This window comes from Lynx canadensis, chromosome A1, assembly GCF_007474595.2.
Source record: "Lynx canadensis isolate LIC74 chromosome A1, mLynCan4.pri.v2, whole genome shotgun sequence".
NCBI classification, from domain to species: Eukaryota; Metazoa; Chordata; class Mammalia; order Carnivora; family Felidae; genus Lynx; species Lynx canadensis.
This window is the reverse complement of record NC_044303.2, coordinates 70,551,198-70,812,852: the sequence shown is the minus strand read 5'-3', so window position 1 is coordinate 70,812,852 and position 261,655 is coordinate 70,551,198. Positions and strand designations below refer to the sequence as shown.

The window sequence follows — 261,655 nt, the reverse complement described above, 5'->3', positions numbered from 1 at the left end:
AACAGCAGTCACTATTCTTAGCCAGAGTAGGGGGAATATTTGGTCATTTTGTGGTTTGGCCAATATTCAGGTTTTGGCTGTTCTTTAGACATAATTACAGAGGGGTTGTGTTTTGTCTTGATCAAGTTCACAGCGCCCTTGTCTGATGTTCATGTTCTCACCAAGGCCAAATTCTCATGTCCAGGGATGTTTTTCCCACCAAAATAATGCCATCCACTTGTCTGGATAACAACCAACTATTCACTCCTCTGTATCACTGGATATTCTTGCCCTTTTCTTGAGATTTCTGCAAAAATATTAGACACTGGGTGAACTCCAATACTAAAACTCAGATTGTGGTCATTTTTATGGATTTTAAAATGGTTCACCCTTCATCTTATAAGTGAGGCAGTGAACAACAATTTTAGTATTCTTTATTTATTTGCTTTCTTTCAGGACCCTGCAGCTTTCTTTTGTTTTTTTTTTTCAACGTTTATTTATTTTTGGGACAGAGAGAGACAGAGCATGAACGGGGGAGGGGCAGAGAGAGAGGGAGACACAGAATCGGAAACAGGCTCCAGGCTCTGAGCCAGCGGGCCAGAGCCTGATGCGGGGCTCGAACTCACAGACCGCAAGATCGTGACCTGGCTGAAGTCGGACGCTTAACCGATTGCGCCACCCAGGCGCCCCAAGACCCTGCAGCTTTCAAATGCAGTTTATCAACATTTGCTGTGCATATAACCAACAAAGGGTTCCTACCCAGGATATAAGAATTCTTAAAAATCAATTTTTTTCAAAGACAACTCAGTAGAAAAATGGACAAGAGACAGAACATCACAATAGTAAATCATCAGTGGTCAACATAAATGAAAACATGTTCAACTTCGTTACTTACAAGGAAATTGCAAATTAAAACTTCATTGAGAGGGGTGCCTGGGTACCTCAGTCAGTTAAGCATCCCATTCTTGATTTTGGCTCAGTTCATGATTTCACACTTGTGAGACTGAGCCCCACATTGGGTTCTACGCTGGGTGTGGAGCCTGCTTGAGATTCTCTCTCCTTCTCCCTCTGCCCCTCCCCTGCTTGTGTGCTCTCTCTCTCTCTAAAAAAAGAAAACAAAAAAAACAAAAAACCTTCAATGATTCAATGAGATACAGCTACATAGCAGAAGAGCTAAGATTTAAGAGACTGACAAGATCAAGTGTTGGCAAGGATGTGGAACAACTGGAAGGCACATACACTGCCAGTGGGAGTGTAAAGTGATGGGAAATTGTTTGGCACACATATTCTGTAGCCCAGAAATGTCACTTGTAGAACCAAATGCCTATTTACATTCACCAAAAGATGTGTTCACCAAAACAGAGCTCTAATGTTTACCTACAGTAATATGGATAAATATAGTAGAGTTCTACCATAGAATACCACACAACAATGGAAACAAATTACTATAAAACACAACAACATGCATTGATGTCACAAATACAATATTAAGTTAAAGAAAGAGAAAGAACACCGGCAGGATTCCATTTACATAAAGTTCAAAAACAGACAAAAGTAATCTATGATGTTAGAGGTCAGGATTGTGGTTACCTTTTGAAGCTATAAAGAGGTGGTGCTTAGGAGGGCATGTGGTAGGGACTGCCACAGTGCTGGTAATGTTCTGTACCTTGATCTGAGTGGTAGTTACCTGGGTGCAATGACTTTGTAATAACTCATAGAGCTGTACACATATGATCTGTGCACTTTTTCATATGTATGCTGTAATTTCAAAAAAGCTTATTAAAATATTTATCATTATTGTGAAAAAGTTGGTAATCATTGAAGTTGGGTGTTGGGTATAGAGGTTGATTATACCATTTTCTCCACTTCTGTGCATTTGAAATTTTCCACAATAAAAAGTTTAAATATATATATACACATACACACATGTTTATGTGTATGTATATGTATATGTGCATGTATATTTATGTATGTATATTTTTATATGTTTATTTATAAATGTTTGAGTTTCACCCTGACCTGCCAGTCTATTCAAAAATGAACATTATTTCCCAGAGACCACAGCAACATGAATAGAGCCGTGTGGTTCCTTTATAATGTGTTAGATTAGGAAATTAGCATATAAAGAGAAAGTTTGTGTGCTTAGATGGTACTAGCCAACAAAAACAATGTATCTAATGTGTAAAACAACAATCTGACTGAACCTTTCATATATATTATTAAATATATATTATTTTATTATAAATAATAAAGGATATTATTTGTATATTATAGAATAGATATAAATATATGGAAGAGAACACAGACAATATGACAGAGCCACTTATCACAGGCCAAATCATATTAAAATTATTTTAGGCTAGGATGACACATTTTTTATTTCATAGGAATATTTTGAATATACTAGAAATACATGAGATTTGAATGTCATTCATGAATTGTTTGAGAAAAATGAATACATCTTTTTTTTTAATTTGAGAGAGAGAGAGAGAGAGAGAGGTGGGGAGAGGGTCAGATGGAGAGAGATTGAGAATCTCAATCAGACTCCACAATCAGTATGGAATCCAATGCGGGGCTTGATCCCACAACCCTGGGATTGTGACCTGAGCCAAAATCAAGAGTCGGATGCTCAACCAAGTGAGCCACCCGCCCCAAAATGAATACATCTTTCTATACATTTTGCTTTGGACTCCTGGATAATGATTGATTTGAAACTTTTGAGCATCAATACATATATTTCACTATAATATAATGTTGGGCAAAGTTTTTAGAAAAACATCCATAAAAGAAATAAAGACAAAGGATGCCTGAAACAGCACACGATTGCATAACTAGCAATACAAGGCCCATCGCCATGCTTACTGTTCAGTAGCTGCTGAATGGGCCAAAATATACATGTTCCCCCAGAAGAAAAATATTTGAGTAGTTTGGGGTCAGAATGTTTATTGAAAATACAATTTGGACTGGGAGAGTTGGGGAACATGGACTGAAGGGTAACTGTATAAAAATAATTCAGTGGAGTCACAGCCTGGTCATGTTTTCCTTGAGAGCTAACTTTAGAACATAATACCCATGTGAGATGAACTTTGCTACTGTATCTTGTTGAATTACAACTACCAATAAATAGTTGTTTCAACATTTTAGAAACATAGAAAACAGAAAAAGTTTGTAGGCAATCAGGAGCACGTTAGCTTCCTTACCTTTTTCCTCCCATTCTTCGTTACACAGAGTGAAGTGGTTTAAATGACCAACCATCTGCCCAGGGACTTTCTTTCTGTTCCTGAGAAGTTCTCAACTTCACTGAGCCTAAGTATTACTATATAAGGTAGAAGATAGAACCCCATGAATACTGATTTTGGAAAGCTTCTTTCTTTCTTTCTTTCTTTCTTTCTTTCTTTCTTTCTTTCTTTCTTTCTTTTTTTTTTTTTGGTTAATTTTTTTTTTTTAAAGTTAACATGTGCATAAAAGGAAACTGAAAAACACAAGAAGCAAAGAACAAAGTCATCCATAATCACAAGCAGTTTACAGTTTGACTTCTAGGTCCCATGTGTATCTATACATCTATACATCTATCTATATACATAATTATGGGCCATGCTTCTTTACACACCATGAATATTTCCTATTTCAAAGTCCCAAAATTATGAATGTCTTGATAACCAAGAATACACTACACCAATACCATCAGAAAGAAATAAATGTAATCCCTGTCTTTCTTGGCAACAAAAACGGCAACAGGCCTAAAGATATTGGCAGATAGTGGCAGAGTTACAATTAAAATCCTGCGTTTCCTTAATGTTCAATTAAAAATGAAACATGAAGTAACAGAGTACACAAAATATAATGCTTCTAAAAGAATTCATTATCCAATCTATACTATTCAATTATTAGCAAAGAGGTATGTTTCCACTGAATCACTTACTGTTTTCCTAAAGTACAGCCAAAGAGATGCACACACATTAACAGTTATCATTAGCATGTAAATGTGAACACATCCACACATGCCTCTCCCACTATACTTCCTTCTGTCCCTCTGCTGCCAGTCTAGTGAGTAAGTCCTGACATACATCCCTCAGAGACAGCTTAACACTTCCATGCCCAAGATGCTTCCTTTGATTTTGGAAAGCTTCTTAAAGGACTTTTGAAGGCACCTTTGGCTGTACACAATTTTTGCCAAATGTGCTGAGTTTAGAACCGAACACTCAATGCAGCCATTGCTGTACTATAGTGGTGACCACTGGCTGGGTTGCCAAATGGGATACAGCATACCCAATTACATTTACATCCTCAGATAAATGAAGAATAATTTTTTAGTATAAGTACATCCCAAGTCTATTTGGGGCATAATTATTAAAAATTATTTGTTTATTTTTATTTGCTAAATCTGGCAACCCTCACACTGATAGATCCTTCACTCACAAGGATTCCAACAAGGCCACAAAGGGGCTTTGCACAATTAAGGTACATTGAAATGAAACTCTGGGGAAAAACATTTGCCATAAAAGAGTTATTATAGAATACTAGGAAAAAGATGAACCTCCCCCATATAAAAATGCACAAAGGACATGAAGAGACAATTTACATACACAAAAATATATGCAAATGGAAAAAAGGATGTAAATAAATATTCAGCCTTATTTGTAATGAAAGAATGGCATATTTTTAAAAATCAGTGAGATACTTGGGAATGCAAGTATCAGAGTGCAGCCACTCTGGATAACATATAGAGGTTCCTCAAAAAATTAAAAATAGAACTACCCTATGACCCAGCAATTGCACTACTAGGTATTTATCCAAGGGATACAGGTGTGCTGTTACCAAGGGGCACATGCACCCCAATGTTTATAGCAGCACTATCAACAATCGCCAAAGTATGGAAAGAGCCCAAATGTCCATTGGTGGATGAATGGATAAAGAAGATGCGGTATGTATGTATATATACATATATACTACTCAGCAATCAAAAAGAATGAAATCTGGCCATTTGCAACTACATGGATGGAACTAGAGGGTATTATGCTAAGCAAAATTAGTCAGAGAAAGACAAATATCAAATTACTTCACTCATATGAGGACTTTAAGAACAAAACAGATGAACATAAGGGAAGGGAAGCAAAAATAACATAAAAACAGGGAGGGGGACAAAACATAAAAGACAAATATAGAGAACAGAGGGTTGCTGGAGGGGTTGTGGGAGGGGGGATGGGCTGAATGGGTAAGGGGCACTAAGGAATCTACTCCTGAAATCATTGTTGCACTATATGCTAACTAACTTGGATGTAAATTTAAAAGATAAATTAAATTTTAAAAAAGCTACCAAGGAAGCAAAGCTAAAAAGCAACAATAGCACCTGGTCTTATTCCATACCTTGACAATGGGAGTTAAATAGCCTTTCTGGAGGAAAATTCAGCATTGTGTATTTTTTTTTCAAAGCCTAGGAATTGTGTACAATCAGAAAGAATAATTTCACTTCTCAGGATCTGTTCTAGGGAAATATGTTGAATGTGGGAAAAGACTGAACTTTAAGGATATTCCCCAGTGTAATGTTTTTAACAGTAAAAAATAGAAAACAACTTCAATGTTCAACAGTTGAGTTTGTTAAATAGATTATGGTTCTATATGCACACAGTGGAATACTGTGCAGCCACTGGAAGAATGTTGGGAAGAACTAATCACATAGAAAGCTGTCTAAGACACATTGCTAAATGCAAAAAGTACATTAGGGGCGCCTGGGTGGCTTAATCGGTTAAGCGGCCGACTTGGGCTCAGGTCATGATCTCGCGGTCCGTGGGTTCGAGCCCCGTGTCGGGCTCTGTGCTGACAGCTCAGAGCCTGGAGCCTGTTTCGGATTCTGTGTCTCCCTCTCTCTGACCCTCCCCTGTTCATGCTCTGTCTCTCCCTGTCTCAAAAATAAATAAAACAACGTTAAAAAAAATTTAAATGCAAAAAGTACATTATAAAATAGCATGCACATTCTGATTTCAGGGTTTCTTAAAAATTTTTTTAAATGTTTATTTATTATTTATTTTTTAGAGGGGGAGGGGTGGGGGGGGAGAGACAGAATCCCAAGCAGGCTCCACACTGTCAGCGCAGAGCCCAACGTGGGGTTCAAACTCATGAACCCATGAGATCATGACCTGAGCCAAGATCAAGAGTCAAATGCTCAACCTACTGAGCCACCCAGACGCCCCTGATTTCAGTTTTATTAAAAAATATATATACACGCTGTTACAGGAATACAAAGATAAACTACAGATGGGGAGAAAATATTTGTAAATCGCCTAGTCAACAATATATAAATATTTCAATATATATATATTTCAATATATAAAGTGCTCTCAAAACTCAACAATAAGAAAAAAAAACAATTTAAAAATGGTGAAACACAGACACCTTATCTAAGGAGGATATGTGGACAGCAAATAAGTATGTATGTTTAACATCATTAGCCAATAAGAATATGCAAATTAAAACCATGCTGAAATATCACTACACACCTATTAGAATAACTAAAATTAAATACGGTGACAATAACAAGTCCGACAAAGATGTAGGGCACCTGGAACTCTCATATATTGCTGTTGAGAACGTAACATGATACAGCCACTCTGGAAAACAGTTCAAGAGTTTCTTACAAAGTAAACATACACTTACCATATAACCCAGTAATGTTACTCCTAGGTACTTAAACTTTACTTGTACACAAATATTTATAGCAGCTCCATTCACTGTTACCAGAATTGGAGACAACCCAAATGTCTTTCAACCTGGAGATGTATAAACAAACCACGGTACATTCATACAGTGGAATACTCAGCAGTAGAAAGTAATGAGCTAGTGACACACAAAACATCTTGGATGAATCTCATACACGCTGATTGAAAAAAGCCAATCTCAAAGATTACACACTCCGTGATTCTATTTATGTGAAATTTCAAAACCCCAAATCCTATGTGAGAGAGAAGTGCTTGCTAGTGCCAAGGGTTAGGGGTAACGGGAGATATGACCATGAAGGGATAACAAGAGGAATTTTGGGGGTGATAGAACTGTGCGTATCCTGATTTTGGTGAGTGTAACATAAATCCATGTATGTGTTAAAACTCATAGAAATGTTTAAAAATTTAAAAATATGTATAAACACAGAAAAAAGAATGAAAAGGGGCACTTGGATGGCTCAGTCAGTTAAGCCTCTGACTTGATACCGGCTCAAGTCATGATCTCATAGTTTGTGAGATTGACCCCTTAGTTGGGCTTTGTGCTGACAGCACGGAGCCTGCTTGGGATTCTCTGTCTCCCTCTCTCTCTCCCCTCCCCAGCTCATGCACACACGTGTAATCTCTCTCTCTCAAAATAAATAAATGAACATTAAAAAAAAGATTCTCTCTCTGCCCCTCCCCCACTCTCTCTCAAGAAAAAAATAGGGGCACCTGGGTGGCTCAGTCAGTTAAGCGTCCGACTTCAGCTCAAGTCATTATCTCACAGTCTGTGAGTTCGAGCCCTGAGTCGGGCTCTGTGCTGACAGCTCAGAACCTGGAGCCTACTTCGGATTCTGTGTCTCCCTCTCTCTCTGCCCCTCCCCAACTCGTGCTCTGTCTGTCTTGTCTTTTTCTCTCTCAAAAATAAATAAACCTTAAAAAAAATAAAGAAAAGACACAGGTACCATTTTTACAGTGGGTTATTTCCATGCAGGCAAATACAGGTGATATCTTCCCTCTTGATTGTGGAGTATTTCTAGGTTTAAAAATAATGAACATTTGTTCACTAATGAAGAGACTTTCTTTAGATAGGTAATATATACGTACATAAAAATTGTTATAGGAAAACTTGAGTGATGTCTGCCATTATTTCCTATTGGCTCAGCCTTTTGGAGGTAAAGAAGCTTCACTGAGTTGTTAGAAAAAAAACTATCTTTTGGATAAGATATTTCTTTTCCTTACGAAAGAACTGGCAGTGCTATCTTCGCTCCATAAATCTTGTGCTTTTCCATGGGCCACAGCACAAAGTGTCCCGGCCTTCTGTGGCACCATTAGGTGTCCCATTAGCATCCATTAACAGACAGATTCCACTTCCTGGTATGTAGCCAGAATTCCTTATGAAATGGAAAATGTAGGGGTACTGATGCAATACCATAGATGAGGTATTTGCTTCTCTTTCTCATCAATTCTAGTTTGTCTTACAAACAGATGAGAATTCTCATCAATGATTAAGCATTAGGAAACCAGGAGTTCCCAAGTGAGGGTTGCTGGAGGGGTTGTGGGTGGGTGGATAGCTAAATGGGCAAGGGGCACTTGTTGAGATGAGCACTGGGTGTTATATGTAGGGGATGAATCACTAGATTCTGCTCCTGAAATCATTATTGCACTGTATGCTAACTAACTTGAATGTGAATTAAAAAATAAAAATAAATTTTTAAAAAAGGGGGAAACCAGGAGTTCCAATAGCACTTGGATTCTTTGATTTTGCTTGAGGACACTAACCAAAGTTATGCTAGAAAAAATTGTTCGAGGGGCGCCTGGGTGGCTCGGTCGGTTAAGCGTCCGACTTCGGCTCAGGTCATGATCTCGCGGTCCGTGAGTTTGAGCCCCGTGTCAGGCTCTGTGCTGACAGCTCAGAGCCTGGAGCCTGTTTCGGATTCTGTGTCTCCCTCTCTCTCCGACCCTCCCCCATTCATGCTGTCTCTCCCTGTCTCAAAAATAAATAAACGTTTAAAAAAAAAAAAAAAGAAAGAAAAAATTGTTCGATGGTTTTATTCACAAACCAAGAAGGAAAATTTAAACCATGTTTCAGGTAGGCATTTGGCATGCTTGCTCATTATTTGCCACCTCTATGCAGGAGCCTGAGGTTCCAACAAGAGAAGGTTCTCGTCCTGAGAGCAGACCCCTCCTGGACCATGGCAACCAATACTTCCACCCACTCCCTGAGGGGGTCCAGCCTCCCTCATTTCTGTCTGCCATGGGTCCCAGCAGGAAGTGAGACTATAGGCATCTTATAGGCCAGTTTGTTTCTCAAAAATCCACAGTTATTATCGGGCATTACGCTTTAGTTTGGCAGTTATGGCTGCCTTGAGAGCTATACCACCACTCAGGGCAAGGGTATTACAAAAGGCTAGAACAGACATGTTGTAATTTCTTAGGGTTTGGCCTTGACTCCCATGAATAGTTGCATAACTCCAACAAAAGCCAAAATGTTACAAATTTCCACAGCTACCGAAACATATATGTGCATGTATAGGAAATACCTTGAGGGGTTCACACCAGCCTGGTGACAATTGTGAAGATTGGAAATGGGGCATTTTAAATTTGTCTGTAACTATTGAAGTTTTTACATATTATATTATCTGCGTGCTTTAAAGTTTTGGGGGGAGATGAGAGACGGATAAATTCACCATGTTGTCATTTTATAAGAGCAGGTGTTCTGAAGGAATTGAGGACAGATGAGTTTGACAGGAACGAAGGTCTTCCATTCTTTCCTTAACAGAAGTCTGGAGGAGTATACACGACACCAAAAGAAAGAATTGTGACTTGAATAACACTGAATAGAGAAGGTAGTGTCATAGTTGGGAAAAGAACCTTAGAGGAAGTACACAGTTGGATTTGATGGTCTAGTAATACTCAAACAGTTCTCAGATTGGATTATTTTTGTTTTTACTGCTGAATGAATGTGAAGTGTTAGAATATCCAGAAACAAAGAGTGACCACATGACAGAAGAAAAGAGATGAGATCTGGAGGGGAACATATGGTGAATAGCTTCTGGAGACAGGAGAGTGAGCTGGGGATGAGGGTAGGAGGAACAGGTTCAGAACCATCCACACCATATGAGTGCCCAGAGCTCATGTAATGGGCCATGCGAGGCCAGGAGAGGCCTTTTGAGAAAGAGCCTCACTGAATCTGTGTCTCAGCTTAAGAGGAAGATTTTCCTGCGTAGAAAGTGAAAACAAAGGGTTTTCACCAAGTCCCCACCGAGGGGGGATTTCAAAGGTTCTTATTCCTGAGGAGTTCCCTGTTCAATGAGGAAGCCAGACAAGAGAATGGTGATAATTCAGTGTGACAAATTACTCATTATTCGGGAGCTGAGAAGTTGTGACAGAGTATCTGGGGAAGGTTTTTAGAGGACTTGGTGATTGGGAGGGACCAGCAGGGTGTGTGTGAACGGGGCACAGAGGACACAGCCTAAAGAGGAGGAAAACCAGGACCACTAGGATGAGAAATTTAGATCTGGGGGGGCAGAGAAGGTTTTGGAGGATCAGGACAATGACGAGTGGCCGGAGGTCTGCCTAGCAGAACATCTTAGAGGAACAAGAGGTGTTGTGTATGATATTACTAACTCCCACAGAAAAGAGAAGAATGAATTAAAGAGTCAGTCTTGAGAAAAAGCTGGAAGGGGCACAGCACAGGGAATATGGTCAACGGTATTGTAACAGTGCTGTGTGTGACAGATGGCAGCTACATTTGTGGTGAGTTTGTGCTGTGACAACCCACAGAGTTGTCGAGTCACTGTATTGTACACCTGAAACTAATGTAAGATGGTGTGTCAACTATACTTCAATAATAATAATAAAAGCATAGATACCACAACAGACGGAATGCAGAAGCAGGTAAGAGAATTGAGCTTTCCGTTAAATCAGATATTAAAGAGACCTGCAAAGGTATTTTAAAAAAAGAAAAAGAAATAGCTGAAGGGTTGAGTCACTGTTTAGGTTGTTTGAGAAGCTTGCTTCTGAATCGGGTTCAGTGATGAGTAACAGCAGAAAAAAGCAGAAGGCTCTTCTTTTCTCTTTTTCCTCCCTCCCCTCTTCTTTCCCTCTCTTCTTTCATTGTCTCCTTCCTTCCTACCATCATTAAGGAATTCTTCTTCAGGAGAATCAAGAATGAGAATGTTTCAAAGGGACCATAACAGATAAAAGACCATTATCTTTTATTAGGAAGTTACAGTATGTGATTCGGTACAGGAAAGTGAGTCACCATGTTAGGTTAAAAGCAATAGAAGTTCACAGAAGTTACAGGGATAAATGTTCTACCAGGGAGGGAACAAGTCACTAAAATAAAATACTGTAGTTATTAATATATCCCACATTTAAGTATTCAGAATTTCCAAGTAAGAGAATTAGACTCCTTGATGATTGCCCTTAAATTCTATCCTTATTTTATTCTGGGTACAGTCTGACATGTTTTGATAAGAAAATAAGTAATTGAATAATAATGTGCCTCTCTTTTATGTATACATTATTATGCTTTTTCCTTTACTAAAATTTAAGATATTATTGTCCAAGACATTACTAAAATCACACATATCCTCAGTGTCTCTCAGAAAATAGTTACAAGAATAGTGATATATCATTTAATATTTGAAGAAAAACACCTGTTTTTAGAGAGAATCTCCTTCTCTAACGTATTTATTCATTTAATTCATTCTTTCAGATTCTTTGCATCTTGTTCTTCAGTAATAAAGTAAAGGAAATTTGCATGAAGATGAAGATTTTCTTGTTGGTTGCACTGGCATAATAAAGCTGAATAGAGACCCAGAGTGTCCAGTGGAGCTGAGGGCACAGAACCTAAGAGAGAGCCTTGTATGGTGGGCAACAGAAGAGGACAAAGCCAGCTCAGAAGAATCACTTATCTACGATTCCCCAAAGTGACTGTCTCCAGCTCCCTGAACTGCTTTCTGTCCAATTTTAAAGGTTTCCATTCTGTTGAGTGGAAAACATGAACTAAGTGAGGAATTTTGCTGGGAAGCTATGGGGCACACCAAGCGGACAGGATAGTCATTGTCTTCTAAGGGCTTATGATAAAAATGAAGGAAGGAGACTTCTGATTAAAACTATCATTACAGACAAGAGGTGGGAAGTACAGTAATCAGGGGCACAAACTATAATGGCCAGTGGAAGATGAAGTGATACATTCTGACCAGAATCTAGGAAGTCAATGACAGTAGAATGTCAGCAAGGCCTTCAATGGTGATTAGGATGTTGACTGCTGCAATATTGGGAAAAAGGGGGAAGAGACTGGTCCCACACTGGACCAGGTATGGGGCTGAAGAACACAGGATGTATTAAAATACGGCTTGTCCAGTATGTCCAGCTGTGGGTGCAAGATGGTGTGAAAAGGAGAAAGGTATAGTGGACGGTAGTGCTGAGAAAACTAACGGGAGCCAGATTATGAAGAGCATTGAAGTCAGTTTGGCTTTTATTCTTTATTGTAATGGAGAGCCATTGAAGATTTTCAAGGAATGAGGTGGCATGTTGATACACACAGACATAGCTTTCTTCAGACAGCTAACTCTAGCAGTGGGGTAGAGAACAAATTGGCATGATAGGGCCATTTCTTGCACAATGTCAAGGCACCATTCACAGCTCAAAAGGATGCAGTACAAATGGCACCTTCTGGAGTTGGGCAGTGCAGAGGACTTCAGAGTGGAGGCGGGAGAGGCCGAGTGGTAGCAAGTAGGATGTTTTGGTTGCAAGCAGCAGAAAGTGATTCTAACTTAGGATTCAGGCAGCTCAAAGAATTAAAAGAAAACACTTATAGGAGTCCGAACTACTTCATGGGTCTAAGAGTCAAGTTACAGAGAAAGAGGATGTGATCGGCCCATCTAAGTCAAGTATTTACTTTTTGACCAAGAGAACATAGTGGCATCTGGACTGAGAGTCCCACCAAGACTTCAGGCAATGGGGAGGGAAAACTGAGGTGCTGTCACCAAAGGAAGGGGTACAGATGCTGGAACAGACAGTCAAAACCAAGGGTGTGAGCTATAATAATCATGGCAGAGACTGCTACTTGCCCAGCAAATAACCAGTCTATTTCTCTTCCTTAGTAAAAGACACTAATTATATGCAGGTAACACTATGTCTAGCTAAAAGGCTTTATTTCCTAAGCTTCTTTATAGCTAGGTGTGGCCATGTGACTCAATTTTCTGTGAGTCCCAAAGTTGGATGGGAACTCATCAAGAGCTCCTTAAGAAGGTGGGGGGCGCCTGGGTGGCTTAGTCGGTTGAGCGTCCGACTTCAGCTCAGGTCATGATCTCGCGGTCCGTGAGTTCGAGCCCCGCGTCGGGCTCTGTGCTGACCGCTCAGAGCCTGGAGCCTGTTTCAGACTCTGTGTCTCCCTCTCTCTGCCCCTCCCCTGTTCATGCTCTGTCTCTGTCTCAAAAATAAATAAACGTTAAAAAAAATTTAAAAAAAAAGAAGGTGGGCAGACACTTGCTAGTACCTTTTTTCCTCCCCTCACTCCTTCCTCTTTTAAAAGAATTTTTTTTAATGTTTATTTACTTTTGGAGTAGAAAGAGAGAGAGAGAGAGCATGTGGAAGCAAGGGAAGGGACAGGGGATCTGAAGCAGGCTCTGCACTGAGAGTGGAGAGCCTGGCGAAGGGCTCAAACCCACAAACTGTGAGATCAGGAGCTAACCCAAAGTCAGATGCTTAACCGACTGAGCCACCCTGGTGCGCCTCCCTCACTCCTTCCTCTTATCTTCTTCCTGAAAAGCAGAGATGATGCCTAGAGCACCAGCAGCAGTTCTGCGATTGCAGAGCAGAAAGACAAAAGCTTGGGTCCTTGATGACATTTGGAATGGCCGTATTGGCACTGGATCTGCTTCCCCTGGACTTCATTTATAAGAGAGAGAAAAATACTTCTGTATTTTGAAGCTTTTCTTATTTCCAGCCTTTGTTAGTAATGGCCTATTTCTCTCAGGAGCCTAGGATAATAAAGAAGCCTACGACTGTGAGGAAAGCTGAAATTGAAGGGATATGTGGATAAAAGATGAGGGAGACCAAACAGGAACAGCTAGATCAAATAGCAAACCAGAAGAGGACAAGGTTACAGAAGTTAAGGGAAGTGAGACTTTCCAGAGTTTGGAACAAAAGCCAGGAATAGAAAGTGGTTTGGATGATTTATACCTCTTGGAAAGATAAATTTGGTACTTGAGGGGCGCCTGGGTGGCTCCGTCAGTTAAGCATCCAATTCTTGATTTCGGCTCAGATCATGATCTCACAGTCATGAGATCTCATGCCCAGCGTGGAGCCTACTTAAGATTCTCTCCCTCTCCTGCTGCCCATCCTGTACTCTTGCTCTCTTTCTCTCTCTCTCACTAAAAAGAAGAAGGAGGAGGAGGAAGAAGTGGAGGAGGAGGAGGAGGGGGGGGGAAGAAGAAAAAGGGGGAGGGTGAGGAGGAGGGGGAGAAGAAGGAGAAACTCAACTGATTTCTATATGTATGACCAATAGAGTTTGGAAGAAAAATTAATATAGGTACATGGAAAACTAAACAAGTGGAAATATAATTTTGTTGTTAACTCTAGAGCAATCAGTTCTGTAGTAAAGGAATTTATTACAGTATTCTACATGGTTCAACATGAAGGAATACTTATTTTATCCTAATGTAAAGTTCATCTATTAATTTCAGTAATGTCAAACTGTTATTCTGGGAGGGTTGTGAAGTGTATGTGTTTGTGATGATATAAGAAAGAATAATACTCATTGATCATAACAGGAGCCAATTGATGTCATCTCGTGATAAAAAGATTTAATTTATTATAAACATACTGTTTAGAAACTTGGGCATATATACCAGATAAAATAATTAGGAAAGTTGAAAGTGGCTGCCTCTGGGAATTTGTAATACAATGATAACCAAGCCAGACAAGGTAAGAGTTCTTGCCCTTGTATATAATGGAAGTTAGTGGGAATTGCACACAACTGAATGAGCAACTATTTTAAAAAGTGTAATAGTGTTATAAGAGAAGTACAGGAAGCAAATGGGCCACTTGGGATATGGCTGATCTGTTTTACTGGGTTTTATGTTAAACTGGGCTTTCTCAGGAAACTATTTGTTTCTATCCTTACTTCTAGAAGACCTCAAAACTATCTGTTGCGGGGCACCTGGGTGCCTCAATGGTTAAGCGTCCAACTCTTGATTTCAGCTCAGGTCATGATTTCACAGTTGTGAGATCGAGTCCTGTGTTGGGCTCCATGCTGATCGTGGAGGCTGCTTGGGATTTTCTTTGTCCCTCTCTTTCTGTCCCTCCCCCACTTGTGTTTACTCTGTCTCTCTCTCTCAAATAAATACATAAACAAACAAACAAACAAACATAAAACTTGTCATTGAAAATCTTGACTGTGGTGATGTATGCACACACACCGGTGATAAAATTGAGTAGAACAAAACACCCACAGGAGCATAACCAAGACAAAACTGAATAATATGGATGGGTTGTATCTATGTCAATATCCTGGTGCTGATATTGTACTCTAGTTTTGCAAAATATTACCTCTAAACCTGGGTAAAGTGTATACTGGATCTCTCTGTCTTATTTCTTACATGTGAGTTACTACCACTATCTCAATAAAATTTTCAACCAGAAAAACTTATTATTGGTTGCACAGATTCAAGATCTTTCAGGTTACAGGGAACAAAGGCACATTCAGAGTAGATCAGAGGGTGCCTGGGTGGCTCAGTCAGTTGGGCGTCCAACAGGTCATGATCTCACAGTCTGTGAGTTTGAGCCCCATGTTGGGCTCTGTGCTGACAGCTCAGAGCCTGGAGCCTGCTTCAGATTCTGTGTCTCCCTTTCTCTCTGCCCCTCCCCCACTCACACTCTGTCTGTCTGTCTCTCTCTCTGTCTCTCAAAAATAAACATAAAAAAGTATTGAAAGTAGCTCAGGAAATAGGGAATACAATAAGAATGAGGGAAAGTGTTTCAATATCAAAGATAGCTGGCTTGAAAGGAAATCACAACAGTACTCAAATCATCTGATAGTAACTTAGAAGACACAAACGTTGAGAGTCTGTTGTCCCCTAGGTTAGGGTTCTGTCCCTGTGAATAATTATCCGTGTCTCCATATCTAGTGCTCCTGCCACTATTGATCAACTAACTCATTGAGCCTTGTCATTCCAGCTCCCTAAGAGAAAGCTGAATTGATTTATTCCTCACTGTCCATGAGAGGGTGCTCATGGTAATCAGAAGTTTGGTTGCACGTAACAAACTCTATTAATTTTCTAGGGCTGCCATCACAAAGCACTACAAACTGGGTTGTTTAAATAACAAAAATGTATTATCTCACAGTTCTGGAGTCTAAAAGTCCTGAATAAGATAGGGTCGTATCCTTCTGAGCTCTGACAGGGAAGGATCTGTTCCAGGCCTTTCTCCCAGCCTTATAGTTGGCTGTTTTCATGTTCACATGGTATTCTCTCTGTAAATTCAATCACAGATTGAATTTTTATAAGAACCCTTTCATAGGGATGCCAGTCATATTTGATTAGGGCCTACCCTAATGAGGTCATTTTAACTAATTACATCTGCAATAACCCTATTTCCAAATAAGGTTACATTCTGAAGTCTGGGTATTTGGGCTTTGACACGTGAATTTGGGGTGGAAATTTGGGTGGATCAGAATTCAGCTGATAACGCAAACCCAAGTCAAAAAGAGTTTAAGTTAAGGGGTTCCTGGGTGGCTCAGTTGGTTAAATGTCTGATTTTGGCTCAGGTCATGATATCACAGTTCATGGGCTCAAGCCCTGCATCGGGCTCTGTGCTGATGGCTCAGAGCCTAGAGCTACTTCAGATTCTGTCTCCCTCTCTCTATGCTCCTCCCCCACTTGCGCTCTCTCTCTCTCTCTCTCTCTCTCTCTCTCTCTCTCAACATTAAGAAAAAAAGAGTTTAAGTTAAAAGGGGATATTACTGTACATCTACAGGAAGGACAGGGGTCTCAGGAACAGTGGGAATCAGGGCCTGGAAGACCACCTTGACTCTTGCTTCTACTTGATGAGCTTCATCTCTCTTTCAAAGAGTTTACTTGCACAGGGCAGGGAATGTGATAACTGACAGCTCCAGAGATCCACGTTTCCATCATCAGAGAGGCAATGAATCTAGACTCACTGGTTCTGAATTAAAATATTTCAGGATAAAGACTGTGATTGGTCCAACATGGTTTTGGAACCCACCCATAGACCAATTGCTGTGGTCACAAGTCTTGCCAAATATGTGCCATATGGTCTGAAGGAATGTTTTTCAAAAGAAGGGAGTATTTTTCTTGGTAGAACAAACTAAAGATCCCTATTATCTTGGTGGGTAAAGGCCACTTCCAAAGCTACTCGCTGCTGTTGGACCAGGCCCCTGATAACGTTTTAATCAGTGTGGCCAGGGTCACAATGTGGTATGAAACCATGCGGTGCCAAGCATGGCATACTATACATATCAAAGATAAACAAGGCTGGATGCTAGCTGGCATGGTAAGGACAGATTTCAAAGAATTGCAATAGGGAAACGAATCCAGAGTGGACTGAACTTAACCCTGATCTATGCGGAGGAGATTGGTGTTTTAAGGGGGGAAGGGGAGGGGAGGGAAGTGAAAATTTACAAAAAGCATGAATGGGGGTGGGGGTCGGTCCATATAAAACCCAGTTGTGTTTGCTAACTCGCGTTTGTAAAAGTTAGGCTCCTACCCTTCCTGCAAAGGCAGGTGGACAAAGGCCCTATCTTCAGGTGTCAGCTAGAACAGTCAATTCTCTGGGAAGCCTTGTGCTTTCTCAGGCAGGTACCTTGAGGGGGCTGGGGTCATCCTTGGGCTGCTGCTGTGAGCCCTTAACAATTACGTTAGTATTTGTTCAAGTCTTCCTAGGCCAACATTGAGGCCTAGTGAAGAAAAAGCTCAGAGGAGCCTGGATAAGGTTACTGTCAGTGGTTACCAGGGGTTTGTTGGTGGGAGGTAAGGAGGCATAAATAGGTGGAAACCAGGGGACTTTTAGGGCTGTGAAACTCTTCTGTAGGATACTGTCATGATAGATACCTGACATTATGTATTTGTTAAAACCCACGGAAAGTACACCAAGAGCGAACCTAATGTAAACCAAAGAGTTCATCTGATATTAATGTATCAACACTGGCTCATCAACTGTAAGAAATGTATCACCCTGTGCAGGATGTTAATAACAGGGAAAGGATGTATGGGGAAGAGGGAGATATATGGGAACCGTAGGTACTGCTGCTAATTTTTTCTATAAGCTAAAACTGCTCTAAAAATAAGTCTATTTATAAAAAAAGAGATTTTTTTCAGATGGTATTTTTTTTCATTTTTCATTAGGTTTGAAATGACTCATTAAATGGGAACTGAAGGCTACTAATTGTCCTATTTATATAATATAGTACAGACTCAAAGACACTTTAACACACTCTGTGTAAAATAAAAGTAATTATTGAAAAGTTGATCGTTTCAAAAGTAATGCATAATGTTAAAAATGTCTAAAGGGGCACCTGGGGGGCTCAGTCAGTTAAATGTCTGACTCTTGGTTATAGCTCAGGTCATGATCTCATGGTTGGTGGGATTGAGCCCTGTGTCGGGGTCTACACTGATGGCACGGAACCTGCTAGGGATTCTCTCTCTCCCTCCCTCTCTGCCCCTTCCCTGCTCCTGCTCTCTCTCTCTCTCTCTCAAAATAAACAAACTTAAAAAAAAAAAAGTCTAAAGTAGAAGGTAGCATCCTACCCCACACAAGTAATCGCTCTTAGGAGTTTGAAGTACCCTCTCCCAACCCCATCCTACCCCAACTACCTTCATTCATTTTGTCCTCACAAAAACTTTGTGATAAAAAGTTGTGATACAAGTAGGGAAGCTATTATAGTGTCTGCTCAGAGAACCAGTGCTATGACAGTTTTCAGTATGTGGTTTGGCCGAGTTTCCACTAGAAACCCCCAGAAGGCACATACTCAGCACCTGGCAAGAGGAAGCCTTGAAGAAAAGATGTTTTCCCTCTGTTCTCTGTAACGAATATTTGGAAACAGACCCCTGTATGTGAGGTAAAGCTTTTTTAAATGTGCTCGAACAAAAAGATGAAAGGTTCTATAAGGAGAAAAAAAAAAGTGTTTTTCCAAAAACTGAGAGAAGTTGCTGAGGAGACAGCTGACTTCCTGCCTTATTTCCAGAGACTAACTTTCTTAAGGTATTAGCAAACCCGGTCCCAGGAAAACTGCCTTTGAATGAAAATCTCCAGTATTTGGTGAACATTAAGTAGGGTGCCCTATTTGGGTAATGACTCAGATTCGATATCCAGCTGTCAGTAATGTTAGCATTTGCCGGGTTTCATGAAATCTTTTGACTTAGGCATTCTGATTCAGGTTTTGCTTGTTTTTGTTTTTGTTTCCTGTTCTCCACCTGTTTGTGGGTAGGTTTTTATGACCGGTGTGGAATTCCTAATTTTACACATTTACTTATAGTTCATGCTTGAAATTTGATGAAGGAAATTGAGCCGTTCTATCTACTGCCTTACAAGCAGGAGATCCTAGGGTAAATGTGTGTGTGACAAACCAGGACTGCAGAAGTAGTGTAGAAACAAGCTTGGAAAAGAGAGGTAATTATCTAAAATTAGATCAAGTAAAAACCGCTCTGTTAGGTAAATCCTGTTGCTAAATTACCTACAGCAAGCTAAGCATGTAATACTGTGTTCCACAAAAAAAGAATTCGAAAGCCTTAGCAACAAGAAAGTGTTTGGAATACCTAGTGTTAGCAAGCCCTTTCCTGTTTTTCTTTATTACTTTCCCAGCTTGCAAAAAGACATGGGGAAGTTTACGGAGCATTGATTTAGGGCATGGAAATGGGCCCAATTTTTATAAATGTCCTTATAAATAAACAAATTAATCACTCTGAGGTCGTGATGTTCCTGAGAAATCAGTGATATTTTTCTAGAACTTAATGGATATGCTATGTTTTCACAATTAACGATTTGTTCTAGTTGCCCTCTTTTAATTGTAGTCTTACGACTTCGACAAAAAGCTTTGGGGTGTCATGGGGATTGAGCTCCCCAAGAAAAAGGTCATAAAACAAGTAATGCTGAACCAAAGAGCCAGGTATCTTGACGAATTTGTAATTACAGCTGTTTGTAAAGTTCCACTTTCTCCTCCAGAGCTATCAATTCAGCCCCATAGGAGAAATTTGAACAATATACTTTGTCTAGCTGTCTTGACACCTGTTGGGAAAAATCTGCAGTGACTAGGGAGAGAGGACATTGTATCGTCTTTCCTTTCTCTCTCTCTTCCCCCCACACCTACCACACATAATTTTCATAGACAGGTGTCTGCTCTAAATCAAACTAGGATCTAATAAATCATTAAAACAGGACGTTTGAAGACCGATGTAATGATTTGGGGGAAATTCTTATGAGGTAATGTTACTCAAAAGAAGCAAGACGCAAAAATGAACTTTGCTGTGATCACAACTGTGTAATAACTGTGCGTGTATACACACAAGGTCTCCAAGATAGCAGGTAAAAATGAAAAACATCTGATCTCTGGGGAGATTTAAACAAATCTTTTAGGTGGATTTGCTTTCATCTTGCTGTGGTTGGTGCAAAGTGAAAAGGAAAAGGAAAAGAAAGGCAGGTGTGACATTCAAAATATCAAATAAGGGGCGCCTGGGTGGCTCAGTCGGTTAAGCGTCCGACTTCGGCTCAGGTCACGATCTCGCGGTCCGTGAGTTCGAGCCCCGCGTCGGGCTCTGGACTGATGGCTCAGAGCCTGGAACCTGCTTCAGATTCTGTGTCTCCCTCTCTCTCTCTGCCCCTCCCCCATTCATGCTCTGTCTCTCTCTGTCTCAAAAATAAATAAACGTTAAAAAAAATTTTTTTTTAAATATCAAATAACCTGTGTTATAGGCTATGGAGGCTGTTCCACCAAGCAGCTGCCGTAATTTTGGAGGGTTCCAGATGGTGGGAGGTAAATACGGCCCTCGCAAAACCATGTTGGCGATGGTCATTTTTCCGTGGGTCTGGGGCCCACGAATGGGGTGGGAGCTGTGGCTGCCCTAGCAGGATGCTGGGGCAGTCACCAGGGCAGCCCCTCTGGATGCCTTACCTGGAGCCCGAGTGGTGGATGGACGGAGGCACCAGGTGCTCAAACTTCACCTGGTTACCAGCCAGTCCCGTAGTCTTTCCGTGTTTGAAAAACTGGCCCAACTGCGACAGTGCCCACGAGCTGACAGGAGCCCTGCTTAAGGACTATCCTGAAAGAGAGGAAATGAGATAATGCCCATAAAAGCTTTTATTATAATGCCTAGCACGTGGGATATACTCCATAAATGTTGGCTGTTGTAATCATGTAGCATTCTTGCTTATGTTTTCCTTTTTAAATGTTTATTCATTTTTGAGAGACAGAGAGAGACAGAATGTGAGCAGGGAAGGGTCAGAGAAAGAGGGAGACACAGAATCTGAAGCAGGCTCCAGGCTCCAAGCTAGCACAGAGCCTGACGCGGGGCTCAAATCCACAAACCATGAGATCATGACCTGAGCAGAAGTCAGCTGCTTAACCAACTGAACCACCCAGGCACCCCTCCTGCTTACACTTTTATTCTCATTAATAAGCAAAAATCACACATGCATATGGAAAGAGAGAGAAAGCCCCAGTGACTCTTCCTCTTCTTAAAAGGGTAATAATTCTATCATGAGGATCCTACCTTCCTAAATTAATCTAATCCCAATTACTTCCCAAAGGGTGCCACCTCCAGAGACATCACATTGGAGGTTAGGGCTTCAAAATATGAATTTTGTGATACACAAACATTCATCCCATAATACAGATCCTATGCAGAAATCTTAGAGGGAGAGCTACATAGATTAAAGTGGGCTCTAACCATCCCTCCATAGACCCATGCAGTCATTTACTCACCCACATACCCATCCTTCATCCATCTATGCATGCATCCATCCACTTAATGTTTATTTATTTATTTATTTTGAGGGGGGAGGGGCAAAGAGGGAGGGGGGAATCGCAAGCAGGTTCTGTGCTGTCAGCGCAGAGCCCAACGTGGGGCTCAATCTTATGAACCATGAGATCATGACCTGAGCTACAATCAAGAGTCAGACACTTAACCCACTGAGCCACCAGGCATCCTCCTGCATCCATTTAATAAACATTTACTTATCATCTATCATATCTTAGAAGAACACACTAACAGGGAAAATAAATGATACACTATATCTAAATGCTACAACAGGACATTCTAAATGCTAAACAAGATCTATGGGAAATCAATGAGATAGAAAACTCATATTGATTGAGAATGGCATCAAGTTCTTTACCAATTTATTTGCCCTAGTCTGAATTAAGAAATACTCTTCTACAGGTGCTTAGGTGGCTCAGTCTAAGTGTCCGACTTCAGCCCAGGTCATGATCTTACAGTTTGTGGGTTTGGGCTCTGCGTCGGGCTCTGTGCTAACAACTCAGAGCCTGGAGCCTGCTTTGGATTCTGTGTCTCCCTCTCTCTCCATCCCTCTCCCGCTTGTGCTCTCTCTCTCTCTCTCAAAAATAAATACATAAACATTAAAAAATATATATTTCTGGGGCACCTGGGTAGCTCATTGGTTAAGTCTGACTTTGGCTCAGGTCATGATCTCATGGTTTGTGGGTTCAAGCCCCGTGTCAGGCTCTGTGCTGACAGCTCAGAGGCTGGAGCCTGCTTCAGATTCTGTGTCTCCCTCTGTCTCTGCCCCTCCCCTACTCACTCTGTCTGTCTGTCTCTCAAAAATAAATAAACATTAAAAAAAATTTTAAACACATTTCTAGTTCCAAAGTGAAATTAGAATCAGGTTCTTTTTCCTCCAAAGTGCCTTTCATCCTAAGATTCAGCGGGAAAGAAGGGATGAATTCATCTCCAGCCAAAGAAGGTGATAAAGATCACAACTCCTAACCATTCATGTATGCCAGCGGTGGGGTGGGGGGGACGGAGGTGTTCTCAGGGAACCCACTTCTGTTCTCTGGTTAGTGGAGGAATGCTGCACTCAGCAGGTTCCAGTAGCAACACAGGTACCTTGGGTTGTACTGCCAGGATGGACTTCGGGTCTTCACTCTTCAGGGTCAGCAGGGAGGAGCCCTGGGTCTTCTAAGGAGTGATCCACGAGGCAGTCTGGTTGGCATTATGAATCCATAGAGAATAGGCAGGCAACTAGAGGCTGCCCAGGCAAAAAAATATCCACCCAGCCCCTTAAAATATTTAGCTAAAAGCTAATCATATATTTATATTTTAAAAAGTACTGCGGCCAAATCTAAGTGCTTTATTATAACCAAGTTGTAACAGCAAACTTTCTTTTAAATTTTTTAAAAAATTTATTTCTGAGAGACAGAAAGAGCGAGCAAGGGAGGGACAGAGAGAGGGAGAAAGAGAATCCCAAACAGGCTCCACACCGTCAGCACAGAGCCCGACGCAGGGCTCAAACTCACAAACTGTGAAGTCATGACCCGAGCCAAAGTCAGACCCTTAAGCAACTGAGCCACCCAGGAGCCCCTGTAACAACAAACTTTCTACTTAGGGATTTGAAATACTTTGAGGATTACTTTAGTAACCAGAGGGCAAACATCTCATTACAAACAGGTATCTATTTTGTGGACATAAGGGTGCTATCCTTGGAAACCCTTGCTAAGACCCTATTCTATGAGAGAGATGATTTTTTTTAAGTTCATTTATTTATTTTTGAGGGAGAGAGAGAGCCTGAGCAGGGGAGGGGCAGAGAGAGGGGGGGAGAGAGAGAGAATCCCAAGCAGGCTCTGTACTGTCAGTGCAGAGCCTGACGTGGGGCTTGAACTCACAAACTGTGAGATCATGACCTGAGCTGAAACCAAGAGTCAGATGCTCAACTGGCTGAGCCACTCAGGCACCCTAAGAGAGATATTCTTAATCCCATATCATGGATGAAGAAATTAAGGCTCAGCAAGTTAATTTGCTAAGTTGTTTTAAACACTTGCTAAAGTTAGGTGACCCTTTTCTCTGGAATAAGCCTATTTTGATTCTCTTTCTCTCTCTCAACTTTTTATTTATGAAAAAAATCATATTACACATAGATTGGGAGAAAGTACAAGAAATTTCCATGTACCCATCACCTAGATACATCAGTCACCAACTGGGGGTATCTCTTGTTTCATAAAGTGGTAGCCAGCCAAATGGGGAGTCTCGTATTATGTCTCTTATTTTTTCTCTCAAACGACTTGCTTAACAAAATCTGGGAATATCTACATGATTCTCCAGCCCCTTGCTCTGAGATGAATTTTCCAAATGCCTGAGCATTTCTGGGACTCTATTTGATCTTAGGGGCAGGTACAGAAGTGCTGTGTGTGACCCACAGACAACTTCTGTGGAGAGGGGAAAATGCCAGCTTCAGGAAGCTGAGGACCTCAGCTCCTTTTGATGACCTCTCCTGGGACAGTCATGATGGGCCAGTCCTAATTCTAAATGGGAATTTCAAGCACATTTAATGGACACTTCGTTCTTTATTCTTTAATAGAAACATTAAAACAGTAAGGAAGAATAATTTATAGACAGACAGGTTTCTCACGGGGATTTGGCAAATATTATCCAACCTGTTTTCTTACTGCAATATGTATAATTTGTCTTCTGAAAAAGAAGATGTGTAACTGTGACTTAATACCAGTATACGACAGTCGCGATTTCTTCACCCTATTTTTTTACAAGAAAGACAAAATCATTAACTATATTCAATTTATAAGACTATAAAGGAACATTTGACCAGGAGTCTTCCAGAACATAAGCTTCCTCTAGCAAGCAAATGGTACTGACACAATCAGAAACTCAGGCCTGCCAGTCTGTATTAATCAGCTTTGTTACAGTACACAATGGCCCATATAGAGGAGGAAAAACTTTTCCTCTGTGTTCTGTACCCAAAGCCCATGAATCAACCTGACAAAAACCAGGGGTGCCTGGGTGGCTCAGTCAGTTAAGCGTCTGGCTTCAGCTCAAGTCACGATCTCACAGTTCGTGGGTCAAGCCCGTATGGAGCTCTGTGCTGACAGCTCGGAGCCTGGAACACGCTTCAGATTCTGTGACTCCCTCTCTCTCTGCCCCTCCCCCACTCACACTCTATTTCTCTGTCTCTCAAAAATAAATACATGTTAAAAATAATTTTAAAAAATAAGCTAGCAAAAACCAGGTTAACAGGGGAAAACCCCAGTTTACCTACATGTGTAACACACATACACATGTGGGTCAACAATGATGAGTAACACAAAAGGATGGCTAGAATTTGGGGCTTATACACCATCTTCAGAAGTGAAAGAGAAGGGGAGAGATGCACTTGCAGGGAAAAAAATGAGTTTTTGGAAAGGTAAGTGGATTTCCAGGAGAACAAAGAGGAGGTGAGAAAATTACTGATAGTGTTTGTCTACACAGCTACAGTGATCTTTCTGTTTCCTTCAGAGCCATATATCTCCCCTGGAGAAGGGATTTGGGATAGGTTTTACTTTTTTTCTCCCTTCCTGGAAGAGATCTGCCCTAAAGAGAAATTTACGGCAGCATTATTTCCCAGAAGTTGCTTTTAGTTAGCTTCCTGTAACAATCTTGTAATAATTTTGTTAGCTTCTTATGATAATTATACCAACTCTGGGGTTCTGAGTTGGTTCCCACACCCCAAAACCTCAGTAGCTTATGAGAACAAAGATTTACTTCCCAATCATGTCACACCTCAGCTGTACAATGGTAACAGTTCTCTTCCATGGGTCTTCTTCACTCCAGAATCCAGAATGGGGGTCTGAAAGAGCAGCCCCCAATGGGAATGTGCCGTTTTCCAGTGGCAGAAAGAAAACAGAAGAGCCTTGCAGTGTCTCTGAGAGCTTCTATTTGGATGTAGCATTTGTTACTTCTGTTCAAGTCCATTTGCCAAAGGCAAGCCATATGGCCAACTTGGCTATCGGTGAGGCATGAAAATCATACTCCTTCCACAGAGAGGTCACTGCAAGTCACAGAGCAACAAATAAGGGACTATTACTGGTAAGGGGGGGGGGTGATTAACTGGGAACAATACTGTTGATCAGAGTCTGCAAAGATATGCTCCGAGGTTCTGAAAATCATCTGTAAAGGTTTGAGTGCCGCCTTAAAAAATAATGAGAGGTTTGCATTCTGCCTCAGAAATACTCCTCTCTCTCCACCAAAAAACTACTAGAACTGATTCATGAATTCAGTAAAGTCGCAGGATATAAAATCAATGCACAGAAATCAGCTGCATTCCTATACACCAATAATGAAGTGACAGAAAGAGAAATCAAGGAATCAATCCCATTTACAATTGCACCAAAACCTGTAAAATACCTAGGAATAAATCTAACCAAAGAGGTGAAAAATCTATATACTGAAAACTATAGAAAGGTTATGAAAGAAATTGAAGAAGACACACAAAAAAAGGAAAAATATTCCATGCTCCTGGATAGGAAGAACAAATATTGCTAAAATGTCAACACTACCCAAAGCAATCTACATATTTAATGCAATACCTATCAAAATGACACCAGCATTCTTCACAGAGTTAGAACAAATAATCCTAACATTATATGGAACCAGAAGAGACCCCGAATAGCCAAAGCAATCTTGAAAAAGAAAACCAAAGCTGGAGGCATCACAATCCCAGACTTCAAGCCGTATTACAAAGCTGTAATCATCAAGATAGTATGGTACTGGCACAAAAACAGACACTCAGATCAATGGAACAGAATAGAGAACCCAGAAATGGACCCACAGATGTATGGCCAACTAATCTTTGACAAAGCAGGAAAGACTATCCAATGGAATAAAGACAGTCTCTTCAGCAACATGCAGAAGACATGCAGGGGGACAGCGACATGCAGAAGAATGAACCTGGACCACTTTCTTACACGAGACACAAAAATAAACTCAAAATGGATGAAAGACCTAAACGTAAGACAGGAAGCCATCAAAATTCTAGAGGAGAAAGCAGGCAAAAACCTCTTTGACCACGGCCGCAGCAACTTCTTACTCAACACGTCTTTGGGGGCAAGGGAAACCAAAGCAAAAATGAATTATTGGGACCTCATCAAAATAAAAAGCTTTTGCACAGTGAAGGAAACAATCAGCAAAACTAAAAGGCAACTGACAGAATGGGAGAAGATATTTGCAAACAACATATCAGATAAAGGTTTAGTATCCAAAATCTATAGAGAACTTATCAAACTCAACACCCCAAAAAACAAATAATCCAGTGAAGAAATAGGCAAAAGACATGAATAGACATTTCTCCAAAGAAGACATCCAGATGGCCAACCAACACATGAAAAAATGCTCAACATCACTCATCATCAGGGAGATACAAATCAAAACTACAATGACATACCACCTCACACCTGTCAGAATGACTAACATTAACAACTCAGGCAACAACAGATATTGGTGAGAATGGGGAGAAAGAGGATCTCTTTTGCATTGTTGGTGGGAATGCAAACTGGTGCAGCTACTCTGGAGAACAGTATGGAGGTTCCTCAAAAAATTAAAAATAGAACTACCCTACAACCCAACAATTGTATTACTAGGTATTTACCCAAGGGATACAGGTATGTTGTTTCGAAGGGGCACATGAACCCCAATGTTTATAGTAGCACTATGAACAATAGCCAAAGTATGGAAAGAGGAAAGAGCCCAAATGTACATTGACAGATGAATGGATAAAGAAGATGTGGTATACACACACACACACACACACACACACACACACACACACACACAATGGAGTATTACTCAGCAATCAAAAAGAATGAAATCTGGCCATTTGCAAGTACGTGGCTGGAACTAGAGGGTATTATGCTAAGTGAAATTAGTCATTCGGAGAAAGGCAAATATCTTATGATTTCACTCATATGACGACTTTAAGATACAAAACAGATGAACATAAGCAAAGGGAAGCAAAAATAATATAAAAATAGGGAGGGGGACAAAACATAAGAGACTCTTAAATCTGGAGAACAAACATAGGGTTGTTCTAGGTGTTGTGGGAGGGGGGATGGGCTGAATGGGTAAGGGGCACTAAGGAATCTACTCCTGAAATCATTGTTGGACCATATGCTAACTAACTTGGATGTAAATTAAAAAGTAAATAAACTATTAATAAAAAATACTCCTCTCTCAAAAATAAAGAACTCTCTCAAAAATAAATAAACATTTAAAAAATTTTTTTTAAAAGTTGGGGGGGGCACCTGGGTGGCTCAGTCGGTTAAGCATCAGACTTCAGCTTAGGTCATGTTCTCACAGTTTGTGAGTTCGAGCCCCGTGTTGGGCTCTGTGCTGACAGCTCAGAGTCTGGAGCCTGCTTCTGATTCTGTGCCTCCTTCTGCCTCTGCCCCTCCACTGCTCATGCTCTGTCTTTCTCTCTCAAAAATAAATAAACATTAAAAAAATTAAGAAATACTCAAGGTGGCAATAATAATAATAATAATAATAATAATAATAATGTTATATTCCCCTGAGAATCTTCAAAGAAAATAGCCCCCCCGGAGGCAGCACCACTCTCAGCCATGCCTGTGCTTGGATTCCTGCTCCCTGGCACCAGACCAAGCATCCCAGTGAAGACTGCGTCTCTCGCTTCCCTCCAAGTTTAAACCTTTCCAAATAAAAGCTTGGGAAAAGGAAATCCTATAACTCCTTGTGGCATACAGTTAGTTCCTGTATGACTGATTAGTTTGTCTTATTAACTATATTGTTCAGACCCTTTGTCTCTATAGTGATTTATTTCGATTTGATTACATTAAAAATGAAGGATTAAACTTTACTATTACAACCTTATTTCTATAGATCTATTTCTCCCTACATTCACCTATGTTTTCTGTTTGGAATGTGTTTGCATGGTGACCTCTGCTCAACCCCTTTCCTCCCAAACCAATTCCTGCTCATCTTTTAAAGCCAACTTACCACTTCTGTGGAAACTTCCCTGATCCTAGTGGTTCATGCTCTCATCCTGGGAATGACGTCTGTGCTTTGCATACATCTTTCTTTGGAGAAAAGAGACTTTATGGTGACAGAAATTTTAGTGTTATTATCCAAAGGAAGGTAACGATGGATGAGAGAGGAGGAGATGGGGAGAGAGTGTTTCAAGAATGAGCTGAAGGTCAAGGATAGAAACTTGAGGAATTCTCCAGGAGAAAAAGGAAGAGGAAAAATACTAGATCCCACAAGAGCAGGAACCTGCAGAGTGAGGGAAACAATCTGCTCCCTATTCTCATGAGCAGGTTGATAGTTCATTTCTCAAACCAGTTTCCAGGATACTGCTGGCACTGTAAGCAATTCACACCGCAGCCAAACTGACTTGGCATGGGTCATGTTTTCTATCTCTAACAGTCGCTCAGTGCATTCGCCATACCTGGGTTCTGTGCCCACCGCTGGGACTGAGGATGAGGGTGAGGGCAAGGAGCCAAGCCCACCCATACTCCACCACTTGAAAGGCTCTCAGTTTCTCTGGAAATATAACCCTGATAAACCTGTGGTATCCTCTCATCCAGTTTGCACTTCATCAAACGCTTGAATTAGTAATGCTGAGTCATTCATTCAACAAACACTAAGTGTTTACAGGTACCTGCTTACACAATATAGCAATGAAAAAGATAAAGTCCCTGTCCCAAGGACCCCACGTTCTAATGACCCTTGGCTCCTTAAGTTCACTCGTGGTTGGTCATGGTGATGATCCTAAAACCTCGACATAGAAACTGATGGATTTGGTCTTTGAGAAACAGGCATAGATGCCCCCATCTCTTTTCCCTCCAGGGCTCTCTTTTATTTCAAAGCTTGCCTCTTTCTGGTAAGATGCTACTAAAAGCCTCAAGGAGTAGCCAAGACATGACATCCTTTCTCAAGTGCCCTAAAGCTCTAGCCACAGAAGATACATGGACAGAATTCCAGGATACAGCAGAATCTACATAGCCAGGAATTTCTAACCACTTTGTGGGAATCTCTAACTTCCCAGTGAAGAATGGGAACTTCTCTCGTCTTATCTTGACTCAGCCAATTCTAGGTGGTGGAGTTTGTCCCTTGCAGTATCCCCCTTGGAGGCACTTGCTCCGGCTTCTCTGAGTATAAGCAATAGAATCCAACCTTGGTTAACCTAAGTAAAAATGGAATTTATTCAAAGTACATGGCATAGCTTGCCGAGTCAAAGAAGCCAGCATGATGCCTGGTATGCAGATAAATGAAAGATATATATACATATATATAGTGGCGCCTGAGTGCTCAGTTGGTTGAGCATTCAACTCTGGATTTTGGCTCAGGTCATGATCTCATGGTTCAGAAGACCGAGGCCCGCCTTGGGCTCTGCACTGACAGCGTGGATCCTGCTTGGGATTCTCTTTCTGCCCCTCCCCCACTCATTCTCTCTTTCTCTCTCAAAATAAATAAATAGACATTAATACACACACACACACACACACACACACACATTTAAAGAACATCCAGACTCTTACTAGCACAAAAGGTAAGTCACAAAGTCACAACACAAAATATAACCAAAACATATAATACCATGAAAACAACATATGAGTATAAATAAGTAAATTATTAGCAGGGTGCACATTAAACTGTCACAGTTGCTAAAGCTACAGCAAAAACACAATAGGGGTTAGTGGTGGGGGACAGCAGCAGGGTAGGACTTCACGTTTTACTCCAGATACTTCTGGGTTGTTTGAATCTTTTATGAACAGGATATATTCATGTATTATTTGGCATAGTTAAATTAAAATTCCTACAATTAAAGTAATACAATACCAACGTATTTTAGAATACTTGTAAAGTTCAGAGAAAAATATTATCTTCCAAAAAGATAATAATAAAAATCATCAGTAGAGTCATTATCTTCCAGGAGCAAAGTCATTTGGAAGATTGGCCATACACAGGATTCTCTTGTTTTGATAAACTTTCTGAAAATTAGACACCCATAACATAACATTTTGTGAAACCCACCTACAAATAGCTTTAAGCAGTTGGTTTAATTTTGTTAGCAGCTAATAAAATTCAACCTCAAAATACTTAGAGTAACCACAACTGATTGCAAAAGGATTGAGGGAAAATTGCGATAGAAAACTGAGCTACTAAAAGGTGTCTAATGCGAGAGAAGTTTCTGGATTGGTGTTTGTTTAAAAGAGAGTTTGACTAAATCCCATGACTGTGTGGCTTAATTCAACCAATCCCATGTGGCCCTGCTGCCAAGTTTATTACCTGCTCAAATCAAATCAATATTCTTGGTGCCTTATATAAGGCACGCTTCAGTGGTTTCAATTTTCTTTTGTCATCAGAAGGACTGAATAAGAGCTGACGTAACTAATGGAAATTCTTTTCATTCTTCATCAAGCTGAGTTAGAGGTTTCCTGAAGCCAGATTTTCTCCCAGCCATATAAATCATTAAAAGCCTCACACCCCGAAAGCCACGCACTGCCGTTTTCATCCTCAATGCACTTTTCCCTAGGCCTTATGCTGTACTCTTCTTTTTTTTTTTAATTTTTTTTAAACGTTTATTTATTTTTGAGACAGAGAGAGACAGAGCATGAACGGGGGAGGGTCAGAGAGAGGGAGGGAGACACAGAATCTGAAACAGGCTCCAGGCTCTGAGCTGTCAGCACAGAGCCCGACGCGGGGCTCGAACTCACGGACCGCGAGATCGTGACCTGAGCTGAAGTCGTTCGCTCTACCGACTGAGCCACCCAGGCACCCCACTGTACTCTTCTTTATTAGCACTGCTACATCATTCATTCTAAAAGTCCCATTCATTTTATAAAGTGTCCTGGGGCTAGAATGCTTTTCCAATCCACTTTTGTTTTGATGACTATCCCATTACTGTATTTATGCCTCATAGTGCCAAGAAACCATCCCTAATGGCATTATGTAACAAATATAATAATATTAGATTTTGAGGTGCTAGGTACTCCTGTGATCTTTGGAAACCACTGAACACTGTCCATACGAAGACAGTGCAGCCCGGGGAGATTAGGTGACTTGTCCAGCTCATAGCCATCAATATCTGATGGATTTCCAACAGCAAAGTTGTTTTGCCCAGCACCACCTGGATTCTGATTCAGGAGCAGCAAGGGGCCTGGTATGCAGACAGACAAAGGATGAAGGCAGGCCCCAAATCCCTGTGCCTGTGGGCAGTTTTAAGTCTCTTGTGGCATTTTTAAAAAGCAGCTTTCTTGAGGGACACTTGGGTGGCTCAGTCAGTCAAGCGTCTGACTTTGGCTCAGGTCATGATCTCCCCTGAGTTCAAGCCCCACAACAGGCTCTGTGCTGACAGCTCAGAGCCTGGAGCCTGCTTTGGACTCTGTGTCTCCCTCTCTCTCTGCCCATCCACTACTCATGCTCTATCTCTGTATCAAAAATAAATAAACCTTAAAATAATTTTTTAAATAAGAAAGACACCTTTATTGAGGTATAATATGCATACCATAAAATTCATTTAAGTGTATGATTCAGTGATTTTTATGACATTTACAGAATTGTGCAGACATCACCACAATCCAATTTGAGAATGTTTCCATCATTGCAAAAGAGCCTTGGAGTCCATTTGCTGTCACTCCCTGGTCCCACCTCCTAGCCCCAGGTGACCATGAATCTGCCTTCAGTTTCTAGAGATTTGCCTTTTCCGGATATCTCCTGTAAATGGGCTCTTTCAATATGTGGCCATTTTTCTGTGCCATTTTTTTGTCTTTCTGACTACAAGATCATATTGTCACTTGGCATGGTAGTGCATTCCATTGATTGCTCTCTGTCTCTGCCAGGTGTTCACATCTTCCCTTAATGAGACTTAAGGCACAGTTTCATACACCCTATAGTATACTTGATCAGTGACCTGCCTATATCTCCTTGTTCAAACCATTTCAGGCACACCAGCCCAACTTCAAACTGCCAGAACCCCCCTTTTTCTGTTTTAGTGTTGGGCTGTCTCTGGCTATCTTTATGGCAGGGGCAGGGAATTAATATCCCTCAAGAGTTGTCTCAACCAATGGCTGAAGGAAGAAGAGTATAAATACCCCAGATCCCTGGTCTCTCAGGAGACCTGAAAGGTTATGTGCTCTGTAGTGACTCAGAGTTTCCCAAGGGGGACCAAGTTCTCCTTGTCCACCCACAGTAGTACCTGGCTTGATTGCTGACCCAACACTAGTTGCCTTGCCTTCCGGTTCTCACTTCCCTACTCCCTTTCCAGTGTTTTCTTTTCCTTCAAAATAAGCTACTTACACTGGGATCCCTGTTTCAGTGTCTAATTCTGAGAAAATGCAAATTAATTCCATCCCCATCATGGGCTCAATACATACTGAGCCTAATGTAGATGTCTGTTCCACCCTTGACCTTCTTAATTTGGTACTTTCATTAATCTATCCTGGACACCCCAAAACCAGCTGCTAAAGGATGGCTATCACAAAAAAGACAAATAATAACTACTGGTGGCAAGGATGTGGAGAAATTGAAACCCCCATACCCTGGTGGGAATGTAAAATTCCACTGTGGAAAATGATCTGGTCGTTCCTGAAAAGGTTTAACATAAAACTGATATATGATCCAACAGTCCCAATCCTAGATATGTCTGCAAGAGAAATGAGAACACATATCCACACAAAAACTTCCAAATGCATGTTCACAGCAGCATATACCTAATGGTCAAAAGGCAGAAACAATCCAAGTATCTATTAAATGAATAAATGAAATGTATCATATCCATACAATGGAACATCACTCAGCTATAAAAAGGAATGAGGTACTGACACATGCTACAACATGGATGGACCTTGAAAACTACATGCTGCATGAAAGAGGCCAGTCCAAAAAACCACATATGGTACACTTCCATTTATATGAAATATTCAGAACAGGCAAATCTATAGAGACAGAGAATAAATAAATGGTTGTCTCAGTTGAGGGAGTGCAGATATAAAGTTTGGGAGATGCTGGCTACAGGGCATGGTGTTTCTTTGTGGGATGATGACAATGTTCTAAAATTGATGTGGTGATGGATGAACAACTGTGAATATACTAAATTTACATTGAATTGTATACTTTAAATAGACAAATCTGAGCGTACGTGAATTATATCTCAATAATGCTTTTATTAGAAAAACAAACAAAACAGCTGCTAACTAGTGTGGTTATTTAGGAAATTACCCAGGCCATACTCTGCTTCTATTCACCAATACACCTTTGTATCTTGGCTTTCAGATTTCTGGCAGCAAACCCAAAACTTCGAGACATATGGATGACAAATATGTGCAAGAGAAACACAGACAGAAGTTTACTAACCTGTAAACTTCACACACACACACACACACACACACACACACACACACACACACACAGAAAAAATTAGTAACTTTCAGAAGTGGCTTAGAACTCAGGCTTAAAGGGGAAGTGCCTGGGTGGCTCAGTCGGTTTAGTGTCTGACTTTGGCTCAGGTCATGATCTCACAGTTTGTCAGCACAGATCTCACTGTTGTTAGCATGGAGGAGCCCACTTCAGAACCTCTGTCCCCACCCCCCCCCCTCCCCTGCTCACACTCTCTCAAAAATAAATAAACATTAAAAAAAAAATAATTCAGGCTTAAATATTATCTTCAGCTAAAGACACAAGAAAGATTTAGGAAGGCCAGTTATGGGGAGGTGCCCAGGAAAAGTAGGTTAACACGGTAAGGTTTGTTCTGTAGCTTTCAGTTGGTACCATCTCAATTGATAAGGGTTTAAAGTTGTCTCTGGAGGTTAACCTTTGTCCTTCTTGGTAAGAAGGGAAGAGTGACACCTTTATCAATTTATGTCCTGCTATTAGGCAAATAGGGAAGGATAGAGAGCTTTTTTAGTATTTGTTTCTTCTCTGTTGCCTTCAGCTCAAAATAATCCTTATGCCAAAGTGGCATATTTTGGGATGGCATATTCTGTCTCCCCTTCAATAGCTAACAATCATTAAATATTGACAAAGTGCTGTGCAGTACTAAGGGCATGACATACAGTAAATGCTCCTGAAAGCAGAAACTCACTCTTTGTTGAATTATCACATACTATGTGATATCAGGACTTCAGAAAAAAAAAAAAGTGGTTATTCTTACACACACATTGGAGACTTCGCCAAACAGTACTGGGTATGATCTAACACACATCACTGAAGACAGTAAATTGGTTCACTAAGAGTCAAAACCTTAACAATCCCTACTCATTAAAGGACAGGAAAAATGACAAGTCCAAGATCCCCTAACGTGGGACCTAGTGATCCTACATTTATTGCAGCAGACATGATTAATTTTTTTCCCCTAATTTTTAAAATTTCTAAAACTATTTTGAAAATTTTCAAGCATACAGCAAACTTGAAAGAATTTTGTAGTGGGCACCTATACACTTACCCCTAGATTGTACAGTGAACATTTTACTATACTTTACCAATATCTGTTCCTCTATCCTTCTCTCTACTCATCCATAACCCATCCATTTTTTTTTGAACAAAGTAAATTTACAAACATCAGTACAATTACCCTTAAATATTTAATTAATCAGAATTCAATATCTGCTTAGTTTTTTCCCTTAGTGTAAAACGTACTTTCAATGAAATGCAAATCTTAAATGTATGTTTGCTATTATGAAAATGCCATTATATCTGCAAGAGCAGCACAGCCTGATTTGCCTTTGCCTGGTAAGGTTGCACGGCCGGGACTCACCCTCAGGGTCCTGCATGTACAGGGTTGAATCCTCTTTTCATTTAAAATGTTTACATTTTGTTCATAGATTTTTTTTTTCAACGTTTATTTATTTTTGGGACAGAGAGAGACAGAGCATGAACGGGGGAGGGGCAGAGAGAGAGGGAGACACAGAATCGGAAACAGGCTCCAGGCTCTGAGCCATCAGCCCAGAGCCTGACACCGGGCTCGAACTCACGGACCGCGAGATGGTGACCTGGCTGAAGTCGGACGCTTAACCCGACTGCGCCACCCAGGCGCCCCATGTTCATAGATTTTTTAACTCACTTGCTCTTCAGCATAGAAGTCAGGTAGTTCAATCAATAAACATCATGATTTTGGGTCACTTCCCTTGTGCGTGTAACTACTAACCCTGAGTGATAAGCAACGCACTATCTAACAATGACAGATGACCAAACTGACCAATGCAGACAAAAAGCCGACCCATTGGCAACGTGATGGAACCGCGTTGGGACTAACATTCTCCTGAGCTGATGAGTGGAGGTGGGAGGGTCTCAAATTGGGGTGAGTTTCAAAAATGTGAGGTGTTGGTGAAAGAATTTGTTTTGTGTTGTTAGTAAGCAGACTGCTTGAAAATGGAAGCTAGTGGTGTTTCTCTGCTAGGCAGAGAGCTTTAGCTGAACAACCTGCTGGATATGAAATTGAGTAGAAGACCACCAAGCTAGTCGATTTCCCTCCCGGCACCCTCACATGCAGCCCACCTGCCCTGGCTGCGGTCTGGGAGGGGGACGTCAGCTCTGGGGCCAAGAGGGGCTGTGTGTGCACTGCTGGTACTTTCTTTGCAGCAATGCATGGATTCTTAGCAAACAGCTAAGAGCAGATAACTTTGCTCTAGGACTAAGTCCTTGATTTTTAGTGCTTTCACAACAGACTTGGGCCAAAGCAGGATGGTATATGTATGATCTAATTCTAGGAAGAAGGAAATAATAAAGGAGCCCATTGTTACCACACATACCTTCAGTGGTAGAAAAAAAAAATGTTTCCCAATGGAAAATTATGCATACTCTTCTGCCTTATCTGATTCTGATTTTTCCCCCTTCTGATTCTGGGCTGTTTTATAACTCTATGAGCTGCAGATAACTAGTATCCATGTGAATTCTGCCTGTCTAGGAGAATTCTAATGGACTCTCCTCCCCAACTTCTGGAAAAAAAGCAGCTTTGCCTCCTTTCAATTCATTTCAATATTTCCTTTACTCTATATACATTTTGCTTTAGATTTCTTTATTGGACTTAGTGTTATAAAATCTGTCTGGTTCCTGAATTGAATGGAGGAGCTAAATAATACTGTTAGCACATGTCCATTCTTATATATGAATGAGAGTCATGGTTTTATCTTTTCCTGAAATTTACCTTTTAACAGCCCCCACCCTGCCTCTTTCTAAGTCTTTCGGGATCATGAAGTAACACGCATCTTGTTCTGTGTAGCTCTTCCAAGGAGAAGGAGGCATGTGTTTCGGGGGAACAGGAGTGGATTGGGGCTCACGTTGATGGAATATGTACTCTGCTACTTTACAAACAAAACTGAATCCAATTTTCACAACAACCCCATAAAACAGTAATTGCTACCCCATTGTATGGAGGAGACAACGCACGTTCAGATTATTTCAAAGATGCACATTGTTCAGAGATAAGTATTAATGGAGATAAGTATTCAGAGTATTCAGAGATAACTTCATTATTCAGAGATAGTGTTCAAAGACAAATAATTTGAGGGTGCCTGGGTGGCTCAGTTGGTTAAGCATCTGACTTCAGCTCAGGTCATGATCTCACGGTTTGTGAGTTCGAGCCCCACATCAGGCGAGCTCGAGCCCCACTTCAGATGAATCTGGCTTCTCTCTCTCTCTCTCTCTCTCTCTCTCTCTCTCTCTCTGCCCCTCATGGGATTCTCTCTCTCTCTCTTTCCCTCTGTCTCTCTGCCCCTCAGTCACTTATGCCTCTCTCTCAAAAAAAAAAAAATAAGTAATTTGACCAACATCACTTATGTCGTACAGTTAGGATTTGAAGTCATATTTGTCTAAACCCAAAATTATGTGATACTATTGCCCTACGATATAAGGAGGTGGCCCTGCCCTGGATAGAGTTTTTAGGCTTGGGGAATATTTCTCCCTGGTCCACAGAGATACACAGGATATCCTCCTGGAATGTTAAGTTGTTAATCAGAGGACTTATCAATGTCAAAGGAAGAATGGGTGGTGCTTACCCGCCACAGCATTTCCCTCATTCTCTGGTCCTGTTCCACCAGAAAACCCAGGCAGAAAGAAGTCTGTGAAGAGCAATCATTTGGGGGTTAGACTGGTCTCCCAGTCAAAACTATTGTGTAAGATAAGCAGCTGAATAGCCCAGCACCCAGTTCATTCGGATAACTTAACAAATATCAAAGTGATCACACCCTCTGAGAAAAAGCATTCTGAAAGGGTTTCATTTGCTAAGAGAAAAGAAGACTATGTTAGGTATACTAGGAAGCCGTTAGATAGTGTTCTAGTTGGGTTGGGCAAAGACTTAGAAGCCCCTTTCAAACTGTTATCACTATGAATCGCATTATTTGGTGTTTCGTCACCCTATTTTTAAAAGTAGGCTCTACTCCCAAGGTGGGGCTTGAACTCATGACCCTGAGACCAAGAGTAGCATGCTCTACTGAATAAGACAGCCAGGCCCCCGGTCAGGCTATTCTTTATATTAATTTCTATTTTATGCTCATTGCATACTTTCATACAGGACATAGAAATTACAAAGTAGTGCCAGCTATAGGAGACAATTTAAAAATAACTTCAGTACCAACTGTTCATTTAAGCATTTAAAAAAATGGTATGGAAATTTTAAGAATCAATAAATAGGATAGCAGGCATGCAAATATTTCCATATTCTGATCACAGTGCATACATTATTAATAGTCTAAAAATAATATGAATTTAAAGAGAGTTCTGTTTCTGCAATGGAGGAAAATACGGTAAAATAGGCAGCATTAAGGTAGATGAAGCTTTGTGTAGGTGCTCCAGTGCCCTCTGCTGGAAATGTTTTAGTACTGCAACTCACGCTGACCACAGGGCCACGGGGCCTTCAGCATTCTCGTGAAGTCTTCTCAGAATAATGGTTTTAAATGCATAAAGTAGATGGGGTGCCTAGATGGGTCAGTCAGTTGAGCGTGTGACTCTTGATTTTGGCTCAGGTCATGATTTCACGGTTCATGAATTTGAGCCCCGTGTCAGGCTCCACACTGACAGTGTGGAACCAGTTTGGGATTTTCTCTCTTTCTCTCTCTCTCTCAAAAAAATAAGTAAACTTTAAAAAAATAAATAAATAAGTGAATAAAATAAAATAAAGCAAATAATTACGTTTAAACACGGTTATAGGAATATCAAAATATCTTAAAACAAATTTATAAGTTATTTATTGCCTCATTAAATAAAAAGATCTAGCTTTGGGCCTAATTATTGTAATTTCAAAGTACTGATGCACTTAAACAACATTTCAAGATGTTGTGACAATGATAATCTTGCATGAAAATATCTGTGATTTCTGAGGCGCGTTGGTGGCTCAGTCAGTTGGGCATCTTCAGTCTTGATTTCTGTTCAGGTCTTGATCTCAAAGTCATGGGTTCAGGCCTTATGCTGGGCACTGTGCTGAGTAGGAAGCCTACTTTAAAAAAAAGAAAAAGAAAAAGAAAATATCTGTGATTTCTATTGATGATGAAATTTAAGATAGTGTGTGTATTTGTTTCCTGGGGCTGCCATCATAAAGTATCACAAACTTGAGTGGTTAAACAACAGAAATGTATTGTCTCACAGTTCTAGAGGCTAGACGTCTACAATCAAGGTGTCGGCAAAACCACATTCCCTCTGAAGCCTCTAGAAGAGGATCCTTCTTTTCTTCCAGCTTGTGGTGGCCCCAAGTCTTTCCTTGGCTAGTGGCAGCATCTCTTGGACATCTGCCTTGCATACCTGGAAATTACTTTTGTGAAAGGTAATTAACTACTCCACTGTTTGAAAAAGATTGAATACAATGGAAACGTCCATTAATAGACCAGATTAAGTAACCAAAGGCACATCTATACAGTGACGTGGAGAAGGAGGCAGGGGTGGGGGGTGGGGTGGCTCCAAGCCCAGGAAGGGCAGTAGAAGCTGGAGAAGGCAGGGAATGGATTCTCCCCTAGAGCCTCCGGGAGGAGCAGGGCATTTTGATATTGGCCCAGAGCAACTGATACTGGACTTCTGGTCCCCAAAAGTGCAAGAGAATTAATGTTTTTGGTTTTTTTAAGGTACCCAGTATGTGGTAATTTGTGATGGCTGCTCAGCACACAGCCCAGCAGGTCCGGGTTACTGCCCCCGCTCCACCAGTGCGGGCGGGATAATGAGCCCAGCCAGGGCGGACAGCCCCCCTTGGGCTTGTAGACAACCTTGACATCACTCTACACACTTTGCAGAGGGTTCTGGTGGCGACTTGGCAGCACGGCTTGTGTGACTCTCCTTTGTCTCCCCCTCCTTCACTCCTGCCTCCTGGGGTCACTTCCTGGTCAACCAGATGAACTGAGGCCCAGGCTTCGTCTCAGCTCTGCCCTGGCAGCGGTGGGGATAGGATGGGGACGGTGCCCAAGGCAGGTCCATCCCTTCAAGACTCAGATTCAAATGAAATCCAAGAAAAGACTTACAGAATTTTTTAAAATATACCAATTAAAGGGCCACCTACTTAGGAAGTGTTAAAGGGGCCCTGTGGCACCACTGCTTTGTTCTTTACCCATACTCTCAACCAGTTCCCAGACTGGGGCTCTTAAAAATGGTTGGCAGAGTGGATGGGGGAAGGCAGTGCCTTGCCCACATGCCCCTTGAGAATTAAATTTAGCTATATTTTCATTTCAGTGATAATCTAGAAAAATGGGTGGGTTTACTCTGCACCGACTAGATGACGCCATCCAGGAAAGCCCCTGGCAGGTGGGCCTTGGTGCCATATGGATGGCTGTGGTGGCATCAGGGAAATCGCCTGTGGTTACAGAGCTCTACTTCCAGTGAAGTTTCCCAAGAGTCTCAATTTTCTTTGGTTCATAAGGAAGGATTATCTTTTAGGGGCGCCTGGGCGGCTCAGTCAGTTGGGCATCCGACTCTTGATTTCAGCTCAGGTCATGATCCCAGGGTCGTGGGATCAAGCCCCACGTCAGGCTCTGTGCTGAGCATGGAGCCTGCTTGGGATTCTCCTTCTCTCTCTCTCCCTCTGCCCTTCTCCCTGCTCACACACTCTCTCTCTCTCTCTCTCTCTCTCTCTCAAAATTAAATAATAATTAAAATAAAATAAAGTCATTTGAGAAGCACTGTTGTAACCAGCTATGGTGTATGGTGGGGCTTGCTGCAATGGGTAAGTGGTCAAGGGCAGGGGTTAGGCCTGGGTTTAAGACCCACTGTTTATGAGTTATGTGTTGCTGGAAAAGTTTTACTCAACCTGTCTGAGCTAGAGCTTCCTGCTCAATCAACTGCAGTGCTAACAATAGTTACACCATAGGATTGTTATAAATCTTTCATGAAATGAAGTATGTGAAGTACAGAGCATGGTGCCAGGATATAGGGCTAATAGTGTCCTCATAAATAATAACAGGCAGAGGAAAATAGAGTGGTAACAACAACAACAACAATGATGATGATAATAATAACAACAATAATAATAATAATAAAATAGGAACAACTGACATTCATGCAAAGGAAACATTTTCAGAGCTGCAGACCAGTCACCCTGTCTTGCTCTCTTTCCACCACAAGGGGGCGGAGGTATAAGCTCAAGCTATTTTATGAGAACAGCCCCTAGGCTTACCCTCCGGCAGCAGTTTGGTATATAAAGGAAGAGTCCGCGGTCCTGGGTGCCTTAGGTCCATACTCCGAGGGCCTCCATTTTTGTTCACACTCCATTCTAAAGGCTACAACAAAGTAACAAAGTAACAATAATAGAACAAATATAATAAGAATAATATAATAAAAAATAATGGAACAAAGTAAAAAAAAGGAATAATAGCTGTCATTTATTGCCTGCAGGGCACTGAATAAAACTGTATGTGTGCATGCACATACACACATAGATGCACACACACACTCAAATATATTCTAGGAATTTGGTATGTTTCAGGGTGAAGGGTAGAGTTTAAATACTATGAAAAAAATGTGTAGAGAAGCAGATATTCTCAAATCAAAATATTTTAAAAAGCTACCCGTGGGGCGCCTGGGTGGCTCAGTCGGTTAAGCGTCCGACTTCGGCTCAGGTCACGATCTCGCGGTCTGTGAGTTCGAGCCCGGCGTCAGGCTCTGGGCTGATGGCTCAGAGCCTGGAGCCTGTTTCCGATTCTGTGTCTCCCTCTCTCTCTGCCCCTTCCCCGTTCATGCTCTGTCTCTCTCTGTCTCAAAAATAAATAAAACGTTAAAAAAATTGTTTTTTTAAAATAAAAAGCTACCCGTAACCAAGAAGAAATTGTGCAAGGCTGAACTTGAAGCGGTTCCCCCTTTCTGTCCCTTTATACACACGCGCGCGCGCGCACACACACACACACAAAACCACACACATCACACACATATACAAATATACAGTTACATGTCCCCTTATATATCAAGGGTAGTTGGGCTCATTAGCATGGAGGTGGAGGGGCTCAATTATCAAGGGAAGATGTCAAGGCTTGAAAGGCTCTCACCTGTGGAGCCTACAGCTGTGATGACTGGGCCTGTGAATCACCCACCAAAGCTACGGTTCTGCTTACACTTCTGGTGCGAAATTGTGGACCCTGCCCCACATCAGAAGAGGTGTTTGACAGCCCAGCGGGACTCCACAAATCTCTCACACCTGAGCCAAAGAATCTCAGCATTGCTATTTCCTAAAAATGCTTTGGATCAGATTAAGTTGCCCAGACTTGCAAACCCACTTGACCTCCTGGCTGAGCCCCCGGCTGACTTTGGCCAAGCGAGGAATTAACAGCCCTTTGACAGTTGAGAGGCACCCTGTACCGGCTCTCAGATTGTCTCTGTGCATCTTTGATCTGGGGAAAGGATCCGGCTTGGGGGGCCCACAGTTAGGTTCTCCTCAACCAGAATAAAACCAAGATTACTATATTTCTTCATTTAAATGACAAAGCACAGGACAACCTGGAGAAATGCATCTCTTTCCATCATTTGCTTTCCTCAAACAGGTACTCATTACAAGCTGACAGCCTGGAAACACCCCTGGAGGCAGCTTTCCTGATTGTATTGTTGATAGGGGAGCAGACTTTGCTGTCCGCAAGGCAGAAACGTGAGATTCTAGGTACCGCCATGCAGGCAAGTCAACTGTCGACTTTAGGTCTGCGATCAGTGAGGTCTTTTCTCTGAGGCTTGGAAGTGGGGCAGTTGTTCCTCCAGGAACCCTGGGGCAAAACTCCCTGGAAGGCTCAGGCCACTGTGTAAGACAGATGTGAGCACGCATAGAAGAAAGACTGGAAAGAAATATCGCAACATATTAACCAACAATGAACTCTGGGGGTTGGAGGTGGCTATGATATTTATTTCCCTTTTTATTCTTATAAACACAGTTCAGACTGACTCTGAGGAGCATGGGTTACTTGTATCAGAAATTCACATTCTTCAAAGAGGGTCCCGGCGGAGCCAATGCAGATGAGAGACACGTGGAATGTGATGGAGACCAGGAAAGCGATTCATCAACACTCTTTATTGGGATCTCAGGGAGAGTGGAGTGTGGTGCCATGGGGACGTGGGGGACACGGAGTAGAAACCACAGTCCTGCCCTCTAGGAGGGACGGGAAGAAAGGGAACAGACATCGGGACTCACCAGATCCCTGACAAGTCCTTACATGCGTCAGTCCCTTAATTCTCTGAGGCCCCTGAGGGGCTGTTTTTATGATTCTCACTTTACAAGGAGCACACAGAAGCCCAGAAAGTGGGGCAGCTGGGCCAGGTCGCCTGGGCCCGTGAGGAATTAATTCGATAATGTCCGGCAGTGTGGATGGTGGGTGGGGGCACCCAGCCACAGTTTCACGCAGGAGTTTTGGCCATCGGTCGGTCGAAAGAGTTTTGGAAACTGTGGAAGGGGCTCTCTCTCTCTCTCTCTCTCTCTCTCTCTCTCTCTCTCTCTCTCTCGGGAGGCAGAGGGGGCTGGTCTTACTAAAGTGGAGCCCAGCTGGCAGCCCTCATTGGGGCAATTTGCAGCAGGGGGAGTAAGCGGGGGCTGGGGGTGGGCTGCATTTCCAGAGTCTTCTGAGGCTTTTCTGGGTAATCAGTGATGTGAAATGCATTTAAAACTTAAAGGCTGGCTGCCAAGTACCTTATGAAACTTCAGAGTTGGACTTATTTTTATTATTCTCTTTGTGCTGTAAATTCAGACACATTTCTAATAAACCCAGCAAATGACTAAGGCATGGCACGAGTTTTGTTTTTTGTTTTTTTTTAACATCAAAACCCACTAACCTCCCTACAGATATGGGCCATTTATGCTTACTCAGGGCTTGTGGTTCTCCTTCTCAGCATGTAAAATTGACATTAGCAAACATCAGCATCTCTCATGCGTGGGTCCTCTGACGTCAGCAAGGAGTGGCTTGTCCTTCTGGGACATTTGAGCTCTGAAACCCTGATTTTCTAACTAAATAAGCCTTAAGGTCACCAAGTAACCAAATAACCATTCCTTGAGTCAAGAGGCCTTTCTGGCCTATGAGACTTTGAAGGACATTTCTGTTTATTTCTCCTTTCTGGTGACAGAAAGTGTGGGTGTGATCTCTGAAAGCCCGTTGAAAAAAAAATTCATGCAGTGGAATTATTTGGATGCGTTTGCTAGGGTTGTTGTAACAAAGTATCACAGGCTAGGGGGCTTAAACAATAGAAATGTATTTGCTTACAGTTCCGGAGAGGAAGTCTAACACCAGGAGTTGGGAGGGGTGGTTTCCCAAGGCCTCTCTCCTGGGCTTGTAGATGGCTGTCTTCTCCCAGTCTTTGCTCGGCCTTCCCCGTGTGTATGTTCTGACCTCCTCTTCTTAAAAGGACTCCAGTACTATTGAATTAAGGGGATCCTAAATACCTCATTTTTAACTTCATTATTTCTTTAAAGACCCTACCTCCAAATGTAGTCACATTCTCAGGTGTTAGGGGTTAGAACTTCAACAGATGAATTTGGGGATTGACAGCCTGTAACATCACTGGAGGGAGCAGAAAGTGGGTGGAAATGCTCTGCTGTATTCTTCATGGGCCCCATGGGGAGATGACCTTCCTCACCCACTGTGAACTCAAAGATGAAGGTTCCATTGGGGATGATACCAGCCCTCTGCCCCCCCTCACCTGGGACCTCAACCTTCCAGCTTCTACCGGGCGGTGAGGAAAGGGATCCCCGTGACAACGCCTTGCGGTCCCAGAAGGGGGCAGAGATGATTCGCACCTGAGCAGCACAGGTGTCGGGCTCTCCACCTGTTCAATGCGGCAAAACAGCAAAACGCGTAGGAACCCACGGGAGTTTCGCTGGGGGATCTTCCTAGGTCACCTAGAGTGCAGGGCAATGCGGGGATTGGAGACACAATTGTCAGACAGATAGGCAGAGTCATGGCCTGCCCCGCCACCAGCTGTGGAAGGATGTGGCTTTATTTATTCACCCACTAAACAAATATTTGCAGGGGTCAGATCTGTGCTAGGTGCCCGTGCTTGGGATTCATCAGCAAACAAAACAGGCAAGGACGTGTGAGCTCCTGAGCTCAGAAGCTTCCATTCCAAGGAGGGGGTGGGGAGAGATGCAGACTGCCCCCCTCCCAGGTGCTTCCTGGGAAAATGTCCACTCAGTCCTGGGGAGCTGGGAATCCCCGCCCTCCTGCTTCTGAGGGTTTCTGGGTGGTTTCCTGTTTCAGCCCCACAGCCAGGGGAAATTTCTGCTTTCTACTCTTCTGAACTGTAAGCTAAGATTGGCACACGCTCCAGGAGGGATTTTTCTGGTTAAAGGAGAATCTTATGTCCCTGCACACACTTCTTAATACATCCTGAAAAAGTCAGTTTAAATGTCATTTCCCGTGAGAAACCTTGTCTGATCCTCCAGGCTTTCTTCTGAGCTCTCAAAGTGTGAGTCACTGAGTCATGCTGCATCGCATCGCAGCTCTAGGCCGGGTCTCCACCTCATCCTGTACCTGCTCTAGGCCACTAGTGTCCAGCTCCGAGAATGTGCTGGGCCGCAAGAAAAACCCAAAGACCCAGCTGGAACTGCCTTCAGTCTGGTCCTTAAGGGTCCGTCCCTATCAACTCTGAAGCCCACGGGTCTATGACCATGTGATTCCGAAGTAGCCACAAACATAAACGATATTTTATTATCGGCAACAACTAAAGTGTGGTATGAAAATCTGTTATTTTTCCTGTCTTTTTTGCTTTTGAAGATTTTTTTTTAAATTTTTTAAGTTTATTTTGAGAGAGAGAGAGAACAGGAGTGCGGGAGGAGTAGGGAGAGAGACAGAATCCCAAGCAGGATCCACACTGCCAGCACAGAGCCTTATGTGGGGCTCGAACCCACAAACCATGAGATCATGACCTGAGCCAAAGTCAAGAACTGGACACTTAACTGACTGAGCCACCCAGGTGCCCCAAGATATTGTTTTAAGTAATCTCTACACCCAACATGGGGCTCGAATTCATGCCTCTCTGTTATTTTTCTTGATGAGGGGAAAATGAAATGTTTGTTGCCTCTGTTCATAATAGAAGGAAATGCTAAATGTCAGTTATAGATTAGTAAAAATAAAGAGGTAACTTTTTCCTATTTAAATTCATGGATCTGGGGCTCTTGGCTGGCTAAGTCGGTAGAGTGTGTGATTCTTGATCTCAGGGTTGTGAGTTCAAGCCTCACATGGGGGGCAGAGATTACTTAAAAAATGATAAGGTTTGGGTCACCTGGATGGCTCAGCTGGTTAAGCATCTGACTCTTGGTTTTGGTTCAGGTCATGATCTCACGATTCGTGAGTTTGAGCTCCATGTCGGGCTCTGTGCTGACAGTGCAGAACCTGCTTGGGATTCTCTCTCTCTCTCTCTCTCTCTCTCTCTCTCTCTCTCTCTCTCTGTCTGTCTCTCTCTCTGCCCCACTCTGCCTCCCCCCCATCTCTCATGATAAATAAACTAAAAAAATTTTTTTAATAAAAAATTTTTTTAAACTTCTTTAAAAAATAAATTTGTGGACCCCTTAAATTCTATTCAGACTCCTTAAAGGACCTGCCTGTACTTGTTTAACAGCCTCCAGACTAGACCTTTCTTCTCCCAAGTTGTACTGAGCTCAGGCACCATGCAACCCCCAGTAAGCTCAAGTGCAAGTTTCCACCACCTCCTAAACCTTGGGGTGGTCTGAAGTCAGGTGTCGTCAGTTCCTACCCTCTACATGTACAGTGTCCTCCATGCAGAGAGAACTCGGCCCTTGTTCCTGCCCACCCCCCACCACCAGTGCATCAGCATCATAAGCCCCAGGGAATTACAGCAAATAGCCCATGAGTCCGGTAGACCTTCCCTTCTCCCCACTGGTGCTCCTTGGCTGCCCCAATGCCAGAGGTTGCTTCATTTTCTCTTGCTTCTTTCTCCCAAGCACTTCCTGGTCTCTCTGGCTTCCCCCTTCTTCCTTTACTTCCTCTCCTTTTCATTCCATATAGAAAGCTCAGCTACAGTCCTGCCCATCCCAGCAATTCAGGCTCTTAGACTAACACAGGCTAACTAAGGCTCTCTTTGGGTAGGCAGGTCAACAATTGCAAGCTATTTACCCAAGTGTTTCTTCCAAACACATCCAGACCTCTTTTTAAGATTAACTTTGATAAATAAAATCTTCTTCATCCTGTTACAACAGGTAAGGTCTTGGGGCACCTGGATGGCTCAGTCAGTTAAGCATCCAAATCTTGATCTTGACTCAGATCATGATCTCACAGTGAGATCAAGCCCCATGTCAGGCTCTGTGATGACAGTGTGGAGACTGCTTGGGATCCTCTCTCTCCCTCTCTCTCTGGTTCCCCTCCCCCCTCAAAAATAAATAAATAAATAAACTTTAAAAAAAGACGGATCAGGTCTTTGAAAAAACCTTGCTCCTTTGGGATTTCCCCTGACTAATGTGCCCTCCTCAGGGCAAGGACATGATCCATTTTCATCACTACCTCTTCTTTTCTTTAACCATTGGCCACTTGTTCATTTGGGCTCATAGTCTAATGTAGTCCAGGGACTCTACATAAACACAAATACTTTATGACAAGTAGGTTTATTCAACAAATGCAAGAATGGGTTATCATTAGGGGATCGATCAGTGTAGTTCACTGCATTGATCCATACAGTTATCTCAATAGACTCCCAAAAAAGCACTTGACAAGGTTGAATACTGTTGATAAAACTCTTAGCAATCCAGGCATAGAAGGCCACACCAACCCTAACCAGGTGTCTACCTGAAAGTTGCAAAAATCATGACATGTAATAGTGAAATACTATAAAGAAGGGATTACCTGTCATCCTTGCTTCTCTTCAACCTTGTAATGTGGGTCCTTGACAACAAAGTAAGAAAATGGGGCCTGAGTCTAAGGTGGGAAAAAATATATTGTCGCTATGGCAGGTGATGTGATGAACTACCTAGAAAATGCAAGACACCAAATGAAAAGCTAATAGAATTTGGTAAGGTGGTGGAATACAAGATCAGCATATACATGTCAGTGGCTTTCACAATTATTAGGATGGCTATTAAGAAAAAAAATAGAAAATAGGTATTGGTGAGGGTGTGGAGAAATTGGAACCCTGCTGCATTGCTGATGGGAATGTGAAATGGTGCAGCCACTGTGGCAAACAGTATGGCAAGTCCTCAAAAAATTAAACATAGAATTGTCCTAGGACCCAGCCATCCCACTTCTGGATATATATCCAAAGAAGTGAAAGCAGGGACTCCAACAGATACTTGTACACTGAGTATTCATCACGTCCGTAGCACCATTATTCCCAACAGTGAAAAAGTTGAAGCCGCCCAAGTGTCCATTGCCAGATGAATGTATAAACAAGACGTGACATATATGTATAGTGGGATGTTGAAACATAAAAAGAAATGAAATACTGACACATGCTACAATATGGATGAAACCTGAAGACATTAAGTGGAAGAGTCAGTCACAAAAGAACAAATATTCTGTGAGATTCCTAGAGGGGCCAAAGTCATAAAGACACAAGGTAGAACGGGGGATGCCAAGGGCTGGAGGTAGGGCAGCCTGGGGAGTTACCGTTTAATGGGTGCAGAGTCTATCTGGGAAGATGAAAAGGTTCTGGAAATGAGTGGTGATGATCGATGGACAACAATGTGAATTTGCCTGATGCCACCGAACCATTGGTCAAAATGGTAAATTTTATGTGTGTTATAAAAATCAATGGTTTTCTTAATCACTAACTATAGCCAATTAGAAAATGTAAGGGGGAATGGAATCTACTCACAAAAGCGACCGAATCCATAACATGATTACAAATAAAAGCCCGATGATAGTGTTATAATAGTCACCAAAATGCTATAGGCTCAGGAACAGGCAAATAAATGAACAAAACTGAATGGAGAGTTCCCAGACATACCATGGCTAAGAATGGACCTTATTAACAAAAAAGTAGACATGTGCATAGAGACAAAGAGGCTCACAGAAATGACATTTGAAAGAGCAAACAACGTTAACAATGTACGTTTTCGGTGGTGGGGCATGGTTGAAGGAGGAATGTCAGTCACCTCGCCTTTTGTGGCTGGTTTAGAAAGGAAGCACAGACGTCAGTTCTGACACGAAATTATCTTGGTGATCTGTTGAGAAGCATGTTTTCACATAACACCTCAAGCATTGGACATAATCTCATTTGTTTATGAACCAAATAAAAACTACATATTTGTATATTCATCTATGGAGGTAAATGCATCGAAAAATGTCTAGAAGTATACATATCAAACTGTTATGATTGACTGTGGGGAACATTTTTTTAATGTTTTATTTACTTTTTAGAGACAGAGAGAGACTGACAGCTCAGAGCCTGACGAAGGGCTCGAGCTCATGAGCTGTGAGATCATGATCCAAGCTGAAGTCGGATGCTTAACCGATTGAGCCACCCAGGGTTCCCCCTTTTTTTGTGGGGGACATTTCCTTTATGAATTTTCTATGAGAAAGTATTCATGTTGTACTGTGAAATTTTTTTCTTCAATAAAACAGGAGGAATTGGCCTTCTCTGTCCTGTGACAAGCTGGTCTTGGCTAGGTCTCCACCGGGGGAGGTGTGGGTGGTGGCTCAGGACTCCGGAGGTGCTTGCCTCAGGCCCTCTCTGTGGGGATAAGCATTAGGGCAGGTAAGGGCAATAACCACACCCTCCTTCCAGAAGAGGAGGTCTGCATGGGGCTGTTGGGGAAGGACCAGGATCCCTTCCCCTGGAAAGGAGGGCACAGGACCCTACCTCTTTGTATAGTTGGGTCAGTTATTTTGGGTGCCTAGTAACCTTTAGGGCAGTCATCCACGACTTTGACCTTGGCTGTACATTGGATCACATAGCTCCTGATGCCTAATCTATGCTGGGAGATTCTCATTTATTTGATCCTGGGATGGCCCTAGCCTTGGGCCACGCTGATGTGCAGCCCTAAGGCCATCTCTCTGAATTCAGGGCTCTTCTGTTCTCCCATTGGAGCCCTCCTTTAGTGTGCTTTAGCACACTTCTGGCACTTACACACTTGGTATTTGAAGACGTTTTTGGCATTTGACCTAACTGGCTTCTGCTTATCCTTCTCTCCCCTGAAGATTTCTTTGCGTCTTTTCCATCCCGTGTACTTTCCATGTCTCCATGGTTATGACAGAATGTTCTCTCTGTCTCCCAGGCACTGAAGTCTTGCACTGGCCAACCTCCTTATAGTTGAGTTCTTGAAGGAAGGGATGGTTTCTTTCTTTCTTTCTTTCTTTCTTTCTTTCTTTCTTTCTTTCTTTCTTTTTTTTAAAGTTTATTTATTTTGAGAGAGAGAGAGAGCAGAAGAAGGGCAGAGAGATAGAGGGGGAGAGAGAGAATCCCAAGCAAGCTCCACACTGTCAGCGGCAGAGCCCGATGTGGGGCTTGAACTCACATCACGAACCGTGAGATCATAACCTCAGCCGAAATCAAGAGTTGGACACTTAACCAAGTCACCCAGGTGCCCAAGGTATGGTTTCTGCATTACTGAAAATATCTTTCCCTTTTGTTGATAAGAAACCAAGACCCAGGAATACTCTTCAGCAATAAAAAGAAACAAACCGCTGATACATGCTCCGTGAAAGAAGCCAGACCCCAAAGGCCACACACTGTATGAATCTATCTGTAATAAACATCCAGAAAAGGTAAATCTATTTCCAGAGAGAGAAGATTAGAGGTTGGCTGGGTGTGCATGGCAGGAGGAAGGACCCCAAAAGACACATGAAGAATCTTTTTGGGGTGATGTGGATGTTCTAGAAGCAGATTGTGGTGATGGCTGCACAACTCTAAATTTACTAAGAATCACTGACTCGCGCTTAAAAAGTGTGAATTCTATGGTATGTCAATCATATCTCCATAAAGTGCACCAGGCAGACTAGAATTAAGCCCTCTCTCCAACAGATACTCTTTGACAACGTTCTACAGGTGCGGCTGGACCACTGCTTGGGTGAAGTGGTTTCGAACAGCTCGGCTTTGGCTCCCAAATCATAACACCTCAGTACGCCAAACCAAAGCCCCTAGGTCAATTGCTCCCACCCACCTCTAAGATTTTTTTTAATGTTTTATTTATTTTTGAGAGAGAGAGAATACAAGCAGGGGAAGGGCAGAAAGAGAGGGAGACACAGAATCTGAAGCAGGCTCCAGGCTCTGAGCTGTCAGCACAGAGCCCGACGCAGGGCTCGAACTCACGGACTGTGAGATCACGACCTGAGCCGAAAGTCAGATGCTTAACCGACTGAGCCACCCAGGCGTCCCTCTCTCATGCACCTTTTTACACTGGGCTGGGGCCTTCCCTCTGCAGCCGGTCACCTTGGCCGAGGCCCCCTCCTAACCTTGGACAGGACTGCCCCTGAGGGCTGCAGACTTGCCCGTCCACCAGGTCTGTGCACTGCCTACTGGCCTCTCTCTGGTCTCCAGCAGGCTGCTCACTGGCTCTCCGCTGAAAGGGTACACGCCGCCTCGTTAGAGCCAGGGACACCGTCAAACCTTTTTTGTGGAGTGACAGAACTGCTCGGGCCTTGCTGATAATTGACCCTCTCCCCTTCTTTCTCCCTGCCATCCTCTCCCTTCTCCCCTGTATCCCTCCTTCTCTCCTCCCTTTCCCCTCCCCCGTCTCCCACACACAGCATACTGGGCACCATGTCTGGTGCAGACACCGTGCTGGAAGGTGGGCACACAGCAGTGAACAAAACTAAGTTGGACCTGTCTTTCAGAGTTCACAGTTTATTGGGAGGGAGAGATATCAACCTAATAATAGCACAAATCAAAACCTGTCTTGCAACACATAAGGTGTTTGAAGGAAGGGCCTATCACCAACAGGGGTCCTTCCAGCCCACTTAATCAACCAAGATGCTTCTGAGGTGGAGGCTTGAAAGGCAAGAGCAGCTCTGGGTGAGGAGTAGGGAGGGCCGGGGGGGCCCAGGTGGTGGCCTTGGGCCAGGCCTTGGGCCTGGGAGGAGCAGAAAGTGATCAGTGAGTGGAAAGGGGCTAGAAGGGGGAGTCTGGCCCCTCCCCAACAGTGTCCTTGGCCTTTTCACCTCCTCCCATCAAAGCCAGCCCCCAAGGGAGGGAACACGATCATTGGAAATTGTTGCTGTGCAAGCCAAGTCCCCAGCTGCTGCTCCCGCCACCCCACCCCCCATGCTGTGCCCACTTGGTTAAAAGGGCCCCATCTGCTGCCAAGGGGCAGTGGGTGGGATTTCGAGAAGGCGTTGCTGGGCTTTTACTAGGATGAGACTGAGCTGAACTGTTGTTCTGACACGGCAGCAGGTGAAGAAGGGCTAATGCCGCGCGAGACCTTTTGAGCTGAGTGACCCCGGGGACTCAGGTCCAAGGCGGGATGGGTCCCCTTCCTCCCCAGGGGGCTGTCTTGGGTGGACTCGGGTGGTGACTGGCTGGGGCCGGGCTGTGGAGACCAGGCCAGAGCACTTGATGCCAGCTCTGGTTTTGATGGGCTGAATAGGAGGCGGGGTGGGGCGTGGGGAGGGGCCCCCTGAAAAGCCCCGCCAGGGGCCTGGATGTGGAGGCAAGCAGGTGTTCTGAACACACTTCCTCCTCCCCCACTGCTCCCCCCTGTGGCCCCTTCTATTTATAGTGCTTCCTCTCCAGAGCTCCTCACTTGAAAAGTGCCCTTGACACACACAAACACACAAGAAAAAAAATTCTGAAAAATGTCAAACCACAGGTCCTTTCCCCACTTTTCTTTTAAGTTTCTAGGTTTGCACTGTTCCTGGTTGACCCTACAGCAGACAGGGTCAAATGGGTGCCCTGGGTTTGAAGAGGTTCAGAAGGTGCTGGTAGTTGAGGCCAGGCTCCTTCTGCAAAAGTTGTTAGGGACCAACTCAAGGGGCAGAGAATAGGACGTCCTTTCTCCCCAGCGAAATAGGAGGCCTTGAAGACGAGGCCACTAGTAGCTGGAATGTTTGCCTAGATCAGCAACAATGATCTCAGGTAAGAGGACAGCTGGAAATTTATTATGTGTGTTTCATCATAACTAAAAAAAAAAGTTTTTAAACCCTTTGTGGATTTCAACTGAATGGTTGAAAAATACCGCACGACACAGTATCTAACTTCTCCAAATACTATTTGAAAACTCTAATTGTGCAATCACAGAGGAAACGTTTCTTTTGACAAAGAGTTATTTCTTTTTTAAATCTTTTTAATGTTTATTTATTTTTGAGAGAGAGAAGGGGCAGAGAGAGAATCCGAAGCAGGCTCCAGGCTCTGAGCTGTCAGCACAGAGCCCGATGTGGGGTTCTAACTCACGAACCACGAGCTCATGACCTGAACTGAGGTTGGACGTTTCACTGACTGAGCCACCCAGACACCCCTCGTTTTGACAGTTTAAATTTTTTTTCAGATAATTAAAATTTTTGTCACCCTTGGTCTCTTTTTCTCTTTGAATATCCAGAAAGGGTGGTGTGGACACACAAACCCTGTGGCCCAGGAATCCTGCTCTGGGCATTCACGACCAGAAATTAGTACTTAGGTTCATTAAAAGATGTGCTCAGGGATGTTCACAACACCACTATTTGTAATATGCTCAGTCTGGATACAGCTCAGATGCTCATCAACCGGAAAATGAACACATAAGCACTGGCTCACCCAAAGGAACGTGTGCAGCAACGGGCCTGAATGAGCTGTAACTATTAGCAATATGGAGGAAGCGTTCCGAAATAACGTTGAGCACAAGAAGCTGGAGTTGGAAGCAAGCATACCATGTGATTCCATTTACATAAAGCTCAAAACCAGGCAAGAGCAATCTGGGGCACAGTGCTAACCTTGGGAGGCAGTGATTGGAAGAGGCTTCTGGGTTCGTGGAACATTCAGGATTTTTTATCTAGGTGCTAGTTAGTACATGGGTGTGTTTGCTGTATGAAAAATCCATTGAGTTTATGATTTTTGCCCTCTTCTGTAAGGATGTTATATTTCCAAAGAGAAGCTTAGGTAAAGAACAATGGGGGCCCCTGTAGGGCTCAGTCTGTTGAGCGTTCCAGTCTTGATTTCAGCTCAGGCTGTGGTCCTGGGGTTGTGGGATTGAGCCCTGCGTCAGGCTCCGTGCTGAGCGTGGAGCCTGCTTAAGATTCTCTCTGTCCCTACTGCTCTCTGTCTGGTTTTCTGTCTCTAAATAAGTAAATAAGGAAGGAAGGAAAGAAAGAAAGAAAGAAAGAAAGAAAGAAAGAAAGAAGAAAGAAAAGAAAGAAATAAGGAAGAAAGAAAGAAGAAAGAAAGAAAGAAAAGAAAGAAATAAGGAAGAAAGAAAGAAAGAAAAGAAATAAGGAAGAAAGAAAGAAAGAAAGAAAGAAAGAAGAAAGAAAGAAGGAAAAAAGAAAGAAAAGAAAGAAATAAGGAAGAAAGAAAGAAAAAGAAAGAAAGAAAGAAAGAAAGAAAGAAAGAAAGAAATGGAAAAAAAGAACAACGAATGGTTTAGGAGATAGTCCTTTTACATTCAACTTCTGCAGTGGAAAAACCAGAAAGAAGAATGCATGTGTTCATGAATGGATTTTTGGTGACTGACCTGGGCACACGTGGATTCTTGGTGACTGACCTGGGCACACGTGGATTCTTGGTGACTGATCTGGGCACCGTGTGGGTCCCAGGGAAGGACGGCATCCCCTTCTTCCTGGAAGAGCATGGGTCTGGGAGAAAGTCTAACACAGTGATTACAGTTTTTAATCTCATTTCATTGATTCTGTGCTTTTTCAGCTATAGGCTCCTCGGCGAAGTCAGGCAGCCCAGTATGGCCATGCACAGAGGTGGATCAGGGGCGGGAATGGAGGGGAGCCCAGGGATGTCCCCGGAGTTGTTTTTCTGACTAAATCTCTCCTTGGGGCATTTTCCTGTGAAGTTTTTGCAAACTGTCTTCCTTGCCTGAACCACCCATTTGGCCTTTCCCTTGCATTCTTGGTATTGTGCAGGCTCATGTGCCTTGTTCCCACGGCTTGAAAAGCAAGGGTGGGTTTTTCTCTCGAATCTTCGGCTGTGCCCAGCACAGTGCCTTGAGCATGAAAAGTGCTTAAATCACAATTATTGACTGAAAGAGGGGAAAAAAAGAGATAATTCAATTAAATTGTGACTTCCTCTTGAAGAAAGAGTAGAGGAGAGAAAATACAGGTTGGTTCTAATGAACTGAGGGATTGCTTGCATTCTCAGTGTGTGTTGGGTGAAGTGGGAGGTGCTCACACGTTCTTTGTATTTTATGTATGTACGTATGTATTTTGAGAGGGAGAGAGGGAAAGAGAGAGCGTGCGTGCACACACACACACACGAGTGGAAGGGGCAGAGGGAGAGAGAGAATCATAAGCAGGCTCTACACTCAGTGCAGAGCCCAGCTTAGGGCTCGATCCCACGACCCTGGGATCATGACCTGAGCCTAAATCAAGAGTCAGACGCTCTCGACCGACTGAGCCACCCAAGTGCCCCTGTACCTTCTTTTTCTTAAAGAGCGTTTGGGAAGCCCCACGCTGCTCTAGGCTTCAGTGTCATCTGTAGCTCCCTGTGTGACTATGGCTGACTCAGTTCACGCCTCCGGGTCTCTCTTCCACATCTGGAATGTGGGTGGATCAGACAGGAGCCTCTGCCGAGTTCCTCCATCTGGGGACCCTGTGAGGCGAAGGAAGACAGAAGGGGTCTGGCTTCTCACCCCAGGCCATCACCCCCGCGTGCAGCACCGCTCGGCTCTCAGTGACCTGCCGGGTCTCCACTTCTCACTCAAACCAAAAGCTCCCTTGGTGTGCACGTTTCTCGGACTATGCTGCATCCCCGCCCCGCTGGCCGGCTCAGGATACAAAGTAGATGCTGGATGAATCCTTGCGGGAAGATGGCTTTGGATGAGGTGGGAAGACAAGCCAGCTGGATCTGTGGCAGACGGGTTTGGAAAGCAGCACCTCGCCACCGCTCCACCGTATAGTAATCGCTCACCACGCACGTCTTCCATGCCTGGCCCCTCTGTCGGACCCTCGGGGGACCCAGATGCATGAGAGCCCATCACTTGCCTCGACGGCTCTGACAGATGGTAGTCATTCATCTAGCTATCAGAGATGTGCAGATACACAAGAGGAGTATCTAACTTAGGTAGGGGGCAAGAGCAGTCTCAGGAGACTGCCTGGAGGAGATCGTGCCAGAGCGTTCTTGAACCAGGAGGAGTGAAGTAAAGTAACCAGGACGTGTGGTAGAGGCAAGATGCATTCCAGCAGAGAGAGTCTCAAATGCCAGGTCATGGAATTAGGGTTGTGTTCTGAAAGGAAAGTAGGGCAGGGGCGCCTGGCTGGCCCAGTCAATACAGCATGTGACTCTTGATATCAGGGTCATGAGTTCAAGCCTCATTTGGGGGTAGAGCTTATGTAGACCAGACAAACAGGGTCACTGTGCATTTGAGCAAACTCAGTCTGGCAGCAGGGTGGAGAGGGAGATCGGATTCAGTGTCAGGACTGACGGCCAAGACTGGGGCACAAAGCTGGCGTTGCCTTCCCCGAGAAGGGTGTCAACGCCTCGGCTACAGTGACCACTTTGAGCCTGTCGTGGAGGAGACTTGGGGTGGATGGCACACGGAGGCGGGAGGGAGGCTTGCAGGACACCCCTGGGTGTGTGCCTCGTGGAGATGGGCCAACCCAGGAGGGGCAGTGGGTCTGAGGGGTTGAACACAGCAGTCTGATCCCAGCGTACCCAGGAGGTGGCCGGGAGACAGCCAGACATGTGAGTCCCGGCTGGAGAGACAGACATAGCTGGTGGCGTGGGAGTCTGGTTTTCTGGTGTTTCTCCCCAGCATATGGCAGCATTCCACCCCTTCCCTCTGGAACTTAGGTGTGGCCAGGTGACTTGTGTGCGTCAACGAAATATGAGTGAAAGTGACCCAGTGCACAATCACCACTCTTTCCCTCTGCTTTGCTGGGGGGAAATGTGTAGCGAACTGCTTCTCAGCCTCATCATTATCTCTGGGAAACGACTCTGACTACTCAAGACTGGAAAGAACCTCTTTCTGGATGTTTTCTTAGTGCCCAGAACTCACTGGCATTGGCATCTGTCTCCACAGACGTCTTGTCTGCCCGCTTTCCTGTCTGCTTCACCAGAAGGGAGGGGTTTGTCACTGTCGTGTCCCTACCTAGCTCTGGGAGTTCAGCATATGGCAGACATTCACTGCGGATGAGTTGTCGGGAAGCGAGAATCCCTGTCCTCTTACAGGTCCTTCTAGCTGGACTAAGAAATAAATCAACATGAGACTGATTAACAGGAGAAAATCAAATTTAACAGGCGTACGTGTGAGGAATCCACATAGACATGGAAATTCCAAAGACAGGCAAAAGGAGGAACATATGTCACTCTGAACTAAGGACAGGGGTAAGGGTTGGGACTTCAGAGGAAAAGAAGGGATTTCACAGGGCCATAGAAAGAGCAGATGTATGGTAATTAGATGTTTGCCCTACTATACCAATGGGTCACTCAGATAAAATTTCTCTCTGCTACTAACACTTATTCTGGGAAAGGCCCTCAATTTACACTCTTCCATGTGGTTAAGGGAGGAAAAAAATTTCTCTTGGGCCCACAGGGTCTCAAGTGCCTTCAGCTGAAAATAATCTACATGCCAAGTGGCACGTACATGCCAAAGTGGAGGGTCTGTCCTGTACCTATAAGTGAAAGAATATGTTATTCAAGTGTCTGAAGTGAGATCGATAATTAAACGTACAAAAAGAAGAAACAAATACATCTGTACCAATCCTTTTCCTCCTTACCATTTAAAAACAAAAGGAAAAAAAAGGGATTGGCTTTACAGACCCCACCCCCCAGCCCCAGCCCCAGCCCCGGACAGCAGCTGAACCCTGTCTCCCACGGTGGCTGTACCCGGAACTAAACCACACTGGGCCTCTCCGCTTACGCCTGGGGCTGAAGACGCTCACGGAGCATAGATGTGCAAACCACAGATGAGATAGGGTGCCATCTCTGCCTTCCCCGGGCAGGCACAGATTGTGTCAGAAATCAGTGCCTGGTGAAGCTGCTCTAAGGGTAAAAATACCCAGGATGGCCGCCGAGCTGAGACGTCACCAGCCACAGCTGCAGTGGCTCCACCTGCCGCGGGAAGAGCAACACCAACTTCTTCAGATCTGGGTGACACTGTCCCTTGGCCACCTCTCTCCAGTCCCAGCTACAACCTCCTTGTAACTGAACCTGTCAGAAACACCTGCTCTTCGATGCAAGTGGCTGTGTGGCCTTGGACAAATCACTTAACCTCTCTGACCCTCATTTTCCTCATCTATAAAATGGGGATAACAATACCTCTTTGGGGACAAAGGGAGGCATATATAAGTATAGCTACGTGTGGCTGACATAAAGCAGGTCTTCAATTAAGGATGCCATTATTGTTACTGTCATTGCTATTGGTTTCCTGGGCCTGAGTGAGCAGAGAAGCCACTGTGCTCCATTCAGGGCAAGGTGGGACATGACAAGTGGATGACAAGGAAAGAGGCTTGTTGGGGCACCTCACTGGCTCAGTTGGTAAAGCAGGTGACTCTTGATCTCGGGGTTGTAGGTTTGAGTCCCACATTGGGTCTAGAAATTACTTTAAAAAATAAAATCTTGGGGCGCCTGGGTGGCTCAGTCGGGCGGCCGACTTCGGCTCAAGTCACGATCTCACAGTCCGTGAGTTCAAGCCCTGCGTTGGGCTCTGTGCTGACAGCTCAGAGCCTGGAGCCTGTTTCAGATTCTGTGTCTCCATCTCTCTCTGACCCTCCCCCGTTCATGCTCTGTCTCTCTCTGTCTCAAAAATAAATAAATGTTAAAAAAAAATTTTTTTTTTAAAATAAAATCTTAAAAACAAAACAAAAAAGGAGCACCTGGTGGCTCAGTTGGTTGAACATTCGACTCTATTTCAGCTCAGGTCATGATCTCGAGCCCTGTGTCGGGCTCTGCACTAATAGAATGGAGCCTGCTTAGGATTCTCTCTCTCTCTCTCTCTCTCTCTCTCTCTCTCTGCCCCTCCTTTGCTCATGCTCTCTCTCAAAATAAATAAATAAACTTAAAAACAAAACAAACAAGTAAAGAGGCTTCTCAAGCCATCAGAAGAAGAAATCAGGACAGTGAGTGGGTTAGAGAGCCACACCTTAGGTCCAAATCCCAATTTTGGGGAACAATATTTGCTGAGTCATCCTGTGTTTGGTCCTGAGGGGAAGTAGGGTGTAGGGAATAAAGGGCCCTGCCTTGCAAGGGGAGACCCGAAGAGGAACCAGGAATCAAGGGTTCAGGTCCCCGCCTGGATGCAGAAGATGGGAGGCTTTGGGGGTGGGGGAAATCTGGTACCTCTTTCCCTGTTTGGAAGACAAAAGCGTTACACTAGATCAAAGGCTCTCCACCTTTCCTTGTGCCACGGACCACTCAGGTGAAGCCTAAAGACCCTTTTCAGAGTGATGGTGCATGAGGTAAAATATATACAATTAACAAAAAGTTCATATTAAAATACAGTTAAGAAAATGTTAAAAAACTGGCCGCCGCCCCTCACGAACGCCTGCACCGCCTCTAGCTTGCCTGCACTGCCTCTAGCTTGCTGAGCTCCAGCCCAAGGAGAAGCGGGGGGGGGGGGGGGGAATGGGGGGGGTGGGGGGGGAGTAAGGAGGTCTCCGGACGTGGCTGGGGCAAGCAGGCGCCGGCAAATCCTTCCGCCCCAGGCAAAGCCCCCAGGAAGCCACGGGTTACAAAAGCCGCGGGCCAGAGCGCCCTCTGCTGGAGGGTGAAGAAGCCGCATCGGTTCAAGCGCGCGGCTGCGGCCCTGGGGAAGTTGCACGCGGGCAGAGGTCGGAGCTTAGGATCCGCCAATTGCCTTTCGAGAGCGTCGGGGCGAGAAACGGCTCAGGACCTACGGATCTGCGCTTCCAGAGCGCAGCTACTGGTTCTTTGTGGGAGGCAAGCGAGGCCTAGCTGGTGCGTCTCTTCGAAGACACCGACGCGTATGCGATCCAGGTCGAACGTGTTGTAATTATTCCAGAAGACGTCTGGCTAGCACGCCGCGTGTGTAGAGAACGTGCTTAAAAGTCCACTACCGTGGAAAACATTTCATTCTTAAAAAAATTTTTTTTACCTCTTCTTCATGTTACTGGGAGTTCTGAACGTTAGATTTTTTTCCCGGGGGGGTCAAAAGGTACCTAAGTTTATGACTGCAAGTAGAAAAATAGGGTACAGAAACCAGGTATTGGCAGTTTTTCCATTTCCATTGTGTGTGATTTTTTTAAAGTGTATTTATTTTGAGAGAAAGAGAAAAGGAGAGAGCGCATGTGCGGGGGGGGGGGGGGAGAGAGAGAGAGAGAGAGAGAGAGAGAGAGAGAGAGAATCCCAAGTAGGCTCCACTGTCAGCACAGAGCCCCACAGGGGGCTCCAGCTCACCAACTGTGAGATCATGACCTGAACTGAAATCAAGAGCTGGATGCTTAACCTACTGAGCCCCTAGGCACCCCAATTTGTGTATGAATTAAAAAAAAATTTTTTTTAATGTCTATTTATTTTTGAGAGAGAGAGACACAGTGCGAGTGGGGGGAGGGGCAGAGAGAGAGGGAGACACAGAATTGGAAGCCGGCTCCAGGCTCCGAACTGTTAGCACAGAGCCAGACACCGGGCTCCAACTCACAAGCTGTGAGATCAAGATCTGAGCTGAAGGCGGGTGTTTAACCCACTGAGCCCCAGGCGCCCCGATTTGTGTGTGAATTTTTAATATAAATATGGAGGCATAAATCATTGATGCAAATAAAAATGTTTCAGTGAACAGGGCTCAGCAGGTCAACTTTATAACAATTATAAATAAATCTGTTAAAATTTTCTGGACAATGCCAGCATTTAGGCTTTTTTTAAACACGTAAATTTCCTATTTCTGGCAATTAAGTGGTGCTTGTGGCATTTTTATCACATGTTGGATTCCATCCATTCACTGCACTTCTCCAACTGGGTTGTCCTACATGCAAGTACCTGTTTTTAAAGCTGTCTGTCTTCTGTGCTGTTCCTCTAAGTTTGCTATTAAAATACATTAAACTATTTTTAAAAGTAGATTTTGGGGGCGCCTGGGTGGCGCAGTCGGTTAAGCGTCCGACTTCAGCCAGGTCACGATCTCGCGGTCCGTGAGTTCGAGCCCCGCGTCGGGCTCTGGGCTGATGGCTCAGAGCCTGGAGCCTGTTTCCGATTCTGTGTCTCCCTCTCTCTCTGCCCCTCCCCCGTTCATGCTCTGTCTCTCTCTGTCCCAAAAATAAATAAACGTTGAAAAAAAAAAAAAAAGTAGATTTTGACATAATGTTACAAATGATTCTTTTTTTAAAGATTTTATTAATCTCTACACCTAACGTGGGGCTCAAACCCAAACCCCGAGATCAAGAGTCAACACGCTCTACCGACTGAGCCCGCCAGGCGCCCCACATATAATTCTTTATTAACTAATAACGACTATATTTTCTAAGTAGTGATGAGCATACATCATATTTTGAGGTTCCTAAATCGTCTGTAATGGGCTATGAAAAGATCCATGATTTCTATCAGTGATGCGGTCACGGGTACATGTCACATCACTGTGGCTGACTGCCCACGTACATAACTGTGGTACCACATTGCAGTCAGAACCTAGTGAAAACACAGCTGTCATTGTTTCCCATCCAGGTTCACAGACCTCCCAAGTTCTGGCCCCCATGGACTAGATGATGTCTCTGGCTCTTTCCATTCTAGCAGCCACTTTTGATAAGGTTTTGGAGTGACAGTGGGGTTTGGAGCTGATGGCCAAGAAAGAATTCTTGAAGACATCTTTGGTGCAAAAAGGGTGATTTTATTAAAGCACGGGGACAAGACCCATGGGCAGGAAGAGCTGCACTGGGGTTGTGTAGAATGACTGATTATATACTATGGACTAGGGGGAGGTGAACTCAAAAGGGAAGTTTCTAAAGACACTTTCATATGCTGAAGACTCACAGATTACTGGGAGGCCTAGCTATTGTCAAGCTAAGGTGGTTTTTCCCTCTAGCAAAGCATTAACATTAGAAAGGTAGGGGGTTCCTGGAGAAATGTTATACTCTATATTTGCCTCAAGTATTTGTCAATGGGTTGCAGGTTATGAGGAAATTTAATTTTACCTGCCATTTTCTTCTGCCTTTGTTCCCCACATCGCTATGGAGTGGTGATGTTGGGGCTTCAGGAAACGGAGTCTATTGCTTTCTGGAGATTAGGCTATGGATTAGATTGCCTTTTTCTTGTAATTTACTAAGATATTTGTGAACTGATGGAGGCTCTATCAGTTTAACCATTTGTTTTCTGTCCTTTCCTTTGTCCTTGGGTAGCCAGGAGTGCCTGAGGAATATCACACATATCCCACCCTGTGCGCGTGCGTGTGTGTGTGTGTGTGTGCGCGTGTGTGTGTGCTGGCTTGTACCTTGCCCTCAGCCTGCCTTATGCTCCCTCATCAGCATCGATAAAAGAGCCCGCTGCAGGCCTTACCCCTAGGTTGCTGGCTGACATGCACTCACCCCCGCCCCCAAGAAACATCTGGACAATGGCCCAAAGACAATGGGAAATCCAGGGCACCGTATAGGCGATCAGCACAGAAGGGGAATGGAAAGGAGACAGTGGCTGATGAGGGAGCATGGGACGAGCTAAGGACAAAGTACAGGCTGACACCACTGGCCCCTCACCCCCAGGCGGATTATGTGTGATGTTCCGCGGACACTCCTGGCTGCTCTTACAAAGGAAAGGAGTTTAAGTGCTTGCCACAGTGATGTACGGAACTAAAGCAAATGAAAAATGAAATTCCCTTACTGCTTACAGCCCATTGACGAGTCCTTCAAACCGGCAGAGTGATCTCCCTCCAGGAGCTCAGCTGCCTCCAGGATGACACTTTGCTGGAGGTAAAAGGGAATCTTAGCTTAACTTTATCCCAGCCTTGAGGACCCTGTAAGTCTACTTCCTTTATCTCAACTCCCCCAAGATATATGCTGGCAATCATACTCCAAGCTTATGGCCCCCAATGTGCATCTGAAAGGTCTCATGACTGAGGTTTTATTAAATGGTAATAAATGGCATTTCCCTAGCAACAGCTAGCCCTTCAAGGTCTTGGAAACCTTGCTTCCAAAATTCCTTAGAGACCTGCTCTTATCCCTGACCCCCTCCCAACCTGAGGGTATGTAATAATGAGTTACCAGTCACAACCCCAGGGCAGCTCTTCCTGCCCATGGGTGCTGTCCCCAAGCTTTAATAACATCACCTTTTTGCACCAAAGACGTCTTCAAGAATCCTTTCTTGGCCATCGGCTCTGGACCCCACCATCACCCTAAAACTTCATCAGTGGGGGCTGCTGCTTAGACAAGCAGGAGAGAGGGGCTCCTGGTGGAGATCAGCCAGATCCCAGGCCAAGCATGTGTGCAGTGACTCATCTGTGGGTTCGTATGGCCCAGTGAGGGCCCGCCACATACTCCCAGTCTCACATACCCATGAAGGCGACCAGAACGTGGCACCCAGATGAGCCACCGTAGTAGAAGGATTACTTTGGGTTGAAGGCCATTAAGAAATGGAAGAAACAGAAGGAGAAGGCTCTCTGTCCCCCTCCATGTGTCTCCAAGCAGGACACAAATCTCCACTTATAAAGGTGTTTCGCTCTCCACACCAGGAGAGGATTGCTCGAAGCCCAGAGCCCACAGAGAGCTCTCTGCATGACAGAACTCAGAACAGGCCTTATCTCCCATTCCTTTCCCTGCACAGTTACCCCCTCCCTTCCTCTGTCTTGACACCCGCCACAATGCATTGCTTTTGTGAAAGTGCTTTGCCAACGCTGAGGTCTGACTCCTTACTTGGGTCCCCACTACTTTTCAATGAAGGTTCCCATGCCACTTAAAATGATTAACATCAAATAAAATGCATATGCCTTTTCTGTTCATCTGTCTTTTGTCAGTTTAATCAGCAGAGCCCAGCTGCTACCTGCCCTGGGGAGGGGTGGAGGACAGCTTTCTTCCCCCACCCTGCTATGGGTACTTTCCCCTGCCTGGCTCCAAGCTGGCGCTCAGTTTATGCTTTTTCTTTTAAGTTTATTTATTTATTTTGAGAGAGAGAGAGAGCTGAGGAGGGGCAGAGAGAGAGAGAGAGAGAGAGAGAGAGAGAGAGAGAATCCCAAGCAGGCTCTGTGCTGCCCGTGTGGAGAACCCACAGACTGTGAGGTCATGACCTGAGCAGAAATCAAGAGTCAGGCCCTTAACCAACTGAGCCACCCGGGTGCTGCCAGCGTATGCTTATTGAATGAATCCTGAGTGAACAACAGTGCGGGAGATATTTTATATTGTGTTGCCCTTCTTAGGCCTTCTAGGTCCTTTTACTAGGAGAATCCTAAATTCTTGAGGACTCGGAGGAAGGTTTTCCTAGGGCTCATGACCTGTGTATACGTCAGGCACCTCTGGAAACTGCCTTAGCTCTTCCTTCTGGAGGTGGAGGGGGGAAGTTTCTCGTAAAAGTTTCTGGTAAGATAAGGCTTCTTTATGCAAGTTCTCCAACAGATCAGGAGATTTGGGGGGCATGTTTTGGGGCCTGATCTATACATGGGAAAAATTGGGTCCCATGGCCTTTGTCAGTGGGAGGCCAGGTAGGGGAGCCCGTTGACCCACATTCTGGACTCGGGAAACCCAGGCATGTGGGTTGCCATGCGGGAGACACAGGGGTCTGGGAGCAAATGTCTCAGGCTGGGCTGGAGGGCCTCACAGGGTGTTCAGAGAGAGCCTCAGGAACAATGCACACACTGACATCCCTGTGGTGGCAATTTAGGAACGAGGCACGATGGGTTTGATGCCTCATTTACTAGACTGCTGTGCGGTGAGGAAAACTGTTCTCCAGAAATGAGAGGAAGAAAAGAGCAGTAGCAAGGGACACCCGGCCTCGCCCTGCTGGGGGATATCCTGGCTTCAGCTGTGATCCAGCAGGTCCTGCCCCTGCTGGCTGCAGCCCTTGGGGGCACGGCCTCCAAGGGCTGCAAATTTGGCTTTCAGGCTCCATCAAAGCATCTCGCTGGGATCACAAGGCCCAGGGAATCCCGACAAGGCTCGGCTCCCCTCCACTTTCCGAGGCTGAGTGTGTTCAAGTCTCCAGATGGCACTTCTTGCTTTCCCCAGCTCACCGCTCCCAGTCAGGAGGGAGAATGGTGGCCGCTTTTGAATTTCCTGACTGTGGTGGTTCGATAGTCACAAATATGGCTTAAATCCCAGCCTGTGGGGGGCACGGAAATGGAACAGAAAGGGAACTGGCTTCCCAGAGCGACTTTCCTCCCCTCCCTCCTTCTCAGCAGCTGCCGGGAGCCCTGTGGCTGAGCGTGTACATCCTGTGCAGGAAGATCACCTTGTCTGCCACCCTTGGGTTTTGTGTTTTTTCTCCCCTGTTTCTTCTTTTTCTGCAGGAGTGGGTGAAGGGAGGTAGAGCGTGGAGTGTAGTGCGGTGATCTGAGTCAATTCTGCAGCGGGGAGAGGGCACCTCCTGGCTGCTTGGGAAGGGATCTGGGCCCCGGCCAAGGCTCTGCTGGGCTCCCTGTGCGCTGGCCTTGGTCAGCAGGTAAGTGGGCCAGAGGTGAGTCTTCTCGGGGCACCAGGAAGGCACTGGGCTCCGAGAGAAAGGCTCAGATTGTAACTGCTCCTCACCGCTTTCTGCTCTGCAATCAATGGGTCCAGCATCCCAGCAGATCCCAGCTCAGCAGCGGGACCCCTGCCATTTCTCGTCTGAGCAGAAGCACAGCTCGGGACAGAAGGTACGAAGGCCAGGGTCACCTTCAGGTCACTGAGTGAAACCCGTTGACGTTGACGGGACCGAGTTGCCTTCACTGGGCCAGACCTGGGGGTAACCCTTTGGAAGCACTTTCCATAACTCTCCCCTATGATTGCACTAACTGACAATCCCTTAACAGGGGCACACCTTGCACTTTACAATCACCACTCTGTGAGTCTCAAAAGGCAAACACACTTGTGAGAGGGAAATGCATTAGTAACTTCATGTTAAGGCATAAATGACCAGTATTGGGTCATTTCCTATGAGCAGAAGGGATGGGGTAGGAGGAATGGGGTGCTTTGTGCCTGTTGGGGAGGTCCCGTGGGGTGGGGATGACAGGCACAGAGAGGGGCCTCCCCTCCTCCCCCTTCCCTTCCTCCTCCTTCCCCTCCTCCTCTTTCCCCTCCTCCTCCTTCCTCCCTCCCTCCTTCTCCCTCTCTTCCTTCTCCCTCTCCTTCTACTTCCCCTCCTCTTCTTTCCCCTCCCCCTTTTCCCTCCTCCTCCTTCTCCTTCCCCTCCCCCTCTTTCCCCTCCTCCTTCCCCTCCCCCTCCTTCCCCTTCTCCTTCTCCCTCTCCTTCTCCTTCCCCTCCTCCTTCTTCTCCTCCTCCTTCTCCTTCCCATCCTTCTCTTCCCCTCCTCCTTCTTCTCCCTCTCCTTCTCCTTCCCCTCCTCCTCCTTCTCTTCCTTCCCCTCCCCCTTTCCCCTCCTCCTTCCCCTCCCCCTCCTTCCCCTCCTCTTCCTTCTCTCTCTCCTTCTCCTTCTCCTTTAGCAATTTTTAACTGCATACCTTATCTTTCCAACCAGACCGTAAGGCTCAAGTAATAAAAACTTGATTCTTTTGCATCTTCTGAATATAACCAGTAGCTGGCACAGCACCTGGGAATTACTTGATAAAATAAAAAATATGTTTGAATTCGTCTTTTAGGGAGACTGATCATACATCTCTCAATGGGATCATCTATCTATCATGTTGAGATCCGGCCAGCTAGCCTTCTGAGGTTCGAAGGGCTTTTCAGTGCTCCTCTTTCTCTCTTTCAGCCTGACTTTTATTTTCCATTAGAACCGAGGCCCCTTCTCCCATCTGTAGGGACTAGACAAAATCTTCTATGCCTAGGTTAAAATAAGCCACAACCTACAGCAGGCTCCCCACCAGCCAGCCCCAAGTTGATCAAGGAGGGGACAGCTGTGTCCTGATGCAAGTGAGATTTGGGGGCTCACGGAGCTGGTGCCCCTCGAGTCAGCATCTGACTGCAGACGCGCAGCATTCTCCAACTGGGTCTGTGATCCTGGTTCTATGAGCTACTGTGGTCCTGGGGCAAACTACACGCCCCCTGCAACCTCAGCGCTTACGTGTGCACCACGGGGACAGCCCCTCAGGCCCCACCTGCTAGGCAGGGAGCTTTGGGTAGACCTGCCCCAGCTCGTCCCCTTACCATCATGGTATAGAAATTAAAAGTTAAAGGATGATCAGAACACAGATAATAAAAATGGAGGTGTGTATATCAAAGGCAAGGCTAAGTTAGCAGATTGGGGGAAATGGATTGGAAAAAGGAAATCATGAACTTTTTTTTTTAACATTTATTCATTTTTGAGAGATGGAGAGACAGCATGGGTGGAGGAGGGGCAGAGAGAGAGACACACACACACACACAGAATCGAAAGCAGGCTTCAGGCTCTGGGCTGTCAGCACAGAGCCCGACGCGGGGCTCAAACCCACGGACACGAGATCATGACCTGAGCTGAAGTTGGATGCTTAACTGACTGGGCCACCCAGGCGCCCCAATCATAAACATTTTTGACAGACAATCCAATAGAAAAAGGGACAAAATATTCATACAGGCACCTCATAAAGAAGGTATAAACACAGCCAGTAAACATGTGACTACATTAGTAGTCATTAGGGAAATGCTAATTAAAACCACAAGAAGATACCCCTACAGACCCATCAGAACGGTTCACTTGACAAAGACTGCCAGCACCAAGTGTTGGTGAGAACGAGGGGCTGCAGGAACCCCCAAACATTTTGGGGAGCATGAAGAGCAGCTACTTTGACAAACTATTTGCCAGACCATACCAAAACCATACCAAAACCAAGCACGCACAGAACCGGGGACTCACCAGCTATATACTCCCGGGTGGTGCAGAGAGGGGCAGAGAGAGAGAGAGAGAGGAAGACACAGAATCCGAAGCAGGCTCCAGGCTCTGAGCTGTCATTACAGAGCCCGACACGGGGCTCGAACTCGTGAACCATGAGATCATGACCTGAGCTGAAGTCAGACACTTTACCGACGGAGCCACTCAGGCCCCCTGAGCAGTCTGCAAAGTGAAAACGATTTGGGTGTTCCTCAACAGTAGGATGGACAAATTGATGGTGATGCATTCATACAAGGGAATATCTTACAGCAGTGAGAACAAAAGAGCTTCAACCACACCCAACAATATGGGTTGTTGGTTGTCAACCCACCCATATTGTCAACCCAATATGGGTTGTTGGTTGTCAATGTGGGTTGTCAACCCACAAATGTTGACTCAAAAAGGCTACCTGTATGAGAATACACATATACATTGTGATTTCATTGGTTTAAAGTTCAGAAGCAGGCGTGCAACTGAGTTGTGATTTTTAAATTTTATTATTAATTTTCTTTGAGAGAGAGAGAGAATGTGCGCGAGCAGGGGAGAGGGGCAGAGGGAGACAGAGAAAGAGAAAGAATCCCAAGCAGGCTCTACACTCAGCATGGAGCCTGAGGCAGGGCTCAATCCCACGACCCTGGGATTATGACCCGAGCCGAAATCAAGAGTCAGATGCTCAACCGAGCCACCCAGGTGTCCCCGAGTTGTGATTTTAGAAGTGAGGACAGTAGTTACCCTGGTGTGGAGGCAGAGGACACAGGGCACAAAGGTGAGCTTTGGGGAGGCTGGTGAGGTATGTTTCCCAATCTGGGTGCTGATCCCTTGGAGGTATTCACTTTGTGAAAATCATCAAACTGTACCTGTATGACTTGTGCACGCTTTTGCACGTACGTGTTGGGATTTTTAAGTGGGTACGGATTCTTTGCTTTTCCTCCTATCGAGAGGTGGGAGCTATGTCCCTCTCTCTTTCTGCGTGGGCTTGTGACTCACTTGTAGCCAACTGGAGGTGGTGGGGGTGATGACGTCATTCTTCTGTGGCCAGGTCAGAAAAGGTGCTGTAAAATACAGCGTATTAATAGAAAAATTGAGGTTCAGGAAGGCCAACGGATCAGAAGATGACTGCCATCGGTAAAGACAGTTTGTCACTCACCGATCCCGAGAAGAGGGGACAGGCCACATCACACGGGTCACAGGGGAAGCACCAGCGTCAGCCGGGAGACAGAGAGGCAGAAAGGTGGGCAAGAACTGTTGGTGTGATTTCTGCAAGACGAAACCCACGTGAGGCAGGGTAAAGCAGACTTGGACTGGCTAGTTTGGATCATTTCAGGGGGCTCCGGGACACAGGGGTTGCCCTGGTCGTCTGGCATCTGGCCCTGCGGGTGATTAGGGCAGGTGGATAGTGGCCCAGACAGTCCGATAAAGGAGGTGGTTGGGGTGTGACTGAGGACTGGTTGGTGTACCCTCGAAAAGCACACTCAAGGAATTGGCTGACCCAGGAAGAGACAGTCCCTTGAGGGTCAGCGAGGCCCCAAGACGTGAAAGCATCAAAAGTCAGAAAATAACAGAGGTGGTTAATGCACGGAGCATCCACGTCGCTTCCGGGGCACTTTTCAAGCCTAAGGCGGCCGTGAAAGAAATGAAGTTCCCTTCGGGCTGCTATGCTGAGGAAGCCCAGTCTCGTGAGGAGTCCACGTGAGGGAGCTTTAGTTGACGCCCCTAGCTGAGGTTCCAGCCAGAAGCCAGCACCAACTGCCGTTCATCTGAGGGAAGTCACCCTCACATGGTCCCAGGCTCTGCCATGGAGTAAGCCCCCATTGTGACTTCCCAGCTGAGGCTCCCAACACAGAGGAGCGGAGAAAATCCATTCTTACTCTGTCCTGTTCAAATCCTGACTGCGAACATAACGAAGTGTGTTTCAAGCTGCTAAATTTTGGGGGGTAACATGTTACACAGCAATAGCGGCACAGAGCCCGACGTGGGGCTGGAACCCACGAACCACGAGGTCATGACCTGAGCCGAAGTTGGACCCTTAACGACTGAGCCAGCCAGGAGCCCCCAAAAAGTTGACCTAAAAAGACACAGGTTTTTCATTTGCGTGTTGTTTCAGCAAATTTATTACTGCTACAGAGGCATAGCCCCACAGATGCCATATTATGTTTTCTTTTTTTGTTTTTTTTGTCTCCCCAAGGACCTCAGTGACATGACCGCCAGCATGGCTGACCCAAGCCGCCTCCTCCACAATGCCAGCTCCTGCCTTCCTCACTCCCCACCCCGGCAGTCAGTGTGACCCTCTCTCTGTTCTACACAGCCCTCTTGGTCTTCAGTGCTCTGGGAAACATCCTTGCCCCACGCCTTGCCTGTTAAAAGGGCAAGAAGATCAACTCAACGGGCGTCTACTCGGTCCAGCTGGCAGTGTCTGACCTCCTGTTCACGCTGGCCCTGCCTGGAAGGATCACTTACTACCCGCTGGACTTCAGCTGGCCTTTTGGTGAAGGGCTCTGCAGGCTGACGGCGCTCATACTTTACGTGAACACCTACGGGGGGGTCTACCTCGTGACGTGCGTGAGCATGGACCGTTACCTGGCCGTGGTCCGCACCCACCGGGGCCCCCAGCTCCGCGACGCTGGCCGAGCGCGGCTCATCGGTGTGGCTGTCTGGGCCCTGGCGTCGCTGCAGACGGCACCCCTGCTCTTCATCCCCGTGACCAAGCCCGTGGCAGGCAAGCCGGCCTGCACGGAGTAGGACAGTGTTGAGGGAATCCTCAGGCTGCCCCTCGTGGTCCTGGTGGCCTGTGCCATAAGCTTCTGTGGGCCAGCGGGGATCATACTGTTCTGTTGCATGAAGATCGCCTTGAAGCTGTGCAGGACAGCCCGGGAAAACCCTCTGAGGAGCCAGAAAGGCTGCCACCGGAGGGCCCGCCCGCTCACCCTGGTGGTGCTGGTGGCCGTTCTCGTGTGTTTCAGCCCCTGCCACCTCACCATCATCCGGTTCATGCTGAGAGAGATGCTCCAGCCGCCATCTTGCCCGGGGACTGTCCCTTCAGCTCACCATGCCCCTCATGAACATGAACGGTGGCGCTGACCCCATCATTTACTTCTTTGCTTCCACACGGTACAGGAAATGGCTCCTCAGCTTCTTAAAACTCAGAGCGTCAGCGTCTTCCACCTCCCCCACCCAGGGAAAAGCCTCCTCAGAAACATGGAGTATCAACCAGGCTGGGGGCTCAGTGCCCTTAGAAGAGAATACGGTCTAATGACTCACCGGCTTTGAGACTTTATCTAGGGAAGGGGGCAGGACTGGGGGCCTGAAGCTTATATAATTTGAGGGGTGGGTTCTTTAAGAAAAAGAATACAGGGGAATAAATACAAAATTAGGTACAGAGTCTTGGATGGTTAAGTGGGGGCCCCAGAGCTTGAACTTGACAGCTTCAGGATGTAGCACCTCTCATGGACTGAAATAAAGAACAGGGGGCTCCTGGGCCTCTGAAGGTGCGGGGGGGGGGGGGGGAAGAGAATTTGCATAATAAATGCAGAAAAGACCAAAAGAACGAGGCTTCGAGTTTGGGGACGCAAATGTTGTAAAGAGCAACAGTGCCCCTCCCTCCGAGGCAGAGTTTGTAAAAGCTTAAAGTTAACATTCACAAAACGCCAAGGTTTCCCCGGAAATGTCAGAAAGCTCTGGGGACGCACCCGAGCTCCGGACCTGGGGGCACGCGGGTCCGGACGGAGAGGAGTGACAGGGGCGCGGGCGCTGGGCTCCCTGTGCGGACCAACCTCGTCCCCATTACCCGTGCGGCGGGGACACGACAAAGGCCGGGAAAGCGCACGGGTTTCTCACTAGCTGAGTGCCTGTCTGGAAGCGCTTATCTAAGGGAGCGTTGTTGACAGGCGATCCAGACGAACCTTTCATTGCACCTTCCCGACTTTAGAGCGACTTGCGGCGCGTTTGGACTGGGGCGATTTGCGCAGTGCCCTGCTCGGCGGCGCGTCAGCCGCCCCCGCCCATCCCTCGGGTCCCCGCCCCCAAGCCGCAGCAGGGGCTCTCCGCGGAGTCGTCAGTCCCTATCCCACAGTGACCTTCCGCTCCCGATGCGCCGCTTCGTGCATCTCGCAGTTTCTGACGTTTGGGGCACATGACTCTCCTCCGCCTCCAGTCTCGGGTGTTACTTGTCACCTGGGCCGGGCGCTCCTGAGCCCGGCTGTGGCTGAGCCCCCTTGTCGCTGTCCCCCCCCTCCCCCCCCCCCCCCCCCCCCCCCAGTGCAGGGCGCCTCCACCTGTAAGGAGAGGTGGTGCTCAGTCCGTTCTCACTGGTTTAGGCCACGAGGATAATTCCTCTCTTGCAGTCGGATACACTGCACCCCATCAAGAGGCCCCAGGTGGGGCGGGGGGCGCTCAGGTCACAGTTCAGGGTTGCTTTTCCTCCATTCTGCCTCGGTGTCTGGCTCCACTGGGCTCCGAGCAAGGAGGACACTCAGCTTTTGAGTTACCCTCGGACACGATGGCCGTGTGCCCCTCTAGCCAGACAGGTCCGGGCATGGATGTCACTCTGGGGACACGACGGCCAAGTGCTCAGTGGAGGCGCTTCTGGCCTGCTGAGGCAGGGGGTGGGGGTGGGGCGGTACCACAGGCCTAAAGAATTTGGAACTCTGCCCTTGGGGTCCTGTGCATTCACCATGCAAGAGCTCCCCTGAGAGCCCCCCCCTCCCCCAGCCGCTGCAGCCACCATGTTGAGCAGATCCCAGCTGCCCACAGTGTGTGCCCACACCTGGCTGGAGTGCAAAGCTTCCACTTCCACGCTGTTTGCACTAACCCACACTTATCAAAGGGGGGGGGGAGGAGGCGGCAGGAGGGGGCCTGGCTAGCCAGCAGTGTGATGAGGTGGTGGGAGCTGCCTTGGTAACCAGGAGGCCTCCTCCTTGGAGACCAGCTGCCCAGACCTGCCTGACTTAGGCCCTTTCTAGTCCTTCTTGCCATTCTCTGGAGTTTCTCATAACCGGTCCACCCTGACACCGGGCTTCTCAGCTCCAAACTGCTCAGGTGGTTTACTGGGGCACATGGAAGCAGGACAAAGGCACAGCCAGAGGGCACTGGGGAATAAAACAAGATCAGAAAGGAGGACCAGGGTTGAGAGATGCAGTGGCAAACAGGTGGGGACAATGGGCGGGGGGAGGGAGCTGAGCTGAGAGCACCTTTGGTTTGCAAAGCCAGCCACAGGTGGACGGGGATGGCTTGCTCTTCAGAGGTGGTTTACAAAGAGGGACATGTGAGTTCTGAGGGCTGGACTCGCCAGGGGTGCTCCCAGGCCGGGCTCTGAGTGGGAATCCTGAGCTCAGGGAATCAGGAGGGCAAAGTGTCCTGTTGAGGACTCATACCCTCACCTGGGCCTCCTTTTCCTGTCTGTAAACATTGGGACCCCGGCACCTATCACATGGGGTTATTATTGTTGGGGGGTGGGGGAGGTCCACGAACCAACTCATGTGTAAATCACTTAAAACTAAAGAGATGGAAGGGCACGTGGGCAGCCTGGTCGGCTAGGTGACTGACCTCAACTCACGTCAGGATCTCACCGTTCGGGGGGTCAAGCCCCGTGTCGGGCTGTGTGCTGACATCTCAGAGCCTGGAGCCTGCTTCAGATCCTGTGTCTCCCTCTGTCTCTGCCCCTCCCACTCTCATGCTCTTGCTCGCTCTCTCTTTCACTCTCTCACAAAAATAAATCTTAAAAAAAAAAAAAAAAAGCTAAAGAGATGATTTAAAATGAAAATGGACTGTGGCCACTGCAGTGTTCTAAGTGGGCTGGCACAAGTCACAGTAGGGGGGATATACGTCCCATCATTACTGGGGCTGGAAGGTTGCAATGCCTAGGCTACATCCTGCCCCCTAGTGCAGTGGTTCTCAAAGTGTGGTCTCTGGACCAGCAGCACCTACAGCCTTGTTAGAAATGCACATTCTCAGGCCCCACCCCAGACCCACCGAAGCAGCCCCTCTGTGGCAGGGGCCCAGCACTGTGTGTCTGAACAAACCCTCTGGGCAATCCGCCCCCCCCCTCCCGGGAGACTTCAGGCAGCATCCTTCTTGCCCACAGTGTTACTTTGCTAAAGCTACTGTTACAAAGTACCAGCAACTGGGTGGATTAAAACAACAGAAACTTACCCTCTCACCCTTCTACAGGCTAAAGAGCCCCCAACTGGTAGGGCTGGTTCCTTCTGAGCCTGTGGGGGAGAATCTGTTCCAGCCTCTCCCCAGCTTCTGGGGGCTATCTGGCGATATTTGGGGGTTCTTGGCTTGTAAAGCATCACCCGGATCTCTGTCTCCATTTCCACGTGGCATTCTCCTGGTACGTCTCTGTCTTTACCGAGGTCGTTTCATAAGGACACCAGTCATCTTGGGTTAGGCCCACCCTAATGACCTCATTCATTTTACCTGGATTATACCTGCCAAGAACCTGCTGCCAATTGTGGTCACATACCCAGGTACTGGGACTTCATCCTATCCTCATGGGGGAACAAAATTCAACCTATAACACCCATTTCTGAACACCCGTTTCCAGACTCTTCTGAGCCCCACCTCCATCCCTAACCTCTCCCCAGCTCTAAGCCCTCACACCCACTGTGAAGGTGAGGTTCGGCAGAAGTGGTGAGAGGGTCCTGTTTTAAACCCCCGTTGGAGTTTAGCTATCATGGTTTATTTTCCAGGTCCTATCAGGATAACTCCATGCCAAGATGGAAACATCAGAGTCTCCTCACCCTCCACATGGGAGGCCAGTCCAGAGTATGCCAGGAGGCCCAGGGCAGCCCTGAAGGTCAAGGCCCTGTGATAAGGTCACCGGGTCCCATTCCCTGGGGGTGGACAAAGGGTGCCCAACCAGCAGAGGTGTGCAGGGGTTTCTGCCACTGGGTGGAGGGTTTCATGATGACTTCTAGGAATCTTAATCACTTGACATTTTAAGGGGGAAGAGCAGAGTTTCAAAAATCAAGTTTGTAGATACCCAAATGTTCCTATGGCCTCTTGGCTTTCTCCAGAAAGCATGTTTTCACTGAGAATCACATTTCCTTGGGATTTTGCTGCATACCACAAGTTACCCACGGTTTGGCTTTCACTACAGTTTTCTTTCTCACTTCACCAAGTGACTGTGTACGGGACAGACACGGAGACTGAGAAGCTCGTCTGGCGGGTGAGGGTTGTGGGCAGCCGGGCTCAGGGCCAGGCCTCAGCCCCCTCAGACACCCCAACCCTGTAGTGCACAAGTCAGATCACACTTCAGGCCATAGGAATCCCTCGTGACATGGATGTCTTGGTTCCTCTGTAACCACTGAAGTCTTGAAAGCCTTGTTTTCTAATGCCAAAGGTCTACACCACCTTCCTGTGCCCACATTCTTTGATCCCAAGAAGCCCTGAGATGTGTTCTGTTGTCTTAACAGCCCTGCAATGGCAGTGGGAGGTGGTCTGTCCTCGGGAGGCAAGGAACCCTCTGTTTGCTAATGCCTGACATTATTCCCTTTGCTAGGCTGCACATAGGGGGTGAAGTGCTGGAAACTTTGCCAGAAAGTCCCAGTAAACACTCATCAGCTGAATCCACAAGTGACTTCTCTCCCAGCGCACAGAGATGATGGTGAGCCCGTGCAGAAAGGGCAGGCTGTTGGGAGCGGGGCGGTGGGGAGGCATCTGGGAGGCTCAGTCGGTTAAGCATCCAACTCTTGATTTCGGCTCAGGTCATGATCTCACAGTCTGTGGGTTCAAGCCCCACAAGAAACGGCAGGGGACACCCCACTTCTGCAGTGAGTTCCAATTCTGTCTCTGGGCCAGTACTCCGCTTCATCAGTTCACACATTTATCAAGTATTAGCCCAGGCTCTGTGGATACAGGGGGACTATGGGGACATGGCCCTTCAACCTCATGGATTGTGTAGACCAGCAGGTGCCACACAACTGCAATCAGACAACGACAGGAGAATGTGTTCAGTGTTAAGTGGAGACTCAGACAACGGGAGAAGAGAATGGGGAGGCTGTCTGGGAGGGCTCCCAGGTTTGGGGCTGGAAGACCGGATGGATGGTGGTATCATTCCCGATAGGAAATCCGGGGTAAGATATAGTGTGGGGGTGGGAGAAGGTGGGCAGGCATATGGAGGTGTCCAGTACAGAGCAGGACATATGAGGCCTGAGGCCGAGAAGACAGATTTAGGGAGATTTGGGAGGTCTGAGGTGGACAATATTCTTAGAGTTGAGGGAGCCTGTTGTACAACGTAGGCTTTATTACTGTTCAGGAATGGTGGGGCTGACAGGTCAGCAGACACCTGCCATTGAAAAGCTAGTTACGTACGGTTCCCAAGAGGAGGGGGTGCGAGGCCACATGCAGATGCACGGGTGTGTGTGTGTGTGGGGGGGGGTCAGGGGTCAGAGGGAACAAGGGGAAAAGAAGCAGGAGCCTTTGCTGTGCTTCCCAGAGGCACAGTAAGGAGATTTGGGACAGGCCAGCTTGAATCACCATGCATCTGATTGTGGCCCTGCAGGGTGATGCCAGGGCCCAGAGCGGCCAAAAGCCAGATGCTAGCAGGCTGAGGAGGTGGGGTCAGCAGGTGTCCAAGCATGCCTCAAGAGACTGGTCTCTAAGGATGAATTGGAAGACAGGGTAGGGAATGAGGGATGGGATTTTTGTTTAAACACTTATCACTCTTTTTGTTGTTGTTGTTGTTATTTGTTTTTGAGAGAGAGAGAGAGAGAGAGAGACAGAGAGACAGAGAGACAGAGAGAAAGAGCAGAGGAGGGGCAGAGAGAGAGGGAGAGAGAGAGTCCCAAGCAGGTTCTGCACTGAGAGCAGGTGAGCCCGATGCGGGGCTCAAATTCACACACCGTGAGATCATGACCTGAGCTGAAATCAAGAGTCAGATGCTCAACGAGCCACCCAGGTGCCTTGGGATTTTTTTTTTTTTTTTTTTTTTTTTGGGTAATCATAGAGAAATTGTTATGGTTTCAGTCTCGAAAGGGAAGGAGTCAGAGAAGAGGCTGAAGGTGAGGACACACAGAAGGAAGAAGACAGTGGAGAAAGTCTCTGGTGACCATTTTAAAACAAAACCTTTTTTCAGGAGGAGAGAAGGACGGGGGTTGGAGGCACAGGTACAGATGGTTTCCAGGTTCGCGGGAACAGCTCTTGACTAAGGTCGGCCAGAGCAGTCACACGACATTAAAGATGCCAGAATCTTCAGCATCCAGTGAAAATCAGGTGGTAGCTTCTTATTAGTATCATAACACATGAAGAATATTCCACAAATATGCTATTTCATAGTTTAGGAAGCAGGTCCACACTCCCATGGGGCCTGCCAGCCAAGGCAACCCTCCGAGGCACCTGGAGCTGGGCAGGCAACACTCTCACTGCATGGGAAGGCCATGGCCATCGGCAGTCACACAGCTGATGGGGCCCACAGAGTCCCGCCTGGAAAGGCCGCATTTCTTACATACCGGGCTGCCTCTGCAGCATATTTGTTGGCTCAGTTATAACTAAACTGGGAAGCGATGGCTGCCCCAGCGATCATCGTCATGGAGTGGAGTATGGAGGGTCATGTCGTCAGCAGTAGCATCCTTCATTCCGTCCTTGAGGAATTTGTTATGGGATGGTTTGCATCCAGCCAGAATTCATGGTGAGGTCCCAACCTCCAAATGGGACTGCATTTGGAGACAGAGTCTTTATTTTTATTAAAAAAAAAAAATTTTTTAACGTTTATTTATTTTTGAGACAGAGAGAGACAGAGCATGAATGCAGGAGGGCCAGAGAGAGAGAGAGAGAGAGGGAGACACAGAATCTGAAACAGGCTCCAGGCTCTGCACTGTCAGCACAGAGCCCGACACGGGGCTCGAACTCACAGATGTGAGATCATGACCTGGGCCGAAGTCGGACGCCTAACCAACTGAGCCACCCAGGCGCCCCTATTTTTTTAATGTTTACTTATTTTTGAAAAAGAGAGACAGTGGGGGAGGGGCAGAAAGAGAGGGAGAGAGAGAGAATCCCAAGCAGGCTCCAGTGCAGAGCCTGACATGGGGCTTGATCCCACCAACTGTCAGATCACGACCTGAGGCCAAACCAAGAGTCGGACGTTTAACTGACTGAGCCACCCAGGCGCCTCTGAGACAGTCTTTAAAATGAGGTCGTTAGAGTAGGCCCTGATCCAACAGACTGGTGTCCTTATAAGATGAAATTGGGACATAGGAACACACAGAAGCAAGACCACTCAAAGACACAGAAGGTGGCCATCTGCAAGCCAAGGAGAGAGGCCTCAGAAGAAACCAACCTAGCTCACCTCTTGGTCTCAGACTCCCAGTCTCCAAACTGTGAGGACAAAACTTTTGTTGTTTAAGCTGCCCCAGTCTGTGGTACTTTGCTACGGCAGCCCCAGCAGACTCATATGGTATTTTTAACCTTTCTACCCAATTTCAGGAAAGGATATGGATCCTGCTCTTTTCTGCAAACTTCACACCTCCTACCACCTGTTGAAAGAAAAGGAGAAGCCCAAATACAGCAAATGTTATTTTTCCCACTTATTTTTTTTAGGCACCTCTAAGAGCTAACAATGTGTCACGTCTGATGTGAGCACGGCGTTTATGCCGGAGAGTGAGCCTGCTTTTGCGTCTCATGGGCTGAGTACCGTTCTGCTCACATTTTCTCCCTGGGTCAAGTGGATGTCCTGGATTTTCTGAGAAGCTTTCGTGCAAGAGCCCCCGCTCATCCTACGGCCTAAAGATTATGTTTCCGACGCCCAACTGCCCTACTCCGTTAAGCACTTCTGCGGAAGTCTATTCATCTTATCTGTTGTTTTATCCATGCACTCATCTTTTATATTCGCAGAGTTCTGGTACGCGTGTGGGGATGGGAGTGAGAAGGCGAATGGTAACCACCGTAGCCTCTAATGTCACCTGCCCGGGCAGAGCTGGTGGAACCGGCTTCCACTTGGCCAGAAGAGGAGAGAGGCCAAGGACCCGGAGGCACCTTCCTTGGGAAGTGCAGTCTTGAGAGCTCTGTTACTTCCACCCTTATGGCGAAAGCCCACCACAGCTGGTGGGGACGAAGGGGACTCATCAGATGGGGACCTCATGAGGTGCGGGTTCCATGCCTGCTGGGCCCCAAGGAGCCTTGGTGAGTCACTGGCAGTTCTGGAACCTGGTTTCATGTGCAAACAGAGAACATCAGTCACGATGATCACTGATGTCCTTCCAGCTCTGAGATCTGTGTGATTTCTGTATCCGAGACTTTAAGATGGGTAAGTGCAGCCTGGTTTTCCATGAGTTCATGGGTTTTGCTGTATCTTTAGGGGTTTTCTGTGTGTGTTCTATGTGGGTGGCTTGACTTCGATCACCTGTTTAGCCTCTGGCTGGTGTCTACTTCCTCATCTAGGAAAAGAGTGAATGGTGTGGGGCCGGGCTCACACAATGCTGGGGACAGAAACCTGAGAAAGAGGGGAGGGGACGGCAGGCTGGTGGAGCCAGGGAGAACAAGATAGGGATACGGGCTCAGGAGCTAACAAGTCAGTTACCGTGCAGCCGTGAGGACATCCTGCCTTGAACCCCGTGTGGGAGGCAGAGAGACCAGGCACGCTGCTCCCCGGGGCCCAGCAAGATCTTGGTGTTGGAGCTGGTGAGACGCTGTTACTCATTCAGTGAGGCGAGGGCAGTGGGGTGCGGGCAGGCATCTAAGAAGCAGAATAAGAAATCAGGGACAGAGGCCCCTCAACATCCTAATGCTGCCTTTTGGGGGACCTCTTTGGTGACTCTCCCTTATCTGAATGACTTTCTCCACTGTTCGCGGTGATTGTAGCTATGATGGAAATTCTCTCGGCAGATTGCACTCAGCTCGGGGGAAGCGTGGGTCTGAGGGTCGCCCACACCACATGTGTGCCAGTGGCCGGTGGCCTCTCCTAGCCCCTGTTCCTATGTCCCCAGTGGCGTGTCATGCTCACAGAGACACAGCTGTGGTTGTTCCCAAAGCTTCGCGTGTCAGTTGTTAGTGAAATTAAATAATTTAAGTAATTATTATGTAAACTGATAAAGTACACAGGTGAAAAGAGCTTTATTTATATGTTTGTTTGTTTATTTATTTATTTAACAGAGGGAGAGAGAGAGAGGACGAGAGAGAGAGAGGCAGAGAGGCGGGGGGGGGGGAGAGAGAGAGAGAGAGAGAGAGAGAGAGAGAGAGAGAGAGAGAGAGAGAATCCCATACAGGCTCCACACTGTCAGCGCAGAGCCTAACGTGGGGCTCAAACTCATGAACCGTGAGATCGTGACCTGAGCTAAAGTCGGATGCTTAACCAATTGAGCCACCCAGGCGCCCCAAGATTTTTTCACTCTTATTTTTTTAATTTTAATTTTTTTATGTGTGAGACAGAGAGAGAGTGAGGGTGACAGGGGCAAAGGGAGAGAGAGAATTTTTTTTAATGTTTATTTATTTTTGAGAGAGAGACAGAGACAGAGACAGAGCATGAGCAGGGGAGAGGCAGAGAGAGAGGGAGACACATGTCCGAAGCAGGTTCCAGGCTCTGAGCTGTCAGCACAGAGCCCAACGTCGGGCTCGAACCCATGAACTGTGAAATCATGACCTGGGCCAAAGTCAGACACTCAACCAACTGAGCCACCCAGGTGCCCCAGGAGAGAGAGAATCTTAAGCAGGCCCCACATTTGTGGAATCGGGGCTCAATCTCACAACTGTGAGACCATGACCTGATTGGAAATCAAGAGTCAGACACTCAACTGACTGAGCCACCCAGGCACCCCAGGTGCTGTTTTTATAAGAACTAAGTGCAATGCTTTGGAAAGTTTCATGGATGTAAACTGCTAACAGAACCAAACCTGCTGTAAAAATAGGTGTGAGTGTGACAACTACGAGACATCAGAAAAATGTAAAAACCCAGGATGAAATGCACTCCTCTCTGATTGCTTCACTGAGTTCCCATGCTAGCTGTGATAGAGATCCAAAGTGGGACCTGTAATCCATGCAATATGGGTGTGGATTTTGAAAGATACAAGCTTCTAATCAGCACAACTATCATTAAAAATAAAAAAGCTTTAGCTCCAGCAACACCAGAAGATTGATGAATTAATTACATTGTCATGCTCTAACTTAAAATACTTAATATATAGGTTCTATATACATATACATGGGCATATATATTCACATCCAACATTAACTGAGTCAGTACCAGTCCCCAGCTTAAGGTAGGAGAGCTTCTGGGGCGCCTGGGTGGCTCAGTCCATTAAGCGTCTGACTCTTTATTTTGGCTTGTGTCGTGATCTCATGGTTTCTGAGCTTGGGCCCCACATGGGGCTCTGCACTGACAGCTCGGAGCCTGGTTAGGATTCTCTTTCTCCCTCTCTCTGCCCCTCCCCCATTCCCACTGTCTCTCTCTCCCTCTCTCTCTCTCTCAAAATAAATAAACGTAAAAAAAAAAAAAGATAGGTGGGCACCTGGGTGGCTCGGTTGGTTAAGCATCTGACTTTGGCTCAGGTCATGATCTCGTGGTTCATGGGTTCGGGCCCCGGCTCCAGATTCTGTGCTGACAGCTCAGAGCCTAGAGCCTGCTTCAGATTCTGTGTCTCCCTCTTTCTCTGCTCCTTCCCCCATCGTGCTCTGTTTCTCAAAAGTAAATAAATGTGAAAAAAAAAAAAAGAGATAAGAGAGCTTCTGCCATGTGCCGCTTCTATTAAAGATAGTGGCCATTCTTTTAGAGGCTAGAGATTTATTTTATTTTATTTTATTTTATTTTATTTTATTTTATTTATGTGTATAAATTAAGCAATATATCCTTTTTTAAGATTAGAAAAAAAATTTTTTTTAAGTTTATTTAGACAGAGAGAGACTGTGGGTGCATGTGAGCGGTGGGAAAGGCGGGGGCGGGGGGAGAATCTCAAGCAAGCTCCACACTGTCAGGGCAGAGCTGATGCAGGGGCTCAAACCCACAAACCATGAGATCGTGACCTGAGCCGAAACCAAGAGTTGGACCCCCAACAGACTGAGCCACCCTAAGACTGAGCCAGGTGCCCTAAGACTGTAGTTTTAAGTCATCTCTATATCCAGCATGGGGCTCAAACTTACAAGCCTGAGATCAAGAGTCACCTGCTCCACTGACTGAGCCAGCCAGGCGCCACCTTATTGTGTCCTCTCACTCACTCACTCACTCACTCACTCACTCACTCACCCACTGGATGCCTGGCGCATGCGAGGAAAGCACAGCTCTTGCCCACAGGGGACTTATTATGGTTATTTCAGCCCTTGCAGGGAGGCACCCAGCAGCGAATCACTGGCGGTAGCAGAATCGCTGGTTAGCTGTCAGGTACACCAGGAGCATCTCTTAGCTCAGCTTCTAGGAGGGTCCCCTTAGAGGGCTGGGCCTGTGCTGAATGCTGCCTCCTGTTCTGTCAGGTGCTGGCTGTGGGTCCCCGGCCCCTGACGCCAGGCCTGAGGAACTAGCCCCTCCCTTAGTCCCAGCAGATCCGTACCCTGCACCTCCATGAGGTGGAAGGCTCTAGACCCCATGTGGCTGCAGCATTTGCAAGGATCAAGGTGGATTAATTTCCACCCGAACCACAAGCCCAGGCCAGACATCACAGTCCAGGAGTGGCCTGGGTCTGGTGCTCCTTAAGGACATCTCTACCAGCTTTGGGCAGGAGGGATAAGGTTTGAGCCCATGCAGGAATCTCCTGGAAAGCATCAGAATTCCTGGGTGAGTCCTGAGGAAATGCTGTGCTCTGCACCCAGCCCCAGCAGGGTCTTGGCCAGAAGTGTCCTCATGGAAATGAGGGTGGGGGTATGTGAGAATTTCCCTTGGTGCTGTTCCTCTGGTCTGCAGCCACACTCCACCGGCAGGGGTGCTCCCAATGTAGGGGTGCACTAAGCCTCCTTGTCTGAACCCCCAGAAGTCTGCAAGCCCTGAAGAGGGATGCAAGATTTGTTTGGAGGGTTTGAACTTCGTATTGAGGATTTTATAATACAGAGGCGTACATATAACAGCATCTATGTAAGATGTTAAAAACAGACCCTTCTTTGCTCCATACCTTCTCCACTTCCTTCCCCTGCCCCCAAAACAATTATAACCCCCGAATTTGTTTCTGTCATTTTGGAGTGGTTTTGAACTCTGAATTTAGAAATGTCGTAAGTATTTAACATGGCTCTTCATACAAACAATCAGGATCAAGAGGCTGGGAGTGGGTATTTGGCTTTATTTGTTGTTCTGTCCACATTCAGCCGGTCTCTTCCCAGACGGGAAAAGGGCTGGCCTTGGCCTGCTGGCTTTTCCAAATATTCCCTTGACTTTTTTTTGCTTAAACAAAATAAGTGCACTTCCTCCTTTTAAACAGGTGCTCAAGGCAGAGGCGGATGTGGACATCACATTCATCTTTGTGCAGATTTAAACACAACCTGGTCCCCACCTGCTGCGGAGGCAACATCTTAGCCACCACACCCCCTGGTGTGCAGATGTGGCCTGTTCTGGAAAGACTTCTGTGATTCTTGCAGCTTTATGCATATGAAAGACGGGTTAGTTCATAGGGACAGAAATAAGGGTTTTACAAGATCTGCACACATAGTAGGAGGCCGGACAGTTTTCAGATATAATGCAGCACTTCTGTCGAACATCATTACAAAATCTCACAATAAAACCTCTATACAAACAGCTGTTGAGATAGCAAAAGAGCAAAACCGACCACGGTCCCCTGCGAACAGGATGACAGAAAAGTCAGCTAGCTGGGCTGTTAGGGCACCTGGGGGCACAGCACATCTCTGAAGGTGCAGGGTGGACAGGAGAGGAGCTAGGAGCTGGGACCCCCTTTCCCACCGTGAAACAGGCCCTCAGCTTTGGTGTTCCCTGTGGCTTTCTGATACATTTTACTCTTTACAGCCCAGCCTAGCGAGGGATTACCTGACATCTGCACTCTCAGTACTTAATTCAAGTGCTAAATTCAGAATAAGGCTCTAGAGACTGGCACCACAGGAAATCACAGCCTCTGTTTAAAGATTCCAAAGGCATCAGGAGTGCCTGGGTGGCTCAGCCGGTTAAGCGTCCGACTCTTGACTTTGGCTCAGGTCATGATGTCATGGTTCCTGAGTTGGAGCCCTGAGTCCGCCTCTGTGCTGATAGCTCAGAGCCTGCTTAGGATTCTCTCTCTCTGCTCCTACCCTGCTCTCTCTCTCTCTTGCTCACTCTCAGACTAAATCAACTTAAAAAAATGTTAAAAAAAAAAGATCCCAAAGGCATCAAATCCAGTCTGCCACTTGGGTTCCACCTGGCCACCGTGGAAAAGATAGCACACTCAGCTTTGCTGGTGGAAGCCACGTCAGCCGGGGCACTGAAGACTGAGCGAAGTGGCAGAAATCCGACTGAATGGGGTTCTCACATGCCTGGGCTGAGCACTGGGGACTGTGGAGGTTTTCTCTGGTGTGAACCACTGTGGGTGGCTGGGTCACCCTGCAATCTTTTTGCTGATGCTCCTTTTGCAGCAGCCAAGTGGAGGCCCTGGGATGTCTGGGTCCGGCCACGGCAGGGGGCGGGGTGGGGTGGGGTGGGGGGAATAGGGGGGCGGAGGGCGACACCCTCCTGGACAGCCTTGGAGCAGTCCCAGGGTCCCTAAGGCACTCTTGTATTTGGGTGAGAACCAGGGTGGGTCAGGGACCCCTGTGCCCTACGCCTTCTCAGGAGCAGCCTGCTCTCTCTGCCCTCTCCCGCAAAGTCTCCTCAGACCCCAGGGCAGCTCAGAACAGAGAGAAAGGGCACAGTGTGGGTTGGCCTGAAGGTACTAGGAGGGGCGGTGTGTGCTGCTAGTTCCTGGGACCATCTGAATTTGTCTAAATCTCTCAGGGCTCTGAAACTCCCACGACATATGGGGTCAGCAGACCAAAACACTGCAGCTGATCAGCAAAAGTGGCCAACAAGCCTTTATCCACCTCTGGTTGGCCCCACGTCATCCACTCTCCTCAAGCTCCCGGCCCCTCGCCTTCCTGCTTTATTAAGAAGCCAGAAACTAGCACTTGAACTTTTTCAACTTCGCTCAAAGTTTACAACTCACCTCTAACTTCCTTAACTATCTCTGGTTCTGGAGGACAGAAGCCTTCTTCTTCGCTCCCAAGGCCAACCTCTCTTCACAGTTCTGATTATACCCCGTCCAGGGCCTACAGCTCCGGTCTCTCATCACCAGTTTGGTTACCTTGACCCACAAGCTGACCCAGGAACAGTGTCCCTGCCCTGTCTCCTCCCTCCACACATTTCCCGGACCAGTGCACACGGCCGACCTCTGCTCTCTCTCCTGTTCTCTGTTCCAGCTCTTGTTGCCGGCATCCGCCATCGCTGGGCTGACACTAACCCCCCTTTCCCTGCAGCACTGCAGACGGGCCCCCTATGCTCACCTCCTCCACTAGAAATGCAGGAAACTAGCCCTCTTCTTTCCTCTCTCCATATTCTGTCACCTGCCTTCCTCTGTGATCCCCAGAGCAGGACTCCGGATCTCTCCCCTCTTTCCAGATTGATTTTCCACATCTGGTGCTCACTCCCCCAGCCCCCAGGCTCCCAAGCCTTATCCTGAAATCCCAACTCTGCTGGGGCACAGCCATTTAGCTAGTGTGGGTTCTCCATGAGATAGCAAGCAGGTTAGCAAATTCACATGATTCTGGTAAGTCTTCTTACATGAGAGACTGAAGTTTGGGAACTAAAATTTTAGTCTGAGCCAGAAGGCAATTTTGATATTCTTGGTCTGTCCCTTTACAAACACACTACAGGGGTTAGGGGATTCTGAAAAATAACCTTTGATTCTCCCAAATTAAATATCACTTCAGCTACCTGAGTAAAAAAAAAAAAACAAAAAACAAACAAACCAAAAAACCCCCCTCAAGTTTATGATTTAGACCCTATCATTTTCACTTGAGAAGCACTGTGGCAGAAATCTACACTCAGGGACTCTGACAAAGTTCTAAGTGCTACTGTGGAATGCGTGCATTCACAATTTTATGCTCAATTTCCTTGAAATTATTTTCCCTTTGGAATCCCAAACCCGGTCCAAGCTGATGAATCAGAACTCCAAAGGCAGAGTCTCCTTAATTTGAGGAAGAGGGGAGGTTCACCACAGACAACTTTTTCCTTCTTCCTCTTGTCAAGTGGAACTGGCTTACTTGAAAATGAGGCCCGATCTGTTGCTGCCATTTGCACAAAGTCAAATGTCTACATGAACTTTTCTAGACGTCAGGAAACCAAGCCAACGGCTCGCTGATGCCCCTGTCTGGCACGCGTCACTATGCATCAAACACAAAAGGTTTCTCTTTGCGGGGGTGGGGGGGGGGCCCATCAGCCCGAAAGATTTCTGGGGGTCTTGACAGGATGCGGGGTATTTTGGGGTATTCAAACCCGCTACTGGTGGCTGTTGGGTCAAAATCTGCAGGAAGCAGCAGTGGGCCAGCGATGGGAACTCCAGCCAGGTCAAGAGGATGTGCCCAAGACTGAAGAGTCGGATGTGTGTGGGGTTGGGGAGTGGTCGGGATTGGGATGATCTGGGGGGTGGTGACTAGGAAGGTGGCAAAGGCCGGGCAGTCATATGAAAAGGATGGAAGCTAATGGAAACTTGGCAACTACAGGCAGCTGGGAAAGAGGCTGGAAGTCAGGAAAAGCCTGAGGGGGTCTCCCAGCTCTGCCACTGTTAGGTGCAGGTCTGTGGCCACACGGCCAGCACTGCCTCAATTTACACTAAATTATACTTCCTGCCATGGAAGGGTGCTTGGGCTCCTTGGGCAGGATGAGGGTCTTTGAGGTGTGATCACCTCTGCTTGAGGCCTCACACTGGGCTCCTCCCCGTGGGGCTCTCTGCCCCCATCCTCTGTGAGATGCATGGAGAAGCCTCAGGTGAGTGAGCACTACGCCTGTGGTTTGGTGTGACTTTGCTCAGTGCTGTTTGAGAAAAGGGGCATAGGAGATGGCGGATCTCTGGACGCGGGGCGCTGTCTCCTGGGACCCCTGCACCGGAAGGTCAGGGGTGGATCCAGATGGGCTCAGAGGTTAGTACTTGCATACACCTCTGCGCTGGGAGCCACTGGCCTGGAATGCGGCTGCAGATGCCCGCTGCCGTCCCTTCAAGCTGACAAGAGACACTTGGAACCACCTGGGCTCCCAAGTCATCCCAACTCCCGTTCCGAGCAGCCTGATGCCCTAACAAGCCTACAGATGAGGCCTCACGGGGCCAGTGTTACAGGAACAAAGGGGCCTTTTCTCCTACTTCCAAAGAAAAAAAAAAAAGCACCCAAATCTTCTGAAGAATGATGAGCATTGGCAAAAAAAATGTTTTATATTTGATAAATTACACAGCTTAGAACAAAGATTTAGGTAAGTCGAATAAAAAATACCGCAAAGTAAAACACATTAAAAACTTTATTATAAGTATTACACTTGTCCAAATTTGCATCAATTTGATACATTTCTGCTCATTTTGCAGAACGTAGGAGTCACACAATTGCCTTTCCCACCTCCGCCTCCCTTCTGCAGGGGCCCGTGTCCTCCGCTGTGTGCCTTGGCTGCAACGGAAGTCCTGATGCGCCCGGGCCGGGGAGGACGCGCCTCCAGCGCGGTGGGCCCTGCGGCTGTTCCAGGGCTGAGCCCCTGCTCTCTCCATCCTGTTTCCACGTCCAGCCTGAGAGGCTAACTGTAGATGTTCTGAGCAAAAGGAACCCCAGCTAAGTTTCACAGAGTTTTCCAGAACCTTGAATCAGTATTCGATGATCATTATTTCTTAATGGAGGTGAGGGAAAGGGAGTTGGAAAGATTCCCTGGACTGAAATGGGCCGGAACAGTGTGGAGAGAGTTTGGTTCTCTGTTTCTCCCTCCACACTCAGGCCTGGCCAAGACTGTGTGCAGCAGACACGCCCTGCTCACCCCCTAGGAAAGGTGGACACCAAACAGTCACTGAGGCTTGAAAGCAAATTTGAGGAAAAAAACAGTGATGAGAAAAAGTCCATAAGGAATATTTTGCCATGTTCTTCCTGAATAACATTCCCCTTTGTCCAGTGGTAGCATTTATGATCAGATATAATGTAGGAGGATCCATTATAGTAGAAAGAATAATATTACAGTAACTTCCCATCAGTGGTGCTATTCAATTGCTTACAGAAACCTGCAACTTTAATGTATTTTAAACACATCAGGAATGAGTGATGATTTTCAAACTAAGGAAAATGCCCAATAAAAAAATATAGAAAATACATGCTAGTTTAATGGCAAACTTATTTTCGATACTCTTTTAACAGCAGTGATCTTGGAATTAAGGGAGGAGCAGCGGGGACCGCCCTTTGCCCACGAGAACATGGGAGACCGTCAGCGCCAGAGAGCGTGACCTCAGGCTGATTTCAGTAGCGGGGCCGGTGCCCGCCCGCTGTGGGCGGCAGCTTGGCCAGTCTGTGTGTCGCTGCCCAGGACCCTCAGTGCTGCAGCAGGAAGTTGGTAGCCACATTCAGGTCATTATTTGAAGCTCTCAGGGCTTCTAAAGCATCACCCCTGGAAAATCCCATCTCCATGAGCCGAGCAACCTGAAAACAAACAAAACCAGAAACCTGATGAGGCTGAGGACCCTGCTACTAATCCATCAGCCCCCCAGGTGTTCTTCAGGAGAGTTCTGCAGAGAAGGTTAAAAAAAAAAACAAACCCTAATTTTCATTTCAGTGTGAAATAGGATTAAAAAAATTTTTTTAACAGGCACATTTTAAAGTGCTTAACGTACGGTTAATAAGTGTAATTATCTCATTTAACTCTCATTTGAGAGACCAGGAATGAGTCTCCAAGGGTCAAGCGACCCGCCAGGACCAGCAGAGGGTGGACGAGCCCGTGGGGTGCGGCCTGGAAAGCCACTCTGCACAGCAGCCCCGCTCACACGACTCTGCACGCCCTTTCAGCGTCAGGTGGGATTCCTGCAAACAACTTCTCCAAGTCACGTTTCCTTGTGCGTGTGAACAATCGCTTAGTTGAACATTAATTTCTGATGCTGGCAGACACCGATGACAAAAATGTGTGCAGGTTCTTGGAATCACAAGGCCAGGGAAGGAAAACCTGCCATGTGAGGTGCAGCATTTGCTAAGGTCCTGGCTGCGGGGGCTCTCCGGGCAGCAGCCGTGGGCACCAGGAGGTGAAGCCTGGGGCAGAACCAGGGGGAAGGACGTAGCGAAAGTCACCAAGGGTAGGGAGGACGAGGCTTGCATTTTCGTGACCACAAATCCTGAATCTGTAAACACAGAGGTTTCCTGCAGTTTCAACATAGGATTTCCATGAAGCAGGCAGTGCCACTGAAATTTAGGCATAACCTATTTTCCCATTTTCAAATGTATTATAAATAGATCTATGACGCCAGACCAGCCAAAGGAATCTATTCTTTGTACGTATGTTGAAACATACTTTTGTAAGTTTTGTAACACATGTTGAGATTTTCCCCACGTGTGGGTTAAAGAGGCTCTTGTGGACTGAGGACTTGGTCACCACTTCTGATCCTTCCTGTAGAAAATAGTGCCCTCGGTGCAAAGTGTATGGAAAACGCCTGATGCTGCGGGGGTGGGGGTGGGTTGTGGGCAGGGCTGGGGGAAAGGAGTGAGGAGGAGGGGGGGTGGGGTGGGGGGGAGGGAGGAAGGTGGGGAGCCCAGTGGGTGGCAGGGGAGGAGATGGGAGTAAGCTCTCTGCCCTGCCCACACCCAGACCCCTCCTCCCTCAAGGAGCCTCAGGGACACAGATGCTAACCGAGCTGAGCAGAGGCAGACATGCAGGCGACACTTCTGAGAGGCGGGTTCTAGCTCGTGTTTTCCAAACCGAGGCTGTGATCCCTCAAGAGTGCGTCATGAACACTCAGTGGGTTAAGAGGAGCATTAAAAAATGTATGCAGCGAGGGCCCTCCTTCCAGAAAGCTTCCTTTCCGTTCTCCACACGCACACACGTGTCTGCTGCAGGCATCTCTTGCTGTGGGCTGTGGCGAGACACCTGACAGCTGTTTTCTGAAGGGACGCTCGGTGCCTGGGAAAAAGGCCGTGACATGTGGGAGACCCACTCCCCGGGCTGGGGGACAGTGTGGACAGAACGGCAAGAATCTTCTGCTTTCATTTCCTGCTCAAGGAAAGAACCACCTTTCCCAGGGTATCACAAACACTCCCTCACTTACTGGCCAAGATGGACAGTTCTTCCTCCACAGAAGCAGAATCTGCCTCTCGCTGTCATCCGTGGGACTTCAAAGGTCCTAATTTCACCCTTTCAAGTAACAGAAAACAATCCTAGTCCCTTTCCTGGGTGAAGCACTTTGAAGGTCTGAAGGCCATCCTCCCCCATCTTTCTTGCTCCAGGCCAGCGCCCCAGCTCCTGGTCCGGCCCGGGTGCCGTGGAACCCTCTCCTGCCTTTACTGCCAGGGTCCCTCTACCAGAAGGCTCTTTTCCTCTGCCCTTGGCCTCGGTAGCTCCTCTTCATCCACTGACTCTGGGGGCACCTGGCCCTTTCCCATTCTCCCAGACCAGAAGGAAGCCCAGACAAAAAGTTCTGTGGCTCCACTGACCTGTGTCCTGGGCTCCCTGTCACTGTGTTGTGACCCTCCTGAGAATGGGGGCCGGGGCTGCTTTCTTCATTCCTGTGCTCCAGGATCCATCTCTGTCCAGTGAAGCGCCCCACCCTCCCAATGCTCTCCCGTTGCTGCTGTCCTGTGCTCGCAGCCCTTGTCACAGCAGTGGAACACTTCGGCAGCGTGCACACCTGTGTATGGGCATGTGCCTGTGCTCGTGTGCATACCCACACCATCCCAGTGTGGCCAGTTACCCTGACGCCTACTGAAAACACTCCCTGGGCTTCTCAAATCCTACTCTGTAAATTTATATTTGATCTTCTGGGTTTAGGACTGCACACATCTGTTAAATTCCCTCTGGTCATTTTCTAGCCAACCAAAACGAAATTTCAGTTTACTTATTTTTTAATTTATTATTATTTTTTAATGTTTATTTATCTTTGAGAGACAGAGTGAGTGTGAGCAGGGGAGGGACAGAGAGAGAGAGAGAGGGAGACACAGAATCTGAAGCAGGCTCCAGGCTCTGAGCTGTCAGCACAGAGCCCGATGCAGGGCTCGAACCCATGAACCATTGTGATCATAACCTGGGCTGAAGTCGGATGCTTAACCAACAGAGCCACCCAGGCACCCCTAATTTCAGTTTCAATTCTGTTGTCTCCTAGGTTACTCAGATCCCTCAAAATTTTATCACCTCCGAACTGGAGTAGCAAACCTCTATAATGTCCCCGTCAAGTGACTGATGAAAATGTCAAGCAGGCAAAAATCAAAGGTAGGGCCCCAAACTCACTACAGACCTCCCTTTCTATTCAAGTGGCTGACCAACTTTTTTTTTGGTCTTTTTAGAGATTTTTAACTGGTTTAAAGCCCACTTCATATTATTATCCATTCCACATGTCACCAATGTATCTCTTACAGTTGTCAGATGTCTTGATGACATCCTGTGTGAGCAGGAGCAGGGTGGTGTCGACAGACCACAACACTCTTCTTAACACTCAAGTCATCTGATGCTCTATTTTAGGCTCTGCCAGACGTGAAACATCAATTTTGCCATTTGATTACGAGGATCCACATTTTCCTCTTTCCTTGGGGGGATTTCGAACAGGATGACCCGCCCTGCTTTCTCTACCCCGAGCAGCATACTCGAGGACCTGGGCTGGGCGCACGTCAAATCCAGGTGATCCTTCCTAGGTCATTTCCTGGATTGAAATAACCTTTAATGACGTTTATTCCAGTAACTGACAGTTAAGAACCACTATCTTTAGTGGAGCTAATGTGGCCCAGGAGGAGGTGGGCAGCTCCACCTGCCTTCTCTCTGTTACCACAAACACGACGCTACCACCCAGCAACGTGGCGGTCCTTAACGACTTCAGTTTGGCTCACGCGACATTCACGATCACCGCTTTGTCACCGTTGGTGCTTCAAGCACAGCTAAAGACTGGCTGCTTCTTGGCACCTCGCCAGCAGGAATAAAAGTATCTATCTGCCAAATTGTGATTCATACCGGAGCTGATGGCGTGTGAGCCAGACCCCCACCGCCAGCAGGTGAGGGTGCTAGGCCACAACTTCCAGCTGGTGCTTGAGTCTTCCCTCCACGGACTCTGAATTTGGCTTGGAGGCTGATGATGGGCTGGCCATATAGGCCACCAAAGCACAGCTCCAGCACGGGCTGCACCACCTTGGAGGGGACCCCTCAGGCCCTCGACGGCCGGGTCATGTCCTACATACATACGCGATGTCGGTGTGGAGAAGCCTTCTCTGCACGTGAGGCTTCCTCCCGAGTTCACTCAGTCTCTCAGAAACGAACAACCACACATGCACTGTTGTTGGTTTTGGCAACTGGGCCGTGTTTTTCACAGGTTTTGCTGAGAAGCGCATTTGATGTACTTAGAAGCTTGCAGCAGGCCGCTGGCTGTCCATCCTCTGGAGGCCAGCAACCGTGCCCCTTTAGCCAAAGCTGGCTTCAGAGCTTTCTGCATTGTTTAGGGGTGAGAAGAAAAGTGTGATTGCAGAATTTTCACGGCGGAACCACCTGGTGCTTTAACCAGATGAAAAAACAAAGTAGAAATAATGTTAACAGTTCTTTTTAAAAACTGAACAATTACACTAAGAAAGTGTATCTGTATTGAGAGGGCACCTGTTGCGATGAGCACTGGGTGTTGTATGGAAACCAATTTGATAATAAATTTCATATATTTAAAAAAAAAAAAAAAAAGGGGGCGCCTGGGTGGCGCAGTCGGTTAAGCGTCCGACTTCAGCCAGGTCACGATCTCACGGTCCGTGAGTTCGAGCCCCGCGTCAGATTCTGGGCTGATGGCTCAGAGCCTGGAGCCTGTTTCTGATTCTGTGTCTCCCTCTCTCTCTGCCCCTCCCCCGTTCATGCTCTGTCTCTCTCTGTCCCAAAAATAAATAAACGTTGAAAAAAAAATAAAAAAAAAAAAAAATAAAATAAAAAAAAAAAAAAAAAAAAAGAAAGTGTATCTGTACATTTTCTCTGGTGTCCCAAATAGTAAACATCTAAGGAAAAATGAAATTGTATGCTTGAGCTTAGGAATGTGGACAACAATCAGCCAGAAAAGACGAGAAGCAGAGAGACAGCAGGTTCAATAGGTGTTTTCTAACTGCTGGCATCTCTCAGTGGAGGCTGCCTGGAAGGGGGCGGTGCACCCCACTGCTGTCCTTTCTTGGGAGCTGGTTCAAAGCTCACATCCAGATATAAGAACTGGAGCCGAACTGGGGATCTCCAGCTCCCCTGGGTGGCAGAACAATCTCGTTATCATGTAACAATTATAACAATGCAGCCTTTACTTGTCGCGGACTTATAGTTCCCTGTGCGGAGAAGCCCAACTTGTCCAGTGCTAGCGCACTCTGTCATTGTCTCTGTGTGAAGGTTGCATTAGCACGTGAAACACGAACTCCTGTGCTCAAATGGCAGAAAGAGAAAACCGAGACCTATGCAGACCTGTGGTCAGATGCACAAATACACACAGGCTTCCCAAAGTGCCCAATTCCTTCAAAGAAAAACACAGAGGAGGCTGGCAGCCGTTTTAGATGTTACCCAAGTGCCAGAGAGTCATCCCAGCCACCACTGCTGGGAGGGGGTGAGCCTGTCAGTGGGCAGGGAGAGTCTGAGCTCTGGGCTCAGGCCCCCATATGCCATGTATTCACCGCGTGAGTCAGGTGGGCCACTACACCGTGGGCTTTCAGTGCTCCCACAGTCTGGGGATAAGAGACGTGAGTGAAGGGCCTGGCCTGGTCGCCTGGTAGCTGGCGCCTGACAGGTGCTCAGTGAGCACGGCCCCCTGTCATAATTCTCACCCTGCTGAAGACTGACTGGCCCAGGTGTGCGAGTCCTTTCCTGTGACCCTTGCAGCCTCAGTTCAGAGGTTCCCACAGCCTGACAAAACCACCCCTGGCTTTGGTTTTCAGCATTCACTTGAGCTGCTTTCACTTTACTTGCTTTATATCCTTTGTTGGTCGAAGAACTGATGTGTGTTTTACAATGATCAAGCGCATGCGTGTTCTCAGGGAGCCCCAGTGAGCACTGAGCGGCTGGAAGGAGAGTGTTGGGCGGAAAATCAGCCCTCCCGGGACGCTCGGTCAAACATGAGGTTCAAGGTGAAATTCGCCCTCATGTACGCATCCTGCCACAGTTAAACACAGCCACGCTTAAAACCAACGCCAGAATGATTTGTTACATATTTCCAGTGTTTAAATGGCACATGCAAGAACTGGCCTAAGAAAACTAACGTGGTGAGCCCAGATGAAGTAGAAAAGATAGGAAAAATCTTTTCTTAAAAGGTGAGCATAAAATTCTAAAAGCCCACATTATTTTAGTGACTCTTAGAAAACTTTATATTTGTATACATTCTAGCAAATATTCAGCTGTGATCATTATATAAATAATGGTATTTACAGACACTCAGTTCACCTCCCTCCCCATCCAAGGCATATATATTAGCTACATAACACATCAAATCACACTGGAAACCTAATTTGTTTCCTCTACAGGCTGTTTCTTGTCTTTTCAGTTCAGCTCTTGGAATGAGAGCCATCTGTTACCTGATCAGATAGAACGTCCATGGGAAGAGAAAATGTCAGTGTAAAATCTCTTGGTCTTGACTATAAGATAAAAATACAAAAACACCTCCTGATCGGTTTAAGTCAAGTTGTGGACAGTATAGGAATGTCATTCATTCACCGAACGTTCACAGACTCCCCGAGGGTCTGTGTGAAGTATCCTCGGTGAGCTGGGATTAGTGACTTCCGTGTTGTCGGTCTTCCCCGGCAGGCAGACAACGAGCTCCGTGCGGGCTGGGACTGTGCCTGCTGTGTCCCCCACCTGACACAGAGCCTGGCACACAGAACGTGCCCAGCAGTGGCTAGAGAAGGAGTTTCAGTTTAGTGATGTAAGTTCTTTAACGAACTGACCGTCTGCTGGGGGAAGACCACCAATAAACAGCTTGGGGCTGGAATGATAAAGCTGGTAAAACACTCAGGACGCTGCACACACCCACTGCCACCACGAGACCTGCAGATGCACACCTGGTGTCTCAGTCAGTCTCGGACTGGCTGGCTTTGCAGTGGTCTGTCTGGGAAACTTACCAAAAAAAAAAAAAAGGGCCCATAGAATTTTCTGAAAAGCGTTTCTTTCAACATTCCTTCTCCATCTTGGAGCACAGTAAGTCCCCTCCTTCTGCTCATGCATCACAGGGAATCTTCTGTCTAAACATTCTCACCACAGAACATCAGAATAGAGTTCATCTGGGTTTCTAGTCTCAACAAAATAATCCTTTTCTCTATTTGCTTTAAACAGTAATTGGGTTATAGCATGCAGAGTGTTAGGCCCTCCTGTCTCCCACATCCCTCATTCATAAAAACAGAAGGTGCCTGAGTGTAACCCCAGATGCCTGTCTTCTGTAACTGAAGACTTGACTTTCTAGAGGAAGGTTCAGAGGTATCTCTGCGTAAGGGCTGGCAACGAGGGGCGGGTACTGGAATTGTAGCCTAGCCGTGTGGCACATCCCCCCAGCGACCTGTGACTCTGCTGGCAGCTCTTGGTCAAGGGCCCGAGGCCCCGCCCCGTGTGCCAGCCCCGCACAAGGCTGGGAACGCGGACAGGAGCAGGTGCCGCGGGTGAGCTCTCCCACCACCGATGGCAGTGCTCTGAAGACAGACAAGGCAGAATGAGTTTTTCCTAGAACACGTTTTCCAAAGAAAGACCCTGTTGAACAAGAAAAGAAACCTATAGGGATGGAAATAAATCCCTATCAGTTTTCCTTTCCTTAGAAAAAACAAAAAACAAAAATAAAAAACAAAAAACAATCCTCTATGATTTGGGACATGTGGGCCTCCGATCTCGAGCTAATTCTCACTCAAGAAAATAAATGAAGTCCTACTTTGCCTTCTACCGACGATGCAACTACTCTCTGGCACCAGTGAATCAGGATGTTCATCCCAATGAAACATGGCAATTCCTCTCAGTGACATACTCCTCTTGTTTTGTTCAAGTGAAGACTGTGGTTTTCTTTAACTTCCCTTTAGCTAAGGGTGTCAAAAGCAAACGGTTTTTGGGTTCTACTTCCCAAATTCTGACGCTTGCAGGAAGTGATGCCCACCTGAATGATGCCCACCCCAATCCCACGCTGGTTGCCCCCTCACGGCACAACACCATCTGGGCCACACGCACGCCCTGCCGGGAGGAGCACCCCAGCAGAAGTCTTGGGGATGTGGCTCACCCTTCCCTCCCCTTCATTATAACAACCATGTTGCCGCTCAGGGCAAGCTGACTCTCCTACCTCGTGGCTTCCCCACTGCAAGTGCACGGTCAGGTCACCTGTGGTTCAGTGTGCTTCTCTCCCCTGGATACCTGGCCATTCCCCTCCTCCTCAGAAATGCTGAACCCCTTTGATCACACACATTGGGGGAGTGAATGGTTTCTGGTTATTTTATGCTCCTGTCTGGCTACAGGCTGCTCAGAGGCCCCTTATTTTTGCATTTCTGCTTTGCTCAGGCTTTGGTACTGAGAAGGCCCTCACAACAGACTGGATGAGCTCCACTGCTTATATCTTTTAGAAGACCCAGCAGAATGAGGCACCCCCCACCCCCCCAGAGTTGGTTAATTATTTGACTGCCACACAATATTTCATTCTAACACAGTTAGCTTTGCTATTCTCTGAGAAAACCTATTTCCAGCCTACAGATGGAAAAGTCTGACATAATACCACTCTCACACCTTCACGTTTAGCCCTGCTCTAACCACCATCGGGCACCTTCTGTGTGTCAGGCTCCGTGTGGCGTGGGAAACAGGAAGAGATGGGATTAGCCCTCATGGAGCTCGCCATCACCAGGGAAATAAAAGCTGAGTCACTACTGGACCAGTTCCCAACTCACAATTATAAATACACAGAAGTACAAAGTGTACCCCAAAATACATACATGTTAGTGAGGGGGAACTGTTTGAATCAGGTGAGTTTTTATGGTGACAGTGGTGAAGATTCTGGAGAAGGGAAGAGAGAAGAAAACCTCACTAAGATTAAGATTCTCCTGACTAAATGCATTTTGCTATTTATCAGCTAAGACTGAAAGTGTTCTGTGTGCTGAAGGCCATTCTCTCTCTAGTCGGGTCAATGAATATTTTGGACGCCATGAGTGGAATCCACAGGACGGGTCTCACGTATTATCAACTTACTAAAGCAAGAGTCTCGTAAGCACTCGTAAGCATATTTCCTGGGCAGGGATGGAATAAGTTACATTATGGTTATAATACGCCCCTTCCTCCATGGGTAGTCCACCCTCCAGGGGAACACCATGATGTGACTCCCGGTTTAAGATCCTGCCATGGTTGCTCAGGGCCTACAGCATAGAAGTGGGAGTTCACACCCGGTGGCAGGACTATGGGAGCTGCCCTCCCCGCTCCCTGCACTGGCGGTCCTTTCTTAGTTTCAGTGGCACTGGAATACTTCTGCACAGTTGACTAGAGATGTCGCTGAGCCTGGCTCCCCATACCGGGCTCTGCACCACTTGAGGTCAGGAAATTATGCCTTATTTATCTCTGTATTTCAAGAACCTAGCCCAGTGGCCAGCCTGATGCAGAGCAGACAGCTGGTAATTCTTGGCTGATTAGGAAGTAAAGAAGTGCGACGGGAAGGCAGGAAGCTGGAATCTGTACCAGTCCATTTATCTTCCCTCTGTCGAGCCCTAGCTTGGTTTAATCCTGCTTAATTTCCTTGCCCGTTTTTACCTATGTATTCCATTAAGGATAAACTTAAGGGTCATTTTCTAAGCGTAGAAGGGTTCAAGAAAGACAAACTTGGTAAGTTTTTTCCTCCTTTGATTAAAAAAAAAAGTAGGAGGCTAATGACAGAAGTTCATTGTTATTTTTGACTATAGGTGTAATATGAAAATCCCTGTTTAAAAAGAAAAGAAGAAAGAGAAATGGAATAACGTATCTATTTCTTTTTAAGATATTAGACATTTGAGCACATTTTATTATTAAAAAGAGTTTTTATAGGGTGGCACTTGGTTTTGACAGATTCTTAAAAGGGGCTGGGGCTGGGGGCACCTGGGTGGTTCAGTCGGTTAAGCATCTGACTTCAGCTCAGGCCATGATCTCATGGTTTATGAATTCGAGACCCACATCGGGCTCTCTGCTGTCAGCACAGAGCCTGCTTCGGATCCTCTGTCTCCTTCTCTCAGCCCCTCCCTCACTTGCTCTCTCTCTCAGAAATAAACATTAAAAAAATTTTTTTTAAATGGGGGGTGGCTGGGGACGGCATCTTCAAGGGGCACTAAACTGGCAAAGGTGTTGAGTCCACTTGTTGAAAAACAGTAGACTGTGAAGACCCAAAAATTCAGGAACTTACCAATAGCAGAAGTAGAAAAAGTGGCAAAATTTTTCTATGGCTGTATGTTAGACTATTATGAGATGTAATAAGAGATGCACATTCATTCTTAGAATATTCTTTGTTTTCCGAACTGAAAGAACTCTCACTAAAATTCCTTAAGTATTTTTTTTTACATCAGAAAAACAGAAAACAATAGTTTTCATTGTTCTTAACTTAGAAAATTATTAAGTTCCCTAATGCATTAAAATTGCATGACTCTGATATTTAAAAGATACAGCACATTTAATTGAAGAATTAAGCATCGGGAGGTTTTGTTCGTCCAAGCTATCTTACTACGTTACTAATAGATAATATTTTACATAGTGTCTAGCCTCAACAAACTAACCAAGAGGTTATATATTAACTATACATTTCTAAACATTGTTGTCAATGTCCTGAGGGCAAGAACATTTTTTCCCCTCTTTTACAGCTTGGCTAGCACCTATCGCAAATATTGCCAAGGGTCTACATAATAAACAATGCCAGGGAAGAACCTGGGTTTTAAGGCAATGACAGTCTGTAATGACCATTTTCAGGAAAATTAATAAACACAAGAAACAAGGTTTAGAAAATCAATGATAAATAAGGAAGCATATGTTAAAAACAGCCTCTCACATATTTACATCTTTTCATACCAGAGCAAGGAAGAAGTTAATGCTGTTTAAACTGATAATGACAACATGTTAACCTGCTGTCATTCTGGGAGGATCAAGGAAAATGATTCATTAAAAAACCCTGAAGACTTCAATTACACACATTCTCCTCATTGTTATTTTTGACACTTTTTTTTTTTTTTTTGAAAGTGCCAACACAAAGAGCTATCTCACCTTAAATACCTCATATCCTTAACGGTCTGTCAGGAATGTGACTTGTGGTTCTAGCACAAGTAAGTAAACAGTAATATAACAGAACTCTTTCTTTTTACCTGAATTTGAGAGCATTAGCTTATTTTTGAATCTGTTATCATAAATATCTTACAAAATGAGTTACTGGGCTTTATTTTCATAGCTATGGGGATAACATTTTTCTAAAAATTCTCTAAGGGCACCAAGGTGGCTCAGTCAGTTAAGTGTCCGACTCTTGGTTTCTTCTCAGGTCATGATCTCACGGTTTCATGAGTTGAAGCCCCACATCAGGCTCTGTGGGGATTCTCTGTCTCCTCTCTCTGTCCCTCCCCTACTCATGCTGTCTCTGTCTCTCTCAAAATAAATAAATAAACTTAAAAAAAAAATTCTCTAATGGACGTGGAAGAAAACTGGCTCCTTCCTGCACCTCTTACAGTCCTGAGGAGCCATGAAAATGATCAGTCTGAGTGAGAAGTTGTGAGGGGGCAAGCCGGATCAATTCATCAGGCACATTCAACTGGGTTCTTTCCAAGGCGTTTACGGTGGCCTAATCCAGGGTGGCCGTGGGAGCTCTGACCAGAGGCCCCTCATGAATTCCAGAAAAAGTCAGGATACAGCTTTGCCACACAGACTGGGTGCCCTGGGTCCAACTGACCTTTATGTCCTCTGGGGACAGGGGTGGTGATGGCCTGGACGGTGTGACCAGCTATGAAATGCTGCACCTGATTTATTTGATGAGTAGACAACAATGTATGTAGAAGGAAATTTAAAAGTGTTGTTACTACAATGCTCTAAACTTCTTTCACAGATTTTTTTTTAACTTTCTAGTTTGAAATAATCTCACACTTCTAGAAAAGTTTCAAGAACAGTACCTAGAACCAATTACTTTTCATCCAGATTCGCTGTTACTTTGCCACAGCTGCGTTCCCTCTCTCTCTCTCCCTCAGTCTATATGCTCTCTCACTTATTCTTCCTGAAACATTTGAGATTAAGTTGCACATACCATGTCCCTTTACCTCTAAGTACTTCAAGTGTATATTTTTCAAGAATAAGAATATTCTCTTTCCTAATCACAGTCCATATAGATACCACATCGCAGACACTGAACATTAATATAAAACTATGATCTAATCCACAGTCCAATTTCATCAACTGGCTCTAAAATGTTTGTTCACCAAAAATGTTTGCACTGCATTTCAGGACAGAATGGACTGCATTTCTGGATCATATCTGACATTTCGTTAACATGCCTCTTTGTCCCCTTTAATCTGGAACAGCTTGCGGCATGAGTATTGTTGAAGAATATGGGTCAGATATTTTATAGAATGTCCCTCAAACTGGTTCATCTGCTTTCTCTTTATGATCAAAGTTACGGATTTTTTATTGTAAGACATAACTGATGTGTCCTTCCAGGACATGCCAGCAGCCTCTCTGTTCCATTACCAGTATACTGATTCTGATGATGTGGTTAAGCTGGTGCCCCGTTTCTCCACTATATAGTTAACTATTTTCCTTTTGTAATTAATAAGCAACTTTGGGGGAGATACCTGGAGATTATATAAATAGCCTGTTCTTCAGATATTGATGATTTGTCCCCGAGTTGATTTTTACTCTGATAGTTGCAAAATTATGATTTTCTAATACCATCCACAATCCTCTCTACTTACTTCTTTACATTCCTTTTCCCTGTGGATGCATATACCTATATAAAAATTTATCTCCTAACATCAGTATGAGCTCACGGATTACCCCCCTGCCCAGTGGATTATATTAAGTACTGTCCTTACTTACTTTGATACCCAAATCTGATGTCCCAAATTTGGTCACTGGGACACCCTCAAGCTGGCTCTGGTGTCCTTGGGACCTGAACCCTTAGTTATGAGAGTACTTCCTTAATTCCTTGCATGGTGGTCCAGGGTCATCTTGTTCCTTCCCAACCCTGGGCCTGGGACCCACCATTTCTCTCAAGAAGCTTGTTTCTGTCAGTGGGCCAACATATTTGGAGATGAGATCTGGGCAGCAGGTGTGGTCAGTGTTACTGGGATGCCACTGATTCCTTTAGGTTGACAGAGCTAAAACACATGTACACACACACACACACACACACTCTTATTAAATCACGAGTTTATGCTGATACCTCTAATTCCAATCCTACCCTACAGGGTTCTTCCTTGCTCTCCCTTTTCTGTATTTGTATTATCCTTCTTCTACAGTAAGATCAACCTATTTCCTCATCTGCTTAAATCTATAATACAACCAACATAATTTCAGAATTGCTATACTCATACTCCTGTGAAAATAAACCTAGGAAGAGCTTAAGATTTCTTTGCAATCCTTTTTTTTCTTTAGAATGAGGGCATGTTATGTTCGAAAGTTACAAAATTAATTTTTCCCTCTCTCCTATGTTATTCATTTAAAATACAGTTGGATCTTTTATTTGTTTCTTTTTAGTTTTACAGCATTCCCTATTGTTGAATTGCTTTCTGTGAAATATTGTGAAACATTAACCTGATTCCTAAGTCAAAACCATACAAAAGGTTCTCTCAGAGAAGCACCACCCCTCCTATCCTCCAGTCCTGTTGTCTCCTACCCCTTACGGAGAACAAACCTCAGTAGTTTCTTATATATATAAAGTATTATAGATTTCAAAATAAGTGATCACAATGCATTTTTTTTTTCAAATTATGCCTTCCTCAAACTTATAAGACCCTCAGTAGCTAATAAAGGCCCAAGTGTCATCACTGTTAGCAGTGGTTTAACTGTTCTCAAAATCTTTGCATTCATATGCTTGATTTCTTTCAAGTCTTGTTCACCTAAACTCTTTTTAAATTTGAAACACAGGTTTAGGGTAAGTACCAGTGTTACTGATTACCTGTTCCTCAGAAACCTCTAGAGGAGGAGATGCTTGTTGTTCAGACCGCCGATCGTCCTGATAGTTTACATTTCGTCGCTGACGTAAAGGAGGGAAAAGACGATTCCAATTGATCATTCCTCCCTAAAAAGAGACCAATACGCAATCATCAGACACAGAAGAGAACCATCTTATTAATGCTTGGAAGTGCCTTTTCTTACCATGAGGTCACATGTAGAGACTGGGAAATAAAAGACTGGTCTGCTGAATGCAAGCCATCCAAACCCTATAGCATCACACCGCTATAGTAAAATAAAATAAAATAAAATAAAATAAAATAAAATAAAAACCCATGTTTTTAGCTATCTGCCAACATTTTATCAATTTATATCTTCTCTATTTCTAGATTTAGGAAAAATTACAGACTAAGACAACATGAAAATTTTCCTACTATGAACATCTAAAAATGCTAGACAAAATAAAAGAATATTTCACATGCGTAGCTGAACATAGAAGGAACAAATGGAGGCCCCAACATCCCCAAAACAAGTGCTGGAAAACCAGAACAGTAAGCAAGCAATCTGCCAGGGGTGGGGCTGCATGGGCGAGCACATCCTGCTAACCTAGAACCACTTGGGTTTCATCATCTATTTGGGTTCAGGTGCTGAGACCTCGAGTATGAAAGAGGTAGTGACTCTGAGCTTATTACCTATGTAGAGGCACAACCCTCAAATGGCAACAACACCCTCAGTGAAAGAGAAGATGAGAAAAAACAAACCGGAAAGGTAGTCTCTCTGAGGGAGAGGGCAGTAATCTTGGCCTGCCTGAGAATTAAGAAATAAGAAATGAGAAATCTGAGGTTGAAGTTACATGAAAAATGTGTTTTAAAAACCCATCAAAACTGACACAAGAATTGGTTCCGGGATAGAGTTGGGATATATCTAACGAGCCAAGCAAAAGCAAATGTAAAATTACTCTAGAGGGCCACTCTCTTACCCTGGGATTACATGGGATTTATAGCTAAAACTCCAGTTGGGAAATACCTAGAATTCCAAATTCAAAACCCACGAGGAAAAAACCCATCATAAGCAAGGCTCAGTGTGTAAAATAAATAGAAGGATTAGATCCTTAGTGTCTAGGAATCAAAAGCACTGGCACTTGGTCTATGATAAAGGAGACATTACAAGTCAGCAGGAAGAGGACACATCATTTAATAAACAGCAATGGGACACATGGCTACATGGAAAAAGATAAAATTAGACTTTACTTCATACCATATACAAAAATAAGTTTATTGAAAAAATAAACTTAAAGATTTAGATTACTCCAATAAATGGAAAGACATTCTATGCTCATAGATTGGAAGAACAAATATTGTTAACATGTCTATACTACCCATAGCAATCTACATATTTAATGCAATCCCTATCAAACCACCAATGGCATTTTTCACAGAACTAGACCAAACAATCCTAAAATTTGTATGGAACCACGAAAGACCCCAAATAGTCAAAGCAATCTTGAAAAACAAAACAAAACAAAACAAAACAAAACAAAACAAAACCGAACAAAACTGGAGGCATCACAATTTCATACTTCAAGTGCTATTACAAAGCTGTAGTAATCAAAACAGTATAGTACCAGCACAAAAATGGACACATGGATCAACGGAACAGAACAGAAAGCCCAGAAATGAACCCAAAGTTATATAGTCAATTAATCTTTGACAAAGGAGTTAAGAATATATGATGGGAAAAAGGCAGTCTCTTCAACAAATGGTGCTGGGAAAATCGTTCAGCTACATGCAAAAGAATGAAACTGGACCATTTTCTTACTCCATACACAAAAATAAACTCAAAATGGATTAAAGACCTAAATGTGAGACTTGAAATCATAAAAATCCTAGAAGAGAGCATAGGCAGTAATTTCTCTGACACTGGCTGCAGCAACATTTTTCTAGGTATGTCTCCTGAGGCAAGGGAAATAAAAGCAAAAATAAACTGTTGGGACTATATCAAAAACAACCTTCTGCACAATGAAGAAAACAATCAACAAAACTAAAAGGCAACCAACTGAATGGGAGAAGATATTTACAAATGACATATCCAATAAAGGGGTAGTATTAAGAACTAATACAACCCAACACCCAAAAGACAATTAAAAAATGGGCACAAGGCATGAAGAGAAATTTCTCCAAGGAAAACATACAGATGATCAATAGACACATGAAAAGATGTTCAGCATTACTCATCACCAGGGATATGCAAATCAAAACTACAGTGAGATATCACCTCACACCTGTCAGAATGGCTGAAATCAAAAACACAAGAAACAAGTGTTGGTAAGGATGTGGAGAAAAAGGAACCCTCGTGCACTACAAATTGGTACAACCACTGTGCAAAATAGTATGGAGGTTCCTCAAAGTTAAAAATAGAACTACTTTACGATCCAGTAATTGCACTACTGGGTATTTACCCAAAAAATACAAAATCACTAACTCAAAGGGATACATGAACTTCTATGTTTATAGCAGCATTATTTATAATAGCTAAATTATGGAAGCAGCCCAGTGTCCACTGATAGATGAAAAGATAAAGAAGATGTGGATGTGTGTGTGTATGTGTGTGTGTGTGTGTGTGTGTAGACACAGATGTGTGTGTATCTATATCTATAATAACCAATAACCAGAATATATAAAGAATCAATGAGAAAAAAATAAATGACTCAAGAGAGAAATGAATAATGTACAGCTAAGCCTTGAACATGGATTTGAGCTGTGTAGATCCACTTATATTCACATTTAAAAAAAATTTTATGTTTATTTATTTCTGAGACAGAGAGAGACAGAGCATGAATGGGGGAGGGTCAGAGAGAGAGGGAGACACAGAATCTGAAACAGGCTCAGGCTCTGAGCGGTCAGCACAGAGCCCCACGCGGCGCTGGAACTCACAGACCGCGAGATCATGACCTGAGCCGAAGTCGGACGCTCAACCGATGAGCCACCCAGGCGCCCCAGAACAGTATACTATTTAAACTATTTTGTGGATATATACCAGTGGTGATTTTGCTCCCCAGGCAGTATGTGGAAATGTCTTAGGGGCATTTTTGGTAGGGGCTGGGAGGCGGGGGACAAGATGGTAGTGCTGCTGTGTGTAGCGAGCAGGGATGCTGCAGGGACGTCCTATAATGCTCAGGACAGACTCCACCACAAAGAATGGTCTGGACCAAAATGCCCATAGTGTCTAGGTTGAGGTACTCTACCACAAAAACGTGCTATAGACACAAGCAGGCACAGGCCTTAGACACCACCTGCCGGCTGCAGGACAGCGGGAAGGGCAATGAACCTTTGGTTGAAACTGCAACGTTTTATTTCTTCAAAGGGAGTGACAGTGGAAGAGCAGCAAGGCAAAACTGAACCCTAATCCCTCTGCTCCTGTGATGGTGAAAAAGTGCTTAAAAAGCAGAAAGTTACAGGAGCTCTAGGCTCTAGGATGTTTTGACACTAATCTGCTCTCGATGCAGGTTAACTATGAGCTTCTACAAACAGGAAACATTTCCTTCACTTTGTCTTCTTCAAAAGCAATAACCACATATTTAAAAGAGGAAAAAGGAAACAGCTTGCATTTTGAACAGCCGTTTTATGAAATATCTGTTATTAGTTGGTAAGGAGATTTTCAAATAAAATAAAATTTCTTGTAAAAAAAAAAAAAGACTAACTTTCCAGTCGAGAACAGTAAAGTTTGTAACGTTTTATTAAGTGGACACCACATGGAATAGAACCGCACCTCTAAAGGCTTTGGCAGGTTTCAGGATGGGATGATCAGGTGGTGTGTATACTGAGAAGCGTCTACACTGAGAAGCTGGGTTGGAGGAGCGCACTAGTGGCTTTCTGTGGGCAGCTCCCAAGGGAGGGCACGAGCCAGGTGCATGTGGGGCCCATGCCCTCCTCAGGGGAGGGCAAGACATGCAGAAATGGGAAAAATCAGGAGGCAAGGTGGTATATAATTAAGAAGGAAGCTGAGTGGCATCAGCTAAAGGGCTCGGAAGGTGCAGGGTGAAGCACGGGGGTCAAACTTCAAAGAGGATGGGGGCTCAGTTGAATTTTAAAGGATGAGGATGATCTCAACAATGGAGAGGAGAACCACTGTCAACCTGTTCAAAAACAGGGTGCTGAGCATAGGTTTACACCTACTTCAAGGGGCAAAGCGGTGCTAAGGAGTCATGACAGAGGAGCAAAAAGGCAGAGGAAGCTGAGTGACTGAGAGTGGTCTCTAAAGCCAAATTACCTGGGTTTAAATCCCAGCTCTGCCACTTACCTTAGGCCTTAGTTTAAAACAAAATTTCTCTGAGCCTCAGTTTTCACATCTGTAAGATGGAAATAATAACTGCACTTATCTCATAATGATATTATAAGAAATAAATGAGTTAATACAAGTAAAGCATTTAAAACACAGTCTGAGAACTTCTAAAAGTTTATTATACATTGGCTATTACAACCATCTAATATTTGCATTATGTCTTACAGTGTTACTTCTGGTCTTCCCAACTCGACTGTGGGATCCTACAGGGTTGCGATGGGGTAAGAATGGAACTCCCTACGACCTTCCTAGGTGGCTGGCACAGCTCTAGGCTCAGTGCAGCCTAAACTCAATTCTCCAGCCAAGGAGGTGTTTTGTCAAAGAGCAAAATGAAGACCAATTACAGAGTGGACATTGTCAGTGTGATGGTTTAGAACAATTAAAATTCTTTCCAGAAGCATCATCATCTTATTTTAAAAAGGCTGGTCACTGGATGGGGCGCCTTGGTGGCTCAGTTGGTTAAGTGTCTCATTTGTGATTTCGGCTCGGGTCACGATCTCACAGTCGTGAGATGGAGCCCCACGTAGGGCTCCCTCTTTCCTTCTGCCCTTCCCCCACTATGTGTGAGGGCATACCTTCTCTCTCAAAAAAGAAAAATAAAAAAAGGTTGGTCACTGGGAAAAAAAAATGCATCCTTCGGTGATCTGAAAGGCTTTACTGGTGTGCTGGATTTTGAAGAGTAAAACAGGCAGCAGGACCACCTCTCTCTACTGTGCTGTCTGTAGCTGCCTGGGGACCGGTGTCAGGAAGATTCAGAGGGAGGGTGTGGATTCAGCAGGGAGAGTGATGACACTGTGAGGTGACGTCTGCCTCAGGCAGACAGGTGAGGCGGCACCCATACAAGGAATTACTAACCTTGTTACAGACCGAGACTTTCCATGGCACACAGAGATCGATCTGCATGACACACAGGACAGACAGCCAAAGCTGCTTGCCACCAGCTGCCCTGTGGGCTGAGGGGATCAATATCTCAGCCCATCTGTGACCATAACCCAGTGGCTGGGAAGTTCTACCACAGATGCTCAGGAAACACCTATTCATTTAATGTGAGCAATTCACAATGGGGATGACCTACCGTGAGGTTCAAGGACAGAAAAGACCAGTCTGTTTTAGTAGCACCAGTGAAGGTAAAATCAACAGAACTGACTAGTGTCTGCTAATGTACCTGCTAGTACCTTAGGCAAAGAGGCCAGGAAGAGAAGACAACGCCCTGCTTTCTAGAAGCTCAGTCTGGTCTTCTATCCATTAGTTTTTTCCTTTTTCTTGCAGGGTACCAATTACACCCTTTGCTTGACCCAACGGAGCCACTTCCGCTTCCTGCCGGAAACCCCAGAGGGACTGAACCCTACAGCCATTCCCTCCTCGGCTCCTGTGGCACCCCACTTTCTTGGGCTTTCTAGCTCTCTAGTCAGGCCTTCTCTCTTCTCTCCGAGCCATCTTCTCCTGCTTATATCCTTTAAATACAAGTGCCCCTTAAGGTTCTGTTTAGGATTACTTCTCTTTCCACGTTCTGTCCCTAGGTGCTTGTGCATTCCTAGGGCTTTAGTGTACCCCACAGCCACATACCCAACTGTTGCCTGGACACTTCCACTCAGATGTTTCAGAGACATCTAAAACGACACGTCCCTTGGGACGCCCGGGTGGTTCAGCCGGTTAAGCCTCTGACTTCAGCTCAGGTCACGACCTCACGGTTCGTGGGCTCGAGCCCCACACCGGGCTCTGTGCTGACAGCTCAGAGCCCGGAGCCTGCTTCGGATTCTGTATCTCTCTCTCTCCGCCCCTCCCCTGCTCATACTCTCTCTCTCTCAAATTAAAATAAACATTAAAAAAAACCTTTTAAATGACACATGTCCAAATAACACTCACCTTCAATCCCACCCCTCTGCCTGTGTCCCCAATCCTGGGGAATGACGTCAATACCCACCCCACCCACTTGCAGAAGGCAGACCACTAGGCTCTGTCAACTGTAACTCCTCAGTGTCTTTGACTCCATTCATTTCTCTCCACCCCACTTTCGCTGCCTTATTTCACACTTGCATCAACAGTAGTTTCCTAAGATACAAATCTCATCATGTCACTCTTCTACTTAAAAACCCTTCAATGGTTCCCCATTGCCTTTTCATCAGTCTTAAAATATTTACTAACTCATTAATAACAATCACAAACTTATCACTTGCTAAGATAATGTATTTTTACAAAAAATAACAATGTGTTCCAAAACCTGTTTTCTATGAGGGCTGATACATTCTTTAGGGACATGAAAAAAGAAATCAATTCACAAAAGAAAGCACTGTTTTCTTTTGCTGCGAATCTGTTAAAGGTCGGACCTAACAGAAGATAGTTGGAATCTCGTATTGGCTCCTGCATTCAATTCTGTTACATGTTACTTTGGCCTTTTTTTTTAAAAATATTTTGAGAGAGACAGAGACAGAGAGAGTGAGTGGGGGAAGGGCAGAGACAGAGCGAGACAGAGAATTCAAAGCAGGCTCCGGACTCTGAGCTGTCAGCACAGAGCCTGATGTGGCGCTTGAACTCATGAGCCCTGAGCTGAAGGTGGATGCTTAACCGAAGTGCTACACCCCTGAGCCTGTCCACATTGTGTTACGGTGTCACCCCCCTGCGTCTGCCCACAGTGTGTTAGTGGTCTTCCCGTGCTGTCCAGCAGCAAGCAGTCTTAGCAGGTGTGGGAAAAATAACAAGCTGGAGGGAGAGACACTCGATGAAAACTTGCACAAAATCCCAGGCTAGTTTCACAGCTCTTGGTTTTCCTTTTTCTTTGTGGTTTATGCTATTGACCAGTTTTGGGGGCTCAGATACTCATTTCATACCACTCTTCTCAGCAAAACAGAGAGCACTTTCCACACTAGTACGATCAGGAGACAAAACACATCGTTCTGCTCAGTTTCCAGAGCCTCTGGCTCGGAAGGCAGAAGTTCCTGAGGTACGCTCCTTTCTGCCCATCTCCCCCTTCTGTTCTTGCCCCGGCCTCACTGCCCGCCACGTTCTCGGGTCGGGGGGCGGGGGGGGGCAGGCCCAGGGGTGTCGGCCTGGGTGTCAGTGAGGGGAAGGGCACTTCCCCAGTGAGGGGAGGGGCTGCCATCAGGAAGGGCTGCGAGGAGCGACGTCCCTGGGGCACGAGCCGCCGAGCCACCAGACGTGCGCCCCAGGTCTCGTGTGTTCCACACAGTGATATTTCTCTCAGGAGGCCCCAGGCTCCCACCCCAGCCACTCTTACTTGTCCTGAGACACGGGTACAGTTTTAACAACAGTTAGTTTCAACTTTAGCTGCAAACTCAAGAGACGTATTCTCCCTCTGCTGCCACAAAGCAAGGCTCCCGATGGGGCAGGGGGAGGACTTGGGAAGCAGAACAGCAGGATCCGAATTCGGCTTGGCCGTCCGCCCTGCTGCCTGCCCTCACGGCAAGGGTCCGGTGTGGCCTGGGAGTGCTCAGCCCGGCATCATTTTCCGAAGGCCGGTGTGCCGACCCCTCTCTCGGATGGACACCTTTTCCTCCAGGGAAAGCCAGGATCAGAGCTGTCCACAGCTTTCTGCGGGGTGGGGGTTCTGATTTTGGCAGAGCATGAGAACGCTCCACCTGGACTGGGAGGAGGAGGCAGTGGTGAGGGCGGTATGAGGGAGACAACACGTCCCCCCTCACACCCCGGGCACATCTGGCGCAGGAAGAGGACATCTAGCTCTCGTTGTACAGTTTTCTCTTAGTTTTATTTACATGCTTGAGAGCACCAAGCACAAGTTACGGTAAGAGCCGCACAGGGCAAGGACTTCAGTGAGGCTTCCTTGAACACAGGACTAAAAGCATCTTTCGGTATGGAAATTACTCACCTCTGCATTCTAGCTCTTGTTTTCCCCCTTCTTTGTCTGCAGAAGTTCTGGTCATTATTTTTTAATCCTTCACTTAAGCTCTCAACAAAATTATTAAGTAAAAGTCAAAATTAAAATTAGTGCTGGTGCTTGTTACCGTAAGTATTTTTGATAGAAGAGGTGAAATCATTATTAAAAGTGAGATTGGGTGTTACTCAAGATTTCCCCTCTTTCTACATTTACCTCCACAGAGAAGCCATCCATTTTCATGTCTTCAGTGATCACCTCTCGGTCCCCTGCCTGTCCTCAACGAGCTGTGAGCCAGGGCGGGCGGCAACCGTCCCTCTAATGTTAGCGTCGCATCCTGAAAGCCTGGTGACTCTTGGACCCAACTCTCTTCTTTGTACAGAAAATCCAGCCAGTTCTCAAGTATGCTGAATTTTCCTTCAGAGGGGATCTGCCACTTTTAAATCCTTGTTGTTCCACTGAGATTAAGCCAACAGCCTCTTGGATGACATCACTGTCACCAACTTTGACCCCATCCAAAACACACAGCTGGGCAGGTGGGTGACATCACTGTCACCAACTTCGACCCCATCCAAAACACCCCGACCTGGCAGGTGAGTGACATCATGTCACCAACTTCGACCCCGTCCAAAATGCACAGCTGGCAGGTGAGTGACATCACTGTCACCAACTTCGACCCATCCAACATGCACTCCGGCATGTGAGTGACATCACTGTCACCAATGCTGCTCCCTCCAACTGGTACACCAGGTGAAACTTCCTTATTTCACATGCCACTGCTTCAACTGAAAATCTTACTGTATCATATCTCAACTATTCTGTCATGTTTGAAGGTCCTCCAAAACCAGACCCATCCTAAATTATTTCCTACTCTCTCCTGCATGTTCCCTCCACTCAGTGTTCTTTGAGACAATGTCTACTCAAAGTGTGTCTGTCCCTGAAACGCCCTCCCCTGGTCCCTCTATCCTCCCCCCAGCAGTCTGTACAGTGCCCAGCCCTTGTTTTGTGTCTGTAACTGGCCTCTTTGCTGGCAATCCAAGTCCTTACTGTTCTCTCTCTCTCTGCTCAACTTCCAGAGAACTCAGTCAAGTTGCCAATTTTAGAGAATATAATAGAGTCTAAGTTTCCTCATCTGTAAAATGGGAAGCTGGACTAAATGATCCTTAAACTAATTATGAGTTGCCTCTTCCTAATCAATATACTAAAGAATATCTTGAAGCCAAGCAGTTCTCGCTCAAAGTGAGCCCATTGGCCACCTGCCAGAGCTGCTGCAGGAGGGATTCCTGGGCAGACAGACACCGGTCAAGGGCCTCCATTTTATACTCTCCTGTACTACTCTCGAGTGTCACCGTACTGATCAAGGACCTGGAATGAACTGTGAGCTCCTTGAGCAACCACACCTACCAGAACTGCAGCGTGGACAGTCTCCGAGTGAGGAAAGCCCATGCAGAGAATCGCTCCCAGCCCAGAGCCCATGCTTTGAGCCACCAGCTATGCCTGTTGCCCAGCGTCCTTCCACCCTGGGAATCCAGCCTCCATAAATGCGTGCATAAATCTCTATCATTTTAAAAAGTACGATTTAAAAAAATCTCAGTATCACTCATCTATGTTATGATCTCAGATGAGAGTCATTACTCACCACTCTGGAAATTCCTGGGCTCCTGCTACTTTATTCACAAAACCACATCTGTCAGCCGCAGAATCAGGCTGCTGGGTCTGAACCTGGAGTGGGTTCCATGAAATTCAAGCCCTTTCAAGATGATCAGAAGGATTTTTCCTGAGAAACTTCTGGGTACCCCAAGGATCCTTCCTGACTAGAATCATTTTCTGGTTTCAAAAACCCAAGGGGGTGGCTTTCTTGGGGGAGGAAAAATTTGTCAAATGATTAGGAGGATGATTTTCTAATATGCCCCTGCTTACATTATGTCTGCTTCAGGGTTCATCTCTAAATTCATTTGTGGTCTGAAAAAGTGATTGATAAGAGATAAAAGAAAAAAGTTATAAAAAAGACTAGGATTGCTGATACCTTCTCTCTCTCTCCAAAATACTGAGTATGTCATCATGAGACTGTCCCACATTCTTCTTTCTCATGAAGACACAAGGCAGAATGGAAAATAGAAATGATTTTCTCGAGGTCACTTAATGAGTCAGTCTTGGAAAGGGATTAGAATTTGGCTTGATCCTATCTTTGTCTTCTGAATTTTGTCAAAAAGGTCAGTGTGATCAGCTAGAAGAACACCAAAACCATGACAGCAGTTTCTGCAAGGAGGTACAGATTGACATCAACAGCTTAGCTTTAATTTCACTTGAAAATAGAGTTCTTGCACCTAATTTTCATTTAATTTGCAGATTTTTATCAGCTAAGCCCTAGTAACTTATCCTACACCTGATGCTGTACACTTCATACTCATAAAAGAAAAAAGTCATAAAAGAACTAGCTCTAACTGATTAGATTGCTTGGTTGACAAGGCAGCACAGCAACCTTACAAGAATGGTTTTTTAAATCAAATTGCACCAAAAAGTGAAAGAGCAAAGCTAAAAAGGAAAAGTGCTGAGAAGTATGCCACATGCTGTCTTTAAGTGGCCTGGGTTCATCTAGGCTGAGAACTTGCTCCCTCTGGATCAAGGTGGACCCCCTCAGCTGCATACACACACACACCACACACACACACCACACACACACACTCACACACCACATGTGAAGGTACAGGTATATAGTTTTCAGGGCTCCATGCAGAATGTTCCTCCTCCAGAAACTATTTAACCCCCCACAGGTGAGGCTAGGTTGCTTCTCCTATAAGAGTGATCATGACATTTTATTATAATTGTCTTTGTTCTACTCTCAGCTCAGGGAGAGGAAGGATCATGCTGTCTTGGTCACTGTGACACTCCCCAGAGCCTGGCTGGACTACTAAATATATTTTGTGGAAAGTAAGTGTTAATGGAAACTGTAGTGCTGGTGGGGCCAAGAGATGAGTAAGAAGCTTAGAGACCCAGCCAGATGAAGGGGCAATGACAGAAACTCATTCGATGAGATGGCACCTGCCAGCATAAAGGTCTACTAGATGGGTCCTGCTATTTAAACACATCAAGCATGCATACTGCAATATGGATGAGCTGGTCACAAAGGACCAGATAGTGTATGAACTGTCCAGAATAGGCAGTTTTTTTTTTTTTTTTTTTTATTAAGTAAACTCTGCCCCCAACATGGGGCTTGAACTCATGACCCTGAGATCAAGAGTCTCATGTTCTACTGACTGACCGAGTCAGGCACCCCCAGAATAGGCAAATCTATAGAGAACAGACTACCAAATATGCCTAGGCCTAGGGATATGGGAAGATTGCAAGTGACTTCTACTGGGCAGTTTTCTTTTTGGGGTAAAAAAAATGGTCTCAACTTGAATGTGGTTGATGGTTTGTACAACTCTGTGCATATACTAAAAATCACTGAATGTATACTTTAAGTAGATGAATCATAATGTATGTGAAGTCGACCTCCCATAAAGCTATTAAACTTAAAAACCACATTGAGACTTGAGGGCACTTTTAATAAACTAAATACATTTTACTAAATTAAAAATACTTGATAATGATAGAAACTACCATGATTTACAAGGCAGATATGAGTCATAATAACGCCATATGTTAGATGTTACCTAACAACTGTCGCTGGGGTGGATAACGAGAGAAACAATTTTCACAGCCACAAAAGGTAAACTAAACGAGGGTGAGAGAATGTATCTAGTTCAGTTTAACTCGAACACACGAAAATAACTGAAACGCATGAGTGAATAATGGGGAGCTGCTGTAGGCACCAACATCTTCTCTCCTTGCAGGTCAAACAGACTGCTTGTTACTGAAAACAGAGGTGCTAATCATCCAGGAAACACTGGAAGCCAAAAGAAGGAAGAGCTAATGAAGAAAATTAGTGCCAACTGACTGACTCCATTTGTGTGTTGCTGACAAAACTCCCACTTGGCTTCCACCAAGCATGATGCATTCATAGAGGGCCTCACCTTAACTCTGCTTCTAAGGGAAATGGAGATTTTACAGAGGTACCTTCTGGAAAGTTCAATCACCAAGTTTACATTGTGGCATATAATGGCATTATCATCATCAGCCAAGAGAGAAAAGGTGGTCACACAAATAACAGACGATCAAGATCCAGACAGAACGAAGACTTCTTGGTAAAACTTGCTTTGAAAGCTATTGGCTACGTCATCTTCTAGAGCAGTGGGCTGGCAAGTTTTTTGTCTGTTTGTTTGTTGCTTTTAATGACAGGTCAGACAGTAAATGTTTTAGGCTTTGAAGACCCAGAGGCAAAACTGAAGACACTATGCAGGTACTTACAGAACCAGTGAAAAATGCAAAAACCATTCTTAGCTTTGGGGTTTGGCTCCAGGGGCCATGGCCTACTGACTCTTGTTCTAAAGGTTCCAAGTTTTTTTTTTTTTTTTTTTAACGTTTATTTATTTTTGAGAGAGAGAGAGAGACAGAGCATGAACAGGGGAGGGTCAGAGAGGAGGGGACACAGAATCTGAAACGGGGCTCCAGCTCTGAGCTGTCAGCCAGAGCCTGACGCGGGGCTCGAACTCACGGACCACGAGATCATGACCTGAGCCGAAGTCGGACATTTAACCGACTGAGCCACCCAGGCGCCCCAAGGTTCCAAGTTTTTAAGAGTTGGAACTATCAGCTTAGCTGCTGAATCAGAACTCTCTCTCCAAACTTCCTGAGAGCCAGAAAGCAGAGGTCCAATGAATAAGATCATAACAACTAATATCTGATAGATCTTTCTGGTACGTGAAGTAATTTTGTAGAAATTACTTTATTCTCATGACAACGCTATTAGGTAGATAGTGTACAGAGCTTCCTGTCACCCAGGGCTGATCCCTTAACTGCAAATTCCTTGCTCCTTCATTTATATTCCGAGGATCTTCTATTGTGAGCACGTGGGTTTCTTCTATCATGACTGCAGAGAGGGAACGATAAGCCCAAAAGCCATGGGGACACGTGCAGCAACCCTGTTCAGTGCTCACGACTATAGGAATTTCAGTTGACTTCCCTGGAGGTGTGAACGCACAGAGGCCTGTAAAGCTTGACTGCGGCCATTCCTAGCAATTCAGTGAGGCTGCTCTGTTTCGCCACCATGAATACCATGAAACACACAGAGTCCTCATCACCTCCCCCTGGTCTTCTTCCTCCAGCATCACCTTTTCCACTGATCGCTCAGATTTTGGCCCAAATAATCCTCATTAAAAACAACCTAGGGGCGCTCTGGGTGGCTCAGTTGAGCTGCGTCCGACTTTGGCTCGGGTCATGGTCTTGCGGTTTGTGAGCTGGAGTCCCGAGTCGGGCTCTGTGCCGACAGCTTGGAGCCTGGAGCCTGCTTTGGATTCCGTGTCTTCCTCTCTCTCTGCCCCTGCCCTACTAGCAACTCTCTCTCTCTCCCTCTCAAAATAAACCATTAAAAACAAAAACAAAAACAAAAACAAAACAAAAAACCCCTAACCTGCTCTCCTGCTTAAAAGGCTTTCACGGACTTCATTACTTCTAGAACAAAAGGAAAAATAACTTTTCGTGTGGCCCCAAGACCCCCTCTCTCCCGGCCGCTGTGTTCTCCCCAGCCTCACCTTTCACTGCCTCTTAGGGAAACCTGTGCTCAGGCAAATGCAATTGCTTTTTTGCTCCCCCAGCTGTTTTGAGCCCCTCTGATTTCTCACAAGGTTCCCTGGGCCTGAAACGCCTACCTGAAAGTGGGCGTCTTCAAGATTCCCTCAGCCACACAGGGAGGTCAGGACCTCTCGCTTTGCTGCATACAAACTCCAGCAGTAGCTCAGCACTGGGACTGAGTCATCTACCCTCTCCCTGGTGGAGCTGCAGACCTCTTAAGGGTCAGAGGAGTGTCTTTAGTCCCTCGGGGGCTACACGCTCCAGTAGGAACAAGAGAGACAAAAATACGTAAACACAAGCTCCTGGCCTTCAAGAGTTCACCCTACTATTGGATGAATGAATAAAAGACAAACTTGTGAAAAGTTATGTGATGGCCCCGAATGGAAAAATGATCTGCAGCTGCAGGTACCAAAATGACTAGGAGCTGTCAGCAGCCACACGGCCAGCGCCTCTGTGGTGCAGGGGGAGAGGAGAGAATCTGAGAGTGGAGTCACGGCGGACCTAACACCCTGGCCCACACGGATGCACGCAGAAGTGGGAAGGCTTATGGTGTGGGGGGCAAGGAGAACCACAGGAAGGACTGGGGCCTTACCATGTGGTGAACTCAGCAATCACAGCTACAAGTCCTCGAGACCATCATCCAGGGGCTTTTGGCAGTAACCACCATGGCAGGGTCCAGAAAGATCACATCGTAAGGGCACTACACACTGACCCCCTGAGTGCTCGGGTCTCAATCTTTAGATGAGCAAGGTCTTACAGTCTCCCCACTGTTCATTGTCCTTTAGAGCCGTGCAATCTGTAGATGCTACAGAGCATTCTAAAAGCGTTTTCAGTGGTGTAAACTTGGGCGAATGGAGCTGTGATGACCACAGCTGTGTCCCGGAATTAGGCCAGTGGATCAGACGGAAGGGATGCTGTTTCTCCAATCCACAGGTGGCTGCTCTGTCCTGCATTCCCAAGGACACTCCTTTCAAAAGTGAACCAATTCTTTCTGAGTCTCGTGGTCTTTTTCTATCTCTGCTTGGATTTTTAAAAAAATTAAAAAAAAAAGTTTATTTCTGGGAGAAAGAGAGCACGAGTGGGGGAGGGACACAGAGAGAGAGGAAGACACAGAATCTGAAGCAGCCTCCAGGCTCTGAGCTGTCAGCACAGAGCCTGATGTGGGCTTGAACCCACAGACCGTGAGATCATGGCTGGAGCTGAAGTTGGATGCTCAACTGACTGAGCCACCCAGATGCCCCTCTGCTTGGCTTTTAATTTGCAGGGGTGGGGATAGGTGGCACCTGAATCTGAACACCCGCTCTCCCATGACCCCTCAAACACTGTCTTCTCTCTGGTTTTCTCCTCACCTCCCTGGAAATGCTTTCCTTCTTCCTCTCCTCTCTGTGCTCTGGGCACGTGGATCTCAGGATATCTTTTTTTTTTTAATAAGTGAGTCACATTTTTATTTATTTTTTTTTAAAGTTTATTTTATTTTTTGAGAGAGAGAGAGCACACACACGAGCCTAGGAGGGGTGGAGGGACAGGGAGAGAGAATCCCAGGCAGGCTCTGAGCTGTCAGCAGAGCCCCATCCAGGGGCTCAAAACTAACGAAACATGAGACCAGGACCTGAGCCAAAATCAAGAGTTGGATGCTTAACCGACTGAGCCACCCAGACACCCTGTGTCAGGGTGTCTTTAATGGTTGCTTCACACTTGTCCTCTTAGAGGTTATTTGTATACTTTTCAACCCTGACTATTCACCTGTATTCAGCTGGCCTCAGTACATTAATTCTGTAAATACTGATTATACACATATTTAGTCATTAATTCCCTAAATATGTGAGTTCCCAACATGTGCCAAGCATTATTCACATATTGGAGATACAAAGAAAAAGTCTCCACCCACCCCTGAGACACACTACTGGTAGAGACAGGGAAGTCACCCAAGAGTGAGGTTGAGTGCCATGAAAGAGACACCCAGAGGCTGTAGGAACAGGGAGAGGATAATCAGAGCCAACAGGGGAGGCTCAACAGGTTTCCCAGAGAAGGTGATATCTGCAAGGGACACGGGGGTAAAAGGAGTTAGGCAGGCAGATCTTGTGTGTGTGCTGGGGTGGGGAAGCTGGCATGGGGATGTCTGCTGTAGGCAGAGCGAGGGGCAGAAGTGAAGGCAGGCAGTGAGAAACAGTGGGGCTCTGACACACTGCAAGCAGCTGAGCAAGGTTACCCTAAGGCTGCGTGTGGGGCCGAGGGAGGCCATGGAAGGGCTCTGGGTAATGAGTGTTAATACCTTAAAAGCCATAAAGGGCTTCAGAAGGAGTTGGGTGGAGCAAAACGGTCAGATTGGTGGCGTCAAAGAGATCACTCTGGGGAACGAGTTGGGGGGGGGGGGGGGGGGGGGGACAGGGAGGTGATCGTGGCAAGACTCCAGGTGGGATGCAGAGAGGGAGTGACAGCTTTCCTTCTCTCGGGTGAAGCCAGATGTCCTGGCTCAGGTCTTTGGGCAGGTGATGGTGCTCTCTGTGAGGGGAAGGAGTGAGGAGGAGAAGCCAGTTCAGCAAAGAAATGGAAGGCATCAGGTGCCTGTGGAGCATGTGAGTGGAGATGCCCAGTAGGCGGTGGGAGGTTTAGGTGTGGAGCCCAGGAGAGAAGAGTCTGGTCCTAATCTAGATCTGAGCTGGAGCTTAGTGGGGTGGACTGGAGGGACTGGGGGTCCCCTACTGGGATGACTGAGCCTCAGGCAACAAGAGGGAGTCAGAAGAGCTCAATGAGGAGACTACCCTCATCCTGGCCGTGGCGCTCACAGAGCTGAATTTCAAGATGGCCTCCTATCTGTCTCCTCCTCCCTGCTCTCCCCTTTCTCCCTTCCACCATATGCACTGCAAGAAGATGGATTTTTCTAGAACACTGTCTACCTTTACTACCAGCTAACACTGCTTTCACAGCCTCCTATGTCAAAACCCAAATCTGCTGTCAGGTGTAAACAGCCCTCCCTCCATTACAAGTGCAGCATGACTTCCCATTTCTCACTATGTGCCCTCCACGCCTCAGTCAAGAGGCCTCCATCATGTGCATGCTAGTCCTCTGCTCAGGGGGATAATCTGCCTCGTGTCAGCCCACCCAGTCCTGCCGATCCTTCCAGGCCCTGAACCCACAGAGTCTCAGGCTGCACTGACGGCACTTCTTCTCAGACACCTTACCGCTCCGGGAACTCAGGCCAGTGTACCGTTGTTCCCGGGTTTTATCTCATTCAGTCTGTCTGCCCAAGCTCCCTGAAGTTGATCACAAATTCGTTAAGGGAAAGGACATGTTTTTCACTTCGCTTGTGCCCACAGAGTACCCACCAGTCTTGCTCAGAGTTTCCAGTAATGACCGACCGACTCTAACCCCAGAGCCAAGTGAGGCCCACAGGGGGTGGGTGACAGAGAGCACTAAGCCACTGCCAGGCAGTGAGAGGAAATATGACAGAACAAGGCAAAAGAAATAAAAATGAATACACTGAAACAAACATTCCAAAATAATGCTGAAGTCTTATCTATCAGAAACCTCCTCCACAGAAGAGGGGGACAGAGTGACTCAGCCAACAGACATGAGCCAGCCTCTATCACCGGCCACCCCAGGGTTGGCATGTGGACACAAAGGCCATGAGGGCCTGTCTCGCTTCAAGGGTGAACCAGCTACTGACGGCAACAGACACCAACACCGAGCCCTCATACACCATCCCTCGAGAAGAAGCAACAGTCAGTGCGAGACTGACTGCACCGGGCCCTTCTCTCTGGAATGTGCCCACCCCCAAATTCATAGTTGAAGTTCCTAATCCCCCATGTGACTGTATTTGGAGACAGGGCTTTTACAGAGGTAATTAAGGTTAAATGAGGTCCTAAGGGTGGGACCCTGATCCAACAGGACTCATGTCCTCATAAGAAGAGATGCCAGGAGCACGCATACTTTGGGGCAAGACCACATGAGGACAGAATAGGAAGGTTGCCATCTGCAAGCCAGGGAGAATCCTCTCCAAATACCAAACTTCCAGCACCTTGTCCTTGGACTTCTAGTTTCCAGAACAAAAAGAAAAAAAAATTTTCTGTTGTTTAAACCACTCAGTCTGTGGTACTCGGTTATGGCAGCCTGAGCAACTATAATAAAGGCAGCAAATCTTTTTTTTTTAATTGTTTTTTAACGGTTTATTTATTTTTGCGACAGGGAGAGACAGAGCATGAACAGGGGAGGGTCAGAGAGAGGGAGACACAGAATCCGAAACAGGCTCCAGGCTCTGAGCTGTCAGCACAGAGCCTGATGCGGGGCTCGAACTCACGGACCGCGAGATCATGACCTGAGCCGAACTCGGCCGCTTAACCGACTGAGCCACCCAGGCACCCCAAAGGCAGCAAATCTTAACTGAAATCGACACATATTCAGGTTATAGGTCTGTCTGCCTTTTCTGTCAACCAGCATCACTATCTGTGGGGTTTACAGAAGTTTCATCTACTGACCAGGGTTCCAACTAACATCACATCAGACCACAAGGCCACTTACAACAAAGTATGCACAGCAGCAAAAAGACCACGGGATGCAGTGACCCTCACGTATCAAATGACCTGGGAGCTGCCACCTTGCCAGATCAATGAGACAGCCAGTTGAAGGTGTAAGTGAAATGCCAGTTTGGAGAGGATGCCCCACAAGGACAGCACTCTTGGCCCCAGCATACAGTGCAGACCCTAAATCAACAACCGCTATCTGGGGCTGCGTCCCCAACAGTTGGATCTTGGAAATACGAGATAGGAGGGGATGGAACCCTGATTACCCTCTTACCCAGTGACCCACTTGGGAATCCGGCTTCCTGCCCCTGAAACTCTAGACTCAGTGGGTTTAGAGAATGTGCCGCCCAGGAGTGGAATGCTTCCACCAGGGACACAGTAAGAGGCCATTACATCTGGAGTTACAGCTGTGGCCCAGTCATTCTGGGCTTGTGTGCCAAAAGACCAGCAGGCAAGGAAACAGATCACCACCGTGGCAGGATTAATTAGCCCTAATCCTCAGGAAAAGGCATAGACAGGGGGACAAAAAGTGGGAGGGAAAAATATGTGCAGCACCAGGTGCTGCACTAGGACATCACTTGGTACTCCCTTGCCCCGAGGTTTACAGTAAATAGATAGACAAGGGCAGCAGACACAGCCCGAGAAAGGCATGGTGACAGGGACTCAGACCCCACAGGGATGAGGCTCCATGTCACTTCACCAAGTGTGCCTTTCAGCTGAGAGTGGAATGGGAAGTAGTGGAGGGAGACGATGACCAGTGTGGCCTGGAGACCAGCTGCAGCAGAAGGGGGTGAAGTATGTCCTGCTAACACTCTTCTTGAAGGTTTCTCCTGGGAAAAGAGCATCGCTGGAATCTGGAAGAGCCGCTCCAAGAACTTACTACGTGAACCAGGAGGATGCAAACGGCACAGGGGGTGGCTACTTTGGTCCGCCCCCCCCCCCCCAGAGCCCGCACCTCCCCCAGGACTGAAGGCTCCACCCTCCTGCTGTGGGGGTGCCGGCAGCTGACACCTCTCCAGGGATGCGCCCTCTGTGGATGGTGTGCATCTGACAGCCAGTTGGCCCGAGACCTGCAATCTGTACCCAGTGACTGACCGGTGGAGGTTCCATGGTTCAGCTCCTGGGCCGGATCTGGGGCTCTCTCTGTTCCACAGCTCTCTGTAAGGCTGGCTCAGACCCTCTTCATAACTGCTGTTCAGCCACCCTTTGTCCTTCGCCACCCCTCCCCCAAAAGATGCCGATCCTGACAATGTTGTCTGAGAAACTTCATGCACAAAAATGTGCCTGGGGACGCCCAGCTGAGCAATGTAACTTCCCCGGCTTGCTCATGAGTACAAGGTCCACAGCTACCTGACAGGGAGTCCAGGCATACTGAAGGCACCTCAGTAGATCTATTTCCCCCAAATCTGCTCTTCAGATGATGGTGAAATGGTGCTGTCATCGATCTATTATATCACATTACCTAAGCCAGAAACCTCAGAATCATACCCTCAGAATGGTACCCTATGTCTTTCTCTCCCTCACAGCTCTGCCCGTTCTGCCTGGAACATATTTATACTCGCAATGACTTCATTTTTGGGACACTGATTATTCTGAGTTCCCATACTTTTCATTCTTCCTTCTGTTTCCTTGAAGGATCCAGTTCCTCCTCTTGCTACATACAAAGCTTCGTCTATAGCCTATGTTCATCGTGGACGTAATTCTCTTAAAGAACTCATCTAGCACCTTGCTTTCATCTCTTGACCCTACAGAGCTGACTCCAGATCTATACCTCCAGTTCTGACCTAAGAGGGAGGTCTGTTCTCCGCATTTAACACACAGATACATCGCAGGTATCTTTGTTGTATGCTTCAGAGTCACCTCAAGTTCAAATACATCTCTGGGGAACAACCTGTGCTTCCCTCTTTCACCAGTGGACTCAGCCTGTTAATAAGGGGCCCCTTCTTCTACCCCAGATACAGACTCTGGGACTGACATCTCCAATGGGACACCGGATGCCACACTCGATTTCACTTCTCCAGACCAGTGTGAGGCCTGCAGACCTAATTCTCACACCCAGTGAAGGCAGGAGCTAGGGAGATGCTAGGAGAGAACAGTATCCTCTCTCATACCCCAGAAGGTAAAGATGGAGACAAGAAATGAAGAGCCCACTCACTGCGCTGGCTCACAGAATGGCGAAGAAAGATCAGGTATGAGGTTTTGGCTGATAGATAGTAACCCTTGAAAGACAAGTGTGCTAAGAGAGTGCTTGAATACAGCAGTGTTTGTAGATAAATGCTCAATATTCCCTGATGATTGATACCAAGCCTACAAAAACAGCATTTATGTGATTCACTGGTTGTTCCCCTGAAATTTTCTTACCTCCGTCTTCTCTCCATTTCAACCAAGGAAAATCAAGAAGTTTTAAATGTGCTCTTCACCCCGGAGCACACGATAATAAGCACTTTAACAGGAAGACATTGTGGCTTTTACAAGATCATAAGAAGAGATAAATATCACGTCTTGTTAACTAGGTTGGTGTTTCTCTAAGAAATAACGTTTATCTAATAGAAGTGGAACAAGAATGTCCAGTTTGACCAGTCTTTCAGCTGCCATTTATTTTTTTACCTTTAAAAAACCCCGAGAATAGCCACTATCAGAGACCTACATCCCACCTGGGAAAACGTCAAATTATCCACACTTTGACCTGCAGGACTGAAATATCCTCTCTCCTGCACACACAGCCATAGAGGCAAGCATACCCAGGCCTCTGAGAGCTTCTGCGGATCCCTATCTTGTCGCTCACCTGCTGCCTCTGTCTTCTCACTTGGGCAAACTGAGACAGCATCAGCTGCCGGTCCAGCAACTCCATCGTCTGCTGTCTCTGGATGTCCACTGTGGCCCCCATTCCGACTCTGGCTTCGGCCGTGGGTTCTGAAGATGAGAAGATGGGCTCAAGTGTCCGGGAAAAGAACTTTGCCATCCAGCTGGGAACGTAGAGAACCCGGTGAACTTGAAACATTTTGCTGTTGTAGCAGATGCCTGATATCTGAAAGAGGAAAGTCCAGCTGGGTTGTTTCATTGTAACAATGTTAAAGAACATATTTAACACAGAAATCAATAACCACAGGTATTTCAGATCGTATTTTTCATCATTTTAGCAGTGCCAGGTGATAACCAAAATCCTACCAAGTTGCTGAATGATAAGCAGTACAAATCAACAAAAATTTACTCAGTAAACAAATTTGTTTTTTTAAAGCTAGAAGAGACAGCAAAATTCTAACCACGTAACACTCAAAGTACTGGTAAAATATTTTAAAAGCAATATTTTCTTTTAAAAAAAGAAGCTATAGGGGCGCCTGGGTGGCGCAGTCGGTTAAGCGTCCGACTTCAGCCAGGTCACGATCTCGCGGTCCGTGAGTTCGAGCCCCGCGTCGGGCTCTGGGCTGATGGCTCGGAGCCTGGAGCCTGTTTCCGATTCTGTGTCTCCCTCTCTCTCTGCCCCTCCCCCGTTTATGCTCTGTCTCTCTCTGTCCCAAAAATAAATAAACGTGGAAAAAAAAAAAATTAAAAAAAAAAAAAAAAAAAAAGAAGCTATATAAGACCTGGTTATCAAAACACTTTCACACTATACTAGCACTGTGGTTACTCTTATTGGCAGATGGCCATCAAAGAGAGACACTGGCAGAAAACAACTTTAAGGGTGTAATCCAGCCATGTAATACATTGATCAGAAAACAGGGGCGGCTGGTGGTTCAGTTGGTTGAATGTCTAACTCTTCATTTTGGCTCAGGTCATGATCCTAGGGTCATGGGATCAGGTGCCCACATCAGGCTCAGTGCTGAGCATGGAGCCTGCTTAAGATTCTCTCTTTCCTCTCTCTCTCTCTCCCTTCCTTTCTCTCTATCCCTCTCCCCAGCTTCTGTGTGTGTTCTTTAAAATAAAATTTAAAAAATTATCAGAAAATAAAGACAATTTAAAATTTACATAGTGTTCTAGTACATTTTTCAAGTACTAATTTTTCTAGTTTTAAAATCCTCGCCAATAGTAATTAATAATTCTATTCACAGCCAAGCCTACAAAACTCATATCTTTAAGGTAATTCATATGGTAATAGATGTCTAAAGACTCTTGGTTTTCTAGGTTAAATGAGTATGGCAATTCCTTTGTAAAAAAAAAAGAAAAAAAAATCTTTAGGGGCTCCTGGGCAACTCAGTCGGTGAAGTGTCCAACTTCGGCTCAGGTCATGATTTCACAGTTTGTGAGTTCAAGCCCCACGTTGGGCTCTGTGCTGACAGCTCAGAGCCTGGAACCTGCTTCAAATTCTGTCTCCCTCTCTCTCTGTCCCTCCCCTGCTCGTGCTCTGTTTCTCTCTGTCAAAAATAAGTATATATTAAAAAATTTTTAGTAAAAAAAATATTTAATTCTGTGAATTTGATTCTTAGGATAAGAGATTATTCACACCAAATTAGAACATAACTGATAATATGCTAATAGGAGAAAAGTACACTTTAATATTTTCTTCATAAAATTTAAATCAATTAAGTAGGCAAGATTTGTTGAGCATCTAGTATACACCAGGCACTGTTCTAGGCACTCAGGGGACAGCAGAAGACAAGGTAAACAAGATCGTACTCTCATGGAGGTAACAGTGGCCAACATGGAGAATACACAGTAAATGAGCAAACACAACAATTCCAGATACGTTCTGTGAAGGAGACAAAATAAAGTGGCTTGGAGAAGGGACCATCTTTAGGTCAGATGTCAGGGAAGCTTTGGAGAAAGTGACATTTGAGCAAATACCTTCAGGATAATGGGATGCCAGTGATTCAAAGAACTGGAGGAAGAACATTTTAGGCAGTGAAAACAGCAAATGTGATGCAGGAGTGAGCCTGGGAACGTCTATTAGAAATCTTAGTTGTGATATTGACTGGGCAGTTAGATAGACCTGGAACTTTGGGGGGAAACTTAGCAGGGCTAAAGATTTAGAGGTCACAGGCACTGACAGCGGTTAAAGCAATGGGACTAGATGAGATAATAGCAAGGGTGCGGGACGAACAAAAGGGCGAAGAGCACTTAGGATTCAACCCAGCAATATTCTGTGGATGGACCGAGTAGGAGAAGCGAGTGCCGTGATCTGAGAAGGGCTTTCAGGGGACAGGAGGAAAACCAGGAGGGCTCAGCATCACTGAAGCAAAGAGAACAGTGTTTTAGGCTGGGAACAGCTGGTGATGAACCACACAGCTCCGCCGCGTTCAAGTAGGACGGGGAGGAAAATGACCGTTGGACTTGGCAAAATGGAGGTATCTGATAACCTTCTAGGAACAGCTGTGGTGCAGTGGTAGGAGCCAAAGACAGACTGGAGTAGAGGGAAGAGTGAAGGTAGAGGAGCTTTGGTTTCAAATAATTTCCATGTCACTTTTCTCAACAACGGTACAGAACAACATAGAAAATGAAAACAAACAAATTCCATGTTCAGTGAAACTAGAAAGCATCTGTAATCCTGAACTACACTAAACCAAATGGAAAACACATTGAGGAATTATAAAATACCTTGGCATATGGGGAGAAAGGGTAAATCCAAATGCTGGCAAGGTGGTTCAGAGCTCAGACAGGCTCAGGGATCAGAGGCAGGCGGGGGTGAAAGGGGCACTACTTCACTCTGTGGGAGAAGCGGTCTGGCCTCCTGCCCCACCCAGCATGGTGCATGCCCCCCCCCCCCCCCCCCGCCACCTCAGTGTGGCTCGTGCCTACTCTCCTCCACGGGGAGAAGGTAAGAGCTCTGTGGGGCACGAATCAAAGAGGCTCTAAAGTGGGCAGAGCAAGCCCAGAGGGGAGGCCTGGGGTTCTATCCATGAGATTCCACACAGAGGAGACAGGCCCTCACAGAGGGCCCAGAAGAAGACAACAGAGCGGGTGCAGGGAGAGGGGGACTCTACTCCAAGAGATAATAGTTAAAAGAGTTTTCCAGAATTAATAAAGAATACAAATCTCAGATTGGAAATGTCCAAGAAGGACAACAAAAGGAAATTGATATCTAGATTCACTGTAGTGAAACAAAGAAAGAAGTCCTTAAAAATAACTGGAGATAAAATATAGATAGCCTAGAAAGGAGAAACAATGAACTCTCTGCAGAACAGCAAACTGTTATAAAGAAAACTAAAAAACTATAAAAAGGCACATAAAAAAAACCCCTAGTAATAAATAAAGGCATCATATCCATGAATAGGAATTTACCAAATTGTTAATATACTAATTTTCACCAAATTAAGATATAAATTCAATATAGTTTGAAATAAAATCTTTTTTTTTAAAGTTTATTTGTTCATTTTGAGACACTGAAAGAGCAGCATGAGGAGGGAAGGGCAGAGAGAGAGGGAGAGAGAGCATCCCAAGCAGGCTCCTTGCTGTTAAGCACGTGGTGCCCCACGTGGGGCTCGATCACACAAACCGTGAGATCACGACCTCAGCCGAAATCAAGAGTCAGACGCTTAACTGACTGAACCATCCAAGTGTCCCCAAAATAAAATCTTACTAGGGTTTTTTGTTGGAACTTAAATGACAACTCTAAAATGCATTTGGAATATTTAAAGGTTAAGTGTTAAAAACATAATGTTGGGAGAAACAATGCAGACAAAAAAATGTATACATTATGATTCCACTTTTGTAAATGGATTGATCTGAACTATATATAAATAAAGTGGGAAAACCAGGAAGGGAGCATGAGGGTGATGACCATATGTCCTAGGAGAGGAGTCACAGGAGGGAGGGGCGCCAAGAGGCTTCAGAGGCTGGTAGGACTCTAGCATGCATGGGTCTCAGGTGTGTTCACTTTACACTGATTTGTTGGTTTCATGACATTTATGGTTTAGGCACATTTAGTATGCCATATATATATCATAATAAACATATTTTAAAATAAAAAAGAAAGGATCCAGAATGGCCAAAGTAATTTTAAAGAAACATAATAAGGCTTATCAGATTTTAAGATCTGATATAAAGGTGGAATAACTAAAATAATATGGTCTTTATGTAGAGCTACTCAATCTACCTAAGGAACAAGAGCATAGAAGGAGACTCTGGAGTCCCTTATGGTAAGGGCATGTGGTACACAGCAGGAAAGGGTAAGTGGAGGGAAAGACCAGGTGAGCTCAACACGGGGATAAAGACAAAACAGACACCCTCTCTCCAACACCATGCATCAACTCCCAATGCATTAAGGAAACAGATAATTCACCGTACTTTAAATCTCTCTGCACAAAATATAGAAGGCACATCTTTTTGACACTGGGATGGGGAAGGATTTTTAAATATGGATGAGAGCACAAACTATAAAAGAAAACATACATTTATGTAGTTTACAATTCAAAAGCTACAGTGTGCCAAAAAGTCACCATAAATGAAGTGAAGGGACAAGTAAGAGCCTAGGGAAAGTACTCAGAATCCTCGAAGTCAATCAACAAAGGTAGTATTCAAAATAAAGAGTCTCTATACATATAATTTATCAGAAAAAGACAATCAACCAAACTTAAAAAGCAGGTGAACAGGCAATTTCAGAAGAGGAAGTTCAAAAGGGCAACAAACACATGAAAAGATTTTATTCTCACTTGTTTTTAGGGAAATGCAATGTTAACTATTATAATAATTTGGAAAAAATGGGAAAAATCTGGGATCAAGTTTTGGTGAGGACGAGGAGACCTGACAACTCTCACAGTCCTGAGGACAAGTAAAATGGTGGTTCAAGCTCTCTGGAGAGCAATGTGGCTGTGACCAGACCTGAGCTGAGCTGAAGGCTTGCCTCAGGAAATGCTCTACTGCAGTGCTGTATTTAACAGTTAGGAAATGAAACAAAGTATCTCCAGGAGATGAATGGTAAAAGACTGGCTTATTCATCCAAGGGATCACTAAACAGCAGTTAAAATAAATTCGGTGTATGTGTGTTCATATATTTTTTATTTAATTTATTCTTTAAATTAATTAGTTAATTTTAATATTTATTTACTTTTGAGAAAAAGAGAAAGCGTGTGAGCAGGGAAGGGGCAGAGAAAAAGTGAGACACAGAACTGGAAGCAGGCTCTGGGCTCTGAGCTGTCAGCACGCTGCTTGACATGAGGCTTGAACCATGAACCGTGAGATCATGACCTGAGCCAAAGTCAGATGCTTAACCGACTGAGCCACCCAGACTCCCCTTAATATATTTTTTAAATGTATCATACATTGTAGCCATCTTTCCCCATGATTTCAAAACACAAAATAATAGTATAGACTATTTATGGACACAAATAGTAAGTACAGAACCACAGAGAGTGGCTTCTTCTACAGCAGGATGGGGAAGAGGGGAGTTGTGGGGGTAGCACTATCTGTGTGTGTGTGTGTGTGTGTGTGTGTGTGTGTGTGTGTGTGTGTGTTTTTAACAAGGAAAGAGATAGGAAGTGTTATGGCAAAAACATATAATGGATTGGAGGCAAGGAATTAGAAATGCCTTTTCTAAAGATCTGGGTAGGAAGGAAAACAGAAAATGGGGCTGTATTGCATTGATTTTGCTGAAGATAGCAATGTGATGTTATAAACATAACAAAATAGGAAAATAATTGACCAAATTAGAACTGTGAGATTTGAATTAAATAAAAAATTTAAAATGTTTGCTTTTTCGATTCAAAGCCTCAACCATGATTGTGAGTTTGTCTATTTCTCCCTTTATTTCCCTTTTAATGTCTTGTATGTATTTGGAAACTGTTATTAGGCACACATATACTTATAATTGACCCTTATCATAACAAAGTATCCCTTTTTGTTTTTAGTAATACTCCTACAGCAACCTACTTTGTCTGATATGAATGTGGCATTTCAGCTGTTTCCATGATATCTTTCTTTATCATTTGACTTTCAACCTTTGTGTGTGTGTGTGTGTGTGTTTACAGTGTGTTCTGTAGGTTGTATATAGCAGTTTCTGACTTTTAATTCCAGTCTGACCATTTCTGCCTTTTGATTAGAGTGTTGAACTCTTCATACTTAATGTACTTACTTTGATATATAGTTGGATTTTGCTATTTGGTTTCTATTTGTCTCATCTGTTTTTTGTTGTTTCTCTTTTCCTATTTTTCTTTTGTGTTAAAACAATAGTTTTTAGTACTTCATTTTAATTTTTTTTGTTTGTTTTTAGCAATATCTCACTGCATATTTTTCTTGTGTTTGCTATAGGGATCTTACAGAATCCATCTTTAACTTACCACAATGTGCTTAGAGTTAATATTGAATTACTTCAAGTAAAATATAGGAAACTTGCAAGAGTTTAGTCCCACTTAACATCACCCCTATCCAATGCCACTTTTTTTGTCTTATATAGTACACCTATATACTGCATACTATCAATATGGTGTCATTTTTGCTTTATGTAATCATGTTTTTTACAGAAATTAGGTAAAATAATAAAAATCCACAGCTTTTGCCTCTTAAAGAGATCACAATTTAGCAGAGGTTCTTAATTTGCAGAGTAGGGGAGTTATCGATTCTTTCAAGGAATTGACGAAAGCTAAAGATTTTCACTCTCTTGCCCATGTCTATGCCTGCCCCCCACCATCATGGATACACTCACCAAAATTGTGTGTTCAGTTTTAGTAGGACCATCCTGTGAACAATTAGGATAATTTATAACCCATTAATAAATAAGTATACTACTGTAAATTCTGGCAGGGATAAAACAGGGCTTTTGTGCTCATTTGCTTAAATTTCATCGGAAGGGTTCGCTTTCTATTTGAATGTGTGCTCTGGAAGAGGAAGAAATGTGGTTGGTTTTGATCCGTTTGACCACTGCACCTAGAACAGTGTCTGGCACATAGTAAGAATCCTTTAAGTATTTTCTGAGAGAATGGCTCTACAAAAATAAATACGTTATTTTAGATTCACCTGTCTATGCCTCTGGTACACCAGTATGACCTCAAGTTGTCAAATAAATAAAATGCTATTCATAAATGTTTTAGCTATTCATAAAGGATTAAAATATGAAGAGCTCAGGCAGTTTAGTTTCCTATTAATATTTGATAATCACCACCCTTTTCTAGGACAAGATGGGGAAGTTAAGAACGCCTGCATTAAATTCTCCCTAAGTTATATATCTCATTACTACCATGAGCTTTCAGAGTGTATTATTATTACACCACATTTAGACATTACTTTTTTTAATGTTTACTTATTTTGAGAGAGAGTGTGGGCACTCAAGCATGAGAGGGGCAGAGAGAGAGGGGGACAGAGGATCCGAAGCAGGCTCCAGGCTCTGAGCTGACAGCACAGAGCCCAATGTAGGGCTTGAACCCACGAACTGTGAGATCATGACCTGAGCTGAAGTTGGACACCAATTGAGCCACCCAGGCGCCCCTTTACACATTACTTTTAACTTTAATTTTCATAATCGCATAAACCTATCACGTACTGGGACTTCTGAATGAGAGTTTTCTCAAAACACACAGTTTGTGGGGGGGAAAAAAAGACAAAGAGGCTTTAAAAATAGACCAGATGCTCAAATTTGCATGTCGAGAGGCCAGGGGAAACACTAACAGAGGGGCTCCGGTTAGGCCCTCAGAGCGGGAAGCCCAAGATCAAGCGGACAGGCCCAATGACAAGGGACAAAGCAGTAGCACTGGTCTCGGGAAGGCCGGGACTGAGGTCCAGGATGACCAGATACGGAACAAGTGGCTTGGTCCTGGGAAGGCCAGCTAGAGCCAGAATCAGAGCATTCAAGCTGCAGGAATCAGGAATCCTGGCCCAGGAAAAGAAACCCAGAGGTCAGGAGAGCATTCTAGGCCACGTGCAGTTGAAAGCACAGACCAAAGAGCCAGGCCACAGCCCTGGATTAGTGCTAGGAGCTCCCCATAAGCTAACAGAAGCTATTACCTCATAAATCTAACTGAGAATGTAAAACTCAGGGAATGCTTTTCTTTTAGGCCATTAGTAAACATGGGCATCAATTACACTTACGCTGATTTTTCAGGTTAGTAGTCCTTTTAGAAAGGGAACCATGAAATAATGCTCATCGGGCAAATAAAGAATTTAATTTGCCGGGCATACAATAGGTGAAACCCTCTTGATCATAGACAGTAAACCTCAAGTGTCCTCTGGTCCTGCTCAATATTAGCATGAAACCACAGCCGACAAAGGTGAGAAACCATGACTGGGCAAGGACACCCACCCAGGTGTTTAATGATCTCTTTCTGCAGGCAGCTGTGGCTGAACAGAAACCTACACGGCAAACTGCACCTTAGGGTCCTGTGAGCCATGGTCCCAACATTCAGAAACCTATCCTCTAATGGGACAATAGGATAAACACCAGGAGCTGCTCTTCTGGGGAGAAAGCGCTGCATTCACAAGACAGGGACGAACCAAGGGAACAAACGTCCCTTGGCACCGGGACCCTGTCATAGGGACTTCATATGCACTCAGGTCCTAAAGAAACCAGACTGACTGAGGCTTTTCATCCAGCATTTATTCTCTCAACACATACTTAACATTTACAATGTGCCAGGCTGTGTTCTAAATGCTGGGATACAGCAGGGAGCAAAACAAAGAAAATCTTTTCTCTTAACAGAACTTACATCTACCTATTCCCTTTCTTCATTAAAAGAAACAAAGGAGGAAACTTTGGAATTACTTTTTTTTTTAACCCAAAGAATATGTATGCAAATTAGAATTGCCTAAAGTTATTTCTGCCATTTGTGATAAATTATGAAATGATTATTCTTTTCATAACAGGCTGAATCATGGGACTTTCGCACTTATTGAAAGAGTCTTGCAATCTTGCTCTTTGTCAAGTGCAAAAATGATTCAGATGAACTTCTTGTAGCTTTCCTCTGTTTTAATATCACTTAAACAATTTTTTTTAAACGTTTATTTATTTTTGAGACAGAGCATGAACACGGGAGGGGCAGAGAGAGAGGGAGACACAGAATCTGAAACAGGCTCCAGGCTCTGAGCGGTCAGCACAGAGCCCGACGTGGGGCTCGAACTCACGGACCGTGAGATCATGACCTGAGCCGAAGTCGGACGCTTAACCGACCAAGCCACCCAGGTGCCCCTAATATCACTTTCAAGTATCTGATTAAAGCACTGGGTATCCTGATTCTTGGGAAGTTAAACTGGAAAAGGGATGGAATTAGATTGATCACAGAATTTTTCTTTTCTGTTCTTTGTTTTGAGGAAAGAGGGGAAAGGGACAGAGGGAGAGAGAGAATCCCAAGCAGGCTCCACCCTTAGCATGGAGCACAACGCAGGGCTCGATCCGACAACTCTGGGATCGTGACCCAAGCCAAAATCAAGAGTTGGATGCTCAACTGACTGAGTCACCCAGGTGCCCCACAGATTGTTTCTAAATAAACTGTCTTAGGCGGCTGCTCTAAACTTCTCCTTTTGGAAAACCACAAATAACAATGCTTATATACAGAAGTTTATTCTCCTTCATGTTATAAAAGCTCTAACTAACTTAACTGCATTCCAGGCAGCAGAGGGAAGAAAATGAGGGAGGACAGAAGGACAAATGCTACTTTAAGGAGCCTTTCCAGAAGTCCCACCAACATGTGGGTTTACAGCTCACTGGCCAGGATGCCAGGATTTAATGTGATGGCAATACCCAGACGCAATGGAAACTGGGAAATGTGATATTTTATTTAGTTGGAGGCAATATTGCCCCAAATGAGATGAAGGTTCTGCTACTAAGGAAAAAGTATGTCAGGAGATGAGCGTCTTCAGCACGTGGGAAAACCTTAATCAGGTGTATTAACGTAAATCCCTTTCAATACTCCTTTTAACAAGGACATTATCCGCCTTTAAAATTACATTCACTTTCATAAACTGATTTAAGAAAATAAAGAGAAAACAGACTTATATTGAAACTTGTTTCCTAAATAAACTAAAAATGAATGTGAAGATGTAGGACGAATTATGCGTTTACAGATATAGACTCAATGGTGAAAACCCAATGCTTTCTAAGGCAAGAACAAGACAAGGATATCCATTCACCACTTTTATTTAACACTGTATCAGAGGTCTTAGCTAATGCAGTAAGAAAAAAAAATAGGCACAGAATGGAAAGGAAGAAGTAAAACATATAAACAAAATGTATTTCTTAATGACATAATCATGTATGTAGAAAACTCTAAGGAATCCATTGAAAAGCTACCAGAAATAATAAATTTAGCAAAACTGCAGGATACAATAGCAATATATAGAAATCAATTGCATTTCTATATACCAGCAACAAATAATTAGAAAAGAAGTTATAAAAACAACTCCATTTAAAATAGTATCAAAACCCACAAATACTTAGGAATACATTTACTAAAAGAAGTGCAGGGCCTATATATACTGAAAATTTAAAAACTGTAATGGGGACTTAAAGGCTTGCTAAATAAATGTAGAAATATACCATATTCATGGATTGGAAGACCCAATATTGTTGAAATGCTTATATTAGTTATTTATTGCTGAATAACAAATTGCCCAAAACTTAGTGGCTTAAAAACAATAAGCAGTCATTATACACACAGTATATATGGGTCAGAAATCTGAGGGCAGATTCATTAGGTGACTGTGGTTCAAGATCTCTCACAAGGCTGTAGTTAAGATGTTAGCTACCTGTGCTCATATGATGACTGGACATGAAGGATCAGCTTCCATGGTAGCTCAAAAACACAACTGGCAAGTTAGTGATGATTGCTGGCAGGAGGCCACAGTTCTTTGCCATGTGGACCTGTCCATATTGCTGCTTCAGTGTCCTTGGGACATGGCAGCTGGCTTCCCCCAGAGCAAATAATCTGAGGGAGCAAGACAGAAGCATCTGTGTCTTTTATGACCTGTTCTTTGGAGTCACACACCATCATTTCTGCCATAGTGAACTGGTAAGTACAGGCCACACTCTAGGAGAGGGGAATTAAACTCCATTTCTTGAATTCTGAAAGGATTTGTGGGCACATTTTCAAATAATCTCAATGGCAATTCTCCCCAACTAATCTATAGTTTCAGTGAAATCTCAAACAAAATCTTAACTACTTTTTTTTTAAAGAAATTATAAGCTGATTTAAAAATGCATATGGAAAGTAAACATTCCAAAAATAGCTAAACAAGTTTTGAAAAAGAACAACATTGGAAGACCGACATTATGTGATTTCAGCTTAACATAAAGCAAAATTACTCAAGACAGTATGGTACTATGACATATGACAGTATTGGCGTAAAGATATGCATATAAATCACTGGGACAGAAAAGAAACTCAAGAAAGAGACCCACACTGGTTAACTGATTTTCAACAAAGGTGCCAAGGTAATGCAAAGGAGCAAAGAGTCTCTTCAACAAATGGTGATGGAATGATACTAGATAACTGTATGGAAGAAAATATACCTCAGCTCTTACTTCACAAGAATTACACTCAAATGGGATCACAAACCTAAATGCAACAGCAGAAAGTATAAATTCTAGAAGAAAATATCGAATAAAAATCTTTGTGGAATTGGATTAGCACAGATTTCTTAAATAAGGCACCAAAGGCTCAAACTATTTTAAAAATTGAAACACTGAATTAAATCAAGATTAAAAACTTTTGCTCACTGAAAGACATAATTCAGTGAAAGAGGCAAGCCACAGACTGGGATAAAATTTTTACAAAATATATCCAACAAAGGGCTTATGTCCAGAATATAAAAAGAATCCTTTTAACTATTATAAGACAAATGTAACTCAATGAAAAAGTGTGTAAAATATTTGAACAGATACCCCACAGAGGAAGATACACAAATGGCCAGCAGGCAGAAGATGTTCAAACCATTAGTCATTAGAGAAATGAAAATTAAAACCCAAGGTATCACTACATGCCAACTAGAATGGCTAAAGTTAAAACAGCTGACAAAACCAAGTGCTAGCAAGGATGTGGAGCAACTGGAACTCTCACGTATCGATGGTGGAAATGGACGACAGACAGCCACGGTAAATCATATTGTACTACTTTACAATGTTTAACATACATTTATCACATGACTCAGCAATTCTCCTCCCAGATATTAACTCAAGAGAAGTGGAAACATGTCCAACACAGCATTATTCCTAACAACTCAAACCTGGAAGCAATCCAAATGTCTATCAACTGGTGAATGGACAAACTGTGGTACAACCATACCACAGGTTAATACAGTAACAAGGACTGAGAGTAATAAGACCAATCTTAAAAACACCACGTTACCTGAAAGAAATACAAAAGAGTTCACACTGTACAATTCCAATTATATGAAATTTTAGAAAAGGCAAAACTAAAATGACATAAAGAATATGAGTGGTTACCTGGGCATGGCAGTTGGTAAGAGGACAGAGAGCAAAAGCAAAAGAAATGAAAAAATGATCAAGGTGAGGGGGCTGTTTTCTACCTTAATGGTAGTGTTGGTTACCTGACCATATATAATTATCTTGATTGTTACACCGCTGTATACAATTACCAAAATTCACCAAAATTTACACTTAAAACTGAATTTTATTGTATATAAATAACACTTTAATAAAAGTTTTGGAGAAAAAGAAGTTTTCATAAGAAAGTGAATGTGAAGATCTAGAAAGATCTAGACATTTCTAGATACATTAATCTTCTTTTCAATTTTATAAGAGGTGGGACGTTGGTAAACTAAAAACAATCTTCAGCAACAAAAACTTCTGATATACTGAAAATGTTCCCAGCTAACATGAACTAACAGAACTTTTTGGTAGTAAGCTATGCCACTGTTTATAATTAATAAATTCAAAATCACATGCATTGATTTTACCATAGTCCTTTCCCACAGGCTATCATTAGGATAGAAGAGAAATATCAACACAATCAGTCCCAAAAAGGAAGGAACATTGGACACTTCTATTTAAAAAAAGCAACCAAGAAACAGTTTAAAGAGATAATCAAAAGTGATTGAAGAGTTTCCATCTGTTGATAGGAAAACAATGAGAAGACTCTGTGGGAAACTGCTCTGTGCTGCAACTGACATGATAATCTCAGTAATCATCTAAAATTTACAAGTACGGGTGTTTTCTTGGTAACCTCCTCCTTATCTTCATTTCTTTCTCCTTTGACCAGTAGCACTACATTATACACATGCACGTTCACACACATACACACACATATTTAAAATATATATATTTAAAATATACACATGCATATATATTTTTTAATTTTTTTTAATGTTTATTTTTTGAAAGAGAGAGACAGAGCGTGAGTGGGGGAGGGGCATAGAGAGAGGGAGACACAGAATCCGAAGCAGGCTCCAGTCTCCGAGCTGTCAGCACAAAGCCCCTGATGCAGGGCGCGAACTCACGAACCGTGAGATCATGACCTGAGTCAAAGTTGGACGCTTAATCCACTGAGCCACCCAGGCACCCCAATATATATACATATATATGTGTTTAAATGTTTATTTAGGGGCGCCTGGGTGGCGCAGTCGGTTAAGCGTCCGACTTCAGCCAGGTCACGATCTCGCGGTCCATGAGTTCGAGCCCCGCGTCAGGCTCTGGGCTGATGGCTCAGAGCCTGGAGCCTGTTTCCGATTCTGTGTCTCCCTCTCTCTCTGCCCCTCCCCCGTTCATGCTCTGTCTCTCTCTGTCCCAAAAATAAATAAACGTTGAAAAAAAAAAATTTAAAAAAAAAAATGTTTATTTATTTATTAAAGTTTATTTATTTTTGGGGGGGAGAGAGAGAGAGAGAGAGAGAGAGAGCGAGAGCGCATGAGCGGGCCTGGGGCATACAGCGTGGGAGAGAGAGAATCCTAAGCAGGCTCCACACTGCCAGTGCTGAGCCCCCTATGGGGCTCAAACTCATGAACCGAGAGATGATGACCTGAGCTGAAATCAGGAGTTGAATGCTCAACTGAGTCACCCAGGTGCCTCCAGGTTAATATATTTTAAATTATCCTTTCAGCTTTTTCAAAGCCTTTTAAATTTCATTTTCCTGTACATGACAATGCCAGAAACACAAAGCAAGGAACTATTTGTTGAAAGGTGGGGTTTCAGCTGTAATTTTTTTTTTTTTTTTTTAGTATTTCTTTGAGAGGGCAGTGCAGAAAGTGAGGGAGAGAGAGAATCCCAAGTAGGCTCATGCTCAGTGTGGAGCCTGATGTGGGGCTTGATCTACAACTGTGAGATCATGACCTAAGCCGATATCAAGAGCTGGACACCTGGGGAGCCTGGGTGGCTTAGTTGGTTAAGTGTCCGATTCTGCTCAGGTCATGATCTCATGGTTCTGGAGTTCAAGCCCCGCACTGGGCTCTGTGCTGTCAGCTGGGAGCCTGGAGCCTGCTTCAGATTCTGTGTCTCCCTCTCTCTCTGCCCCTCCCTACTCACGCTCTATCAGTCTCTCTCTCTCAAAAATCAACATTAAAGAAAAAACAAAAAACAGAAAAGAGTCTGACACTCAACTGACTGAGCCACCCAGGTGCCCCTGAGCTACACCTTTAACCCATTATAAGGACGACCAGTTAAATATCTTCTTCAACGTTTTTTTTTTTTTTTTTTTTTTTTTTTTTTTTGGGACAGAGAGAGACAGAGCATGAACGGGGGAGGGGCAGAGAGAGAGGGAGACACAGAATCGGAAACAGGCTCCAGGCTCTGAGCCATCAGCCCAGAGCCTGACGCGGGGCTCGAACTCACGGACCGTGAGATCGTGACCTGGCTGAAGTCGGACGCTTAACCGACTGCGCCACCCAGGCGCCCCTAAATATCTTAATCCTAGAAGAACAAGTATAGCAATAGGCTGGATTCTTTTTTTTTTTTTTAATTTTTTTTTTTATTACATTTCTTTATTTTTGAGAGGCAGAGAGAGACAGAGCCTGAGCAGGGGAGGGGCAGAGAGAGAGGGAGACACAGAATCCGAAGCAGGCTCCAGGCTCTGAGCTGTCAGCCCAGAGCCTGATGTGGGGCTTGACAAAACGTGAGATCATGACCTGAGCCGAAGTTGGACACTCAACTGACTGAGCCACCCAGGCGCCCTTGCTGGGTTCTTCACATCAGGATAGTAGGGGCTGCCAATGGGATAAGCCCACAAAATTCACAACAAAGGTTACAGAAAGTTGTTGACATGTGTCTTTCAGCACTGCTGGGTACTTTTAAAATTTCTTTATATCCAGGATCTCCCTCCTGATTCATGTCTACAACTGACAATGAACAGGGCCCCATGTTAGTGGTGTAGTCTAGGGAGGATCTAACAGTAACTTTGTGCATGTCTTGTGGTTGAAACTGACATAGATGAGACCCTGAAAGGAGCAATGGGAGGCCCTGGACCCACTGGACTAGGACAAAACGTCTGGCCGTTGGTCCTGGCACTACCACACATCAGTTGTGCAGTCAGAACTTCAGCTGCCCCATCTCAGAAATCTTTGATTTCCCATTTGGGAAGCCCGGTTTCTCCACCACTGCAGAGCTTGTGTTAACAACTTAGTATGGTAGTACACACTGAAAGCACCCTGACAGTCACGAAGCATTACAAAGTAATGCTTCGTAGCACAGAAACTATTTCGTGAATTCTGTGAATAGTGAATTTTGAAACTCAATAATTATTTATAGATTATTTTGGGATTATAAAGAATACTGTCTAATTCGTAAACTGAAAGACAAGATGACTCAGAAAAAGCTTCAGAGTCAGGACCTAAATGAGTGAGATTTTGCTCGGAAAAGAAGGGACCTAAGGGTGAAAGGAGGGATATAGTTGGAAGAAACTGCATGTGGTTATATAAATCTACCTCTTAGGAGCACAGACACTGAAGCTAGACTACCTGCATTTGAACTCTGTCTTCACTACTTATTAGCTTGTATTCTTAACAAGTTACTTAATCCTCTGTGCCTTTGTTTGTTTCATCTATAAAATGGGGATAACAGTCCCTATTTCATCAGGTTTTTATAAATGCTAATTAAGATGATATTTATAGGGGCGCCTGGGTGGCTCAGTCGGTTAAGCGTGACTTCAGCTCAGGTCACGATCTCACGGTTCGTGAGTTCAATCCTCACATTGGGCTCTCTGCTGATAGCTCAGAGCCTGGAGCCTGCTTCAGATTCTGTGTCTCCCTCTCTCTCTGCTCCTCCCACCACTCACTCACTGTTTCTCTCAAAAACAAATAAACATTAAACAAAAAAAAGATAATATTTATAAAGTGCTTGGAAAAGAGCTGTATTAGTCTGCTTTCTCTAGGCTGTCTATGCTGTGGGAACAGACCATCCCAAATTTCAGCAGCTTACAGCAAACATTTATTTTTCACTCATTTTATATGTTGGCACAGCCATGCTCCATGTGTCCCCTTCATTCTGAGGTTTGGGCTGAAGGAGTAGCTTCTGTCTGGCATGTGCTTTTCTCATGGCAAAGGGAACAGAGGAATGGTGGAGCTGTGCAGTGGTTCTCAGAACTTCTGCTTGAGAAGAATGCATCACTTCTGCTCACAGTTTAGTGGCTAACCTGAGTCACAGAGTAGAGGCTGATGTTGACAGAGCACGGGAAGCCCCGCAGGGCGGCCCTCACTAGAGAAGGGCAGCACATACTTCGAGCAAGCAAAAGTATCTGAAGAAATAACATAATCTCCTACAAGCGCATGGTACGAAGTAAAGAATAAGTGACGACTTAATGGCACAGAATCCCAAGATAGGACAAGATGTTCGGGAAGAGTCAAACTTAGCCAGTTTCTCTGAAGTATATGGCACATAGGGGACAGACTGGTACGTGAGGCCAAATTTTGAAAGGAGGCTAGGTGTTTGCCTACAGGTGAAAGATAAAGTGCAGCAATAAAAATTTAACACCTGTATTTTATAAGCACTTCTGTGACAGCTTTATCAAGACACTGGTGATAATAAGTTCATTGATTCTACACTGAGCATGTAAAAATCAAGCCTACTGGACATTCCCTCCCTGTGGACGCCTAACAGGACCTTCGTACTGTCAGCCTTGAACTCAGTGACAATTGTCACGCCATGGTAGAGGACAAAAGGGTTCTTTCAGTAGGTCTTGGCTACATGCAGTCAGGATGGGTGAGAAGGGCAGAGAGAGGAAGGGGAGGAAAGGGGGCTAAAGGAGGAGGAACAAATGAATCCATACGAGAGAGACAACGTGTGCTTGTGATGTGCGATACGCCGATAAGCACTCCATTTGGTGTTGGGATTATAAGCACCATGTTAACTGCAAGAAGGTGAAGGCATCCTGTACGTCTGGACGTTCTTGGGAAGTCACTACCGTCTTACACTTCTACACATGGCCCTTCCACAAGCCCAGCCAACTTCCCAGCTCTATCCAGCCTTGACTTCTCTCTGCTGGGTCTGCCCTCAGTTCAATGAACTGAAAACCTCAGGCATCAGATGAGTTTTCGGACCCACTCTATTGTACCATTCTTTGGTCAATCCAGAGAAGAAACAGAAGGGAAGAAAGAAAAAAAGGAAGCATGAAGAGAAGAAAAAGACACGAAAAGGAGGAAAAGGAACAGAGGACCCAACACACCATTCTCATTCACCAGGGAGTAGTCAGGGCTCCAAACTTAACTCCAAAGAGTTTAGATCTCCACAGATTATGCTAGTTCCATAAACTTTCCCCTTAACGTTATACCATGACTTGGAAAGCCAATCAACATAAGGTTCTGGGGATGCTTCACTGGCTCAGTTGGTTAAGCATTCAACTCTTCATTTCGGCTCAGGTCATGATCTCACATTTGTGGGATCGAGTGCTGCGTCACTGCTTGGGATTCTCTCTCTCTCTCTCTCTCTCTCTCTCTCTCAAATAAGTAAATAAACATTGTTTTTTAAAAATCCATAAGGTTCTGTCTGATGCTTTTTCTTTTTCAGCTACCATAAGACAATGTCTTATATTTTTTCTTTAAAACTATTGTGGATGGATGAGTAAAAAAGCAATCACAGCCCACAAATGAGGCATCCTGACTTCTACAGGATTGCTCACTTTTCCCTTCCTCTTTTTCATGATTTACAAACCCTAATGAGACTTCTGTAATCTCCCACCATTGTGAGGCTTTTTTTTTGTTTGTTTGAAAAGCTTTAAAGATCCCCAATGCCTACAGAAGGAAATACAAACTCAAACCACATTCAAAGTTCTAAATAACCTGCCATCAATCTATGTTTCTAATCTTATTTTTGGGTAGGGCAGATTTTTTTTTTTCTCCCATTAGGTTGCTTGATCATAAGCTAATCAAAGTCTGACATATTGTAGAGAACAGGGAAAGAACGCAGGAAACAGGCAGGCCGCAAAGGATAGCTGAAGGGGATAAGCCTGGAGTCTGAAAAATATAGGCCTGTCTCTTAATTTGTCCCCAGAGAGTTCAAAAGAGGACCAAATGATGATAAATATATGAACTGTAAAAAGAAAATTGGCGAAAGCAGGCTCTTTCTGTTTTAATCATTCCAGAATCAGCTCAGGCCCGAGACTTCAACTTTTGAGAATTAGGGTACATCTCAGTGGTGATGACTCACTACTCTATGATTCATAAAATGGCAGAAAATGAAGAAGTACAGGGATACGGATGGCCCAAAGGCTCTCTGCAGAAGCACAGAAAGAACTTAAATAAAGTTCAGTAAGGAAACAACATGGTCTCTAAGGAGAAAAAGTATTAATGTGTAACAAGACCAGAGAACTTGTTACTATATAAAGAATGCCCCCAATTTCTGAAGGCCGCTCACCAGAGACCTTAAGAAGACAGTCAAATATGACAGTGAAAATGTGATGGAAGCAGGTGGGCACTAACACCTCGAAGTTCGTGCTTGCACGGAGATATTTCACTTGGCTATTGTAGCCAAGCTTTCCAATTACAATTTTATGATCTTTCATGGAAACAGTTGTTATTTTAAATATTAAATGTTGGTATTAAAAACCAGAATTGACAAAGGAGAAACAATACAACATAAAATACGTATTCATGACACATGTGAATAATCTCGAAGTAATCTTTAAGCAAACCTGAATGCCCCTGACCCTTTCTGGGCAGCAGGTGGAATCTGGGCTGGATCACAAAACAGAACTGAAGAGTGACAGCTGTCCTAGGCAACTGACTTAGTACTGCCCCTGGAAAGCTAAATACTCTTCCCCTCTCAACCTAGGAAAAAAATTTAGTCCTCCTTTTCTCTGTGACATCACTGAAGACAGAAAGCAGGCTCCTACTTAAGTAAGTGCTGTCCTGACTCAACTCTATCAACCACTCTCCTTTCAGTCAGTGAGGTATTTTAAAGTTTTATATTCAGAAACATTTATAATCATGCAAGAATAAATAACACAAGGAGAGATTAAAAACTAGCCTACCCAAAATAAACCCACCAGTAACTAAATAAAATAAATCTGAAGTTGGCAGCTTTCCAGAAAAGCATGAGTAAAGTTTGTGGTTTCTATGACAGCAGATACACATGACTTATGTTTTACACAAATGTCTTTTTCAAAAAAAAGCTCCTTCTCCTAAACAACACAGAATGGCCAGATTGAAATAAAATCACTTCCTTAACACACACAGTATGTCAGGAGAACTATTGGTTTCAATGCTGGAAGGTGAAAGTTCATTAACAGGTTTCCTAATATGCCCCCCAGAACACTCAATACCATCTGTGCAGTTCTTTTTGTAGTAAGAATTTTATTTTATTTTTTAGCATTTGATGTAGGATTAAGAAAAAAAAAAAAGGGAAGTCACTTGATATACATGGGAGAGAAGTCACGTTGAGCAATAGACATCTGGGACAAGCTGTGGCTTTGTGAATCTCAGACCCTGATTCTATAATCAAGTAATGTGTAAACCGAACATTCACAAATAATTTTAATATCCTTTATAATTATCCGTATCTAAAGTGTACTATATTATATTAAATGTTTCATAATAAAAACATGTCTTTTTGGAAAAAGTCAGAAATAAAATATTCATTAAATTCAATACAAACACCAACATTACTGTAAGGCATGAAGGAAAGGAACACTGGCTATGATTATCACTGATATTAATCACTGTAAATAAACATAATATCATCTAATTATGATGGAATAATAATGAAGAACAAAACTGAAATGAATATTTGTCAGATTTGTGTTCATTGTAGGTCAACATAGGCTGAATTAATTACTGTTAAAAGTGAAAATTCAATGGGCTCAGAGGTGTTCATGAATAGGTAGACTGTTTAAATGCTAAATTCTGGGAATTATATTCCAAATACTGTGCAATGCTATTTACTCTTCTTCTTCCTCTTTTCTTTTTTTTAAGTTTATTTATTTTTGAGAAAGACAGAGATAGAGAAAGCACAAGCTGGGGAGGGGCAGAAATAGAGGGGGACAGAGGATCCAAAGCAGGCTCTGTGCTGACAGCAGAGAGCCTGATGCAGGGGTCAAACCCACGAACCGTGAGATCATGACCTGAGCCGAAGTTGGATGCTTAACCGACTGAGCCACCCAGGTGCCCCTCTATTTACTCTTCTTAAGGGATTTTTATGTTAAAAATTTGTTAAACTTCTGACTCTTAAAAAGAAAAAATCCAACAATTCCATACATCACACAGTTCTTATCACGACAAGACACCCCAAACTAATATAACACTGTATGTTTACTATACTGGAATTAAAAACTTAACTGTAAGAAATGTAAACCAGTACCTACTACCTGTTAAACATGTACTGGAAAAGACTGATCACAACACGCATATTTTAGATTTTAAAAAGACTACAAAGAAATGAAAAAATGCAACCTCCAATTCTAGAGCACTGAATGCCACAAAATAAAACTTTCTGGGGTGATAGCAAGCACTTGATTTAAAACCAGAAGTCTGAAAACAATAAAGAAACAAAATGAAATGTTTCAAAACAAATGTCACATAATGAGTGATTAAAGAAGGGTTTGGATAATACGACCCAATCAATCAATAGTAAACCAGCACAGTGAAATAGCATATAGTCAGTCTGGTACTTCTCAAATTCTTGAATGCTTCAGGAAAATACTGAAAACAGGACTCAAGACCATTTACTGCTAAAAGAAACAAAATGTATCAGGAAAGAAATAGTAGACCATCATGCTGCTCTTATTATGAGAGCATCGCACTATCTATTGTTTGCAGGCTAGTGAAGTAGCTGTTAATCAAACTGACAGTTCAAGTGGGAGGAGATTAGGAGATTAAGAGAGAGCTTGGTGACCATGCCCCACAGATGCAGTCTGATCCCACACTGTCACCAGTCACTATGAAGTCTTAGGAACACAAGAGGCTTGGATGGTTTGAAGACCACATAATGGAGGTCAGCTCTGTGGGCCTGTGTTATCTGGGTGCCTGAGACAGGTATTTCTGGAGGCGGAAACAAAGTGACTTCAACCCTCAGGATGTGGGCTGGCAGCCTGGAGAATGAAGGACTAAATTGTAAATGAAAAGAATGAGCACACAGAAGAAACTGTACAGAGTGCATAAAGGAAGGAGAGGTGAGCAGGTCTAAAGTAACAACACAGGGGCCCAAATCCCACCCACCAGGAAATAAGACTAAATCATAACACCGAAAAAGTCTGCAGGGGTGTGCATGGTTATTTCCAAATCTTTTCCCCGTGATGCTATATATATCACGATAAATCCCTTCTTCATCAATCTTCCCCAAGAAAAAAATAAAACTATATTCCATACACACTAAGTATAAACTTATTTTTATATAAGCATGGGAGTACAAATTTAAGTTATGGATGAAAAATAAAACAACTTCACGTTCTAGATGTCTTTTTAAATATCTCATGAATACAGTTTAAGACAAATGCTTGATAAAATAGCACAGCAGGGGACGGGTGGGATGAAGCCATTCCAGTGCACAGGTGAGGACGCAGCCCAAACCCTTCAGCTCATCTCTGCCGCCTTCTCTGGCCACCACCCAGACGATTCTCCTGCCAGTTCTAGTCCACCTGACTTTCCATTTTGCCTTATTTTCCCCTTGCATGACAATGTCTCTTCACAAAACAAGAACATCTCTGGTTATTTTTAGTAAGTCCAACTTCAATTTTTTTTGTCATTTTTTTCTACTATGAGTTCGACTGCTAAGGTAATTTTAAAAAACAGTAACAAGAGGGGCACTGGGGTGACTCAGCCAGTTAAAGGTCCAACTCTTGATTTCAGCTCAGGTCACGATCTCACTGTTTATGAATTCGAGCCCTGCATCGGGCTCCACGCTGACAGTACAGAGCCTGCTTCTGATTCTCTCTCTTCCTCTCTCCCTGCCCCTCCCCTGCTCACACTCTCTCAAAATAAATAAATAGACTTAAAAAAATTTGAGGGGCGCCTGGGTGGCTCAGTCGGTTAGGCGTCCAACTTAGGCTCAAGTCATGATCTCAAGGTTTGTGAGTTCGAGCCCCGCACTGGGCTCTCTTCTGTCAGCACAGAGCCCGCTTCGGATCCTCTGTCTCCCTCTCTCTCTGCCCCTCCCCTGCTTGTTCTCTCTCTGTCTCAAATAAATTAACTAAAAAATTTTTTTGAAAAAAAAAAATTAACAAGAAACTCAGCTAAAACTTTCATCAAAATTACCTTGAAAACTGAGACAAACTGGCCCCCTTCATCTTAACTGTTGATGTAACTGGCCCCTCTGCATTACTAAGGAAGCAGCATTGAGACGGAGCTGACACAGTTAAAAGAATGTTGGAGACCAGTGAATATACCCATAATCCAAAGGTGACATTTTCCCTAAAGTTGCTCCAGAAAAGTGAGTTTAGGGGGAGGGAAATCACACTTACAAGTCCACTTATGGCTATAATCCAGATGTAGGAACCAGAGGTGAAAAGCTATAAAAGAAAAAAAAAAGGCAACTAAAAATTAAATTCAACCGCCAGTCACAGCATACTTCTGTTTACGTAACTACAGTGATAACCATTTAAATAGTAATTGTATATCTCTTAATATAAACAAGTAGAAAATTAATAAGTACCAATTCTGTCATCCAAAAGAAAATGATATACTTTTTCTTTTTTTTTAAACCAAGCTCTCAGCCTTCCCATAGCCTAAAACAGACTGGTTGCACCTAACCCACTCCTGTGCAAAGAAAAATAAGTTAAATTCAAGCATATTCTTATTTATAAATGGACATTAATTGATTTAAACAAAGCAAAATACCACATACCAAGCAATTATTACAATCAACAACATACAAAATGCGTAGTCACCATCCCATGCCTGGTGCTGAGTAATGGCAGGTGACATTAGTTTCCACAGTTCTCTCATTTTAATTTCTCATCACTGTCACTCTAATTTTGGACGGGCCAACTTGTGTGAGCACACAGGCATGTCCAGGGCTGCTCGGCTTACCTGCTGTGCCTCTCATTCCAGACCACTCAGGGAAGAGCAAACTAGACAATGACACTGAAGTTAATCCATGCAAAAGTAATCAGAATTAAGGCTCGTAAAATCTCTCCCTTTGTTTTCCAAATCATTTACATAGGAGAGTTGTGCTGAGGTTAAACAAAAAAAAGTCGTAAGACATTCAAAGTGTTGCTGTGAGAAGGGAAAGATCTAGAACCTACTGTTTGTTCATATTTATACTATTATATTGGGTGTATGAGGACTTCTGCTCCTAGACAAAGAAGCATGATCAGAGGTTAAGTACAGACACTGTGCTAAATGGAAATCTCAAAGTTCTGCACATTTATCAAGGATCTATAAAGAGAGAGAGAGAGAGAGAGAAACATAAACAGAAGAGAGATACAAAGGTAAGAGAAGACAAAGTACAGGCAAAAAGGAGGCTGACAAATTTTGTTCTTAGTGCTACCTTACAGAGAAAGGAGCACTGGTTGCAAATTTAAATTTAATCCCTTGATCTAAAATTTAATCCTTTTACCTAGTGTAAACGACTTTGAAAATAAAAAGGATGAAAACTATGTGGAAAAATATTTTTCTGTAGTTTTATTCTAAAAATATAAAGAATAATAAAATAGCTAACACTTTTTTGCCGTTATTTTATTTTGTTTTTGTTTGTTCGCTTTTAGCTAACACTTTCATAGCACTTACTATGTGCCAAGCACCGATCTTAACGCTTTTCATATATTAAAGTTATTGAATCCTCCTAATCACCCTACAAGGTAAGTTCTATTATTAACTCTATTTTAATCATAAAAACAGAGAGGTTAAGTAACCTAAGATCAGAGAGCTGGCAGTGTACCCAAGAGGTCTGGCTCTGCCGCCCAGTGATCGTGACCTCCAAGCTGTCATGTCTCATACACGAGTAAGAAGAGAGTATCATTAATTCCGTCAATAAAAAATTATTTCCTTTGGACTCTTAAGCCCCTCATCTTATTGCATGTTTGGTCCCAATTGTGTCTGCTCATGTTTTAACAGTAGGTATGTTTTTTCTCACTGCTGGGCTCCTTGAGGACAAGGGTGCTACATCTCATACTTCATTTTATCTTCCACAGCCCCCAGCATAGGGCATTATGTGACTGGCTCTCAAGCCATCTGATACCTTCAGAAACATTTTTGCTCTTCTGATAATAATTAAAATCATTCAATCATTCATTCGTTCATTCATTCATCCAATGTCCCTGGCTTCAAAAAGTGTTATGCAGGAGACAGAAAGACACAGAAACATATGTGAAGGTCAAGGGAGGAGGGAGGTAGGGAGAGAATAGAAACTTAGAGAAAAAGGGGTCCCCATTCACATCAAGGTGGGGAGTGGTGGGAGTTGATACTGAATAGGCAAAAAGAACCCTGGATGCCATTTATGGTAAGGACTTTAGATGTTATCAAAAGCCAATGAGGCATCTCCACCTCTATTTCCAGATACTAACTTCTACCTCACCAAAAAAAAAAAAAAAAAAAAAAAAAAAGGAAAAAAAGAAAAAGATAACATTCACAATCTCAGAAAAACCAAGAGAGACAGAAATTATTAATTAATATTGGAACCAAATGACTTAGTTCTTACTATCTGTTTGGATTATCTTGACCGACCAACAGTATTATCTCTAATCCTTCAAGGAACCTTGTAAGAAGACATTATCACCCCCACTTTATGGACGGGCAAATGGAAGCTCAGAAAAGTGTCAAAGCAAATAACTACCAAAACAAGTAATCAAACCAAAGTCCACTTGGCTCCAAAGACCTTCCATAATGCTCCACTTAATGCCTACACCATAATCAATAAAACAACATTTTTCACCCTCAAGGATGCTCTATAACTTTAGTTATATAAGGCACTATAGAGTCAACAAAAGGCTCCGAGGGTTTTCAAAACTGACCCAAGTCTCATCTCTTTGCTAAACTAGAACTTGGGTCTCCTGCCCCAGGTCCAGGGTACTCTTCTATCACCACATTCTGCCTTCTGCTGTAACTCTTTTTAAAAAGTAAACATGCGTGGTACGTGGGTGGCTCACTCAGTTAAGCATCTGACTCTTGATTTTGGCTCAGGTCATGATCTCACGGTCCTGAGACTGAACTCCATGTTGGGCTCTGCACTGGGCATGCAGCCTGCTTAAGATTCTCTCTCTCTCTATGGGGCACCAGGGTGGCTCAATCGGTTGAGTGTCTGACTTGAGCTCAGGTCATGATCTCACAGTTCGTGGGTTTGAGCTCCACGTTGAGCCCTGTGCTAACAGCTCCGAGTCTGGAGCCTGCTTCGGATTCTGTGTCTTCCTCTCACCCTCTACCCCTCCCCCTGCTCATACTCTGTGTCTGTCAAAAATAAATACACATTTTTTTTTAAAAGATTCTCTCTCTTTCTCTCTCTCTACCCCTCTCCCTCACTCTCTCTCTCTCTCTCTCTCAAAAAAAAAAAAAAAAAAAAACAACCCACAAACTAAAATCTTTGAAAAAGTAAACTGCCACCACAAATCCTAGCAGTAAGAATAAACTGCAGAAAAGTGCTATTAGGTGATACATTAGGAAGGATAAGGGAGAGTAATTGTATGCAGGTTGAGAGATGAAGAATATACATTTCATGAGAAACAGTTGTAAAAGTGGTGAGGAAACACTCACCCCAGATGAACCATTGATAACACCTGACAGCACGCTAGACAGGTTGGAGGAAATATCAAAGGTTAAAAGGGGAGGGAGGAGGGCATTTGACAGAGACACTAGTATCCGGTTTGATATATGTGGGATAAGGAATGTTATGAGTATTAACAGTGGATCAAAAGGCCATGGTGGTGCAGGAAAAAGCAGAATAAAAGTTCACATCAAAAGCTCTGAGAATGAAAGAAAAGTGAGGAGTATTACAGGGAGAAAATGAAAATCGTGTCTCTTCTGTCACTTGGCCTGGAACCCAGCAGAGGTAGGTCAATGGCACTGGATATTGGTGAACATAACCTTTTTCAATTTAGATCAAACAATAGGAACTCTCGAAGGTCTTCGAATCAAACCACTTAGCAAAGTGGCCATACAGCACAGAAGTTATAAAGTTGGTAAGGCATGTCTGGTTTCTTCTTCAGCGCTCTATTTGTAACACTGTACTCATTAATTTTGACAGTGAATTTCCACTTTCCACCTTTTGACGGGTCTCATTTGTTTCCACTTCATACTGTGATTTGTAAAAGGTACTTACACGGAATTGTACAATGAAATTAAAATATTTTCCACTGATACAAATTACAGTGAAAGCTCTTATCAGATTTCTAAAGACTATGAAAGTATTCTAGTACATTATATACCTTGATGTTCTTGTTCTGTAACACTTCCTTTGAACATTTGATATAGATCATGAAGCCAAACTTATGGGGAAAAAAACATTGTTTTCAAGGAGATCAAATGAGAAAAAGACATCCCCCCCATACCAAAAAAAAAGATCTGGTTAAAGAAACATGAACATAAAAATGCATACTGTACCTGTAGTCCCAATATGTAAATCAATGTCTTGTTTGTGATGGACAATGGGCCCAGAATTTGTGCCACTTGGACTCTCGGTATGGAGCAGTAAAATGGTACAAACAGAGCAAACACAGGTGCCAGGCTATGCAAACAAACAAAAAAAAATCACTATAGTATAATACTCAACTTAAAATACCAATAGCAAATATATATTTGAAGCAACACTGCTTATTTCTATCTGAAAGCATGGTCTTAGATATACAAACTAGATTCTACATGTGCATCACATCTGAAATAATTTGTACTTATATAATATATAACACTTTATGAAAACTCTATCTAAACACTTATTGACTCTCCTAAAACTATTGCAAAGGTGGTTCAGCATCTACTAATTGTCAGGCATTGTGAGAAAATTTAAAGCTGCCACCGTGTTTTCTTCCCATGAATGACTTAAATCTAATGAAAGAGATTTTCACAAAAGCAACAAACGTAATCTATCATGGTCACATCCCAAAGTCTCCTCTCACACTGTCCAACTATATCACTGCAGCACTTGACACTCTTCCCACTCCTGCCTTTCCTTCCTCAAACCCCTTCTTCCCCCTACCTTAAAACCTGTTCTTGCTGGTCCCCCAGATTTCTCCTGCCACTCTTCTTCTACCCTCTCCAGGGCTGGCCATAGCCTCTTCTTACTCCAGTGTCTCCTTGTTATCGTCTCAAGCCATTCCATGGCATGGATTACGAAAATGGAGTCCCCAAACTGTCAGCCTGTCCTTCCCCTTGGTTATGAAACTCAATTTGATACCTTCAACTTGACATACTCAAAAGTCACGAAGTGTCTTTCTAATTAAAGTCTTGTTTCTCTCCAGTCCATCTCTTTTTTTTTTTTTAATTTTTTTTTTTCAACGTTTATTTATTTTTGGGACAGAGAGACAGAGCATGAACGGGGGAGGGGCAGAGAGAGGGAGACACAGAATCGGAAACAGGCTCCAGGCTCCGAGCCATCAGCCCAGAGCCCGACGCGGGGCTCGAACTCACGGACCGCAAGATCGTGACCTGGCTAAAGTCGGACGCTTAACTGACTGCGCCACCCAGGCGCCCCACTCCAGTCCATCTCTTAACACTGTTGACACACAAAACATAACACTGATCATGTCACACCCCTATTTAAACCCATCCTTCCACAGGCACCCCAGATCCAAAGAGGAAATGTGAATATTAGCATGAAATAGCAAAGCCCTCCAATTCGTGCTTGTAAGTGTAGTTTCTTATTAGTATAATGTAGTGTAGTCTTCCTCTCCCTTCCCCCAGTCTGGCTCCTCCCCACTATCTCAACCCCCAAAGATGCTCCCGGGGCACAGTAGGCTCTTTTGACTATTCACTGACACAAGTTATTCTTTCAACCTAAATGTCCTTCCTACTTTTCTGCTTAGGAAACACTTCTGGCACGTGACAGCCCAATTCTTTCCTGTAGCCACCACTCCAGCTCCTCTGGGCAGCCCGAAGCTCCCTCCTCTGACCTACAGGCTCCCTCAGTTTCACTGTTTCAGTCAATCAGTGAATCTCCTGGGCACTACGTGAGGCAGCAGCCCAGCTACAGGAGCTCCATCTATGTCTATGAGTAAGAAGCAGTCTCTAATCTCCAGGAACTAGCTCCAGGATTGCACACTCACATTCCTGCAAGGGCTAGGCAGGGAACATGAATGAGGAGAGTGGTCTAGAAACACGCTCGCACCCATTCATCATTAGACGCTTGGCGTAATGACTCAATATAGCCTTTATTTTTCCTTTGTAGTTTTGTTGTTGTTGTTTTGTGTGTTTGGTGAGTGGCATGAGTACACCTTTACCATAAAAAAAAATGCAAGAAACGTTTTCATTTCCACTTTTGTGGAAACACAGAATGCTCTTGGCCTCTTGCACAAAATTTTCCCTTCTCTGATAGAGATCATTTAAAAAAAAAAAAAATCACTCATTGTCCTCTCAATTCTGCTTCCAAAAACAGAGTGAAAGCAAACATACAGTACAAATCTGAAAGATGGCAGCAGCATCTATAGGCATCTACAAGAATACAGCAAATACTAGAAGAGGGAAAACCCTAACTAGTGAGCACCTAAGTGTCAGACACTGGATAAGGACTGGAGTCATAGATGTGTCAGACGCAATCTTTCTCAGTCTTGCAAGAAGGACGATGGAGACAGGGCAGCCAATGTATGTAGGCAGAACAGTGGATCAGCTTCAAATGCCTCACTCATGAGGCGCCTGGGTGGCTCAATTGGTTGAGCGTCCGACTTCGGCTCAGGTCATGATCTCGTGGTCTGTGAGTTCAAGCCGTGCATCGGGCTCTGTGCTGATAGCTTGGAGCCTGGAGCCTGCTTTAGATTCTGTGTCTCCCTCTCTCTCTGCCCCTCCCCCACTCATGCTCTTTCTCCCTCTGTCAAAAATAAACATTAAAAAAAATATATGCCTCCCTCATCCGGCTCTCCTCCTAGACAGAGTACCTCCCATAGCAGGGAAGGAAATGCACCTTCCTGGATCCTCCAGCATGTGCCACAGTGCTTGGCACAGCATGGCAGCCTCATCCGATTGAGGGCCATAAAATGATCCTTATTCTTGAACAGCTGTATGATCATTTATTTCAAAATCGGATAGTAATTATGAGAAGAATAACCTAGTGGCTATAGTTCTAGTCTTTTTTATTTACTTTTATTTGAAGTAGTATAATTAACATATGGTGTTATATCAGTTTCAGATGTACAATACAGTGATTCAACATTTCTATACATTACTCAGTGCTCATCATATGTACTCACTTTTTTATCTAGGGTTAGAGTTAAGGTTAGAATTAAGGCATGTGCTTAGTATCCTACAGTTCAGAGACCTCTCCAGGGGATCAGGGTTAGGGTGTTAGGGATAGGGGTTAGGGGTTAGGGTATGCCTAGTATTCTGCAGTTCAGGGATCTCTGCAGAGACTAAAACCCCAGACTTCTGCTGGGTTGAGAACAGACTAGGCATCCATCTACCCAGCTGATACTCTAGTACTCTTTAAACAGATATTTAATTAGTCCTTCTGCTTTTATGTCTACCTTCACACTCATTTACAGAAATACTACCAATTCTTAACTGTTTCAGTTCTTCTCCAGGATAACTAGGCTGGTTCTCAGTTTTTCTTATTGTGTGTTCTGGAAGCCACTTTCTCAGATCTAGGGTAGGGTTAGGGCTAGTGTTAGGGTATGTGCCTAGTATTCTGCAGTTCAGAGACCTCTCCAGAGAATAAAACCCCAGACTTCTGCTGGGGTGAGAACAGCCATGGCAACCATCTACCAATCTGAGGCAAGGAAGGGATTTGGGGCTCTAAATATTCTTTAAGTAGATATTTGACTGGTTCTTCTGTTTTTATCTCTCCCTTTACACCCAGTAAATGTACTCTTGATCCCCTTGCCTAGTTCATCTGTCCCTATACTCACTTCCCCTCTGGCAACCACCAGTTTGTTCTCTTAAAGAGTCTAATTTTCCATTTGTCTCTTGTTTTCTTTGGTCATTTGTTTTAATTCCATATATGAGTAAAATCATATGGTATTTGTCTTTCTCTGACTTATTTCACTTAGTATTATTCCCTCTAGGTCCATCCATGTTGTTGCAAATGGCAAGATCGCATTTTTTTTTTGAGTACATAATTTATTTAAATTCAACTTAGTTAACATAACAGTGTAGTATTGGTTTCAGGAGTAGAACCCAGTGATTCATCACTTACATATAATACCCAGTGCTCATCCCAACAAGTGCCCTCAAGATCTCATTCCTTATTCTTTTTTTTTTTTTATGGCTAATATTTCAGTGTGTGTGTGTGTGTGTGTGTGTGTGTGTGTGTGTGTGTGTATGGCAGGGGGGCGGGCACACGTGTGCTCCATCTTTATCCATTCATCTATCAATGGACACTTGGGTTTCTTCCATATCTTGACTATTGTAAATAATGCTGCAATAAACACAGGGGTGCATTTATCTTTTTTAATTAGCATTTTCATTTTCTTTGGGTAAATAGTAGTGGAATTACTTGATCATACAGTAATTCTATTTTTAATTTCTTAGGGAATCTCCATACTGTTTTCCATAATGGTGGCACCAATTTGCATTCCCATCGACAGTGTATGAGGGTTTCTTTTTTTTCCCACATTCCTGCCAACACTTGTTATTTCTTGTCTTTTTGATTGCAGTCATTCTGACAGATTAAGATGATATCTCATTGTGGTTTTGATTTGCATGTCCCTGACAACTGAGCATCTTTTCATGTGTCTGTTGGCTATCCGTAGGTCTTCTTTGGAAAAATGCCTTCTTTGGAAAATTGAATTATTTGTGGGGCTTTTTGGTGTTGTGTTATAGAAGTTCTTCACATATTTTGGATATTAACCCCTCATCAGATAAATCATTTGCAGGATCTTCTCCCATTTGGTAGGTTGCCTTATTGTTTTATTGATGGTTTCCTTCACTGTGCAAAAGCTGTTTATTTTGGTGTAGTCCCAAAAGTTTACTTTTGCTTTTGTTTCCCTTCCCTGAGAAGACATATTTAGAAAAAAGTTTGTATGGCCCATGTGAAAGAGGTTACTGCTTATGTCTTCTAGGAGTTTTATACTTTCAGCCCTCACATTCAGGTCTAATCCATTTTGAGCTTATTTTTATGATCACATTTTAACTATACAGTGTTTTATTTTTTTTTTTAATTTTTTTTTTCAACGTTTTTATCTATTCTTGGGACAGAGAGAAACAGAGCATGAACGGGGGAGGGGCAGAGAGAGAGGGAGACACAGAATCGGAAACAGGCTCCAGGCTCTGAGCCATCAGCCCAGAGCCTGACGCGGGGCTCGAACTCACGGACCGTGAGATCGTGACCTGGCTGAAGTCGGACGCTCAACCGACTGCGCCACCCAGGCGCCCTAACTATACAGTGTTTTAAAAAGTCTATTAAATTGTCAGAAAGCACAATATTTTATTTAGCATTGCATCCTCTTAATACCTAATGTAAATCCTTACACATAATTGACTCTCAAGATTTGTCTGATTATAAAAAAACTGACAAAGCAATTTTAATGAACACAGACTTATTTTTTAATTTTCAAAATTTTTTTTTTAATTTTTGAGAGAGAAAGTGTGTGCAAATGGGGGAGAGGGGCAGAGGGAGAAAGAGGGAGAGAATCTTAAGCAAGCTCCACATAGGGCTTGATCCCACAACCCTGGGATCATGACCTGAGCCGAAATCAAGAGTCTGACGCTCAACCAACTGAACCACCTACACGTCCCCATCACCAGGTTTAGAATGGTTTGTTAGGGAACGAAAACTATCTGATCTGCTTTGTAACCATCATCTCTGCTGATCTCTCAACTCTGCACACTCAGCAGTCTTAAGAATTATTCAGCAAAGATGCAAAGTTTACTAATTCCACAAGAGAAAATAATTTTATTCTCCATGAAATTTCAAGCTTTGAAATGTAAAATAATAGAGAAAATAGCTTAAAATGTTGGCAATAGCTTTCTATAAACAAACTTCCTCTTTGTGACTGTAGTTGAATGAGACATACGTCCAAGAGCAAATCCAAGCAAATATGTAGTTGTCTTTCCTGAAAGAATATTCTGGTTGTTGCGTAGAAAATTCTTCTCTTCCTCATCTAGTAAATGTTAATTGACCTCCTTTCCTATTCCATGCCAGACCCTGAGCTACACATTCCTTCTCAGAATTAATCTCTGCAACAGAGACTTATTTAAATTGCCATTCTAAATAATACACAAAAACTGTTTTGTTCCAATTCAACTTACTTAACTCAAACAAAGTTGATTAAGTAGCTGTGTATTCTTTCTGTTAAAAAGTGCAAGTTAATCACTCCTGGGCATAAAATCCTCCAGTGAGTCCCCAGATGAGAGTAAAAGCCCAAGCCTTTACAAAGACCTACATGGCCCTGCATTCCAGATCTCAGACTTGGTCTTCTACTCCTACTTGTACTTGACCTCCCCACCACTCACTGTTGCTGTCCCAGCCACGCTGGACAAGGTATGTCTCACTCCGGCACCAGCAGGCACTTGGTGCCCCAGGGTGCGTGCCTGTCCTGGCCACCTTCCCATAGACGTGGTGCCATTTACTCCCTCACGCCCTTCCGGTCTTTACTCAAAGAGCTCCTTCTCAGAGAGGCCCTTCTTGGCTGCCTCATTCCAAAGTGCACCCCTTACCCCACCTCACAGACCCATCCCCACTCTGCATTCTCTATTTCCTTTCCCCACAGCACCTATAAGCTCCTAATCTGCTGTGTGACTTATTTATCCTCTATCTCCCCGACTGGAGGGAAACTCCACAGAGGCTGGGATTTCTGCCCGTTCTGCCCGTTTTGTTCATTGCTTTATCACCACTCTCTAAAACCATGCCTGGCACAGAGGAGTTGCTTAAAAAATATTTGCTGAATAAATGAGTTTCTCTTTAAAATGGCAAACTACCCAGAATTTGCCTTTTATTTAAAAAAGCATCTTGTTTTATTATTTTTAGTGGGATTAAAACATACAGTTTCATATATACACTCAAAATATGGCCTGTGGGTCTCTTGGTAATAAGAAGAAAGCTCTATTTTGGTTGTACCTGAGAGATCTCACCACAGAACATATTCTTTGAGGTACTTAATTTATAGAAGTTCCAAAAAAGTGTAAAGGATGATGTTACAATAGACAATCCGAAGCCACGTTCTTATTTGAGGTTACATTTCAATGTAAACTAAGACAAAACTGATAGGAATTTTTAATGACCACAGTTCATGTCTTATATACCAATAAAAGAAGTTTAAAAATTCCTTAGAAGTTATTAATCACTGTATAGTTTTAAATGATGACTAAGTACTAGACCACATACACCCATAATACAAAAGCACACATTTCAGACCACGAATATACAGGTTGTTTTGTAGAAATTTCCGTTGCTATTTCTATACACACAGACTTCACAAAATATCATAATGTTATTAGTCACTGACCAGTTTTTCTCTTTTCCTTATTTTATGACACAACATCTGTTCTGTATATTGTCAGCAATAATTCAGTTTGACCCTTTCCAAACTGTGAATAGCTAACTTCTGGAAGCCCTATCTGACTTAAACATATGAAGGTGAAGTAAAGAAAAGAGGAAAACAGGCTATAATTCATTCATTCACTATTTCAACTGATGTCACTAATATTTATTATCTATTGCATACTCACAATTGTACTTGAAAGAAGAAAATCATAAAAAACAGTTCAGGTCACAAATGTCCATCTTATCTCTTCTACAGAAAAGTACATTGACTGCACTTTTATAGTACAACAAAAGAAATCCTGGTAACTTTCAATACCAATAAAAATAAGGTTTGTGGGCTCATGAAGTTAACGCACGCTAAACCCTCACAGCATCTCACAGGACAATCAGCCTGCACCCTTTTCTTTATATATTCAAACACTCTAATACCAAATAGAGGTAGATCCAGTTCGCTAAAACATTTACTTTACCTAGTTGAGTTCTTCATCATATAACAATGCTTTACTTAATAAAAACTCTTTCAAAAATTAAAAACCAAAACACCGCACCAGGATGTTCTTTCAACAAATCGAGAAGCTTCTCAACACTGTCTTCTTCAAATATTCTTCAATCCAAGTTTTAAATAAATTAATTCTAGAATATTTTATCATATTTATCACCAAATCATAAAATACCTATATTACCCCCTCAGGATTTTTGTACTAGGAATTATCTTGGCGATCATTTACTTCAGTACCTTTATTTTACAGACAGTGAGGTGGAGGCACAAAGAATTGGGTAAGTTGTTGCTCTTCTGTTTGACAGTGTTCGACATCTCCAGCATTTTAGAGCTTAGAAGAACCTAGTAAGCTTCTAGATGGAATGATACCACTGAGGGGCTGAAGCCCCTTGGCCCTTCTGACAGATTCTGGAGTGGAAGATGTGAAGTCAGAGTTACAAATTCCTACCAAATGATTCAATTCTCTCTGTGTCATCCCTCAAGACAGTCAACCAGTTTATGTAGGCACCTAAATAAGAAAGAGCCTCTTCCATTTTTTTTTTTTTTATGCCCCTAACTTTTGGGAACTACCTTCATATTTTGACTTGAAAGCTGTCTCTAGTGGCTTCCTCTTACTGGCCTTCTTTCTATTCTCTGGAGTTGGGAGGACTGACATACACAACTAAATCCTTCTCTATGGGACAGCTTCCAATGCATGAGGAAGATGATCACATCTTGGCCAAGCCTAAACATTCTCGGTGTATTCAATCATTTCTCCTAAGACCTGGGATCCAGACCCCTTACCAGCCCTATCACATGGTCATCTATGCCCTTCGTAAAATGCAGCACGCAGAACTGACTGGGAATGGCCAGGTCAGTTCTGGGTAAGTATAACTATCACCTCTCTCATTCTGACCACTACACTGCTATTCATTAGCCTACACAGAAGCTGCATTTGGATAGCTAATGCTGGTTTAAACTGAGCCACCTAGAACTGAAAGGTGAATAGCACAGGTCTCCATCCTCTGTAAAGGACAGGGCTATCAGCTGTAAGATGTCCCCCTTCAACTCTTCGCTTGTCATCCATGTGTCCATGCAGTCACCAATCCTGTCAGCTGGGCTCCTGCCTGAAAACATCCACCTGTCCCTGTACAATGCAAAAGAGCATCGTTCTCCCACTCACCACAGAAACATTTGTTTCTTTCTCATTAAGATAGAGAATGAGTAAACTGCTCTCTGCATCAAGTTTCCAGGTAGACAAAACTGTCACAGTTGATGTTTTTTTCTTTAAAGCATTAAAAACTCATACTTTTACACAGAATCTAGATACAAAATCATCAGTAATTATCTTTTTTTTTTTTTCTGGTTAAGGTTTATTGCTTTAGTCTTCCTTTCAAAGAATTTTTTTTAATACTGATTTAAATCTTTATTTAAAAAACTTATACAGTCCCACAGATATTAGCAATGCATAAATTCCTAGGGGTTTTTGGATAACTGGTAAAAAAAAAATCACTAACAGAAAAATTTCACTTCCCATTTAAAAAAAAAAAGTGCACACGCATATATGAGGGTAACTAATCATTGCTATGCTCAGTCACAGCGTGACAAAAAAAGCCACCACCATAAAAGGATGTCTGCATAATCTCTCAAGCAACATGCCAAAGTAACCTACTTCAGTTGGGCAAACACGGACTGCTACCGCACAGAGGTCCCAACAAGTCACCGAGAGGTGAGTACTAGATATTTCATTTCTTTTAAATATTTTGTAAAACTTTAAAAGCCTAATTAAGGTATAAAGTAAAGAAAACAATCTATTCAATGACAACTATAAATATTTCTAACAAAAATCGTATCAATATAGTTTAGTCTCCGCTGACTGGCAGTTCTAATTAGCTAATACCGAGGTAGGTGAGAACAAGGGACCATGACTGAAATCTGTGCCAAAACACGGGGCTTACTTTGTACTTCTGTGTGAACTCACAGTTACAGAAAACAGCATCAAGTGTAAGTCAGCAAATAATGCCAATATTTCAGGGTACTTTAGTATGAAGGGAAAGGAACAAAATTATTTTAAAATGGAGTATTCCTACACTTAAATGCATGTGTATAGAAGTTATTTAGCACAATTTGAAACAAAAAAAAGTTGTCACATTCTACTATTTGACCATGTTTATATACCTAAAGGTCTTTTCTATACACTATTACTTCTATACTTTCTAGTATTTTTCCAGACAGAGTGCCAATACTAGAATTCATTAGGCAAAGGGTATAAATGTTTCTAAAGCTTTATATATAAACTGGTAGTCTTTGGTTTACAAAAATATTTTACCAATTTGCTGCCCACCCCCCTCCCCACCAACCAGTGACAGTTTGGGCTTCACTGCTTCTTAGCCAACACGAGTATTTTAATTCTAAATATAAACAATTAATTTGTTAAGTGTAAAATGAATCTGTTGCTTGCTTTATATTTATTTGATGATCACTAAAGCTAAACAGGTCTATTTTTTCTAGAATTTCCATATGCCTAAAAAAATGTCACAAAACAATGAAGTACATGTAATGATTTGCAACATTTATGTCCAGGGTGGGAATGGAAGTAACAGAAATTCTTGGCAAAATGTAAGCTATGAGGAGAGTTCCTCTAAAGGAAGGCGTGTCTGGGAGCTCTAGGGGGTATCAGTCCAAGTACAATACAGGGCATTGGTTCAGGGCATGGGCTCTGGAATCAGGCTTAGACCTGGGTTCGATTATTCCTAAACTGTGTGGCCTCGCGGGAGTAGTAATACTGCCAAATCCTTGTCACATTGGCTGTCATAGGTAAGTGCCAGAACACTGTCTGCTATCATTCTCTCCTCCCTCTACCCATTAAACTACCAAAGGATGAATCCAGTAAGTTTCCTTGCCCTATCATTTTGTGAGAATTACTTTTCTTACACTTATTTGCAGATCTTCACAGAATATTTTACATAAAGACTGAGTCTATGGAGGGTAAACATCTATCTGTGCTTGCTGTCTGGATCCACTTCTGCTACTACTTCAGCTCATGCTTTCTCCCCAGGACTCAATCATACTTTGGAGACATAACGCTACAAAGAACACACTGCTGCACAAAGCCTGCTCACTCACTGGCTCACCTTTCATGAGGTGGGGCCGGTATAGGGGTGGGGGTGGGAATGCCTCTTATAAATTACTTTAACTGGCTTCCAAGAACTTATTAGTAACATGATCAATCATTTACTAGAATAAACACTACCTCAGATCACTATATGACTTTCCTTCGCTTAAGAAATCCACAGACATTTACTAGGTATCTATTGTAGGATGGTTCTGAAACACTCTATGGTGTAAAATGTTGTAGGGGAGAAAGCCATCATCCTTAAGAAGAGTGCATTTTAAAAAAAGAGCTTCCCACCCAGCAGAGGAGTTTACAAGTAATGCCTCCCTCCCTGCCACGGGTAAGGGCCTACTGCAGGGTTCAAGGCCACAGAGCATGGAGTGTGCTAACGGTGTGCAAGTCCTTCCAGCCCATGTAGTTCCTGAGCTTTCCAAGAAATCTGTAAAGCCCAGGGCTTCAACATCAGATGAGATAATGCACGTGAAAACCATCTGAAAACTGTAGAGTTAACAAAGATCCTTGTGGTATCTTGAAAGCTCAAAGAATAAAAAATATTTTGTTAAAAGTCTACAAACACCTAAAAAGTAGCATAAATATAAATTAATAGCATCAAAGCTATCCTAGGTAGTCACCATTTTCTTTCAGTCTAAATTGTTTTATGGAAATATTGTTAAAAATAGTAAAATTTAAATTCATCTGTAAAACCTTTTACTTACTTTAAAATATAAGTAAATTAATGAGTGCCTTTATTTAAATCAGCATATTTCCCTCCTCCTCTCCCTCCTTCCAGCTCCCCAGTTCTCTTCTCTCTAGTTCAGACAGGATGAGTTGGTACATGTTAAACTTTTGAGATGTTTTCCTATTTTTAACCTGTTTTCTACCAGTAACATCAGATCGATTTGGTAACAGGAGCCAGGGATAAAACACTTTGCACGAAATATGATTTTAGGAGCCAAACTGCCAGGATTGAATCCTGACATTTAACAGCTATGTCTTTAAGACAAGTCATGAAAGTGCTCTGTGTCTTAGTTTCACCACTGGACATGGGTTTGTGAAAGTTCTATGATGATTCAGTGAGTGAATATACGTAGAGTGCCCAGAACAGTGCCTGGAAGAGAGTCTGCGCTTAATGATACTGGTTCCTACTACTAATCAAGAACTCTGATAAAGAGCCTTTGCCTAAGGATCTAGAAAGCTGGGACTCTGTCATTCTTTAGTGGGTGTCTATTGTGCCTCAGTCATGGGTCAGCTGGAGATAAACAAAATTAACACAGTTCCCACGCACAGGACTCCACAGGCTGGTGGGAAACAGAAAAAATAAACTCAACAATACAGGTGCTAGTAAAGAACACAGTGCCCTCACGAGGACACTGCACGCTGTCTTTCTGGAGGGTGCTCCAACAGAGCAGGACAGGATAAGATCAGGGAAGCTTCCAGGCACAGCGGACTCTGAACTAAGTCTTGAAGGAAAGTAAGAGCTGAAGATACAGGACAAAGAAGAGGAGGCGTCCGAAAGAAGGAAAAGCGCCAGAAAGGCACAGAGTTGTGACAGAACACAGAACGTCAAAAAACTGCACATAATTTAGGAAAGCTGGAGCCACGGCATCACAGGGAGAAGATGGCCAGAGAGCCAGCTGAAGAGTAAGGCAGAGCCCAGCCACAGGAGTCAGAGAGCTTCCCATCAGCCCAGGGTTCAACGTGCGGCATTTGAAAGGCACTGTGAAAGGTGTGGCAGGAGCTCCAGAGAGATGGGAGAGAGGCCTGAAGGCAGGCAGTGGGAGTGAGAGTAGTATACAGACAGGCAGATGGACCGACAAACACATGGTGTAGAGGCGAGGCCGAGTGTGGGAGACAGTCAGGAGGCTGCAGGCACAGGAACCGCTGACTTGATAGGAGTTAGCAAGTGAGGGACGGCATGGAGTCCCAGACACCTTTGTGACTCCTGACTTGGTACCTATACTGATGGAGGACCCTGAGCAAATGATCGAATCTCTCTGGAATTCTGCTTATCCACAAAATAAGGATATTTAATGTTTCTGACTAATTTCCATGAAATGAGTCAAAAAACAAAACCTGAAACTCCCTTGAACTTTAAGGAGAAAAGGCACATAAAGATAACACAGACTGAGATCTTTACTACAAAGAATCTTTTTATGGGGCGCCTGGGTGGCTCAGTCAGTAAGTGTCCGAGTTCGGCTCAGGTCATGATCTCATAGTTCGTGAGTTCGAGCCCTGCATCAGGCTCTGTGCTGAGAGCTTGGAGCCTGGAGCCTGCTTCGGATTCTGTGTCTCTCTTTCTCTGCCCCTCCCCTGCTCGCACTCTGTCTCTATCTCTCAAAAATAAGTAAACATTAAAAAAAATTTTTTTAAAAAGAATCTTTTTATATTATCCAGTTATTGTACTTATAGGTCAAATCATGCCACATGGAAACACAGTATTTTCTTCCTCACTGAAATGCATATTATAGCGGGATTCTGTTTTCTTACAGTTCCTAAACATTATGTGATGTAACTCCTGTCTTTAGTATTACCACCTCCTTTGTGTTCATGTTGGTAACTTTCACATCAACCTACTCACAGTTTGTTAAAGCTGCCAAAAGCCACACAAAGAAAATCAGTGAAAGGGGAAAGAAAAATAGCTGGAATATATGAAACCCTAAATGTGCAAGTAGGTGTTTAATCAAGTAATTCAAATGTCAGGCCCCTTTCACCTTTGCATCAATGCCAATGCATGTGTTTATGGAAGGCGACGTGGTCTTCCTCAGTCAGTGCCTATTAGGTCAGGATGCTGCAGAGGCACTAAAAGTAAACTACAAACTGGCGAACACATTTTTTTGGTTTTTGTTTTTTCTGTCTTCAAGAGGTTCTCAGGGCACCTGGGTGGCTTAGTAGGTTCAGTGTCTGACTCCTGATTTCGGCTCATATCACAACACTAGGGTGGTGGGATCAAGTGCCGCAAGCCCCAGACTCAGCTTGGGGCCTGCCTAGGATCTCTCTCCCTTCCTCCCTCCCTCCCTCTCACTGCCCCTCACCCCTGCTCACACACTCCCCCTCTCTCTAAAATTAAAAAAAAAAAAAAAAAAAAGCAAAGAAGTAGTTCTCTGTCCACTGTCCTGTAAGTGACCCTCTGCAGACCTACTGAGAGGTGGTCAGAAGCAGCCTGTGCCATGGGGTCAGCAGGAGGGTCACACTTCCACAAACCCAGAGGCAGGGTAGGGAGGTCCCCTCAGACAGGCCAACCGCAGACGACCACAGACAACCGCACTCTGAACATAAACACTCTGGCAGGTGTGAGATTCTATCCTGAGAAAGTTCAGGCAGCTATCAGTGTCCCACCTTCCTGGACAACGTTCCTTATATCCTTCCAAAAATGAATCCTGACCATAGACATAGTGAGCCATCAACTTAGGACTCAAAGCTGGCTGGGGAAAAAAAAATCACCTGACAGTGTAGAAAGACTTATTTCACTAAGTGAACTGGGGCGCATACTGACTGTGAAACAAATAGCCGAGTGGCAGCTTACTGGAACTCACAACCTGACTCTGCCAATGGAGTGAAGAGAGGCTGTGCCAGTGCTGGTCACAACCCGGCTGTGCCTCAGGTTTCTTTCCCACAATTAGGAATTAATGTTTCCCACCTGCCCCCTTTATGGGCAAATGGCCCACACAACTGCCCAGGTGATGGTTGTTTAGCCAACTAAAAAGAAGGTGGGCAAAAAATCACTGGTTGAGTGGTAGGCCATGACATGTGCGACACTGGACCGAACTTAGAAGTCCCTGTGTGAGTCAGAGCAAGGTTTTTTTCAAGTAACTGACAAATACTCATAAAGCTAGGTAACCAGGGGAAGAAGCAACGATTCCTTTCTTCCGTGGAGTAGGTTTCCTCTCAAGGGCACCGACCAGCTTCTGCCTGCTATCGTGATACATCTGTGCTTGCCTGGTTCCTCAGCACACCGAATTCTTGCTCTTCTACTGAACCCAAGCTTTCGCCTGCCCCCTCCTTTCTCATTGATTTCATTTTTTCCCACTCCAGAAACTTCCCCTCAACCTTACCTCTCCTCAACAATACAGCCAAAGGACAGTGTCTCCAGAGAAATCAGAGAAAGAATCAGATCAATCAATACTCCTCATTTAATAATATGCAAATACAATTCACATCTCTAAGTCCACATTTCTGCGGCTCTTATTTTTTTTTAATTTTTTAATGTTTATGTATTCTTGAGACAGAGACAGAGCATGAACAGGGGAGGGGCAGAGAGGGAGACACAGAATCTGAAACAGGCTCAAGCTCTGAGCTGTCAGCACAGAGCCTGATGTGGGGCTCGAACCCACGAACTGTGAGATCATGACCTGAGCCAAAGTCGGACGCTCAACCAACTGAGCCACCCAGGCGCCCCTTCGGCTCTTATTTTTGAAAGTGCGCTCCTAGAACTTCCTTTTTGGTGCATGCCACCATGGGCACTTTGAGTCAGACCGTCTTGAAGTGTAAACATGGTCTTCAGCAGACTTGGCCTTATAGAGAAGTCACCTCTTACAGCTTATCATTTCACATGACTTGAGCCATTCAATCCATTGCTAAGGCCTAACTTTAAACAAAATTACTAAAAGTTTAACTCCTTTTCATTTAAGGCTGTTGATGCTTATTAAGTGAATAAATATTAGGGGTAAAGGTGACATTTCAGAATCTTAAAGCAAAAACTAAAAGCCAATATTCTAGTTCACACTAAATCTACAAGTACAGTGAAGGTTTTATTTTGTTTCTGCCACAAATAAAATCTAAGAAAATAATTATCCAAGCAAGTAAATTGGGACCGCAGTCTGTGAACAATCACAAATGCCTCCAAGTCAGTAGCCAGGGCAAATATTTCCAGGAACAAATTACATTAGCGCTCAATTTTCTTAAATACTAATAGATGAGTTTTTTTGGGGGGAGCCTTTTATTTTCCTTTCTGTGGCTAGAAAGAACTTGTCAGTTCATGTCAACACGTCCGGTTATGCAAAAATGAGATAATGTCTTAAGATATGTTAGCTACTCTAGCAGCAATGAAATCAACTCTAGAGAACACACACAGACCCACTTCCGAAAATATAAGTAAAAATACGGTGGAGGATATTTTGCTACGGGAGAGCTTGCTGTTTTGCATATGTTAGATTGGCAGTAGAGTTATCATTACTGCGTTACAGAGACAAAACTGGGATAGACCCCTTTGCTCAGTGACATAACTGGTAAGAGAACTGGTGCAGATGGCTGCCAGGGTGGCTGCAGCCAGCTGTCAGGAGGTAAGTGGGTTCCTCAGGTGGAATCTGAATGTGGCCCCCACGCTCCATGCAGCCCAGTTACTAACTGTGCCCACAGGGCAAAGGCTTCAGTCCTCATTCATGTTCCTCCGGGTGTGGGGCACTAAGGACAGTTTAGTGGCCACACATACCTTGTCATTAGAAAGCATTATAAGGGAATTAGAATTCTTATAGATAAAAGTATTCTAAGGAAAAAAGATGAAGAACAAACACTTCGTGTTTTTCTCTAGGCAGTGAAATGATAAGTCATAGTACCTGCAAGTACAACTCAGTATATTTATCCTAATAACATGACAGAGCTGTCGTCTAAAGATTATAAAAATGTAAAATACTTAAGGGGTGCCTGGCTGGCTCAGTTAGTAGAGCATGCAACTCTTGATCTCAGGGTCATGAGTTCAGGCCCCATGTTGGGCATAGAGCTAACTTAAAAAAAAAAAAAAAAAAAGATGAACTTATTTTAAAAACTGTAAAATACTTAAAATGTATTAAAAAATAAACAGATAAAGGAAGAAAAGGAGGAAGGGAGGGTGAGAGGAAGTTAGTTATACCTGAAAAAATGATTAAAAGAACAACTGGCAATCCAAAGGTTGGTAAGGAACACAGTAATCCAAAGAGCAAGCAGAACCCTAGTATGTGTGAGTAGGAGTCCTTTAAACAACAGTGAGACAATGCTCCCTCATTCAGATAACAGCACATTCCCAACATCATACATTCATCCTTCCGTTTCAGGCCCTCCCATATTGAAAGATATCATCTCGGTAATTTCAGGACCTAGCATATGAAGGCACTGAAAACAATTTTTGCTGAATAAAAGAATGGAGTAAGTCAAGGTTCAAGAAAGTAATCTTGAGTCCTCAATGATTAAAGGAGGATATAAAATAATATCTCAGGGATGATGATAATAAACTGGGATTGATTCAGGTAAGAATGGGATAACAGTCAAGTACATGAAAGAATATTTCTCTCAATTTGGAAAAGATAAAAATGACTAAAACTATAGCATGAATAGCCCAGGATAGATATAATCAAGAACTAAGGTAACATACTAGTGCCATTAACAGAATCAACCTTCGAGAGGGTACTGAAACATCACAAGATTTCAAGACAGCCTAGATTCATCTTTACCAAAGACCATTTCTGAGCCATCCCATTTACTTGTCTGCACTGTGCAGGTGTCTTTCTCTGACTGACTCAGGACAAGGGTGGGCAGTAAGCGGTTCCTCAAGAGTCTCCCCATCAGGGATCTACACTGTCCTAGAAGTGGGGACCTCACTGTCCTTAGGAAGGATAGTTGCCTGGCTCTGCAGCGGAGGGGACACCTTGTTCCCAGGCTATTTACAGGTAAAGATGCTTCTTAAAGCTTAGACCACTTCAAAACCACAAACTCTCAGTTTTTCAAGGGCAATATGAACCAGCTGCCCTTGCCAAGAATTGGACGGGGTAGGAGACCTGAAGCCAGGTCACCTGAGAGAAGGATCTAGCATGAACTTTTAAGCTCTATGGCACTTGCTTTCCTCATATGGCAAGTAGGGAGCAGACAGCAGTACTTAGCCACAAGGGTCAATACAAGTGTTCTTCCAGATAGGACTTAAAGGTAGGCACCTAATAAAAATTAATGCATCAATCTGAGTGAAGGGCACTAAAGGGCTAGCTTTGAAATGTATGTCAGATGAAAGATTTTTGAAAGAACTGAATTAAAAAAATGTTTTTCCTCACATGAAGTTATTTGCCTATTTACTCATTTCATAGTCAATTCATGTTCAGTATTAAAAATTTAAATTCATGTTTAGTATTAAAAATTTAAGCACATATTCAGGCACCTGGGTGGCTCAGCTGGTTGAGCAACCAACTCTTAATTTCTGCTCAGGTCATGATCTCATGGTTCATGAGGTTGAGCCCCACATTGGGCTCTGTGCTGACAGTGCAGAGCCTGTTTGAGATTCTCTCTTTCTCTCTGCCCCTCTCCTGCTCTGTCTCAAAATAAATAAATAAATATTTTTTAAAAAGAACAAAAGTTTAAGAGTTTATGGATAAAATTCAAAAGTTACTTATACAAAATTATGTCCTGGCATACATATCCATGCAGATGTGTGTACATGTATGTATACATAATTGCTTTTCCTCCAAAGTGGCATGTTGTATAATCTGCTTTCCTTACTGAACATTATTCCCTGTCAAGAAACAGGCATCCACAATGTCATTTCCACTCTATGGCTATACCATAAAATATTTAGCCAATGTCCTGATGATGGACATTTGATTTGCTTGCAAATGTGCATCTTTATAATTAACACTGTGTTAAATATTCTTGAGCATCAGATGTTCTGAAACCCCTGCCATTTCTGGCTCTACCAAGTGCCACACTTCAGTAAAGAAGCTGGACACACATTTACAACATGGCAAGCAATGGGACATTCTTCTCTGAGTCTTATGTTAATGTGACTTTCCTAATCTCTACAATGGCATTTATTCATATGGAGAATTTCTAACCTAATATTTGTTTTAGAAGCATTTCCCGAACCTGTTGAGAAATATTCCTCAAAATAAAGCATACACATTGAGGTTTTCAGAAAAAAAAATTCACAGAAAGTACAAAAATAAAAGAAGTTCTTGCTATCTGTTCCCAAGTCACAAGCCCTGCCTGAAATTTTCACCTCTCCATGTCTAGTCTCAGTTCTTGAAAAGTTACTTCTCACAAGAAGCCTTTCTCAACTCACTGGATAAGGTTTTTCTACTTTCATTCCACAATTGCAATTCCCATGATTTCCCTTTCAAGAATCACTCTATTTTTTTTTTTCTGCACAAAACAGAAATTCCTTATTTATTAGGTGTTTGTTTTGTTTTCTATTTTATTAATTTCTGTAATCATCTTTATTATTACTTTCTTCTACTTTCTTTGGGCAAACAATTTTCTTCTAGCTTCCTGAACTATATATTTATCTATTTTCAATTAAATAAATTCAATTAAAAAATAAATGCATTCACAAGCATATAGAGAGATGTTGAATCACTATGCTGTACACCTGAAACTAATGTAGCATTACGTTAATTACACTCAAATAAAAATTATTTCAAAATAAAAAATCTGCAAATAAAATAAATGCATTCAAGGCTCTACATCTATCTTAGATTAACACTTCAGCTGCATCCCATTGTTTGGCATATAGTATTTTAGTCATTTTGTTCTAACTGCTTCAAAATCCTATAGTGATTTCTTAACCCACGAGTTCCTTAGAAACATACTTTTTTAGATTCTAAATGTATCCTTTATCTCTGCATTGTTCATTTCTAATTTAGTTGCACTGTAGTCACTGGAATGTCAGCTGCTAGGTAACATATTTTCTAAAAGCTCTGAGGTCCTGTGATGACCTAGTATACAAACTTGCAAAAAATGTTCATGTACCTTCAGCACAAATTCTGTGAAGTCTCACTGGGTAAATCTTTTAAGTCTTTAATCTTTATCTGACATATTCTAATGAAGATGTGTTAAAATCTCCAATTTCTCCTTTAAATTTTGCTGTTACATCCACAGTTCAAAATTGTTTTTATATTCTGGGTGAACTCCTCTTTTTAACTTCTGTAGTGACCCTGTTCATCCCTATTAATATTGAATTTGCCTTCAATTCTGTTTTTTTCTGATGTTAGTATTGCTAACTCTAGCTTTCTACTGGTTGGGATTTTCCTGATACTTGTTTTCCCATATCTTTATTTTCAACTTTTCTGAGTCACTTTTTTGAGCCCTCTCTCTTCTAAACAGCATACAGCTGGATTTTTTTTTAAATCCAAACCAATAGTCTCTTTTAATAGGTGAGTTCAATCTATTTATATTTCTTTCTCATAGTCTCTTTTCCTATATTTTCTTGATTAACAGAAAGTACTACTTCCAGTTTTGTTCCCTTTTACTTTAGGTTGTATTTCCATATTTTAACAATTAACCTAACAACACTGTATGTAACGCACACCTATAACATTAGAGCAATGCTCTGAAAACCTCCACTGTCTGTTGCTATCACTGTTTAAGACTGTTAGAAGTAAGTTAGCAGAGATGCAGTTCATTTAATACAGCGGTCAGAGTAGTAGTTGGTGTTTTGATATGGCTAGGGAGAGAGTTGTTTTCTTTTAACATAAACCATCGTCACTAGACATACAGACATTTTCCCTTAATTTTGGTGACTTTCAGATGAGATTTGTGCACACAGTCCTATCAGAGTATCATTTTTCTTCTAAAGATAACATCACAGAATTTACTACTCTGCTCTTCCTAAGTTTTATCAAAGCTCAGCCTCCTATAAGGAGTTTTATTATTGTTTTCTACTTTTCAACGCAGGACTTTAAATTTCGTCTTAACATTATTTATAACAAGAAAAGAATTGGAAATAACCCAACTATGCATCAAGGAAATAGCTAAGCAAATTATGCACTAACACACTGGAATACTGCAGAAATATCTATAAAATGTCTACGTAAGATCTACACATGACAAATAGATGCCACTGATCCATGAACACGTGAGGTGAATAAAGCAGAGCACAAGACACCACAACGTGTAATGCTTACAAGCACGCAAAACGTAGGAACGCACACTGCAAGCATCAGTGGCATACTTGTGGAACGATCTAGTTCAGAATTAATCTTAACATTTCCCCTGAAATGGCTTCAGTTTTTTCTTTCTTTTTCATCGTTTTTGTCGTGGTTGTCGTGGTCATCATCTTCTTCTTTTTTAAAAGAAAACCTAACTTTCAGTTCCTAACAAGGCCTTAGCCTGTTTCTCATACTTTTTAGGTTAACACAAATCAGATCACTGTGGTAAGTTCGTATTTCACTAAATAAATGTGTGACTGATTTCATTTCCTGGCAGTGATATGCATTTAGAAAAAAAAAAATCCAACTGAAGTTCAATTTAAAAGCAAAGTTTTGCTCCCATCTGAAATGTGGGGTGCCACACATGATTTTGTTCTTAACCAGACAATGATTCTGAAAGAAGGTGGGGCAGGAGGGAATTTCTGCCTAAAAAGTTAGCATGTTCCCTCTTATCACAAAAATACACTTGCTCTATTTAGATGGTTCTTATTTCCTTTGCCAGGGCTTTGCCAAAATCACCAAATTGTAAGTAAAAACATAAATTTTATTCTCTGTTCTTGTTACTATATATGTAAACATATTACATTTCATAGATTTTTTTTTCTTTTGGAGGGGTGCTTCTTTTATTTTAAAGAAAAAAATTAAAAAAATTTTTTAATGTTTATTTTTGAGAGGGAGAGACAGAGTGCGAGTGGGGGAGGGGTAGTGAGAGACGGAGACACAGAATCCGAAGCAGGCTCCAGGTTCTGAGCTGTCAGCACAGAACCTGATGTGGGCCTTGAACTCACAGTGAGATCAAGACCTAAGCTGAAATCAGATGCTTAACCAACTGAGCCACCCAGGTGCCCCTGGAGGTATGCTTCTTAATAATCCCCTTTATCTAGTCCACCTATTCCCTCCCACTCATTTCTCCTCTGGTAACTACCAGCTTATTCTCTGTATTTATGGATCTGTTCCTGCTTTTTTTTTTGGTTTGTTTTGCTTTTTAGACTCCATGTATAAGAGAAATCATCTGGTATTTGTCTTTCTCTGTCTTACTTAGCATAATACCCTCTAGATCCATCCACGTTGTTGCAAATGGTAAGATCTCCTTTCTGTGGCTGAGTAATATTCGCGCGCGCGCGCGCGTGTGTGTGTGTGTGTGGTATCTACTGACCTACCAATGGACACTTGGGTTGCTTCCATATCCTGACTATTACAAATAATGCTAAAATGGTACATATTAACTCTCTGAATATGTGTTTTTGTTTTCTTTAAATACCCGGTAGTGAAATTAGTGAATCATGTGGTATTTCTATTTTTAATTTTTTAAGGAAGCTCCATACTGCTTTCCACAGTGGCTGAACCAATTTACATTCCCACCAACAATGCAAGAGGGTTCCCTATTCTCTGCATCCAGGGCAACACTTGTTATTTCTTGTCTTTTTGATATTAGCCATCTGACAGGTGTGAGGTGATACCTCACTGTGGTTTTGATTTGCATTTCCCTGATGATTAGGGATGTTGAACATCTTTTCATGTGTCTGCCGGCCATTTGTAGGTCTTCTTTAGAAAAATGCCTATTCAGGTACTCTGCTCATTTTTAATCAAGATTATTTTTGTTTTGAGTCATAAAAGTTCCTCATATATTTTGGATACGAACCCCTCACTGGATATATCATTTGCAAATATCTCCTCCAGTTTACTAGGTTACCTTTTTAAGGTTTTGTTGATGGTTTCCTTTACTGTGTAAAATATCACAGATTTTTAAAAATTCTATAAATTTTCACAAATTTTAAAAGTTTGATCTATAAAAGGCAGTTTATATTACTTTTAGTTAAATGCACTTCTAATTAAAAGTACTCTCCCTGGTTCTCTCTAGAGACTTTGAACACCAATGATGGATACAAAAATGGACAACAATTTTACTACACCCTCTGCAGCAACTCAGGAAAGTGACTGTGACCTCTATTCACACCACAACACAGCCAGGATACTAATGCCTCTGCATTACAGCATTGTCTTCATAATCGGGCTTGTGGGAAATGTGCTAGCCTTGGTTGTTATTGTTCAAAACAGGAAAAAAATCAACTCTACCACCCTATATTCAACAAATCTGGTGATTTCTGACATACTTTTTACCACTGCTTTGCCTACACGGATAGCCTACTATGCACTGGGCTTTGACTGGAGAATGGGTGAGGCCTTGTGTAGGATAACTGCTCTCGTGTTTTACATCAACACATACGCAGGTGTGAACTTCATGACCTGCTTGAGCATTGACCGGTTCTTTGCTGTGGTGCACCCTCTGCGATACAACAAGATGAAAAGAATTGAACATGCAAAAGGCATTTGCATATTTGTCTGGATTGTAGTATTCGCTCAAACACTCCCACTGCTCATAAAACCTATGTCAAAGCAGGAGGAAGAAAGGACTACATGCATGGAGTATCCGAACTTTGAAGAAACAAAATCTCTTCCCTGGATTCTGCTGGGTGCGTGTTTCATAGGATACGTGCTCCCTCTCCTCGTCATTCTCATCTGCTATTCTCAAATCTGTTGCAAACTCTTTAAAACTGCCAAACAAAACCCACTGACTGAGAAATCTGGTGTAAACAAAAAGGCTCTCAACACAATTATTTTTATAATTGTTGTGTTTGTTCTCTGTTTCACACCTTACCATGTTGCAATTATTCAACACATGATTAAGAAGCTTCAGTCTCCTGATTTACTGGAATGTAGCCAAAGACATTCGTTCCAGATTTCTCTGCACTTTACGGTATGTCTGATGAACTTCAATTGCTGCATGGACCCTTTCATATATTTCTTTGCATGTAAAGGGTACAAGAGAAAGGTTATGAAGATGTTGAAGCGTCAGGTCAGTGTATCAATTTCCAGTGCCGTGAAGTCAGCCCCTGAAGAAAACTCACGTGAAATGACAGAAACTCAAACAATGATACATTCCAAGTCTTTAAATGGAAAGTAAAAACGAATTAAATCTTGAGTTTATAGCAAAGAGACTGCATGAGAACTTTGGTGGACTTTTCTTATAAAGTAAAACGATTGTTCAACTTCCAATTAGGATTCTTGTAAATTCCTTTCATGGGGCATGAGCTCCTACCTCCAAATTGGAAGTAAACTGGTATATATTATTTTTTATACTCAAGAAAACAACATAAAGCAAAGTTCTAATGTGTAAATAAAATACTATACCAAAAGGGAGGTTATTTTAATATCTCTCAGTATAAAAAGCTTTTTATGTTAATGACAAATTTAAACATCAGTATTTCCTACCAATAATTTGGCAAAAGAAAAAAAGACTGTAGGAATGTATATTGCCAGTGTAAAAATGTCAATATTGTAACATGTTTCTTTTTGTTAACATATTTCTTTGACCCACACTTCTTTCAATCTTAGACTTTAATCTCCTTGATAATATCAGCATTTTCTTTTCTTTTGTTCTGAGTCATAAAATTTTGTTTCAAAGAACTCTTTTGGAATAAAGAGCAGGATGCTACAAAATTAAGAGTGTGTCTTTCAATGCTTACTTAAGGAGAGAACAGAACTAGCAGTGGATAGATTCGGATGGCAACATTATAATGATGGTGACTGACGCAGATGAGAGCACTGAGCTCTCTTCCCAAGCAGCCAGTAGCTAAGGGTCCACAGCTCAGGAATATGACAAGGATTTTATGTGGAGGTACACACTGAGAGGAGTGTCCACTTGCTGAATTCTGGTTGGGAATAAAAAAACTTGCAAATATGCTTGGGTTTAGGGGATCATTCCTCTTTTATTCATACGTTGGTAGTTCCCTCCTCTGCATTTCAATGGTCTGGGTTACCAGAAAGGGTAAGGATGAGCAGCAGGAGGTATAGCTACTGCTTGCCTAAATAAGATAGGGGGAAATACAAAATTATAAACTTGAAGAGCTCCCAGGACTCTTTACAACCTTATACATTTGCTCACATAAACACCTGAGCATGAGTAGCATGACCTTTACAAGTGCATTCACCCTGTCTGCCGGCTCAAATTTGTTTTACTGAATCCTCAAGTTGCCCCAATGCAGTATTTATGTTAGTAACGATACCAATTTTGATAATGGAACATACAGAAATTAAATGCTACATCATAAGTCATGCTTAAAATTTTTATTAGGCTTTATATCCTGGAAATCTTTTCTTTTGAATTCTTATCTTACTCATTTTCAACTTTGATCCAGTAAGAAAATTTATCTCTATGGTTACACCATTTACTGAGTACTTTCGGATTTGTATTATGTGAATTTCACAAAGAGCTGCTGACCTTGAAGCCTCTGACTAAAAGAAGGCACTGATCTTTGTAACAGCTGATGGAGACAGGTGAGACAACATGGATGGAAGTCAGGATGTGAGGGCCTTTTCCTCACTCCACACATAAACCTCCAAACGTGAAGTGTAAGAAAGAGCAGAAGACTACATGTTATGCAAGGTGGCACTTCCACGGTCATTTGCATTGGATCCCAAAACAATTATGAAAGCAACTGAAGGAAAACCTGAAACAAAGCCTCCTTAACTTCAGAGCGTCTGTATGGTGCACAAATTCTGTGACAACATTTGAGCACAGACCAGCTTATGTATGAGCCGACGGGCAGCTTTGCAGCAGATGAGAAAGTCCTCTCTGTGCTGAGGATCTTAAGATCCTTCAAACAAGGAAGTAAACATCTATGTCACTCAGCCAAGAAATACCACACTCTTTTATCTGTTTAGTTTTCTGCTTCCTGCCTCAAATATACCGCAAATCCATATAAATGATTTTCCCCAATCAGTAGTCATACTGCCAAAAAGGTAAACTTTAAACCTATCTCCAACTAATCTTAAAAAAAAAAAAAAAAAAAAAAAAAAAAAAAAAACTGGTACTCAGGCAAATTCAACTATTCACTCTCCTTCAAAAGGCCCTTATTGCCTATTTTATTCATGAAGCCATAGTTTACCCATGGCCTCTGGGCACCCTTCCACTGTCTTGTATTATTAGTTGGCTTTACATTTATTTCCCTCATGGAGTAGGTAAACTTGGAGAACAGGGACAGTGCTGTATAATTTTTGTATTCTGCTACAGAACAAAGGAGTGGCCTTATATACAACACATTGTTTGAAAATCACAAACCTGTAAGTATTTTCTGTATGAATCAGGTGATATGTTATTAACAACTTTAAATTATCATCTCGAACTAGAAAAACTCATCTAGGAAAGCTGACAGTTTTACAGCAGCTAATCATATTTATCTTTCCATAATTTTTTTTCCTAAAAGGATATTTGGTTAGTTTAAAATAAAAAACCTCAAAGCTATTTAGTTTGAATCAGTATAAATGCATCAACTCTTCAATGACAGTACAGAATAGTATAGATGGTATAGAATAGTAAATGTTAGATGTTAGAAATAATATTGGTTATACGTCACAAGCTCAATAATTTACAAAACAGTCCATACTTTACGTCTTCCTTTTCATATTCCTGTGAAACAGGATGAGCACATAGTATCACTCAGACTTTAAAAAGAAACCCAAGTTCAGAAAAGGCACCTGGTAAATGAGAGGCAACATTGGAAATGTAACCCTAAGTCTATATCCTAGCCACAAAGTAGACAGAACTGCATCACACAGACCCTGAAAAAGTATTAGAAGGCTTAACTGTTTTATTATATGCCAGGAGACCATCTAATTCCTAAATAGGACAAAAAGTCAGCAGTAGGTAGATTATAAACTTGTTTGGGCTGTGAGTTCCATGAAGACAAGGATACCATCTGTTATGTGCACAGCACCTGGTATACAGCCTGGCTCACAAAAAATTCTCAAATATCCATCTAACTGAATAGCACCTGTTTTGTACTATTACCAACAAAATTCTAAAGCTCTACTGAAATATCTGTGAAGTTCTTAATTTTCAATGAAAAGACATGCCTTACATGCTTAATTACACGTACTAAAGTATATATACTAGAGCATATGTGTAATTGAAGACAGTGATCCTCTAAGACTCTGAATTTAAATTAGGCATATTAAAAAATAGAGATGATTACTCAACAAGCCAATTTAAATCTAGATACAGAATACATTCTGTTTGGAAATAATTTTATATTTCAAGAGGCAAGGGCAGTGACTCCTACCAATCAGTAAAAAGTACCAGACAATTTTAAAAGGGGAAGCACTGATCTTAAATTGGTTTTTAAAATGGTCTATTTTGATCACTCTTTAGCCCATTGTAATTTGTTATTCTTTGCAAAGTTAAAAACATTTGCCTACTGACCATTCAGGGCAGAATGAAAAATTGAAAAGCTGATCTGGTGACAACACGGCCCATTCTTTCGAATCCAGGGAGGGCTAAAAGCACTCATGAGAACTCCTGCCAGTGTAGGTCTGTTTAGATCAAACTCTGAGAAAATGGTCATTTAAAAGATAATCCCTAAATTTCTTTTAAAATAAAAGCTCCATTAGCTAAAAAGGACATTTATTGAGTCCTTCCTTCATGCCACGTTTCCAAGCATTTGACAGGCATTATTTTTTTTTTTTTAAATTTTTTTTTTTTCAACGTTTATTTATTTTTTTGGGACAGAGAGAGACAGAGCATGAATGGGGGAGGGGCAGAGAGAGAGGGAGACACAGAATCGGAAACAGGCTCCAGGCTCCGAGCCATCAGCCCAGAGCCGGACGCGGGGCTCGAACTCACGGACCGCGAGATCGTGACCTGGCTGAAGTCGGACGCTTAACCGACTGCGCCACCCAGGCGCCCCTTGACAGGCATTATTTATTTCACTTACTTCTCATTGCCCTAAGAGATGGGGACAATTATTATCTCCATTTTGGTGATGAGGGACATCAAGTGCCAGGTCACATGGAGAGGTGGAGTCAGGAATGAAATCCACAGCATCCAACCCCCATGCCTGGAGGTTGACTCTGAGTGCAAGCATGTCCCCGCTTACAGAAGCAGGTCCATTAAGAGATGGCTCTCTCCCCCACCGCCTTGTGTGCCTTCCTGTGGCTCCGGCATCCTCCACCAGAACATCAGGGCTTCCATGCACCCTCTTTCCTGCAGGGCTTCCAATTTCTCTGCAAACTCAAGCTTCATTCTCTCAGACACCCACTCCTGATGGCCCTCCTGTCATCTGTGGGATCTAGCCAGTGACCGCTGCTTGAGTGTCCCTCTATGCATGTTCCTTTGCCCATCTCTTCTGGGATGAAAAGATGCTGGCATCTCACACCTAAATTTACTACAGCGTCTTTCCCCCAGCCCCTCAACTACAGTTAGAAACTAGCCTTCCTTTCAGATGCTATACTGGAAGCCAGCAGAGTAGTAACAACAACAACAAATGCTTGCTAACAGTTACATGGCATAATACTCTGAGCAATATACATACATACATATCATCTCTCTCTCTCTCTCTCTCTCTCTCTCTCTCCACACACACACACACACACACACACACACACACACACACACCCCTCATTCAAGCCTCAAAATATTTCTGTGAGGCTCATCTCATTACTATCCCTGTTTTACAGACAAGGAAATTATGTCCCAGAGAAACTGAGTACGGTGCCCAAAGTCACACAGCTATAAGCGGGGAAGCCAGGCTCTAGACCCTGGCAGTCAAATTCCAGGGTATGCCCTCTTAATTACTGTATTATTTCTCTTAAACAAGTAAAGTTATACCGTCCAGATCTTCAAAGAGTCTTGGGAAAGAAGAGACACTGTCGATGAAATACCCTCAAATTCCCTCAGGGGAATATGTGTGACTACTTCTGGCCAATGGGTTGGGGGCAAAAGTGACATATGTCACTTCCAGGCTGAAGTGTTAGAGAGCAGTGAGAGATATTCCATTCCCCTCTTGTTTCCTGCCACAGTGACCAAAGATGTTCTAAATGGTGGGAATCTTTGTTAGCCTAGATCCCTGAATGAGTAAATGGAGAACTTCCCACCTCATACCCCACCCACCTGTGCTGGCCAAGGAGTGCAAGTAAGAAATACACTTATGTATTTAGCCACCGAGATTTCTTTTTTTTTATTTAAAAAAAAAATTTTTTTTTTCAACGTTTATTTATTTTTGGGACAGAGAGAGAGAGACAGAGCATGAACGGGGGAGGGCCAGAGAGAGAGGGAGACACAGAATGGGAAACAGGCTCCAGGCTCTGAGCCATCAGCCCAGAGCCTGACGCGGGGCTCGAACTCACGGACCGCGAGATCGTGACCTGGCTGAAGTCGGACGCTTAACCGACTGCGCCACCCAGGCGCCCCTAGCCACCGAGATTTCAGGTTAATTTGTGGCTATAACATAAGCTGGCTTTCTGACTAATACAGTATTTAATCTACTTAGAACGAAACAGACCAATAAACAGAGCATAAGAAAAGAAAAATACAGACACTATTCAGTTCTCCTGGCAAACAAATATAATCTTCCTTAATCCCACTTTCATTGTGTCATTTCATGCTCCAGGACTGAGAACAGTTCCCCATGATCTACCACACGAAGTCCAGGTTCCTCTCCCACACTTGCAAGCCCCTGCAACCGAATTTCCCTCTATTGCCCAACATGTACCTTTCAAGTTAACGGAGTTGGTTTTGATTCTGTACCATGAACACAACAAATATTTGGTTCTCAATCACTGGATTATTCTGCTTCCTCTACTTATTCTTTATATTCACATCCCAATCATACCTCCTCCTTAAATTCTTCTTGGACTGCTGACAGCCACCCATCTTCCTTTCCTCGACTAATTTGGATTTTATATAGCCAATGCCACAGAGTTTTAACTTTAGATGTATATTATCCTATAATAAAAGGAAAGGGAAAACATACTGGCCTGGAAGCCTGGGGCCTGGTTCTGGTTTGACTGTTAATCAGCTAACTACCTCTGTCCAGTCTTTTAGCCTTTCTAGATTTCAGTTTTCTTCTCAGTGAAACAACAGCACTAGATAACGTGGAGGGGCGCCTGGGTGGTTCAGTCCATTAAATGTCTGACTTTGGCTCAGGTCATGATCTCAGGGTTCCTGAGTTCAAGCCCCACATCGGGTTCTCTACGGTCAGCGCAGAGCCTGCTTCAGGTCCTCTGTCCCCCACTCTCTGCCCCTCCCCCACTCATGTGCACACATGGGCTCACTCGCTCTCAAAAATAAAAATAAACATTTCAAAAAAAAAAAAAGATAATGTGTAAACTCTTTGCCAACATCACACTGCCCATGATCTATTATTTCATGTGCATTATGCTTACATTCCTCAAACAAAACACAAGCTCCTCTGGGGCAGAGACCTTGAATTTTCCTTCTTTCTATTCTGAGTAACTCCAAGCACAGCATCTTGCACATTGATAATGCTCATAAAATGTATGTTGACTACAGGTCATCAAATATTAGCTGAACTTACTATATGATTTGTACTATTAAAGTATGACACACGAGGAGTTTTATTATTGCCTGTCATAACTTACTAGACAGCAATAGATAACACATGCTTCATATTGAAATATTGACCATGAAAAGTATACTAAATTGGAAACTGGAATGACACTGAAATCAGTCAGGATTCCCTTTCCAAAAAGAAAGGTTTTCCGTTGCGAGTACGAGGAGTGCCCCTAGCTTTTCCTCTTCCTTCCACATACGAGGAAGCAATGTATGACACATACATTTGTTTAATGTCTCCCTGATAATACACATCCAGACTGCTCTACCTCAAAGAAATCTCTGCCACACTGCAGCTGTTAGAAAGAAGAAACCATATAAGAGGGTAACGTATATAGGAAAATACATGATCTTATTCTTCAATAGTTTATCTTCCTCAAAAGTTTTAAAGACTTTCTTTTTGTCTTTATTTGCATACCTACTCTGTGGCTTCTTGCTGCTAATAATGCTTTTTCAATGTCTTGTCTAGTCAACTACACAGCAAGCCACTCCTGGGCACCTTAGTCTTCGGCCCCACATGGCTACCTACTACAATGGATAGAAACCAAGAATTCAAGTAGCATTTGATTGGCTTTTATCAGTTTTCTCAGAGTGTGAGAATATTTATTCCTGATTTCTATACTTTTAAGAAAGACTTTTCCCATGCAGGTTTTGAGAAGAAAACAAAATGTGTCAGAATGAAACTACAAGGAGGCTACATAAGGTTTAATCGAGCTCTAAAAATGGTAACATCGTGATGTGTTCTTATTGCGGGAGGGCACCAGTTCTACAATTTTTCCCCTTACGTCTGTGAAACACAGGCATTTTTTTAAAACATATATAGTGAAAATATATGAGGTTACTGCCTGCATTCGGGTTTGAAAAATGATATAACAACTAGATTACACACTGCCTTACCATACACATATTACAACTCAAGAGGGTAAGGAAAATATCACAAGTGCTTGTGTATGACTGCCTCTTTTCCCTGTTAAAGGATCAAGAGCAAGGAAAGGTCATGAATTTTGAGTGTTATTAGCTTTACCTAAAGAAGAGCTGTTAAGAAGGCATCATCAAAACAGACCCATACACACAATACTCACAGAACAAGGAAATCAAAGCATCCCTGTTTGTAGTCCCACAACCTGGTAAATGCTCTACCTGGGACATGGCCTTCAACTGTGCCTGTACCCATGCACTCAGGTCTCTGGAGACACCCAGGGAGAGACCAGTCAGTCAGAGGCAGGGGCAGAGCTGAAAGATTCTGTAGGTCTTGGCCATGCAGAACTGAGGAAGCAAATGATAAAATGGCACATGGAAAGAAAAAAAGTATCCCATTAAGGATCCAGTTGTCAAACAATTTGAAACTTGTGTGTTCAGCAAAATGCCAATAAGGTGATGCGTACATGTTAATCATAGTATTCTCTCTGCATTTGTGTATGTTTGAAACTTTTTTGTAATATATTTTAAAGCCTGGTAAGTGTAGTCTCCAACACATTCCCATACTCTTGGTATGTTAAGGGTGGAAGCAGAAAATAAGGGACTGACCAAGGATTGAGAGAGAAAGATGGTGGCATATATCAAGTGGCTACGTTGTCTCTAATCAAGTGAGCTGCACAACCCAAATCATACAAAAAAAAAAAAAAAAAAAAGACAGGAATGGGACACATGGGGTCACATTCATATTTTAAGATCACATGGAAGAATGGTCTCAACAGCCCTTCAAGAAGTCCTAGTAAGAGATGGCTTTTGGTGACAAAGTCACCAGCAAAGATCAGGCTATACTAGAAATCCACATGAAAAGACTGTGTTTCATAAACATACACACACGCACACACATAATGCTCCATTGATCTCCTAACACAAAGGGCCACCTCCTTTTCCTTAAACCATGTTCCAGTTCAAATCTAGGTATTTTAGAGTCAGGTACACCACTTTGTATACATACATTTGAAGTCAAATGTAAAAGTTGAATTTTCTTGATTACTAGTCCTATCAGCAAAGATTTACTTACAGATAACAGAATAGCTCTCAAGATGTCTTGGGCAAAAAAAAGACTTAGTACACAGATTTAGGTACTTATAAAACTGCTGAAAGGGCTAGAAGGGCAGGTCCAGACTGTGCCTCCAGGAGCAACACAGAACAATTGGTCTACCTGGAAGACGGCTTCCTCTGCCACATTCAGGACCCTGGGAAATCAGGAAGTCATTACATCATTACAGTAGAATCTAGGAACCAGGAAGTTGTATGAACTATAACCTCGAGAGCTCTGTTGGGTCTGTAGAACTAGACCACAAAATTGGTATCTATATGCTCCTGCTTTGGCTCACAATGAACTCGATAAGCACCATACAAGTTCTTCTGACTGGTAGAGCCTAAATCATACCCAGAACTCTGGATGCAAGGGGGCTTAAGAAATAAAGCATTCAGCTTTCCACCCTCTGCTTTATGTGCAGGTACCCTAGGAAGACCATGCAACAGATAATGAGCAAGCCAATCTCAGTGTATCCATCATACCACAGAAAATACCAAAATACTCTACCAAAAGGGAGGAAGGCGTATTTAACTTTAAAAAGAAGAAATAAGACATCACAGTCAAGTGCAAAACCAAGTATAAAAGGGCTTCTAAGTAACAGAAGATATCTGAACATAGTTTTTGCAGTATATAATATTAACAAATTACAAATAATTTTGTTAGGTAAAATAATATAGTTATACAAGAAAATGTTATTTTTTAGAACTCACTAAACTATTTTTTAGAACATGAAAGAAAATATTATGATGTCTTGAAATTGCTTCAAAATACTTAAATTACTTTGTTTTTGGGGGAACAGATGTTAATTATTAAATCTGGGTAAGCGGGCTCATTTCTTATTCTCTCTGCTTTTGTGACTGAAATTTTTCATAATAAAAAGCTTTAACAGGTTATACCAAAAAAAACATGGGAAGTACAAATTATTTTTGCTTCATTTTTAAATGAAATTTTAAATAAAAATGCTTCATTTTTAAAACTTTAATTTTAACGCATTATTAAAATAAGGTCCATCTTGGGGTGCCTGGGTGGCTCAGTCGGTTAAGCGTCCGACTTCGGCTCAGGTCATGATCTCGTGGTTCACGAGGTCGAGCCCCGCGTCGGGCTCTGTGCTGACAGCTCGGAGCCTGGAGCCTGCTTCCAATTCTGTGTCTCCCTCTCTCTCTGACCCTCCCCCCATTCATGCTCTGTCTCTGTCTCAAAAATAAATAAACGTTTAAAAAAAAATTAAAAAAAAAATAAGGTCCATCTTCTGTAAAGTAACTGGCTTATACTCCTTAAAATGTCAAGGTCATAAAAGACAAAGACAGAATGGGAAATGTTCCAGATTAAAGAATTAAGGGACATTGCAACTAAATGCATAATGTAATAATGGACTGGACCACAGACCAGATTTTTTTTTCTTTTTGCTATAAAATAGGACGTTATTTGGACAATTGCCAAATATGAATAAAGTAATACATACTGATGTATTTAGGCATAAAGGGTCATTACATCTACAACTTGCTCTCAAATGACTCGGGGAAAATACCATACACAGATAGACAGAAAATGACAAAGCAAATGTAAACAATGTTAATAATGAGGACATCCGGGTTTATGGGCTAAGGGAGTTCTTTGTCCTCTTCCTGTAACTTTTCTATAAGCCAGAATTACTTCAAAAGTGTTTGGGGGGTGCCTGGGTGGCTCAGTCGGGTGACGGGCTGACTTCGGCTCAGGTCATGATCTCATGGCGTGAGTTTCAGCCCTGCAATGGGCTCTGTGCTGACAGAGAGAAGCCTGCTTCAAATCCTCTCTCTCTCACTCCCTCTCTCTCTGCCCCACCCCTGCTCTCTTTCTCCCTGTGAAAAATAAATAAGCATTAAGAAAAATGGTTTTTAAGTATAAAATGTAGTGGCAGCACTGGGGAGCTTGAAGAGGAATAGCACAGTTTCTTCTATTAAATGAAAATTAATAGGGGTGCTTGGGTGACTAAGCTGGATAAACGTCCAAACTTTGGCTCGTCATGTTGAGGTTCACGAGTTTAAGCCCCATGCCAGGCTCTGTGCAGACAGCAGACATGGAGCCTGCTTCAGATTCTGCGTGTGTGTGTGTGTGTGTGTGTGTGTGTGTGTGTCTGCCCCTCCCCTGCTCGCACTCTCTTTCTCTCTCAAAAATATAAAAATAAATAAAACATAAATTAAAAGAAAATTAATAGCCAAATAACTGGAGTGGCATGTAGTTAGTACTTTTTCAGAACCTGTTCCATGGGGCATAGTCTCCCAATCTGAAAAGTTTCTTGCAGCATGTGCTTATTTTGTACTTCTCATTTTAGCAACAAAATTTGAATACAATCTAACAGCTGTCTTTAGACAGTAACATCTACTTTTATAAACATCTGCAACACTGCAGTTGAAAATGTATATAGGAAGTGCCAGTTTGGTGAATTTACACACTCAAATTACTTTCTAGTTCAGCAAAGAGAGAACCATGAACTACATTTTTTACCTTAAAAAAATGCATTAAAACTGTGTTACACAAAAGGAAATGTCTGAGTTAAGAGTCAGACAGGCATGAATTTCAATCTAGGCTCTGCCTGTTAAATACGCAGACATGACCCTAGTGACTCAATCAATTCTCAGAACCTCTGCTTTCTCACAGACACAGTGAGACTAACATCCACTCTTGTAATATTGTTGTGGACGTTCATTTAAATCAGGAACATATGGACAATAAGACTCTAGGGTACAAAATAGTTATTCAATATGCATTTATCAAGATTCCTTAAAAAAAGGAGTAAATCCTGCTATCCAAAAAAATCTCCAAATAGAATATATAATATTAACATTTCATAATGCTACTCTGTATTTTTTCTCCATGTTGTTGCTAACATTAACATATCCTTATGTTAACTTATTTATACAACAAATGTTTACTTAGGGTTTACTATGAACCTAGCACTGTTCCAGGCACCAGCATGAGAGCTGAAATTAATGCAGACCAACTTGTCCTGGTGAATTCATCTTAGGTTCTACAAGCCACCATTAACCATTGAGTAAACAAATAGTATCAGTTTAGGGGAGGGGATTATTTTGAGTGTTTTTCTGGCTTCGTCGCATCCATGGCTGGTTCTTTTGCCCTTCCAGACATTCTCTGAACTGCATTAATTACAAACTCCCTTTCCGCTAAATAAACCCGAGTTGATTCTATTACTTCAACTGGCAGGCATGCCTGTGCTCTCCTAACTGAGAAAGCCTTTTTCCCTTTGACGTCAGATAATAAAAGTACATCAGATACTTCAGAACTCAGCATAGATTGCATACAAAAAAATTCAACCCTAAGATAGGTATAGATTATTTTTGTGTGCTGTATATTTTGCTATGGTTACCGAGACGTGGTTAGCATTTTGACTTTTTTTTTCTTAGAATAATGCAATGATCTGAATCTCAAATCTTTCATAAGGTGCAACTTTCCAATGATAAACAAGAACAGGAAGTAAATCTTGAATACACCAGACTTCAAGTTCCCTTCACTATTATCTACTCTGCTGTCATCTCAGCTTAACTTAACATTAAACTTTCCACTGTCCTACCCTAAGTTGATGTTACTAATATTTTTTATTTCTGCTCAAATAAAACATTTCCCATTAAACTGGAAATTCTGACATATACTCAAATATTTTAAGTTCTAAGAGGAAGACATCTAAAATAAAGGAATTGAGTAGCAAAGCAAGTTACAAAAGCAGAAATGAAAACAGATGTTAAACTTCTTTGAAACAAATTTTTACTAATAGCCTCAACCAAAGCTATTTCAGTCACCTACTAGAAATATTGTACCTAGTCAAAAGATCTCAACAAGCTTCACAGGCCATCAGCAACTCAAGGGTGTGGGCTCTCTTCAAGGTTCTGTTTACCACTCAGCACCATGCATGTTATGGGATTTCAAAACAGAGGTGAGAAGTGCTGTAATAGCTCAGTTTAGATCAGCGGCTGTCCATCAGGGGTAATTTTGCCCCCACCCCAAGCATCATCTGGAAAGATCTGGAGGCATTTTTAGCTGTGATGATTGGGTGGGGGGAGGGGTTGCTACTGGCATCTGGTGGGTGGAGTCTAGGGATGTCACTGAACACCCCAAAGTTCACAACACAGCCCCCTATAGCAAAGAACTATGCAGCTAAAAGTGCTGACCAAAGTTGAGAAAACTGGGTTAACTATGCCTCACACAGGTTAACTTTGTCCTCACATTCATATATAAAATCAATGCTCATGTGGCTTTTCATAACCTCTGATGATAGCCTACAGACCCTTTCAAACAGGATACATTAAATCCATCCTCTGGAAAGCCGCTCTGACCACTGAAATTGTCAATGAATTCCCTGCAGTGTGAAAAGCCCAAGTCTCCTTCCACAATTAACCAACAATCTCCAAGGTAAGAAACTCTGAATGCCATTTTATTGGACTCTGAAGACATTGGGCTTCAAACATTACTAATATCTTGATTACACAGAGTAGCAACTTTGTTTCCTAATCGCTCCTAGGACAGTATCAAATGCATAAGTGAGGCAACAGAAGCCGCTTCCTCTCCTTACTTATCTTCTAACATCACGATTTTACTTTCATCACTTTACAGAAAATGGTGCTCAAGTTTCTGAGCTTGTTTTCTCAAAGGAGAGGATAGTAGTTCCTACTGTACAGGATTCTTCTGTTGTTGTTTTTTAATGTTTTCCATTATTTATTTTTGAGAGAGAGAGCAGGGAAGGGGCAGAAAGAGGGGGGGAACAAAGGACCCAAAGTGGGCTCTGTGCCGAGAGCAGTGAGCTCACATGGGGCTTGAACTCACGAACCATGAGATCATGACCTGAGCAGAAGTCACACGCTCAACCGACTGAGCCACCCAGGTGCCCCGGTAGAGGATTATTCTGAGGATTAAAGTGACATCAAGGTGGCACACAGTGCCTGGGATACGAATGGGTGTCCTCACTGACTCCTAACAGATGATGTTAGACACAGGGCATTACACACCCAAACACTGAACCAATGGAGAGATGGAAACTTTGGTTAGGAAAAAAGATACCCTGAGAACCTAAGAATTAATGAATTCTATGTTTCTCTTTAGATAAGATGTTGGAAATAATTTTATAAATCCATGTTTTAATCCTTTAAAAATACCACTAAACTTAAATTTGAAATTCAATACTTATATTTTTCTTACTCACTGAAAGAGAGAAAGAAAAAGAAAGGGGATTAGTACAAAAGAATAATTCAAGTAACTAGCACGTGGCTGACGAAAATTTCAATCACAGCCACATCTCTCTGGTATTAAAGAACACTCTTTTCACTAATCCATGCTGTCTCCCAGACACTCCATACTGAGAGCCATAAAAGAGAGGAAGAGCCTGATCTTTAGAAAGCATCAAGTTGAGAGGGGGGTCAATTAGGTAAATAATTACAAAACTAAATAATAAATGTTATGTGTAACTTGTAAGGATAAAGTCACCCGTGATCACAAAGGAAGGAGTGATGGATTCTGGCTGGCGTAGGGTTCCACAGAGTAGAGATATCCAAGGTAAGTCTTGAAGGATAAGTAGAATCTGCCAAGCAAGGGAGAAAGGACACTTCAAGCAGACTGTCTACATACGTAAATTCAGTGAGATGTGAGATGACACAGGAGTGATAGGTTGTGGTGAATAATGCTCTGTAGCTGGTGTGTAGAGTATAAGGGGGGGAATGAGAGAAAACGAGACTACAGAGGTTGGTTGGAACTCAACTCTGAGATGCCTTACTAACAAACAGCAGTGGGAAGTCACAGGTTTCTGAAGGCGGAAAGGAATAAGATAAGATCTCCTTTGGTGATAACCTAGGGGAGTGTGGAACAATACAGATAATAGCTTTGAGATGGTAACACTGAGAACAGTTAGGAAGCTCCTGCAATAGTCCAAACAAAAGCAGAAGAAATGCAATCAAAAGACGAATGCCTTTTCATCCATTTATTTACTCTGTGCATCCATCCACCATCCATTCACCCATCCAGCTAACACAGGTGCTCACTATGTGGAGCCAATCAGCTAACTGAAGCATGATCAGCAGTGAAACTGACATGGTCTGCTTGCATAAAGCTTATATTCTAGTGGAGGAGACGATTAAACCATTCATGATACAATGAATTATTCAATTTCAATGGTAGTGAGTGCTGTGAGAAGTGTTCTAGGAAAGAATCTCTCAAGAGACTGTGACCTAGTCTGAGGTCAAGCTGCTCAAAAAAAGCTTCTGCAAGAAGTCACCTTTGAGCTGAGGCTATTATCTCATATCTCTCATTCTAAATAAGTGTTCAGAAACTTCTCTTTCATTAGTCAACTTTGCTTGGTGTAATCACATTTTAGTACCTACTTATTAAAATCTCTGGTAAGTCCAGCCATGCCAGTAGGTATTGCTGGAAGGGGGGAAGAAAAACTAGGGGTGAGCAAAGAAGGGTGGGAAAAAGTTAAAGGGTGAGGGGGGTGGGAGGAATAGAAAGGGGAGAGAGACTGGGAAGGAAACAGGACTGAAATTCCAAAGGCTTTAGTTACACAGTAGACTTTAAAAAGAGAAATTCATTAGGAGAGAACGCCTAAACATTTCTTGTGATCAATACTCAGAAACATAATCCTCTGCAAACTGATAAACAGGATGAACCATGAACCTGTCAACTTCTACTTCTACTCTGTTTTTTAGATCTAGGAGTGATCTAGGTCAAAATTCCAACTCTGTCAACTGAATCTCATACTCCTGGGCAGATTTCTTAGTCTCTCCGAGAATCTGTTTTCTTACCAATAAAACAGATATAACCAAACCAATTTCACAAAGTATTTTTTAATAAGGAACAAAGGAGAGAAGAGAGTTAAAATATCTATTCATTCAATTCAGTTAATCTATCATTCTAAACACATTAATGTGATCACTTTGAATCTGGAGGTCCTGGTGGCTCTATCTTTATCTTGAGAAATATAGCTTTTCTTCTAAAATAAAGGTACTGATAGGGGCGCCTGGGTGGCTCAGTCGGTTGAGTGTCCAACTTCAGCTCAGGTCATGATCTCACGGCTTGGGAGTTTGAGCCCCACCTCAGGCTCTCTGCTGACAGCTCAGAGCCTGGAGCCTGCTTCGGATTCTGTGTCTCCCTCTCTCTCTGCCCTCCCCTGCTCGCGCTCTGACTCTCTCTCTTTCTCTCTCTCTCAAAATAAATAAAAATTAAAAAAAAATTTAAATAAAGCCATTGATCACCATTCAAGATATGATGACTATTTATATGTTAAATATTCAGCCCAAGTTCAAGACAGAGGGACAAAAAATTTAGAAAGTTAACTGTCACTTATTGTTAACTTTGCCCACAATACCCACTTCCCTTAAAATATCCCAACGGTTGATATTGAAGATGACCACAGATGATTATAGGTGTGCTGCTACTCTCCACTTGGCCCTCAGCTATAGAGAACCCGATCCCTCAGCACTTTTAAGATTAGAAGTTAACACCACCTCTTGGCACCAACACTTTTTATCACAGTAACACCACAGCCCAACTGAAAATCTTAACAAAGGACTACAAAATTCAGAATTACATTTAAATATCCATGGCTGATTCTTTTAAATAGGTCCAAATAACCAAATTGGTCCATCAAATAATTATGGTGGCATGACAGTATTTGTTACTTAACCTCCTGAATCATCTGTGCCCAGTCCTGGAAAGTTTTATCCCTTGCAGTGCCAAAAAGCAGATTTAGAAAACTGGATAAAGCAAGATCTACGTTACATGTGTGATCATCAAGAACAACATGAAAGGTCCTTCTATGATGAGGTTAGTAGGAAATTTATCCTGCTAGAAATGGGGTATTTGCAGAAATGAATAGAACACTAAATTCCTGGAGACAGATCCTGAGACCAAGAATGTTTCTCCTTGCTCCCTTCACCTTCACCACGACCCCTCCAGCAGATTACAGAGAACACTAGGTCAATGCTTAAAACACAATCTGCAAAGAAACAAAGAATGAGCCTTAAAGAAATGCTCATGCTTGCTGTGACGGGGTGAGAACTGGGATGAAACAGGACTTTAAATACCATTTCTGAATGCCTGTAGATGTATCTGATACAATCAATGGAGAAAAAAGAAGCTGATTCCACAATTTTAAGTGTTCTTAAAACACACACACACTTTTAAACAATACTGCCAGTTAAAGATGGTGGATTGAACACATGTACTTGCCTCCTCTGCTGTCTCCTAAAACCTTGTAAGAATGGCATTAAAAGATTTCCTTAAAGGCATAAACCCACAAAGATAGAGAAGAGTTAACGAATGTAAAAATTTTTCAAAGCAGGAAAACAGGAACAGAGTGCTAACTTGGCATATCTGAGAAAACGCAATACTAAACCAGCAACAGTGAGATCTGAGAAGCCAGGTTTGCCTGGAACTGCGAAGAGGCAGTCTGAGCACTGATCCTCTCCCAAAAGTCTGCCTATCTGCTGAGGGCTCCTTCCTATCCCAGTAGATGACTAACGTTTCTTATCTAGAAATGGTAACAAGGAATATCTTGCAACTGGGGGGGCTCCCATGCCCAGTTGAGTGTGCAAATAGAATACTAAAAATCAAAGTTTATATACTAAATGTTAAGGCTCCCAGGCTTACATCTTACAGAGAGTAGATGAGAGAGTATGCTTTGGGCAATTTGACAATTCATGAGGGGGAAAAAAAAGACACAAATGTCCAGATCCTAATACTGAGAGTTAGTTCATAGTGAAACCACGAGGCCCTACAATGAAGTCCATGGTCATTCAGTGCCTTGCATACTTCCATCAGCCCCTTTTAGAAGCTGGATCTTAAATATAAACAGCCAAAGGCTCAGAGAAAACCCTTAAGATCAGAAGCAGACAACGAGGAGGAAAAGAAGGAACTCAGAAGAAACAGAAACTGTGGAGGGAAATGAAAACCTTGGCGGGGGGGGTGGGCAGGGCAGGGATTCTCCTTAATATCATGAGAGATGTAAGAAAAAATACTAGGTGCATGAAAAAAAAAAACAAGATGCCAGCCAAAATGGATATTCCAAAAATAAAAAGGAACTACTGGATATTAAAACTAGGAGAGCAAAAGTATAAGTACTCAATATTTGAAAAGACACTTCATCTCATTAGCCATCAAGGAAATGCAAACTAAAACCACAATAAGATATTACAATACACCCTCCAGAATGACTAAAAGGACTGCTAACTCTCTTGGATCACTTGCTCTGGGGGAAGTTTGCTGCCATGTCATGTTGATATCTAGGCAGTTTCGCGGTGAGGAACTGAGGCTTCCTGCCAATAGCCATGTGAGTGAGCCATTTTGGAAGAGGCCTTCAGATGACTGTGGTCCCTGCTGGTATTCTGACTATTACCTTGTGAAAGACTCTGGGCCAGAATCACCAAGCCAAGCTGCTCCCAAATGCCCGACCCACAGGAAAACTGGCAATACATTCTCTAAGGCAGTCTGAAGGTAAACATATGCACACTCTGATTCAGCTTCCGACTCCCAGGTTCATACCCAACAGAGGTGTGTACATATACACACAAATGACATGTTTGAGGACGTCCGCAGCAAAAGTATTTGTAATAGTCCCAAATCAGAAGCAACTCCAATGTCCACTAACAGTCAAACGTTATGATAAACGGTAGTGACTCACATGACAGAGCACTACACAGTAATGACACAGTAGGATCTACTAAGAGGTGCAGCAACATGGATGAAACCGAGAGAAAGATACTAGACACAGAGTCTACATTTCCATTTATACCAAGTTCAAAACCAGACAAAAATAAACCAGGTGTTAAAAGTCAGTACAGACTTTGGGGAGGAAGTAGTGGCTGGGAGGCGGCAAAAGTGCAGGAGATGCTCTACTTCATCTGGATGGTGTTTAAAAGGATGTCACTTTGTAAAAATTCAATGCGCTCCAAACTTAGGATATACTTTTCCATGTACATGCTGTCCTTCGTAAGAGTTTATTTTAAAACATTAATTAGAAAAATTAGAAGACAGAACTGAAGTAGTTTTCCAGCAAGGAGTGCAAAATTACAAAAAGGAAAAGGAGAAAAAAAAGGCTTGAAGATAAGAGGATCTTTGGAAAGAGAGAACCAAGAAACTGAAAGGGGAGATAATCAAAATAATTCAGGAAAAATTCAAGAAGAGAAATTCATGAGTTCCTTGATTGACAGGGCCTGCCAAGTGTACAACCAAGAGAGATGAAAACCAGAACCAATCCAAAGCGCCTCATCACAAACTGCCACGGAGTATTCACAGTAAGATCGCCACCACATTTGTCAACAACATCGCAAGGCTGGTACTGGCACAGCATTTCCTCACCTACTTCTTCCTCTATATCCTTCTGCACCCCCTTCCCCGGACACATTATCATATAAAGAAACTAGTCCTTCCCAATACTGTTTATTTAGAAGAATGTGACGGTGAATTCCCAACTAGCCTACATGCCTGATGGAACATCAGTCAACAAGAGTGGGTGACAAATGGTTCTGTGGTGACTGTGGGTTCTCTATCCTGGGGGGCTCATTCCCCCTCTTATCTGATCTGTCATTGCCAAAACAGCTTAATATGCCCCAAGGGAACATGAGTGAGAGGCCCAAATAGCTAGACATCCTTAGAATACAACCACAACGAAAGAGAAACAACAAATTGCACAGTATTACTAATGAAGCAGAAGTTTTGGAAGAACACCAAGTTATAATCTGTATTAATATCTATACTAACTTAAGAACAAAGAAAAAATATTAACAGTATGAAATCAGACTATGTGGAAACACATTAAATGTGAAAAACATAGCAGATGGGATTAATATAGTTAAGGAACAAATTACCAAGCCAGAAAAAAAAAAAAAAAAAAAAAACACCACAAAACAACAACTAAGGAACTCTCCTGGGAGTCAGCATAAAAGGCTGATTGGGAAGGAGAGGGGATGGAAAGAATATATTTAAAGAACACAAAAATATTTCAACTAAAGGTTAGCCATACAATTCAGATAACGATAACCTATATGTAGATGCATCACAGTGATATTTAAGAAAGTCAAGGGGGGGTGCCTGGGTGGCGCAGTCGGTTAAGCGTCCGACTTCAGCCAGGTCACGATTTCGCGGTCCGTGAGTTCGAGCCCCGCGTCGGGCTCTGGGCTGACAGCTCAGAGCCTGGAGCCTCTTTCCGATTCTGTGTCTCCCTCTCTCTCTGCCCCTCCCCCGTTCATGCTCTGTCTCTCTCTGTCCCAAAAATAAATAAACGTTGAAAAAAAAAAAAAGAAAAAGAAAGTCAAGGGTAATTCAATAACCTCCAAAGGCAAAGACTAGTAAACAAAGGACAAAAGAACAAGATCAACCTTAGATTTCTCAAGACAGAGGAGATTCAATAAGCTTGTGGGGGAATACCACAAAAATACTGAAGAAAAAGAACTCTGCCCTAAAGTTTTTATCCATACAAGTCATTATTATTTAGAAGTGACGGCAAATGAAAAAATATCTTCATTTATATGAGTGGTCATAGCTTTGCCATGTACAAAGACTACCTTTGAAAATACTTGTGGAGGAAGTATTCCATTAAGAATTAAAGAGGAAACTATTGAAAGCTGAAATTAAGGATGATCAGAAAGGAGAAATAAACAAACCCACAATTAGGAGCAACTAGGTGGCTCAGTCGGTTAAGCATCTGACTCTTGATTTCGGCTCAGGTCATGATCTCACGGGTTCTGAGTTCAAGTCCTGCACCAGGCTCTGCACTGACAGCACAGAGCCTGCTTGGATTCTCTCTCTCTGTCCCTCCTTGCCTCTCTCTCTCTCAAAATAAATAAATAAACATTTTTTTAAAAATCCACAATTAGTGCTCAAGTATTCAACATTCCTCACTCCTTAACAGAACAAGTGGACAGAAAACCAGTAGGGAGAAGACATAAAACATATCAATCAACTTGACTGAATTGATATTCATAGAACATACCATTCAACAACATCAGAATACATACTCTTTTTAAAAAATGTTTATTTATTTTGAGAGACAGAGGGAGCAGGCACAAGCGGGGGTAGGGGGGCAAAGAGAGAGGAGGGAGAGGAGAGACAGAGAGAGAGAGAGAGAGAGAGAGAGAGAGAGAGAGAGAAAATCCTAAGCAGGCTCCATGCTCAGTGTGGAGCCCAACACAGGTTCAATCCCACAACTATGAGATCGTGACCTGAGCCAAAACCAAAAGTCAGACGCTTAACCAACTGAGCCACCCAAGTGCCCTAGAATACATACTCTTTTTAAGTGTATATGTAATAGTCAGCAAGACAGACCAAAAAACAAACTTCAATAACTGAAATGAACTGGAATCATACAAAACAGGTTCTCTGAATACACAGAATTAAATTAGCAACCAGAAACAGAAATATATTTGGGAAGTCCTGGAAATTAAACAACACACTATTGAATAACTCATGAATCAAACAGGAATTCACAAGGGTTGTCAGAAAACACACACACACATACACACACATTCTTTTTTAAGTAGCCTCCATGCCCAGTGCAGAGCTCTCAACACAGTGCTTGAATTCACTCACCACCCTGAGATCAAGACCTGAGCTGAGAGCAAGAGCTGTTTGCTTAACTGATTGAACCACCCAGGCACCCCCAAAAATGTTTTTAATTGAACGAAAACAAAACATGACATAAAACTTGTGGGATGCAGCTAAAGCAGTGCTTAAAGAGAAATGTATAGCATTGAATACTTATACTAAAAGAGAAAGGTTTCAAATCAATGATGTAGGCCTCTACCCTAAGGAAGGATGAAGATGATCAAATTAATGCCAAAGTAAGAAGGAAGGAAATATCAATGATGGGGCAAAAAATCAGTGACACTGAAAATAGAGAATAGGAAAAAAAAACATTTAAACTGTTTTTTTCATTTGAATATTTTATTCTTTCCAGAGCAGTTTTAGGTTCACAGTATAATGGATATCACAGAGATATCACCCACACATGCATAGTCTCCTCCATTATCAACATCCTCCACCAGCGTGGTATACTTGTTACAGCTGACGGACTTACACTGCTATATTATCACTCAGTCCACGGCTTATAGGACAGGTCACTCTTGTACATTCAATGGACTTGGACAAATGTATGATGACAGACACTCACCATTCCAGTATCATAAAGAATATTTTCACTGACCTAAAAATCCTCTGTGTTCTACCTATTCATCCCACCCTCCCCCTTAACCCCTAGCAACCACTGATTTTTTTATACTCTTTTCAGTTTTGCCTTTTCCAGAATGTTATATAGTTAAAAATCATACAGTATGTAACCTTCTCAAATTGCCTTCTTTCACTTAGTAATATGTTTTTAAGGTTCCTCCATGTCTTTTCATGGCTTGATATCTCATTTCTTTTTAGCACTGAATAATATTCCATTGTCTGGATGTAACCAAGTTTGTTTATCCGCCTACTGAAGGACATGTTGGGTGTTTTCAAATTTTGGCAATTATAAGTAAACACCCATGTGTGTGTGTAAACATCCAAATAATTTTTTATAGTTGTTAATATGTAAAAGAAACTGAAGTCATGGAGAAAAAAAAAGATACCTACAAAAACAAACAAACAAACAAAACAAAAAAGAAACTCTAGGCCCACATGGCTTCACTGGCCAAAACTGTCAAATATTTAAGGAAGAAATGATACTAATTCTACAGAAATACTTTAAGAAAATAGAAGAGAAGGTAACAAGTCCCAACTAATTTTATCAGACCAACATTACCTTAATACCAAAAGCACACAAAGATATTACAAGAAAAGAAAACTATGGACCAATATAACACATAAGTATAGACATAAAAATTCTCAACAAAATATCAACAAATCCAATCTGCAAATATATATACCTCAAGATCATAAAAGCCATATGAAAGACCCACCACTAATATCATCCTTAATGGGGAAAAACTGAGAACTTTCCCCCTAAGGTCAGGAACACAACATGGATATCCACTCTCACCACTGTCGTTCAACATACTATTGAAAATCTTAGCCTCAGCAATCAGACAACACAGAGGAATAAAAAAAAGGCATTCAAATCGCCAAGGAGGAAGTCAAACTTTCACTCTTTCACTCGCAGAGGACACAATTCTCTACATGGAAAACCCAAAAGATTCCACCAAAAACCTGCTAGAAGTGATCCATGAATTCAGCAAAGTCACAGGAATCAATGCATAAAATCAATGCACAGAAATCAGTTGCATTCCTATACACCAATAATGAAGCAACAGAAAGAGAAATGAAAGAATCGACCCATTTACAATTGCACCAAAAAACATAAAATACCTAGGAATAAACCTAACCAAAGAGGTGAAAAAATCTATACACTGAAAACTATAGAAAGATTATGAAAGAAATTGAAGAAGACACAAAAAAATTGAAAAATATTACATGCTCGTGGATAGGAAGAACTAATATTGTTAAAATGTTGACACTACCCAAAGCAATCTACATATTCAATGCAATCCCTATCATAATAACACCAGCATTCTTCACAGAGCTAGAACAAACAATCCTAAAATTTGTATGGAACCAGAAAGAACCCCAAATAGCCAAAGCAATCCTAAAAACAAAACAAAACAAAACAAAACCCAAAGCTAGAGGTATCACAATCCTGGACTTCAAGCTGTATTACGAAGCTGTAATCATCAAGGCAGTATGGTACAGGCACAAACACAGACACTCAGATCAATGGAACAGAATAGAGAACACAGAAATGGACCCACAAACGTATGGCCAACTAATCTTTGACAAAGCAGGAAAGAATATCCAATGGAATAAAGACAGTCTCTTCAGCAAATGCAGGGAAAATTGGACAGAGACATGCAGAAGAATGAACCTGGACCACTTTCTTATACCAAATACAAAAATAAACTCAAAATGGATGAAAGACTAAGACAGGAAGCCATCAAAATCCTCAAGGAGAAAGCAGGCAAAAACCTCTTTGACCTCAGCTGCAGCAACTTCTTACTCAACACGTCTCTGGAAGCAAGGGAACCAAAAGCAAAAATGAACTACTGGGACCTCATCAAAATAAAAAGTTTCTCACAGCAAAGGAAACAATCAGCAAAACTAAAAGGCAACTGATAGAATGGGAGAAGATATTTGCAAATGACATATCAGATAAAGGGTTAGTATCCAAAATCTATAAAGAACTTATCAAACTCAACACCCAAAAAACAAATAATCCAGTGAAGAAATGGGCAAAAGACATGAATAGACACTTCTCCAAAGAAGACATCCAGATGGCTAACAGACACATGAAAAAACACTCAACATCACTCATCATCAGGGAAATACAAATTAAAACTACAATGAGATACCATCTCACACCTGTCAGAATGGCTAAAATTAACAACTCAGACAACAACAGATGTTGGCAAGGATGCAGAGAAAGAGGATCTCTTTTACACTGCTGGGGGGAATGCAAACTGGTGCAGCCACTCTGGAAAACAATATGGAGGTTCCTCAAAAAATTAAAAATAGAACTACCCTATGACCCAGCAATTGCACTACTAGGTATTTATCCAAGGGATACAGGTGTGCTGTTTCAAAGGGGCACACGCACCCCAATGTTTATAGCAGTGCTATCGACAATAGCTAAAGTATGGGAACAGCCCAAATGTCCACTGATGGCTGAATGGATAAAGAAGAAGTGGTATGTGTGTGTGTGTGTGTGTGTGTGTGTGTGTGTATGCATGCACATGTATATATATGTACACATATATGGTATGTATACACATTTATATACATATACACACACATATATACGGTATGTATACGGTGTATATACATACCATACATATGTACATATATATGGTATGTATACACACACACACACACACACACACACAATGGAGTATTACTCGGCAACCAAAAAGAATGAAATCTTGCCATTTGCAACAATGTGGATGGAACTAGAGGGAATTATGCTACATGAAATTAGTCAGAAAAAGACAAATCATATGACTTCACTCATATGAGGAACTTAAGATACAAAACAGATGAACATAAGGGAAGGGAAGCAAAAATAATATAAAAACAGAGAAGGGGACAAAACATAAGAGACTCTTAAATACAGAGAACAAACAGAGGGTTGCTGGAGGGGTTGTGGGTGGGCGGAATGGGCTAAGTGGGTAAGAGGCAGTAAGGAAGACACTTGTTGAGATGAGGAGTGGGGGTTATACATAGGGGATGAATCATTGGAGTCTACTCCTGAAATTATTGTTGCACTATATGCCAACTAATTTGGATGTAAATTAAAAAATAAATTACATAAATAAATAAATAATCTGCAAATATATAAAAGAGAGTATACTTCAGGTGCAGTTCATCACAGGAATGACTGGAATGTTTGACACTCAAATATCAATGTAACACCACAGAAGCAGTCTAAGTAAACCATATCAGTAGATGAAAAAAAATTATTTGACAAAATTCAGTTTACTCATGATAAAAACTCTAGGCAAACTATAAATTAAAAAAGACTTCCTCAATCTGATAAAGAGAACGTAAGAAATATCTGTGCTAACATACTTAATGATGAAAGCTGAATGTTTCCCCACAAAAATCTGGAACAAGACAAAGTACGTCAACTCTCCCCACCTATGTAACATCACACACTGGGTGTCATTGCCAGTGCAAGAGGCAAGAAAATGCATAAAACGCATATTGATTGAAAAGGCACAAAAATGTCTCTATTCTCAGACAACACAAATATCTATGCAGAAAAAGAAAAGCTAAAAGGATCAATAACAACAACAAAAAGCTACTAGAACAGATCGGTGAGAAAGCAGAATAGTGGGTACAAAGGGCTAGGAAGACTGGTAAAGGGGTGTTACTGCTTAATGAGTACAGTGTTGGTTTTGCAAGATGAAAAGTTCTGGTGAGATGTCGCACAACAATGTGAATATATTTAACATTACTTACCTGAACATTTAAAAACAGTTATAATGATAAATTTATACTATGTTGGATTTTTTTTTTTTACCACAATTAAAAATAAAATAAAATTGGTGCACCTGTGTGGCTCAGTCAGTTAAGCATCCGACTCTTGATTTTGGCTCAGGTCATGAGCTCACGGTCATGACATTGAGCCCAGCATCAGGCTCTGCGCTGAACATGGAGCCTGCTTGGGATCTTCTCTCTCCCTCTCACTCTGTCCCTCCCTGCTCATGCGCAAGCACACAAGCACGCTCTCTCTTTCTCAAAATAAATAAATAAACATTGAAATCAGTAAATTAAATTAAATTAAAAAGCAATAGAAAGCTATGGTTTTGTTTTAAGCATGGGCGTGACTTGATTATATCTGAACTGTAAAATGACCACCTTTGCTGCCTTTGACCTACTGATGTAAACACATACACGATATTTGCTAATAGATCTGTTTATACTGAATTATATCAGCATTCCTGGAGTAAACCCCACTGGAAAAACTACTGTATTTCTATATACTAGCAAATCACTAAAATTGTTTCAACATGCAAATACCATTTGCCATAACACCAAACACCATGAAATACTCAGATACGGATCTAGCAAAATTTGCTGAAAACTAGAATTCCAGAAGAGAGAAATTTTTTAAAAACAGACCTTAATATATGGAGATAATCCATATGCATGGATTAATTAAACACCAATTTTCCTCAAATTGATGTATAAAGTCAGCGGAATCCCAGTGAAATTCCGAAATTCATAATAAAAAGCAAAAGAATTAGAATAGCCAAAGCAATTTTCAAACAAAAAAGTTTGAAGATTTGACAATATCTGACCTCAAGATTTAGAAAGCTATAATAATCAATCGCTTCTCGGCCTTTTGGCTAAGATCAAGTGAAAGCTATAATAATCAAGACAGTGCACTATTGAGAAAAGGAGAAACATGCATGTCAATGAAACTGAAGAGAATCCAGAAATAAACCCGTATATACTTGGGCAAGTAATTTTCAACAAAGGTTCCAAGATAATCTATTAAAGAAGATACTCTTTTCAAAAACAAGGGCTAGAACAATTGCATATCCATATATAAACATATGACCTTCAACTCATAATTCATATCATACATGAAAATTAACTTAAAATGAGTCATACACCTAAATTAAAAAAAAACCTAATACTGTCAAATTTCTGTACCTATAAGTTAGGTAAAGATTTTCTTAGAATGAACACAATAAACATGAGCTATTAAAAAAACCCCTCAAACTGATAGATTAGATTTCATCAAAATTTATGCTATGCTCTTCAAAGATCTATTCAGAAAATGAAAAGACAAGCCAGACTGGGAGAAAATATTTTCGGAACACACATTTGATAAAAAACAAAACAAAACAAAAAAACAACCCTCATGTCCAAAATTTAATGAACTCTCACAATTCGATAATAAGAAAAAAAAACCCCACAATTTAAACAGGAAGGATTTGAAAGAGGTACCAACAGCAAATAAGCATAGGAAGAAATGCTCAACACATCACTAATCTTTAAAATGCAAAATAAGGGGTGCCTGGGTGGCGCAGTCAGTTAAGCGTCCGACTTCAGCCAGGCCACGATCTCACGGTCCGTGAGTTCGAGCCCCGCGTCAGGCTCTGGGCTGATGGCTCAGAGCCTGGAGCCTGTTTCCGATTCTGTGTCTCCCTCTCTCTCTGCCCCTCCCCCGTTCATGCTCTGTCTCTCTCTGTCCCAAAAATAAATAAAAAAACGTTGAAAAAAAATTTAAATAAAATGCAAAATAAGATAATAGTAGACAGTACATACCACTGTACATCCACTGGAATGGCATTTTTTAAAATTTTCTTTTTTAACGTTTATTTATTTTTGAGACAGAGAGAGACAGAACATGAACAGAGGAGGGTCAGAGAGAGAGGGAGACACAGAATCCGAAAGGCTCCAGGCTCTGAGCTGTCAGCACAGAGCCTGACACGGGGCTCGAACTCACAGACTGTGAGATCATGACCTGAGCCGAAGTCGGAGGCTCAACTGACTGAGCCGCCCAGGTGCCCCTGCAATGGCATTTTTTTAATTGATACTGCCAAATGACCTGAGGATGAAGAGCAACTGACTCTCATACATTGCTGACCAGAGTGCACAATGTTATAGACACTTTGAAAACAGTTTGGCAGTTTTCTAAAAAGTAAAACATCCACTTATCATGCCACCTAGAAAAATGAACAGAATCAGTAAACAGGAGGGTTCAATACGGCTGCCAAATACAAGATCAACTTACAAAAATCAGTAACTAGAATTCTCTGTGTCAGCAATAAAACAGCTACACTTAGGAAATGTAATAAATACAATAGCACTCACCATAACAAAAACTACGTGGTATCTAAAAATACAAAAGATCTGTACAAAACATGTGTAAATCTTTTTTTTTTTTTTTCAACGTTTATTTATTTTTTGGGACAGAGAGAGACAGAGCATGAATGGGGGAGGGGCAGAGAGAGAGGGAGACACAGCATTGGAAACAGGCTCCAGGCTCTGAGCCATCAGCCCAGAGCCCGACGCGGGGCTCGAACTCACATACCGCGAGATCGTGACCTGGCTGAAGTCGGACGCTTAACCGACTGCGCCACCCAGGCGCCCCAAAACATGTGTAAATCTAATAAACAACATGTTATAAATAAATGGAGCAACAGTGCTTGTTCTTGGATGAGAAAACTTAACAAAGGTATCAGTTCTCTCTCCCAAATCAATCTATAAATTAAACGCCATCTCAAATTCCAGCTAAAATTTTAAGATAAGTGATTAACTTACTCTAAATCTTATATGGAAGAATAAAAGTACATGAATAGTTAGGCTACTTTTTAAAAGCAATTTTTAAAAAATATTTATTTTTCAGAGAGAGAGCCCATGTGCTCAGGGAGGGGCAGAGAGACAGGGAGACAGGATCTGAAGTGGGCTCTGTGCTGATAGCAGGGAGCCCGATGCGGAGCTCAAACTCACTAACCGAACTGCGAGATCATGACCTGAGCCCAAGTCAGACGCTTAACCGACTGAGCCACCCAGGTGCCCCAGATTATTTTTAAAAAGATGAGGGGTGCCTGGGTGGCTCAGTCGGTTAAGCATCTGACTTCGGCTCAGGTCATGATCTCGCGATCCGTGGGTTTGAGCCCCGTGTCAGGCTCTGTGCTGACAGCTCAGAGCCTGGAGCCTGTTTCAGATTCTGTGTCTCCTTCTTTCCCTGACCCTCCCCTGTTCATGCTCTCTCTCTGTCTCAAAAATAAATAAATGTTAAAAAAAAAAAAAAAGATGAACAAAAAAGTGGCCTGTTCTACTAGATATTAACAGATACTTCAAAAGCAAAATAATTTAGAGATATTAGAATATGGAACACATGAACAGATAAACAGACCAACGGCATAGAATAAGGACCAAACAAGCAGGCATATATGCCACACACACACACCCTATGACGCTACAGATAAAACAAGATGGCTGTGAGTTGGTCACTGTTGAAAGTGGGTGAAGTTGAAACTCAGGTTCATACAGTATTCTCTCCACTTCTGTATATGCTTAAAAAGTTCTGTAATAAACCCAAATTCAGAACAAAGACAAAAATCAAAGCATATACTGCTTCTGTGACCCCAAGGTACTTAGATATGAGCCCCCCAGGACTTGGGGCTGGATTTTTAGGCCTAGTCAGAGATAGAAGACATGGCCTCAGGTTGCTTAAGGAGGAATACTTGGGACTGAGCCCAGATGCTCAAAGACCTGTTATACCTTAGAGAAGGCTAAAAATACTCCATTTAGGGGCACCTGGGTGGCTCAGTTGGTTGAGTGTCTGACTCTTGATTTTAGCGCAGGTCACAGTCTCATAGTTCGTGAGTTTGAGCCCCGCATCAGGCTCTGAGCCCCCTGCTTGGGATTCTCTCTCTCCTTTTTTCTCTGCCCTCCCTTGCCCCCAATAAATAAATAAACGTAAAAAATAAAATAAAAATATATTCCATTTAGCCCAATGAAGCAGTGAAGACATTTAGCTCACATCAAGAAAAGATAAACAGGTCCAACAAATACTTAAAATCCACAGCCTGTATCATACCTAAATTTGTGGTCTAGATTTAATGGTATGGAATGGTATGGAAACTCTAAGGTAAGAAAATAAAATAAGTTAGTCCAGGACAACAAAAATGCCTGGGGACTCAGCAGTAGTAAAATACAAAGTAGGGATACTTCCATGAGAGGGCACATGGGAGCTCCAACAGCACACAAAATCCACTGAAAATGAGTGCACAATCAAAAATCACAAACCACAAGAGGCAACAGCCTGCCCTGTGGGAGAATCTGATCACTGGAGAACTACAAGTAACTAGCGTTACTAGAAGTTAATGTGTAAAACGATTACATACCTTCTTAAGGAAACAGGAACAATAATGGCAAACATAGTACAGACAATGTGCCTCCAACTCCTGAAGAATCATAAATGATCCCCAATGCCCTGAGTAAACGCCAAAGCTTGCACAATGGCCTGTAAGGCCCTGTGACCTCTCCTATCTCCGTGACTTCATCTCCTACTAATCCCCCCTGGCTTACTCAGCTACAGCTACACAGTTGCCTAAGTCAGTCCTCCACCTGAGGGCCTTTGCACTGGCAGTTCCTTATGCATGAAATATACTTCCCCCAGATTGCCGCATGGCTCACTCCTTGACTCCTCCATGTTTCCATTCAAATGTCACCTGCTCACTGAGGCCATTTCTGACCATACTGTTTAAAACTGCAACGCGACTCATGCCCTGCTATTCCCTGCACTGGTTGACTGGTTAGTTGATTTTTACACAGTGTGTACCATCATCTCACACACACATACACATACACACACACACACACACACACATATACACACATATATATTATCTTGTTTACTGCCTTCCACCCCAATTAAAATGTAAATTCAATGAGAAATACTATGTCTGTTTTGATCAGTTCAGGATCCTTAGAGCCCAGAAAAGTGTCTATCATAAAGTTGGTGTTCAACAAATACTTATTGAATGAAAAAAATGAGGAAATTAGAGAGATGATCATTCTTGCAAAATATGTGGTAGAATTCTCTCCTTCATTCATGCAAATACACATGCATGCTCAAACATTAACTAAGTAGTTACTTTATACAAGGGAGGATCAAGATAAGGGTATTCCCTTCTCTACTGTGGAAGTTCTTTCTTCTTTTCCTAAAAAAAAAAAATGACTAAAACTGACTTTTCTAAAAAATAATTTACCATAAAACATTAGGATATTTTCTAAGTTACGATAAGTACACAGACAGTATAATAAAAATCACCTTTCACAGTTCAGCTTCCTGTTCCTTATTTTTATCCTTCCTTAGAACTAACTCATGTGTATGTCCACACCAACAACACCAATTTCTGTATGACTACGTGTCTAAGTGCAACTTGTTGTCTCCTACTTTCTCAGTTTATGGGTTTTGAGCATTTCTACTTATTGTTGATACCTATACCCTTGGAGATATATACAGAAATGCTAGAGGTAGGTATCAAAATTTGGAAAGACAAAAGCCAAGGACTATAATACGGTATTGTAATATCCACCTCTGCTAAATTCCAACTGTTCTCTTACTAACAGTTACATGCATGTGCATTCTGGTAACAATACAGCTTGTGCCTCATCCAAGACTTCAGAGATACAGAACACTGAACAGAATACTGTATCCCTCTGACAAAAATCTCTGCTCATTATTCTCTTCGGCTAGTCTAATAATTTTCAGATGACACAGAGTATTTTTTTTCCCTTAAGGTTACTATTGGGGCCAAGAAGGATGTTCCCTCACCTTGTTTAGGGATAAATTTGGATTTGGGCTGTATTGAGCCCACTAATAATCAGAACCTAAAATTATTAGATGCATATCACAGGAGTTTCACAATTACTATACCTATGGTATTTGAAATCCTTTGTCATGGGGGCATCTGGGTGACTCTGTCGGTTAAGCATCGGACTTCGGTTCAGGTCATGACCTCGACGTTCACGAGTTTGAGCCCCATGTCAGGCTCTGTGCTAACAGTTCACAGCCTGCAGCCTGCTTCAGATTCTGTATCTCCCTCTCTCTCTCTGCCCCTCCCTCGTTGGCACTCGCTCTCTCTCTCTCAAAAAATAAACATTAAAGATATTTTTTAAAAATGTCAGCATACACTGACTATTAAAAAAAAGAAATACTTTGTCATGTCGTTTAGGAAAAGCTAAGCACACTTACACAATACCTATTTTAAATTCTATGGTATACATGCTCTAAAAAGCACTTACAGTGTATCCAAGCTGTTCAAATGTTTGTACAATTATGCAACAGGTTTCTCTCTTATTTGATTACAAAACTATTTTGCCTTTTGGGCCACAGTTAATAACTTTCAGAATAGGGTTACAGCTTCTATTATCAAGTTCTGCCTAACGCTGCCATCTAGTGATTCAGAGTGTGACTGCAGGCAAAACACATTAAATTGCTGAGGTGCTCTTTCAGAAAAAGAGCTTTAACACAGAAGTGTAAATAGTCCTTATTAAAGTTCTGTAACAATTGTTAGTAATATATTAAAAATATAAATTATTTTGTACATTTTGTTTTACAAATGTTTCAAAGATGTCACCCTACCAATCCCTTATTTAGGTCTTGTCATTTTGCCCTTATTTTAAAGGAGTCAAGATTTCTTTCATTCTGTTCCTCTTTAAGAATTTCTTAACGTTTTTATTTATTTTTGAGAGGCAGAGCATGAGTGGGGGAGGGACAGAAAGAGAGGGAGATAGAGAATCCAAAGCAGGCTCCAGGCTCTGAACTTTAAGCACAGAGTCTGATGTGGGGCTCGAAATCACAACTGTGAGATCACTACCTGAGCCAAAGTCAGATGCTTAACCGAGTCACCCAGGTGCCCACTCTTTAAGAATTTTTAAAGTATTTTCTGGAACCCATGGGGGAGGGGAAGGAAAAAAAAAAGAGGTTAGAGTGGAAGAGAGCCAAAGCATAAGAGACTCTTAAAAACTGAAAACAAACTGAGGGTTGATGGGGGGTGGGAGGGAGGGGAGGGGAGGTGATGGGTATTGAGGAGGGCACCTTTTGGGATGAGCACTGGGTGTTGTATGGAAACCAATTTGACAATAAACTTCATATATTGAAAAAAATAAATAAATAAAGTTTTTCTGGAAGTATATATTTCAAAAAATTTTAAATACTCTCTGCTCATAAGAAAGTCAAGTCAACCATTCAGACTATGTCATTTTATTTTACATTTACGCCTTTTCATTTTACAGTTTATTTCAATAGTGTAATAATTCTATATTGCACTGAATTATGGCCTTGTTATTTTATTTTTATTGAGGTAGAACTGATATAAAAATTATATTAGTTTCAGATGCACAACTTAATTATTTGGTAGTCATATGTATTACAAAATGATCACCATGGCAGGTCTAGTTAATATCTGTAACCATATATAGTTACAGAATTTTCTTTCTTATGAGAACTTTAAGATCTACTCTCTTAGCAACTCTGATATATGCAATATAGTATTTTTTAATGCTTAATGAATCTGTGTGTCTTCCTTGCATGGGGGTCATGCTAATCTCTGTACCCTCCTGATCTTTGTGTATGTGCTGCCAAAGTGATGTGCAATATCACTGCAATATAATCACTATGGTGTACAGTCTATCGCCAGGAGTTATTTTTATCCTATAACTGAAGTCTGTACTATTGGCTCCCTTGAGCCATTTTCCCCACCCCCTCGACCCCTGCCTCTGGCAACCATCAACTGTTCTCTTATCTATAAACTCGGTTTTGTTTGGTTTAAAATTTCACATTAATAAGTGAGATCATACAGTATCTTTCTCTGTCTGACTTATCTCACCTAGCATAATGCCCTCAATGTCCATCCATATTGTCACAAATGACTGGCTTTCTTTACTATTAAATGAATATTCTAGTGGGGGGGGGGAAGGGTGTGCACGCAATGAACCCCACAGTAAAGAAGAACATGGAATCAAAGATGCTCAGGGTTTAAAGGGCTTTCACAGGGACTTCATTCTTGCTACCTACTCAGTGTGTGGATTTCGTAGACAACAGCCCTGCCCTGTGCTTTCACTGCTAGAGTATCTTCAGTGTCCAAAGTGCAGCACCTCCCAAGCGAATCACTTTGCCTTGAGACAGTGAGTGCCAGAGTTACTGCTTACCAAGTCCAATAGCTTCCCGTAACATCTCTCTGTAGTCTTAATTCACCCTTGGCCATTTCTCTGCCCCCAAGTTTTAACTCTGCATTTTTTTGAGAAGGGGGGCAGAGGGAGAGGGAGAGAAAGAATCTTAAGCAGGCTTCACACCCAGTGTGGAGCCCGACGTGGGTCTAGATCTTACAACTATGAGATCGTGACCTGAGCCGAAATCAAGAGTTGGATACCCAACCAACCGAGCCCCGCCCCCCAGGCGTCCCTGACTCCACATTCATAAAGCAGCCAGTAACTGAAGACTCTTCTCTTGCCCCCACCTTCTCCTCTCCTGCTCTCTCAACAATTTCTCACATGGCAGGTCTGCTTCCTCACCCATTTCCGATGTCGACCAGGACCATCAGATCCATACTTGTTGCCCTGGAATACCACGCATGGCATCTACAAGTACATAAACGTTAACTGGCAGTCACATCTTGATGCTATTTCATTGGTTTCCCATGGCTTTTCCAAACGTGACTGCCAAAACAATTATGACATTCAGTGCTCCACAGTTGATTTCTATAGGTTGAACAGAAAACCCGATGTTCTCTCTTCAGTGTTTTATATGTTCATTTTGAGCTCATGACTCCAGCTTGCTAAACCAGCTAATGTGTCATAGCTATTGCTCTTTGAAGACATGACCAGCAATTCCCCCCAAAACCCATTTCTCCCATGTATCTCTAGGGATTTGGCTGCCTTGCAAAGGACTGTTTCCCAGCCTCCCCTATGGCTAGGTGCGACTACATAACCAAGTTCTTGCCAGTGATGTGTGAGCAGTAGTGACATTTACAATTTCCAAAGCACCTGGTGAAAAAGCAATCCCTCATCCTGGACTTCCCTTCTAATTCCTCAATGCTGGCTAGAAATGGAAACATTGACAGTCACCTTGGAGGATGACTGAGTCCCACCACCTCAGTCCCTTAATGACTTCCTAGAACAGAGTTCACTTACCTACCAGGTATGTTACAAAGAGAAAACATATCTGTTCCCTGAGTCCCTGCATTCAGAGTTTCTTTGTTACAAGAGCTTAGCCTAAAGATACTAAAACATCTTCCCAGCTTCTGTAATTTGAAAATATGATGAGCAGACATGCTATATTTTTAAAGCAATCATGGATAAACATCAGTCAGGACAAGCACAGAACAAGAACACTGTAAGAAGGTAAATGTTATTCTTCATTTTCATATTATTATAATAGCAGAGACAAACAATTCTCAGAGCATAAGAAAAAGGCACTAGCAAGTGGGAGGCTCTGAAGTAAGCCAATTCTGGAGCAGAGCTGGTTTCTGCCTACCCTATTTTACACCCTCCTGGATGATGGAGAGATATTAAATACTCAAGGTACTCTTCAGATTAAATCACTGGGAAAGGTCCTTTAAAACCACATGGATTTTACTTGAAAAATCTACCCTACCCTACCATTTAAAAACTTAAAGCTTTTCAATTAATCCTTACATGAGAATATGACAAAATGAACAGACTTAAAACCAAGCCAAAAAAATTTCTGTGTATCACAGGGAACACTCAGAGTAAAAAAACAACCTACGGAATAAGAGGAAATATTTGCAACCATACATCTGATAAGGGGTTACTATCTGGAAAATATAACGAACTCCTACAATTCAACAAAAAACAAACTGATTTAAAAATGGACAATGGAAGGGTGCCAGGTGAATGTCCGACTTCAGCTCAGGTCATGATCTCATAGTTCAGGAGTTGGGGTTCCACATCAGGCTCACTGCTGTCAGCACAGAGCCCACTTCAGATCCTCTGTCCCCCCTCTCTGTCCCTCCCCTGCTCACACTCTCTCAAAACTAAATAAAACAAAAAAAAAAAAAAAACAAAAAAATGGACAATGGACATGAATAGACATTTTTCCAAAGAAGACATACAAATGCCAACAAGCACATGAAAAGATGTTCAACATCAATAATCACCAGGGAAATGGAAATCAAACCCACAATGAGATACTGCCTCACACCCATTAGAATCACTATTATCAAAACAAAACAAAATAACAAGTGTTGACAAGGCTGTAGAGAAATTTGTACCCTTGCACATTACTGGTAGAAACAAAATGGTGTAGCCATTATGGAAAACAGTATGGTGGTTTCTCAAAAACTAAAAATACAATTAACACATAGTCTAGCAATTCTACTTCTGGGTATATACCCAAAAGAACTGGAAGCAGGGTCTCGAAGAGATAGTTGTAACCCATGTTCACAGCAGCATTAGTCCTAGAGCCACAAGGTGGAAGCAACCCAAGTGTCCACCAGCAGCCAAATGGACAAAATCTGCCGTAACACAACAGAACAGTACTTAGCCTTAAAAAGGGAGGAAACTCAGCCACATACTACAACATGGATGAACCTTGAGGACATCGTGCTCAGTGAAATAAGCCAGGCACAAAGGACAAACATGTAGGATTCCACCTACATGAGGTAGCTGAGGTATCTAGAATGTAGAGTGGTTGCCAGGGGCTGAAGGGAGGGATGAGAGTTGCTGTTTAATGCATACACAGTTTCAGTTTGGGAGGAGGAAAGAAGTTCTGGAGCTTGGTGGCTCCTCACGTGAATGTACTTAACACTACTGCACTGTATTTCGTGTTGTTTTATTTTCCTGCAATTAAAACATTTAAGAAACCATATCAAATTTGTTCCAAGGCCACCTTTACGTTGAACTCTTAGTAGAATATCAGGCACAAATAACATTTAAAATGGAATCTTCTCAAGGCCCTCGCCCAGGGATACCATGTTCTACAGAGGAAAATGGTTTCCTAAAAAAAAAAATGCGATGAAGGCAGATCCGGTCTATAAGCAAAAATGTTTTACCAGAGGAATGAGGACATGTCCACTACTGAATACTACCCAATACAGGAATATTTAGAAATTAGCATGAAAATATTTTCATTACCTTCTACCGATTAATGGCTTTTTAAAAATTTTATTTCAATCTCAACAAGACTTCTGATCAGATAAAAGTGAAGAACCCCAAAACCAGCTAATCACCTCTAGGGGGCAGTAAAAGCACAGAGTTTGTTGATGAGCCTTGCCATGTGGGTCTGTAAGGCAGAATGACATACAGGAGTGATCTAACACTACTTCCAGCACGACTAGCTGGGCCGGTTCTCCTCCAACAGTAAATTGCAAGGATGTCTCTGATACTCTAATAATGTTTCTCCTGCTCAAACAGTTTAACCCCAGGGCTGGTACTCCACCATTTTTGGTCTCATTCTTTGGCTTACTGTGTCTTTGTGATCATAGAAACATGAGGTATTCAATTCTGGGGACATGAATAGTTTTCTTTCTTACAGAAAAATAAACACATAGACACTAATCAAATCAACAGCCTATTTACTAAGGGCCACTGATTGTGAAGCAGTCTGTTAGGTGCTCTGAAATCCCTGAAGATGGATATGGCAGGTCCTTGTTAGCCAGACACACACACAACGTGATGAACAATACGAGAGAGGAGTGTGCCATCGAGGGAAAAACAGCCTCACAACCTTAAGCACAGACATCAGGCACCTTTAACTCCCAGTTCTGAGAACCTCCGAGGACTATGAAGAGAAGAGGCAGGATGAAGCAGGTCCAGAGTCTGTGTCCCTGGGTCCCAACACGCACCCCTGCCGGCTGCCTTCTGAGGGTGGTAGCACCCGCTTCCTTCTCCTGTCTGTTAAGATTCTATTTAGACCGTGTGGCTCGCTGATGGCAAGAGGATGTATGAGCCAAAGGTCATCAAGACTATCCGTGTGAAAATATAAGCAATAAGAAGATAACATCACTGCAAAAGTGTAACTGACTTGTCACTGGGGCCACATTAATTTTTCAGCATAAGAAACAGAGTTCTGGCAAATAGCTCTTCTGAGTAACCCAGATCAGTGCAGTTCTATTACCAAGGAAACAAAAGCCCGCACAACTTTTCTGTCTTCCTCTGCAGGCTGATTATAATGCCTCCAAGAGGTTCTCTACTATCAAGAACGACAGCTCTCCTCAGAGAGAATAGGAGACCAAGTGACTGAGAGAGGGCAGTGTGGACCTGTTGTGTTCTCACGGCCGCACCTCCTGTCTGCTGCATATAAAAGCAATGGTTACAGGAGAAAGGTAGAAACAGATAAGCAAATCAGCTGGACCCATGGAATAATCTCCTAGAAATGGATAACCAAGTAAAGAATAAATAAAATAAAATCTGTTCAGAAGAGTAAGTTAACCTAAAGGTAAAGGAAAAAACGAGTCAAACACACACACACACACACACTGAAAACCACCACCACGACACAAGGCATGAACAGAGGGCGAAGGCCAGGAACGCGCAGGACACCTTGGGGCTCTGGGTGCTTTGGTTCAGAGGAGGCCCCAGGCATCTATCTACACACACATTCAAGGCTCTCTGGGATGAGGTTTCCCCAAATTAATCCCGGACACATTGAGGTTTCCGTGCAGAGATGTGAGGGCACAGAGCCCCAGGTCCACATCTCTCATCTGCGGGCCTACAAAAATTCAAAGGGAGACCAAGATAAATGACTCATCGCTGAGGGAAGAGTCCCTTAGAGCTGTACAGTGCCGAAGGTGGGAGACCCTTGCAGAAAGCCTCATCCCATGTCCCCTTTCTTCCAGGTGGGGAGAGTGAGAAACAGAGAAATAAACTTTTTTTTTTTTTTTTTTTTTTTAAGATAACTAATCAGTTAGTGGCGGAGGCAGAGCTCCCATACTAACCATTCCTAGTCTGAAAATTCCCAGGAAAAATTTATATGCGCCACCAAGAAAAAAAAGGGACATCTCAGGCAGGAGAGAGACCAAGAGAACTAGTATTTTGGTGTCTAAAACCATAAGCTCTAACGAATGAGATGATTCACAGGTAAGAACTGAGTCAAGGTGTTTAAAAAAATTACTCCTAGAAACAGCTTCCAAGAAGCAGAGACAGTCAACCCAGTCTTTGCCAAGTCAAAGCTCAAGCTTTTTTAAAAACAAAAACAAAAATAGACACAACTGGGTGGCTCGGTCGACTTAAGCGTCAGACTTTAGCTCAGGTCTTGATCTCACAGCTCATGAGTTTGAGCCTTGCTTTGGGCTCTGTGCTGACAGCCCAGAGCCTGGAGCCTGCTTCGGATTCTGTTTCCCTGTCTCTCTCTGCATACCCCCCCTCCCCACCCCCACCCCCACCCCCCGCCTGGCTCACACTCTGTCTCTGTCTCTGTCTCAAAAAATAAACAATAAAAAATTTTTTTAATTAAAAAAAATGAAAATAACCTTTTTGAATATGAAATGTAACACACATACAAAAAAGTGCAGCACACCCTGGAAAATCCATATGCTTCTATTACCTTCTCCATCCTGCTCTGCCCAGGAGGCCGAGGGCACAGATTCCATCCAAAGGCTCAAGGCACCCCCACCCCCACCCCCAGCTTCTGCTGTGTTCTGCTAATGGGGCCTCACAGCAAGTTTAAGTGAAAAGAAGCCTGAGTTGGGGTACTTATGCCGTGGTTCCCTCAGGCTTACTGTCCCTCAGCAGAAAGTCATTACTGTTCTCCCGACAGCTGACTATAAGGGGCTTCTCCCTCCAGGTTCTAGTAACCTCCCCCTCCCTGGATCTCTTTGGGACTGAGCGGGGCGAGCACAAGGCAAAAGTTCCACCAGTTTCCCCTTTTCTCACAAAGCTCTGTTCTTTTGTCATGAGACCCTTACAAACAAGCACTCCTTGACTAACCTTACTTTATTTTTCCTTGACTTATTTTAAATGTTTTCTATTGATATCCTTACAGATACAAGGACAAAACAAAGATATACAGCTTAATGAATCACCACAAAACACACACTAGGGTTATTAGCAGGTGGGTCAATAAACAGAACTTGCCAGCCCTGGAATCTCTCCCGGTGTGTGCTCCTTCAAATTACATGCTCTGATAACCTTCCAGAAAGTTTCAGCACCTAAGCATGAATCCCTAAAACATGTTATTTCCATTCTGTCTGCTTCTTGAACTTCATATAAATGAAATCATACAATATAAATTCCTTCATGTCTGGCTTTTTTCACTTAACACTGTATACGTAAGACTTACCCACATTATTGCACGCACCTTCTACAGGATTCATTCTGATTGTGAAAAGCATTCACCTGTATGTCTACACAACTGATTTATCCATTCTATAGCTGAACAATGGGGTTGTTCCTACAGCTACTGGAAATACTACTACTATGAACATTCTTATCTAGGTTTTCTGATACACAGGAGCATGCATTTCTACCTACGAGTGGAATCTGAGTCATAGGGTATATGTATCTTCATTTTACTACTTAATAACCAACGGTTTTCCAAATTTAAACTCTCACCATCAATGACCAAGAGGTCCCGGTTGCTGGAATGCACTATTTCCTTTAACTGTGAGACCAGAGTCTATAGAAGGCCGCTATGTACCTCACGATAACCACAGAGTTCTACTCAATCAGCTGTCCTCAGGACTCCGACTGGAACGCTAGTCAATTAGTGAAATGTCACACTGCCAACTCTTGGCCTGGGGTCCTGCAGGATTTCACTAGGTCCAGGACTAATATCACTGTCACGTAGCAGCCTTCTCCTAAGATCCTCTAAGTGAGAGAATCCTTAACATCTTTAAGGAACTCTACTTTCATTGCTGATTTAGATCTACTTTACCTAGAATTATATACCACTTTGGTTTTCTGGGTTCAATTTGTTTGCTGTAAGTAACTACCTGTCTATATGTCTGTAAAATTTTTAAACTGCACAAAAGTTGCCACGGAAAAGGAATTTGAGAATTGCTAAATTTATAATACAATTTAGGGAATCAAAAGAAAAGGAGGATGGCTGTAAGGTGCTGACATTTTTCTTAAAAACAGATTTAGACAAATAGTATCTCAATATTCTTTATCCAGAAAACACTATTCGATATAGCTCCCTAATTAAAACAACAAACAAACAAGCAAAGAAAAAGCCAAACTGTTAGATACAAGTTTGAAAAAGAAAGAGGTAGGGGAACAGAAATTCCATAACCTCAAAGTGGGAAACCATTAAGGCCACACAGTAAGAGCTACCCACACAGTAAGGCCACACAGTAAGAGCTACAGATTTAGACAAATAGTATCTCAATATTCTTTATCCAGAAAACACTATTCGATATAGCTCCCTAATTAAAACAAAAAACAAACAAACAAGCAAAGAAAAAGCCAACTGTTAGATACAAGTTTGAAAAAGAAAGAGGTAGGGGAACAGAAATTCCATAACCTCAAAGTGGGAAACCATTAAGGCCACACAGTAAGAGCTACCCCCGCCCCCCGCACTAGTTCAGAGCACCCCTCACTTCCCTCACAACCCTCTTCTTGAGGACAGGCTGTCCACTATCCACCCCAGTCTTCTGTAGCAATGGCCTGATGGTCACCCACACGGGGAAAAACAAACAAGTACAGTGATCCCCTCGTTGCAATACTGGGGTAAGCAATTAGAACAAGACTCCCCCTTACACGTGCTGTGATAAACAGAAATACGTCAAGAACAGGAAATACAATTCTGTGGTATAGACAACCCTCTAATGCAGAACATGTTTTATAGGGATTTACTGTATAAATCTAATAACTACATCCTTTCTATATGAAATTGGCCTGACTAAACTACATTCGCTCAAAAACTGGGCTCCAGTGCTAAAATACTCACTGAAGGCTTATAACATCTAAACCAGAATTCAAAAATGGAACTGAAAAAGACTATTTCATAAAATGAAGGGAAGTGAATCCCCTAGGATATGTGAAATCCCTCTTTTGCAAGGTGAAAAAGTTCTCTTTCACTCCTATTCCGAAATAAGTGAGGAAATCATAGCTGCATGAATAGTCCCTGAATGAGGTAAATTCTTCTATCTGAATAAAAAAACTCATTAGGCTCAAGTATTAAAGAAGCAAGCTAGACACTACGGAAGCTTAATTCTTGATCCATTGTTAACTTGCTGCCAATTGGTTTGGGGGCATTTTTTTTCACTGTGAGACTTTTCTAGTGTAAAGGTATTGTTAAGGGCCAGGAAAGACCAGGAACAGAGAATGATGAAGCACTGCAGGGGTCACAGAGAGGAGAGGAGGGTCACTGCCCAGTGCCTGAGTCTCCAAAACTGCCTTGTGATTGGCAAGTTCCCTCCCATAAGTTGGCCAAAGTGTCCCTGATGCCATCACTGGGCTCAGTGATCCACCCACGACTCCCTTAAAACTCCATTTCTTCACCTACTGTTGCAGTCACATGTTCAACCAATATTTATTTTTATTTTTTTAAACTTTTTAATTTAATTTTATTTTTTAAACACAGCGCGAGGAGGGAGGGGTAGAGAGAGAGGGAAAGAGAGAATCCCAAGCAGGCTCCACGTGTAGCGCAGAGCCCAATGCAGGGCTTGATCCTACAACCCTGGGATCATGACCCAAGCCAAAATCAAGAGTCAGACGCTCGGGGCACCTGGGTGGCTCAGTTGGTTAAGCATCTGACTTTGGCTCAGGTCACGATCTCGTGGTCTGTGTGTTTGAGCCCAGCATCGGGCTCTGTGCTGACAGCTCAGAGCCTAGAGCCTGCTTCTGATTGTCTCCATCTCTCTGCCCCTCCCCCACTTAAGTTCTGTCTCTGTCTCTCTCTCAAAAATAAATAAAATAAAAAAAAACAAGTCAGATGCTCAACTGACAGCCACCTAGGTGACCCTCAACCAATATTTATTAAATGCTTGCTACACATGCACATCTATAACATATGCCAACCCCCAGAAAGCTCAATGTAGTGGAGGTTAAAAGGCAAGGAAATACTCAGGAACAATACAAACACAAGCCACTACAGGGGGAAATACCAAGCACTAAAGAAGCTTACTGGGGTGAAGAACCGACCCAGCTTCAGAGGTCAGAGAAAATCTCCTGGGAAAGGCAGCACTGAAACTAAGACCTGAAGGCTGAACGACAGCTGGCCAAGCCAAGAGATGGGAGTGCAGTGGTAAGGGCGTCTCGGGCTGGCAGGACAGCACGGGAAAGGCAAGAAGAGCAAACGCAACAGGCCTCCTATGACTGAAACGAGAGGAAGAGGGAAAGGAGCTGATCCACCCTCAAGTCACAGACTTACTACAGTTTTTATCTAAGGACAAAAAGCACATGGGCCCTCAAACTGTCTTAAATTAAAAAAATAAAAATAAAAATAAAAAATTAAGTTCATGTACGTTTCAAAACCTGACAAATCATGCATAACCAAAAATAAAGTAAAATTTTAAGACAAGCAAATGAGACGATGACTTTTTTTTAAGAAAAAAGAAAGTAAAAAATTTAATGTAATGAGGCAGGCGACGATTGGGGTTGCTCACTTCCCTTTCCATTGGTTTCACTTCCCTTCCTAGATTAAAATACTCCCAATATGTAAATTAATCCACTAAAGAATTCCAGTCCTTTCTTAGTAATTTTAAAATTTCTTAGTAATATTTATACAAAAGGAATTATTTCTAGACTTCCATGTGACAGAAAAGGGATATGATGCACTGTGGACCAAAAAACAAAGCAAACCTATGTGGATAAATGTATATGCGAAGCAGAAGCAAATAAATGAGATTCCAATTTTAACCACTTAGAAATATTTTAACAGCAAAAGTGGATATTTTATGATTTCAAGAACTTTGTAGAAAAGGGTTAACTCTGTTTAGGAATATCTAAATTAGTACTAAGTGCCAGGTACTATGTTAAACACTTGGGATTTTTCTGGTTTAGAGTCATCACAATCCTACCAGATGAGTATTATCTCTATCCTAACTGTACAGAAACTAAGCAGGAGCAAAGACTCAGAGGGATTAGGTAACTAGACAAAGTCACACAGCTTAAAAAGTGAAGAAGCTACACTATGAATCCCATCTTAGTCAACATCAAATCTCATTCTTGGGGCGCCTGGGTGGCTTGGTCAGTTAAGCGTCCGGACTCTTGATTTCAGCTCAGGTCATGATCTCCCAGTTTGTTAAGATGGAGTCCCACACTGGACTCTGTGCTAACAGTGTGGAGCCTGCCTGGGATTTCTCTCCTCTCTCTCTGCCTCCCCCCTGCCTCTCTAAAAATATTTTTAAAATCTCATTCTCTTTCAATAGATGATGCAGACTTTAAACATCAAAGTAAATGAACCAAATATATTTTCCTCTTTTTGTTTGATTCTCTTAAATATACGCCATCATTTCAAAGGGAGCTTATGCTAAGCATGACTTCATATACAAATCACTTGTGAAAGAGAGAAACCACATCCAGGGTAAAGTCATAAGTTGAAAAAGCCTTATTTCAGACAGTACTTCCTGAAAGAGACAAAGCAGCAACTACAGCCGAACGAGTACCAACTCCTTTACCAGGCATTATATTTGAAACAACTTTGTGAAGCAACAGAAGGGCCTAAGACAAAAGAAATACTGCATTTCTTAGATACACCATTTCCAGAAAGAGCTATTTTAACACAAGATTTCTCTTTTACATTACTGGATATAATGAAAAATGTTCCTCTCCAACACAGCCTTTTGATGGGCAGAAGGTAAGTAGCATTTAATTTCATCACAGATTATCACCAAGTAATGCTATACTTCAGAGGTATACACTTCCAGGTATAAAATTAAGTCATGGGGATGAAAAGTACAGCATGGGAAACACGGTCAATAATATTGTAATAAATTTGTATGGTGGCGACAGAAAAAAAAAGTAAGCTGTACTTATTACTAAATTTCAAAATCATTTGTCTCATTTTAATAATACATAATGGAAACTATGTTGGCAAAGGACCTTGAAATGGGTTGTGCTGTCATCTTCCTGCATTATTAATGATTTATTTATATTCAACATTGCTTTACATTAACAGTAAATGTAATTTTTTTCAACTTAAGGAACATGCTAAGATGATAAATCATTAAGTATATTTACAAGCCTTTGTCACCTGGTTCCACACTGTTGTCACACTGTTTCATAAAATGTACTCAAATGCTTTTTAAAAAAGAAAGACTAGAGATAATCACTGAATCTAAAGTTTTTGAAATGCTGACTTGAAAGCCAATCACTTTTTAATATTTATCCAAAAATGTATCTGTGTGTACAGAGCATGACCTATCTGGTAATGCCTTTAAAACACGCATCACACATAGTTTTTTCAACCTTAAGCAAATGGATACAAGTGTTGGTGACATAAGAGCAGCTTGAGCCCAACGAGGGCTAAAAGATTTACTCAAAAAGGCTTTGTAACTATGAAATTTATGTGACAAAATTCAGGGATGAGGACAAGGGAAGTGAGTCCTGAAACAATATCAAAAGAGAAAAAAAAGATACAAATTTTCATTTACATTACAATTGCTACCATTTTTAAAAATACAATGAAAAGTAAAAATAAGAGTCAAGACTCCAAAGTTATTCTTCTTTGTATGATACTGGAGTTTTAATTTCTCTCTGTAGTGCTTTTCTCATTTGACAGAAATTAATATTCTAGTCACACCAATATTTGGAAATTTTAGTACAGGCTATTAATACACAGAATTCCATTCCAAAATCATATCTAACTTAGATACTTGGCAAACTAGCTGTAGTCAGGAAGGAAGGAAAGAAGGAAGGAAAAAAGGGAGGGAGGGCGGGAATGGAAAAACAAACTCATACCTTGTGTGTGTCCACAGCAATTGCTCAAATTCATTTTAAATTATCAACAGCCCATGATGCCACTAACTGGACTGCTCACCACCCCCACAGCTCTCACTGAAGAGAGACTCGGAGCTGAATCAGAGACAGCCCACTCTGCAAAGTGACATTTCTGAAGGAAACTTTTCTTACACCTCCATGTTTCAAGGGGAGACCACAAGATTCCATTTCTTTGCAAGGGAGCTTATTTTTAAATCACTGCTGTTGACGTTGCACTGAGGATGATCGAAGTCTCACTCTGAGGGGCATCCCATCAATGATATTTACAATCACAACTAAACTCCTTTCCATTAGAAATGGACCCTCTTTTTGCATAAACATAAAGTTATTGGGTGACTTATAATTAATAACTATTTGCCTTTGATATTCCTTTTTACATTTAATTTGGCAAATAATACTTAAGTTTCTGTATCTAGATAGAATGAGGGCATGAAAGCTACCACACTAGCTTCCGTGCACATCAACAACATCCACTTCTAGGATGCTGGTAATAAACACCATCTGGAGGACAGCATTAGGGACTCCCAGCTGTGCATTAAAAACGAGCTCATCTATTGTTCTAAGAGTCAGGTTCCTGATCTGTAGACCGTGGCACAACACACTGCTGTTTCTAGACCTACAATAACTGAGACAGCATAATACTATGAAGAAATGTTTCCACTTAAAAAAGAAAAGAGGTAGGGGCGCCTGGGTGGCGCAGTCGGTTAAGCGTCCGACTTCAGCCAGGTCACGATCTCGCGGTCCGGGAGTTCGAGCCCCGCATCAGGCTCTGGGCTGATGGCTCGGAGCCTGGAGCCAGTTTCCGATTCTGTGTCTCCCTCTCTCTCTGCCCCTCCCCCGTTCATGCTCTGTCTCTCTCTGTCCCAAAAATAAATAAAAACGTTGAAGAAAAAAAAAAGAAAAGAGGTTTAATGACCAACCAAGCAAGTCTTCACTGACATACTGGAAAGTAGCTGTTGTGGGTCCTTCCTTCACTCCATCAATTCAGCAAACATTTTCTTATCTAGCACTTCCTGTGGGCTCCATAAGCAGTGGGAATACAGCAATGAAAAGTCCCTGCTCTCAAATGAGAATTCTTGTGAATTAGATACTTACAAGGTTCCTTTATATTGGTTTTCTAATGCACATTTTATATATTAAGACTATATTTAATGAGTAAAAATTCATTATTTGGACATTATTAACCTGGGTCACAAAATATTTAAACAATGGTAAAAAGTAGCAAACTATTTTCAAAATTCAGAATGGCCTTCTCCCAGTTAGTCCCAATCAAAGAATGTTTATTATAAGAATACTTGCTACCCAATTTCACACTACAGGAAAAAATCATTTTTTTTTTTTAAATTTTTTTTTTCAACGTTTATTTATTTTTGGGACAGAGAGAGAGACAGAGCATGAACGGGCAAGGGGCAGAGAGAGAGGGAGACACAGAATCGGAAACAGGCTCCAGGCTCTGAGACATCAGCCCAGAGCCCGACGCGGGGCTCGAACTCACGGACCGCGAGATCGTGACCTGGCTGAAGTCGGACGCTTAACCGACTGCGCCACCCAGGCGCCCCGAAAAAATCATTTTTAAAAAGGTTATTCTTTAGAGGAGACGCGAGGTGAGCAGAGAGAGAAAAAATAAATTTGCCAGTACATAACACACCAGACCATTTTAATAGGTTGGTGCATATTAGTAATAATACCTAAGACATGAATTTCTTAATAAATACTAAGACACATATATTGTCTCTACAACATAAAATACTCTCACAATTAAAATCCATTGACATGTCAAGTCAAGTATGAGAGTTTTAAGCATTTACTTTTCAACAAAGGGTTTTATTCCTTCTATTCTTCTTAACTATTTTGCAGTTTCTAGGTGCCATTCCCCCAACCAACTATAAGATGACCACTCCTCATGATCAAGCTCAACCTGGCCCTTCTAACACCTCACACCCAGAAGAATACAAGATCGCAGCCCTTGTCTTCTACAGCTGTATCTTCATAATCGGATTATTTGTTAATGCCACTGCCTTATGGGTTTTTAGTTGTACCACCAAGAAGAGAACCACTGTAACCATCTATATGATGAATGTGGCATTACTGGACTTAATATTTATAATGAGCTTACCCTTTCGGATGTTTTATTACGCAAGAGGTGAGTGGCCATTTGGAGAGTACTTCTGCCAGATTCTTGGGGCTCTGACGGTGTTTTATCCAAGTATTGCTCTATGGCTTTTTGCTTTTATTAGTGCTGACAGATACATGGCCATTGTACAGCCAAAATATGCCAAAGAACTTAAAAACACAGGCAAAGCCGTGCTAACATGTGTGGGAATCTGGATAATGACGCTGACGACCACCATCCCGCTCCTACTGCTCTATGAAGACCCAGATAAAGCCTCCACCCCCGCCACCTGCCTGAAGATTTCTGACATCATCCACTTAAAAGCTATTAACATGTTGAACTTCACCCGGCTCATATTTTTTTTCTTGATTCCTCTGTTCATCATGATTGGGTGCTATTTGATCATTATTCACAGTCTCCTTCATGGGAAGACATCTAAGCTGAAACCAAAAGTCAAGGAGAAGTCTATAAGGATCATCATCACACTCGTGGTGCAGGTGCTCGTGTGCTTTATGCCTTTCCACATCTGTTTTGCTTTCCTGATGCTGGAAGGGGAGGAGAACAGTTACAATCCCTGGGGGGCCTTTACCACCTTCCTCATGAACCTCAGCACCTGTCTGGATGTGATTCTCTACTACATTGTTTCAAAACAATTTCAGGCTCGAGTTATTAGTGTCATGCTCTACCGCAATTACCTTCGGAGTGTGCGCAGAAAAAGCTTCCGATCAGGTAGTTTACGGTCACTAAGCAATGTCAACAGTGAAATGTTATGAATGAAAAGAAGGTTTTGGTCTTTAATTTCTTTATATTCACTTTACTAACTACTCTAAGGCCAGTGGATATTCTGTATGATACTACCAAGTCCCTTCCCTCCTGAAAAAAAAAAACCACACGTAACACTTTTGCGAGATCTTACTACTGTGGCAACATAATTAAATATTCTGAAGTATTCTCATGAACTCATTATTTTTATTCTCAAAACTTGTATAAAACATATTCTTGAGTTACTGGGAGAAAAATATCCAATTTGTACTTCATATTCAAGCCTTATCTAAATACATAGTTGACAACTTTTTGGATTTAATTCTACATGCAAGGGAATCGTGATTTCTACAAAGTCAGTAGGGAAAAAAAATCCACCTTCTTTTCAAAATACTTCAATTTTCTTTTTGAGGGGGGAGAATGCAAGTGAGGGAAGGGCAGAGAGGGGAACAGAGCATCCGAAGCAGGCAATGCGCTTACACACTGACAGCGGCAAGCCTGATGTGAGGCTCCAACTCACAAACCACAACATCATGACCTCACCTGAAATCAGATGATCAACAGACTGAGCCGCCCAGGTGCCCCCAAAATGGTTTAAATTATTAAATTATAATTTGATTAGGGGCACCTGGGTGGCTCAGTCGGTTAAGTGGCCAGCTCTTGATTTCAGCTCAGGTCACGATCTCACAGTTCGTGAGTTTGAGCCCCACTTGGGGCTCTGTGCTGACAGTGTAGAGCCTGCTTGGGATTCTCTCTCACCCCATCTCTCTCTGCCCCTCCCACATGCTCTTGGCTCTCTTTCTCTCTCAAAATAAATAAATAAACTTAAAGACATTTTTTTTTTTTAATTGTAATTTTATGGGCATTTGGGTGGCTCAGTTAGTTGAGCATCGACTACAGCTCAGGTCATGATCTTGTGGTTTGTGAGTTTGAGCCCCGCATCAGGTTCTGTGCTGACAGCTCAGAGCCTGGAGCCTGCTTCGGATTCTGTGTCTCCCTCTCTCTCTGCCCCTCCCGCACTCATGCTACCTCTCTCTCTCAAAAGTAAACAAACATTAAAAATAAAAAATTTTTAGATGATAATTTTATTAAACCAAAACCAAAGCTTCATTTGGTTTAATCTATATTCAGGACTGGTGGTCTAAATTTTACAACATTTCGTGTTCTAAACACCAAACTTCCAGGATTCCTACACAAACAACTATGTTCAACCCATCACTGTTACTTGCCACAGACCAAAATCAGCAGGAACAATCACCTGAAGGGGCCTGCAAAGGCAAGTGTCAGCAACCCTCCCCTACTCGGAATTTTTTTTCTTTTGGAAACAGACACTGAGAGCCTACCATGCACCATACTCTACCTACAACTAATGCAGGAGACCTAATCCGAGACCCTGTTTCTGCCCAATAACCCAAGTTCATTCCTATGACATGAAATTTCTGCTGTATGGTGAACTATCATTCTCCAATATAGTTTAAGCTTCTTACGTGATCAAACATCATACTACAGGAGAATGATTTTTTTCCTGGGCTGTGTATCACAGTATAACAGCACAAGTCAGGGACCTTGGATTCTCATCCTAGCCTTGCCATTTAATTTCCCCTAATAAAGTAACAACCAAGTAACTTCCCATTGAAAAACATTTTTTTAATATTTTATTTATTTCTGAGACAGAGAGAGAGCATGAGCAAGGGAGGGGCAGAGAAAGAGGGAGACACAGAATCCAAAGCAGGCTCCAGGCTCTGAGCTGTCAGCACAGAACCCAACACGGGGCTCAAACCCACGAACTGTGAGATCATGACCTGAGCCGAAGTTGGACGCTTAACCAACTGAGCCACCCAGGTGCCCGTAACTTCCCCATTTAAAAAGAAAAGGAAGTGAACCATCATCTGTAAAGTGTCTATTATTCTAAATATTATGGAAGTACGCAAATAAGCCAGCCATAACTTCCTCCCTGCTAAATCACCTTCATTACTCTTAAGATGATCACCTCCTATTGGGACTAAGAATCAAATAAATGCATTAGTTATAAATGGATTTCTATAATTAACATGGGTAAATTAATATTCTTTAAAAAAAGATAAGCACAAAGGAGTCTAATCATAAAAAAGAGTTTTAATACTAGAAGATCCTTTAGATGATCTTCTAGTCTTATATATAAAGAAACTAAAGTCCAAGGAGGTTATGTGACTTGCTCAGCTGAAGAACCAGGCCTACAAACCAAGTTCCTGTTATGTCAACCACCAATTTTTCAGTAATAAAAAGCAAACAAGCTCACAGAACATAAACATTCTCAAAGCTACATAAGATAAAGGAATCAAGGTGATAACTGAGATGTAGTTTCTCAACAAAGAGACAACTACTTGAAGTTTTTGGTTTGGACAGTCAAGTGAGCAAGATATCTTAACAAATATCTTAAAGATAGTAAGTATCTTTAAACAAATAATTATTTCTGGAAAAAAGGAAGTAACTCGTGTAACTTATGTATAGGTTTATAGGTTTATAGTCATAGCCTACTCTCAACTATACAGTCTAATCTGTTCTTATGTATTTATCATTTTTAAAATTTTATTTATTTTTAAAGATATTATTTTTAAGTACACCCAACATGGGACTCAAACCCACAACCCCCAAATCAAGAGTCACATGCTCCACTGACTGAACCAGCCAAGTGCCACTTATATAATTTATTAAGTGGCAAGTTCTCTGCAATGGTTTTTCTCAATGAGAAGAACTTAATTTGGGAGCACAAAATACAACAAAAGAGGTGCCTGGCTGTCTCAGTGAGTACAGCATCCAACTCTTGATCTCAGGGTCATGAGTTCTAGCCCCACACTGGGTGTGGAACCCAGTTTAAAAAAAAAAAATACAGTGAAAAACTTTGTTGATACAAAGTGAAAATGTATGTTATGGTTTCCACAGTAAAACTAAATAATCTACAACACAATTACAAAATAATTTTATTAAGTGATGTGATCAGATACATTTTAACATGATGTGTAAAAACTCACATATTCTGGAGGTATTTGATTCTGAGAAACAATATAATGTCCACATGTAAATACTAACAACTAAAAGATAATGGGTATACAAGGACAGGTGTGTGATGGGCAAGGAGTACTAGAAGCATCTGACATACATAGCTTTTAATGGACCTATCTTTACTTTCAAAACATAATGGTCACATTTTCTGAATTTCAAACAACACTCATGAGAATGTATCAGATGCTATGTATAATTTCTATGCAGAGCACTAGAAAAAGAAATGTACAGGCCTATGGTTCAAAGACCTTACTTTATAGTCTTGTGGGGCTACACTGTAATCAAGACTAGCCCTTCCACATTACAGAACGTGAGGCCATGAGTACATCAAGTAAAACCAGTCCTCCCTCAAACAGCCAGAAGGATGGCATGGAAGGCCCAGGTAATAATGACAATGACAATGACAACGTAATGTAATAAATGCTAGGGATCTTAATAAAGTTATTGGAATACACATAAAAGGACAATTACTCATGCCAAAGGGCAGCAGGGTGCAGAAAGAAAACCAAGCAGGCATGAGTGTACGTATACACAGCATGTTAAGAAAGCTGAGTGACTGACGAAGTGACCTGAAACACAGGACTGGGGCCAGACTATGAGGGATTTGAAGAGAAAGAAGAAAATTAGTGTGAGGTTGTTACTGCTAGGATGTTTGCATGAAAGAGCTTACTTAATTCTTTCCACTGCCTTGGAAGTATACAGTACTGACCCTCAATTTACACGAGGGTCATCTATAAACTGAGCTTAGGAAATGGAACTGAAGAGAAGTAACTTGCTCAAGATTACACACACGTAATAACGTGAGAGAGCTGGAATCTCAAATCTGGCATATCTGATGGCAAAGTCTGCATTCCCACTATTCCAGGCTGCTGCGATGCCATCTTGGAGGAGTCTGATTTTTATTTTGAAGGAAATGAGGATTTAAAGGATTTTAAAAGGAAGACTGGCATGGTCAAACTTGCATTTTGGAAGGATTAACTTCTGACAACATTGCATGGGATGCTTTGAAGTGAATAGGAAGACTAGTTAGAGAATTGCTACAAAAATCTAGGCAGGAAAAGATTTGAGTTTAGACTGACCTGACAGCAGGAGGAGAGAAGATGGGGTGAATGAGTGATTTACACAGGACTTCGAACTAACAGGACCCGGGCCCTATGCTGTCAACAGGGATGGAAGCCCAGAGATGAGAGCTCCAGAACAGGACAAATTTTCTCTGAGTCGTAGAAGGCACCAGGAAATATAACTCTAGCAAGATCAGGAGAGGAACATGGACTGGAAATAGAGAGCTGGGACACAAACAACAGATGTTAACTGTGAAGGAAGTCATGGGAATGGGCAAGAAAGCCCGGAGTGAGCCACAAGCAGTAGAGAAGGTCAAAAAGGACCAGGAGAGAACAGTGTGCTGGGGTTCGAGGGAGCAGGTTAGTTCATGAAATAATGGGAGGTCAAAACCATGTATGAGCTACTGAAAGGTCAAATAAAACAACTGAAAATAAGCCACTGGCTTTAAAAATTAGTCAGTTACACAGGGGATAAATCACTGCAATCTATTCCCGAAATCATTATTGCACTGTATGCTAACTTGGATATAAATTAAAAAAAAAAACATACATACGTAAAATTAAAAAATAAAAAAAAATGAGTTACTGGTGACATTTATAGGAGAAGTTTTAATAATAGTGAGGTTAAAAAAGAGAGAATTAAATAGAAATGAAGAATTGTAGAGAGTGCAGATAAATTTGGCATTGGTGGAAAAGAAAAAGGGTAAGGAGATGTTATGTGAAAAATACTGCAAATTATAAAGCAGGCTGACAACAAAAAGAGAAGTTTCCTCTCCTGAGCTTTTGATGCTTCGCTACCATCAAATGAAAGATATATTTACAAAATACAGAGTTTGTTGAAATAAAGATTTATGTTCCAAGAAGTCTGTTTGAGAAAGCTTTCAAGACTCTAAAAAGCCATACTGTAATGTCTCCTGATTTGAAAAGAGAAATATGTTCTCATTCAGGTGATGGCAAAATTAACATCCATGCTGTCTTCCAATATATTTCCCTAACTCAGGAGGCTGTATAAAGAACCAAAAAGAACTGGCCTAGATAAGAAATGTTTGGGGAAAACTAATGATTTAGTAACACTGCTGCTTTTCTGAATCAACATGGATTCAGTCAACATGGATTGACTGATGACTACACTATTGTCTGCAAAAGCAGAAGAATCACTTCAAACCTCTCAGTGTGATCATAATTACAACCCCTGGAACTCAACAAAACTGTGTAACAATCTGACTCTGACACAGAACTTTACCTGTCTCCATTCAGATATCATTCAGAATCACACATTATTAAAATAGCTAATTTAATGAGCTCATTTAATGACTATGACTATAATTAAGTAAATCCCATAAAGGCTACACTGTAAATAGTAACAACATATGCATGAAGGCCATTTAGATCACTAGCTGTATTTTTAATGTAAACAAGCAAAGCAAATCTGAATTAAGATATATACAATATCCAAACAGTCCTCAAAAACATGCATCTAAATTAAAATAAGGCAGAAGTTAATACCCGCAGAATTTTAAATACCTGATCTTTATTTCACAGTATCTCATCTCTCAGATACTTAATTCCACAACAGTCTAAGGTTATCTATATGTGCTAACTCTACTTTTAGATACTAGTTACTTCATAAACGATTTTTTTGCTTTGTTTTTAAAGAAGATCAATACAATATGAAAGCATATATATACATATATATATATATATATATATACACACACACACACACGCATACATACATATATACATACACACATACAAACTCTGAGTTAGGTTAGACATTGCAGTCTGGCTACAAAGTTGTAAACTTTGCTTTCTCTTTGGCATAAGTATCTAAATAATATAAATTTTTAAAAACATCATTCTTCAGAAGCTTAACTTCAGACAAATTATTTCCTAATCTAATTAAATTCTGTATTTTTGTGTTTAATTACTTCACAAAACTACAGACAAAATTTCACGATAAAAATACAAAATTAATTCTCTCTTCTGGACCAGGACAGGAAATTCATTTAAAATTCTCTAAAAAAAGACTATAAAACAGATTCTGTTTCAAGAACATAATGAAAATGTGACTAAGTATACATTGAATTTTTTTTACCCATAAAATCAATTTTACTACATCTATGAGTTTAAAATATTCTTTTACTGATTTACAGTCACTTAACTTAAATCAGATTTAAGTAATTATTAAGCTAATCTTTGAGAGCTACTTACAATCCAGAAGGCAAATTCCCAGCTGCAGCAATACCAAAGGAATACCACACAGCCTCAACGAGGATGAAGTCAACCAAGGCCGACAAAACCCAGGAACCCAGCAAAAAGGACTAAAAATAAAACAGGAAGAACATTATTGAAAGGAGTCTTTTTGGGGGTGCCAATGTGGCTCAGTCAGTTAAGCGTTTGACTCTTGATCTCCGCTCAGGTCTTGAACTCAGGGTCATGAGTTCAAGCCCCGCATTGGGCTCCACTCTGAGCGTGAAGCCTACTTTAAAAAAATAAATTAAAAGTAAATTAAAAAAAATTTTTTAAGTGGTGTTGAAAGGAGTCTTTGAAAAATAAGCTAACATTTATTTAATTAAAACCAGCTCTATATTACTTTTTAATATTTGTTTTTATTAGAACAGAGTTTTCAGAATGGGGGAGTAAAGCCATATTGGTCAAATGCATTAACACTTCCATAATTTCCAATATGGTAAAAAAAATAGATATTTATAGCATGATTTATTTTTAACAAGTAACATACAAACCATTAAGCAAAATAAGTGATTAAAATGTTATTAAAGTCAGAATCCTAATAAAAATTTTTATTGCCCACACACATCTGATATTATCTATTATCATTATCATTTTATTATGTTAGTGGCTTAAATTTAAAATTCCTTGGTTAATAGTCATGCTCCAAATCAGATAGAAGATCATATAATTAAAAGATAACTGTTAATAATAACACCAAGCTAAACAAAATAAAACTATTTAAAAGTAAGAAAACAAAAACATTTTTTTCCAGTACCTAAGTAGCAAAGGAAAAATACATAAAAACTTACTGCAAATTTTCTGCTTCCATATCTTCTTTCAAATATCCTAAAATTATAAATAAGCAGACTACTGCAGAAAGTATCTTTCAAATCAAGGCAAATTATTCTTCCACATATCAACCTCCAAATCTAAATGGGGATTTAAAACAGAGTAAGATTTGTTTAGATCTCTGCCTTACCAAATTTATTACATTTACTTCATACTGCTTATTTTCAGTGCTCTAGTTTAATGAAAATAATGACATACACACAAATGGAAAACTCCTCCATGTAGGCGGTCGCCACCTTTAGAGAACAGATGCCCATAAAGTGGAGCATTAGAAGGGGACTTTTGCCTACTTGGCCAGATAAACCAAATCAATCCCGCAAATCAGAAAGGTACCAACTGAGGGCCAAAGGGCCCTTCCGTTCCCTTGCAACAGTGGTTCTCAGGGCTGGCCATACACTAGAATCCCCTGGGGGGTCTTATTAAAAAGCACACCAGGGCCAAGGCCTACCACTAGATTTTTCAACTCAGTTGGTCTAGGGTGAGGACTTGGCATCAGTATAAGTGAGTACATGCATGTGTACGTGTGTTTGTGGGGGGAGGGTTAGTTTATTCAGGTGATTCTAATGTGTAGCCAGGGTCAAGAACCAGTGCATTATAGCAACTGAAACAATACAGAGGCTGTATTATATTCTGACAGAAAGCAGTGGTTTGGATAAATAACTGAAAGACTTTCAGAGGAACTTGACAGCTCCAACATTTACAAAGGTATTAATTATATCACTACGAAGAAAAGTTTCAGTGTTCCAGAAGTAGAGTATTATGCTTAAAATGGCTATTCAAGTATGTAGCAAAGAAAAGGTGGTAGGTTATATACCATAATTTGCACTAACCCTGTGATATTGTGATTTATAATAAGAAATATAGATTTGGTCTTGTACTCTCATTTCTGGCACACAGCCCTTAAACCCTTGGAATTTCCTAAGCGATGAAAGCCATAAAGGGTGTCTTTTATTACGTCGATGTGTGACTTTTAGATGCACCTAAGAATGGGGCTGGCTGCCAGGGGAACCAACCTCAGGATTAGGGGGTTGGAACTCTCAGTCCCACCCTCTGACCTCCCAGGGAAGAGGCAGGGGCTGGAATCTGGATCAACTGCCAATGGCCAATGATTTAATGAAGCTTCTTCCATTAATACCCAAAAGGCCAGGGTTCAGAGAGCTTCCAGGTTGGCGACCACAAGGTGCCTGAGAGAGACCAAGGAAGCTCTGTGCCCCTTCCCCATCCCTTGCCCATTGCATTTCTTCTATCTGGATGTTTATCTGTGTCTTTTATCCTATCCTTTTGTAATAAACAAGTAATTCAAAGGTAAAAATGTTTCTTTGAGTTCTGTGAGCCATTCTAGCAAATTAATCAAACCTGAGGAGGGGGTCATGGGAACCTCTGATTTAAAGCCAGCCAGTCTTAAGTACTAGTAACAATTTAGACTTGCAACTGGCATCTGGTGTCCAAAGGGGAGATCATGGTAACCCCTAATCTGTTGCCACTTGGTCAGAAGCACAGGTAACAATCTGGGCTTTGCATGGTGGAGGAGGAGGAGGCAGCCTTGTGGGACTGAATCCTTAACCTGTGAGATACGACACTATCTCCAGCCAGTATCAGGAGTTGGCTGAATTAGAGGACACCTAATTGGTGTCCAAGAATTGCCTGGTGGTATGGGGAAAGCTCCTCCATTGGAACTGGTGCGAGAACGTCCCTTTCACACTCCCGACTCACACACAAGACCCAGCAGCAGCATTTTCAATGAGACCAGCCCATAAATCTCAAAAGCCATAGAGTTCTGCTCTTCCCAGAAGCAAAAACCCAAGGGAAATTTCCTACTTGATATAACCACCACTATAAAAGTAATTCATAGATTCACAATCTGTTAGACCTGGAAGAGCTTCAATCATCTGATCAATACTCAAACGTTGAATATAAAATTTTGAAATGTTAAGTATGAAAATGTTTCCAAAAATGTTAAGAATGCATACTAATGATTTAAAAAACCCAGATTTAACATTGTTTTTTCTTTTGAAATTGTAAATTGCATTTCCATGAGTAAGAAGTGAGAAGGGACATGCCTAGTAGTAAAAGGATATACTGCAACTGCTTCATTATAATCTGCTTTCCTGAAAATAGCAATACAAAACTAGAAAATTTACTTGCTAATGGAATATTAATAAATAATCATTTGTTAAAAATTTAGAGGCTTCAGGGGACTAAGAATAGCAGAAAATAAATAGCAAGTCAAGAAAAAGTTCCGTCTCCTCTCCTCCCGCGGGCCAATAGAACAGAGCTCACCTGGAAGTCATCCTTGATGGCTTGGAGGTCATACACGAAGAACCTCTGACAGTGCGGTAGGAGGAGGGCCAGCAAGAGGGACAGGGCACTGGGGACCAGCAAAAGACCCTTGGACAGAGGGGCCTTATCTAGGAGAAAGAAAACTTCTTTCAGAATGATTGATTCTAAGATTTAAAAAACTACCTGGGTGAAAAGTAAGAGAATTCACTTCTATTACAATGAAGACCAAGTTTGCAAACTCTGGAATTTAGTTCTTATTAACATGTATTTTCAAAACCTGTACCTGCAGAGGTAAGTGATCAAAGGGCACCGGAAAACACGTGGAATTTGCTGGCAGGGGTTCACTGTTGTTTGGCTTTTACATGAGACCAAACCAAGTTTACAGCCAGTAACTTCCACCATTAAGAAAACAGTCACCAAAGTGTGAAGAAATAGAGGAGGATGTCTTCTATTAAATTGACCAGTTAGCTCCGAGCATGCATGGGGTTCACATCAACATTTATTTAAAAAATGTAAAGGGCAGTTAAAAGTGCTGCCATTGCTGACTACAGTGGCATGCTGAGATTTTCCCCCATGGGTACTACCGGGGCCCAAGTCAGTTTCTCATCTGAGAGCCGCGTCTGAGTCTTATACAGCCTTCAAGTTACAGCTTAATGGCCACTCCCTCCATCAGCCCCAGTGAACCATTTTACCCTCAGGGGCTTTTCCCCACTCTGCACCCTTGTTTCCAGGTACAGCCTGTCACAGCTCCTTGGACGTATGAAATGTTCAGATCATCAACAGGTAAGGCCAAGGGAAAGTATCACCGATGGCAACATTCTCAGATTGTGTCAAGTATACTTTAACTGTATTCATGAGAAATTCCTGGGAGTGAATCTACTAGTTACAGTTGGTAATGTGGTTATTGCACCCATTTAAGCATATAAAAATAGACCAACTGTTTCCTTTCTGGTAAGGTCTTGCACACATCTGAATTGGAACCATTAGTAAAAGGAGCTACATGCTGTCTTCGTGACCCAGCTGCAATCAAAGCTCCAGGGAATCTAAAAATTGAGAGTTCCTCATTGCCTAGCATCTCAAAAGTACGAAAGAGCACTGTGGCTATGAGCATGACCAACCTAAATTCTATCCTGAGCCATTTAAGCTTTTATCTGCTCACCTACAAAATGAAGGGAAGAGAATCTACCTTAAAAGCATATGAGGAGCAAGTGAAACGAAGAATGCAGAGAGGGGAGACGGCTCTTGCCACCACACTCTCACCACCCAGGAGAAAGGGCTTCCTCTGCCCCAGGGAAGCTCCGTCATCTTTCTGACAGGGCAGAAGACGGAGTAGGGGTGATAGAGTTGCACCCTGAAGGGGCAGCGAGGATCCTGTTTCCTTCTTCAACTTGGGTTTCCACCTATCCTCATGAAATGGGCCTGACAGTCATTCCTGCCCCTACCTTGCCAGCTCAGGAGCAGCTTGATGTTACTGGAGGAAATTGTATGGCTGAGCTGCAACATTTCCCTGCAGGTCCACGGTCTCAAACCTCAGTGGACGCTCTCCACCAACCAGCAATCTACTGCTTTTCTCCAACTTCTCATTTTCATATGACCTCCTCCCCTCTCCTCAAACCTCCCTGTTCCACACTCCTGACTTGACTCACATGTCACCAAGTGAAGAAATAAATGATGACCTCTGATTATTTCAACCATGCCCTAAAATTAATAAGCACCTCTTATAAACACACATTATCCTACACCCTGGGGTGCAGTAATTAATGATGGACAAAGTCCCACTCCTTTGTGGCCTAAACAGGAGAAAAAAGAAAATACACAAAGCTAGGTGATTATGTATTGTGTCAGAGGGAAACAAATGCTATAGAAAAATGAAGCAGGATAAAAAGTGTGGTGGTGTTACCCACCATGGATTTCCTGTTCTCTTTCCAGATACATGATAAGACTGCTTAGCCACTCATACCTGCCCCTAGCTGAAGTTAGGTATGACAACATGACTTGCTTTGGCCAAGTAAACGTGATAGATGTCACTCCTGTGGAGATACTTGAAGAGCAGTGAATGGTGTTTCCCTCTGCCAGTGCTCAAGATGGCAGCTAGGCTATGAGACGGATCCCAGAGTGAAGACAGTGTGGAGCAGATCTCCCAGGCGACAGAGGAGTACCTTCAGTGAGAAACAAAACTTGTCGTTAAAACGACAAGGTACCCAATATTTTGCGGTTGTTTGCCACCGCAGCATGACCTAACCTGTCCTGATTTAGGGGAAAGCACAGTACTGATGGGAAAGAGGGGCGTTGTTTTACATAAGGTGATTCAAAGGCCCTTCTGATATGGTGACACTTGAGCAGGGGCCTGAGGAAGTGGGCCTTGCAGGTATCTGGGGAACTGTATTTCTGGCAGAGAAACAGCAAGCTTTGAGACAGGAACACGCTCAGTACGATTAAGCAGCAGTAAGAATGCCAAAGGCAGCTGAGAGCAAAAGAAGCAAAAGGCAGACAGGCAGGATATGAGGTCAAAGAAATGGGGTAGTGGAGAGTGCAGAGCCCTGTAAGCCAGCATAAGGACTTTAACCTTTCCTCTAGGAGTGACAGGATATTTGGGGGGATTTAAGGAGAGGAATAACATTATCAGTCATGTTTTCAAAGGATCATTTTGGTGGCTATATTGAGAAGAGATTATGGGAAGGCAAGTGTAGAAGAAAGGAGACCATTTAGGAGGCTATCATGATAATCCAGGAAGGGGTGAGGATGGCCTGCACCATGGTGGTTTAGGTAGGGGTGGTAAGACTGGTAGAACTAGGATATGCTCTGAAGGCACAGCAGGCAAGATTTGCTGGCTGACTGGGTGTAAAGCACGGGCAAAATGGAGAAGTCAACGTTTTTGTTCTGAGCAATTGGAAAAACTGCTGCCAGTTACTAAGATGGAAAATCCCAGGGCTCCTGGGTGGCTCAGTCATTGGGCGTCCAACTCTTGATTTTGGCTCAGGTAGGTCATGATCTCACAACTCATGGGATCAAACCCTATGTCAGATTCTGCACTGACAGCACAGAGCCTCTCTCTCTCCCTCTGCCCCCTACCTCGAAATAAATAAATGAACGAATGAATGAATGAATGAATGAAAGAGAAGAGAGAGAGAGAAAGGAAGGAAGGAAATTCCAACATCCTTGCCTTTCCTATGTGTACAAGACCTAGGCCCATCTTGAGAATATTCCCAAACCCCCATCCCTATCCCCACTTGGCCAGCTTTACCCTCTACATCAATGCTACCCAAAGTAACCAGTCCACGAACTGCTAGCAGTCACACAGTTAGGTATGAAGTTTGCAGCAGAATGTGAACCAGCACACTGCATCCTTCAGGAAGTCTCACTTTGAAGAAAAAAAAAAATCAACTGAACTGAACATGTGCTTTGCTCAAATGTCACCTTATCTGTGAATACCCCATGTAACTTTCTATTCCCTTTGTTCTGTATTATTTTTTTCATAGCACTTATCAACAACTGACTTATTAAACAGTGATTCATCAAATCTATGATTCAAACTGTAAGATAAACCATTATTTTAGGTGTCACTAAAAAAGAAACACTGCCTTACAAAATTCTAAGATGGCATCAATTATAAAATTCACCCAGTTTTAGAAACACTAAAATGTGAAAAATGCAACTTAGAATCAAGAAATAGGTTTCTTTGTGTGTTGCTTCTTCAAGGCAGCAACTTTGATATATTCACTGCTGCAGTATCCCCCTTGCCTGGAACAAGCCCTGGCCCATTAAGGCAGTCAACAAATGTCTGTTTAATGAAAGGTGACTGATGTATAAGAGGTGCTCAATAAATACTGGTGGAAGCCACCCAGTGTCCATCGATGGATAAGTGGATAAACAAAATGTGTTCTACACATTTAACAGAATAGTATTCCCTCTTGAAAAGGAAGGAAATTCTGACACAAGCTACAAGGGGGACAACCTTTCACACATTATGCTGAGTGAAATAAGCCAGAGACAAAAAGATAAATACCATATAACTCCACTTATATGAAGTACCTAACTAGTCAAACTCATAGAAACAGGATGTAGAATGGTGGTTGCCAGGTGGTGGGGGAGGGAGGAATAGGGAGTTGTTCAATGGTTACAGAGTTTCAGTTTTACAACATGAAAAGAGTTCTAGAGATAGATGCACAACAACAATGTGAATGTACTTAATGCCACAGAACTGTACCCTTAAAAATGGCTGAGATGTTGATTTTATGTTATGTATATTTTACAACAATTAAACATCAAGACAAAAATAAATAAAATACTTACTGAATTAATAACTGATCCTACTTATACATTTTAATTCTGGCCTAAACAAACCCCTAAAAATACAAATCTGATAACTTAAATCAGGTAACTCTATCTGTAAGTCCTCCTCTTAAGATGAGCAAAATCAGGATCCCAAAATCTATGCACAAAGCAACAATATACAAATGTCCCAGAAATCCCACACCATAGGACTATGGACAGCAAGATGTACAACCAACTCACGATGTGTACATTTCACTATATGAAAATTTGAATCCCCCCCAAAAGAACTTTAAACAATTATTAAATTCAAATTAATGACATGTTTAAGAGTGTTTAGTGTGTTCAGAGATACAGTGCTACAACTTACTTTGAAATACATACAAAAATAAGAGAGACTGATGAAATAAACAGAGGGATGGATATGTGATAAAGCAAATACAAGAAAATGTTGTAGAATCTAAGTTGGTAGGTCCATCGTGTTAACTGTACCATTCTTTCAACATTTAAGCATGTTTGAAAATCTTCATAATAAAACGTGGTGGGGGGGGGGAGGCGCACACAGTGAATCACAGAATTTGAAAGCCGAGAAGAACCTCAAAATACATACAACAAAAACTGATAGAACTGAAAACAGCAACAGATAAATCCCAGGTTGGATGCTTCACCACTCCTCTCTTGCTATCGATAATAAAAGACAAAATCAGTGTTACGGACTGAATTGTGTCCCCCCAAAATTCATATACCCCAACCCTCAATGTGACTCTATGTGGAAACAGGGCCTTTAAAGAGGTATAAAAGAAGCCATAAAAGTCGGGACCTAAGAAGACGAGACACCAGGGATACACACATACAAAGAAAGACCATGTGAACCCACAGGGAAACAGCCACCTACAAGCCCCGGAGGAAGGCCTCAGGAAAAACCAAACTTGCCAACACCTTGAGCTTGGACTTCCAGCCTCTCAACTTGTGAGAATATAAATTTCTGTTGTTTAAGCTATGCGGTCTGCGATATGCTCTTATGGCAATCAGTGAAAATAAATAAGACTTGAAAAACAACATCGACCAATTTGACCTGAATGACTTTTATTGAACACTCCACCCAACAACAGCAAATTACATTTTTTTTTCGAGTGCATTTAGAACATTCCCCAAGAAAGATCATGTTCCAGGTCATAAAACTCACCTCAATAAATATAAAGAAATTAAAATCATACAAAGTATGTTCTCCAACTATAAGAGAATTAAACTAGAAAATAACAGGGGGCAAATGGGAGGCTCAGTTGAGTGTCTTGGGTCATGGGATCGAGCCCCACATGGGGCTCCATAGTGAGCATGGACATTCTCTTAACATTCTGCTTATCATTCTCTCTTTTCCTCTGACCCTCTCCCTTTCTCTTCCTCTCTGAAATGAAATGAAATGAAATAAAAAAACAACAGAAAGATGGATGGAAAATCTCCCCCAAATTAGAAAATAACATATATAGTATCTAGGTCAAAGAGGGGAGTCACAAGGAAAATTAGAATATATGTTAACGACAATGAAAAGTGAAAGTACAATCAAGCAAAATTTGTGGCCTGAAAATAAAGAGGTGTTTAGAGGGAAATTTATAGCATTAAATGCTTATACAGGAAGAGAAAGTTCTCAAATAATGATATAGGCTACAAACTTAAAAAAAAAAAAAAAAAGGAAAAAGAAGAGCAAATTAAACCCTAAGCAAGTAGATCAAAAGAAATAATACATGGGCAAGTCAATGAAATAGAAAACCAAAATGTAACACAGAAAAAAATCAATAAAACTAAAAGTGATTCTTTGAGATCAATGAAATTGATACAACTCTAGGAAGACTGATCAGAAAAAAAAAAAAAAAAAAAAGGAGACACAAGTACCAATACCAGGAATGAAGGAGAGGGCATCACTACAGATCCCTTAGACATTAATAGGATAATAAAAAGTTGCACAACATTGTAAAATGTACATAATGTCAGTGGACTGTACACCTAAAAATGTTTAGAATAGTAAATTTCATGTATGTACTTTTTAGCACAAATAATTTTTTAAAAAATAAGGGAATAGTAGAAATGATATTTTGTCCCTTTATTTGACAACTTAGATGAAATCGACAAATTTCTTGAAAGATACAATCTACCAAAGCTCACTCAAAAAAGAATTGGGTAACTTGAATAGTTCTATAGAACTACAGAAATGAAGAAATTTAATTTATTAGTTAAAAGTCTTCCAACAAAGAAAACTCCAGACCTGATGGCTTCACTGGAAAATTCTATCAAGTATTTAAGAAAAAAAGAGTACCAATTCTGCACAAATTCTTCCACCACAAAAAAGAGGACAGAACAGTTCCCAATTCATTTTATGAAAACATTACACTGATACCAAAACCAGACACACATTAAAACAAAAGACGATATCTCAGGAACAGAGATGCAAAATTCTCAACAAAATGTCAGCAAACTGAATTCAGCTACACAGAAAAAGGATAAAACGTCAGAACCAAGTGAAGTCTATACCAGGAATGCAAAGCAACTCAATGTACTTCACCATATCAATAAAGAAAAATATACCACATAACTGTTCACATCCTGTACAACTATCTGCTTATTTTATGAAGTCACTTTTTGTCAATTCATGAGACAAAACTGGCCACATACTGCTGTGTAGTTAATGACAGGCTGTCTCCTTGATCAAATCTTACTACTAATTCTATCCAACATGTATTGAGCGCTTACTAAGAGCAAAGTACTATACACAGCACTTTATGTGTACTACCTCGCTCCTGACACTTGCACCTCAGGACCTTTACAGCTGCTACTCCCTCTACCCAAAATGTTCTTCCCAAGTCCAGTGTATCCTCATCATTCAGCCCCCATTTCAAATAGCATCTCCTCAGACTGGCTTTCTCTTATAACTCATATATTGCTCTGGAGCACATCATCCTGTTTTATTTATTTTATAGCATTTTTCACTATTTGAAATCCTTCTTTGTTTACTTCTTGGTCTCCTTCACCGGAATATAAACTCTATGAAGGTAGGGTCCTTGTTTGTCTTGCTCTCTGAGATATTCCCACGCCCAGAACAGCACCTGGCACACAGTCATGTTTCAGTGTACTTGGTGAATGAATCATGTGAGGTAGAAACCACCCTCTCTAAATGTAGACACACGAGAAAACTGTGACTCAAAGAGAAGCTACCTGTCCATGTCTTGGAGTTCCATTGAAAGTAAAGGGCAAGACAAAGGTTTATAGACAGGCGGTGTATTTTGGAATGTGATCCCAGGGAGCAGGAATTAAGGACATGGGGAATCAGATAGGGAGGGAGAGTCAGTGCAAGGATTCATTATCAAATTGGGCACCACTACAAGCGATAGATGTTTCTGACCAGTATTTGATCCACAGTTTTTTCTAAGAAGCCTTGTGAATGTATCTCAGAACCATGACCAAGGGAAGACAGAAAAGCATTTTTATCCATCATCCTTCAATAGTCTCGAGTGGCCACAGAAAAGAAGCCCTGTGGGAGGAACAGACAAATACACTTTGCCAAACCAGACCAACTAATCCAAGTAAGACTGTAGAAAAACATGGAATAAGAGGTGAGGATCAGTGTGCTGAAATGCTGTGTGAGGTGTCTGCTATACTGGTTAGGGAGAGGCAGAGCCAGGTTCAAACCCTGACGATCTGACTGCAAGTAAAACTGCTTCCTATGCTGCACTGACACCGAGCTCCAGGGATAAAAGGGACTTTCACCTGCATGGTAGGTTTTAAGTGAAAGACATATACAGTGACAAACGTCGGTACTAGAAATCAAAGTGGTGCCCTATATACTAAAGTCAATGCAACTGTGACTAGAGACATAAAGACTGCAGCTCTGCAACACAGAGCAGTGGACACTTATTAAATGCTGAACTGATCGAAAGTTTTAAAAAATACATAAACCCTCTCACCTAAAAAATATATATATTTATCTAGGAATTTAGCCCAAAGTAATTATCATGGATGTGCACAAAGATTTTGCTACAAAGATACTCATCACAGCAACGTTTGTAACAGTGAAAAGACTAGAAACGACATGAATTTCCAGCAGGAAAACGGATAAATTATGTTCTATCCGTAAATTGGAATAATATTCGATTTTAAGTAGCAGAAAACTATTTCATGCATTGGGAAGATGTTCCTAAATAGTAAGTACGCAACATTTCTGGCAGGATTATTATATAATATTTTTAAAAATAGTACATTAGTACATGAGTTTAAGAAGCATCTATCAAAATATTACAAGTGGTAATCTCTGAATGATCTGTTCATAAGATATTCAAGTTTGTTTGTTTATTTATTTATTTATTTAAAAAAATTTTTTTTCAACGTTTATTTTTGGGACAGAGAGAGACAGAGCATGAACGGGGGAGGGGCAGAGAGAGAGGGAGACACAGAATCGGAAACAGGCTCCAGGCTCCGAGCCATCAGCCCAGAGCCCGACGCGGGGCTCGAACTCACGGACCGCGAGATCGTGACCTGGCTGAAGTCGGACGCTTAACCAACTGCGCCACCCAGGCGCCCCTCAAGTTTTTTTAATAAAAAATAATTTTTGTTTAGTTAGCTACTAATTCAGTAAAAAGTTTCATGAAATCCCTATGCACTGAGGTAAGGCAAGTCACTAGCAATCTTCTGGCCTCCCTGTGAGTAGAGCCAGGAAGTGGTTCATACATGAAGTAACCAAGCAGTGATCAAATTAAACTTTAAAAAAAAGTCACTTCTCTGCAACAGGTCCTTCCACCTCTGAAAATAGAGATGTTATAAATTTTGAGAACAGACAATGCATTAATCTAAAAGTAAAGCTGCAAAACATCTATGCCCAAGATAATATAAAACAGCAAAGTTTAAGATACTTTCTTTTGGGTCATTCACCTCTTCGGTACAACCAAAGTACACAGCCATCTCTTTGTGGCAGTGCATAGCAATCAGGCTTTGTTGACTATGTATCATCCTAAAATAATTATTACAGTATATGTGGATTACTTCACACCAGGCACTGTGCTTAAAAAAGCACTTTCTGTATACTGCCGTCTCAGTGAATGTTTACCGTAATCATGCGGCAGCAATTACTTATCTGCATACTCTAGGTGAAAAATAGGCTTAAAAAGGTTAAATTACTTGCCCAAGGTCACAGCTAGTTAGTTGAGGGGCTGAGATTTAAACCCAGTTCTGCCTTGACTCTAAAGAAAAAAAGGTTTTCTAATGTAGAACAAGGAAATATGATATCTTGATATCATGGTCCATGGTCCAAAAAGATTTTCATTATTACTATTTTTAGTGCTTTGCATGTTATCTTTTTGGTTCCTCAAAAAATTAAACACAGAATTACCATCTGAACCAGCATATCTACTCTTTGTTATATACCCAAGAGAACTGAGAACAGATGTTCAAACTAAAATTTAAATATGCACAGCAGCACTATCATAATAGCCAAAAAAGTGAAAACGCCCCCCAAATGTTCATCAGCAGATGAACGGACAAACAAAATGTGGTCTATCCTTACAACAGAAAATCATTCAGTCAGAAAGGGACTGTAGTGCTGATACCTGCTACAGTATGGATGGACCTTGAAAACATGTTAAGTGAATGAAAGCAGCCACAAAAGCCACATACTGCATGATTCCATTTACATGTAATGCTCAGAATTTAAAAATCCATACAGACAAGAAGCAGATTAGTGGCTGTCAGGGGAAGGGAAGAGAAGGGAATGGTGAGTGGCTGCTTAATGTGGGTACTGGGTTTCTTTTTGGGGTGATAAAAGTTCTGGAATTGGACAGTGATCGGTAATGATTGCACAACAACGTGAATGTACTAGAAGACAACGACTGAACACTTTAAAATGGTGAATTTTGTCTTATGTGAATTCTACCTGAATAAAAATACATGACTTTTCCGTACTGAGGACACTAACCACAGATCTTGCAAAGCTTAGCCATGTGGGCTGTAACAGAAGCATCACAGCTAATGAGAGAGAGAAGGGCTGGGACTGGGGGGAAGAAGGCAGCAACCCAGCAACTCCACCGTCCCCACAAGGCGCCCATGTAAAAATACACTCGTCAAAAACCCCAGTGTGGTTCACACCCCAGAGAGGAGAGGCCGCCATATCCTATCATATTGGTTTTCCTATTTCTGACCACCTGACTATTTGGTAAACTTCTCAGGGTTCCACAAGAATACTGTCTCATGAAGTAACTTCCTGAAAGTTTTCATCAGAAAGGGGCTAAAGCAAAAATAAGTGTAGAAGTCCAAAAAAGTGCAATAACCCGGGCACCACAAGGGACACCTCCTGCTTCCGTTATGATTTTTTCTTTGGGCCTCCAGGCTTCCCAGAAGAAAACTCAATGAAAATTATCTTCAGTGACCAAGTTAGGGAGGAACGAGAGTGCCTTCTGGTGTAATCTCAACAGACTTCCATAAAACTGGCTGGGAATCAAAAGGTCTCAAGTTTATTTTTGTTACATTCATTTCCCTATGGTGTTCAAAAGTAAAACGCTGTAAGCCACCCACAAATCCACTCCTGTTCCTCATGTACCGAGGACAATTCACTGACACTGGGCTCCTGCCATGCTGACTCCTCCTCAGAGAGGTCACCAAACAACAGGGCAGAGTGCCTGGCTCACAAGGGCAGCCAACACATGCTGGTTACCGGACCGGTGCTTGTAAAATATATCAGGGAAGCGAACAAGAGAAAAGACTAATAACAATTTCAAAAAAACAAGCACAACAAAGAGGCAAGGAGGTGAACGTGCCTTTTGTATATTGATACAAAAATATATTCTGTACCTAAAATGTTTAGAGAGTGTGAGTTAGGTGGGAAAAAAGGGCAATAAAATTTGAAAAGAAGTTCTAAAACAGGGCATAACACAGCGGCTTGCATGCCAGAGAAAAGTGTGTCGTATCTGCAACTCATCAACAATGGCATCAATCACTTTTATTTTGGTCCTGCCACTATGCTGGACGCTACTCAGGTTTATCCTTCTTAGGAAGATTTTATACAAACATTAAGCTTTTCGTTAAGTATAAAAAGCAGTAATTGTTAAAAGTGCTAATTAGACAGGGAATACAATTATAATAAAATAATAATTTAATTTTTTTTATTTTTACATTTATTTATTTTTGAGAGACACAGAGAGACAGAGCACAAGTGGGGGAGGGGCAGAGAAAGAAGGAGACACAGAACCCGAAGCAGGCTCCAGGCTCCAAGCTGACAGCACAGAGCCCGATGCAGGGCTTGAACTCACAAAGCCCAAAGAAGAAAACTATGAATGTTACACATAAATAGAGAATAAATTATCCAACAGTAAGAACAACTCTGAAAAAGTGAATGAAGAGGTCTGTGCATAGTTCTGAACTCTGCAATAAACTCTGAGAGAGAGAGAGAAAAAAAAAAAGTAATTTTAAAAAAGGGAAAAATGTGTGGTTATTGGCAAGGAAATCTGTTCAAGTCCTAAAAAGGTCAGGCAGGAATCAGTGAAACAGGGGAAGTAGATGGCATAAAGTACATGATCAGTAGACTTCTGTCACTTAACAATTCAGCCCGACGTTGTCACACTGTCATCTTAAGACATAATCAAACGCTGGATTTCAGTCTTTAATACTCCAACTTTAATACGTTAGAAAGTCGGGCACCTGGGTGGCTCAGGGGGTTAAGCATATGACTTTGGTTCAGGTCATGATCTCATGGTTCACGAGTTCAAGTCCTGCACTGGATGAGCTTGAGCCCAGCTTCAGGGGAGCATGAGCCCCGCTTCAGGTGAGCCCTGCTTTTCTCTCTCTCTCTCTCTCTCTCTCTCTCTCCTTCCCTCCCTCCCTCCCTCCCTCCCTATCTCTGTGCCCCTCATGGTATTCTCTATCTCTCTCTCACTTGCCCCCTAAGCTGAAAGGAAGGAAGGAAGGAAGGAAGGAAGGAAGGAAGGAAGGAAGGAAGGAAGGAAGGAAGGAAGGAAGGGAGGGAGGGAAAAGTCGGGTGCTTTGGGTGGCTCAGTGTGTTAAGTATCCGACTCTTGATTTCAGCTCAGGTCAAGATCTCACAGTCATGAGACTGAGCCCCCGTTTTGGGATTGTCTCTCCCTCCTCTCTCTGACCCTACCCTGCTCACGGGTGCATGTGCACACTCGTGCTTTCTTTCAAAATAAACATGTAAAAATAAATAAATAAAATGTTGCACATTAACTTTCCTCCTCACCCCCAAAAGCCTCACTACCAACACACGAATCAAACAAAACACATCTGTGTGGCCTGCCCCTTTTCAAAGCCTGGCCTAGAGAATCGCCAGAGAGGGAATGTCTATCAGAGAGATGTTAATTTAAGAGAGGGCTGAGCTGAGGGGTGCCTGGGTGGCTCAGGTGCTTAAGTGTCCAACTGGATCTTGGCCCAGGTCATGATCTCGCAGTTTGTGGGATCAAGCCCTGCATCGGGCTCTGTGTTGATGATGTGGAGCCTGCATGGGATTCTGTTTCTCCCTCTCTGTGCCCCTCCCTGGCTCCGTACTCTCTCTCTGCCTCTCTCTCTCAAAATAAATAAACTTAAAAAAAAAAAAACTTTTTAAGAGAGGGCTGAGCTGTAAAGGCCGAGTACAGGCAAAGTGTGGCCAGTAACAGCTTCATGACAAACCACAGATGGTTCTACATGTTCAAAGACCTAATGAATCTTTGAATGAACAATGGATGACAAATAAGGATACCACAGCTACAAAGATAGACACTAGAACATCTGATTAAGACAAATGGGAGAGGCAGTTACCTATTCAGCAGATGTTTAATGTAGACTAAATGGGCCTATTTTGGGAAAAGATGCAGACAGAACATATTTCTGCAGGGTAGAGAAACCCAAGTCTGATTTGAAAGTTTTAAGGATCCAAGGAACCTCTCCCTTTTGGGTCTGGTGGAAAAGCATAAGAGAACCAAACTTAAAATCTATTTGTTTGGACTTGTATGTGGCATTTGGGCACCTACTCTGTGTGTGAGCATGCTACTGACATCTCTAATCCCCAGGGGCTGAAACTGGCTAGCTGATGGGGACAAAAGCCCCACTTAAACTCTACGTACTAAAATTAATTCTAAAAGGATTAAAGCATCAAATAAAAGCAAGGAAAACAAAAAGACAGCTAGATGAAAGTTCAAGGTGACAGACTCATACACCTGTCCACTTTTCCTCCCTTCTAAAGTTATACTGAAATAAGAACTCTCAAAACACCAGAGAAATGTCTCCTTCCAGAGTCCAGGGAACTAATCGATAAACACCAAGACCTTGGGAGAAGTATGAACAACAAGAATTACTCATCAGAATAATTTAGAGTATTTCTCAAACTTCAGTCATTCCCACTGTAGCACCACAATTTTGCTATATCCCAGTATCACCTATCATTTAATATTTTCTTTAAATCATTTGATTTAATTAAATAAGCATATTTTAATTGAAATTTAGTATTACCACAGTTAATGGAAAATGAGTGTCAGTCTGTCATCAGTAGGTGGTAACTACAAAAATAAACACACTTTACTAAATTCTTACTAATATTATTGCTGATAGGAAGACCTGGGCCTGCCTCCTGTTCTCTGCTACCATAGGAAATGAGCTGCTATGAGAGAGGTTTTCAGACTAGTATCTGAGACTTGCTCTTTGATACAATCAAGACGAAAAAGAACTTTCTGAAAGGGAGTCATTATCTTACCTTTGTGTCAATGGCACTTCACGTTGGGCCCACATCCTGTTTAAACCATCTCCGTACCGTAAACACCACACGTGCACAGATGACAGCTGGGCCAGTAGGCCCTTCCACCAAACCCTGCCCTGAGACACACTTTCTCACATTTCTTCCCACACACGGCCATTCATTCATTCCAACACTCCAGATAGAAAAAAATCTTTACCCCAAAATAAAATCTAAGAAACGCTCTCTGAAGAAAGAGAGCAAAGTACTTTGGGAAGACACTGAGAGGGTCAGAAAAAAAGTAGAAAAGAGCTTGGGGCAACGTCAAACTCCCAAAGCAGATGGCAGCCTGGGTGACAGGCAATGGGGGGAAGGGGTAGCAAGAGAGTTTACTCAGGAGTAAAGCTCACAGAAAGTGCCAACCCCACCTAATTTTGCCGACTGAACAGGATTCTCACCATCCCTTGCCTCATATAAGGAAGCCAGCCTATCCACGTGCTACACACACTTGAACACGGCCTACAATCAGCCCCGACATTTAAGGTTTGGGCCTGATGGAGACAAAGACCTACCCACAAATAATGAGGAAACCCATACTAGCTACTTACGAATTCAGTCTTTCACTACGTACAAGAATGGCCAAGCAAGTATCCAGAAAGTTCACTACCTGTGTCCTCTATATGAAAGCTTACTCTGGGAGAATGTCCCTAGCCATCAGGGAAAAAAGACAAAGCCAAGAAGAAAATGATGCAAGAGTCAAGAAACAAATGTAGTTGAGTTTAACTTAATTTTTTTTTTTTAAGAGTTTATTTTGAGAGAGAGAGAGAAAAAGCATGAAGGAAGGGCAGACAGGGAGAGAATCCCAACTAGGGTCCACGCTGTCGGCGCAGATGCAGGGCTCAACCCCATGAACTGTGAGATGATCTGCGCTGAGATCAAGAGTTGGGCGCTTAACCAACTGAGCCACCCAGGGACCCCGAGTTGAACTTAAAGTAGTGAAGACCACCAAAAGAAATTAAACTCCTTGAAAAAGCACATGTTTTCTGACCTAGGGCTCTATGTCCTTCTGACTCTAACTACACATCCTGGTTCTACCATAAATATACAATCATAACATAAATAGAACTATTGGCTTTGATTTTCTATATAAAAATTAACTTACTGATAAAGCATGGAAGGCTTCATTACCATTACAGAACAGACTGTAAGCACACACGGCATATAGAGAACACAAATCAGGAATTAGAGTACAGAAGAGGAACCCATGTTCTTGGTCCAATTTCTCATTTTCATAGTGGAATCTACTGATAGTTCAAAAATTGGTAAATCAAAAAAGGGAGTTTCCTCCGTTATTTAAAATCATAAAGGTAACCACTTCAAGGAATAACCAAACCAAAACTAAAAGATGAAGGAGATGTTGGAGGTATGCAAATTCCTCATCTTTCACAACGGGGAATCTATAAACGGAACAAGTCATTGACAAATCAGTAGAGGCATAAATATATCACTTAAAGCTATAATAGTAGCTATAATATAAGCAGCAAAGAAAAAGGAACTTAAAAGTAGTTCTTCCTACTGAGGAGAATTCATATTATATACTTACTTATTGTTACCATACACTTATATTACCCATATTAATTACGCACATGTGTGCGCACAAGCACGCGCGCACAAGCGCGTGTGCACACACACACACACACACACACATATTCATAGGGAAAAACAATCTACAAGAATACACTCCAAACTGTTGTTGGCATTGAGAGAAAACTTCACATTTCACTTCCTCCTCCTCTGGGCTATTTGAATTTGTACCAGCAGTATATAGTATCTTCCTAATTAGGAAAAAAGATACAAAAAATGTTAGATGAAAATTCAACAGATCTCAGAGGCCTAGGACTCGATTAAGAATAAATTTGGCCTAATAAAATTTATGAGCTAAATCCCTTTATTTTAATGACTTATTTATGAATGAAAAACTTTATATGAAAAAACTTCATGAACAAAATTAAAAAGCAATTGACAAGTGGTTAAAATATTCGTAACATACACCGAGACAATAGCCAAAACCCTTAAAGGCTTTTATAAGTGAACTTAATAAAACTATAATATTCCAGTAGAAAAAAAAATGGGCAAAGTACATGAACTATCAAATCTGTTCAAAAATATATTAAAATGGCCAGTAAGGGGCGCCTGAGTGGTTCAGTCGGTTAAGCTTCCGACTTCAGCTCAGGTCATGATCTCCTGGTTTGTGAGTTTGAGCCCTGGGTCGGACTCTGTGCTGACAGCTCAGAGCCTAGAGCCTGCTTCACATTGTGGCTCCCTCTCTCTCTGCCCCTCCCCTGCTCGCGTGCTGTCTCTCTCTCTCAAAAATAAGTGTTAAAAAAATTTTTTTTAAATGGCCAGTAAATATGAAAGGAGAAAAAATTTCACTCTCTCAAAGAAATGCAGATTGAGACAACAATAAAATGCCATTTTTTTCATCTCTTAAGTGGCAAGAATTATTTTAACTTATCATGCTCAACTGTTACAAGTGTGGTCAGACAGATATGCTCCTAAGCTGATAAAAAGGATGTGATACATCCTTTCTGGAAGGATTCAGGAATACAGATCAGAGCTTTAAAATGTTCCTCCTCTTTCTTTGATCCTGTAATTCCACATCTGTGATCATTTCTTTAGGATGAAGTCAAAGATATGATCAATAACTTAGTGATAAAGATGTTCACCACTGTTTAAATGGGGAAATGCTGGAGAAAAACATTTTAATACAACCTTTTAGGATATTTCAAAGTTATGATTCTGTATCCAAGACCATTTCAGGGAAGCATATTTGAATGCCATGTCTGTGTAAAGCCACATACACACACATGTAGGCATGTACACATGTGTGAGAGAGAAAAGAATGCTCAGGTAAACACTGCACAGAAGAAGTCTAAGGGAAGGAGCACTAAGCTGTCAGGGGTGGTTTGTCAGTGGGGGAGTCATTATGTGGGACCACTCCTTTTTACATCTGTATTTGTAAAATGTCCGAATTTTCTGCCAGCAGGCATGTTTCAGTTTTGTAATAATGCAAAACAAAACAAAGTTAAAAGCCAGCTTTGAACACTATTAACGACACAAGGCAAATTCATTTAAAAAGATTAAGTGAAAAAAGCAAAATACGAAACTGTACACAGGTCCAACTTTACTTTTAAACTTGTTTCTATACATACATATAGGTGACAAAATTTACACAACACCAATATGTAAACAGGAATGAAGTCTGGGCAGTACCGTGACATGGAATTTTATGTTTCTTCCTTATAGTTCCCAAATTTTATTCAATGAAAACCATCTCCAGTAAGTCTTAGAATCAAAGAGTTGATAAAGTCAAATTTCTTTGTTGCAGGGCCACTAAAGGTCTCAGAAGTACTAATTTGCCTTCTCAGTCTAAAAAAAAACAGTACGGCTGGCAACATTAGGACCATACTCAGCTACAGAACACTTGCCAAAAAGTAATACTGTGCTCTTTGCACTCTATGGTGCTACATTCAAGGGACCAAAATGACATCAACACTGGAAAACGTCTGAGAACAATGACAACATAACTTAAAAACTCTTAAGAAACATATCTGGGAAAGAGAACAATGATTTAAATGAGGGTTAAATTTTAACTCTCATTTATAGTCATAATTTAAATGAAGGTTAAAACTTAAGCAACATACAGAATAACTATAGATAAAAACATTGTATTGTATACTTGAAATTTGTTGAGAGTAGATTCTTACATGTTTTCACCACACATACACATACACAAAAAGATAACTATGTGAGGTGATGGATATATTAATTTACTTGATTTCAATACCATTTCACAACAGGTACGTATAACAAAAGGTCACATATAACATAAATATATAATACTTTTATTTGTCAACTGTATCTTAATAAAGCTAATAAAAATAAACTAAACAAGTGGTACCTCACTGGCTCAGTCAGAAGAGCAGTCAACTGTTGATCTCAGGGTCCTAAGTACAAGCCCCACATTACATGTAGAGATTATTAAAAAAAGAGTTGGTTAAGGATCCAACTCTTCATTTCAGCTCAGGTCATGATTTCATGGTCGTGAGATCAAGCCCCATGGAGCCTGCTTGGGATTCTCTCTCTCTCCCTCTTCCTCTGCCCCTTCCTGCTCAGGAGCACTCGTGCTCTCTCAAAAACAAATAAACTTTTAAAAAATCAGCTAAACATTATATTATTTGACTTAAAAATAAACTTAAAGCAATTTTTTAATTAAAAAAAAAATGGAGCACCTGGGTGGCTCAGCTGGTTGAGTATCGACTCTTGATTTTTGGCTCAGGTCATGATCCCAGGGTCGTGGGACTGAGCCCCACACTGGGCTCCATTCCAAGCATGGAGCCTGCTTGAGATTCTCTCTTTCTCTCCCTTTGCCCCTCTCCCCTGCTCAGCTCTCTCTAAAATAAATAAATAAAATAAATAAACACAGGCCCAAGGGAGACATTTAAAAACAAAACAACAACAAAAAACTTAAGCAGCTCCTCACTCTACCAGAGTTCCACAAGGCACACTTTAAAAATGCTGGAGTAAATTATTTACAAGATATTCTTTATCAGATTGTACTTACTTATTAAAATTCTATAGAAATGCATTTTTTAAGTGTATTTATTTTGAGAAAGAGAGCGAGCATGCATGCACAAGGAGGAAGGGGCAGAGAGGGAGAAAGAGAAAGAGAATCCCCAACAGACTCCGTATACAGTGTGGAGCCCGACGCAGGGCTCGAACCCACAAACCATGAGATCATGACCTGAGATGAAGTCGGACGCTTACCCAACTGAGCCACCCAGGCACCCCTAGAAATGCATTTTTAACACAGCCTGATTTAAGATAGGCTCCATCATCATTAATATGACTGATACTGACACAACCTGAGAACAGAAGAAGATAATAACTTGACTAATAAAGGATGAAGAGAGAAAAAAGAAGAAAATGCAAATAACTATAGTGTATTAGCTATGACAAAAAGATCCTAATTAGGACATAAAACATCCCCACTGAAAGCAAAACAGGATATTGGTTCCTACTTAGAAAGAAAGAGGGAGACGCGGGGGTTGAAAGGAACCTAGTAGAACACAGGAGCACATCTACAGCAGTCAGGACACAGCAATGCAGTTTTCCAGGACTCGGAAAAGAGCTCCATTGCAAAGCTGAGCTATTACATTCATCACTAGACTACAACTATCTCAGTGGTCAAGAGAGAGAAGTGTTAATAATACTTCCTTAAGTCTGGGAAGCAGTACTGTGCATTCGTTTCAGGGCACAGAAAGTGGACTCATATTGACTAGGTTCAAATTCTCATCATGCTTCTTACCAGCTATGTGATCTTGGGAAAGCCACTTAAACGTCTGTGCCAAAGCTTCTTCATCTGCAAACTGGGAAGAATAATCCCACTACCTCATCAGGTTGTTCTGAGAATTAAATGAGTTAATAGATGGAAACTGCTTAGAACAGAGCCTAGCAGTAATTGTTACATGATATGTTACACAAACAAAATTTACAGTTATAGTGTGACATAAGTAAAACTAACAATAACTCACACTTAATAGTCATTAATTGAAAATTTTTAAGAAATCATATAGATATGTAGACCCCTCATTTAGGTTATGGCTCTTTCTCCCAGGAATTTTTCCTAAGGCTTAGAAGTTATATTGCCATAGCTCCTAGCCATTTTCCTTCAAGGGAAAGGGGAATAAATTTACATTAGTTTTGGAAGTAGGCAAACCTGGGTTCAAATCCTAGCTCTTCTTTTAAAAAAAAAAAAAAATTTTTTTTACATTTATTTATTTTTGAGAAACAGAGTGAGACAAAGCATGAGTGGGGGAGGGGCAGAGAGAAGGAGACACAGAATCTGAAGCAGGCTCCAAGGCAAGCGGTCAGCACAGAGACTGATGCGGGGCTCGAACCCACAAACCGTGAGATCATGACCTGAGCTGAAGTTGGACACTCAACCGACTGAGCCACCCAGGTGCCCCCAAATCCTAGCTCTTCTACATATATACTAGTTATGTGATTTTGGATGAGTTATGTTCTGAGCTTCAAAGTATTCATTTGTGGCAAAGATAATAATACCTAGCATTACTCTGAAAATTAAATATAATAACTTAAGGAAAACAATCTTTTCTCCTTTAAATTGTGGTGAAGTTATACCATCCTTTGGGGTTGGAATTTGGCAGCATGCATCAAAAATTATAAAATAATACAGTTTATTTATTCTTCTTTCACCTCTAGAAACATCTGAAAATTAAGATGCTCTAAGCATCACTATAATAGAAAAAAAAAAAAAGAAAGGAGAGAAGCACAAACCTAATTCTGTAAGAACAGCATACTTGGAAAATGCTTATGACAAAGGAGAGAAAAGCAGAATACACACATAGTCACTGTGATTGCTTTTTAAAAGTATTTTGTGTGAAATAAACGCAAGTTACAAAATAGCATTTGAGTGTGATAAATTTATTTTTAATTATTTATTTGGATATTTACTTTTGCATTAGAAAAAGTATGAAGATAAATACCAAAATGTCAATAAGTGCTATTTTTATTTTTTTCTACTACTTTCCCATATTTCAGAGTTTTCTAAAATGAACTTTATTCAATTTATCGTAACAAAATCAGTTCATTTAAAACAAGACTATAAGGAGCGCCTAGGTGGCTCAATTGGCTAAGCATCCGTCTGACTCTTGGTTTCGACTTAGGTCATGATCTCATGGTTTGTGAGATCAAGCGCCACATTGGGCTCTGTGCTTACAGCACAGAGCCTGCTCAGGATTCTCTCCCCCATCTCTCTCTGCCCCTCCCCCTCCCCCACTCGTTCGCTCTCTCAATATAAGTATTAAAATTTAAATATAAAAAAACCAATTATTGGGGCGCCTGGGTGGCTCAGTCGGTTAAGCATCCGACTTCAGCTCAGGTCACGATCTCGCGGTCCGTGAGTTCGAGCCCCGCGTCGGGCTCTGGGCTGACGGCTCAGAGCGTGGAGCCTGCTTCCGATTCTGTGTCTCCCTCTCTCTCTGTCCCTCCTCCACTCAAGCTCTGTCTCTCTATGTCTCAAAAATAAATAAACGTTAAAAAAATTAAAAAAAAAACAATTATATAAATATCTTGAGGAAAATATGAAGAAAAAAGAAGAAAAAGATGAAAAAATTAACAGAAATGCTTAACAGTGGTTTTTCTCTATCTTTCAAACTTTCTATAATGTGATTAATTACTTTGAGACTGAAAAAGAAACACTTTTTAAAATCATTCTCCCTTGGGGCGACTGGGTGGCTCAGTAGGAAGGGCATGCAACTCTTGACCTCAGGGTCATGAATTTGAGCCCCATGTTAGGTGTAGAGATTACTTAAGTAAATAAATATTTTAAAAAATAAAAAATAAAGCATCCTCCCTCAAGCTTGTCCTTCCCTAATTAATACCTGTCTTTCCTTCTCAGTTAAAATTCTTTTTTTTTTTTTTTTTAACATTTATTTATTATTGAGAGACAGAGACAGAGCATGAGCAGGGGAGGGACAGAGAGAGGAGGAGACACAGAATTCAAAGCAGGTTCTAGGCTCTGAGCTGCCAGCACAAGGCCCGACTCGGGGCTTGAACTCAAGAACTCATGAGTTGATCATGAGTTGAACTCATGAGAGATCATGACCTGAGCCAAAGTCAGACCCTTAACCGACTGAGCCACCCAGGCGCCCTCAGTTAAAATTCTTAAATAATATCTTCCTTGAGAGTTTCAAGGATATACTGTACTCCTCAAAAACTTAAGAAATGTAGGAAATAGCTTATCCCCAAGAGTCAAGCATTAAAGGCAACTGTGCAGGGTTTGGGCAACCCAAACCTGATGAATTAATCCTTTACTGCAACAAATAATGAAATCAGAGCAGAAAATATAAGTTCTAATGTCACCTTTCAAGGGCCAGCCAGAAAATATAAATTCTAATGTCACCTTTCAAGGGCCAGCCAAAATGATTCTTGGCCCCCAAAAGAGAAACACAACTAGAACAAGATGATAAAACTGGAGTTTCCATTAAGGTACCAAATACAAGGGCTGCTGCACACCAAAGGGAAGTTCTACACCAAAATGCAGGATTTACAAAGGAAACTAATCTAATGCAATCCCATGGCTGTTAAGATTCCTCTCAGCCTTATTATGAAGATAGAAAGAGTGGGTGGAACAGCAAGAGTTCTCTGCTGAACAGAGGGCATGAGGAAAAAGATCTGTGGTGTGCGTATCCAAGTGTGGTGAGTACAACTACACCCTCACATTGAGCTGAGTCGGGGGCTCAGGGGGCCTATTCAGTGAGCTAAATATGTGACGCCTGAGGTGACATGGTGGCTTTCCACCTCGGTAAACCAGAGTAGAAGAAGAAGCCAAGTTGATCACAGGGTTCACATGCACAACCAAGGCAAAGAACCCAGCAATTCCAGAGAAGCAGAGATGCACCGCATGCAATGGTCAGCAATGGGGTCAAGTCTGTTTCAGTCCGACAGTGCTCTTAAGCAAGCCAAAAGGACTCCAGAAGGAGGAAACTGCAGGTGGACCTAAGTTCCTAGGAACTAAGGAAGAGTCATCAAATAAAGTCCACCAACATAAAGATGCGTCCCCCCGCCCCAACCCAAGCCCAGGGGAGTAGCGGGGACGGTAGGCTCACAGAAATCTAAAGAGCCCACAAGAGGGTCAGCTTTAACTAAAGAACTATCCTATTTCCTATTCCTTCCTCCTCCCACACCACTCAGTCTAGAACCTAATAAGATCAGAAACAGAAAATCTGAGACAGAGGGGAACACAAAAAAGGGTAGAAGCCAATCACAGCCTTTTCTCTCACAGCAAGTGGTTGCCAAGTACAAGTCTTAACTGGGAGAAAGGAGAAAACGTCTTACCTTTGAATGAAGACTGAAGTGCTGACTAAAATGTTCAACTGCATTTTTTTTTTTAATGTAGGCCCCATGTCCAACATGGAGCTCGAACTCACAACCCTGAGATCAAGAGATCAAGATCAAGCTCTACCAACTGAGCCAGCCAGGTGCCCTTAACTACATATTTTTAAATTTAAGTTGAGCCTGTATTTTGTGACTTCTATTTCCTAAGATTAGCGCCACCTGAATGTATTTTTCATCTTTTATTTACTACTGAATTCCAAGCATCTGGAAGACAGCCTGGCCCACAGAAGTGCTCATTAAACAACTGATGAATCAATAACTTGAAGAGTGAATAAAAAAGTCATAGATCTGATACCTTTTCATAAAGACAAAAAGCTTTCCAAGCTGCATACACTTTAAAGGGATGGTGAGAGACAAAAATATTTGATCATCTCCCACAAGTATTTAACACACTGATTACATAAAGAAAGAATATGTCAGTAACAACACAGCTTGGTACTTCTTTAGAGCAAAAAACAGCTGCAGTGGTAAATTGTCGAGGTGTCCATTTCAGCATTTTGCAGGGGACAGAGTATGCAGACCCTGAATGACCCCACCCGTCACTATAGCTTGCCCATCTCCAGAGTGAGATAAATATCCTTACAGTCACTGACACTACTGGACGTTGTATGCACTAACTCCCTTAACCACATCTGACTCCAAGCTCCCTAACTGGTGGTTTTGGATCAAAACCAGTTTCACTGGTTCCACCTCAGCTCAAAACTGTATTTCTCAGTCTAATAAATTTGTACTGGCTCCCACCTCAGTGCTGTGTGAATTTAGTTATAGCAAGATACCCAAGCACCTAAGTCTTCAAAGGGCCAAACTGAGCTGTGTCTCCCCCAGATTCCCTCCCCAGCTGTGTGTCCCTATGGTCCACTCTCCCTATTTCTACTCTCCACCTCTGGTTCACTCCTTAACTCAACTAAGCAGGTTTTGACCCTAATGAGCCACTGAAACTGCCCTCTTTACAGTAACCATACCCACTAATGCCAAATCCAGCAAACGCTGAGGATATGAGACAACCAGGTGAGTACGGAATTTAAAAATAAAAGTCAAGGAGTAAAGAAGTTTAGAAAGAAATGTTCACCAAAGCCAATGCAAGAAAACATTCCACTAAGACAGGGACTGGGAAGCACCCAGAAGATTCGTGGGTGTGGAAGTCCCTGGTCACCTGGTCCACGGTAGTTTTCATGGAGAGGTGGGGCAAATTCTGGCTGTGGTGGGTGGAGTACAAAGCCAGTGGGCAAACCCCGAAGAACAGCTGATGAACTGTAGAGGGCTAAAGAGTGCAGGGATGTGAGAAAGGAAATCAAGCAAAGGTCATCTTTCAAGGACTGTGGTTGGGAAGAAGAAACAGCAGTCAGCAGCTGGAAGGTGCAGGATAGACAGGGGGGTTAGGCTTTTGCATTTTTCAGAACACACTCAGGAGAAAGATCCAGTTGAAAATCCCTAACGCTTGGGTGCCTGGGTAGCTCAGTGGGTTAAGCGTCTGACTCTTGATATCAGCTCAGGTCACGACCTCATGATTCATGAGATCGAGCCCTGCATTGGGCTCTGCACTGACAATGCAGAGCCTGCTTGGGATTCTCTCTCTCTGTCCCTCCCCCACTCATGCTCTTCCTCTCTCTCAAAAAAAATAAGCTTAAAAAGAAACAAAAAACAAAACCCTAACCCTGATCTAGGAGCTTTACATACACTAACTTTTTAAATTTTTTTTTTAATGTTTATTATTTTTGAGAGAGAGACAGAGAGCAAGCAGGGAAGGGGCAGAGAGAGAGGGAGAAACAGAATAGGAAGCAGGCTCCAGGTTCTGAACTGTCAGCACAGAGCCTGATGCGGGGCTTCAACTCACAGACCTCAAGATCATGAACTGAGCTGTAGTCCGGCCGCCCAACCGACTGAGCCACCCAGGCGCCCCTATACACACTAACTTTTAATCTTCACAACAACTCAATAAAACAGATACTAATATTCTCTCCTTTCCACAGGCAGGGGATCTGAAGCACTCTGGGAGTCTCTGAAAAGCCCCCTACAGTATCAACAAGAAAAAGCGCCAGATTTAACCACGTGTCGAGCTCATGCTCTCAGAGGAAAGAAGGAAGAAGTGGCAATCGGCAAAGGCAGTAAAGAATGAATTACCAAGAGATGGAGGGGGGGCTAGGGGAAGGGGCTTCATTCTTTTAGCCTGGGGAAAAGGGAAAGGAACAAAGTCTGTATGCCAAACCAACTCACTCATCCCTCAAAACTCAACCAGAGTATCACCCACTCCATGTGAAGTCTCTGACAACTATTAAAGTGTGGATATAAACAAGATAGAGAGAGACCGTGCCCAGGTGACAGCCCTTATTTTGTGGGTCTTTTAAGAGTGATATGGGTAGAGGGGCGCCTGGGTGGCGCAGTCGGTTGGGCGTCCGACTTCAGCCAGGTCACGATCTCGCGGTCCGGGAGTTCGAGCCCCGCGTCGGGCTCTGGGCTGATGGCTCAGAGCCTGGAGCCTGTTTCCGATTCTGTGTCTCCCTCTCTCTCTGTCCCTCCCCCGTTCATGCTCTGTCTCTCTCTGTCCCAAAAATAAATAAACGTTGAAAAAAAAAAATTAAAAAAAAAAAAAAAAAAAAAAAAAAGAGTGATATGGGTAGAGACTGGGAAGAGTCTTGAGGATAGGGATGAAAGGGTAAGGGCCCAGGGAGACGACTGAATTCAAGGACTCAGCTCAGATCAGGTGCCACACGTGAACATGAGTTGGGGTTTTACCAGATGACTGTAGCGGAACAGGAGCACCAGGTCTTGCTGAGAACTCAACTCCAGACTTGATATGGAAGTTGCCAGAAATGGGCTGTAAACTGGAGACAACGAGGAGAATGGAGAGTCTGGGGATCAGAGTCACTGTGGTGAGAGTATAGAAGCTGCAAGAGTTTGTTTACAACAAAAGACAAATCAAATTGAACTGGGGGTAAAAGGCAGGTTTCTTCCATGGACACACTCACCTCTGCCTACTCGGCCATCTCCTCTTTCCCTACCATCCCGGCTACTAGAATTGCCTGAGGTCCTGTCCTCGGCCTTCTAACTCTACTCACTGCTTCCGGTGTCCTCACTCATGTCCATGGCAGAGCTCCCACCTAACTATCCATGTCCAGTCCAGCTCTCTCTCTCCAAATGTCCCCCGGGAAATCTCTGGGCACTACAGCCTCCCGCCCCCCAACCCCTCCCCCCGCATTAAATGTGTCCACAGCTGAACTCATCTTTCTCCCAAAATGAGCTCCCCCTTTCTGCATCCCCTACCTTAGTGAATGGTGCCACCATCTGTCTCCCCAGAGCCACCTTTAACTCCTCTTTATGCCCAAAATCTAACAAGTTTTAATGACACAATCCATTTAATCACACATCTTTAGAACCTTTCTTCACTGTCGTATTCATTCTTACCGCTACCACCTGACCTGGGCCTTCAGCATTTCCCACTGGACTCTATTTTCTCTGCCCTTCTGCTGGCCACCCTTTCGTTTTGATCTAAATCTCTTTGTCCACTAGAATCTCCTGGGGATAACTTTGAAAATTCAGATTTCTGATGCCCACACTGGCCTTTCTCAATCTCTCTGTGGATGAGACCCAGGACTATGGACATTCAGAAAGCTCAATGTTGATTTTTTTGCAGCCAGGCCTCAGGCAACATCTAGAAAACACTGATCCCATCACCAACAATAATCTCCCATCTTCCCTCCCACAGCAACATGAGGCATTCACAAGTGGTGCTCTAGACCATCACCTCCTTCCGCGTCTCCGGACTTTGCCCTATCAGTCATGCCTATCTGTGTACCTGAACAGGAGGAACCTTAGCCATTCCTCCACCTTCTTCCCCAGGGCCTCCTTTTCTCTCTCGTCAGGTGGGTGATTTCACCACACCCCTCTTAAACTGCTCAGTGCAGCCATAACCGTCAATCCTCTAATTCAAAGACAGAGTCACAAACGCCCTGCCCTGGCAGCACCAGCATTCTTCAGCACCTTGAAAATGCCCAGCTGTGCCTGGTTCCGTCTTTGCGTTTGCTCTTCCCTTTTTGCAAAATGCATGTTTTTCAATAAATTCTGACATGGCTGGCTCCTTCATACCATTTGGGTCTCCTCTCAAAGTCACCCTCCCAGATATCCTCCCACACCACACTTGCTAAAGCAGTCATCCACCATAACCTCAATCTATTACACTCGTATTTTCTTCATGACACTTATCACTATGTGAAATCACATCGTTAACTTACTTGATCCTGTTTACTACTCTATCCTCTGTACACAAACAGTGTGTGGCTTACATGGGTACCCAACAGATACTGCTGAATAAATAAATGAGAGGAAAGCAAATGCAGTACTAAATCACCATTATCTACTAGTCACAAAATGAGGGAAATATGCAGGTGATAGGAAATGGCAGGTACTTTTCCTTTGAAAAGAGAATGTTACTCATCATCCATGGGGTCATGGGCAGATTATTCTTCCTCAGGATACTTACTCAAGATCAGAACTTTGACTTACCAAAGAGCCACACAACTTACCTAGATGAAATCAATTCCCTGTCAGCGGGTAGCCTTGCAAAGAAAAATGTTAAAGTAGATAACCACTGATACCCAGCCTTGCCAAAAACCAGTCCTTGGAAAAACTGCCCAAACTCCACTGCAAACAGGGACCCAGACTTGTTCAACATTGCAATCCCAGCACCTAGCAGTTTCCAGCCCACAATAGATGGTCAAAATGTTTGTTAAATGAGCACAGAAGACATAGCCTTCTGAGGAATGGCCATCCCATCAAGTCTTACCCTGAGGACATACTTATTTTAGAAACAGCACAGGACAGCTGAGAAGTCTTGGCCTATGCCTCTCCCTGAGCAGGAGTTTGGTTCCTAGAATTCAGTACTCATCAACCCTGTGCCATAGGTAATCAAGTATTACCTTCTCCATTGTCACTGTGTATCAAATCTGAATAAACTTTGCCAATACAATGGCTAATACAGTATAGTAACCAGTGACAATAATCAGTAACCCAGTAATACAGTACAATGACCTTTCTAACTTTTTCATGTATTCTGGTCAGCAAGGAAGGATGGCTCGGAATGTTGAAACAACTAAAATTAAAGACTCTATCATTAATTTTACATCCACCAGTGTATGGCTCACTGTGTGATCCCAAGAAAAATCACACCACCTTCTTGACCAACAGTGTCAACAATCTCATGTTCTTTAACCAAAGGGTAGTTTGGGGATGATTAACTAGCCAGTACTTGTAACCTACTCTGAGGCCAATGAGTATCGTAAGTCAAATTAATTATGAAACAAAGGAAATCAGGGGTGCCTGGATGCTCAGTTAATCGAGCATCCGACTCTTGATTTCGGCTCAGGTCATGATTTCACAGTTCTTCAGATCAAGCCCCACATCGGCTCTGGGCTGACAGCACGGAGCCTGCTTGGGATTCTCTCCCTCTCTCTGCCCCTCCCCTATGTGCGTGCTCTCTCTCTCTCAAAATAAATAAACAAACAAACAAACAAACAAACATTTTTTTTAAAAAGGGAAATCATAAATATTCAATCTACTCCAAAACCAGAAGTTGGGAAGTGAGGAAGGTTTTAAATTAGGCCTGTGGCTCTGATACTCTCAGACGGAGACCTGTATTCTCAGAAAAGATTTCCAACAATCAAAACAGATCTTTAAGCTTTGGAAATGTCAACGGCTCCCATACTCTGGCAAGATTAAGCTCACATGTAGAGAGATATGAAGTACTAACAGTGACAAGCAATCGCAAAATTATGCCTGTTGGAACAGTTCACTGTTGATGTACCAGTGCCTAATCCTAGGCTGTTTACTTAACACACAGCCCACCTCACCAAAAGCCAACTAAACAATTTCAGTGAAAAAAATAAAGTTGTCTAAAAGGTTGCATATACTCCATTGCCCTCTCTCTGCTGGCCACCGCTGACGTTCAAGGAAAAGATCACAGCAACATCCAGGAGCAATGTCCGCGCCTTCCTGCCAAATGACTTCTTAACTTCCTTCCACTTTAATGGACTTTCATCAGTTTTTATTTGTCTAAAAACTCTTAAGGGTCACCGAGTTAGAAAGAAACCTAAGTAAACCTGAGGAGTCAGCTCCTGAGACGGAGGCTGGAATTTGCATCTGGGGGAGAGCCAGTTCGGTCCCTCTGTAGCCCAAATGGAGCAAGGTGACTGGGAAGGGAGCAGTCTTCCAGCATCGATTCCACCAGGGCAAGCCTCTTCTGGCACAGGCGCCGACGAGCGCCAACGGGTCGAGCCTGGAACACATCAGGACTCCCAGCCCGACCCTAACTGTCCAGCCCACCTGCGGCAGCCCCTGGACACCTGAGCATCGCACCTGGGGTTCATAGATGGGGACCGGGGCTGACGGCGGAACTCAGTCCCCACTCGCACCTCCAGTCTGAGGTGGGGGCGGTGCCCGCTGCCCCTCACGGGCAGGAACCACTAAGGTTCGGGCGCGGGGATGAAGGGTCGGCCCCCAAACCTCCAGCAACCCCGAGGGTCCCCGCTGCCCCGAGGCTTCTCAAGGAGGTGCCTAGGGTGGCGCGTAGGGAACAGCCATGAAAGCGGCAGCCGGTACTCACAAAGCCCACTGGAGCCGGTGCTGGTGAACATGGTCCCGCCGGACCCGGAGCCCCGCGGGGGGACAGGGGGAGGGGAAGTGGAGGTGGAGGGACCCGGCGACAACGCAGGCGCACTCCTGGCGTGGCGGCGAATCTGGCAACTGGATTCCACTCCAGGGGCTGCCTGTGAGCGGCGCATGCGCGGCCCGTGGGGCGCACTGCTTCTCCCGCCCCCTCCCTTCCTGCCTGGGAAGGGAAGTCGGTCCGCAGCTGGGGCGATCCGTGTGTCCGGGTTTTCCGACTGCCACGGGCCCCCTTTAGAAAAGGAATGGGAATAAACGGAAAGAGTGTAACTCCTGGAAGCTGCACTAAAATACTCAGCGCCGCCCCACGCCCGGTGGAGCCGCGTGGCAGCGGATTCCTCCAGAGGGCCGGCGTCGGGATATTCCTCGCGACCTCTAACCTCTCCACGGACGGGACGCCCGGCGCGTTCCACGCATGCTCAGTCTTTCTGGACAGACTGCCCCCCCCCCCCGCCTTCCCCCTGCCGTCCCCCCTGGAAGTTCGCTCCCGCGAGGACTGTAGACAATAAATGTCTCGAGTTCCGGTGTCCAGCCAAGTGCTGGAGGCCGCTGGGTCGCGGGGAGCAACGCTGCCTAGGGTCCTCCCTTTCCTACGTCGATCCTGCGCGGAATCCCCTGAAAAGGCGCCGAGTGTTGTGGTCCCCAGATACACCCTACCACACCGCGCC

The 261,655-nt window shown here is 42.8% G+C and overlaps 3 protein-coding genes across 8 annotated transcripts; 2 read left to right on the top strand and 1 right to left on the bottom strand.

Annotated features, from left to right (window-relative positions):
- Positions 1-87,333: 87,333 nt before the first annotated feature.
- UBAC2 (UBA domain containing 2) lies at positions 87,334-261,354 on the bottom strand. 5 transcript variants are annotated; one of them, XM_032592407.1, is made up of 10 exons: positions 260,926-261,354; positions 231,380-231,507; positions 229,060-229,179; positions 228,230-228,339; positions 150,241-150,364; positions 146,169-146,216; positions 123,266-123,508; positions 102,101-102,223; positions 90,113-90,198; positions 87,334-88,502 (listed from the first exon to the last, which is right to left on the bottom strand). In XM_032592407.1, the coding sequence occupies exons 1-10, from the start codon at positions 261,101-261,103 to the stop codon at positions 88,457-88,459; spliced, it is 1,206 nt and encodes a 401-aa protein (XP_032448298.1). In that variant the 5' UTR covers positions 261,104-261,354; the 3' UTR covers positions 87,334-88,456. The 5 variants fall into 5 exon arrangements, with proteins under 5 accessions (XP_032448298.1, XP_030169193.1, XP_032448302.1 ...); XM_030313333.1 differs by lacking the exon at positions 260,926-261,354 and adding an exon at positions 260,423-260,913; XM_032592411.1 differs by lacking the exon at positions 90,113-90,198 and having other exon boundaries at positions 260,926-261,342.
- Positions 159,353-174,240, top strand: GPR183 (G protein-coupled receptor 183). 2 transcript variants are annotated; one of them, XM_030313362.1, is made up of 3 exons: positions 159,353-159,471; positions 167,327-167,495; positions 172,597-174,240. In XM_030313362.1, exon 3 carries the CDS (start codon positions 172,612-172,614, stop codon positions 173,698-173,700), a length of 1,089 nt encoding a protein of 362 aa, XP_030169222.1. In that variant the 5' UTR covers positions 159,353-159,471; positions 167,327-167,495; positions 172,597-172,611; the 3' UTR covers positions 173,701-174,240. The 2 variants fall into 2 exon arrangements, with proteins under 2 accessions (XP_030169222.1, XP_030169215.1); XM_030313355.1 differs by lacking the exon at positions 167,327-167,495.
- On the top strand, positions 217,647-222,109 carry GPR18 (G protein-coupled receptor 18). The gene is made up of 2 exons (XM_030313376.1): positions 217,647-217,895; positions 220,895-222,109. The coding sequence occupies exon 2, from the start codon at positions 220,928-220,930 to the stop codon at positions 221,921-221,923; it is 996 nt and encodes a 331-aa protein (XP_030169236.1). The 5' UTR covers positions 217,647-217,895; positions 220,895-220,927; the 3' UTR covers positions 221,924-222,109.
- Positions 261,355-261,655: the final 301 nt, after the last annotated feature.

Excerpts from the sequence above, each read along its gene's own strand:
- GPR183 (XM_030313355.1), top strand. The coding sequence starts at position 172,612 with ATGATGGATACAAAAATGGACAACAATTTTACTACACCCTCTGCAGCA.
- GPR18 (XM_030313376.1), top strand. The coding sequence starts at position 220,928 with ATGACCACTCCTCATGATCAAGCTCAACCTGGCCCTTCTAACACCTCA.
- UBAC2 (XM_030313333.1), bottom strand. The coding sequence starts at position 260,609 with ATGTGTTCCAGGCTCGACCCGTTGGCGCTCGTCGGCGCCTGTGCCAGA. Across the intron at positions 231,508-260,422 it reads CTCAGGAGCTGACTCCTCAG|ATAAGGCCCCTCTGTCCAAG; the intron begins GTTTACTTAGGT and ends TCTTTCTCCTAG. Across the intron at positions 102,224-123,265 it reads TGAGAAGACAGAGGCAGCAG|GGAGGAATGATCAATTGGAA; the intron begins GTGAGCGACAAG and ends GTCTCTTTTTAG.